Below are 208,094 nucleotides of genomic sequence, written 5' to 3' on the forward strand. Positions count from 1 at the left end.
AAGGCATTTTTTTTTTTTTTTCTATTTGCGAGGCCGGTCTGATTTTGTGCTTCTGTGCTTAGAGGAGGGATGGCCAGGGTGCTAGACATCATGGAGATTGAGGGAAATGTATCCTCAGCCTGAATTTCTTGGCTTGAAGGTAAAAGAAAATGTAGAATTGTCAGCCTGGTTTAGAGTGCAGCTCCCAAGACTTACAAGTTATGCCCGTGTGCTCGCCTTGTGTATTTATACTGTATATGTAGAGTCTAGATTTATATACTGCAATGTAATATATATATATATATATATATATTCCTTTTATAAAAGACAATGGAAGTTACAAGTAGATAAAACCTAGCTTCATTTATTTAATGCCACTTTAAATGTCTTAACTTTGTTTCCTGGTGGACTGCCGGGTAATGCTTTTAGCTGCTGACATGCTTGTCTTTCTGCCTCTCTATCATCTGTTTACCTTTTGGTTAATAAACTGATTTGGGACTTGGTTGGCACATGCTGCCGGACTCAAAGGGATTGTATCTGGAGTGTTAACCTGGTGGATCTGGGTTTCAGATGTGTCAGTAAGCATTTTGGGAGCCCACGCTGGTCCGGCTCGAGGGAGCAGAGGGAGAGCCAGAGGGCCAGTTAGGAAGGGTCCTCGCCATCGTCAAGCATCATTTGCGTTCCGAGGCAAGAATGACATCTTAGGAAATCGCTGTCAGATGCGACGACTTGCTGGAGGGCATCCTTAGGGGTAGCTTGGCTGGGGACATTGTATAAAATCAAACTTAGGATCCAAGGTAGGACTTGGCCTTCTTTCCAGCAGCCTTTCCTGAGTCTCCAGTTGCTACCATCGGCACAGTTCTTGAAACCATCCTTGGTGCTCCAGAAGCCGGGAGGGCCTCTCTGGAGGGAAGCAGGAAGGTCTTCCCAAAATTCAATCAGATCTGGGCGAGCTTCATTCAACAAATGACCATTGGCATTCCATCATATCATTCCCTAAGAAACGGATTCCTAAAGAGATCCAGATTAGCAAGTTTTCTGGGTCCCTGTGGGATATAGGAGAGAGTCAAGTAGGAGTTATAATAATTGATAATATGGGCAAGAAAAGGGGGCTTTCTGTTTCTGGCACTAGGTGACTATATTGTCAAGATTATCTGAGAAAATGGGTTCCCTTGTTTTGTCTCCCTCCAGAAGCAGCTTGGCGACATTTTGCCTGAAGGAATAATGTTTTAAATTTTTCTTCTTTGGAGTCTTTTCAAATTTGCTGTGCAGCACAGGATCATTAGGAAGTATACAGTCTTGCTCCAAGACCTGATTTCAGTGGTCTGGAGAAGTTTCGCCAATGCCAACCCTTTTTTTCTATAGAGCTGTTGCAATGGCGCCAGTTAACACCTGTATCCACAGTTCCACTCTGAGAAGTTATTTCCATTGTGTTGTGCATGGCTGTTTCCCCTAGGATCTCTATTAAAATGAAATAACTTCTGGAAGGGATGGCTAGGCTAGGCTAGTCTAAAGTAACAAAGTATGAAATCTCAGTAACTTAGGGTAGTTTAGTTTTCAGCATGTCATAGGTATTGCAAATCGGGCAACTCTCCTTAATGGCTCAAGGATCCAGGCAGCTTCCATCTTGCAACTTAGTGCCATGGTCTCAGATTTTTTTCCTTCAAAATCACAGCAATGGTAGAGAGAACTCACAACCATTCCTGACTGCCTTAGTTCAAAGGGACCATGTCACTTCCATTCACAGTCCATTGGCCAGTCAGTGGCCCCAGTCTAAGTGCAGGGGAGGCAGAAAGATGGAGGAGGATACTTGGAGTAGATGAGCATTTCCGTCTCTGCCCAAAGGAGTGCGGTCTTTTCACGAGGGTACACGGCTTTGTTCATTATCCACAGTCACCAAAAAGTGTTTGGAGGAGATGGCAACGAGGACTTGAGATGGGGGCTGCACAGAGCCAAGAAGTGTTGAAGAAAGAGAGGTGCTCAGAGGAAGAAAAAATATTAAGAGTAATTTACTTCTGTTTAGAATTAGCCTTACAGAATTTATTTTTAACATGTGGTCACCACCAATTTTCATGCTTCTAATGTGGTCCCTACTCTGACTAAACTAGGAGCTCCTTTACAGATGTAGTTGTATGTCAAATCTTTTTTTTTTTAATCTAGGAAATTTAAAATGTTGACATATAAACTGTGAAATCAAATAGAAGCCAGGCAAATTTAATTAGACTCTGAATTAGAAAACCACCATTTGGTGTGGTTTCTCAGTATCTCTGCCTAGAAAACTGTGTGGAAGTAATTCACTTATTTAACAGTCTGAGGTATTCAACATTTTCTTAAGACTTGGAAGGCATGGTACAAATCATACAGTCAACGCCCTCATATTACAGCTCCCCGGGGCTGAGGCTCAGAGCAGTTAGGTCACATGCCAGAGGTTAGGGGCAGGGCTCTGAATGACCAGACTCCACTGTGTGTGTCACATGGGGCAGGGCTATCCTGACATATTCCCCAGAGCCTCCTGGAGCTGGAGAGAATGCCTGGGGTCTGCTGGCTCCATACCCAGCCTTCCAACCATGTGAAGTTCCACAAGCTGCCTTGGTTAGATGGGCATCTGGTTGGTTCTTTCAGGTCTCCAAGGAGAGACCTGCAGCTGGTCAGCTTTTATCCTGAGCATCATTCCATCTCACAGAAGGGGAAACAGGGCTGTAAGATTACATTGCAAGTTAGCTCCCACCTGGGATCCATGATGCACCCACAGAGGGGATGAAAAGCACCAACTGAATGAGGCGTTAAAGGAGTGGACACCAGTGATCGGGACCGAGTACTCTATATCACAGGCTTCTCAGGAGAAATCACGTTTAATCCTACCATTGTTTCCTCCCAACAACAAAATTTGTTCAGACTAACATTTTGCACTGTAGTCACAGTCTCTCACAATGGTATCCGTCAAGTTGAAGAAAGAAAAAAGAATAATTGAAATTGTTTCTAGATTGCTCCAGCTATTAAAAATAATACCAAGGCATCAGTTCAAAAGAGGAGAAGCATTCTAAATGAGACTGCTGCCTTGCCCTCAGATGTCTATTTCTGATCCTCATTTATACAACATCTGACATCCAAGCCTCAGAGAATTGGCCTGATCAGCTGAAAAAAATTCAGTATTGAGATTTACTAGGTGGGAGGTAAACACTGGCGTTGCAAGCTTCTATGTGTGTGAGAAAGAGTTGGGGAGAGAGAAAGAGTTGGGGAGAGAGAGAGCAAGAAAGCAAGCAAGAGAAAGAAACATTAGATATTAATGAGAAAACAAGAAATGAGGCAGACTCTCCAGAAGCTTTGCAGGCATGCAGTTTGGTGTGGGTGGGCTCTCACTGCCTGGCTCTGACTCTCAGGCCACTTAATATTTTATCTTCAGCAAGTCTGTTAGCTATTGCCTCATCTACAAAGTGGGGATGGAAGATAGTTTCTCCCTCTTGAGGTTCACATACTATTAAATTACACAGTGCACATAAAGCACTTCTCTCTCACGCTGACCACCAGAGTTCACTGCTGGTATTCCTGGGAACCTGCCTTGCCCAGTGAGCAGCCACGTGGGGCACACGTGACATTCAGAGGTGGGCCCGCAGATGCCTGAGCGGCACCCTGGGAAAATTGAGCCTGCGGCTGCTTTGGGGGAAAGACTGACTCGTGGAGTTGGAGGGCAGCCAGGGGGCTCCTGCAGCCTGTTCCACAGCCCTGCTCCAAAGAGGCGGGAGAAGGGAGTGTGGGCCCAGCCTTGCCCACAGCGCCTCCTGGTGGGGCTGCAGAGGCACAGGGACCCTTGCTGGACAGGCTGGAAAGGGAGCCGCTGGCCCCGGGGAAGCAGCCTGGAGCTGGAGCATTCCCCTCCCGAGCCTACAGTGACCACCCCACCCCTCACCATTCTTGGCTTCCCTCTGCGGTCAGGGAGGGACCATTCTCTCACCGGAAGCTGAGCCCTGCCCCCAATTCCTTTCTCCTCCCTCCTGTCTCCACCTGGACCTGGATCTTTCCCTGCAGGATGGGGCTGTCTGCTGTGACCCTCCCTCTGTCCAGGGATGACTCACATGCAGGACAGTGAGTTGTTGCTGTTCCATAGGCATCAGGGGTCCTGGGCATCCCACCTGTTCCTCTGCAGCTCACCGCCACCTCGCCTCTGCACTGTGGCTGGATCTCAAGGATTAAAGAGTCATTTCAAGGGCCAGGGTTGCCACTTCCATTCCAAGCTGCTTTTCTACTATTTTGCCCCTCTGGTTCCCTGCCCTTACCACGCACCCCCTCTCCGCACCCCCCCCCCCCCACCTTCCTGGCCTGTGCGCTAGCCTTACTTCTCCACCAACAATGGGCGTGAGTCTGTTTTCTTATCCCCCCGGGCCTTGCCTTTCTCCTGGACTCGAACCCCTGTGCTGTGCCCTGCCTCTTTCCTCTTCTCATACCCTAAGGCCTGCATTCCTCTTCTGTCCCCTGCCTGCTCATGCTGTGGGCATGGTTTCCTCCTAATGTCCGTTCTGAACAGTAATATCCCCTTCAAGTCTTCACAATTCATGCTGGCATTTTACAAAGTAGTTAAAACCCTTCAGACCACACCATCAACACACACATCTCAACTCCTATGTGAAGGGCTTCCCCAAACTGTCGGTTCCCTTTGGGAGAGGACGGTTTATTATGAGTTATTTTCTAAGCTCTCTGAAGAATGAGGAGAGAGGGCTGTCCAAGGCACTGAAAATCACGTTCCCCCGTGAGCAAGAACCCAGACTCATCCCACTAGAAGAGGAAGAACCCAGAGGAGCCTCGTCTGGACCAGCAGGGCCACGAAGCTGGTGTTCAGACATGGAGATTTGGTCAAAGTGCCCATTGCAGAGAAACCAAGCTGAAGAAACACCAGGGAGGGGCAGAAAAATAAACACAGTGAATTAAAAATAGAGAGAAAACCAGTTCTCAGAGATGATTCTTCATTCTTTCCATCCTCTTTGAGGACATGCAAGAAGGTGGCTTTGGGCTGTGAGCTGCCTGCCTAGTGTAGCAGAATGATCTTAAACTAAGATCATCTCCATGTCTATACACCTGTGGGTAGAAGACAGGCCATTCTAGGCAAATTCCCAGACGGGAAAGGAAAGCCAGTTTCTGGCCCAACAACAAATTTTAATGGAGCCATTCCACCACTTGCCTTGGAATCTCATTCAGTATTTAGTAATACTGTCAAATATTCCTGAAAGCACACCTATTCTTGCTGCAATTCGAGCCATTTCCTCGTTCCAGGCACATGATGAGACAAGGTACCATTTTCTCCCCCTGCCAGGAAGCCTGCACAAGCCTCTAGCCCAGCCTTACCCATAAGGGGGCAGACACCAGAAGCGAGAAAGATACAGTCCTACAGCATGTGAAAGTGAGTCTAAAAAACACAAGTCAGAACCTATCCTGAGACCTGCAGGCCCCTGGCTCTTGAGTGACAAGAAGGGAGTGTACTGCTGGGACACATAGGATATCCCATACAGAGGGCCCCTTCCCCAAGGTTGAGAAGCGTGACTAGCCTCCCACATACATAAAAATACAAATAGAAGTTTAGCCAAAATGAGACAAAAGAGGAATGTGTTCCAGACAGAGGAACAAGATTAAACCCCAGAAGAACTGAGGGATGTCCGTTCAGCCCAGTCACTCAGTTGTGTCTGACACTTTGCGACCCCATGGACTGCAGCCTCCCTGAGAAGGAGTTCAGAGCAATGATTGTAAAGATGATCCAAGAAGTCAGGAAAAGAATGGACGCACGGAGCAACAAGTTTTACGTTTTTAACAAAGAATTAGAAAAAATAAAGAATAACCAGAGTTGAAGATACAATAACTGAAGCGAAAAATACACGAGAAGCAATCGATAGCAGAATAAATGAAGTAGAAGCACAAAGACAGAGTGGTGGAAATCACCGCCATGGAACAAAGGAAAAAGAACGAAAAGAAAGAAGGACAGTCTGAGAGACCTCTGGGACAACAACAAGCACACCGACATTCACATTATACGGGTTCCAGAAGAGGAAGAGAGAGAAAGGGCCTGGGAAGATATTTGAAGAGATAATAGCTAAAAACCTCCCTGACATGGAAAAGATACCATGCTATGTGGGAACCAGAGGTCATAGGGAAGAACAGAAGTGTCTTCAGGGGACAGTGATTCCTTAAGCAAAATATCATAAAAGACGCTCTGCTCCGTCAACTCCAGACATACACTAGCAGGACTGAGCAATCAAGTGTTCTCTTTACTACAACTTGAAACCTTTATCCCAGAACATCATGGAACTTCCCTTTCATCTACAGATCTTCACATCACCTATTCTGGTAAAGTTCATTTTGTAAAACTGTGGGGCATTCTTGAAAGCTAGAGGAAAATATACTGTGTGTATGTCAAGGGACGCTTTTAACTTGCTATTTAAACAAGCCCTATGCATGGGGAACAATTAATAGCTATGTTGCCCTGCCTACCTCTCAGAAAGAAGTGGCTAAAAATGAGGCCATTCATTTAGAAAATGCCAAATCTTGGTAGGTGGGAGGGATAAATTTTGGGATTAATATATACACACTATATAAAATAGATAACCAGAAAAGGGACCTACTGTGTAGAACAGGGAACTATATCCAATATTTTATAATGAAAAGAATGAAAGAGAAAGAAAAACCACACATATTTATGACTGAATCACTTTGCTGTACACTTGAAACTATCACAGCATTGTAAATCAACTACATTTCAATAAAAAAAACTCTTAAAAATTAAAAAAAGAGAAGGTACAATTTCTAGATAATCTGTTGTTAACACATTGTACTAAAACCCACCATCATTATTTCTTTTCCAAGCAAGCAAAAACAAAGCCAAAAGCAATATATTGGTCACCACTGACCAGACTCTTCAGCCTTGTTTCAGCAGCGCCACCTTGACCCAGGGCCACCATCAGCCTGCTCACAGGGGAGTGCCTCCCCTGTCCACTGCTCACTCCTGGCGTCTCCCCGCCCTCTGACACATTTAATCAGAACGTCTCCAGGGGAGGGAGGTTCTCTCTGAAATAACAAACACCACCACCAAACATAAAACTCGAGGGGAATCGGTTATTTCCAAGGCTGCCTGTGCTGTGCTTTCTGACTGTATCACCCATAACATGCTATCTTATCAAATGACCAGCCTCACCGTCACTCTCACTTTGTCATTAGTTAAATCGTTGGTGAATTAACTTGTCAGTCATAGAGATCACTTACTTGGAAAGAATGTCTCAAAAGCACAATGTAGAAGGCTCTTGGGAAGACTCATCTTTATTTTACAGCTACTAATTAGATGGATTTTTTCCAACTAGAAGTGAAAAGATTCCCAAGCGTGTAGCTGAATGGAAATTTTGTTTCAGACACCAACCTTTGACTGGAAGTCTCTGCATTGTCTGTCAGGAGAAAAACCAAATGTAGAATTCCTCCGGAAACAATGGCCTCTGCGTTCATGAGGACAGCCCAGTGTGGAGGGGTAGCTGCCATGCCTTGCCATCATCAATGGGTCTCAAGACTGTTACCTGTCCACAACTCCGACACATAGCTGACTCTTTCATCCTGCCCCGCTCCCCATCACTCCCTAGGAGGCCCTTTCACAGCCCCACACCATCACGGTGCCTGAGAGCATCCCCACCCTCTGCGCCCAACTCTCCTCCCTCTCCTAAACTCTCATTCATGCTCCCAAAGCCAACACAATGGTCACATTCCCAGCAAAGCTGGTCCCTCGACGGGCCCCCTTGACTGTCCCCCTCCTCAGCGCAACCAGGTTCCATGGGTTCTTCAGTCACTTTTGTTTCAGCTTCTGAAAGACAACCATCCAGCTATACACGGCAGCTCTCCTGGACCATGGACCCTGCAGCAGTGGGCACCTTTCCTAGATCTCTGAGCATCTCAGCGCCCAGCCCAGGGCCTGAAACAAGGTCGTGCTCACACCTGGATTCTGAGGTCTGGGGGCCGGGGGAGGGGGGAGCTTGACCTGAAATTCAAAGGGGTCACTGAGGCCAACATGGGTTCTCCCGTTTTTGCCCCAAGATAAAGCTATTTGGCCTGGGACATACATCTCAATATCTTTTGATGAATAGGCTGATCAACAGCACAGAAATGTGAGATGAATTCTCTCTCATCATCCTCCCACTGGGGACTCCTGTTTCTCTGTACCTTTGAATGCTCTCTGGCTTACCCACCTCTTCAGCAGTCTAAAACAACCCCCAACTGGCCAGGAAGGCTGGTGACTACTCTCTCTTCTTTGCCACAACAAAGTGATGATTATCTCTGGCCTCTGACATCCTTGGGCCAGTGCAAACCTGGAAATTCCAGCAGTGGGGGCTGTTGACCAGCACTGGAGGAACCAATGAACAGTCACAGGGTTGCACATTATTTTTTAATTTGTTTCACAGCAAGCTCTAGAAGGCAGGTCATTTATCACTTCCCCACCCTGAAACAACAGAGCGTGACAGACAGTAGAGGAGGCTGGGATGCCAGCTTTTGCTTCCCAGACTTCCTGCAGCTGGCCCCGGTGAAAAAAGCAAGGCCCAGGCAGTGTGTCCTCTGCGGATGGTGGACACTCAGTCCATGCTCAGCAGCACCAGCACCGCTGAAGTCAAGGTTGTCCATCCAGAAGATTCCACCTTGCATCGCAAAATCCAGAGAGGTTTAACTTTCAGAGGCAGACAGCAGGTGCCATGGCTGGAGGCAAAGTCCTCTGACACTGCCAAGGTCAAATGTCTTGACTTAAGGCTAGATGGGAGGGAGGAAGAGTAATGAGGTCAAGGAATCCCTGGACTGCTGAACTGGCGATTTTTTTTTTTTTTAAAGAAATGCTGGATCTGCAGTTCACAATGTTCACAACAAAGGAACGTTGCTTGGGATTCTAGACCTGAGTGAAGAGAAACGAAGGCTGGGCTGACAAAGCCAGAACTTTATTCACAGTAGAACAGTCTTAAGCTAAAATTCTAGAATTTATCAACAATGTCTTTTAAGAATGAGAATTCATAACCCCACCAGACCAGCTGACAGGGAAAAAGAAAATACACCAATGTTCTCTATTAAACAAAACCACACAAAAATTAATTCAATCTGCCTTCATTTCTACTCCTAATACCTCAGCCACCTCCCACCCTCTTTATAAAAAAAAACAAAACACATAAAATTCATGCACACTTGCACGCACTCAAATATTCAAGCGAAATACAAAATACCCAAGGAAACCTTAGGAATCACCTAAGGGTTTTTCATTAGCTCCCCAGATGCTCTGTTTTTCTAGACAAAGAATCAAGTTCTGACTGTCATGTCCAAGCAGTAAAAATCAGAGTCGGCTGAGATCCCCCTCCTCTGTCTCCTGGCTCACTGGTCAATGCAGAAGAACCAACCATATGTCAAGAGGGAAGGCCAAGGCTGGCGTTCTGTGGGGGGAAGCTGCCTGGTTGTCCTGCAGCCGGGGGCCTTTATGCGGAGCAGTCAGCAGTACCCTCATGGGTACACTCAGCAAGGCCGCCCTGAGGCTCTGTTCCCAAGCATGAAGCTCAGAGTCCAACACCCAGGACACGGGGAGAGGCGCCGGTGTGGACAGGATGCTTGGGGCAGGGATTTCTGGAGACCCAGTTTTACTGCTTGTGGGCATGAGAACAGATACCTAAAGCAAACCATCATGAGCTATCACAGATGGCAGCACCGGAAGAGATGATGTAGTCCAACTCTGCATTTTACATACAATCCATTTATGGAGAAAGCAGAGAGGTGGTCTCCCAGGACTGTGACCCTAAGAGCTTCCCTGGGTGTCGGCCTATGTCAGTTGATCAGTCCACTGTTTCTGGCCAAGGTCTCTCACCTGAAGTAGAGAATCATTTGTTTCCAGAAGGTTAGACTCTCCCATTCAACAGGCCTGGGAAATGCAGAAAAATCAGGTTCTGGAACCAACAAGTCTACACTGACCACTTCCCAGGAGTGATGAAAGCCGGATGCATCTGTTTCTCTGCCTTATCCTGCAGACTCTCCCCCAACCCCCAACATTTTGTAAAAATAAATAATTCAAAATATAATGAAAATCCCAGGCAAGGACAGTTGCTGGCCTGAACATGTGCTCTGTCTCTTAACAGACTCATGAAACTCATGCCTGCAATTCACTCCCAGGCTCAGGGTGGATGGGAGAGTCTGACCTGCTGGGGCAGCACATGAACCCCAGGGACAGCAATTACAGACCAGCCCCGACCCCTTATATATTAAATTTATCTTCATAAATAGAGCATCCCAACTCAAGTGACCACGATAAAGAAAGCCAAAGCTTGAGTGTTTTCTTCAAATAGCTACACACCCCCTCAAATATCTATGAAACTATATTCAATATATCCACATGGCAAACTGGACAGCTCTTTATGAGAGCTTCAGTTGTCATGATAGTCAAAGGCCAAGTCTCAGACAGACCCAAATACCCATCCCTGTTGGATAACGGAGACTAAGATGCAAAGCTCACTTTGCAATAAGGCTCATGACAAATACCTTTAAGGAAAAAGCCTGATTAATTTGATTTTTAAATTATTTGATTCCTGCCCTCCCACCCCCCCCCCACCAAACTTGGAACATACTCAAATTTTCAAGGTCACATCTATGACATAAAACCGGCCCACCAGACCACTAGATATGGTCCAGTTGGGTAGGCTGCTGGACCTACCCATTTATTGATGTGACAGGGACATGGTGATCACCTTTCCCTTGAGTGAGCATCTCTGAGCTATGCCATTCAACCTTAATGTGGGAACCAGTATCACAATGGTAATGAACTGAAGGACAAGGTGTCTGGGTTGAAGTTTATCCTAATGGTGGCCAGAAAGCCTGTCTTCTAGCCATCCTAGGAGATTTGGGTTTAGTTTCCCTATTCTCTTCCCCTGTCAAAAAATATATCAATTTTGATCAATCACATTAGATCACTTTGGTTAGGTCACCATAACCATTAAAAGAAACTGGAGCAAACAGATGATTGGCCCATTAGGAAAACCAAAGTGTAGTAACCCCTCCATGGAGCCTTCATAGCTCATCTCTTGAAGGTGCAGTGTCCAGGGAGGCTGGTGGTGGCAGGGCCTCTGTGTTCTTTGCGTTGCGATGGATGCGACTTTGCTTCCGGGACTTCCAGGCATGTGTCCTGTCCCAGTCAGTGGCCACCGTCTCATTGTCCCAGATGGTCGATGTCTCCGTGTCACTCAGATACCCCGGCTGGCCTGTGTAGTGCGTTGGGTAGATGAGCAAGGGTTCTGCAGAGAAGGCTTTCAGGTCCCTGGATTCGTAATGCTCCATGTACTCAGCCCTGAAAACAAGAGGTGGACAAGTGAGTGAGGGGGCAGAACAGGGGAAAAGGGTCTTGTTTGTTACCTCCTAAATTCTCATGGATTTGATTATTTTTTAAATTGCGTCTTTGTGGAAAACTTTAGCCTACAAACACAACAGGTTTTTTATTTTTAAGGCTTTCAGATGATTTAAACAAATACACAAAGAAAAAGGTCAGGGTATTTCTGTTAAATTTAAATGGCAGTTTAGTCACTAAGTCATGTCCAACACTTGCGACCCCATGGACTAAAGCCTGCCAGGCTCCTCTGTCCGTGGGATTTCCCAGACAAGAATACTGGAATGGGTTGCCATTTCCTCCTCCAGAGGATGTTCTTGACTCAGGAATTGAACCTGGGTCTCCTGCATTGCAGGCAGATTCTTTACCGACTAAGCTACATGGGAAGATCCAGATTTACACAGAGTAGCTTAAAAATGAATTTCAGGTCTTATTCTAAAAATTAAGGTTTAAGCTCTGTTGGACCACAATAATAAAGTGATCACTTTGTAGAAAACGCTTGATCCTGGATCAGTGAATGAGATGCTGGGAGCTAGAGTGAAGGTGTGAGTACTGTGGTGTAGGCTTGGAGGCACACCAGCTTGGCTTTGCAGTCCAGCAACCTGTGAGTGTAAATGAAGGGACAAGGAGCCCTCCCTCCCAGGGCTCCTCTGCCGAGTACACGAGGTGACACCTGTTCAGCAGCTAGGTTTCAATTTCCTTTCTGTTAAGAGGATGATGGTTGACCTCCATGTTTCTGTCAGGTAGCAGAAATAAAAATTAGTCTCTGACATGTTGTCCGTTTTTACTGAGGACAGGAGACAAAATGGGCAAGATGCAGGACAAGAACACTGAACTGCTACAAAGAAGACCATCTAGGGAGGAGATCACCCAGCAACGAGAGCAGGAGCCAAGGTTAGAACCTGGTCTCCTGCTCCATTAATGAATTCAGGAAGCATCGATCAAGCAGCTAGCATGGGTAGAATGTGGACTAGACTCTAAGGACACAGAGATAAAAGATGGTCCCTGCCTCAGAGGCTCACAGGTTACTGGGGAGACTGACACATAGACCCATCATTTACCATGTTCTTGATACAAACACTAGGTCAGACTGAACTCCCGGGCTATGGGAACTCTGAGCATCACACTTTCTTCTGTGGACGCCCAGCTCAGAGGCCATCTCCACTCTCCCCGAGCCTCTAACACATCTCTGTGATCGTAGGTTTCACAATATATCACAATGACTGTTCATGAGTCTGGGTTCCTGACTAGCTTGTGAGTCACTGCCTGGCCAACAGTATACACAATGGACTAAGAAACGAACTGAAAAATTTGAGGTGCTTAGGAAGATGACCTTCACCTTGAGGTGTATGGGTTTATGGAAGTAAGAAAATCAAAGATGAGAGGCTCGAGCATATTATGTGCAGTTAAGCTACTCACTGGGTATTAAGGAGGATTCCTATGCAAGACTCACCGTTTCTGCCTTATATCTCCTGCTTGTAAAAGGGGGTAATCACTCGAGTTGGCCTCTCTTGTCATGATTATGGAAAGATCATTTAGGAAAGGAGTACCCCTTTAAAAAATATAAACTATTACCCCATGAATGAATTATGCTCAAGGGACAGGCAGGCAGTTCAGGGCAACTCACACAGGATGCTTGTTGTACATGATGGGCAGAAACTCATCCACTGGTAGCATCTTCCCAAAAGGATCTGCTCCAACCAGCTTCTGTGCTCCTTCCAGAGAGATGACATAGCCGAGCGTCCAGTAGGAATAGTCAGCTTCAACCAGATTTACCACATTGGGCACAGCTTTCTCTGGTTCTTTTACTTGCATCCTCTTCCTACCAATATAACTAAAAGGAAATGGGTGGAGGAGAAAATTCCAACTTGAGTATTAGACATCCATAAGAATGGAGCACAGCTTTGCAGACACTTTTGAAAGCTTGGACCAACTGTGTCTTATTCAAATGTATCACACAACAGGGCATAGCACATCAATCATGGTTGTCATCCTCTTCCATTAATTTCAGGCCATTTCTGTGGTTCCACTTATCAATAGCCCAACTATCCTTGCCTAGCGCTTCTCTGGTGGCTCAGAGGTTAAAGCATCTGCCTGCAATGCAGGAGACCTGGGTTCGATCCCCGGGTGGGGAAGATCCCCTGGAGAAGGAAATGGAAACCCACTCCAGTATTCTTGCCTGGGGAATCCCATGGACAGAGGAGCCTGGTGGGCTACAGTCCATGGGATTGCACAGAGTCAGACACGACTGAGCAACTTCACTTTCACTTTCATCCTTGCCTGTGTGTTAGTCGCTCAGTCGTGCCCGACTCTTTGAGACCCCATGGACTGCAATCCACCAGGTTCCTCTGTCCATGACATTTTCCAGGCAAGGATACCGGAGTGGGTTGCCATTTCCTTCTCCATGGGATCTTCCCCACCCAGGGATCAAACCCAGGTCTCCTGCACTGCAGGCAGATTCTTTACTGACTGAGCTGCAAATCCTTGCCTAGCAGGCTGTTAAGCCCTGAAAGTTGAAATGTGGGGATTGAAAGATCTTTCAGAAGTTGGAGACAAGATGGTGGACTAGAAGGACTTGAACTCACCTCGTCTCACAGAAACACCAATATCACAACTAACTGCTGAATGACTATCGACAAAAAAAGACCAGAACCCGCCAACAAAGACATTCTAACCCAAATACAAGGAAGTCACAGTGAGATGGAAGGAGGGGCACATTTGCGATAGCATCAAATCCTGTACCCACCAGGTGCATGATTCACAAAGGGGACAAATAATTATTTCTCATAAGTTCTCCCACAGGGGTGAGAGTTCTGAACCTCATGTCAGGCTCCCCAGTATGGGGGTCTGCCATCAAGAGAAGGAGTCCCTCAGAGCACTCAGCTTTCAAGGCCAGGGGGCTTGATTGCAGGAGCTCCGCAGGAATGGGGGAAACAGAAACTCCACTCCTGGAGGGTACACACAACGTCTCGTGCACAGCAGGACCTGGGCAAAAGCAGCGACTTCAGAGGAGTGCGGGACAGAGCTACCTGATGGTCTCGGAGTGTCTCCTAGGTGGGTGGGGGAGTGGCTATGACTCACTGTGGGGGCCAGGACACTGGGGGCAGGCATACCAGGGAATACTCACTAGTGTGAGCAAGTGAGTATAAATATTACTAAAGAATAATATTTAAAGGAATAAAAACATGATCATCTCAATATATTCAGAAACAAACTTTTGACAGAATTCAACACCCTTTTTTTAAAAAAAAAAAAAAAAACAAAACTCTCCAGAAAGCAGGCACAGAGGAAACCTACCTCAACATACTAAAGGCCAAATATGACAAACCTACAGCTAGCAGCCTGGTGGGCTGCGGTCCATGGGGTCACTAAGAGTTGGACACGACTGAGCGACTTCACTTTCACTTCTCACTTTCATGCATTGGAGAAGGAAATGGCAACCCACTCCAGTGTTCTTGCCTGGAGAATCCCAGGGACGGGGGAGCCTGGTGGGCTGCAGTCTATGGGGTTGCACAGAGTCAGACACGACTAAAGTGACTTAGCAGCAGCAGCATCATTCTCAAAGGTGAAAACCTGAGAGCACTTCCTCTAAGATCGGGAACAAGACAAAAAGGTTCACTCTCACCACTTCCATTCAACATAGTTTCAGAAGTCCTCCATAGCGATTAGAGAAGAAAGAGAAATAAAGGGAATTCAAATTAGAAAATAAGTTAACCTGTCCACTGTTGCAAATGGTATGATACTATACGTAAGAAATCCTAAAGACACTACCAAAAACTACTGCTGCTGCTGCTGCTAAGTCGCTTCAGTCGTGTCCGACTCTGTGCGACCCCAGAGACGGCAGCCCACCAGGCTCCCCGTCCCTGGGATTCTCCAGGCAAGAACGCTGGAGTGGGTTGCCATTTCCTTCTCCAATGCATGAAAGTGAAAAGTCAAAGTGAAGTTGCTCAGTTGTGTCTGACTCTTTAGCAACCCCATGGATGGCAGCCCACCAGGCTCCTCGGTCCATGGGCTTTTCTAGGCAAGAGTACTGGAGTGGGGTGCCATTGCCTTCTCCGACCAAAAACTACTACAACTCATCAATGAATTTAGTAAAGTTGTAGGATACAAAATTTTTCAAGTCTTTTTACTTAAAAAACTAAAACTAGAACTGCCATATGATCTTGCAACCCCACTCCTGAGCACATACCCCGAGAAAACCATAATTTGAAAAGATACACACATCCAGGGTTCATAGCAGCACTATGTATAATAGCCAGGACATGGAAGTAACCGAAATTTCCATCAACAGAGAGATGGATAAAGAAGATGTGATACATATACACAACGGAACACTACTCAGCCATAAAAAAGAATGAAATAATACTATTCGTAGAATCATGGATGAACTTAAAGATTACCATACTAAGCGAATTAAGCCAAAGTGAAGTGAAGTCGCTCAGTCGTGTCCGACTCTTTGCGACCCCATAGGCTGTAGCCTATCAGGCTCCTCTGTCCATGGGATTTTCCAGGCAAGAGTGCTGGAGTGGATTGCCATTTCCTTCTCCAAACAGAGAGACAAATATCATATGATATCACTAACATATGGAATCTGAAAAAATGGTGCACACAAACTTATTTAGAAAATATGTCACAGACTTAGATAACAAACTTATAGTTACCAAATGGATAAGGTGTGTGTAGGGGGGATAAATTAGGAGGTTGGGATTAGCACATACACACTATTATGTATATAACAGATAATCAACATAGACCTACTAAATAGCACAGGGAACTATACTCAAGATGTTTTGTAATAACCCCTACGGGAAAAGAATCTCAAATATAAATGAATCAATTTGCTATATACCTGAAACTAACAAAACATTGTAAATCAACTATACTCCAATATTTTTAAAAAACATCTTTAAAAAATTTCATGACAAAAAGCAAATTTTTTTTCAGATCATTTCCCAAAGGTAGTGTAGGATTTTCAGCTGTGTTTATAGAGGTTGGAAGGGGACAACAAAGACCAGATGTGAGAATCCCAACTTTGCTTTCAAGTCCCCAGAGTTTCAGTCTGGGGACTTGATATTTTCTGCGCAGCTCTCCAAATGCTGGTGGTAAACACAAGAAAGAAAATGCTTTGGAAAAGATACAGTGCAAAGTGAAATACCTAGGAACCCAAGAGTAGCTCCAGAGTGTTTCCTCTGGGAAAGAATGGATGTAACCACTTGCGTGCTTTGCTTTCCCTCACCCATCTCTGCCCATGCTTCCTCTGGGGTTCTGCCCTCCATGAACTACTTCTGCAACACAGGATGTACCCTCAACTATTCTCACCATCCCTAGTCTACCCATGGATCTGTGATCCATTACTTTTGTCTGGCACCTAGTTGCTTCTGCTTGCCTGGGCCAAGTTGAGGAGATCTGGTTTTCTGCCAGTCAGAGAAAGCTGAATTCCTCTATTTTGCTCTAAAAACCATCTCTTTCAATATTTAAGCTATCCTCTTTGTTGAAACATCCTAGGATATATAGAATAAGTCTATGTTCACCTTCAGTTCTTCTGGAGATAAATATAGCCACCTCTCAACCACAGCCTCTTAAAAGCAAAGAGCCTGAATTTCTCTCATGTATCAAGTGAAAGAGAAAATCCTATTGAACGCCTGAATTGTGACCAGAGTGACTGAGGAACTAAGCTTATACTCAATTTGTTATACTAAATTTAAACTGTAATTTTAAAATTGAAGATGTGTAAAATATTTTTTCTCTCATTCGAAATGTATTATTTTGGTAGGGCTACAGTTTACTTCAACAGTTGAAAATTTAGCATATGGACTGAGGTGTGTTGTATGCATTAAATACATATTGGATTTTGAAGACTGAATGAAAAAAGAATATAGACTAATTCGTTAATAGTTTAAAAATACTGATTATATGTTACATGTTATATTTGGATATGTTAGATTAAATAAAATGTATTATTAAAGTTAATCTCACCTATTTTTATCTTTTTAATATGATTACTAGAAAATTTTAAATGATGTGCTTTCCCACATGGTGCAGTGGTAAAAAAGTCACCTGCCAATTCAGGAGGCACGAGAGATACAGACTTGATCCCTGGGTCGGGAAGATCCTCTGGAGGAGGAAATGGCAACCCACTCCAGTATTCTTACATGGAAAATCCCATGGACAGAGGAGCCTGGTGGGCTACAGTCCATGAGGTAGCAAAAAATCAGATATGACTGAGCACACACAGAAAATTTTAAATGATATGTCTCACATATTTCTATTGGACACGCTGCCCTAGATGATTTCAATGGCTTGTTCTATTTTTCCCTGCTTACTATTTCCTTTTTCTGGAGAAATTTAATATTGCTGTCACACACAGCCTATATGCTTTCATATTTTGAGTTTAAGTACAGTTGCTTTATTCATTTTATAAAGTGAGATGTGAAAAATTGGAAACAGCTATAATTCTCTGTGATTAGATAATAGATTTCAATGGAACACTTGCACTTGATCAGTCATGGAAATTTAGAAAACATCTCCCCCGCTCCATCCCCATATCCTTAGAACAATAGCTCTTCTTTCTTGGATTCATTGGTATGCTTTCCTGAGAAATGCATCAACCAAACTACAAGTGAACAAGGACATATGTCAATTCTAAGCCTTAGACTCCCCAAGTCCAGTCTTCTGACTCCAAGGCTTAAGTGAAAGTTGCCTTTGTACATGTCACGTATAGCTTTCAAGCTCTATGCCTGTGGGGCCTTAACCGCAGGCTGCAGGGCCACAGACTCAGCAAGCCTGAGGTGCGAGAACTCCTAGAGGATTCTGGGGACAACGATCAGAAGAGACAGTGCAGAATCTCATCACATGACTGATACCCGACAGGGAGCCAATCCCTTTATTACATAGTCCTGGGGCTAATTCCCATGGTTACTTGGGCCATTACGAGGTTTCCTCTGAGCTCAGAACAGTACATTTTCTAAGAGAACAAGTATTCCACGCGAGTGCATAGTTAAGTTTCCCTCCTAGGATGGGAGGAATGGGGACAGCTTGTGGGCTGCAGCTGCTAAAGGAACAGCCTCCGATCTGATGAAATTGCCTTTGACACACAGCTGGGAAGTGAATATGATGCTTGGGAACTTTCTGCCTCATTGGAGAGAAGTAAAAAGTGTCATCTCATTGTAAAAACAAAATGAGAGAGAGAGCGAGAGAGCGCTCAGTTTCCAGAGAGAGAGAGAGAGAGAGCACACGCGAGCGTTCAGTTCCCAGAGGTAGCAGGCAACGAGCATTAACTAAATGTCAGTTCAGAGCCAGGACTCCCTTGATGAATCTGGTTTTCCTAAGACAGCCTCTGACTCTCCAAACCCAGCTGTCAGTGTTCTCCTTATTTGTACAGCTCCCCTCCCCAACAGGTGCTCTCCCACTGACCTTCCAACCCCCTCTCCCCTCCGCCCCCCACACACAATCAGAGACTGCAGAGGAAACCCATCCTCCAGGGAGCTGATGCTCAAGTGTGACACAGGACCCTTGCCCTGGCACGGGTCCTCCCTGGACACGCTCAATGCACCATGCTGCTTCATGGGTGGGTTTCTGCTGCATTCTCAGGTAAATGCTCATTCGGAAAACCCCAGATCTGCAGGCAGATTCCAAGTGTCAAAGAACTTCCCATACTTTCTCACCTTGAAGAACGTATAGATGCAAAAGTGAAAGTGTTAGTCACTCATTCACGTCTGACTCTTTGTGACCCTGCCAGCCTCCCCTGTCCATGGGATTCTCCAGGCAAGAATACTGGAGTGGGTAGCCATTCCCTTCCCCAAGGTATCTTCCCAATCCAGGGGTCAAACCCAGATCTCCTGCATTACAGGTGGGATCTTTACCATCTGAGACACCAGGGAAGCCCCCAAACCAGTGGGTATCCCCTACCTATTTCTGGTTGCTGGGAACATATATGGAGAGAAAGCCAGGTAAGTGGAAGCTTGAGCCCACCTCATATGAGTTGGGGCTCTCAGTGCTGAAAGAACTGAAAGAGTTCTCAGTACTCTTAGAAAAGCTTGCCATCTTGTCACTCACATCAGCTCCCAATCCAGCTGAACTCGATCAATGTCATCCATCAGTTTCATCAGCTTCTTTTTAAACTGATGTTCAAAACGTACGTCGTCCTCAATAACAAGAGTCTTCTCCAGCTCCCGGTCAATTACCTGTAAAGGTCAGGGGGAAGATACCCTATGAAAAGTTGATACTTATTTATCTAATCAAAACAGGTATTAGAAAGTCAAAAGTATAGTAGCACAGCACATAATAGCTCATAACTGGAATCTTGGTGAAGGTCCATCAACAGTAAAATGGTCCCACTCTCCTCCCTTCTCATTACAGAACTGCACACCTGGATGAAGCATTATTCACCTCTTTCCAGACAGAGTAGTGGCTAAGGAAGCAGCCGATTTCACCCCTGGTTAGGGGCCTGGAGGAGTAGGGATCTCGATATCCAGGCAGCATTTCAATATTCAGGGCCTTCAGCTGGCTTGTGTTCAGTGCCCTGTAAGATAGAACATGCCCCTAAATTAACACATTGAGAGGTCCCCACCGCAGAAGCCAGGAGGGAGAGGTCTGTGTATTCCCCAGGGCCTTTATGCCCACTGAGCAGGGCTCCTTAGAAGCTCCTCAGGGTTAGTGTGTTGTAGCATTATGAGCTGTGTGAAGACAAGACGAGGTCTTATATTTTATGTATCCCTCACAACACCCAATGCAGTTCTAAGTATCATCAGTTTTTTGGCACCGTTGAAAAAGTATTTTCCTAATGAAGGAGAGTGGCTAATAGAACCATTAAACATTATTAAACACTGGAAGGAATGAGGATGGGAAAGAATCATAAGAGGAATTGTACACATGTGTACATCTTTCCTTTGGAGCTAAAAATTAAAATGCAGAGAGAGTCAGGTAAGCAAGAGAAGTGACTCACTACCAACAAAGTATTCTCAGTAAGATTAATAGCTGATTCTCATCTGAAACCATGGAGGCCAGAAGGTTGACTAATTCAAAGTGCCGACTCAGAGAGACTCAACCAAGAATGCTGTATCCAGTCCAGCTAGACCTCAAAAATGGAAAAACCAGGATGTCCCAGATAAACAAAAACAGCGTCACTAGTAGATCTGCTCTACGAGAAATGCTAAAGGGAATCCCTCAGGCTAACATGAAAGGAACCTAGAGAATAACTCAGATCCACATAAAGAAATGAAGGCATCGGTAAATGGAAGTGCAGGTGTTTGCATTCATGCTAAGTCACATCAGTTGTGTTTGGCTCTTCGTGACCCAGTGGACTGCAGGCCGCCAGGCTCTTCTGTCCACGAGATTCTCCAGGCAAGAATACTGGAGTGGGATGCCATGCCCTTCTCCAGGGGATCTTCCCAACCCAGGGACTGAACCCATGTCTCTTATGCCTCTTGCATTTTCAGACATGTTCTTTACCACTAGCGCCACCTGGGAGAGGTAAACATAAACAGTATAAGTATCCTTTTGTTCATAATTTTTTCCCTTATCTGATTTAAATTGTAGCTGCATAAAGCAGTAAGAGCAAATAATGTATAAAGACCATATAAAGAAATAATTAGTGTGACAATAGAACAAAGGAAGGGGAAGGAATACAGCTATACAGCTGTGAAGTTTTTCCTTAGTATTGAAGTTGGTATTTTTTTACTGAGATATAATTGACATAACATTAGTTTCATTGAAACTATTGAATATAATATAATGTTCATTAAAACACTGAATATAATTATATTCAATATTATATATTGAATATAAGGATTCAATATTTTGTACTTTCACATCTTAATTCCTTTGTTTATATTTCTGCATATTTTTAGTTATTAGTGATTGCCCTAGGGATTATAATTAACATCTTCATTTATAGCCATCAAGTTCATATTAATAGTAGGGTCCTAGAAGAAAACAAGGGGATAAGACTCCTTGGCACTGCTTTGGTGATGATTTTTTGGATTTGACACTGAAATTAAAGGCAACAACATCAAAATATACATTCTTCAACTGTCTGTGCAGCATTCTCTAAGAAAGACCATATGTTAGACTATATAGACCATACATAAAGCCTCAGCACATTTTAAATGGTTGAATTCATACCAAGTATGTTCTATAACCACAATGAAATTAAAAATTGATAGGAAACTTGGAAAATTTACAAATATGTGAAATTAAACAATATACTCCTTGATAGCCAATGAGTCAAAGAAACCACAGAGGAAATGAGAAAATATTTTGAGACAAATGAAAATGAAAACAGCATACCAAGCCTTACAAGATGCACCTAATGCAGTACTTAGAGGGCTAGTTACAGGTACAAATGTCTATGTTTCAAAAAAAGAATCTTAAATAATCTGCTTTTCCATTTTGAGAAACTGGAAAAAGCAAACTGCATGCAAAGCAAGCAGGAAGAAGGAAATAAACGAAACAGAGAATAGAAAAACAGACAAAAACAAGACCAAAGCTGGTTCTTTGGAAAAGAACAAAACTGATAACACTTTTAGCCACATAAAAAGAGTAGACTCAAATTATTAAAAATTAAGAATGAAAGAGGGAGCAATCCTTACTGGTCTTGTGGAAATAAAGAGGACTACAAGAAAATACTGTGAACAATTATACATCAACAAAGTAGATAACCTAGGTAAAAAGGGCACATTGCTAAAAAAAAAAAAAAAATACCAACTCAAGAAATAGAAATTCTGAATACCTGTAACAGTTAAAAAGGCTGAATTTGTAAAGTTAAAAAAAGGTTCCAAAACATGGTCCAGGACCAGATAGCTTCAGTAAAGAATTCAGAATTCTGCCAAACATTTAAAGAATTAACACAAATCTTTCAAACCCTTACCAAAAATTGAAGAGGGTGCACCCAACTTATTCTATAAAGTATCATCCTGATACACAACTAGAAAAACATCACAAGAAGATGAGAGACCAATATCCCTTAAGATAAATAGAAAAATCCCCAAGAAAACACTAGGAAACAGAATCCAGCATCACAGAAGAGGGGTGATACATCATGACCAGATGGGATTTATCCCAGGATTGTAAGGTTCATTTAACAGGTGGGGAAAAAAAGTGAGACATCATCTAAATAGACATAAAACTTGACAAAAATCCAACTGTATATGGATTAACTATTTATATTCCCCCAAGTTCACATGTTGATAAGGAGGTGGAGCTGTCAATCCTAAGGTAGAACTTTCATAAATGAGATTAGTGCCCTTATAAGAAAGCAAAAGCTTGCTTTCTCCCCTCTCTTTGCTCTCTGCCATAGGAGAGTACAGCAAGAGGACAGAGATCATGCTGAGTTGCTAAGTTGGGTCTGACTCTGTGACCCCGTGGACTGTAGCCCACCAGGCTCCTCAGTCCATGGGATTTCCCAGGCAAGAAGACTAAAGTGGGTTGCCATGTCCTTCTCCACGGGATCCTCCTGACCCAGGGAACGAACTTGCAGCTCCTGCATTGGCAGGCGGATTCTTTTACCACTGGGCCACCAGGGAAGCCCACAGGAAGAGGATCGCCATCTACAAAGCAGGACGAGGTCTCTCACCATAACCTAGCCATGCTGGCACCCTTCTCTGGAACTCCCCAGCCTCTGGAACTTTGACAGATGTTTGTTGTTTGAGCCACTTGGTCTGTGGTAATTTGTTATATCAGCAAACAAACTAAGACACCACCACCCTTCTAAGACAGAAACACTCAACCCAATCAAGGCCATCTGTGAAAACTCCAGAGCCAATTATCCTATTTAATGGTGAAGGACTAAATGTTTCTCCTTAATAACAGGAACAAGCCAAGCCTGCCCACTCTTATCATTTCTATCCACCATTGCACTTGAGGATTTAGCCAAGGATTGCCCCCATGACTTTTTGTTCCTCACCCTTATTCAACAACATCTTGGTGCTCGTGGGAGTTTCCTCAGCCTCTGGCTGGCTCAAAAACTGTTGGATTGCACCTCCCAGGACTGCAAACCTTGTAATTTAGCTAACCTTGAGACCAAAGTAAGAACCCAGAGATAGCGACAGATACATTAATGATTTATTGGATAGTGGGATCTTACCAGTCTAAAGCCAAAGATCCTGGAGCAGGTCACTCTCTTGTGTACAACAGACAAGAGGCCAGACACCGCAGCAGTCTTCACTGCTTGGGTGAGAAGGAGGCTACCATTTATAGGGGGCATTAACATCACATTGGCTCATCAGTTACCAAGGAAACCAATGACTGGGGCAGGGGCAAGCATGTAGGCAGTTACTGATCAAGCCCTATAATTAAGAGGATTGGATAGTCATGTGAGTGAAGCAAGGCCTGGTCAAGTAGAAGATGTACAGGGAACAAGAGAGGAGTCATCTTGAATGGGCTGATCATACTTACACACAATACATTATTAGAACTAATACATGAGTTCAGCAAGGTTGTAGGAACAAGATCAGTATACAAAAATCAGCTGTTTCTATGTACTTAGCAATCTGCAATATAAAAATGAAATGAAGGAAACAATTCCACTTAACATCAAAAAGAGTAAAATACTTGAGAATAAATTTAACAAAATTAATGCAAGATGTGCAAGTAAAAATTACAAAACATCAATCCAAGAATTAAAGATCTAAATAAATGGAAGGATATTCATGATTATGAATCAGAAGACTTCATATTATAAGGAGAGAAGTACTTCTCTCAATTGACCTACAGAGTCAATGCAATTTCTGCTGCTGCTGCTGTTGCTAAGTCACTTCATTCGTGTCCGACTTTGTGCGACCCCATAGACGGCAGCCCATGAGGCTCCCCCGTCCCTGGGATTCTCCAGGCAAGAACACTGGAGTGGGTTGCCATTTCCTTCTCCAATGCATCAAAGTGAAAAGTGAAAGTGAAGTCACTCAGTCGTGTCCGACTCTTAGCGACCCCATGGACTGCGGCCCACCAGGCTCCTCCGTCCATGGGATTTTCCAGGCAAGAGTGCTGGAGTGGGGTGCCATTGCCTTCTCCGCAATGCAATTTCTATCAAAATCCAAACTTTTTTGTGGAAAATGGTATGTTAATGCTATAATTTATACAGAAATCCAAGAGACCTAGAATAGCCTAAACAATCCTGAAAAAGAATAACTAAGTTGAAGGACTTCCTTACACATAAGAAGCTACTGTAAGGAATAAGGATTGGCATACACATCAATGGAACAGAATTGAGAATCCAGCAATAAACCCTTCTATTTCATTAATTTTTGACAAGGTTGCTAAGACCATTCAGTAAAGGAAAGAATAATCTTTTAGCAAATGGTGCAGAGACAACTAGATAACTTTGTACAAAAGAATGAATTGGAAACTAAGAATGAATTGGATCCTTACCTCACATCATATAAAAACTAGCTCAAGATAAATCAAAGATCTAATGTGTAAGAGATACATATAAAACACAAAACTATGAAACTCTTAGAAGAAAAGACAGAACCAAGTCTTTGTGGCTTTGGATTTGGTAATGGATTCTTAGATATGACACCAAAAGCCCAATCAACAACAAAAACATAAACTGGACATCATCAAATTAACTTCTGTGTTTCAATGGACATCATCATGAAAGTGAAAAGAGAGCTCATAAAATGGAAAAAATATTTGCAGATTATACATCTGATAAAAGACTTGTATGAAGAGTATATAAAGAACTCTCACAGCTCAACTTGTTTTCCTTGGTCCATGTGGTCTATGAAGGAGATTGGGGTTATTAGAGGTATTTGAGACTGTGGTTCCCAAACTCTAGTGCATCCAAGAACAGGGTTGCCAGACTTAGCAAGTAAAACACAAAAATATCCAGTCAAATTTAGATTTTAGATAAACAGTAATTTTTTAGTATAAGACCCATGTAATGTTCAGGACAAATTTAACTAGGTGTCCTCTATTCTAAGTGGCAACCTTACCCAAGAATCACTCTGAGGCTTCTTAAGTGCCAATTCCCAGCCCAGCGCTACAGATCATCATTTAGCAGCTCTGGGACTTAGGAAGCTGCCCTCCTAACCAGCCCCCGGGGACTGTGACATGGGTGTCCAGGCCATACTTTGAGAAACACTGATGAGATTCTCTAAAAGAGTCATAAAAACTTCCACAAGAGCTTCTAGCCATGCTCCTTAGAGTCATTCATTTTCCAAATTCATATATAACATGGAATAGGAGGTTTTGCAAATATCCCTAGTGGCTCAGACAGTAAAGAATTTGCCTGCAGTGTGGGAGAGCAGGGTTCACTCTCTGGGTACCAAAGATCCCTTGGAAAAGGGAATGGCTACCTACTCCAGTATTCTTGCCTGGAGAATTCCGTGGACAGAGGAGCCTGGCAGGCTACAGCTCATGGGTCTCAAAGAGTCGGACATGACTGAGTGACTAACATACTCCTTGAAATAATAGAGTGTTAAAGGGCAAAGCAAAGCAAAGCAAAAGAAAACAAAATAACAACATCAATAACAAAAACTCTTGAAGGAATCCAACCAGGTACTGTATGTAAGTTTCCTGCCTTGTTCCTGGAAAAAGTGATCAGCCCCAGCAGACTGTGGCAAGCACCTCGTGCAACAGGACACACAGACTGTTGTGCATTTTTTTCCACTTATTTTCTTCAGGTCAAGTCACACAAGGTAAGATGCTTTGCTCTAAATCAGGCTCTGAATGCACCTCTGAATGCATTCCTTCCAAGGCACTACAGGGCTGGAAACCACCACGACCATTGCAAGAACCCCAGAGACAGTGGAAAATCACACCAAGGACAAGCCTTCAGCATAGTGAAGACCAGAGAGCATAGGATGATGAGTGGATTTCTGCTCTACTCAGTGAAATTAACATATATAAGCTGCTATGAGTCATAAAGTTTTCCCAAAATAGGCTGCACTGTGAAAGCATGTCTATCCCGCAATGACTGCAGATTCCGCCCACTGGGACTAAACCTCAGCCGGAGAGGGTGCATCTCCACTCCAGCCACAGCGGCAAGGGTTTGAGGAGAAAACTCAACTCACTTTCCATCCACAGCCTCCACAATCTTGACCTCAATCTCCTGTTCATACAGGGTGCGTAACATCCGGTCTCGCCTGTCCTTTCTGCGCTTGAGGTTTATCATGAAAATCTAATATAAGAAGAAAAAAGGAAAAGAAATACAGATTACTCAGTTTTTATTTTAGGCTGTTGAAAAGCAAAGGAAGTATAAGGAACAAAGCTTTAGTTAGAATAAGGAGCAGAAAGGTTAGGGGAAATGGTGAAGATGTATTTATATTTCATATCGGGTCAAAAAGCTGTTCTTCAGGAGGCCAAAGGTGAATTAAACCCAAAACATATGAGACCAAGGGGAAGGAAGAAGTTTCTCAAGTGGCTAGATTTATCAAGACCTAAGTCTGCTAAGTGTTTGCGTTGGGCCAGTTCCTACACCTCAGTTTCCTCATCTGTAAAATGGAAGTAATACTGGTCCTATCACCTGGCTACAAAATATTAGCTATTCTTGTAATTTACATCCTCTGTAGAAAAATTTGAAGTCATTCCAAGAGTAAGAAAAATCTAGTCTTAACAAATTCCTTTTATTACCAAGAGTTCCAAACTGAATTATTAAGGTTTTAATTTTCGTAGCTTCTTTACCAGACCTCTTCAACTCTCTTAGGCTTTTTCTGAAACAAGTAAAGAAAAAGAACTCTGCCCTTGGGAACAGCCCTTTAGGGAGAGTCATAAATTCCATATTACATGGATCTGAGGGAAGTCTTAGAGAGAAGACATGTACTGGTCCATGAAGTCCCCAAAATGTGCGTTCAGATTGTCCCCCATGAGGGCTGGGTCTTCCTGCAGCTCCTCGCAGTGGCCCTGAAACACCCGATGACCGCAGTAACACACACCTATCATGAGGCTGCTACTGGGAGCTACACAGATAAGGAGGCCGGTCTGATTATTCCCAGATTTAAGGAGACACAGAAGAACCCAAAGCCTCATGAAAGTTGTTACAGGTAATGAAGTGCTTTAATAAGGTCCTTTTCTACCAGTAGTAATAAACTCACTTTGCACATTAAACTAGTCCTGAAAGAGAGGGAGACTTCAGTTGCCAGCGAGAAATTCTGAATAGCATAGGAAAGCAGAAGCCTGCAGGAATAAGCTGGACAACACTGGCTTCATCCTAAAGACCCATCAAAATGACTCTGAGGAAGACATCTAAAGCTACGGGATCCAGTTCCCTTGTTTGTAAAAAGAGGGAGTTGAGCAATCTTATCTTTCAAGGCCAATACAGATTGAATTTTCTATAATATGTGGTTTATTATAAAGCTTGCATTATGTCTAGAATAAAGAAGAAGTCATGTCGTATAAGCAGGCTGGAGTTTTGACTTTACTGAGGGTTAAGCCATGGTTCACACAATCATTCTGAATGGAGTATCAAGATGTTATATGTTTTACCAGATCAAAAGCTGAATTAAGTAAAATTTCAACTCTTCCTTATAAAATATTCTCACTTCCATCCACTTACACAGCTCATGGAAAAGAACGGATGGGGGAGCAAGATGTCATCTTTGAAAAAATCATCCATCTGAATCAGAACAAAGTGGATTAGGTATATATCATGATTTTATTTATATCATGAGTTTATCTAACTGTGCAATTCTTAAAAAAAAAACCAACAATTTCTGTGGTAACTCTATTTGCCCTGTTACTTAGGATTTTATAACAACGAGTCGTGTTCATTTATATGTCATTCTCTTCCTGTTTAGAATCCTACTGTGATGGGAACACGCTCCATCTCCTGATTTTAAGGCTATGGGAAGGAAAGGGCATTTCCTCATGTGTACACATGGAGCTACCTGAGGTCACGCCAGGAGAGCAAAATGAAACAAAAAACGAACAGAAATACAACAAAAAGTCCCCTCAGACCCAAGACCTCTAGTCTGGGAAGACTTTGGCAAATAATAATCCTGTCCAGGGTCCTGCCAGGACAAGTGCAATAAAAACTGCAGCTATGAAGGGAAAACACAGATGGCTTGCTCATACTTAGTGAACAGTAAACAGACAAAAAGCCACCCAGCCAAGTGCACCCAGACACCCCAACAAGGCCACAGAGTACAGGGAAGGTTGAAAAAGCCCTGAAATCCCTTTTCCTACTATCCTATCTCTGTTCCAAACAGAGAGATGACTACCAGGGCTCAGGAGAGCAGAGTCCCCATGTCTGTATCTCCGCAGAGTCGGCCTTTTTCAGAAGGCTTCTAAAAGTGACCCAGTCCTTGCAAATGGAAGACCAGAGCTAGAAGATCCTGCTTTTGTCCCATGGTATTTGCTCTGATTTGATCCTCATTGGGATGTGTTTATACAGGGAAAAATGAATATACATAAAGACCCTTGGGTTCTTTTACCTGGAGACATGAGAGTTAGTGAGAGCTGTAAGTAATATGTGGAAGCCAGTTCAGTATCTGAGGTGGGCCAACCTTTCAGAAGCCCTGACTGTTTATAAAACTATCTACACTTTAATTCTTCTCTATTTAGTCTAATTCATCTCTATTATACTTAAAACCATCTAATCTCATCTTGCCCTCTGCAGAAATAGCATGATAGTTTCTAACTCCTTTCCAATTAATATTCATGAAATACTCCTTTCCATTTCTGAAATCTGACAACATATAAACTTTATAGAATAAACCCCAACTTCCAGTTCCAGCAGGAATTTAAGATGGCTGTACTTTGGAGACCCAAATGACATAGTCCAGGGAGATAAACAAGGCATTTTCATTCAGTGAATCAGTGGCAATGAGCATAGAGCACAAAGTTTGGCTTATAACATATCAGATTCATGGAAAAGTTCCATCATAGTTTGTGGATTCCCAAGGCACTGTCCCAGCCTCCAGATCATCCAGTTCCTGAACATGGATCAGCAGTTATGTGACATGAGGGACCCATGAAGGATTCAGTAATTTTGGAGTCACAATTCTGGTTCTGCTGAGCACATCACTAAGACAGGCATCTCGTTACATTTCTGCTCAATCGTTATACAACTAAAGTGTAATAATAAATATAGCCCTTGGAGCCTGCTACAAAAACAAATTTTAGAATGGGCTTCTTTTTTCTCTTTTCCTTTGTCCTCTAAACCCTGCCCTGCGATTTTTCCCATGGAAGAACAGCAAAGAGAAAATAAACCAAAAAACGTTTCAGAATGGGTTCCACTTACTCAGAATAAAGTTAAAGTCCTCTAATACCTAAAACATATATCTTCTTTACCCTACCCTTGAGTCTTGATAAAACATGGCAATATCTGCTCTTAGAAAATAATACTTTCATGCCTAATTAGTAACATCTTTCTGACTCAATGATTAATTCACTTTTACCATGATGCTCCTTTTTAAAGATAAGTGAATAATAATGCACAACAAAAACCGAGAACTTTTCCCAAGTTTCTTTTCAGCAGCCCACCTGATCTGGCTGACTCTTAGACATGTGCCCAGGCTTGTTGTTCTGATATAAACATATAAACATGATGTACACATGCTCACACATACAGGTGCTCACCAACACAGACACCTTGCCTACCTCATCAAATCCCATCTTGTCTGGATATTTAGGGACAACTGAGACAAACTGGGAAGGTTCCATTGGAGGACCGTCAACTGGAAGACACAAGAAACATACAGAGTGCTTTGTTAGTGAGAGTTTCAGAGAATAGCATCCTATTCACAGCCTGACCTCTGGAAACACAACCTGCATGGTCAGGGGAAGGAATAACTGCTCAGTAGTTTTCTAGAGTTAAGTGGCTACACAAGAACCCCAACGGTCACTGTGCTGGTTTTGAGAGCACTTGTTTTTATGCAGATTGCAACATTTGCTCCATTTCCCTTAAGACCTATTTTTAAGACTATATGGAGGATAGTTTTAAAGATTTTTATTGGGGTATAGCCGATTAACAATGTTGTAATAGTTTCAGGTGGACAGCAAAGAGACTCAGCCATACATATACATATATCCATTCTTCCCCCAAATCCCCTCCCATATAGCCTGCCATATAACATTAAGCAGAGTACCATGTGCCATACGGTAGGTCCTTGTTGGTTATCCATTTTAAATATAGCATACATGTGCATTCCAAACTTGGAAGGACAGTCAGTGTAATGATTAAGGGTGAAGTCTCTTGGAGTCAGATGATCTGGGTCTAAACTTTGGTCTGTGAAGGTCTGGAGCAGATAGATGACCTCTCTACGTTTGTTTTTTTCTTTGTGTGTAAAATCAGGATAATAAAAGTACGTATCTTGGAGTGTTATAAAATTTAAATGATACCTACATGCAAAGCACTAACCACAGTAAATCAACACAGTAAATGCTCAGTAACTCCCAGTTACTACTCACAGTGGCCCGTAATGAAAGAACTCAGAAATAGGCTAGACTTTTTCTAAAGAATGCTTTTTTTCCTATACATTTAAAGTTTTAAAACTCTGGGACTACTTTTTTTTTTTTTCTTCCATCCAGGCAGGTTTAGCTATAGGTACTCAAAAGACCTTTCATTTTAACATGAACAGGCTCCTCTGTTTATGGAATTCTAGTGGGTTGCCATTTCCTTCTCCAGGGGATCTTCCTCCAGACCCAGGGATCGAACTCACGTCTGCTGCACTGCAGATGGATTCTTTGCCATCTGAGCCACCAGGGAAGCCCCTGACTAACACACATCTCCAAGGGTCAGGCCACATCCCAGAACTTGGTACAGGGCTTACAAGGAAGTTTCCAGATGGGAGGGGTGTCACATCTCAAGTGATAAAAGTTTTCTTTATTTCATATTTCAAAAAAGCTTTATTTAGAGAAGCTTATGTATATGTTTTAAAGATTAGAAATAATATTGATTAAAGAGCCCAAGAAGATCTTGAAGATTTTTGTATACACAAAGTCAAAGTCCTCACTTGGTTTTCCTTGAAGACGCAATACAAGGAAAATGCTACATGAGAGCAGGTAAATGGGTTGTTTGAGCAACTATTGTTGATGGCCATTGCTGCTGTCTAGCAATATCCATGCCCCTCTATTTCAGGTATACGAAAGGGGCTTCTTCATCTTGAAGTTAGTCACGGCCATATGAGTTGCTGCTATTCAGATCTACAAACTCTCCTCCCATGTTCCCTACTCAGCCCCACCACAATGATCTTAGTAGCCAATGTTGATATGGAGAAGGCAAAAATTTGAAGCAGCCTAGAATGGGGTCGCACAGAGTCAGATATGACTGAAGCGACTTAGCAGCAGCAGCAGCAGAATGAGGTGCCAGAGAAGGCAATGGCAACCCACTCCAGTGTTCTTGCCTGGAGAATCCCAGGGACAGGGGAGCCTGGTGGGCTGCCGTCTATGGGGTCACACAGAGTCGGACACGACTGAAGCGATTTAGCAGCAGCAGCAGAATGAGGCGCCAACACGTGGAAATGAGATTTCAGCATTCTCTATGAGATATCCCAGCATAACTTCAGCTGTCCTGATTGAGATACTGTCCAAAGAATATTTTTTGTTTCACTCACCCTTTATTGGGATATTAAAGAGAAACCACGACATCCAGTTTCTCTTATGATCAAGTCATGTGAAACTGTAGAAACTAGTGAAACAGATTTCCTAAGCCAAACACAAGAGATGATCTTATTATTTCAAACCTGACCCTTACCATCACATTTCTATGAGTACACAGTGAGTGTGTATCTGTTTCCATTAGCAGCCCCCAGAACATTTTGGTTCTTCCTGCTCCACCCAACTCCATTAGTTTCTTTCAAAATCAACAAATGTTGATTGCAGGGTCACCATGTACAGGGTTAGGTTTTACAAGCAAAAAACCTTAACATAGCAACTCCTTCCCATTCATGTTGTTTGAGGAGCTGTCTAGCCCTCCCTCCCTGGGCCTTAGACTTCAGAGGAGGGTAAATTTTGGTCTCCCTGTTGGTCTCTGTTGGTCTCCATTTGGGTTGCCTGGCTTTAACGTTTCAGCTGAAGAGTCTGCTTTTAGCCACTTTGCTTCCATCAAACATGGGTAGTCATTGTGTGCACAGGACAAGTATCCCCCCAAAAGCCACAAGTGGCTGGTCCTGAAAGCCACCACTGAGCAGAAATATGAGACACAGGCCTGGGTTTTGTAGCTGAAGGTCGAGTTAAGCCAGAGGGAAAACCAGATGATATTAACTGGACCTAAAAGGTGACTAAGTGGGGAGAAGGGATGCCTCTTTGCTGTCATCAGACATCCCAGCTTCTGTTCTGGGTCATTTCTGACTCCATCAACCATAGTTAACTCCGTCCCTCATTGAATCCCTCCCTATACGCGTCCTCAGCGTACTACCACCAGGTGGGATGTGCCTCATTGGTGCCGGAATTGTTTCAAGATTTAGGAATAACAATAATAGCTATTGGTATAGTGATCTACTACCCACTGCACTCTGGGCTACACTCTTGATATATATATTCACATTTATTTAATCTTCACAACATGTTCCACAGGCCAGGCCCCTGTTTTTACAGATAGGCAAACAAAGGGTTAAATAACATGCTTAAGGTCACAGAGCTGATAGAGCTGGTATTTGACCCTAGTGAACCCTTAACTCCCACTCTACCCTGCCCCCAAAGCTAGACCTTGGTAGCCACTGGCCTCAAGTTGGCCTTGGGCAATGGGGCTGAGCTCACAGAAGCTCAGTTGGTAAGTCCTTGCTCCTGGGTGACGACCACTTGTTGCTCTTTCTGTCATCTACCCTGGAACAAACTCCACCCAAAGAACAGAGCGCCAGCCCAGTCATGCCCAGAAAAGCATTTGCAAGATCGTGCCAGGACCAAATCCTGACACTTCTTCATAGTTTCTCCTGGACTTCTTCCATGGCTGCAGCCACCACCCTAGCTCAGGTCCTCACGCACATGTCTGGGCTGTCTTAACACCTTTCAAATGGCACCCCACTCCAGCACGCTTGCCTGGAAAGTCCCATGGACGGAGGAGCCTGGTAGGCTGCAGTCCATGGGGTCGTGAAGAGTCGGACACGACTGAGTGACTTCACTTTCACTTTTCACTTTCATGCACTGGAGAAGGAAATGGCAACCCACTCCAGTGTTCTTTCCTGGAGAATCCCAGGGACGGGGGAGCCTGGTGGGCTGCCATCTACGGGGTCGCACAGAGTCGGACATGACTGAACCAACTTAACAGCAGCAGCAAACACCTGTATGCTCTTTGTCTTGCTCATTATAACTCATTATGCACACTGTGGCCAAAACAATCTTCTTCCTTAGGCACTTCTCCACTCTTGACCATACAGTCATGCTCGGCATTTAGGTGCTTTACAATTTGTTAAGTGATTTGTTAAGGATTTCCCTGTAGCTCAAACAGTATAGAATCTGCCTGCAATGCAGGAGACCAGGATTTGATCCCTGGGTCGGGAAGATCTTCTGGGGAAGAGAATGGCAATCCACTTCAGTATTCTTGCCTGGAGAATTCCATGGACAGGGAAGCCTGGTGGGCTCCAGTCCATGGGGTCGCAAAGAGTTGGACGTGACTGAAGCAACTAACACACACAAGTGATGTCCTAGTCACCAGGTCATTTTATCTTCACTTTTATTGGAGGGCAGGGTGTGCTGTTTGGGGCTTCCCAATGGCTGGTGGTAAAGAACCCGCCTGTCAATGCAGGAGATGTAAGAGACTCAGGTTTGATCCCTGGGTTGGGAAGATCCTCTGGAGGAGGGCATGGCAACCTACTCCAGTATTCTTGCCTGGAGAATTCCATGGACAGAGGAGCCTGGTGGGCTTCAGTCCATAGGGTCGCAAAGGGTCAGACACAACTGAGCAGCTGAGCATCCATGCTTGTACTCTTTGTCTTGATAGACGTAAAAACTGAGATCAGGACTCCCAGACAGAATCTTGCCCGAGTTCAAATAGTGAGTGACTGGCAGAGCTGGAACTCAGTTTTTGTATCTTTTGACTTCAGATGCAATATTTTAAACAATCTTTACATGACATTCTGTTGCCTCAAAATGTCATTACCGAGAAGAGGCACCTAAGCTAGCCCATTGCCTCATGCTGATTTGTCCAACCAACCTTCTCATGCCTCACAACCCATTTTCTACTATCCCCTTGACAAGATCAAGCCTCTGGGTATACGTCCCTCAATTTTCTATCCAACTCCTACTGTACTAAATGAGCAAATCCGTGACGGTGATGGTCAGTGCTTTTAGAAGTGTTAGCTGTTGTTTTTATATACTATCTCCACCCAATCCAAACTCTTCTACTCTGATCTCTAGAAACTCCGGTCTGAAATTCATAAACTCCCTGATATCTTCAGTCCCTTCACTTTTTCTGAATGTCTCTTTGCCTTTTTGTTTAGACCAAGACTTGGCTTTCCTTTGAGGTCACTGCCTCCCTTTCAGCTGCTGGTGTGAAAGCTGATCTTCCTCACGTCCTCCAACTCACTCCAACCGGTTTCTCTTCCATTCTTCAAAGCCCCAGCTTCTTTGAAGCCTGTTGCAGGGCTCGGTACCTCCCATTCATGCTCCCTCAGCCACTGACTCCCAGTCTCACTACCCCGCCACCACTCTTAGAAACAGCATCCACGCGGTGCTCCAACGCCAACAATCCAGCACCAGCGGTCATTCTTCCAGTGACCCACCACACTGTTCTCATCCATCACACCCTTCTTGTTCTCACTCCCGTCAGTACCCAACCTAGATTTCATGGTCTATAGCTCTAACCATCCCTTGGAAGGACCCTTCATTCTCTTCCACTGATCTTGCTTGGTAAAACTCCAATCCTGGTTCAACCCAACTGTTCTCTTCCCACCAAGAACGCTGAAGAGAGAAATTCACACTGTTGTGCGGACTGAGGGACTTCAAAATTACAACCACAGATGTCATATTGCACTCGATACTGCCAAATGATTCAATTATGCTTCCACAGTAAACTTACTTTCCCACTCTCTGAGAGGTCTATTTTATGCCTTGTCCTCTCTCCTGAAATCTTCAACATCTCTCTTGAGCTGATGACTGGATCACATATGTAACGGAGAAAACGTTTAAAGCCCAGTTAGACCCATCTTTCCCTTCCACATCAAACCCAGCTGCCTCTCTGCCTACATACCCTGCCTTCCCGTCTGCTACAGCATCCCTGTTCTATCTAGAACTTGTTTTCTCAAGGGCCTTAAATTATCTTCTTTTCTACATCATTAAATTCTCCCTGTGTTTTGGACTTTTCTCATTAGCATACAAACAAGTTAAAACCTGATCTTAAAAAAAAACTTAAAAGACAACACATGATGAAACAAAACAGCCTCTTCCCTTGATTTTTCACTCTCTTACAGACACTACCCTATTTCTCTATCTCCCATGCCAACAAGAGTCCACTTTCTCATCTCCCCACGGCTCTCTCTTCAGCCCACTCCAATGACTTTGTCCTCATCATTGCACTGAAGTAGTTCTTATCAAGGTCATCACAGATCTCTGTCTGAGAGAACCAGTGATCAGTTCCTTATCCTCATTTTACTTGACTTCTCAAAAGCAGCTGGTTCCTTCTTGAAATGCTGGCTGTTTGTCTCCCCACCCCCCAACTCCCCGGATCTGTCCTCTTCCTTCTCTATGCTCTCCAGCCAAGCAAGTTCACACTGTTCCATGGCTTCCAATATCTTTTTAATGCTGATGACTCTCAAGTGTCTGTTTCCAACGGGAGTCTCTTCCCTGAAGTCTAGACTCACATATTCAAATGTCTCCTAATCTCTCCATTCAGATGTCTAATATATATCTTAAGCTTACACGGCCACAACTTCCCTTCCAAGTCTTTCCCCATAAAGCCTCTCCAATTTCATTAAACGATACACTAGGCCAAACTCCTGGAGTCATCTTTGATTCCTTTCTTTCCTTCATGGGCTGCATCCAGGTCTCTGTAATTCCTGTTGGCTCTACCCTCAAAATATATCCCAAATCCACCTGCTTGTCATCACCTCCTGGCTACAGTTTGCATTCCAACCACCATTATTTCTCACCAGGAGAGATGTACTGGTCGCTTTACATGCCAGTATCCACACCACAGCATGAATGATTTATCTAAATATATAAACCACATCATGTCACTCTCCCTCCCCCAACCACATGGAATCCTATTACTCTCAGAATAAAAGTCTGAATTCCTTGCTGTGGCCACAGGCTGTGCATGGTCTAGAGAGGGTCGAGGACAGATTCCAGGGACTAGAGCAAAGGGATGGTTTAGGGATGATTCAAGAGCATTACACTGATTGTGCACTTTATTTCTATTACTATTACGTCAGCTCCACTGCAGATCATCGGGCATTAGATCCTGGAGGCTGGGGGCTCCCGCTGTGGAGGAAAAGAAGAGAGGGCTCTGGCCAGCCTCTCTGAGCTGACATCTACTTGGAGTCAAGACTGATAGTCATGCAATGGGGCTGATAAGGGAAGGCACATTACCAAGCATCGAATGGAGTCCTAATAACAGGAACACTTCAGTCTTTTGGAGTTGATGTCTGTTCTTTTATGTGCTCCTCTCAACCCTGCAAAGTCAGTGTTCTTATCCTTACTCCACAGATAAAGGAACTAAAGCTTTGAGAGGTTCGGTAAAGCGTCTGTCTACAATGCGGGAGACCTGGGTTTGATCCCTGGGTCGGGAAGATCCCCTGGAGAAGGAAATGGCAATCCACTCCAGTACTATTGCCTGGAAAAATCCCATGGACAGAGGAGCCAGGTAGGCTACAGTCCATGGGGTCGCAAAGAGTCGGACATGACTGAGCAACTTCACTTTCACTTTCTCTCTGCCTACATGACACAGCCTGAGTTCAAGTCTGTGAGTCTAACTTCATGATCAGAGCTCTTTGCGACACAGGTTTTATTCATTTGCTCATTGTTTCATTGTCTGGTCATGCATTCAGCAACTATTTGTCCGTTACCAAATATATATCAAGGACTGTGCTAGGTGTTTGAGATAGAAGGCAGTAAGATACTGCCCTTGGCCTCTGGGTGACTGATGTTTTGCAAACACGGTCCTGTGTAAATACAGTAGGAGACCTTGCTATTTAAAGGGATCTTCTGATGAATCTTTATTATTATTATTGCCCTTCTTACCTTCTGGTCCTAACTATGTTTCTTAAAAGAAACATTTCTGTTCTTCTCTGTGTCCCTGATTTTTAATTACTTCTCAAACACTTTAAATTCTGAGCCAGCCTTTTCTGAAACCATCCTTTTTATGGAAATTAGCTGAAAAAACTCACTGGACTCCTTTTCAGTCCCTGTCTCACTTGAACTTCCTTCTATATCTCATGTTCCTATTTTCTTAAAATTCTGTGATATCACATTATCTTGTTGATGAATCCCCACTTAACATCTTTAGACTTGATAGAACTTAAGTGTCAGATTCATCTCTCCATCTATCCACTGGGCGGTTTGTTTATTAATTCAACAAAGATTTGCTGAGTGCCTCCTAGGCAGCAGGGGATGGGTTATGTCTTGAGATTAACATTAAACAATGAATTTATTGCCTGGGGTTGAGGAGCGGGAAACAGATATGCACAGGCCACTCAAGGTTTTAAAATGAACTCATGATTTTTCTTTGTAAATGTCTTCTTAAATCTACATGTGTTTAACATTCCTACAGTCATTCCAGACACGCAAGGCAGAACTTAGAAGTTTCCCTCAGTCCCTCTTCTGCTCATCCACAAACCTTTGGCTAAGTCTTTTCAAGTCTATGTCATAAGGTTCATCTCTACTCTCACTGCTCCTGTCCTAGCTCAGATCCTCACCACCTTCTGCCTAGTTTACCATGTAATATCCAAAATCTTCACCTCTGACCTGAGACCAGCATCCAGTGCCCTAGGCTGCAGCTATACTTTTCTTACCAAGAGAGTGACCTTTCTAAAGCCAGATTTTAACCTGACGTTTCACTGCTAAAATCTCTTTAGAAGCTCCCTTCCCTTCAGGAAAAGTTCAGAGGTCTTTCTAACTGAGCTTCTGCCCACCTTCCAGCCCTGCTTTCCACCGTGCCTCCCCAGTCACACCCACTGCCCACGTACCCGCCTCCTACACGCTAGTGATGAATAACAGAGTTTCCCAGCAATGGAGTGAAGATTCAATTATGCAAATGTTCCCTCCTCTGCATAGCCATTTGGAAGATTCTCCCCCAGGCAGAGTATATTTGTTACTTTCTCTTTTAAATACCGCTGCACATTATACATAATAATTAGTGTAGCCCCTGATTATCAAGCATTTACCAGTTCTGACATCATGTCAGACCCAGAGGCAATATGATGCAGTGTTTAAGAACCTGAGTTTTGGAGATAGCAATATGGGCTCAAATCCCAATCTGTCATTTATTTAGCAGAATGATCTAGAGTAAGATACTTACATGCTTTACACCCCAATTTCTTCATCTTTAATAGGAGGATAATAAAACCCCTTTCCTTGAGTTATTATAAGGATTAATGAGACAAAGTACAAAAAATGTTTAGCATGATATCTGTTATATCATAAGCTATTATTAAGTTGAAGTTATAATTACTGTTTTTGTTAATATACTTTTTATATATATCATGGGGAATTGGCCCCCAAATCCTCGATGTTTTACCTTCATTTCACAACTAAGGAGGTCAGATTACTTGCCTAAAGTCATATACTTAGAAAGCAGCAAAATAAGAGTTTAAATCCATACCACAAAACACCACTATAGCCATTATAACATGGTATGAAATGGATTTACTGTGTACCCAGCTCTCCACCTGGATGGGAAGCTCCCAGGGGGAAAAGCTCCCTGGGGGCAAAGACACATTTCCATATTTGTATTTCACAGAAGGAGAAGTTTGAAATGAATGGACAAATGAACAGCTATGTTTCAGCCAAGGCAGACTATGAAAGTCCAGTCCTGGGAGAGCAGAGAGGCGGCTGATACGGACACGGACGCAACAGAACACGAGCCGCTACCACCAGCCTGGGTCACTCACTCATCGCTTCTGTCTGCACGTGGATGAGGTTCTCGACTTCCTCCTCCAGGGTCTGCTGGGGCTTCAGGGGGATGGGCAGGTAGCCGTAGTGTTCCCGGTTGCAGAGGTACATCTGAATGCCTGCGGACACGAGAGAGGGACAAAAGCAGCCAATCAGAAAACACACGTCTGGGGCTTCCCTGGCGGCTCAGGGGAAAAGAATCCACCTGCCAGTGCAGGAGACACGGGTTCGATCCCTGGGTGGGGAAGATCCTACATGCCACGGAACAGCTAAGTCTGTGTGCAACACGAATACTGAGCCCCTGCTCTACAGCCTGGGTGCTGCAACTACTGAAGCCCGCAGGCCCCAGAGCCTGTGCTCTGCAGCAAGAGAAGCCCCCACAGTGAGAAGCCTGCACACAGCAAATAAGAGCAGACGCCACTCGCCACCACTAGAGAAAAGCCCGAGCAGCAGTGAAGATCCAGCACAGCCGAAAATAAACAAGTAAATAAAATTCAAAAAAAGAAAATACACTTCTTCATTCTACGATGACCACTAAGGAAAAAGAGACCAGACTGTTTGGCACTGAAATTGAACAAGGAGTTGTTTCGGGCAGGGTGTGTAGACCTCAAAAATGCTCCTTTATTAAGAAAGTAAAACACAGTATTGGAGGCAAAATAAAAAACCTGGGCCACTCTTCAGCTCAGAGGAAATTGATATTTTCTCTCTGAAGAGAAAGCATCCTCCTGGCCTGGAAGGAACACTAAAGGCACAAAGGGATCAAAAAGGAGGCAAGGAATTCCTGTTCCAGAGAACAGAATGGAACACTGTAATCCATCTACAGGAAATAAAGAGAAGACGAGGAATAAAAGCCACATTTGATATGAAAGCAAACAGGAAAATCCCGTAAGGCTGACAGATTATTAAAGCTAACTCTAGGCATATGCAGAACAAAAAATAAAAAACAAAGGAAACTTAAAATTTTCCATGAGTCTCCATGGCTTGATTTCTCCTCTTAGCCCACATGGACTTGGAGTTGACCAACAGACATGAAACTTCTATAAAAGAGTCAGAAAGGGACAAAAGGAAGCCTGCATTTCAAGACCTGGTAAGAAGCTGTAGTATGACAATACCAGAATCATGGCACAGCCCTCTCGTTTTCAACACCCATCTTCCCTGCCCCAGCTGGCTAACTCCAAGAGTTACACAGAATCTTGGTTCAACCAGGGAGCTGGGGATACTGGAATCAAAAGGGCCTCAGAGAGATCCAGGAACTGACAGTCCTGACAAACGAAAAGATTGCTTAAGTAAATAGAGGAACCTGCCAAGCTCTGGTCCATGTGTCCAAGCTTCTGATTTGTTAATTTCTATAATCACCTGTGCTATCCAGACAGAGAATTACCTGCATAGAGACTTCTCTGTTTTGTGCAGATGACATTTCCTCCAGGCAGCTATGTCATCTGTCAAATCAGGTGAGGCCATCTTGTAGCATTAGCAGGGAAGAACAAAAAAAGAAAAGAGCCTCTCTCCTCCCCGTGACTGAACCCGGTTCCCATCAAGGCTGGACCAGAAAGTACTGTCACGTCTCTCGCCTTCACCAGGAGAACTCACTAGTGCTACTGTTTGTTGACATAAATGCTTCTGAGAAACTTCCAACTCAAATGGACCCACTTGCAAAGTTGTGATGAATTTAGGAAACAAGAGGGAAATGATTTAATGTTTAGGTTGCCTCTCGACCCTAATTAGGGAAATAATTTTACCATTCAACTTTCCAAAGCTTTGGTTATAAAGGAGAGATGGGACCTAGCCAAGCTATCCATCAAGTGTGAGGAGACAAGAAAGGCAGTTTCAGACATGCAAGGTCATAGATAAGCACTTGCCATCACACTTCCTCAGACAGTGACTGGATGATGTGGAAGGAGAAGAAAGAGGAGTGGGAGGGGCAGGGGAAGGAGGAGGAGGATTATTAAAAAAAGAAGATGATGACGCAGGACACAGTGAACAGGAGAGTCAATAAGAGAAGTGGAGATGGTCGCAGGCCCACGGCTGTGGCTCCTCTCAGACTGGAGGACATCTGGGAGCTCCAGGAGAATCTTCATACACGTGCACAAAGAACATCTGCTGAAATCTGACTGCTCTGAGAGGATGATTAGGGATTAGTTTTGGGTTGTATTAGCAATAATAATTGGAGAAGGCAATGGCACCCCACTCCAGGACTCTTGCCTGGAAAATCCCATGGACGGAGGAGCCTGGTGGGCTGCAGTCCATGGGGTCGCGAAGAGTCGGACATGACTGAACTATTTCACTTTCACTTTTCACTTTCATGCATTGGAGAAGGAAATGGCAACCCACTCCAGTGTTCTTGCCTAGAGAATCCAAGGGACGGAGGAGCCTGGTAGGGTGCCGTCTATGGGGTCGCACAGAGTTGGACACGACTGAAGTGACTTAGCAGCAGCAACAATAATAAAACTGAGCAAATAAAAGAGGCAATTGTTAAGTCATATATGAAAGGAAAACTACCCACAGTCTATAAATGGAATTTGGTTTGCATGATTATAAGAACAAAAACACTGATCATCGCTCTATCAGTATCACACAACTGTCAAGGGAACGGGGCGGACGTCCCTCATGGTCCAGTGGTTGAGAGTCCACCTGCCAATGCAGGGAACATGAATTCAATCCCTAACCCAGAAATATCCCACGTGCCATGGGGCAACTGATCCCACGTGCCATAACTACTGAGCCCGCACCCTAGAGCCCAAGCTCCACAACAAGAGAAGCCACGGCAATGAGAAGTCTGCAGACAGCAACTGGACAGTAGTCCCCAGCTCGCCGCAACTAGAGCAAGCCCGTGTGCAACAACAAAGACCCAGCACAGCCAAAAATAGTAAATAGTAATAATAAAAAGAGCACGGGGTGATGGGGAGAATGTTTTTGCATGGAGGGGGCAACGGGAGGGGACAGAACTAACTCTTCTTCAGTAGTAGAGACAATTTGCATGCATGCCCAGTCATGTCTGGCTCTTTGCAACCCTATGGACTGGAGACTGGCAGGCACCTCTGTCCGTGGAATTTTCTAGGCAAGAATACTGGAGTGAGTTTCCATTTCCTACTCCAGGGGATCTTCCTGACCCATGGATTGAACCCATGTCTCCTGTGTCTCCTGCATTGGCAGGCAATTTTTTTTTTTTTAAATTGCTGTGTCACCTGGGAAGCCCAATAGAGTCAATAGGTATGACCTAAAGCAAAACCAGAAAGTTGAGAAGTAGCATTACAGGAGCTCCCTGGTTGCCCAGTGGTTAGGACACTGGGGTCTCATCTCACTGCTGAGGGCCTGGGTTCAATCCTTAATCAGGGCAACTAAGATTCCACAAGCCATGCGGCACAGCCCCAAACCCCAGAAACTTCATTATAAGCATGCTATTCAGAAACCTGGATGTGACTCTTACACTTTTACCACCATCTGAAAGAGTGAAAAGTGTTGGGTCTTCTAAAAGGGGGAAATGGCACAGGATGATGACTGCTAATATAATAAACCAAGGGGGACTATTTGAACTTGATGTGACTATGTGACTGGATAGTTGGATAAGAACATTTGAAAAGGAAATGTGCTGATAATTACATAACATCAATAAAAGAATCTGGTATTCTCAATGAAAGCTAATTCTGGGGCAAACAACTTTCTTTCTAAAAAAGAATGGTGAAGGATACTATATACTGAAGGCCTGTACTTCTCTTAGGAAGGTAGAAAACATTTTCTTGTGCTCATATAGTATGTTAACATTGCAAGATTGATCTACCTACCTTTATCCTTGGTGATGGAAACTCAGAGTCTGAGAACCTGTGCTCTCCCTAAGGTCACCACATAAGTCATTAGTGCTAAACCTCTGTCCCTAAAAAGCCAATGCCAAGTATCTCTCCATGTGCCCAGGGTCTGGAAGCCGAGTCTCAGAACGAGTAGTCACTCTGGACTGCCATCCCTGCACACAGGAGGCACTTTTGCTCACTGCCCGTGATGTGCTGGAGCAGCTCTGCCTGCCCATCACCCACATCCTTTGCCTCTCTGACTCACAGCAGACATACGGTGGATGACTGGCTGGCGCCAAAGATGGTTACTGTGGCCACGATACACAGCCCAGCTCACTGGCCACAGAGGGAGGTGAACTCCCGACCCTGGCTTCATAGGAGCCACAGAGACTTGCCCATGACCCCTGTGTTCTCTTCTTGGGCTGGATGGGCAGCCACACCCCAGCACCCTTGGATTGCTCCTCTCATTCATCACCCACGTGTGGCAATGTCTGGAGTCGGAGGTGAAAGATTAAGGTTCAAGGTTTGTGGTTAGATGGTCCTGCCTGGGACATGCGGACCTTCTCTTTCCTTCTGGATATTTACAAAATGATAGTCCAGTGAATGATCCATAGCTGGGGAGCTTCATAAGAGTGAGAACAAAAGAATATAAATCATCTTTCATCTTATTCTTTCAAGAGAGAAGGGAAGTGTTTTGCGTTGAAATTAAGAGGGAAAGAGCTTAGAAACACTCCATGGGCTGTGCAGGACTTGAGGCTCATTGAAGTCTCATCTAAAAATACTCCAAGCTGAGTAAAAGTGCTACCTTAGAACCACATGACTGTCAGGAAAGCTCTGTCACTCTCCCAAATGACAGTCATTCTTTCTTGTCTTGACTCCTGCCCTGTTCACAGTTTATACCACTAATCTGACCCTCAGCCTTCACTGCTTCGTAACTATTACTTATATTTCCGCATGTAAAGATCTTACCTCCCTAGCTGTCACAGAGCCTAACACAATGCTAGGTGCAGCAGGAAAGCCTAGAGGACTGATCCTCTCCCCTTGCTTTTCTGCCTCTCCTCTCCCCACCTGAATTACCCAACAGCTCTGCACCTCTGCACCTGCTTTCAGTGTCCTGGGGAGGCCCACAGGAATCTGACCAATAAAGCATGAAATCTAAGCGGACAGCCAAGCAAGGGACATAGCTGAAAAATTCCTATCCAGCCTGTGTCATTCTTCCAGCTCCAAATCCAATTCTTGGTTTAAAAGATATATCATAATAATTTAGTGCCTGGGTCACAATAATGCCTTGTGCAATGTTTATCAAGGAGGCCTTTGTTAGGCATGGATGGTTATTGTAATTGTTAATAGCTCACTTTCTTGAAACATCCTTATTTCAAGCTCTTAAGCCAAGGCACTGGCACAAGTTGAAGGATTGGGAAGGCCTTTAGTTTGCTTCCATCCTGGAGAAATCAGAGCCAATTGCAGACCATGTGGAAAGAAGCAGTTACCATTAACCTTGACACAAGGATTTTCACAAAAACCTCCAATCTACATGAGGATAAGAACCTTGCTTTTGCCCTGACACAGTCCTATAAAGTGTCTATACCTGGCCAAAGAGTCTAAATGGCTCTAGCAGGCAAGGGGGAAAAAGCCAGCATTCCACATTTCCACCAAATATTCTCATTTCTGCCAAATTTACAACTGATGAGTGGACACCTATGGCTTCTAGGATGGCCTGATGGGAGCTGTAACTTGAACCTATATTAATATTCTCACCTGCCAGCAGCCTGCCTCAGTCACCTACGGTCTGTAGATGATCCCATCCAATTTGACTGTATGGCCACATGAATTTATACACCATTCACCTGGTTTCTAAACTCACGGTTCCAAGTGGTTAAGTGACACATTCCTGGCTCATTGATAATGGGAGCCGCCCTCTGTCAGGAAGGTCTGAATGATCCTCAGAAAGCTTTGCTTTCAAGATATCATGTATCTTCGTGTTGACCGGCTTTAGTGAACTATATCCTCTCTGATTGCTTGTGCAAGTGACACAAGGGTAATAACTTATTTTCCTACTGGCTTGTCTTCCTCCAAATTCTACAAGGGTTCACGAAAGAGTTAAGTCTGGCTTTGTTTTTCCTTCCACGAGGACTGTGGCAGAGACAGCTAGCTGCCTCCCAAAATCTGTCTTCTCCTGGTTATAGAGAGAGAATCGGGGCTCTAGACTGCACAGAATAAAGACAATATTCTGAGCCTCCCTTATAGCTAGGAGTTGTCTTATGACTAAATCTGGCTATTGGGCTATGCAAGGTAAGTGATGTGTTCAATTTTTAGATGGTACCCTTTCGGGACAGGAGAGTGCCCTCCCCTCTCTTGGGTCACTTGATGACTGAAATATTACATCCATAATGATGAGACATCTCAGATCATATGATTAAGGGGTTAACACTTCAGAGAGAGTGGAGAAACAACAGAGAAGGAGCCTGGGTCTCTGACAACTTTGTGGAACACAGTCACTATACTGGCTCACTTATTTGAAAAGAAATAAACAGTCATTTTTTAAGTCTGGGTCTTTCCAGAGTGGTTCTGGACCTCTGTCACAGTTTTCTAATTAATAAAAGGACTTCTTTAATGAGCAGAGAATGCAATTGCACCATCAAGAGCCAATCACTTGCCTATGGCCACGATCACCACATTTTTTTAAAAAGAGAGACTGCATTCTTGGGTAGGGGCCAGCTCTGGCTTCTGGTCATTGGTGCTCACGGAGACAGGAACCCAGAGGGTGCTGGTATGGTTACTGCAGATAACTGAGTGCCTCCAACACTACCTCAATAGGAAGCCCATTTCCTTACTCAGAGTGTTTTATTATAAAACGCACAAAACAAAGGAGCTGGTCATTTGCAGCATCTCCATGGTGGCAATACAACATGCATACAAACAGTACCTGCTTGCCTGCTGGAGAAGGCAAAGACGATGATGTCATCAAAGGTCCAGGTGTAGTCCTGGTGCGGGGGATAGAACATCAGCTTGGCAGAGGCTTCCTTCCTGAGGTCAATTAGGAATGTGGAGTGAACCATGGGGACCGGAAAGCAGCCCAACCGCTTCCATTCTCTAATCTGAAGATAGTCCGGGGTCCGTTTATAGAAGCCCTGGAAGGAGCAGATGGGTGGGTTATTTTCTCTGATCTGAGGGCTTCCCCTTTCCCAACCTTCCATTAGGGGGACTCCTAATGGACTGTAAGGAGATCCAACCAGTCCATTCTGAAGGAGATCAGCCCTGGGTGTTCTTTGGAAGGACTGATGCTAAAGCTGAAACTCCAGTACTCTGGCCACCTCATGCAAAGAGTTGACTCATTGGAAAAGACTCTGATGCTGGGAGGGATTGGGAGCAGGAGGAAAAGGGGATGACAGAGGATGAGATGGCTGGATGGCATCACTGACTCGATGGACATGAGTTTGGGTGAACTCTGGGAGTTGGTGATGGACAGGGAGGCCTGGCATGCTGCGATTCATGGGGTTACAAAGAGTCGGACACGACTGAGCGACTGAACTGAACTGAACTGAATGAACACCAGTACCAATCCTGGAGCAAAGTCACCTTCTCTCTTCTTTATCTTGGCCTATGAATTTCCAACTGAGCTTAAGAAATGCTACTTACATTTAAAAAAAAATCCTAAAAGGGTCTTGTTATCAGAAACAGTTGTGGTTTCAGCACATCTCTTCATTTAACAGCTTCATAAGAATATACTTTATACGATGTCACTGAATATGTATATGACGTCATTGAATATATGTATATGACGTGTGAGCAGTCAGAGGTGGTTGAGCAGAGCAGTGGAAAGCACATGTTCTGGGATCTGGCTGCCTGAGTTCAAGTCCTGCCTCAGCTGCTTACTGCATGAAGGTGTTGGTCAGGCCACTCAGCCTTACTGGGTCTATTTCCTCATTGTGAAATAGGAATGATGGCACCATCGACTCCATGGGGTTCTCTGTCAAGTAAGGAAAAACCTGAAAAATGCTTAGAATAGTGCCCAGCACCAAGAGAGCATCAATAAATATTGGCTGTTATTAAAATTACATTACATTGGCTGATTTTTAAAATTTTTAATCCGAATATAATTGCTTTACAATGTTGTGTTGGTTTCTGTTGTACCACAACATGAATCAGCTAGGTGTTGTGTGTTAGTCACTCAGTTGTGTCCAACTCTTTGTGACCCCATGGACTGTAGCTGGCCAAGCTCCTCAGTCCATGGGGTTTACCAGACAAGAATACTGGAGTGGGTTGCCGTTTCCTTCTCCAGGGTGAATCAGCTATATGTATACATATATCCCCTCCCTCTTGAGCCTCCCTCCCACCCCCCATCCCACCCCTCCAGGTCATCACAGAGCCCAGAGCTGAGCTCCCTGTGTTATACAGCAGCTTCTCACTAGCCATCTATCTTACACATGGTAGTGTATATATGCAGAGAAGGCAATGGCACCCCACTCCAGTACTCTTGCCTGGAAAATCCCATGGCCGGAGGAGCCTGGTGGGCTGCAGTCCATGGGGTTGCAAAGAGTCAGACACAACTGAGCGACTTCACTTTGACTTTTCACTTTCATGCATTGGAGAAGGAAATGGCGACCCACTCCAGCGTTCTTGCCTGGAGAATCCCAGGGACGGGGGAGCCTGTTGGGCTGCCGTCTATGGGGTTGCACAGAGTTGGACACGACTGAAGCAACTTAGCAGCAGCAGCAGCAGCAGTAACAGCAGCGTATATGTGTCAATGATACTCTCCCAATTTGCCCCCCTATTCCTTCCCATCATGTCTCCAAGCCTGTTCTTGACATCTGTGTCTCTGTTACAGCCTTGCAAATAGGTTCGTCAGTAGAATTTTTCCAGATCCCATATATATGCAATACTGAATATTAATATATGGTATTTGTTTTCCTCTTTCTGACTTGTTGTTTAGTTGCAAAGTCGTGTCCAACTCTTTTGCAACCCTATGGACTGCAGCCCACAAGGCTCCTCTGTCCATGAGATCTCCCAGGCAAGAATACTGGAATGAGTCACCATTCCCTTTTCCAGGGGATCTTCCCAACCCAGGAATCAAACCAGTGTCTCCTGCCCTGCAGGTAGATTCTTTACAGCTGAGCCACCAGGGAAGCCCTCCTTTCTGACTTAACTTCACTCTGTATTTTTAACTAAACATGCAGTACCTAAACATATTAATGGGGCCTTCTTCCAATGCAATGATTTATTCACTATTCTGGTGGAGCTGCCACTGCTACATGTTTTTTGGGGGATTCCTCTTTGAAAGTTCCCTCTGGGCAAGTACACAGGACAACCAATGCCCTTACTCTGTGGTTCTGAATACCCTGGTTTGGAGTAACCCAGCTTGCTTTCCCTCCAAGCTCAACTGTTCATTCAACAAACATCTCCTGAATGCCTATTGCAATCCAAGCTCTGTGAGATGCTGGAGACAGAGCAGTAAATCGACAGTCCCAGCTTTAGCCCGTACGGGTGCAGAATCCACTGGAGCTTTATACTCCAGTGGCACCAATTACGTAACTTGACTATTGCCAAAACTCAAATCCATTCCAGAGAGGATGAAGATGAGTCTCAACAAAATATACTTTAAAGCATGTGGAAGCTTGGAAAGGCATTTTTAAATACATTTGAGGCAACAGCAGGCTCATGGAACAAGTGTAAAACTTCACAGGGCCAGGACTCTGAAGGGCACGATACCCAGCAGTTGTACAAGTTCTCGCATATTCCTTAATCAGTCACATTACTTTGGGGTCACACTTGCTGCAGTGGTGTCCCTACCCACACTGTAGGCACTACAGCCTCTTCTCTAGCATTTCTTTTAGTGTCCAGACTAGTGTTCTAGTCTAGCTAATGCTCAAACTGACCACGTGATAAGGTACAAGGGGATCACAAAAGAAGCCTCAGAAGATATGTGCCTCAGCATCATCATAACCATCTAGCTGATCAATCTTACTCTATGCTTCACCTCTTCGAGCCTAAGTTTCTCCTCCAGAAAAGATGCGGTAAAAACTGATCTGTTGATCTCCCAGGGTTGTAGAAGGGATCACATGTGATCCAGTCTATGAACATACCTTGGAAATTGTAATGCATCAGATGAAGGATTATTATTCTCACAATTTTTTTGTATTAGCCTTTAACAAAGATTACTTAACATCTTTCAGCTTACTAGTATTCTTGCAAGGGATAGAAGAATTTTTCCAAGGGATAAAGGGAAAACTGGTTCTTTAGAGGAACTGCCTAGGAACACACGCCAAATGCAAAGTTCTAGGCTACTTCAGAAGGATATTCTCAGACTGAGGAGCTTGGAAAATTCATGAGGATGAATCACAGAATACCCTGGGGACAGGGAGGAAGGAAGCAGAGAAGGAAGGAGAGAAAGAGACCTCATATGCTTCCTGCAGAGAGGTGGAGGCAACAGATGCGTCTCTTTTTCCACATAAACTGAATATTGTCGGTAATCACTCCTACTTAGTGACCAGACATAACCGAGGTCATGTTGTTTTGAACGTGTTTAAAGGCACTGGACACCAAGGCTTGACTTAAGCTTATGAAGTCACTGGCTGTTTCTGTTCCTGCCCTCGCAGAAGCCTGACTGAGGACGACAGAAAGCCAGAAACAGACATAACTAAGAATTGCCCCCCAATTGCTTAGATTTTAATTTCACTGTGCAAAGTAAGTGAGCTTTTAATATTAAAGCAAATAAGACAACAGAAACCGGAAGGCCACAGTTATGAGGATAATCCGCTCTCCATGCTGGTATCAGTGCATGACTCATTAAAAACACCCTAGAGTGCTGCTGCCACGTTAAGTGCTGCAGATGATTAACTGAGAATGTATGAACTTAAATTTAATATAATATCTTCTCCTCAAGGAACTAATTGGCTTTTATAAATATGAACTTAATGCGTCCCTAGAAGAGATGTGGATACCATACATTCAAAATCCCTTGGAACTGCAGGAAATATTTGTTAACAAAAGAGCAATGCCCACTCCAGTCGAGTGCAAGAGCCAAGGACTTAAATTTTCAGGGAGTTTGCAAGCCAGTTGTCATGTTGATAGTTTAAAATCTGTACAAACAAAAGTCATGCTAACACCCACCATTCTAAGTAAACCACTAACAGCAAGCTTTGCATGCGCTTAATAATTATATCAAGTGACCACACTTCAATTGACTTAACCTTCCCCTCAGCTTAAACAACATTTGCATGGTGGGAGTACTGACACCATGAAAGCTGGCAAATGCTGCCAATCAGGGGTTTTCCCTACAGAGAGCCACCACTAAGTATTTGCCAGCACACCACTGGCCTCGTTCTTCATCCAAAACCAAACCAAATATAAAACAGGGACTGAAAATATAGCTCTTTGAGCATGAGAACACACCTAAATTACACTTTTTCCCTTAGAGCATCTTTAGCCTACATTGATATATATTACATTGAACAGTTTATCTCTCTTAATTTATTAACTAAAGAATCAGAAATACAATCAGCCATAAACATTCACTGCAACACCTCTCTAGACTTTGAAGATTTTTACAATGGAAAAGAGAGATGATGGAAATTTAAAATTTTGTTTTTAACTTAAATTTTGTAAAAACATCTACCACAGTAGTTCCAATTATTCAGTTTCTTTGGAAATAAATTTGGCAATATATCAAGGGTCATTAAAATGTTTAATACTCTTTAACTCACTAATTTCACTTCTTAGAAGCTGTCCCAAGGAAATAATACTAAATATGAAAAATTTTATGCTAATCATGATGGTTATTATAACAGTTAAAAGTTGTAAATAACTTAAATGTTTTTAAACTAAAAGAAAGGCTAAGTAAATTACATAATAGCCACTTGATGATATAGTTAAAAACATGTAATCTATTATCTATGATGTTAGAATAGGAGCAATTAACATGATTTTTTTAAAAAACTTTTTTTCTATTTCCAGTTTTTTACAGTGTTCTCACGTGAGTTTTAATGACCAAAAATATTTAATTTTTTAAAAATCTCTGAATCAGGGAGAAGAAAAGTACAAATCCCAGTAAGCTTTATTGGTTAATTTAAAGCTTCTAATCCTAAACTCATTAGAATAATGTCCTCACAATTCATTAACACAGAAGAGCTGTTTGGGTTCTGGCATTGGACATGGGTTTACCTCCTTTCCTGAAAATCCTTGCTCTAGTAACACAATGACATGTGTGTTTCAAGGGAGAAAATCAGAAAAAGATTCATGGGGCTACTGCTGACAGGTGGCTGCCTTGTTAAAACTCATAACCTTAATTTGTTAACCAACAGACTTGCCTGAGGTGTGATTCCGCACCAGAAATTAGAGTACAAACCCCGAGACTCCAGCATCGGGGCCACAATGGTTTTGTTTTCTGCGATCAGTAGATTGAGGGTCTGTGGATTAGTCAGGAAGTTGTCAACATCTATAAACTAGGAAAAGAAAAGGACAACATCAGATGAAAAGGTACTTTTCAGTAATGGGTATAAGAGTAACCTAACACTTGCCAAAGGAACATGGAAACTTGCCCTGACCTACAGAACCAGCTCTCCATGTTTTCCTTATGGAAACCCCTTGGGGCTGGATAGCCTTCATTTAGGCAAAATGTATCCCATCTAACTTCCACGTGTTTAGCTCTGCATAAGGCACCAAGTAATGAATTGGTATTATCACTGGGCAAATACTAGACTGGAACTCAAGCTACACCTTGGTAAATATAAGATATGAATGGCTCTCAAGCCCTTAAAAGATTCATTCGCATTTATTGTGTGCTCGTTCTAAGCACAAATGAACAGACCTATTTAGGTTGTCTATAGTAATGTCAGACTGGCCCCAAATGAATCCATCTACAATTAGAATTTTTTGTTTAAAGTATATTACATACTAGTGAAGCTATTTCCCATTCTCATCAGAAATTCGTGTTAACACATTTGTTTACAGGGACAGCATAGCAGTTTCTATTATATAAAATAATCACACTGCACTTAAAAATTTAAGACGGTAGAGTTTATGTTATGTATATATCCCACACACACAGAAAGTAAAACCTCAGAAGCTTTCATTCTTTTGATAGTCAATCTCTTTACTCAAAATTTTGTGGCTCAGCACTTGTACACTTCAAAGACATTTAAACAGCTATGCAATGTTAAATATCAGCACAACTGAAACTTCTATGAAATTATTTGTATTGAAAATGGGTGTGTGATAAACTATTGTGCTGATTTCTGTTGTGATTGCGAGGCTGAGGGTGGTCAGAGAACAGACGTCCATTAGTTTTATGAAACGTCACTGGCTTTGTTTTGTTGGTGGTATTTCTAGTGTTGTACTGAAAAAGGTTTGCCAAAATAATTAAATGGATTTGTGGGGCGCACACAGAGGAAGAACTTGGTTGCCACAAACTTGTGGAGAAAGAAGACTCTGTCAGTTTTCAAATGAGAACAGGGACTGCGGCTCCTTACTGCTCAGGGACCTGTCCTTTCCAATGGAGACCCAGGTTCCTGGAGGACAAGGATGGGACAGAACATGGATTCCTAATCGTCAAGGCCAGCATGTTTCTGGACCACTCTGCAAGTTCTAAGGAAAGTAAAGGGGCTTCTTCATGGAGAGAAATTCTCCAGGAGGGTCCAGCATAATTAGGGGCAACTAGGAAACCAAGCAAGAGGTACTGGTCCCCAGACACTCAGGGGCCAAAAGGAACAGCATTTCAGGGCTGCTAATTTGACTATTTTTAAGTAATTAATTTCTCATATCCCCGAAACTCTTCTAAAGAGTTTTTCTTTAAAAAAAAAATTTTTTTTTAATGTATTTATTTGGCTGTGCCGGGTCTTAGCTGTGGTGTGTGGATCTTTGATCTTCGTTGGGGCATGCAGCCATGCAGGCTCTTTAGTGAGATCTAGTTGACCCTCATGCTGCAGTGATCAAACCCGGGCCTCCTGCACTGAGAGCTTCGAGTCTTAGCCCCTGGACCACCAGGGAAGTCCCAAGAAGTTAAGATCTTTCATATTGCTTTACCCACAGCATTCCCTCTGAACTAAAAAGATTTAGGGTTTTTCATGTTTACTACAATAAAGAGATAGAATAATTTAGGAGCTTATTTGCTTACTCACTTAAAATGCATGTGAGGAAGGGGTCTGAGATGAAATCCAGGTCTCACGATATTAAGTTCTCCAGATTTTTTCTTGTGCCTTTATTAGAACATTGAGGAGGAGAGGCCTAAAAAGGGTCATTTGATTGCTCCCACAGTCCTAGATTATCGACAATTGCTCTGGACCCATTCTAGATAACGGCTGTCAAGAAATTAAACGTCTGTTTTTACCAGAATGTAGTCTGACCATTTTTCCCTCGCAGTTCGAAGGGCTGCCTGTCGTAGTTTCATCACGTGGGCAAAACGAGAGGCAGGCCAGTGCTTTGGTCCAATTTCATCAGGGTAAGACCTATAACAATAATAATTATGATGATGATGGCTAATAATTATTGAATGCTTATATATTGCAGGCACTACGTACTAATCCATTTTATCTTCCAGTAGTAACCCTAAGAAGTCAATGCTGTTATGGTTATCATTATCCCCTTATTACATATAAGAAATTGGAGCAAGGAGAGATTAAGTAATTTGCTGCTTCCCATACACAGGAATCTTTATACGAAACACTGCTGCTGCTGCTGCTGCTGCTGCTAAGTCGCTTCAGTCATGTCCGATTCTGTGTGACCCTATAGACAGCAGCCCAGCAGGCTCCGCCGTCCCTGGGATTCTCCAGGCAAGAACACTGGAGTGGGTTGCCATTTCCTTCTCCAATGCATGAAAGTGAAAAGTGAAAGTGAAGTCACTGAGTCGTGTCCAACTCTCAGTGACCCCATGGACTGCAGCCTACCAGGCTCCTCCATCCATGAGACTTTCCAGGCAAGAGTACTGGAGTGGGGTGCCATTGCCTTCTTCGATACAAAACACTAGGCTGGCAAAAAAGTTTGTTTGGGTTTTTCTGTACATCTTATGGAAAGACCTGAATGAACTTTTTGGCTGACCCAATATTTCAATTCTCATTAGAATTCACTATTTTTATGATGACGTGCTACCACTCTCCTCTCTTTACAGCCGAGGAAATTGGTCAGAGTGGTTAAGTCATTTGCTTAACATTATGCCATTAATAAGGGGTATAGCCAGAATTTGAATCTAGGAATAACCCCAAAGCTCATGTTCCTAGACACTTTCTCATACATTCAGCCATCAGATACATTTGAAAATGTTACAGTATTAAATTAGGAGCTTCCTGGGAAAAACAAAGGTCTATTTTCTGTGGTCAACTCTCAGTAAAGGACTCTACAGAGTCCAACATGTTGATCTCCCCCAGACGGAGTGAGATCACGGAGCAATACATGATGCTGGAATGTCTCTCAACACCCACAAGGCCGCCGGGACTCCTCCACGGCCACGGAGGCAGCTGGGTTCGCTCACCCTTGAGAACCTTTCTGAAAGCTCCCACCTGGTACGGACATTGATAAAGTCACAGGGGCCCCAAACTGGCCACCACTTCAAGCCCTTGTAGCTGCACACTGGCAGGACATTTGCCTCAGGAAAAGAGAAACCACAGAAATGAGACCATACCCGCACAAATAAGATGAATAAAACTGTTTATTACACAGGAAGTCTCTGAAATGTTTTCCCCAATCGTCTCTACAAAAATCAGTGGGATTCATGTCTTTTTTTTTTTTGTTCTGAATATGTTGCCCCTAAAAATACCTTCTCTGATATTTCTCACACTGACCTTGGCATACAATGTATTTAGTCACAATCTGGCTATGGAGAAAATTACCAGGATGCGGGAGAAGTACATAGAGTTTTTCTGGGCCACTCTAACTGGGCCCAATTCCATTCTAAGTAACTCCAAACCAGTGTTCAGAATCTTTTACAGTGTCCACACTTGATTGTTAAGGTTTGCTCCATCTATAGACCATATGCTAAGATTGAGACATAGATGTAGATACATATATGTGTACATGTAATAAAAAATATTATACAGTGAGAGTCTAGAAGAACAAAAATTTGTTCTGGAACAGCATTTATTATTTTTATAATACATATTCAGCTTCCCATAAATGACTTATCCTGGGAAAAACTTCAGCAGCTCAATTCATCCCACTTCTACAGTTCCTGAATCTAGAACTCTAGTAGCCTGGGGAACATTTAGAGTAGTAAGTTTGAAATATATTTATTCATATTCTCATCCACTCATTTGTTTATTCAACAAGTATAAATTTAGTGCTTACAAGAACATAGCATGAGTGAAACATAAAGTATCTGTACATTTTAGCCCATGTGTAAAAAATAAAATAACTTAGAAAAAATGCATGAGTTGGATAGTCAATGTTCGTTAAGTTTATTGCTGTGCCGAACAAGATGATACAGGAAATGAGCAAGACAAGTGTTGAGAGAAGGTAGACATTTGTAACTGGAATGATTAGCCACAGCTTTTGGGAGCAGGTAGAATCTGGGATAAAGGTTATCACAAAGAAGGGAAGGAAAGCCTGGGCTTGAAAATAAAAGGAACATCTGGATAAGGCAGTTTTCTTTTAGGAAATATTGGTGCACAGATATGGATATTTTTAAACTATTTATGAAATATTTCAAATCAGGCATTTGAACTCCATTCTGTAGGCAGTAGAGAGTCACTGAAGTTTTTCCAACAAAGAAATGAAAGGCCATCATTAATATTTTAGGTAGACTGATTTGACAGTGTGGTATATAGTATGATTTGAAGATAAAAGCAACTAAGAAATTGCTGCAGTAAGGTCTTCCCTGGTGGTCCAGTGATTAAGACTCTGCACTGCCAATGCAGGGGCGCAGGTTCAATCCCTGGTCCAGAAACTAGAATCCCACATGCTGTGCAGTGCAGCCAACAAAAGAAAAAAGAAAAAAAGAAATTGCTTGGGTAAAGACTGGAAATAATGTAAATGTCCATTAGTGGGAGGATGATTAAATAATTACAGTTCACCCATCAGTGGATACTCTGCCGTCACAAAAATGATGAGACACTCTTCAACTGTTGCTGTGACACAATTACCAAGATATGATGGGTGAAAAAGCAAGGTATATATACGAAGTATACAAACTTTTCACAATGATCCTTCAAGTGTAAAAGGTTAATACTCAAAGTATGAATAAGTAATATCAATGTTTTAAAATATACACTACTGTGTTAATTTACTTGAGAACTCTGAACCTGGCCGGTAGCTGCATGAGCAAAAAAGAAAAGAAATACAAAGATCTGTCAAAGGAAGAAATAGCAGGTCTTTGTAACTTACTATCAGATACAGCGGAGAAGGCAATGGCACCCCACTCCAGTACTCTTGCCTGGAAAATCCCACGGACGGATGAGCCTGGTAGGCTGCAGTCCATGGGGTCGCTAAAAATCACATGTGCCTCTAAGATTAGAAACCTAAGTGACTGGAAAACTGATTAAGGGGGGGAAGGGTAAACAACAAGTTCACAGAATGTTCTCTGCTACTCACTCAGGTTCATCCATAGGCCTCCACTCCACGTAGTGATAGCTTTGCTGTACATTTTTCAACCACTCCCTGAGTATTTCTGTTGTATTATCCACATTGTGGTCAGTGGCGGCCCTGCATGACAGAAAGCACCACACAGTTCAGTTACTATGTCATCCAAAGACAGAGGAAGGAAGCCAAAACACTCCAGATAAACTGAAAGGAGAACAGCCAGTTCTAGACACTGTGTACAAGAAAATGACTCCCTCGTGTTCCAATCTAGACAACCAATTTCTGAAGCACGAGATATGGCTTTCAACCATCTCTGTGTCATTAGACCCTTAAGTGGGACTTGGCCAATAGTAGAATCAATCTGAAAAACAGTATATATGTAAAATGAATGGGTTAGTTAACTAATATTCTTGGAAAGTTTTCCATTTGTTTTAATTTTTAGGCATCCGATTTTTAGGTATCTACCTTTGAACTTCATAAGGGCAACTCTCAATTTAAGCAATAATTCGGTTCCATTTTCAAGTCCCACAGAATTTTTAATCAGTGGTGCTTTAATCAAATACACACAGAGGGGGAAATCACAATAGCAGTTTCCAGTATAAAATTCAAAGTCCAAGGTATCTTCACCAATGTATTTTGGATAACTCTACCATCACTTACACAAAATAGAATACCTTCAAAAGTCTACAATGTATGTAAACTTGTTTCTGCTCTATCTTGAAAGTTTAACAAACTGATTCACTTAAAAAGGAGTTTAAGTCATTCATTAAACAAAAATGTTTTCACTGTCACAAAGCAAACACGTGCTATGTATAATAGAGTGCATCTAAGGCAAAGTTATTCAGAACACCTCAAAATGAACAGATATGCCAGCCAATCGGAAAAGAAAGAAGGAGAGCATGGGCTGCAATCTTGACATCAAATAAGGCAGAATTCAGGCCAAAATTATTAAACATAACAAGGCAAAATTGTAATTATAATAATAATGCTAAATAATCTCATTCACATCAACGATTTAATAAATGTGCATATCCACACACCTATATATAGAACAGGGGTTGGCAAACTTTTCTTTAAAAGCCAGACAGTGACTATTTTAGGCTTGTAGGCTATATACTCTCTGTTGTAGCTACTTAACTCTGTAGCAGTGAAGCAGTCATTCATAACACATGAATGAATGAGCATTATTGTGCTCCAGTAAAGATTTGTTTATGCAAGTAGGCAACAGGCCTACAGGCTGTGGTTTGCCAACCCCTATATAGCAAAAAGTATAGAAAGGCAAAGCAAGCACCAATAATAAGAGGTGTTAATATACTACTTTCAGTTAAAGAAAGTGCAAAGGGGAGAAAGTAAATATGTAAAGAATCTATGGAACATAATAATAGAGATTCTACTCTTTTCTCAAGTGCACATGAAACATTCACAAAAATTGACCAACAATTACACTATGAAGAAAGCTTTACAAAATTGGAATAATATTTATAGCATTCTCTGGTCACTTCATAAAATCAAAAATTAGTAATAAAACCTCCAAAATTCAATTAAAAACTCTCTATTAAACAACTATTAAGTGAAAGAAGAAATACAAATCAACTTTAGAGCTTCTAAAGATAAATAATAAAAACACTAAAGATCAGAACTGAGGGATACAATTAAAGCAGTGGTCAGAGAAAATTCAGTTTTTTATCCTTAAATCAATAAAAAGTTAATGAGTTAAACTCCTACTCCAAAGGCTAGAGAAAGAGCAACAAAACAAACAGGCAAAAAGATGAAAGTAGAAAGTCATGAGGTAGAAAACAGAGAAAAAGCAGAATTAATAAACAAAAGAAATGTTACTTTTTTTAAGTAAAAAATCAACAAAAGACAATCACTAGTTAATATAACCCAGACAACACAAAAATTAAAAAAAAAGAAAAGACAAAGATGAAAGGAATATGACTGACATGAAATAATTTAAAAAAAATCATATGCAATTAATTCATATAACTCAATGAAAAATAAATTTGAAAACTAAATATAATAGAAGATGTCCTAGCAAGATGCATGTTAGCAAAACTGATTTCAGTTGAAACATAAAACAAAGAGAACAGTTTTTTTGGAAGAAATAAAGGAAGAAACAAAAGAAAACACTAGACCCAGATGGTTTCATCGGGAAATTCTACCAGATATCTTGAGTATGTGTGCACATGTGCACACTCAGACATGTTCAACTCTGCGACCCATGGACTGCAGCTTGCCAGGCTCCTCTGTCCATGGGATTCCCAGGCAAGAATACTGGAGTGGTTTGCCATTTCCTTCTGGGGGTCTTCCCAACTCAGGGACAGAACCCGCATCTCCTTCGTCTCCTGCATTGGCAGGCGGATTCTTTACCATTGAGCCATCTGGAAAGCCCATCTTAACACAGTAGCTACTTCCATAGTTATGTGGCTTATTCCAAGTCCTTTTAATAATGCAAGTGCAACAGTGATACCTAAACCTGATAAAGACACAACTACAGAACAGTTATCTTTCAATGAATATGCTACAAAACTCCTAAAGCATTAGTGAAAATTCAGCACTAGTTGTGATTTTTTAAAACCACACTGAATAAAATTAAGACAGGATGGAAGGGGAGAAGGAAGGAAGAAATGGAGGACAATCAGAAAGAGTGAGTCATGGGAAAAGAGAGGCATCTGAGACACTTAAGTGAGAGTAAAAATGTACTCTCACTTATACTTTATTGGCAACTTATACTTTATTGGCAATTCAGCAGTTCCTACTGGGGAGGGAAAGCTATTGGCATTATCAGCAGTGGTGGTTCCCTGGGAGCATGGCCTTGACAAGAGGAAATGAAGAGACGTGAACAGTGGTCACTTCCATTTAAAGCAATTCAGTACACAGAATTTTGTTAAACCCAATCTATAATGGTTTTTATTCTTCCTACTTGAGCTTTTGGGGGTCACGGCTGCTCCAAAAGGAACAAGTGAAATCTCTAAGAGAGGATGAAAAACCTTTAAGAGAAATAATATTCAAGAGAGAGAGAAAAAAACTGTTAAAGCAAAGCATAGTGAAAGGCCATGTTACACAGGGAATACGTTTCTGTAAAACACCAAGTAACATGATGATATGTAGCTTATGTCACAAGGTATAGAAAAATGAAGGAAAGAGGGGTATGACTAATATTTGAAAATCTTACTTCTTAAAATGGATATTTGAATGAAAACTATCCTTATTTAAAACATTATTCAAAAAATAGAGGATCAGGAGGTGATGCCAATGGCCGATTCAATCTACTTTCAAATCTTTTCTGGAAATCAGATTAGAACCAGCCCCTTTCTTTGAAACAAGATGTAGGAGGGAGAGACCCACAGACCCACCTGGACATTCTATTTTCTGGAGGGAAGAGAGGTGATGTGTGTTGCTGATAGTGTTGGGGGACACGAGGTGAGCATGTTAGGACAGAGGTGGGGGAGTACAAGCAGGTGGGAAAATGGGCCAGGAAGCAACGTGGGAGGGAGGCATGGACCCCATCCTGCTTGCAGCTGTGCCGAGAAGTATAGCCTATGAGCAAAAACCACATCCACAGCCACACACGGCCGCAGCCACCAAGGCCCAGCACGACGTCCAGCATCATAGCCGGAAAGGGCATCAGGATTGTCAACCCACTCGTCTCATGGTATGAAGCACGTGTAGAGCAAGTCCTGAAACTGAGAACCCGCTAATGCACATTTTTCTTCACTCAAAGCATTATGCGTAAGAGTACATTAAAACAAAACCAACCCCAAAAACCTTGACTGCAGTGCGAGCCAAAAGTTTTAGGAATTCCATATTATTCCCAAATGCCTTACAGTGTAGGAAGCTTCAGACAGCATCTACTTCTTTCCTTGACTGTTGTTTCTGCATTACATGGGACTGACGTTCTCTTCACCCTCCCTACTCGTTGATGCATTTCCTCCTAATTATTTTAACAAAGGTCTCATCATATGAAATTTACTTTCCTGGTGTACAGACTAAACAACTCCAAACTCCGCCTAAGTATCCACTACTGCCAAGCATCCTGAGAAATTAGCTGCGTGAAATCTGCAAAGATAGATGTGCCTAATTAAAAGTAGAGGCAGAGACGGAATACTCTCCTGATTAAGTTTTAAATATTTCCTATACGGTTACTTCCCCCAATTGTTCAGATTCTCTTTGTCTTCAGCCTTCCGAGGAAATGAGCAAGTCCTCCCACTGTGGTTGCAGGTCCATCCACACCCGCCTTTGATGCACACGGCCAGTCTCCTGCCTTGTCCCAGAGGAAGAACAGAGGGGCCGGCTCCAGGCCACTGGGGGCAGTCCGCCCCCTCGAGAACACCGCCCTGCTCCTCCACTCCCCTGGTGAAGGCAAATAAACAGAAATCCAGGCAGACACTTCTAACTGCTGCTTTTTAATCCCTCTGATGAAAATGTGTTTCCGTTTGAATACATAATCGTGAAAGCATGCAGGCCCTGGTGTCTTCAGAGGGTTGGAGAGAGAGAGACAGAGCAAAGGTCCAGATGCAAGCTCCCTGAGGAAACTTGGGGCCTGAGTTAAAGGTTCTGTTTTCAGAGCCCTGTAGAAAATGTAATAGTGCAGTGCCTGACCCGCCCTACAGCTCCACCAGCTGCAGGACACACAAAAATCTGCAGCTGGACAGATTTATCCATCAAGGACACAGAGTGTGCAGGAGAAGCCAAGGCTTTCTCTCAAACCCACAGCTCCTTCCAGTCCCAGGGAAGATGAGTCTGCCATCTGCTGCCAATGAGATCAAGAACGGACATCGCTAGAGGATTCCTTGAAGAAAGCAAGGAATGATGTGAAGATACACCTGGAGAGGTGACCGACAAAGTGATACACAGTGATTAATGATTTCACCAATCAGATTGGAGCACCACTGTTTATGAAGCACAAACAGGTACTGGCTGGAACACCAGGCTCCTGGGAAGCTAAGCCTGTTCAATCTTGGCCTCAATTCTCCCAACCAGAGTATAGAGTCACATTAAATGATCTTAAATCATCTCTCTGGCTCCCAATGACATAGCAAGGAGAGATCAGCTCTTGAGCTGTACCAATCCTCATGTAATTAATTTTCTTTGAAGGCCTCATGGGAGAGTGACCTGGAGTCTCAGGAGTACTGGAACCTGCCAGCCACTAAGAGGTCTCCCTCCTCCACCTTCAGGAGAATTGTGGCCCTGATACTCTTGTGATGCTCATGGTTGGTCCCCTTTCTGTCCATTAGTCTTTGCTGGCTTTCTTTGGAGCTGGTGGCACCTGAAATGCAAGAGCTGGCAGATACAGGGGCAATATCCATATGGCCTCAGGAGGGAGTCTAAGTCATGTCTCACCATCAAGCTGCATGTCCGCTTCCTCTCTGCTTCTGCTTCTAGTTCCTCTTGCCTCTTCCTCTTCCCTACCTGTGCGTGTCAGCAAAGGCCCATGAGTCTTGGATTCAAAGTCAGATTAGGACAGCAGTAACACATACTGCAGGCTTCCCAGGTGGCTCAGTGGTAAAGAATTCACCTGCCAAGGCAGGAAATGTAAGAGACATGGGTTTGATCCCTGGGTCAGGAAGATTCCCTAGAGGAGGGCATGGCAGTGCACTCCAGTATTCTTGCCTGGAGAATCCCATGGACAGAGGAGCCTGGCGGGCTACAGCCCAAAGGGTCACAAAGAGTTGGACATGATTGAGCAATTTGGTACTCACGCCCATACTGAAAATTCAGTCAACAGCACGTACAGGGATTTTCTTGGCTGATGAAGTCCCTAGGCCAGCAGGTGCATGGTCACTCTTCCAGGGGAAAGCAAGAGCCTCTGCAGCAGACCAGCAGACAAACAAGTCTTCAGAGTGACCTAGCCTTCCTATTTGGCTGCAGCCAGAAATAAAACTGAAGTTTCTTTGGCAACGTCTAAACACACTGACTTTCCTCCTTGTTTTAGAAGGTCAGTTTTCATTCCTCAGTCTTGGCTCCTGAACAAGTAGCCAATTTGAAATAATTGCAACTGGCTCATTTCTCTTTATAAGAACTACTGAGGTCGTGAGAGCTAAACTCACATTACTAAGTGAGGGGCCACTGGAGCCAAATTAAAGATGAGGACTGGACCACTCTGCAAGTGGAACACAGACACTGAGGACACAGTTCTCCTGATCACCTCCGTCTGCAGTGACCCTCAGGGAATGTTCTTAGCTTTCCTGCCACCCCAGAAAGTCTAGACTTCCAATGCTACAGAGCAGCAGGCCTGCAGTCAGTGGGGCAGAAGGAAGGCAATGCTGTGCAGCGATTGATCTTCACTGTCTCGGAACCTGCAAGAGGCTCAAGGGAGCTGTGATGGAATGAACAACAAAGTTAGTCACCACCTGGACCATTCATGCCATGACTAGCGAGCTGGCAAAAAATGAATTTTCCAACTTGAGACTTCAAAATCTGAATTTCCCTCTTAATTGCCTCATGTTTTCATCCAGCAAGGAAGACTCATTGGTGTAGAAAATAAAGAGCTCCACCTACAAATAAAATTTCACTTTTAGAAGCAACTAGTGAAATTCATTTTCAAGAAAGGGCATGTCATCAAGTCCCACCACCTCTGTCTCTGCTCTCAGGGACAGGCTCACCAGCTGCTGTCCTGCCAAGGTGGGAAGAGACATGCTTGGCCACTTGGCAAAATACGACAATGGATTCTTGCCTCCTGGCTACTGTGTAGTGCTGTTTAAAAAACTAGACTCTGTCTGCTGGGTGGACTAGCTGGGTGACTATGTTTCATATCAGGATACAGATATGAACTGGAACCTGGGAATTTCTTCCAACAAAAGTCTTCTCCTAGATCCTACCAAATCAGTTAGTAGCAATTCTTCCTAATGAACTAACAAATCAGGAAAACTCACTTCTCATGAAACCCTCCTCACCAACAAATAAATATTTCTATTTTCATGGTGTCCTTCCTTAGTGTGAACCATTCAGTCTCAGAAACAATCGTAGGCGTTACATCTAAAGACTGTGTAAGAGTGATATTAAAAGAAATGCTAATTCTGGAAATGGAATCAACCAAGTAATCAATTGCACTCCTAAAGAGCAAGAAGGAGGCATGGTTAAATTTGCAGATTGACCAGGTAATGGTGAATTCAAAAGCCCATTATCATTTTAATAAAATCAAGATGAACTTAATTAGACATATTACAAATAGACCATTTCTTGATACTTTCAATCGTGAGCTAGATTTTCCTCTCTTGGTGTTAAGAACCCCTCACCCCCGTATGTCTCATTTTGAGCTTCATGATTAGCTAAGATAGACATTCTTTTTATTTCTCCATGTTAGGGCTTCCCTGGTAGCTCAGCTGGTAAAGAATCCACCTGCAATGTAGGAAACCCCAGTTCGATACCTGGGTTGGCAAGCTCCCCTGGAGAAGGGATATGCTACCCACTCCAGTATTCTTGCCTGGAGAATCCCCATGGACAGAAGAGCCTGGTGGGCTTTAGTCCACGGGGTCACAAAGAATTGGACATGACTGAATGACTAAGCGCGCACACACACGGAGATGAGAAGGCTGAGGATGAGAGGCTATGTCTTGCTGAAGCCATAGAAATGGTGGGGGTTAGAGCCTGAACTTTTCCTTCAGGCCTTTTGATACCCCTCCCAACACCAGCTCACACACCCCACCACACACACCCACAGACAGTGATGCCCACCTGTTAAACTGGAAGGAATTCTCTGCCTGATCAAGCACATTAATCAATGGGAACATCTCAACATGAAAGGATGACAGGAAATAAAACAAGAAAAATGGGAAGATTCATTAGTTCCCTATAAGCTTTGCCGAAGTTCCCTTTGGCATAATTTTCCTTGGAGCCAAAAACCTTGGCATTTCATGAAAGCATCAGTGGCGACATCCAAGACAAGATAAATATGTCTCTCATTTATCCAAGTACCCTTTCCCCTGTTTTTCTTCTTTCTCCTTTGTTTATTCTTCTTCCCACTCCTTTCCACCTACTCTTTATTTCCTCTTTTCCTTGCTGGATTTTCCAATTCTATTAAGTTTTCTTAATTTGTGGCTATGCCCTGAAGAAATGGAGTTACTAGTGAAATGTTCTTCAATGGGTCACCAGAGAGAAGATACCATCCTATCCAGGGACACATTCTCCAGGAACCCTGAACCTCCCGCCCCAGACCTGTAGCCACATGCCGATTCCCTGCCCGTGTGCCCGACATCGCAGCTGCTCTTGCCCTGCTCCTGCCTTTCCCCATTACCTGACCCTCTTCCCTGTGGACAGGACTATTCTATCACCTAATAGAGCTTACCATGTAAAGCAGGCACTAATCATCAGTTTAATGAGTGAATAAATGGACAATTTCAGGAAGATGTTCCCCAGTCCAACCCAAATGCCTACAAAGGCTGAGCACAGGTTACATGCAGGAGTGAGACGGGCCTGGTCTGAGGGGACGGTGTGACAGGAGAACTGTAAGGCAGAGACACACGCAGACTCCCTCCGATTGCTGCCATGCTAGAATGCGTGCCCAGAAATGCTAGACTTTCCCAAGAAAAGCCAGATATTCAGGTTTAGAGATAAAAGCCTGTTTTAACCTATTAGGCTGAAATGCCATAAAAATATTCCACCACGGCAGGCGCTCTGTGGAAACCAGGGACCTAACACAAAGACCACATTATCTCAGCCTTTAATAACACTGCCCATCCATCTGCACGTGCTCAGGGCACATATTTCAGTAATTAAATATTTCAGGTATGGTTGGGAGGATAGCAGTAGTATCACTGTCCTGCTTCCTCATACTCAGAAAGCATCTTCAGGGACAAAGAAATACTGACATGCACAGGTTGGGCAAGGTCTAAATAATTCTCTCAGTCAGTCTAATAGCAATAGAGTCACTATTAGAAAAAAGAAAAAAACAGTGAAACACATCGTGAGCACACAGGTATACTTGCACAAACGCCATCTATAACATCTCTTCCCAGAGCAACTAAGGCATATTTAGTCCTGCTCCTATTTGTGAATAATAGCTTTATTGGGCTGTAATTCACACCCCTAGTATCACCCTTTGAGAGTATATAATGCAGTGGTTTTTAGTGTGCCCATAGAGCTATGCAACCATTACTATGATCTAATTTCAGAACATGTTCATCACCCCAAAAGAAGCCTTGTACCCGTCAGCAGCCGCTTCTCATCATCCCCTCTCTCTAGCCCCTGGTCACCACTCATTCTGTCTCTATGGATTTGCAATTTCTGGAGATTGCATAGAAATGGAATCATTCAACTGTGGCCTCCTGGTACCTGACTTCTTTCTTTAGCATGATGTTTTCAAAGTCCATTCATGTTGTAGCATGTATCAGTACTTCATTCCTTTTCACGGCTGAACAGTATTCACTGTATGGATAGACCACACTTTATTTATCAATTGACCAATTAATGGAGGTTTGTTGTTTTACTTTTTAGCTATTAGCAACAAAGCTATGAACTTTCATGTGCAAGTTTTTGTATGAACATGCATTTTCATTTCCTTTGGGATTGTTGCCCAAATTTTGATTATTATGGAAAGTGAAGAAAATAGATTTTATTTTATTCTCTCTTATTTTTGGAGAATCCACTCTGTTCTGGGCACTAAGCTGGACATTTCCTATCTATATCTCTAACTCTTACTGTAATTCTCAAGGTAGGTATTATTATCCTCATTTAGATTAGAGACTCTCTCCCAAAGCTTGCTCTTTTCACTTCCACTTCATCACGGAGAAGTATTTTTCTTAATTTCTGAAACCTTCAGTTTTCTGTTCCAGCGCAACAAATAGAGACCCTTCACGCTGCTATATGAATGTACTGACTGTAAATGACAGAACAGATGCAACCCGAGAAGATGGTGCAGTCACCAGCCTGCAAGGAGGGCCGGCTCTCAGCCAAGGAGCGAGGAGAGGCTGTCGATGTAAACTGTCGGTCCTCAGCCCTGGGCGGGAATGCCCTGGCCAAACACAGAGCCATGAAACATCACGTCATGAGGAACTGGAGCCAGGGTGACCACAGAGAAAGTCACAGCCCAAGGACTGGGTGGGCTCAACGAGAGAAAGTCACAGCCCAAGGACTGGGTGGGCTCAGCGAAGCATGATGGGAGAGCTCAGCATCAGGACCCAGTCTCCGTGAGAAGAGGAACACTGGCTGATCTGGGCAAAACATGTAAAGGAAAGGTGGGCATTCGAGTGGAGGATCACGAGGATGCTGAAAGAAGGGGCCGTGTTCTGTACGGAAAGGTTTACTCTGATTCATTTCTAGAGACAACTGCAGTTAAAAACAACAGTAAATATTTCAGTCATCCAGTGAGCCTGAGTTACTCGCCAGATTATATAACTAACCACATCCTTAACCAAATATAAAAGTATCAAGTCAGAAGACATGGCTCTTCTGCCAATTAGCTCTCTCATCTTTATGAATTTATTTGAGCTCTAATTTTTCCACCTGTAAAGTGGAATAATTACACCTGCTGTTCATACCTATCAGTGGGTTATTGGGAGGAGACAACAGCACCTGGAGTTTTCAATAACTTATTTTGAAATCTGGCCTCTCCCTAACCACCCCCAATACACACACACACACACACACACACACACACACACACAGAGTCAAATAAGAAAGTAAAAGTGGTGGTTGTTCAGTCTTGTCCAACTCTTTGCAACCTCATGGACCATAGTCTGCCAGACTCCTCTGTCCATGAGATTCTCTAGGCAAGAATATTGGAGTGGGTTGCCATTCCCATCTCCAGGGAATCTTCCCAACCCAGAGGACTGAACCTGGGCCTCTGGCATTGTAGGCAGATTCTTAATCATCTGAGGCAACAGGGAAGCTCCAAATAAGAAATAAGACAGCATATTCAACAGGCTCTTAAGATGCATGATAAAATTCAACATTGGCATTTAAGTTAAAGAAACCAGAATTACCACAGTCTACTATTTTTTAACAATCAAAAAAGTCACTGTAAGGTGAGTGCAGAGAAAAAGAGAGTGAGCCGGGCAGTCAGGCAAGAAAAGGGAAAGTTATTAGAGGGGGAAGATAGGGTGACTGCCTCTTAAGAACTAGCAGTCTCCCTTTCTGACAGGGACCTTCTTATATCCCACCAATGAAAAATTCTCTGAAGGGATGGTTCATTTTTAGCCTGTAGTTGAGTCCTGTGGTCACGTAGCTGGAGGTCTGGAATCTGGTGGTCTCACAGCTTTGAGAAGATAGGTGCCGGTGAGAAAACAGAATGCCATTTGGGCAATTTGGTCAGCCTCACGGATCACTGTGATTTTACTCTTTGTTTGCCAGGTCGACATAATGAGCCATTTTATCAATGAGACCCCATGTGGGCCGATCAGTCACATGCCCATTTAAACACAGAAAAAAGGAAAGAACAGTGTGTAATTGTCTCAGTATCAGGTTTGTTTTTTTTTTTTTTCAGTTTTTCCTCTTTTTCCCTAGTAATAGAATTTTTAGCTGAGCCCACGACCATCAATTTGAGACGAAGATTTTAAGTACCGTGACGGCAGGTCATTTGTTTGTTCCAGTCACTGCTCTATGCCTAGCATTTCAGAGAGGCCTGGCACGTAGTAGGTGCACAACAAATATTTGTTGACTGATTGGTTTCCCATTAAACTTCTAATAAGGAATATAAAAACACCTGTATAGTGCTCTCGGTGCAACAGACACCTATGTATCTCTTAAGCACCTCCTCTGTGCCAACAACACAGCACGTGCTGGAAAACAAGACAGTTTAATGAAAACCAGAGGTGCGCAGATGGTTTCTGACTGAACAATGGTGCAACTTTAGGATGGTGCTAAAGCATTTCCCATTCCCTAGAAACCATACTTCAAATTCTCAATTGTTAGTTTTTTTAAAGAACCTCCATACTGTTCTCTATACTGGCTATACCAATTTACATTCCCACCAACAATGCAAGCGGGATGCCTTTTCTCCACACCTTCTCCGGCATTTATTGTTTGTAGATTTTTCTGATGAGGGCCATTCTGACTGGTGCGAGGTGATACCTCATTGTAGTTTTGAACTTCATTTCTCTAAGAATGAGCTGTGTTGAGTATCTTTTCGTGTGTTGATCTCTTCCTGGGTTGGTGATAAGCTGTAAAATGGTCTCTAGTGATTATGGGCGGGGTGGTAGCTGCAGCTCCCAATAAGCCATGGGATCAGGAAGGTAAACAACTTACACACTGACAGCCATTCTGTAGAGATAGCCATTCTGCTTTTCACTTTCAGTAGAGCACTCAATAAGTTACAATGGTGGTGGTGGTTTAGTCACTAAGTCGCGCCCGATACTTTGCGACCCCATGGACTGTAGCCTGCTAGCATTTTCTGTCCATGGGATTCTCCAGGCAAGCATACTGGAGTGGGTTGCCATTTCCTTCTCCAGGGGATCTTCCCGACCCAGGAATTGAACCCGAGTCTCCTGTGTTGCAATGGCACCCCACTCCAGTACTCTTGCCTGAAAAATCCCATGGATGGAGGAGCCTGGTAGGCTGCAGTCCATGGGGTCGCGAAGAGTTGGACACGACTGAGCGACTTCCCTTTCACTTTTCACTTTCATGCATTGGAGAAGGAAATGGCACCCCACTCCAGTGTTCTTGCCTGGAGAATACCAGGGACAGAGGAGCCTGGTGGGCTGCCGTCTCTGGAGTCACACAGAGTCGGACACAACTGAAGCGACTTAGCAGGAGCAGCAGCTCCTGTGTTGCAGGCAGATTCTTTACCGACTGAGCTATGAGGGAAGCTTTCAAAATTTTATTATCAAGTAGGCTTTGTGTTAGAAGATTTTGTCCAACTGTAGGTTTATGTAGGTGTTCTGAGCATGTTGAAGGTAGGCTAGGCTCAGCCACAATGGTAGGTTAAGTGTATTAACTGCATTTTCAACTTCCAATATTCGCAATTTACAGTAAGTTTACTGGGATGTAATCCCAACATAAATCAGGGATGATATGTACAAATAAATAACTGTAATTGGGCGTGACATCTGCAGTGGTGGATGGATGGCAAGGTCTTCAAGTGCCAGAGAGGAGAAAGTGGCTGGTAAGCTGTGGGAGGAGGCAAAGGATGAGAAGCCTGAACAGGGATTTGAAGAATGAGCAGGTATCTAGAGGGAGATGGAAGGTAGACGGAACATTCCAGATGGAGGGACAGCACACGTGGAGGCAGAGAGGTATGAAACAGTATGATATGTTTGTAATTTTGGTCTAGGAGTTATAGATCAAAGGAGTGAGATGGCTGCTGAAGGTTAGGGATGACACAGCTGTCCCTCAGGAAGGGGATAAGCGTAGGAAGCAGTGAAGATGTGTGTCCCACTCTTCTGGGTCCTCAGCATCTTGCCCTGCTGGAAAAGATAAGCTGATGAATAATTATCTGAACTAATATATTTTGCTTGATTGTGACAGGTATTTCCTTTAGCAAGAGTCTATTCTTTGAATTCCCCAAAGGAAATACTGAAAATACAAAGTGCTGGTTCACTTTCTTCCATTTTCATGCACAGGATGGCTGCCACCCATGATGGGTTTTCTGGAAAGGAGTGATTTCTAACATTCCGACCCATTTTCTTCATAAATTCATTTATACTTCTTAGACTACATGTACAAATTTTCTCACTCAAAATCTGCCTTCTGCATAATAAATAGTTAGATGTGCTTGTTGAATGACTAAAAGAATGAATAAGCATTCACATAAATTGGTGACAAAATAAAAGCCCTGTTTCTGTATCTGCATGTCTACCATGTCTATCACGCAAGCAAAAGCAGCAGCAAATAGAATAATAAGAAACTCATATTAACCATTTTGATTTTTTCAAAGGCTTTCAACCTTTTTCCTTATTGAAACAGTTAGGCTAGAAACATGAACAGACAGAAAGTATCTGATTTGCCAGTTGACTTCAAGGCTGTTTGTTTCCCACAGAGTCACCTAGAATGAGAACTTGGCTCCTGCTGATGAAAACTTTCTGCCCAGTCCATCGCTATTACCCAATACCTGTTGTCTTGGTTCCAGTAATAACATACCCGGTCAGCTCAGGAGAGAGAGAGGAAATGTTTGCCTTGAATTTACCTGCTTTGCAAAGTTGTGAGTCTGGCCTCCCCACATTGCTTAGTTGGGGTTTCTTTCCAGGGGGCGGGAGGGGGCAAGAGGCAGGGACTACAGTTTGGCAGGTGTTGGATCCACGTTCATAATCTATATTCACTTATGCAAACTGAAGAGTACCAAGACACGTTTTTGAGGCGTTTCAAGTTATTTTACTCTTATTTCTGGTGTCAGAGGCAAACAGGAGGCTATTCTGATGGTATTTTTTTCCAATCTCTTTTATGGAAAACTACTGTCAGAGGGGAGGAACACTCTGTGCTCCTAACATTTCCAGGATCCATATGGCTTTGTAACACAAACACATGGGGCCTCAGTGAGTCCCTGCTACCTTTATTACTCCTTACACTTCTGCAGGGAAGGGGCCTACCTCAGCTGAGTGCTCACTACCACCCAGGCCCTGAACTAGAACCTATTTTACAGATCAGGAAAATCAGGTTCAGGAAGGGACATTCATGCCCCAAGTCTCAAAAGCTTAAGAGAGCCAAAGTCAGACAATAGGACTCAGATGATTGTCTGTCCCCACCTAAGTCTTATTTTGAAATTGTACGTGGAGTGAAGTTTAAAACAGAAGGAAATATTTTACAAAAGGTAGAGGGTATATTGTAGCTTTGTCTTCAAAGTACTAGATATATCAATAGACATCACGTGATTAGTCAAATGGCTGCAGCCATGGGACATTTACATCATTTTAGAGCCCCCAGGGGTCACTGCACCTCTTATCTTCAGGCCTTAGGAACAAACATATCCAACCAAGTGCTCATAATTTTGAATAAAGCCTTGAAGAGCAAGTGACACTTAACAATGATTGATCTCTTTAATGCTTCTCAAAGCTTTATGCTAACTTGTTTATCTTCTCTCTAATGGAGAGGCTTAAGGATCTTTGCCTTTCTTATGAATGGAGACACTGGATTTAAGGAGAAACAAACTTTTTTAAAAAAAACTTTAATGGGTTATGGTTTATTATTCCTTCAATATAGCATTGGATTTGATTTGTTAGTATTTTATATAGCTACATAATCCCTTACCTAAAACCCTTTGGGTGAAATGTGTTTGCAATTTATATTTTATTAGACTTGAGGAAGGTTATCTGATGCATATACTGTGAATGTTACGTAATAATCTCAGTGGAGTCTGGAGAAGTACCCTGTAATCAAACACATTAATATTTAGCAGCCAAACATAAGAACGCAAAACTAAGTCAGATAAATAAATTCTAGAAATAGTCTCGGGTCAAGAATGGCTGCAAAGAAACTGAGGTCAGATTTTCTGTCTTGGGATGGATTCTCCAGCAGTGGGCCTCCAGACAAGGGGTGAGGATGATGGATTAGGAAGTGTTCCTAGGAAAAACAGATGGACCAGTGGACAGTGTGAGTATAAAGAGAAGGATGCCAGTGATGTTCTATGGAGGGTGACCTTGGCTCCATGTCTCAGGGGGGTTCTGGGAACCAAGACTCTTGAGCTGTCCCCATGGGACAAGGGAACTGCACCCCATAGTCATCAGTGTGCCCCGAATGGATGAGAATCAGACAAAGGGAGTGGAGTTTGGATAGCACTGGCCAGCACCACCAAATGAATTAAAAAAGAAAAACAAACAAACAAACAAAAAAAACAGGTTTCAGAGCTTTTTCATGTTCAGAATTCTAGATTAGAAATCGTGGATTTGTATTCAGTTTTGGTCTGTGTCCCTAAGTGAAGTGAAGTCACTCAGTTGTGTCCAACTCTTTGCGACTACCAGGCTCCTCTGTCCATGGGATTTTCCAAGCAATAGTACTGGAGTGGATTGCCATTTTGTTTTGTTGTTTCCCATCTTGGTAGCTGAGTCTTTCCAGTTCCTTAAAATGCACAGGGAAACCTCCAGTTTTCTGGGCCATGGAGTAGCTTATAAAGCACCAGAACCATTGGTTCTATGAAGGTTATTCAGAATGAGCCTGGAAGCCAACCATCATGCCACAGGTTTGGGAGGTAAATTTTGACAAATAGTGAAGTTTTAAAATAAGGGTTACTGATTTAGTCAGACTAGTTCTTGACTTTATATTTTCCTGAAAAATAATGCCTTTCATTGTGATTTGGTTTTCTGGCGTCATTTCACAAAGCACCCTCTCATATTTTTTGTAACACACCATTAATGCAGTTACTTTTCTCTTCTCCTTTACACTGAGTTAAGTTAAAGCAGAGAGTTTGTCTAATTCATCATGGGACACAAGCTTTTTAAAAACCTGCCCGAAATTTCATCTGGTGACTTTGGAAAGCAGGATAAAAATCCCAGATTCTAGGCGTCCAAGGCCTTCCCTGACTTATCCACATGGGTCAGATCCCTGGGTTGTGAGTTCATTTGGTACCATATACCTCTTCTTTCTAGTGCTTATCAGAGCTGCAATTTTATGTGTATTTCTATGGTATTAATGTATTTCTCATGTCTGGTCTATACAGAGATGTGTCTGTCTTTGCCCATCCTTATATCAGCAAGCCCGGGACAGCACGTGCCATCGGCATTGAGTAAAGTGATGCTCACTGAATAACTGACTGCAATCCTCACCCTGTCCTCACCCTCAGTTTTAATCACTAAACATGTAAACTGTGGACACTTTGCCTGGAAAAATGAATCACACAATCAGACAAGACTGGGGAAATGTCTTTAGGAGCACTTCCGGTCTGCTTTCATTATCCTTATCTGCAAAGTCTCACTCTCAAGCGGGCCCTGGAAACAGGTTGGAGTCACGTGCTATTTGGTACTGGGCTGTGAAAGGCTCTGAAGGAGCCCAATAGCCTGTCCAGGAGGAAGTGGGGGAATGTCATCCATTGTTTTGAAGGCAGTCCCTGGAGACATTTAACCAGGGCAGAGTTCAAGCAAGTGGAATTGTGGTCATGGTAAATATGGCAACAGGTGAGTCATTCTTCCTGGCTTTCATTAGGGTGTGTTCCTTAAACCGAATTACAAAACCAGCAAAAGCACTTGGCACCCACTGTCATAAACAGAGTTCAGATCCAGTCAATCCAGGGAGAAAGCTGCAGCTTCCCTTTCGACCTAACAGAGGGTGTGATGGCTTCCCCAGGGCCAAGGAGCCCAACAGTAGCTCTCACCGGCCTTCCTTCCCCAGCCTCGGGTCAGGGCAGGTCTAAGGCAAGCTTAAGTCTTCAGTTGGTGCCATATTCTCTTGGAGGCATCATGGGAAGGGAGCCAACAAGGTCCAGTGTTCAAGTTCACTTCCCCCAGAATCTTCTGACCAATTTTTCAGTTCAGTGTTTCTGTAAATTACCTCCCTGTCACTGGTGAAACTTTCATTCCTACATAGTTGATAGAGAAAGACTTAGGCATCACTAGAGCCAGATTTGAACTCGCTGACCCTAATTTCTTCAGCAGAGGATCAGAGCATAGCCTGAGAAGAACCACATTTTTTTCTGGACTACTATTTGTACAAAGACATAACAGCAGCCTTTAGGTGCAAGGCAGCATTCAAGATGAGGATGTGGTAAAATGAAGCACATGTATTTTTTCATTTAATTCTCACAGCATTCTAGGAAACCTATTCTCCCCACTTTATGGATGAGAAAAGTCACAAGCTAATAAATGATGAACCCAGGATTCAAGTCTAATTAACCTGGAAGTTAAAAAGTGAATTTTCAAAAGCAATGGATGAAGAGATTTTCATCTCAGGGGTAGGAATAACAAAATACCTGGCATAAAATAAAGAATTTTATATTTGTTCAGGTTTTAAAAAATAGGAAATAAAGTCAAGTATATCTGACTATACTATCCACAGACAGATTCCATCCCATACAGTAGGCTGTGTATTGATTGAAGTGGCTTCTGGAATCCTTTAGCTATTTAATTCTGAAGTACATAATTCTAAATTATGTACTATCTATATGCCATTGTTTCATCTGTATTGTTATAAAAACTATGAAACACCATGCAGAAAGAGTAAACCGAACAGAAAGAAGCCTAATAGAAAGAAATAATAGTACTGATACATACCTTCAACAGTCATATTTTCGAATATGTAAAATTTCCAAACTTACACAGCAAGACATTGTAATTATAAGTAGCTCATCAATAAAAGAAATATAAACTGTAATCCAGTAAAAGGCATTTGGTTCTGATTCAATGGCGGGGTGGGGGGGGGAACCTTCCAAATATCCAAAGAATCTTAAAGAAATCTAATTTATTTGTGAAAACAATTTTTGGACCTCAACTCTATAATGAACAATTTCAAATATATATAGTTATGTCTGAAGAGAGATGAAAAAAAAAATCCTAAAACCTTAACAAAACAGAACACAATGAACTCAGAAAAAGAAGTATTGACTTGTCCTAGTGAGGAAGTGGAAGGAGTGGAGAGAAGGGCAGGAGAAATCCCCGAGCATCCTCTTCAGAATGTGAGCACCCTGAGCCTAGGGGGAGCACGTTCAGCAAGTGCTCAAAGCTTCGTGTATCACTGCCATGCTGCCAGCTGGTGTGTAGGTTTTTTTTTCCTTTTATTCTTTTGTTTATTTATTTATTTTGGTTTCTCTATTTATGGGCTTCCTTGGTGGTTCAGATGGTAAAGAATCTGCCTGCAACTCAGGAGACCCGAGTTCGATTCCTGAATTGGGAAGATCCCTTGGAGAAGGGAATGGCAACACACTGTAGTATTCTTGCCTGGAGAATCCCATGGACAGAGGAGCCTGGAGGGCTACAGTCCATGGGGTCACACAGAGTTGGACATGACTGAGCAACTAACGCTTTCACTTATTTATTTATTTGGTTTGACTTTTGGGGTTTGTTTCTCTAAAGAAACCCTTTGGATTTTCCTCACAGTTGTGTTGCTGTTAATACCTCGGTTTACTTATTTGTCGTTGTTGTTTAGTCACTAAGTCATGCCCGACCCTTTGTGACCCCATGGACTGTAGTTCAGCTGGCTCCTCTATCCATGGGGATTCTCCAGGCAAGAATACTGGAGTAAACTGCCATTCCCTTCTCCCGGGGATCTTCCCAACCCAAGGATCTAACCCAGGTCTCCTGTGTTCCAGGAAGATTCTTTACCATCTGAGCCACCAGGGAAGCCCATAAATAGTCAAACCAAAATAAATAAATAAACAAAAGAAAAGAATTAAAAAAACACACACATACACACACCAGCTTCCTGAGAAATCTGTATGCAGGTCAAGAAGCAATAGTTAGAACTGGACATGGAACAATGGACTGGTTCCAAATCGGGAAAGGAGTACATCAAGGATGTATATTGTCACTCTACTTATTTAACTTATATGCAGAGTACATCATGAGAAATGCCAGTCCGGATGAAGCACAAGCTGGAATCAAGATTGCCGGGAGAAATATCAACAACCTCAGATATGCAGATGACGCCACCCTTATGGCAGAAAGCGAAGAAGAACTAAAGAGCCTCTTGATGAAGGTAAAAAAGGAGACTGAAAAAGCCGGCTTAAAACTCAACATTCAAAAAACTAAGATCATTGTATCTGGTCCCATCACTTCATGGCAAATAGATAGGGAAACAATGGAAATAGTGACATAGTTTATTTTCTTGGGCTCCAAAATCACTGCAAATGGTGACTACAGCCATGAAATTAAAGGATGCTTGCTCCTTGGAAGAAAAGCTATGACAAACGTAGACAGCATATTTAAAAAGCAGAGACATTAACTTTGCTGATAAAGGTCAGTATAGTCAAAGCTGTGGTTTTTCCAGTAGTCATGTGTGGATGTGAGTTGGAACATAAAGATGGCTGGACAGCAAAGAATTGATGCTTTTGAACTGTGATGTTAGAGAAGACTCTTGAGAGTCCCTTTGGACTGTGAAGAGATCAAACCAGTCAATTCTAAAGGAAGTAAATTCTGAATACTCATTGGAAGGACTGATGCTGAAGCTGAAGCTCCAATACTTTGGCCACCTGATTCGAAGAGCTGACTCATTAGAAAAGACCCTGATGCTGGGAAAGGTTGAGGGCAGGACAAGAAGGGGATGACAGGATGAGATGGTTGGATGGCATCACCATCTCAAAGGAGTTTAAACAAGCTCCAGGAGCTGTGAAGGACAGGGAAGTCTGGCGTGCTGCAGGCCATGGGGTGGCAAAGAGTTGGACACGACTGAGCGACTGAAAACAACAACAACAAGTTACCTGAATGCATTTAAGTGCACTGTTTCCATTTATACTCTTAACTGTACTTTTATGGGGCTTTCTAATTTGCCATCTTTCCTTAATATCTTTACGATTCTTGCATTTTTTTCTTTAAAAAGTATAGCCCTTTTATTAACTTTTATTCTTATTTCTTGTCCTTAATCTTCAATCCCAAATACAATACATGTATACGTGTTTTGCTTATTTAGCTATCTGCCATCTAATGAAACTATTGTTAGGTTTATTTTATTAATATTTTAAATCTCAGAGTATTCTTTGCAGCCCTGTCCTAACTAGCTGGACATTTCAATTCCTAATACAGTGCTGGCCTATGAAAGACATATGTGAGCCCTTCAGGGAAAGGAAAGAAAACCTACCTGAGGAACAGAATGCAGAAAATTTATGATGGTAATATTTAGAAGCCACTAGAAGCTAAGTCCATCTAATGATAAAGTGATTTAAAGGTATAGAGAGTGACTGGGTTTCAATGTTCAGTAAAGAAATCCCCAAAATCAAGACCAATGAGGCAAGTGGAAAGAAAACTATGAAGATACAATAAGGAGACTGAGCTCAAACCACAGACTCTGGAGCTCTGAGAAAGGAAGGATATTTTCTGCCAAGTTCTCTCTCCTTAGACAAAAATAAATGTTTTGACTTTCCTGCTGGCTCACTGAATCCTTCACCTTGTGATCAAAGACTAGCCTGCCTGGAGGCCAGGACCTCTCAGCTGATGTGCTGCTTATCTGCCCTGAAACCTCAGGGCACCAGTGTTTTTTAAACAGAGAAAAGGATGTTAATTGGAGAAGACTCTAGCTCTCTCAAAAGTGAGAATACCTGTGGAGAGAAACTGGAGGATGGGTTAGGACACACAGCATCTATCTGAGATCCTGAAGAAAGCAAATACATGCAGGTTGAAAGACATGATCTAGCCAAAATACACCAGCGAAGCCATCTGAACCTGGGCTTCTGTTTGTTGGGAGATTTTTGATTATTGCTTCAATCTCCTTACAGCTGCTGCTGCTGCTGCTGCTGCTAAGTTGCTTCAGTCGTGTCCGACTCTGTGTGACCCCATAGACGGCAGCCTACCAGGCTCCCCCATCCCTGGGATTCTCCAGGCAAGAACACTGGAGTGGGGCGCCATTTCCTTCTCCAATGCATGAAAGTGAAAAGTGAAAATGAAGTCGTTCAGTCGTGTCCAACTCCCAGTGACCCCATGGACTGCAGCCCACCAGGCTCCTCCACCCATGGGATTATCCAGGCAAGAGTACTGGAGTGGGGTGCCATTGCCTTCTCTGAATCTCCTTACTAATAATCATCAATTCAGATTTTCTGTATCTTCATGATTCAGTCTTGGAAGAGTGTATGTTCCCAGGAATTTATCCATTTCTTCTAGGTTGTCTAATTTGTTGGCATGTAATTGTTCATAGTAGTTTGTTATAATCCTTTTGTGGTATCTCTTGAAACATATCTTTCATATTGATTTTGAGTTCTTCTTTTCATGGTGAGTCTGGCTGTAGGTTTGTTGATTTTGCTTATCTCTGCAAAGAGCCAGCTTAGTTTCTTTGATCTTTTCTATTGCTTTTAAATTCTCTATTTTGATAATTTCCACTTGGATCTTTATTATTTCCTTCCCTCTACTACTTTTGTACTTCATTTGTTCTCCTTTTTCTAATTTCTTTGGGTATACAGTTAGACTGTTTATTTGAAATTGTTTTTGCTTCTTGAGGTAAGCATGTATTGCTCTGATAGTTCCTCTTAGAATTTCTTTTGCTACATCCCATAAATTTTGCTGTGTTACAGACCACACACACACACAAAAAAACCCCACATCAGTCTTAGCGATGATTTTGTGGATTTGACTCCAAAGGCAAGGGAAGCAAAAGCAAAAATAAATGAAACCACATCAAATGTAAAAACTTCTGCATTGCAAAGGTAACCATCATCAAAATGAAAAGGGACCTACTAGGAGAAGATATTTGCAAATCATTTATCTGACAGGTGGCTAACATTCAAAATATGTAAAGAACTCATACAACTAGACAACAACAACAAAAAAACAAACAGTCCAATAAAAAATGGGCAGAGGATCTGGACAGACATTTTTTTCAAAAAAAAAATATATATATACAGATGTCCAACAGGCACATAAAAAGATATTCATTATCACAAATTGTTAAGGAAATGCAAATGAAAACCACAAGACATTACCTCACACTTGTCAGAACAGCTGTTATCGAAAAAACAAGAAACAAAGTTGGAGCAGATGTGAAGAAAAGGGAACTCTCATACACTGTTGATGGGAATGTAAATTGGTGCAGCTACTATGGGTAACTCAAAAAATTAATAATATAATTACCATATGATCCAGCTATTCTGCTTCTGGTTACTTATCCAAAGAGCACAAAAACATTAATTTGAAAAGATATATGCACCCCTATGTTCACTGCAGCATTATTTACAATAGTCAAGGTACAGATGCGACCTGAGGGTCCATCGATGGGAGAACAGATGAAGATATGTTATATATATATATACGATGGCATACTACTCAACTACATAAAGAATGGAATCCTGCCATCTGTCCAACATGGTTGGACCTTGAAGATATACGACTAGGTGAAACAAGTTCAGTGGAGAAGGAAAAATACCATGTGATTTCACTCATATATGGAATCTTAAAAACGAAATAAACAAAGAAACTCACAGATACAGAGTTCAGATCAGCAGTTATCATAGGTGAAGGGCATTGGGGGGTGAGCTAAATGGGCAAATGGTGGTGGTAGCAATCACTTTGTAGTATACACACATCTTGAGCTATACTGCTATATACCTGAAACATATATATATTAAGGTGAATATGCACTCAGAGGCCACTAGCACTCAGGTAATCAAGATAGTAAGTACTTAAGCTTTTTACATTCTTGAGCTTTATCTTCTTGAAAGAATTTTAATAATACAGTGCCTGAGTCACGAAGGGAGACAACACATATTCAGTTAATGAATGGATGAACAAGCAAGTACATGAAAAAATGAATTCATGGCATGGAAACGGTGAACTGCAGGAATATTTCTAAAGAACAAGAGACTTGGATCTGGCTTCAGCCAACTTCATGTGGAATTTCAAGTAAATACATTTATATCTCTGTTTTCTGTAGAATTAATAGATGTGTTATGAAGATAAATTTAAAATAAAGTTTCATTGGACAGCATTATATGAAGCTAAGAAATGACTGTCACATTTCTTATTGCAAATTACATCACACAGAAGTGAATATAATATATGCTTAAAAGAGTAGCAAATGTGACCATGTGCCCCCTTCCTTGCTTAAGGGGTATTAAGAAGCGTTGTCAATACCTTTGAAGTACCCTATATGCCTTTCCTAGTCACTCCTCCTACATCTCAACCAGTAATCTTTAGTCTGAATTTTTGGTTATTAATTCCCTTGCTTTTCTTTATTATCTTTATATTAATAGCTTTACCACAAATGTATGTAACCCTAAACAAAGAATACTTTAGTTTGGACGATTTTTTAACTTTATAGAAACACACACTCTGTGTGTTTTGTATGGCTTTATCATTGACTTTAAAATTCATGCATGTTGATGTTTATACCCCTAATTAATTCATTGTTAGTGCTGTAACTCAGTGATCTACTGACAATGCACAAGGATGTTTCTAGATTTTTGCTGTTAGAACCATGTGCTATATGACCTTTGTAACATGTATCCTCTGATACGCATGAACAATAGTGTGTTTAGGAGTGGAATTGCTGGGTCAGAGGTCTGAGAATGTTCACTTTTATTCACATTTATGTTCACATTTCCTCCCAATAAGGAAATGCCATATTGTTTTCTAAGTAGTTGCACGAATCCACACTCCCCCCCTCAGCAGTATATGTAAGCTCCTGTTACACACCCAGCAATATTTGGTATTGTCAGGCTTTAAAATTTTGACTAACCTGGCAGGTAAGGAATGATATATAATTGTGGCATGTATCTACATTTTCTTTATACTGATCAGGTAGTATTATGTTTCATATACTTAAGATCATTCATACTTCTATTTTGTGAATACCTGTTCATACTTTTCGCCCTTATTTGTAGTGGGTTCTTCGATTATTCTTATTTATAGGAAGTATTTGTTTATTCTCAATACTATAACTCTGTCCATTGTAAAAATAATTTCCCATTATTTTTAATTGTTTTTTGATTTATAAAAGGCCACCCTCAGCTCAACTAGTTCTTCAGCTTTAGGAATGACATATGTCTTCTTGGTATCCTTTGCGATTTCAGAGAAATTTTATAATCAGCTTCTCAAGTTCAGCTGGTAAAGAATCTGCCTGCAACACGGGAGACCTGGGTTCCATCCTGGGGCTGGAAATATCCCCTGGCAACCCACTCTGGTATTCTTGCCTGGAAGATCCCCATGGACAGAGGAACCTGGCAGGCTACAGTTCATGGGGTTGCAAAGAGTTGGGCATGACTGAGAGACTAAGCAGACAAGGCTCATGAGAAAATCCTCTTGGGATTTTCACTAGAAGGAATTGCATTAAATCTATATAGATCAGCTTGTAGAGAATATCCTTACTGAAGTTTTCCTATGTACAAACATCTCTTGCTCCACTTTTATTTAGGTCTTTTTTGGCGTTCTTTAATAAAGTTTTAGAATTTCGTTATAAAAGTGTTTTTTGTTACCTATTTTTGTTAGATTTGTTCCTCTGTATCTTACATTTTTGGTTGCTGTTATAAATAATATCTTTTCTTAAATAGATTTTCCATTAGTTGGTGGTACATATAATTCAGTTGACTTTTGTATGTGGACTTTGCTAAATTTTTCTATAAGTTCTCTTAACTTACCTGAAAATTCTATTGGGTTTTCTATGCAGTCATATCATCTTGGAATGATGTTTATTTCTTCCTTTTTAATCCTTAGCCTTTTATTTCTTCTTCTACTCATATTACTGAGGTCAGAATCTCCAGAATAATGCTAAATTAAAGTGCTGATACTGGTACCTTTGTCTCATTTCTAATTTGAAAGGAAATGCTTTAGCATTTCAACATTAAATATCATGGTTGTGACAGTCGACTTTGGTGTTTGGTTTTTCTTGTTGCTTTATTTTGGTTTATGGGTAGTATTCACTGGGTTGAGAAATTTTTCTTGCCTTCCTAGATGGTGAAATATCATAAAGTGTTTTCTGCATCTATTGAAATGAACATATAGCTTTTCTCCATTAGTATATTATGATAAAATACATTTACAGATTTTTCTTGTGTTGAAATAATTCTCCATTCTTGGTGTAAACCCAACTTAGACATGACAAAAATATCTCTTTGACATTGCTGGATTCAGTTTGCTAGTGCTTTGCCTAGAATTTTTACATCTGTGAACATGGTAAGATCTGCCAGTATCTTCCCTGCCTGTATTGCCCTTCTAAGGTTTTGGTATTCAGTTATGACTTCATAAAACAAGCTGGAAAGTACTTGCTGTTTATCTAGTAACTCAAAGAGTATACAGAATGTTGGAATTATCTGTTCATCAAATTGCTGGTAGAACTAATCTTGAAGATTCTTCCAGGCTTAATGGTTTCTTTGCAGAAACATTTTAAAGTTACTGACTAAATTTCTTTAATGGTATACAAACATAGAGGATTTTTCTTTCTTTGTGAATCAGATTGCTGCATTGTTCCTAAGAACTTTTAATATTTTACCTAATTTCTCATACTTGTTAGTATAAACTTACAGTATTTTGTACCTTTGTTCTTACCATTAGTTTTAGTATTATTTATATATCCTCTTTTTCACTTCTTATACTGTTTTCATGATCAGTCTTATCAGATTTTATTGATTTTAAAAATTCTTTTTGTTGTTTCTTAGTGGCTCAGTCAGGTACAACTCTTTGCAGCCCCATAGAATGCAGCACACCAGGCTTTCCTGTCCTTCACTGTCTCCCAGAGGATAATTGTATATTGGATTTATTGGTTCTTTTTTTCACTGTATCTTCAGTTTTTATCTTATTAATTTCTATCTAATTTGTATTGCTGTGTTCCTTCATTTCTTGTAGGGTTTATTCTATTTATTCCCCTAGTGACTGAATTTCACTACTTGGCTTATTTAGTAATATTCAACCTTAAATGTCTTTCAGATTTTCATTATTATTTCTTCCTTGACCTTTGAGTTATTTATAATTGTGATTTTTACTTTCAAAATACATGGCAATTTTTGACTTATCTTTTTGTTGATATCTGTCTAGTTGTGCTATAATCTGAGAATGCCCAATACAAGGGTGTCTGTGTAATACCATTCTGTTAAATGTTTTGAGGCTTGCTTTTAGTCTATATTGGGTTTAATTTTTGTAACCATCCTATGTGTGCCTGAGGAAGAATATTGATTCTGCAGCTACAGTAGGTTGTTTTTTTCTATTTTTCCTCTCCTGACTTATTTTAGGATGAGATATTTTCCTCTTATTTCATTAATTTCTCCTCCATTGGTTATTAGTCATCATTGGAATACATGTATCCAACTTAACAAACTCTTAATTGAGCAACACTTTCACTCTCTGCAAACCAACACAAGGACCTTAGAATGATCTATCTACAGTCACATCACATCCCAAACTAAATGTTATTGCTCTGCTATGCTAAGCGGCTTCAATCACATACAACTCTGTTCAACCCTATGGACCACAGCCTGCCAGGCTCCTCTGTCCATGGGATTCTCTAGGCAAAAATACTGGAGGGGGTTGCCATTTTCTCCTCCAGAAGATCTTCCTGACCCAGGGATCAACCCCTCATCTCTTATGTCTCCTGCATTCGCAGATGGTTTCTTTACCACTAGCGCCACCTGGAAAGCCATATACTATGCTTTAGTTCAGGCAGAGGAAAGTGAAAGTGAAGTCGCTCAGTCGTGTCTGACTCTTAGCGACTCCATGGACTGCAGCCCACCAGGCTCCCCCGTCCCTGGGATTCTCCAGGCAAGAACACTGGAGTGGGTTGCCATTTCCTTCTCCAATGCATGAAAGTGAAAAGTGAAAGTGAAGTCGCTCAGTCCTGTCTGACTCCTAGCGACCCCATGGACTGCAGCCTACCAGGCTACTCCATCCATGGGATTCTCCAGGCAAGAGTCCTGGAGTGGGGTGCCATTGCCTTCTCTGAGGAACCAGAGATCAAATTGCCAACATCTGTTGAATCATCGAGAAATCAAGACGGTTCTAGAAAAACATCTACTTCTGCTTTATTGACTATACCAAAGCCTTTGACTGTGTGGATCACAACAAACTGTGGAAAATTCTGAAAGAGGTGGGAATACCAGACCACCTGACCTGTCTCTTGAGAAATCTGTATGTAGGTCAGGAAGCAACAGTTAGAACTGGACATGGAACAACAGACTGGTTCCAAATTGGGAAAGGAGTATGTCAAGGCTGTATATTGTCACCCTCCTTATTTAACTTAAATGCAGAGTACATCATGAGAAATGTTGGGTTGGATGAAGCATAAGCTGGAATCAAGACTGCCAGGAGAAATATCAATAACCTCAGATATAAAGATGACACCACCCTTATGGCAGAAAGCAAAGAGGAACTAAAGAGTCTCTTAATGAAAGTGAAAGGAGAGTGAAAAAGGTGGCTTAAAACTCAACATTCAGAAAATGAAGATCATGGCATCTGGTCCTATCACTTCATGGCAAATAGATAAGGAAACAGTGGAAACAGTGACAGACTTTATTTTGGGGGGGCTCCAAAATCACTGCAGATGGTGATTGCAGCCATGAAATTAAAAGATGCTTGCTCCTTGGAAGAAAAGTTATGACCAACCTAGACAGCATATTAAAAAGCAGAGACATTACTTTGCCAACAAAGGTCCATCTAGTCAAAGCTGTGGTTAACCCAGTGGTCACGTGTGGATGTGAGAGTTGGACTGTAAAGAAAGCTGAACGCCGAAGAATTGGTGCTTTTGAACTGTGGTGTTGGAGAAACTCTTGAGAGTTCCTTGGACTGCAAGGAGATCCAACCAGTCCATTCTGAAGGAGATCAGTCCTGAATATTCACTGGAAGGACTGATGCTGAAGCTGAAACTCCAACACTTTGGCCACTTGATGTGAAGAGCTGACTCATTGAAAAAGACCCTGATGCTGGGAAACATTGAAGGCAGGAGAAGGGGACAACAGAGGACAAGAAGGTTGGATGGCAACACCAACTCAATGGACAAGAGTTTGAGCAAGCTTCAGGAGATGGTGAAGGATAGAGAAGCCTGGCACGGAGAAGTCAGACACGACTGAGTGACTGGACAACAACCACCACTGTATGAGGTCAATAATTTGTCAAAATTCACCCACATGTTTGACATTTTCCTTGCTCTCTATTGCTTTCTGCATCTTAAATCTTCTGTCTGGTATCATTTTCCTTCTTCCCTAAATACAGGCATTTAGATACTTCTTTAGTAGGTATCTGCTTATAGAAAATTCTCTCAGTTTTCATCTGCAAATGCCTTCACCGACTCTCCTTATTGAAAGGAAGTTTTGCTAGCTAAAGAATTTTAGGAAGTCAGCTTTGCTTCAGCATTTTAAAGATATTCCGGCTTTGATTGCACTCTTGAAAACTCAGCTGTAGTATGTTGCTCCGTTTTAGTGATTTATCTGCTCTCTGTTGTTTCTAAGGTCTCAGCTTTCTAAAGAAAAAAAGATACATTTTGCAGTTTATGATGTATCACGTTGTGAATTTCTTTTTACTTATCCTTCTTGGGATTCATTGGAGTCCACATCTGAAAACTGGTGTCTTTTACAGATTCTGAAAAATTCTCAGCCATGTTCTATCCAAAGATTGCCTCTCCTCTATTCTCTTTAAAATCTACTCCTGAATTCCAACAAGCATATATTAATTTCCTCATCATTTCCTCCACATGTCTAAACCTCTGTGTCATAGTTTTCATCTCTTTGACTTTCTATGTTGAATTCAGGATAAATCTTCAACTCTATTTTCCAGTTTATGAATTTCCTATTACACTATACTTGGTCTTCATTTCTAAACTAAAGCATCGTAATTTTTTCATTTCTAGAAATGACTCATATAGCCCTATTTCACATTTCAATATATACAGAGAAGCACATTTTTTCCAAAGCACTTTCATTACAGGCCAATTCAATTTACATTATTTTTAAAACTATTACTGAACTTAGCATATGAATCTCTTTGTTATTAGGAAAATGAGTTGGAATCACATAGAAATATTCTGTCTCTTTATAAAACCCCATGAAACACTCTGCTCTAGAGCTTTCTTGCCCCTGAATCTCAAAGTCATTACCTAAATCTTTTTAGGTCAAGTCATAAGTCTAAACCCTTAGTGATAGTCGGGAACATCCCACAAGCCTACAAGTTTGAGCTTTATGCTTCCCTGGTACAAAACCTCATTTCTTTATAAGGTTCCTTCAGCTGGAGCTTTTGAATGACAAAGTTTCAACTCTCTAGGTATGCTACCCCATGCTCCTTTTTTCCTCCTCCTTCTCGCTCCCTTTTGAAGACCACGATTTTCCCATTTAGCTGCTGCAGAAAGCACGCACTCCTCCACCGGGGTTTTGGGCTGGAAGCCCAGTGCTTACTGCCTGCTGGTCCCAGGCTCCACAGGTGACGCTCCTCCCACCAGCCAGTGTTTGAGAAGGTGAACCCAACAGCAGACAGTGTCCACCGGGCCTGGAGTGGACGGCTGTCAGGCGACTGCCCTGCAGGCTGCGAGGAGGAACCTGGGTTGGACTCCAGGCCTGCAAATAAACTCGTGGCCATCTGCATTCCCTTTCATGACTCAGCCGTTCCTCATGAAAGGACTCACTGTATGTGAGGAGAAGGAGGCTAGACGATCTGGAAGAAGGCACAGCAGAGGAAACTGCGGAGATGATGAAGTCACTGAAATCAAGGTGCAAGGGCAGCTGTTAGAGGCTGCTGCTGCTTTGCAGCGACAGGAAGAGAATGTTCCATTTAAAGAATAATCATTCATGAGAAAGTTCATCATTGTGTATGCAATGAAACACCACATAACGAAACAGGACCAAAGCACCTTCCTGGGATCTCAGAGAAGGCAGTAACATAGAACAGCCAGAGTAAATGTTGACTTTGTAACTGGAAGTCCTATTCTAGTTTGGAATAGCAGAAAAAAGACTTAGGTCTGAATTCTCCTTCCACACTTTCTATTTTGGGGACCACAGGCAAGAGTCTTACCATTTCTAAACTTCAGTTCCCTTATTTCAATAATGGGCATAATAATAATTGTCTCCATGAAAATCAGAGATGATACATATAAGGAAATGATAGAGAAATTGCTAGTTACCTCCTGATATCAATTCTCCCCTTCTTTCCTGGTAATAAGAACTATGATTTCATCTGGGCACACCCCTACATAGAGAAAAGGATACACTCCCACAAATCACACACCTAGGGATGTATAAGATTGGGTTATATATATATATATATATGACAATGATAATATACACTGATATATAAGAAGTATTGAATATGATTCCCATGAAGTGCTCTTAAAGGAAGATAACTCGGTGGCCTCTGTTCCTTCTTACTGCCTGGAACTTGGATGAGATGGCCAGCAACCATTTAGGACTAGGAACAAAAAAGATAAATTTGTCTTTAATTCAAATCAAAAGAGAGATTCAGAGTGAAGAGTTGGAAGAACACTGGGTTTCTAAAGATACTATTGAATTACCATATTGGCCTTGAGTTCTTTATCTCCAAATTCCCTTATGGGTGAAAAGGATTTTCCCATGTGTTTAAGTCAATATTATTTTGAGTTTCTGTATTAAATTACACTCAACCAAAACATAATTCTGATGCAAAAAATTATGTATTTTGTTGACCAACATTAAAATTTCGCATTTTTAACCCACCAGTCCCATGTTTAAAAATATATCCTATAAATGTACTGAGATATGTACACAAAAGATACACTCAAACCTATGTATTACAAAGAAAATCTATTGCAACACTGCAGTATCAAAAGACTGGAAACAAACTACATATTCAACTGTAGGTGACTGGTTAAGCAAATGATTTGTATTCAAGCAATATATATTACTATGCAGCTGTTAGCTTGAGAGATCTATATGGAATAATCTTCAAATGGAGTAAATTCCCATTTAGGGCAGAAAGAAGAATATATACTATGTTTTCCAAAGATAGCTGCAGCAATATCTCCCATCTCATGACATGACTGTGAGAGTCCTCCCATCAAGATACAGGGCCTAATATTCCTCCTCTTAAATCTGGACAGCAGAAGTGACCCTTTGTGACTTCCAGGGCCAAGTCAGAAAGGTGAGGCCTTTCTCCTTGTCAACCAGAAGACTCACACCCAGAGCCCAAAGTCCCCGTGTAGAGGCCACCATGCTGCACAGGAGCCAGGCCACATGGAGGGTCCATAAGCAGATGCTGTGCTCAGCGCTCTCAGTCTTCAGTGCCACCCTGTCCAGGGACCAGACACTTGAGTGACTAAGCCTTCAGATGATTCCAGTCACCTCCCCTTCAAGTCTTTTGAGCTGAGGATTCAGGTATCATGGAGCAGAGGAAAGTCATCCCTGCTGTGCCCTTTCTGAATTTCCAAATCACAGAGTTGGAAAGCACAGCAAAATTGTTTTCTTTTCATCATGAAGCTTGGGATGGCTTGATGCACAGTAATAGCATGTTTTTTCATGTATAAAAATTTTCAGGAAGACGATACACAAAAGCCATTAATCTTGATTGTTTCTGAAGAGTGAGATGGGGATCTAGCGTGTGAAAAGACTTAGGTTTCACTCTATGCTTTTTCTTATCATTGCAAATTTTCTTTTATCATGTGCATGTATTATTGCACCTTTCAAGTATGTATAAAAAAGAACATTTGTTAGGAAGATGTGTGATACCAGAAGTAAGCAGTTCTGCCAGCTCCTACCAGCAACAGTACTTGAAAAACCCCAATCTCCATTTAGAACATGCACTAAAAAGTCCAAAGAAGATGAAGATAATATTACAGGCATTCCAGTTTCTAAAATTAGGTGACATGTTACCAACTTTAATAGAATCTCACAATGATACAGTCCTATCACTCTTTTTCCACAACAAGTTATTAATAAAAATATTCCCCCCATCTAGCCTAGTGCCTAGGATCTAAAATGGCACTATTTTAATCACAGATTAAGGTACATGTTGAACATAACTTTCATTGCACATCTTCCAAACAGCAACCCTTTTTCCCATCTAACCACAGCAGGCACTGGGCAGTCAGATAAGAACTTAAGATGTAAAAGGTAGTCAGTCCTTCTTCTCCAGTCATTGCAGGGAAGTGTGCATTCTGAGAACTCATACAAGTGCCCTGAAATCTGGTAATGACAGAAGAAAACCAACCTTACCCATCCACTTTGCTGAGCTGTAAAGTTAAGGGAGAAAATGGGATGTAACTAGTAATTCAGAGGGCCTATTCCAGATGATACCAGGAAATAGAAATCATAAACCAAAACAACCGAAGGACTTCTCTGTGATCTGCAACAACTTCCTTAGGCATTTTAAGGTGTCCTCCTGCATCTTCAAATTTACAAAACCCTTTTAGATGGAGCTGTAGCAAGAAATAAGCAGTTCTCTATAAAAATTACTCAGCAATTAAAGAGCATACATGATACAGAATTTTCTAATTCCATAATTTCTAAATAGGAAAAATGGATGATTTGCAAATGTCCTGAGGGACAGACTGGGCCTCTGTTGACATTTAGAGATTAGTGTTCTGAGAGTTTTTGTAGAAAAATCATTTTACTTTGCTCTATTACAAAACAATTTTAGTACAGAGCAACAGGAAGCCAAGCCCCCAGGAGGAGGTGGGGTGGGCAGGAGTTGTCCACTGTGACTGGGATCAGTGGTTAGTCCGGGGACTGACCCTGAAAGTTGCTTCAGTCGTGTCTGGCTCTGTGCGACCCAGGTCTGTAGCCTGCCAGGCTCCTCCGTCCATGGGATTCTCCAGCAAGAATACTGCAGTGGGTTGCCATGCCCCTCTCCAGGGGATCTTCCCGACCCAGGAATCGAATCCGCGTCTCTTATGTCTCCTGCATAGGTAGGTGGGTTCTTTATGAAAATCACTGGGAATAATCACTATTTTACACCCGAAGGAAGCTGTTTTTTCTACTAACGAGAAGGTAATCTCCATGTTGAGAGCAGGAGCCACCTGAAAAGAGAGGGCCTGATGGAATGGTGCTGGAAAGTGCGAGCAGGTGATCAGCGCCCCCTTTGCCTGTAGCCAGGGAGGACCTACAGCAAAGCATAGAGTAGCACGAAGTAGGGGCTCCAGAAACACTTTCTGAATGAATGAAAGAATATCAAGGAAGCCACAAACTTCTTCAAGCTTCCCTGAAGTCACAAACCCATCAACAATAACTGTCAAGTCTTATTGACACTTGATCCTTCACCTTCCCACCAGGACCTCTAGTTCCTGCAGAGCTCCCCCTGACCCCATCACCCCATGGGAGCTGGTCGTCTTTATCTCTCCTAGCTGGTCATTTGTCACTTCCCAGGTATAAGACTTCTTTGCTGGTGGCCAAACGACCAGGATTGACATACTCAGAATTTCTACTCAGCTGCCCATCCTGCCTGGAACTAGTTTGATGGGTTAACTATATTTTATCGGAGTATAATTGCTTTACGATGTTGTGTTAGTTTCTGCTGTACAACAAGGCAAAACAGCCATAATTATACATATGTCCCCTCGCTCTTGGACCTCCCTCGCTCACCTCCATCCCCATCCCACCCCTCTAGGTCATCACAGCACACCTGGCTAAGCTCCCTGTGCCGTATAGCAGCTTCCCACTAGCTAGCTATTTCACCCATGGTAGCCTGTGTATGTCAATGTTACTCTCTCAATTCGTCCCATCCTCCCTGAGTGGGATAACTTTTCTCTGGGAAGCTTTCTTGGCATCCAGTACAGCCTCTCCACACTCTGCCTGGCCATCTCTGCCCCACACAGCCTGTGCGTGCCATGCAGATATGATCCCCGTGTGCTGATACAACTTGAATTATTTCCCAGGCAACTCTGGGTGTGAATCATCGGCTCTCTCTTGCCCCAGGCCTACTGTCATGGACAGAATGTTTGTGTTCCCCCAAAATTCATATATTGACACCCTGACCTCCAGTGTCAGAGTGTAAAAATTCTAAGTGATAAGGAAAATGCATGTTTTAGTGTATCTGGCAGCTTTTCTTTCTTTCTCTGTAATACACAAAAGTCATGGTGTAGCCTAGATCTGATAAAATATCACATCTTAAAATAACAGAAACTGAAGCAATTATTAATATAGTTCATACTTCCTAATACGCTGTCACTCTTTGAAGAAGAGTAAGAACAGAAGCTCATCCACTTGGGATGGTGGCTACTCTGAGAACCAAGACCACAGCTCCATTTGGTGTGGAGTCAGGGCCACACGACCACAGACTCCCAGGTTCTTCCTACAAATATCTCGGAAACAGCACCACTCTGCTAATCTTTTCTGCTTTAATCTCTCCTTTACCAAAGTTAGCTCATCCTTCCCCCAAAATCTCTGAGAACTACTGAAGCAGAATATATAACCAGATCTATTTTATCTAACAAATACTCAGCACTTGCTATTGCCAAGTCCCAGGCTCCACCCTGAAGGCACCTTGGCACACAGAGAATGCTTCCTGCTAACGAGGAACTTAAGAATCTACTGAGGCAAACTACCAACTTCCAAAGGAAAAAAATCACCATACAATGGAGACACATTAACCCAGTGATTAACTTTATCACCAGAAAGGAGCAGACAGACATTAGCCTCCAGATGGATCCTGAAGAAATCTGCCTAATGCAGTATTTCAGCCCAAATGCCTGAACAGAAGCGAATCGTGAGGAAGCATCAGAGAAACCAGACTGAAGGATATCTTATAAATGGCTGGCCTGTATAATATTTTAAAGGTCAGGGACATGAAAGATACGGAAAGGCTAGCATTAAATATTTATTCAGAGTAAAGGAGATGAAAGGGATGGAATGCAATGCAACAAATGATCCTGGGCTGGAGTCTGCTCTTAAAAAGAAAAGAAGGAGGAAAGAAAATTCTGTAAAAGTCATTATTAGAGCAATTAAAGAAATGGAAATATAGACTGTAGATTCAGGTAGCATTGTATCAATGTCAAACTTCTGAATTTGATATCTGAACTGCTGCCAACATGTAAGAAAATATTCTTGTTCCTAGGAAAAATACACTGAGTCATGAGGCATGCAAACTATCTCAAATACACAGAGAAAGAGAATGACAATGCAAATATAACAAAGGATCCATATACAAGAATTTTCTGTTATATTCTTGCAACTTTTCTGTAATGCTTTAAATTACTTCCAAATAAAAAGTAAAAAACTGATAGTCCACACGAAAGTCTTTTTTATATGCTTGTAAAATTGTCACACAATTAAAAAGAACTCTATTCTTAGTTGTCACATGATGCAGCAATCCCACTCCTGGGCATATATACAGAAAAGACTATAATTCAAAAAGACACATGCATATCGATGTTCATAACAGCACTAATCACAATAGCCAAGACATGGAAAGAACCTAAAACCTGGTGGTCGAGCTGTTAAGAATCCGCATGCCAATACAGGGACCTCGGGTTCGATCCCTGGTACAGGAAGATTCCACGTGCCACGCTGCAGAGCAGCTAAGTCCACACACTGCAACCCCTGAGCCTGCACATCTAAAGCCCGTGCCCCACAACAAGAGAAGCCACCACAATGAGAAGCCCACGCACCCCAACAAAGAGTAGCACCCACTCGCTGCAACTGGAGAAGGCCTGCCTGCAGCAACAAAGGCCCAGCACAGCCAAATAAATAAATATATACATAAACACATTTTTTAAAAAGTCCATCGACAAATGAATGGGTCAGGAAGATGTAGTACAAATATATCATGGAATACTTCTCAACTATAAAAAAAGAATGAAATAGTGCCATTTGCAGCAACATGACTGGGCCTAGAGATTATCATACTAGGTGGAGTAAATTAGAAAGAGAAAGACAAATGCCATACGCTCTCACTTACACATGGAATCTAAAATGTGTAGATAAACATGAGTTTATCTACGAAACAGACATGGCTGCCAAAAAGGAGAGGGGGTGGGAGAGGAATGGGCTGGGAGTTTGGGATTAGCAGACGCAAGCTATTAAATATAGGATGGATAAACAACAAGGTCCTACTGGATAGCACAGGGAACTATAGTCAATATTCTGTGATAAACCCTAATGGAAAAGAATATGGAAAAGAATGTATGATATGTATATACAAACTGAATCACTTTGCTGTGCAGCAGAAATTAACACATTGTAAATCCACTATACTTGCATAATTTTTTTTTTTAAAGAACTCTATTCCTAAGCTAAAAAAAAAAAAATCCAATGAGAAGTATAGACAAGTAAGCTTGCAAACCTTGGGGTCTAGAGTTCTAACACATTAATCTTGAGAAATGACCCCCATGAAGTCAAGATCAGAGAGGGAATTGTCAGCATTAAACATGATTAACTAAATGTGAATTAAGAGCAAAAGAAATTCCCTCCTGTTTCAACATTCCTGAAATTACATTTTATTAAGAGATTGGCATTTTCATAATCAACATAATTCCCTCAAATCCGTTTTGGAAATAGGTGAAGTATAAGTAAATTAACAGATGTATGATTCTTATCTTGGTCTTTTTCTCAGCCACATGCATCGCATTAGCCAATTATTTCAGAAACATCCAACCAGACCAAAAATGGCAACACTTCAATCTACTTGTCATACGCTCTCCCCTCCATTATGAAACCCCCTTCCTGTCTCTAAAGATCAAAACATCCATTTTTTAGTTTCTTGCAGATTTTAAATGGAAACTGAGCAGTAGGTCCTCTTGGGGATTATATTTGAACTGTCAGTGGAAGATGACACGACATTTTTTCCAATCTCCCAACATCCAGAACACTGGTGATGACAATCCAAGAAGTCAATATAGTTAAAAAACAAAAAAGATTTTGCCTTAAATTTAAAATTTGTGTTTATTACAGTATTTTAAAATATGACTTCTCTCCCTGCTTTTTGGACATAATTTATGTTCATTCCACTCTTGCTCATGTCCTCTAGTTCACCAGAACAGTAGTTATTATAGACAGAAAGGAAAATGACAGGGCAACTAAAAATTTAAGCTTAGAGTTGCCAAACGCTCTGCCTTTGACCAACTGCTGGAGGAAAGAACTTCAAGATTCCTTTGGAGCTGGGTCTTCGCTCTAAAAGGGCTGGCCACCTGTCACAGAGGCACCCACAGAAGTTGTGGCCTGATTTTGCGCAACTGAAACAAAGGATAATCAGCTTCCAAGAGATGAATTGCGACTGCCAAGCAGGGAGCCAGTGGTACCCTACAGCCAGGGGAAGCAAAGACAACAGACCAGTGGGGAGGAAGGGCTGGTTTTAATTTTCCGTGGCACCACGCAGCAGCTCAGTGAAGGGCCACAAATTGGGAGAAAGCCATGGCTTGACATAAAATCACCAGTGGCAGCAGACCTACCGAGGAAGCCGGTGGCGAGCCAAGGGCTACTGCAGCCTTTTCAAGCAACAACTCAGAACTGGTCAGAACAATACCATCTATATTTCACTTCCCTTCTTACTGCACGTCCCCACCTAGAGCTGAACACAGAGACACTGTGAACCCTTCCAAGCGAATGTTTGCTACGCAAGTGTTGACCACATGGTTTGTTTTGAGAGCCTATTTAACTGAAAGCTGGAATCCGGGCCAGAAAAGCTTTCATTTTGGCACCCCTTCTCTAACATAGCTTCCCTGACGGCTTAACTGGGAAAGAGAAATTATCCAGAAAGAAACAGCAGACTGGAGACCATTCTGCTATTCACCATCTCCCGTCTCCTTCCAACCTCCAGTGACCTTCAAAGCTGTTTGATGCTGTCTGACCCAGGCAGCCCCTGTCTCTACAAGCAGCTCTGATTTAAGATGCCAGCCAGGACGTGCAAAGCCAGCTTCCTCATACCAATGGGCTGTCATGATTTTTGATCCACGGTGAGAGACCACTCTAATTAGTAATCCAAGGAGTCACAATCTTACACTTCCCTTTAGTTTCCAGGGTAATTATGTAGTTAGTATCCTTATGAGGTTCTCTTGCCTCACTTTTAGAACGTGTAAATCCTATGTGTAAAATCCATGTGTCAGGCACAAGCAGGCAGCATTCTGATCTATTAGTTGATATGCTCCCAGACTTTTAAATAAACCAATAATAAAGATGAGCTGACCACTACGGTTTGGCAGGAAATGCAAAAATGAACAAATTCCCCCACTTACACTGGCTGGTGGCACAGAATCTGCCTGCCTGCCAGTGCAGGAGCCACAGATTCAACCCCTGGATCGGGAAGATCCCCTGCAGGAGGAAATGGCAACCCACTGCAGTACTCTTGACTGGGAAATCCCATGGTCGGAGGAGCCTGGAGGGCTGGGGTCAGTGAGATTGTAAAGAGTTGGACACGACTGAGCAACTGAGCACACACACACACACACACACACACACACACATGGGCTCTTATTATAAAACACTTTATTATAATTCAGAATACTGTCATCTCCAAGCAGGCTATAAGAGAAGGAGAAAGGCAGAAAAAGAATGGTATTTCTTTGTCCTTTCTCATGCCTGCTGAGGATACATTTCTCAGATTCTGCTTCCCCAAAAAGAATGAAAAATAGAATAAAAAAGAAAAGAAGGAGGGCAGAGATTCCCTCAAACTTCTCCTGAATCTAGTCCGTCACACCCACAGTGTACAGCATTTCTGTCGCCTCCTTCTTTAGGATGGTGAGTACAAGTGTTTCTTGTTTTTGTTTGTTTCTGTTGCACTGGATCTTCCTTGTGGCACGAGGGGTTCTTGTGATGCACAGGCTTCTCTAGCTGTGGCGCGTCGGCTTAGTGGCCCTGTGACATGTGAGGTCTTAGCTCCCCAACCAGGGATCGAACCTGTGTCCCCTGCATCGGAAGGCAGATTCTTAACCACTGGACCACCAGGGAAGTCCCACAAGTGATTTTTTAAATCCACTATTCTTACAAGCATTTTTGTGCAAGACATCTTTATAAGTGTTTGAAAATATCATAAAACGTTATCCACTAATACAAACATAGAAAAAGAATCTGCTTCATCAGAGATTTTAGTAGTCATTAGATCAAAAGGGAACTGTGTGTGTGGCATCCTACAATATCTAGGGTTATTAGAGGAGAAAAATGAAAACACCATCATGGATACATTTCAAAATTCTTTTTCTTAAAAGAGAGAAAAGATTGAATCTAATTTACGGAATGAAGGGGATTACTCTTTAAAACAATGAATCACTGTTTTAACAGAATTTAGTATCATGACCGAAAAACTGTATGTTTTCAGTGTGGATGTGGGATTCAAAGAAATGTGAAATTCATCCTCACTGTGTACTTCAAAATGCACTCCATTTCCATCATCAAATAAGCAAAATAAGAGACAGGATCCTACAAAAGAGAGGTCTAATTCCCCTGCTTCTGGGAAAAGAACCTCAGTTCGGGTTCCAACTTTGTAACCAGACAAGGCCCAAAGGAACTGGGAAGAAACGCCTAGTTATCTTTGGGGGCCTCAGTATTATAATAAAACATAAATAGATAAAGTCAATATTGATGAAAGGATCTATTAAAATAACTTATTTACTCTTTGCTGAATATTTATTGAGCCCCTTCCCACTAGGCACCTCCAAGCCAGAAACCTAGGGTACAATCAGAAGACAGGCCCTGTTAGCAAAGAGGTCATTAAAAACCTTTACAATGGGCTTCCCTGGTGGCCTAGTGGTTAAGAATCCACCTTCCATTCCAGGGGATTTGGGTTCAATCCCTGGGTGGGGAACTAAGATCCCACACGCTGCAGGGCACTAAGCCTGCATGCTGCAACTAAGACCTGGTACAGCCAAAAATAACAAAAGTAAGTATTAAAAAAAAGAAACCTTCATAAGAAAGCTCTGGAAGACACATGAAACCGTACCACAGAGGTCTTGCCCAGATCACACCCGTGGAAGACCCTACTGGAAGGTGGTAAGGGCTAGTATAAGCCTTGAAAAATAGGCAAGGAAGGGTGGAGAGGAGGCAAGCTGGATCCAGCAAAGTGCATTAACCAAGACCCAGAAATCAGAGAGAGTTGCGGTTCTCTGGAAGGCAGCTCAACAAGATTACAGAGTGAGACACAAAGGTGGGGTGAGGACAAATGCGGCTGGAGAAACGAGCAGAAGCCCTGTATCTTGAAGGGCTTGGTGGGCCGTTTTGAGATATATAGACTTGACCCTCAAAGGCCATTGGAAGTTCAGAAGTAGCACAGCCTGCTTTTATTTAAAGAAAGATTATACAGCTTACAGTGTGGGTCATGGATTGTTGGGGGTTGAGACTGAGGGCAGAGCAATCCGTTAGGAGATGTGAGAGGGCAGTGACTTGAACTAAGGACATGACAGAGAGGCTAGGAAAAAGCAAAAAAAAAAAATCTACGGAGGATTAAGAAGCAGAGTCTGACAGAATTTAACTGACAACTTGATGTGAATGGTAGCAGAGAGGTCCACGTTTCTGTGGTGAGCAAACAGTGCATGGTGGGAGGCACATGGGAGATGGAGCTGTATGAGAAGGTAGTGAGTTCAGTGTGAGATTTACAAACTAGGGGAATCTATGGACCATCCCCATGAAGAAGACCAGGGGGATATTAGGTGTAGAGCTCTGGAAAAACAATCAGGCACAGAATTAAGTGTTGGGGGGTCATCAACAATGGCACCCCACTCTAGCACTCTTGCCTGGAAAATCCTATGGACGGAGGAGCCTGGAAGGCTGCAGTCCATGGGGTTGCTGAGGGTCGGACAGGACTGAGCGACTTCACTTTCACTTTTCACTTTCATGCATTGGAGAAGGAAATGGCAACCCACTCCAGTGTTCTTGCCTGGAGAATCCCAGGGACAGGGGGAGCCTGGTGAGCTGCCGTCTATGGGGTCGCACAGAGTTGAACGCAACTGAAGTGACTTAAAAACTTAGCAACACACATATGGTAACCAAAGCTACAGGAATGGACAAGACCACTTAGAATGAGGTTGTCCAGCGAGAAAAAGGCCCAATCCAGATTCCCTGGGTAACACCACTTTTGGGGAATATGAGGTGAGAAAGAAGTAAGCCAAAGAGAAGACAACAAGTAAGAAGAAAATTAAGAGAGAGCAATTATGGATCCAAGAGAAGACCCTGCTATAAAAAAGGAAAGTGTGGTCCCCACGATGGGATGCAGCAAAAAGATCACTGTAGAGAAGTTGTCAAAGCGCCATTGGATTTAGTAATAACTGTATTGTTGGTGATCTTGGCAAGGAAACTTTCAACAGAGAGGAGGTAGTGAAACCAGATTACAGAAACCAGAGGGACGAATGCAGGTGAGAACGCAGGAGTGGCAAATTAGACCATTCTCTCAAAAAACTTGAGGGTTCTAAGTCCTTGAGGACTTGACACTATGGTATCCCCAGGTCTAACACAATAGGCGAGAAATAAATATTCACTGAATTAATGTTAAGGGGAAGGAGATGAGATAAAAGGCTACTGGGAGGATAAAGTCAAGGAGGAGGCTGGAATCCAGAGCAGAAATTGAGACATTCACTTTAGGAAGATGAAATATCTGTTCTATCAAGATAGGATTAAAGGAGACAGGGAAATTGAAACTGCTGTCATTTCCAGGCAGTGCTAGTGGTAATGAACCTGCCTGCCTGCAGGAGACGTAAGAGATGCAGGTTCGATCCCTGGGTTGGGAAGATCCCCTGGAGAAGGAAATAGTAACCCACTCCAGTGTTCTGCCTGGAGAATCCCATGGACAGAGGAGCCTAGCAGGCTACAAGTCCATAGGGTCACAAAGAGTTGGACACTACTGAAGCGATGTAACACATACGCACATCATCAAATGGCTTCCACTTTCTTGATGAATTCAGAAGCAAGGTGATGTGCTAAAATGTCAGTGGAGATGATGAGTAAGTAGATTTAGGAAAGTGGAGAGGAGAACAAAAACCAACTGGGAAACAGAAGGATCCACTGGGCCCACTTGAGTGTGGAGAGCTCAACTCATGTGGCAAAATTAGCATGAGCGGGTGTTGGAGGGATAAGTAGAGACTGACCATAACCCCAAAGTAGAGAGTGCAGAAAGACTGATCTGGGATTGGGCTTTTTCTAAGAGAGTAAAACAAAAAGACGAGGGCATCTGAAGTATTTGCAACTGGGCCAAACTAGAAGGAAGTGACGATGGAAGGGGCAACTGGGACCAATGAGGCCTTACAGAGGACAAAGGTCAGATTGTAGAGGGCGTGGCAGAGGGAGAGTTGAAGCCTCCTTACAGGGGGAAAGTATGAGTCGCTCAGTCGTGCCCGAATCTTTGTGACCCCATGGGCTGTAGCCCGCCAGGCTCCTCTGTCCATGGACTTCTCCAGGCAAGAATACTGGAGTGGGTTGCCATGCCCTTCTCTAGGGGATCTTCCTGACCCAGGGATCAAAGCGAGGTCTCCTGTTTTGCAGGAAGATTCTTTACTGTCTTAGCTACCAAGGAAGCCCTGTGTAAGGTAAACACATATCTAATCCTGGTGCTTTTCTAAATGGCCATTAACATGGGGCCATAACCAACCTCTGCCACTTTGTCGCTTTGCCCCTCCAGGCTCTCAGAACACTGCCTTGTTCCTGAACCTCCTAGGCCTCTTTTGTGATTGCTGGGTTTCCAGAGGGTAGACAGAGGCAGTATTTTACTCACTTTCAGAGCAAAACTCTTACCATTAGAAAGATTGGTAAATTATCCACAACATTGGTAAATGAAGAGATAAAAGTATACCTCCATATCTTCTCATTTGGTGAAATGCAGAGTTTTTGTTCATTTTCCCTGCATAGGTACATGTGGAACACTCTTAGTTCCGAAATCCACACAGCAAATCCCCAGGCCTGGGCCATGAACTAATACTGAAAATTAGAAAAGAAGCCGCAGAAGGAGCCATGTGGCTGATGTGAAGAAGTGAGGCTTCAGCGGCAGATACAAGCCACAGTGTTCACAGGGCACCTCCTGAGCAAGTGGAGGATTCAGTAAATTAAATAAACAGCTATTTACGTAAAGCTGTGAAATAGCCTGAGTCCCAGCAACAAATGTCATAGGTGTGCATGAAAGTCAAACAGAAATTCTAACTCATTATAAATTCTAACTCATTATAATTCTAACTCATTATAATTTTATAATTCACTGAAGTGAATATGCTGAAGATTTTAAAATGTCAGAGATGATGCTATGAAAATGAATGCTTACTCGAAACCTCCAACTGTCATAGGTGGCTTTATTTACAGGCACATGGTGATTTCTGAGGCCATATGCAGTTAATAAAATGTGACAAAATGGGTTTTTTATGGACTAAGTGACCCTTAGTTACTACTACTCAGAGTCAAAATGATTTAAAAATTTCCACCATGACTATTAATTATCAATTACTAAAATTTTTATCATTCCCTGAATTACACCAAAGATCCAGGAGTGAGTTGTGCTGTAAATTGTGCCGCAGTGTGGCAAAGCAGACAGACAGAATGTTTTCAAAGCATTTGACTAGGGACATGAATGTGGGTGTGGAAATACTATTTATAACTCTGAATTTGGGGATTTTTTTTTTCAGTAGTGAGATTCCAGTGTTAAATAAGGATAAATTTAATTAATTCAGAAAGCCCTAATATGAAATTTAATTGAAAGAACAGCTAGTTTGTGAGACAATCAAAGGAAAAACAAGGTTCGCAGGGACTATTTGTACGATTTCAGTGGCAGAGTGGTACAAAAGGGCAGGAGCTAGGTTTGAAGTCTCAGGGCTTGGGCAGGACTGAATCAAGGTTCTGTGGGGCTTGAAGCTTATATAACTTCGGGGAATCCACTTTAAGAAAAGGAATACAAGATTCCAAGTGTAAAATTAAGTACGGAAGTGAATATTTATTTAGAATGAGAAAATTACTATATAAATAATTATAACAAATAATAACACATTTGTTTTATAATTGTCATTATAACAATTTTTTTATAACAAATTTTTAAAGGCTGAGAAATGCCACAGACATCCAAAATCCAGGAAAATACTTCTGACATACCCGACATACTTCTATAGACTAACTTTCTTGAGTTAGTGTTAGAATGGCTGCCACCAAAAAGCCTACAAACAATAAACGATAGAGAAGGTGTGGAGAAAAGGAGAAAAGGGAATCTTCTTACACTTTGGAGGAAAGGGAACCTTCTTACACTGCAGGTGAGAATCTAAACTGGTGCAGTCACTATGGAGTACGGAGGTTCCATAAAAAACTAAAAATAGAGTCACACTATGGTCCTGCAATCCCACTCCCGGGCATATATCCAGAGGAAACTCTAATATGAAAAGATACATGCATCCCAGTGTTCATAGCAGCACTATTTACAAAGAATCTAAATGTCCACTGACAGATGAATGGATGAAGAAGATGTGATGTGTATATATATATATATATATATACACATATATGAAAAGTGAAAGTGAAGTCACTCAGTCATGTCTGACTCTTTGCGACCCAAGGGACTGTAGCCTACCAGCCTCCTCTGTCCATGGGATTTTCCAGGCAATAGTATTGGAGTGGATTGCCATTTCCTTCTCCAGGGGATTTTCCTGGACCAGGGATTGAACCCGGGTCTCCTGCATTGTAGACAGACACTTTACCATTTGAGCCACCAGGGAAGCCATACACACACACACACACACACACACACACACACACACACACACACACACTGGAATAATACTCAAACATAAAAAATAATGAAATAATGCCTTTTGCAGCAACATGGAGGGACCTAGAGATTGTCATACTAAGTGAAGTAAGTCAGAAAAAGACAAATATCATATGATATTGCTTTTATGTGCAACTTGAAAAATGCAAATGAACTTATTACAAAATAGAAATAGAGCCACAGATATAGAAAACAAACTTATGGTTACCAAAGGAGAAAGGATGGGATGGGTGAATTAGGAATTTGGGATTAATATATACACACCACTAAAATAGATAACCAACAAGGACCTGCTGTATAGCACAGAGAACTATACTCAATATTTTGTCATATCCTATAAGGAAAAAGGATCTGAAAAAGAACATATATACTAAATTTATAGATAAGAAAATACATATATATATGTGTGTGTGTGTATATATACACACACCGAATCACTATGCTGTACACCTGAAACTAACGCAACATTGTAAGTCAACTGTGTGTGTATGTGCTAAGTTGCTTCAGTCATGTCTGACCCTTTAAGACCCTGTGGACTGTTGCCCGCCAGGCTCCTCTGTCCATGGGATTCTCCAGACAAGAATACTGGAGTGGGTTTCCATGCCCTCCTCCAGGGGATCTTCCTGACCCAGGGATCGAACCCACATCTCCTGTGGCTCCTGCACTGCAGGCGGATTCTTTACCACTCACCCACTGGGGAGGCTCAGTCAGGATGCAGGGGGTGCTAAAGAGCAGTTCTGATATATTCTGTTCCATGTAATTCCCATCGAAAAAAAGAAAAGCGTCCAATAGTTTTACAATTATATTCAATTGAAGTCACTGTATTGTCAAGTATGTTTCTGATAGAAGAGAAGTTCAGTTTTGACCAGGAATTAATGAGAGAAATAAATCATCAGTTTAAAATTTGTCATGCCTGATGACTGAAAGTATTTTCCAGAGATAAGTATCAATCATTGTTTCTCCTCTGCACCTCACTTACTTCTGAGATCAGCTACACAGCAGAGTCTTTGGTCCATTATCTGGGTATTACGTGGACTACAGAGTAATAAACTACATACAGAAGTGACCACGAACTACCCCGCTATCCCCAAACTAAGTGCATTCCCCTTAACTAGATTCCAGATAACCCCCCGCCATTCTATCACTGCCTGAAACAAGGGGAAGAAGGATGGAGAGCCAGTTGCCTAAGTGGTCCTTGGACCACTGCTGATGAAGTATTTTCCCTTTGTGCATTTCACCCAAACAGATGAGAACACATTGCAATGGTGCCCTGCAGGGGGAACTGAAGCTTAAGCTCAACTTCCAAGTCAATCTGCCTCTGACCAGAGTCAGGGCACTGCCCTGCCACTAAGCCCATGGCTCTGGAAAAATCTTAATTTGTCTCAACTTCAGTTTCCCCTCTGTGTCCCCTCAGATGAGGCCGCAGCTACCAGTAGGTATTTCATGGGGTTGTTGTGAGCTCTGAATGAGTTAACTCATGGAAAGTGTTACCATAATGCTCAGCGCACTGTAAGTATTTAGTAAACATTAGCTTTCAGCATTAAGTAAAGGGTAAAATACTGAAGGGTACCATATAAGATAATGGGCTTTCCAGGTGGCACTAGTGGTAAAGAACCCACCTGCCAATGCTGGAGATGCTAGAGACATGATTCCATCCCTGGAAGATCCCCTGGAGGAGGGCATGGCAACCCAATCCAGTATTCTTGCCTGGAGAATCCTATGGACAGAGGAGCCTGGAGGGCTGTGGTTCATAGGGTTTCAGAGTCGGACACGACTGAAGCGACTTAGCATGCAAGCATATAAGATAATAAATGTGTGCTTAAAACACTTATTCGTATATCAACAATAAAGATAGTAAGCAGACACAAGCACCATATATTAATTTTAAATGATTTCTCTAAGGATAGCAATAGCATCACCCTAAATCACCATGTGTATTTGAAAACGATGAAACTATTAAAAAAAATATATTTGGGAGATTTAATTTGTACAAAACAAATGCCTCTTCTTCCTATCTCATTATCATTGAACTGGAGGATGGGTGATTTGTTCCACTACAATATTACAGGGGCAAGAAGGATGTTGCTTTTCTGGTATGAATTATTCTAAGTGGTGTGTTATATTTCCTTTCCTAGGAAGCATATAAAGAATTCCATTCCCAGAAATCAAGGTTTCAAAACATCTTTAGAAGCAAAGTAAACAAAATGGAAAACAAACTTTAACAATGATTTCATTCATAGGAAACTTCTCATTGCTAATAACATCAAGGAAGAGTATAAACCTTTCAGACTATACACATTCTTCATTTTACCTTCAAAATCTAGATATTCAATAAACTATACATAGAATTACTGTACAGATTTTCTAAGTGAAAAAGCATAAGCTATTTTAAAGTCCAATTTGACATAGAGGCCCCTATGTCACATATTTGGTTTTACAGGGGCCTCTGTGTCAAACTGGACTTTAAATACTGGACTTTAATATGCTGGAAGATGCTCCAGACAGCAAGGATCAGAACAAATTGAGAAGAAAGAAATATTTTCTGCCAGTAGCAAGCATCAAGAGTGCCAAATGTAGGGGAGATAGGGAGGCTTTTGAAAAACAGAAAAGATCTTTGTGGAATCATACATCTACTTAAAGCAAACCAGATGATAATCATTACTTATTAGAGATTAAATTTTGAACCATCTTAAATTTGAACATGTGAATTTGAATGGCTCAAGTCCCTTCTCACAGCCCCCATAAATGTGCCTCTCTCTTCTGAAATAAATAAATCATTGCTCTCTGCTCTGCTGTTTGGCTTCATAATATCAACTCACTTCATGGTTGCACTGTATGGGAGGCAGAAGAAACGTCATTGACTTAAGAAGCTAAATCGTAAGGGGTGACAGGCAGCACTTGTGAGGACTCAGGTATGAGACAGAAAAATCCTGGCAGTTATCTTATTTTTCATGAAGAAACCAGAGCTGAGCTTTGCCAAGCAGACAGCTATGAGCTCACCGGTCTGAAATAATTACTCATTGAGACTTTTCCCCAGGACAGAACTAATGGGTTTATGCAGAAAACATAACTCGAATATTGATTTACAGAGTTTTTCTTTTTAAATCAGTAATCAGTAGCCTTTGCCTGTAGTTAAGCCTAACAAAGTTCTTGGGTACATGGATTGACAAAGTAGGAAATTAAAAAGGAAATCAATGTTCAACTAAAACAAATTGCTTTAAATTCACATTCTTTATGTCTAGTGGTCTCGTTCCTGTTTTAGGAGATGAAGAAACCTAAGCCTCAAACAACTGAAATGGATGAAAGCATTTTTAAGGAGTTGAATATTCCACAACTGCAACTCGGAAATTAAGCACAAACTGAAGAACACCCAAAACAAACTGCTCTGTTTAGCCTGGAGCCGGCCTGAGCAATGTTCTTTGTAATCAAGGCGAGATGTGCTGTGACTTAACAGAGGGACCAAGGACATCAAAAGTGGATTGTATTCAAACGATTTCCGTGGGAAGATAGGAGCAGAATATAAACACCGATCTGCAGTTTTGCAAAATTGTGTTTCATGCCTCAAGAAAGTAAGTTCAAGTACTGCGAAGAGTGTGTGCATGCGCTCAGCCACTCAGCCACATCCAACTCTGCGGCCCAGGGACTAAAGCCTGCCAGGTTTCTCTGTCCCTGGGATTTTCCAGGCAAGAATACTGGAGTGGGTTGCCATTCAGTGTATGTATCTAAAGCTCAGTAAGGCATGCTCTGAGGCATTCTTTCTTCTTTTTAAAGATGTATTTATTTATTTGGCTGTGGCGGGTCTTTATTGCTACACACAGGCTTTCTCTAGTTGCAGGGGTTGGGGCTACTCTCCACTTGTGGTGCGCAGGCTCTAGAGCGCAGCTTCAGTAGTTCTGGCGCACGGGCTTAGCTGCCCCACAGCATGTGGGATCTTCCCAAACCAGGGATTGAACCTGTGTCCCCTGCCTTGACAGGTGGATTCTTAACCACTGGACCACCAGGGAAGCCCAGCACTTTCTTTCAACACTCCTACTCTGTGGTTTAAATAAGAGATCTATGCAGAACTGACAACATCCAGCATGCTCTTGTTTTCTAGATTCTTTGCTGGATGTGTAGAATGTCTTCACGTCTTATTTGGGTTTCATGTTGTGTTTAGTTTTACTATGTCATTTTAAAACAAAGCACTTTTTAAGAATACTGCCCCTTGAATCCTATCAGTAATGGCATTGCCATTGATGACAATACAGAAAGATGCAAAAAAGTCTTCTGAGAGCATTTCACTGTGTAATCAAGTTGTGTACATGTGGTGCGTGCTAAGTCACTTCAGTCGTGTCTGACTCTGTGCAGCCCTATGGACTGTAGCCCACCAGGCTCCTTTGTCGGTGGAATTCTCCAGGCAAGAATGCAGGAATGGGTTTCCATGCCCTCCTCCAGGGGATCTTCCCGACCCAGGGATCGAACCCGCATCTCCTGTGGCTCCTGCACTGCAGGCGGATTCTTTACCTCTCATCCACTGGGGAGGCTCAATCAGGATGCAGGGGGTGCCAAAGTAGCAGATTTGCTGACACAATACTCAAATTGGGTTAATGACACATACTTATTTCCCAACTGGCGAGGGTTTAACAGTATGTCACACAGGTTGATACGCACATGGTTGGATAGTATGAACATGAACTTGGGCAAACTTTGGGAGATAGTGAGGGACAGTGAGGCCTGGCATGTCACAGTCCATATGGTTGCAAAGAGTCGGACATGATTTAGAGAGTGAACAACATATAGGTGTTGTTATACCATTGTTGGGGATTTCCCTGGTGGCTCGGTCAGTAAAAGCGTCTGCCTACAATGTGGGAGACCTGGGTTCGAGTCCTGGGTCAGGAAGATCCCCTGGAGAAGGAAATGGCAACCCACTCCAGTGTTCTTGCCTGGAAAATCCCATGGACAGAGAAGCCTGGTGGGTCCGTGGGGTCGCAAAGTACTATTGTTATACTATTGTTGATGATACTGAAAACTAACCATATTTTCCCCAAAAGAAGAATGGAATGCTGATTAGACAGCAAATCTGACAAAAGTCCAAAACAGATCAACCGATCCACCTTCTTTTCCTCCAACAAGCATAACCTTTCTCTGATTTAGGAACCTGACTGGCTCCCCCTTTTCTTCTCCAGCCCTATCCTCCCTTGATAAGATGGTTCATTCTCATATTCAGGGCTTGGCTCAAATAGCACCCCCTCAAAAAGCCCTTCTCTGACCACCTTATATATGAAGCACTCTCCTACCCAACGACTTCATCCATACCCTATTATTCTGTTTTGCTTTCTCCTTAACACATCTTTTCAAAGCATCTGGTTTGTTTTTGTTGTTGTTTATCGTTGCTCTCCCCTAGTATAGGCTCCATGGACCCGGGGTCTGTTTCTGTACATACAGCATCTCAAAAATTGACAAAGCTAATGTTCTTAGACTTGTAGGTCAGGTATTTAGGACATTTGCACTTGGAATTTCTCATGGCCTTATAAACAGATGTCACCCAAAAGCTGGACTGGGCTGAAAAATTGACTACCTGGAGGATCCTTCACATGGCAGCAAGCTGATGCTAGCTGTTGGTTGCAGGCCTTAATTCCTCTCTACATGGACCTCTCCTTGGGACCACTTCAATGTCCTCCTGGCACAGGGGGCAGCCCCCAGGGTAAGCAGTCCACGTGACAATAGCAGAAATTACAACGCCTTTTATGATCTGACCTCTAAAGTCACATACTCTCACTTCCACCCATGGGAGCCAGCATGGGAGGAGGCTGGTGTCAACCACAAACTGGCACTTCGCAAGAGCATCTGCCAATGACTGAACAACAAATACAGGGGCATTTGCCATCTGCCTCTGCAGAGACTGAACCCTGTTCTGCTGCAGCTGACAACTTTCAACACACCTGAGGGGAATTCAGGGTAGAGAATGAGGCACTCTCTGCTCCAGGGAAACTGGTGGGACAGGTCTTTAGACAGTTAGATATTTTCTGGATTCATGACCCTAATGCTTGCATCTCTTCGTAATTAGAAAAGCTCCTTGTGACTAGCAGAAAACCTTCAGTAAAGTAAATGCTTGATTGCACTGAACTCCCCCTTCACCAAAATCTTACATACTAACCTTGCCCCGCTACCTCTTTGGAGCAGTGTCTCAGAGCTATCTGAGATGCTGTCTCCTGGGCTGCAGTCCTCATTTTGCCTCCAAATAAAACGTCACTCGCAACTCACACATTGTGTATCTTTTTAGTAGACACTGGAAAGTAGGGAGCACCAGGAATGAGGCGTGGATCATGGGGAACCACCATGGAGGTCGGTTACCACACTGCTGGTTATAGTCAGTTCACCTCTGAAATAGCAGGCCTTTAAGGTAAGGCAAGCAAATATCCATCCATCTCATATTTGTACATATTGCTTCAATATTTGTGTGTGTGCGTGTGTGCATGCTCAGTCGTGACCCCATGGAGTGTGGCCCACCAAGTTCCTCCATCCGTGGGATTTTCCAGGCAAGAACAATGGAATGGGTTGCCATTTCCTTTTCCAGGGGATCTTCCCAACCCAGGGAGAAAACCTGCGTTTCCTGTCTTCCTGCACTAGCAGGCGGATTCCTTACTTAAAACACTTTAAAAGAAATAAAATTTTCTACTTTTCTATGGAGCGTGGAAAAAATACTTGAATTTCTTCCAAGTGAAAGAATTAGATGTAAAGAATCATAAAATGACTACTGTTGTCTCTTTCATTTTCCGTTTAACAATAGGTTGCTGGTTTTGTTTTAGTATCTACTTGGTTGAGGATGTGCAGCACTCAAGCTCTTTGAAGTGTAGAAGTGAGATTAAAGGCCAAGTTCAAACTGAACCGGGAGTTCACACAGTATTTGAAGCAGGTCAGCAGACAGGATCTGCAGCCCATGTGTCTTTTGAGACAATGATATATGCAATTCTTACACCAAAAATGACCTCACTTGTTACCAGTTGATTTTTCAGGGGTCTGGAAACCACAGTGTATTATTTTACCACCCAGGGTGAAATTAACAATAGACTATAACTATGTTTAACCTTGATCTTCTCAGGGATCAAGGCCAAGGAAGGTAAATATAGTTGTGTATGTGTGTGTGTGTGTGTTTTATGTTGCTGAAAACAAGAATTACCTGTCTGGATTTTTTTAATTCATAATCATTTTTCACAAGGTGATGTGAAGAATAGCTTCTCCTAACTATTTCAGATAAGACTCTTACATTTTTAATATTGCTAATTCTATATGAATAAACTGATCAATCTATCAATAAATTAATCAAAACTACCTTGAAAAATGCTACTTAAAAAAAAAAAAGTAAAGCAAAGGATTGGGAAAGAGAAAATGGAGCCAAATCCATGATGTTAATAAGAATAATAAGTAAAAGTAGCAAGATTTAACTAGAATGAGAACCCCAAAAATCTGCTATGGAGAAATGATTTCAGAAGGTAAAACACAGATGATGTTATTTTCATCTGCTGCCCCTTTTGCCATCCAAAAGATAGAGCATTCTTTTTAGAGAAACTATTTGCTTTCAGCTCAAAGTTATAGAATGTCACTGCAACTTGTTATCTAAAACTTGACAGCTGATACACAGATTAGGTATGGGGTGGGAGTAGCCACTCAGTTGCAACTCTTTGTAACCCCATGGACTGTAGCCCACCAGGCTCCCCTGTCCAGGGAATTCTCCAGGCAAGAATACTAGAGTGAGTTGCCATTCTCTTCTCCAGGGGATCTTCCCGACCCAGGGATCAACCCCGGGTCTCCCAAATTGTGGGCAGATTTTTTACCACCTGAGCCACAAAACCAAACAAATTAGGGGAAGCCACACCAAATGTCAGATACCCAGTTACAGAGAAGAGAGGAAAAACTTCAAACTCCACTTCACTTCATGGCAGAAACTGACCCTCTGTGCCTTAAGTCACATTTACTGTCCTATTAGAAGAAAAACTCACTAGCACATTTTATGCTACCATGCATGAACCCCAGTGTAACAAAGGCATCCTAGAAAATTTTCTCCAAAAACTCAAAACAGCTGGTGCTAGATGGTTGCGAATGCAGGCAGCTAGCTAACAGCTTGAGAGTATCAGCAGAGTAGCCAAGATGAGAGAGAGCTAAGAGAGACAGCCAGAGAGCAGGGCTTTCTCAAGATCATTCTGGTTCATCAGCAGATGGGCTCCTTTTTTACTCAGTTCAAAAAAGGAAGAGTTTCATTTTAGACTGAACCCCAGGAATGTAAGTCCAAGACTCACCAATGAGAACTCTCTTTGGAAAAGAAAACTATTGCCTTTCTGATTTGATCTTTCTGCAGCCCAGACATGAAAAACCAACCTCTGCTTCTGTATTAAAGCATCGGCAAGGGTAGTCACAGCTCCGACCAGCTCCATGTTACAAGGATCTTTCACAGGCACTCATGCCTCTGGTCTCTGGAGGTGTCATCGGAGACCGATCTTCAGCATCTCCACAATAAATGACAGAGCTATGAAGTGAAGCCTCTCTCTGGGGAGGCGCTATCACTTCAGTGCAATAGCCCATTAGCCTGGTGACACTTGCCTTCCAGTGCCAGGTTCTGCTAACCCCAAAGTGCACACGCAAGCTAATTCCCTTACACGGTAGACCAAGCAAAAGACACAGGCCTACACACTGACCGGCAGCTTCTGCAAAGAACAAACATGTATATTGTTTCCCATCACAATGGCAAATGCCAAACTCCTACTTCTGCCTTTTCCAAAAATAAAAAAAGGTGGGGGGGGGGGAGGGGGGACACCTTCTAAGGAAAACCTGCACTTACTTATTTTGCACGCATGAGAAAAGTCAGTGTATACACTCATACCACAACTATTCCACCCCAGATGTCCACAGCAATGGTTTTCCCAGCTTTCAGATCTTCTGACATAATTCTCTGGGTTTCTTTTTCTTCTCAGCACAGCCCTTCTTTCAGTGGTTGTTGTTCATGAAAGAGATGGCATTTTCTTTCAGGATAAAGGTTATATTAGTCAAGGTTCTCCAGGGAAATGGAACCAACAGATAGCTGGAGAGTCAGAGAGAGAAAGAAGTGGGGGGGTGGGGGAGACAGAATACATATAATATGTACCTCTATATAATATATTTACTTCCTCTCTATCTGTTGTGGGGGGTGGATATTTTAAGGAACTGGCTCATGCAGTCATGGATATGGGCAAGTTCAAAATTTGTAGGGTAGGCCAGCAGGCTAGAGACTCAGGGAAGAGCCAGTGTTGCAGCTCAGGTCCAGAGGCAGGCTGATGGCACATTTCCTTCTTGCTGCAGGAGGTTAGTCTTTTGTGTTGTTCATGCCTTCAACTGATGGAATGGGGCCCACCAACATTATGGAAGGCTTTACTCGAAGGCCACTGATTTAAATATAAATCTCAGCTAAAAACACCCTCAAGAAACATCCAGAATAATGCCTTGACCACATATCCAGGCACCACTGACACATAAAATTAACCATCCCAAAGGGCAAAAAAAAATTTAGAATTTGTTACAGATATGAACCATCAGTCTATTCAGCAATGATATGAGACAAGGCTAAGTCAAAAGTACTGAAAAGTTATACCTAAGTACAAATTTTAAAAAAGGCCCCAAAAGCATCTTAAGTAATGTGGCGACAGACTAAGTTGTTTCATTTTTCATGGTATCAGTTGGGGAACTACAAACTCATAACATGCTGTGGCTAGAACGGTCTTTAAAAATCAGCCTACCTGGCCCTGGGCATGGATGAAGAGATCAAGGCAAGGTGGAGAATTCAATAAAATCTGAGGATGGGGTGGTGCATGGCATAGTTGATGCAAAAGCACAAACAGCTAAGAAACCAGATAAAACTCATACTGGAATGCCTTATGTGGAATGTTTCTGAGATGAAAATCACTCTCTACTGTCTAAACATACAACTGGGCAACACCAAGATAGAGAGAGAGAGACAGCTGAGTAGGGTGCTGGATGATTGGACCAAGCTGACCTGTTATCAAAAGTTGGCCTCTGTGTATCCAAAAGACAGGCTATCCAGGGACGGATAACTAAGAGGTCAGTTACTGCCTTTATTTTGATAAGCTCCATGGGAAAATGAGGCTTTGGCCACCACCATGCCAATATCAGCAAAGACTGGCTAGTGGATCTGAGGTTTCTATGCTTCCCAGAGGGACCCTTAATAATCTGTCTCTCATGGGGTGGGGTGGGGTGAGATTCAGCAAATATTAGTGAGTTACTCTCTTTTCCTCCTCAGATAGATGCCAGCAGTGGGTCCCTTTAGTTTACGAGCATTTGCACAGGCCTTGAAAACAAGTTATTAAGATTCAGCACCATTATCAAAGGGGCCTTGGCAGAATCTAATCTCTGGGAGACAGCAAACTGGCCCAGAAGTGGGGCTGTGACCTTCAGTCACCTGCTGGCCTTGCTGCAATCTGATGCCTAAGAAATGGGGATTCAGTGCATCTTTGATGCCCAGTCAAGGCTTTGAAGCTGTGTCAAGACCGCAGGACAAAGGCAGCACTGTTTATGCAAATCTAGAAACAAAAGAAGCTGGACTCCAAAGCCACTAAAAGTAACATCAGAAATGCAATACCCAGGGGTGATTAGAGGCCCTGCACCAGTGTGAAACAGAATGCCCGAAAGTGAGGCTGGGCAGCACACCAAAACATACACCGGGAAGGAATCCTGAGTGGCCACAGCCTGCCTGAATGTGCTTTGAGGCCTTGATGTCCACAGTTCCTTAGCCAAGGGGCAGCCTCTGTGCCGCAGGAAGGAAGCCCGGGCCACCACTGCTCTCCACCTGGGGCACACAGGCCCGTCCTGAGAAGTTCCAATGCGTGCTCTCAAAGCCAGCCCGCTTGCTGCCACGTCCCCTTGGCAGTTCAGTCATCATGTGGCCCAGGCCTTCTGCAGGAGACAACACTTTTAGGGAACACCTTTGGGCACTATACACAACAGGCTGAACGCTGGTGGTAAAGAACCCTCCTGCCAATGCAGGAGACAGAAGAGGCAATGGCTCAGTTCCTGGGTCGGGAAGATCCCCTGGAAGACGACATGGCAACTCACTCCAGTATCCTTGCCTGGATCATCTCAGGCACAGAGGAGCTTGGCGGGCTACAGTCCATAGGATGGCAAAGAGCTGGACACAACTAAAGCAACTTTCATGCACACAACAGTGTGAAATAAAAATGAGCTTCCGAGAAAACTTGAGACTTTTTTTTTAGGCCACTCCCCAAAAGATCTAAAATTCAGCTGAGGGTCCAGGAAACATCAATCACGCAGTGTTATGTTTCGTGAAAATTCTTTAGATTTCGTTACTTCCATGAAGGGGCTTCCCAGGTGGCTCAGTAATAAAGAGTACACCTGGCAATGCAAGAGACAAAAGAGACACAGGTTCAATCCCTGGGTCGGGAAGATCCCCGGGAAGAGGGCATGGCAACCCACTCCAGTATTCTTGCCTGGAGAAACCCATGGACAGAGGAGCCTGTTGGGCTAGAGTCCAAGGGGTCGCAAAGAGTCAGACACAACTGAGTGACTGAGTACTTCCATGCAGGGGCTACTGATGTCAGATCAGCAAGGGATTCCAGAGAACATCTGTCTCATCCAGGGGTTCTTACGTTTGGCCACACAGTCCCATTCTCTGGGAAGTTTTCAAAATATGTCGCTTGCCCTGATCCTATTGCAGAGATTCAGACCTAAGTGATGTCTAGGTGGGGCCTAGGTATCAGTATTGTTTTTTCTATATTTTAATCAAATGATTCTAACAAGCAGCCACATTTTAAAGCCACAGTTCTGGCACCTCTCTCTTTTGTTATGGAAGAGAAACTGAGGTCCAGAGAGAATAAGGGCTTGTTCAGAGTTACACAAGTAAACAGCACCTCCCTGTCCACTCACAGAAGTGAAGTGAAAGGTGCTCAGTCGTGTCTGACTCTTTGCAACCCCATGGACTATACCATCCATGGAATTCTCCAGGCCAGAATACTGGAGTGGGTAGCCATTCCCTTCTTCAGGGGATCTTCCCAGCTCAGGGATGGAGCCCAGGTCTTCCACATTGCAGGCGGATTCTTTACCAGCTGAGCCACCAAGGAAACCCACAAGGCAACATAAATTAGAAAACAAGGAGTTTTGCACAGTACAGGGGGCGGGGGAAATGGATGAGGCTGCTTTGGGCTGGAGGCCACAGTCCTGGAGACCCCAGTGCACTTGGCTTCACCTTCCGTCCCAGGTGATCATGATCTTCTTGGCAGGAGGCACTGAGCTGTGGAATGCAGCTCACATTTCAGAGAAGGGGAAGGACTTGAAAAGAAAATGGGACACATACCCTTGAGAACATTTACAGTGTTACCTAAAGGACACAATAAAACAAGGGTATAAACAGTAAGAGATTTAGCAACTGAGTTGTGATCGTCCCCAGAGAAGGCTGCCTGTGGGTGAGGCTGTAATAATGTTACTTTACCAACCCTGAACATACCATTGTGCAACAGTGACAAACTCAGAAAAACCTTTGGTATAGTGGACTCGAATAGCGTGAATTTCCGAAAAGTTGTATTTTGGTTTCATAACCAGTGCAGACACCAGGTTAGGGACTTGGTAATATCATAATGTTAAGGCTGAACTTCAACTCACCTGGGCTTCCCTGGTGGCTCAGATGGTAAAGAAGTTGCCTGCAATGCAGGTGACCCAGGTTCAGTCTCTGGGTCGGGAAGATTCCCTGGAGAAGGGCATGGCAACCCACTTCAGCATTCTTGCCTGGGAAATCCCATGGACAGAGGAAACTTTCGGGCTATAGTCCACGGGGTTGCAAAGAGTCAGACACGACTAAACGACTTTTCACTTTTCAACTAAACTTATTTAATAGACTCTTTATTCTTTTCACACATGATAGGAGGAGTTTTAATGGCATGCCAAAGAGAAAATCAAAGGTAAGAAAATTAAATACCAGCACAAAAGAAACAAGATAAGGGGATATGGGTCCTGAAGTGGGTCACATGACTACCACTCAGTAGAAAGAAACACACTGGTTTGATTTCCCTCTAGACTATTAGAGATGTTCATCAGTAGACAGCTTTTCTTCTATAAACCTAAATACTTCATGAGCTCATGATGTGAGATAACTGAGCAAATAAGAGGGTTGGAGGGAGTGTCATTTTACATAAAGCCCCAGTGCAAGGCTCTTCATATAATGGGCAATCTGAGGCACTCCCTTAAATTAAAAAAAAAATTTTTTTTTAATAGCCACTATTGGAAGGAGGAAGGACACATGTGCTTGACTCCGTAAAAAAAAAAAAAAAAAAAAGATGCTGCCTGGCAGAGCCTCTTCTTCATAATCCTGTACATTACAATTTCTCTTAATAAGAAAACCCCTTGGCCTTCTTGATTGCTTAAGCATCTGGAAACTGGGGTGTAGAAGATTCCAGCATGTGCCAACTTTCCAAGCTTTGAAAATCCCATGGCCTGTACTTTGGATGCATATACAGTCAGTCCTCAGTCCCTCCATGAGGGCCCCTTATTCTTCACGGGACCTTCTAGGCACTCAGCTCCTACAGTTCCCAGACCAGAGGTGCATATAAATTACTTGTGCACATGTTTAAGATACAGATTCCAGGCCTGAGGCTGGGAAAGATTGAGGGCAAGAGGAGAAGTGGGTAACAGAGGATGAGATGGTTGGATGGCATCACTGGCTCAATGGACATGAGTTTGAGCAAGCTCCAGGAGCTTGTGAAGGACAGGTGTGCTGCAGTTTATGAAATCACAAAGAGTTGGATGCAACTTGGTGACTGAACACAGTCTAACAAGATTGAGGAAAGGCAGAGGGGAGACTTGTGATTTTCTAAAATATTTTAGTATCCTGGCTGTTCTGAGCCTTACAGGCCAACTCTACAAAATCTATCTGAAATGCAAGACACGGTCTGACTGTCTGAATGCCCTTCCACCCCATCTGCTTCCAGCAGAGGGAATGCAGCTCTGGAAGAGCTGCATATAAGCTTACTGTTCTGTGGTGCAGCGATGACATGAAAAATCCTGATTCCACTTGGCAGCAACTTTCCACTATCTTGGCGGGTCTCAGCCATAATCACTGTGGTGTGTGGAGCTTGGACAAATTATGGGGCTGGCTGGAAACCAAGAGACGAAAAAGCAGTCCAGCAGTCCAGCAAGGGACTCTGTTGGAAATGCCATGGCTCCAACTGTCCATGACCATATTTCTCATGGATAACCCAGAAATTTAAGTTCCACTGTTGGAACTTGTTGGAAATCCTGCCTTTCCCAAGACCCTGAAAAGTGGCAATTTCTCACCCAATATGACTTTTAGGGAGAATGTCAATCAACACACAAGCACGCATTCCTCTTTCTCACAGAGTCATTTCTTGCCCTGTAAGAACAGAAAAGCTGGAAGTGGTCCACTGCCCTCCCCACCTCCAAAATGTATACAATAGCTCTCAGAAAGCAAAGCAACTGGAGAGTAAGAGTTTTATTCTTTACCTTCTAAAATGTAGGCACTTTGGGCTACCTCCACGGTTTTCCTGGGCTTGACAGCTACCTTAGTCTATCTGGGCTGCTCTAACTAAATACTACAGACTGGGTAGCTCATATACAACAGAAATTTATTTCTCATAGTTCTGGAAGCTGGAAGTCCAAGACGAGGACGGCAGCATGGTCGGGTTCTGCCGAAGGCCATCTTCAGGGCTGTAGACTTCCTGCGGTGTGCTGATGTGGTGGAAGAGAGGAGGGAGCTCTCTGGAGACCCCGTATGACAGCACTAATCCCATTCTTGCTTCACCCCCCATAACTGAAGCACCCCCCAAAATCCCCACCACCTAACACAGTCATCTCTAGGGGTTAGGGTTTCAACATATGAACTTTGTGGTCCATACAGATGTTCAGATCATGGCAATGGCCAAAATGGGGAAAACTCCATTTAAGGAACTTCCTCTCTCTAGCCTGATATGTCCCTCCATAGACTTTGAAGTGATCCAACCTAGGAGGTGAGAAGCATGCTTCCAACATAGCCCATTTATCCCTTAAACTAAGTACTCAGAAGACTGCCTCATCAGGGCGGCCTGCTCCCCACCCCTGGCCACAGCCTTCTGCCATCTTCTTAGGGGTGTGCAGTCTAAGGATCATTACTTATGCTATCATTTATATTTTTTGAAATGTACATCTTCTAAGTGGTTTTGAAACATTAATCAAACATGTTGGGGCAAAAAAGGTATAAAATCTCATCAGCTAAACCAGATAAGTCGGGGGTTGGCGGGGAAGGTATCAGCTTGCTGAACCTGACAAACAACTAAAATAACTACAATTGCTGCCTCAATTAAATGAGATGTGTTACAAAATCATAAATTTAGTCTTGGCAGGATGTCATGAAGCCATTATGGGAAGTCTGAGTTCGACAGGATTTCTGTATGGTGCTCCTAGAGAGGAAAAGAAATGCCCTCCAGCCAAATCTAAGGTTTAATTCATGCAAGAGACTTGGCTAAAGTCACCGACCACAAATGCTCTGTTTTCATGGCTCTGAATGGCAGCAAGTTCCAGGGAATTAATTACAGCCACTCCTATTTATATTCTGCATGGCTTCTCAATTACCTCCTATAACGAGATGCTTTTTCATTTTATGAACATTCACACACAGCATTCCAACCATGGGAATGGAGAGCTGAGGGAAAAGTAATGCAATTCTGATCATTTTACCACTAGGTCACTCGCTGGCAGCTTCCCAAGCCTTCTGGTTCTAGAAAGCACTCACCACTTGAGCCCTAGGGATCCTGAGAAGCCTGAGCAGAGCGCAGCGGTCACCACCCAATTGCCTACAGGGGTCAGCCAAGCCACATACGAGAGTCCGACAGCAGGAACCAATCACAAGTTCATACAGGGTGGGCCTGATGGGGACATGACTGCCTGGACAAAATCCAGGGGACAGGGGCTAGCCAGCCCCACAGTTGTTGCTGTGTACAATTTTCAGGGGGATCCCCAGTGGTCCAGTGGTTAGGACTCTGCGATTCCACTGCAGGGGGCACAGGTTCGAACCCTGGTCGGGGAACTAGGATCCTGCCTGCCATGTGGTGCAGCCAGAAAAATAAAAATATAAAAAGCAAATTTAAAAATTAAATAAAAGAGAAACAATCAGGAAAGAAAATGCTTGAAAAAATTAACTGTTAGTCGCTCAAATGTGTCCAATTCTTGCAACCCAGTGGACTGTAGCCCACCAGGCTCCTCTGTCCATGGGATTCTCCAGGCAAGAATACAGGAGTGGGTTGCCATTTCCTCCTCCAGGGGATCTTCTCAATCTAGGGATTGAACCTGGGTCTCCCACATTTCAGGCAGATTCTTTACCATCTGAGCCACCTATGAGGACTTTATCAGATTTAACTTAAAAAAAAAACCCCAGCAATTTGATATGCTGAGAATATGAATTCAATTAAATGAACAAGTCACTCCTTTGAGAATAAAAATGTCAAGACATATACAGTATACACATTTTGTAATTCCTGATGAATCATAGCCATGATTTAAACACTTACACTGCAACCTCTTCATGGTAACTGGTAACCTCAGATGGCAACTGGTGAATAGAACTAACAACCAGGCTATGCGCTGGTCATTTTCTCTCAAATTTTAACTCGACTGTATATTGTTACATGATTTGAAGAAATGTGGAGAACTGAGCCTTATAATAGTTCTACTATACTCCCTAGATAAGCCTTATAATGGACCTACTATAGTGTGTCTTAGACTTGAAGACAGTGCCTCACAATCATAGGACCCATGAGGACATGTAAGTCCTGCAAAAAGGACTGAGGCACAACCAATAGCCTTTCTGATTACAAAGCTTTCATTGTTCATTCCTCTGACCACCGAGACAGTCAAGGGAGAGGGCCACAGGGAGCGTGCTTATGTACCTGGAGTCGCAAAGAAACTCAGCAATGGAATCATAGGGAGAACAGAGTTGAAGACAGAGTGAGACCAAACTCTGCTTAGAAAAACTGCATGCTCCTTTAAGCCAGGAGCAATGCTGATTATAAACCACTCAGCATTATAAAATACTCAACCACTGAGCAACAAAGGGCTTAAAAATCTAGAAATCTGTTATTGCACCCCAACACTTATTCATTATATAACTGGGGGAGCATCCCTTAACTATCCTGTGCTTTGGTTTCTGCACTTGTGGAAGTCAATTAATAAAACAGATCCAGGACAATTTAGGCATCCGTTTTAACTCTGCAAGCAATTTGTCTGAACTTGAGCAAAATGATAGGTGACTTCACTTTTTACCCAAAGGAAACATGTAATTCTGAGGTCCCATCCTGTTTTGAAATTGTAGGATGGGAGGAGGATTCATAGTTTTCTTCAACTATTTGGAAGAAAGTTGAGTTTATGTGTCAATCAAATCCAAGACCACTAATTAAAAAGGCTGAAAAGCTGACCCTCTCTCTTACCAAAAATGCTTCCATCACCATGAATATGAATAATGCTGTTGTATTCATTTGTCACTAAAAATCCTTGATAAATTTTTCTGTTGCTAAATAGCTGAGATCCTGGGAAGTGACCTGTATATTTATGTACAACCCATATATTTAGTCTCATTCTATTCCTATAAAATCTACCAACACAGAACAGAGTTTAGTAACTATCAAGTGCCTAAGCTAACTGATGAAATTAACAAGACAGCGGAAGGGAACCACTGAGTCCTCGTGTCATTCAAGCAGAAGGGGCTATTCTTCTTTGAAAGAAACACTGGCACTCTTATCTTTCTAAGTTGGGTCAACTGACAGAAGCAAAAACTAGAACTAATTGGTCCTTTCTTGATCTTAAACAGACCATCTGTACTCAGTCTGAGACATTAACTGCCTGAATCGCATCCTGGCTCCACCATGCACTAGCCTTGTGAGCCTAGACAAGTTTTTTAAATTCTCTGTGCCTCAGTCTCCTCCTGCGTAAAGTGAAGACAGCGATGACAGTTCTCACCTGGGCTTGCTGTCAGGAGTAAATCAGTTATTATACCAAAGTGTTTAGAACAGCCCTTCCATAAATGTTAATTTCCATTAGGCTGATAATTTTTGTTGTAAGCAAGGAAATAAACAGAGCTTGAACATATTTCTTCTTTAAATTTTTCATTTTAAAATTTTAAAGAGAAGAGAAAGGAAGAGAAATGTAATGGCAATGAGACCCAAAGGAAAAGACATATAGGAAATGGCAACTATTTTCTATTTAGTAGCACATGTGTAAAAAACATTGTATTACATTATCTCATTTGCTTGTTATAATAACTCTTTGCAAACATGCTAAGTTGCTTCAATCAAGTCCGACTCTTTGGGACCCTATGGACAGTAGCCAGCCAGGTTCCTCTGTCCATGGGATTCTCCAGGCAAGAATACTGGAGTGGGTAGGCATTCCCTTCTCCAGGGGACCTTCCCAACCTAGGGATCGAACACTTGTTGCCTGCATCTCTGGCATTAGCAGGTGGGTTCTTTACCACTAGTGCCACCAGGGAAACCCAATAACTCTTTGAGGTATGTATAATTATTAGTCATTTCCAGATGAGGCAGCTAGGCTTAGAGCTTCACTGATGTGCCCATGAGCATACAGGAGATTTGAGCCCTAGTCTATCTGACTCTAATTTTCATACTCTCCCCTCCAAACTAAACTACCAGGTTTGGAGGACAAAGAGGGGAGGAGGCAAGGGTAAGGTGAGGAAAATAAAATAATGGGTAGAAGTGGACTCAAGTACCATATATGTTTTCAGCCATGAGCTGAAACTTCCATCTAGAAGTAAAACAAAAATGCTTAATGTCAAGATGGTAATGAGAAAATATGACATCATTCTCACTGCTGATGAAAACTAGCATTAGTATTAGTTTGGAACATTTTATAAACCACACTTATATTTGTATATCAAGTTAAACATTCAACAAAATGCTACTGGTTGGACATTAAAATGTAGATATAAATCCAAGCTAATCCCCAAACACTGCACAGATAAAACTGTGTGCAAACATCAGGCTCAGTACTCTGAACAAGCAGAAGTTTGTCACTGCCAGTGTTTATGTCAACAGAAACATCTCTTTATTTAAAAGCCATATGATGGTTTCCAAGTTAGCATACATATTACTTTTCAAAACTCTAGCAAATGAAATGCCCAAATTGTTCTGTAATTACAGGATGGTTACTGCCTTGTGACTGCACAGACTGTGAATCCCAACTGTCTTCCCACAGGGAACAGCAGGCTCTCCAAAACACAAACTAATGTGTCTTTCGGGTCCAATGTCTTTCCTTGGGACCAGCTCCATTTTTCATCAGCATATTACTGGGCACTGTTCCCCTTAATCATAGGTTTGGGAAGTGGGGGAGGGGTGAGGTCAGCCTTCCTTCTACTGCTAAGGCCACTATTCACGGCTCCACCGAATTGAAGAGAACCCACTCAAGTGCGCTGCTGCAGGTCACAATGCCGACCAGTTCCCTTCATCTCAGCAGTGCAGGTTTTAATTAGAACACAAGGATTATCTTAGTTCCTTATCACAACTGTGATAGCTGAAGGAAAACAGTTTGGTGGGGTTTTGAGATCAGACAGGTAAATGATGTGAGTTCTCCCTTTCGCTGGTACAAAGTTATCTCTAAAATATAAACTTTCTTTAACTCAGTTGAATACAAATAAACTTGATGCTGAAATAACTGCACTCATCCTCTGAAGAGGTTTTCAGGTCAATTTGTTGGTACTCAGTACAGATCTGGTCCAGAACTTTAGCTGAGGGAAAAACATCACACTACTGGGAAATCTGAATGTGATCACTGAACCAGGCTCTTAATTACTCATACAGGAAAGAAATCTCATCAGATACTCCTCCCGCCATTGTTAACGGTAAGCAGAAGAAGAAGAGTGAGTTTGCATAGAGTTACTAAAATAAGGTGAAATCGAAGCTGGCAACCCAGTCCCTACACTCAACATGGTTCTGTTTTATAAAGTTCTGGCCATTTTTGACACTGCCTATTTTTGACATCAGCATATGCTGGCTCTGCAGAATGGATACTAGTCAATTTGCCATCTCAGAATGTAGAGTAGAGTGTGGGGCTGAGACTGGAGTAAGTAACCGGTAGAAGCACCTCAAAGCCGCAGCATCCTAAACCGAGTTACTGCCTCTCCTGGAGGGTTATAACCCATTACCTTCCCAGTCAAATAATCTTCTAGTGCTAGTCATGAAGTCAGCAGTTCCAGAGTACAATGCAATGAGTTTGGAGATTTGCAAAACTTAGACCTGCCACTCACTTTATCTTCCCTGACAGGAAGCTCTGGTTAATGTCCCAGTGCCTTTTTCTTTTACTTGCCGCTCTTTCTTTCTGGAACCCTTCTTCCTTCCCAGGTTTGTTGTGGATTCCTATTTGTCCTTCAAAACTGAATTCAAACTAAGTGTCAACTATCCTAAAAAAACAAACAAACAATCTTCCATGACCATACAACTGCCCTAATCTGATTTAGAACTCTTTAGTCACTCTCCCAATAGCTACAAATGCCACTCAGATCACCTTACACTGCCTAGTTAAAAAAAACAAACAAACACATATTTATCTATGAGGAGCCACATCTTATTCAACCTTTTCCTGCCTGAACAGGGCATAATGCCTGGTTCTCACAAAAGCAGGTGATTAGGAGCCCATACTTACATGCTTGCACAACCTCTTTGTACCTCGGTTTTCTCATCTGTAAAAAGGTATAATAATAAGACACGCCTGATGGAAATGAAACCAGAAAATGAATTGTAAAGTGCTCAGAAGAACTGTGAGCTCTTATTAAATATCTGTGAAATTAACAAGCTAATATAATCTTTACTAAGTCAGTTACTTACTATGAAATGGAGATAATCTTATTTCTCCATAGGATGGTAGCAAACATCAAAGGAGATAACACAGCTGGTACTTTGAAAGCTGTAAAGGACTATTTAAAAACTGGCATTTTATTATTTTTACTTAATAAATTATATAACATTCTAAGCCAGAACTCAAAGAAGAGTCTTCAGCGGCTGGCTAATGCAGGGGTTGCCCAAGGCCTTACCCAAGCTGTGGGTTTCTTCCTTAACTTTCCAACATTGACCATAAAGGTAGAGTCCCATAAACCACAAACAAGGGTAAGGGAAAAGAGATCCCTAAGGTCTATGCAGAACTGGACTGCTCTTTATCTAAAGAGAACACCAACATCCATAGAATCTGGAACATCCAGGGAACTGAGGATGTGCAGTCACTGCTCAGTGATTATGATCATATCATACAATCTATGGAATTCAAGAGCCAGAAAAAAATTCTGAAATCACTTATTCTGATTCCCTCATTTCACTGAGAGGAAACTGATATTTGTGACTCCCAAGCAACTGGCCCCAAACCAAGGTCAAGCTAGTGACAAACAAATCAAGTCTCTTAATACGTAGCTTATAGGTTTATATACATTTTGCTTACATTGTGTTCCCTTTATCCTTTTGGAGGTGGTCTTTAGAAACAAACTAGGGTTAAAATTCCCATTTTAATCATTTATTAATTCTGTGAGTGAGTTACTAAACTGATCCAAGCCTCAATGTCTTTGTTTGTAAAATAAGGATCATAGTATCTCTTAAAAGTTTGCATGCCTGTGTGCGCAGTCACTCGGTCGTGTCTGACACCCTGCGACCCCACAGACTGTAGCCCGCCAGGCTCCTCTATTTGTGGAATTTTCCAGGCAAGAATACTAGAGTGGGTTGCCAATTCCTACTCCAGGGGATCTTCCTAACCCAGGGATCAAACCTGCATCTCTTGCATCTCCTGCACTGCGAGGCGGATTCTTTACCACCGTGCCAAGTTTACTATCTGATAAAAGGGGTACTGTCTGTACATTGGACAGCAAAACCTGTGCCTCATACTCACTTCTGCACTCACTCATGTCCTAGTAACTACTGGGATGCTCTTCAAGATTAAACAATGCATAAAGACAGGCCATACTGTAAAGCACCTCTTTTGAAGAAAGCATCTGAGAACTGACACTTGCAAAATTTCCTTTCGGGACTGAAATGGTTAAAAAAAATCCTCTGGCTTAAAACCTGGCTGCACCAATGTTCCCACTTTCCACATAGCATGGCCTCCTGCGTGGCAGCCGGCACGTATAACGGGTATATAGTAAGGCAGTGTATAGCACAGTGCGGTACTATATCTCATGTTTGCTTTCTCACCTCTGCACTTTGCCCACCAGGTACCCTTAGGCTGCCAGTTCCAGCTACTGCTTTATCCTTTCTTCTCCCTTTCTGCCCCACCAAGGCTTTAAGGATATTTTGTCTGTGGACAGCTCCCTTTATCAACACAAGACAGAACTCCCCCGTGACAAGGGCTCTAGCTTCCTCCGGAGACCAAAGGCCTCTTGTCCATGTATCTGGTGGCTTATCTCCTCTGGTCAAGGTCCACCTTCTCCTCCACAGGCTCTTGAGCGGCTCACCTGGCCATCAAATTCTCACCCTCCGATATCTGCTTTTATACAAAGATGTGGGGACAGGACCAAGTTCTCAAGTTGAGATGGGCAGCCACCCCCACTGATGCCCTGACCCTCCCCGCAGCAAGCACCGGGACCAGGCCCGGGTCTCTATTCTAAGAGCATCAAATCTTTGCTGTTTGCCTTCCTGAGGCTGCTCAGTCCCCAGGACTTAGTACCCCAAGGGACCCGGCGATGTTTGCATCTGCGGCGGGATTGGGCCCAGGAAGGAAGGCAGGATGCGGGGACGGGACAGCTTGGAGCGCTCAGACAAGACAGCATCCACGGTGGTGGCGTGGTTAGAACGCAGCGGGCTCCACCTAGCCTTAATCTCTGGATCCTGACCCCCCCCTCCCCTTTCTCCTCACACCCGGGGAGAACCCGGAGCCACTTTTCAGCCTCTGAGATGGAAGCCTGGCACCTGGAAGCCAGGGCGGCGCACCCCAGCCACTCCGGAGTCCCCCGTTGCCAGCCGCAGTGACGGACCACGTCGCGTCCCAAGGAGCCGGCGGCGACGACGGGCACCTTTATTCCCTCACTCCCGGACGAGAAATGAGAGATGGGGGAAAAAGGAATCTTCGCGAGTGCAAAGGCGGAGAAGCTAGCACTTTTGCGGCGTCTCCCCAGCCCTATCTGGGAGAGGCACGAGGTCACCCCATTCGTACTGTCCCCGGGGGAGCTCCGGGCGGGCTGCTTATCCCCAGTAGCACCCGGGGCGCACACAGACGCGCGCGTCCTTCCCGACCGCAACAGCTGATCCGGCCAGGACCCGGGCAGGCAGCGAGGGGTGTGCGCACCACGTCTCCCGCGCGTCCTGAGCGGTCCCCCGGCCCCCCAGCCCGGCGCAGCCGGCTCACCAGATGGCCATCCTGCTCTTGGGGTAGTCCAGGCGCTCCAGGCACCCGAGGAAGTGAGGCAGCGTGTGCGCAGCGTTGCGCGCGAGGACGACCACCAGCACCGTGGGTCTCTGCAGGGGCGACTCGGGGAAAACCACCGCCTCCTCTTCGTCGTCCTCGGAGTCCGCCTCGGCGGCGAAGCGCGCCCGGCAGCCGCCGCGCAGCAGAGCCCAGGAGAGGAGCAGCAGCGCCCAGGCCAGGGGGGCGGCGGGGCGCGCGGCCATGTTCCGGGCCGTGGCGGGCGGCGGGACGACCCGGCGCGGATGCCCGAGGCCGGCGGCGAGGGGCGGAGGGGAGGCGGCTGGCGCGCGCGCACTGGCACGGCCTCGGCCGCCGGGACCCTCCCGCTGCAGCCGCCGCCGCACCGCCCAGGCCCCGCCGCGGGCGCTCCGGAGTACCTGCGGCCGCCGGCGCTCGCCTGGGCTCCGGCTCGCAGACAGTCGTGTCGGTGCGGCTGTTTGTCCCGAGTCCGGCGGAAAGTTCCTCTAGTTCAGGTTCAGCTTGTACTGAGGTCTGTGGCTTTCCTCAGGGCTGTGAGGTGTGGCTGTGTCTGCCAATGGGCGTGTGAATGCGTGTGTGTATGTGTGTGTGCGCGCGCGCGCGCGAGCGAGCGTGTGTACATAACGGTACGACTCCAAGAAAATTTATTCTGCTTTTGCAAACCGCAGTCTAAAGTCCTTCACAGTGATGCAATGTATCCAGTTTTTCATAATGCACCTATTGACTAAATGGGTAGAGTTCTAAAATGAAAAGTCACCCAGTAATTCATTACTATGATAAACAGGTTTTGGGTTTGTTTTTTTTTTTTTTAACTTCCACGAAGGCAGAATATTTGTATTTCCTCACCCTCAAGCGCTCTTTAAATATATTTTTGACTGAGTAGTCTCCCCAGTAAGATCTAGTTGGAAGACCTGAAGAATTTTAGAGCCAGAGCGAACTCTTCAAATTAAAGGAAAGCTCTTCATGGGGCATGTCCTCTACCTGACAACTCAGGGTCCTGAACTTCCTGAAAGGGTGGCAGGTTAAGGACCAGATTCACTTCAGATGGTTTTCTTTTTCCTTAATGACCCAAACTGATAAATTGTAACAGACGGAAAATCTGTACATGCTGGAAGAGAAGGGAGAATAAGGGAGAAAGAAGGAAGGGTGGAAGAACGCAATCAGCAGGCAAAGTGAAAATGCTAGGAAATATACCATCAAAGGATATTTAATTTCGACCACAATGGAGGAAAGCTAGTAAAGAAGCTCTTTCAGTTCAGTTCAGTTCAGTTGCTCCGACGTGTCTCTTTGCGACCCCATGAATCGCAGCCCACCAGGACTCCCTGTCCATCACCACAAGAAGTTCTTTACTAGATTTCTTTTTTGTGTGGACTTCTTTTCTGGAAGTTCTTTGTGTGCGGAAGTTGGGGCTAAATTTTTGTCTCATGTGTGTCGCTTATTCTTGGTGTGAACTTGGAGACTTGACCTCTCTGGACATCAATTTCTTCCTATGTAAAAGCCTTTTAAGTTCCTGCCTTATTTTCTCATTCAACAACCATTTATGAAATTACTAAATGTCAATCATTCGGGTGTTGAGCGTTTGAATCCTCCTTCTCCAGAGAAAGGGGCAGAAGGTGTCCTGCCCTTTTTTATCTGGCTGGGTCAGAGTTGGAGGAGGGAGTCTTGGCTGAATCAACAGGGCTAGTTTTTCCTGCACCAAAATACCTTTTGGGGGGCTTCCCAGGTGGCTCAGTAGTTAAGAATCTACCTGCCAGTGTTTGCCAATTGCAGGAGGCATGGGTTCAATCCTGGGTTGAGAAGATCTCCTGGAGAAGGAGATGGCAACCCACTCCAGTATTGTTACCTGGGAAATCCCAAGGACAGAAGAGCTTGGTGGGCTACAAGCCATGGGGTTGCAAAGAGTAGGACATGACTGAGCACATACATTTTTTTTTCACTACTTGGATTTTTTTATTCCCTTGTCTTAGCCAGCCTAAAATCCTACAATATAAGCATTCATTCAAATTGACAAGTGTGCCAATTTTAACACTAAAACACTTGAGAGAAGAATAGTAGGCAATAGCTTTGGTATTCCTACATTTGTGTGAATTAAATCTGAGTTTCTAATCTCAATATCTAAACTGAGGTGCACTGTAAGAAGCTTTGAAGGGAATCCATATATGGAGCAAGGCACTGTTTTTGACAAAGCAAGTTCTGTGGATTTCTGATATCTGGGCTTGTGGACTCCAAGTCCAAGTAGGGAAAGGATATAGAGGGTAGCGTGAGAAAAAGAGCAGTGGCTGAAATGGGAAGGGATAAAATTAAACTGTGCCACTTTCAAAGTTTTGTCTAAGCTCTGGCCTGTATCCAAGCACTATATAATAGTTACCATAGAAAAATGTTTTTCAATTCCAAACACATTTACACAAATTTAAAATATTCTTTTTATCTTGTTTAAAAAGACTAGATATGTTTCTCAAATTGTCTTCACTTAATTGTTTCAACATTTTCTCAGTGTCTACTGTGCCAAGGCATGGGTGCTAGAAATGCATGGATAATTAAGATATATTGAATGAATGAATAAATACCATAAACTGGTAAGAAAAGAGGATAAGGAAGGGAAGTGGGGATGGTTAGGAAATGCCTCATTAAAGAAATGCCTTTGAACCGAGTATTGAAAAATGAGGGGCATATTTTAGGAAAATGATAGAGGGTTGGGAGAGGTTGGGATTTCAGGCTGATGGAACTATAAAAGCAAAAGAATGAGAGAACACAGAGCATGAGGAATGGCAATGAGAAGAGCATGACTGGAGGGCAGGGTCGGAAGGGGGAAGAGAGAAAGCTGGATTATTTTATGACTTTCATATAGTTATATATATATAACCTTTTACAGAAAAGCTAAAAACTTTGTTAAAATGGAAAAAATGAGCTAAATATCTCATGTATAGTTGGCTTACACAGTGCTTTCAAATGTCATATTGAATATATGAATATATGATTTTGAATGGTCACAACCATATGGCAGAGTTGCAGGCTCCAGGTGATTAAAGTATCAAAAGCAAAATTTTAGTTTAAATATACAGATTGTCAAGCTCAGTAATTTTGAATTTATATGGTTAAATATCTTATTTTAAACTGATAAAAACCATTCTACTTTATAAACATATAAAAACATATTAAGGGCATATAAAAGCATATAGTTCTTCCCAGGTGGCGCTAGTGGTAAAGAACCCACTTGCCTATGCAGGAGACATAAGAGACGTGGGTTTGATCCCTGCGTCGGGAAGATCCCCTGGAGGAGGAAATGGCAGCCCACTCCAGTATCTGCTTGGAGAGCTCCATGGACAGAGGGGCCTGGTGGGCTACAGTCTGTGGGCTTGCAAAGAGTTGGACATGACTGAGTGACTAACACACACACACACGTACAACTTAGTATCAAAGAAAAAAAAACCAACCTGGTTAAAAAATGGGCAGAAGACCTGAATAGACATTTTTCATAAAAAGACATACAAATGGCCAACAAGCATATGAAAAGGTACCCAACATTGCTAATTATCAGAGAAGTTCAAATCAAAATCGCAAAGAGATATCATCTCATACCTGTCAGCATGGCTATCAAAAAGTCTGCAAATTATAAATACTGGTGAGGATGTGGAGAAAAGGGAACTCCAGTACATTGTTTGTGGGAATGTAAATTGGTGTAGCCATTGTGGAAAACAGTATGGAGGTTTCTCAAAACACTAAGAACCACCAGATGATGAAGCAACCTGACTCCAGGGTATATATTTGAAGAAAATGAAAACACGAATTCAAAAACATACATTTACTCCAATGTTCACAGCAGCATTATTTACAATAGCCAAGATATGAAAGCAATATAAGCATGCATCCACAGATGAATGGATAAAGGAGATATGGTATGTATATATACAATGGAATATTACTCAGCCATGGAAGATATATAGAAGATAATAGTTTGCCATTTGCAACAACATGGATGGACCTGGAGAGTATTATGCTTAGTGAAATAAACCAGACAGAGAAAGACAAATATTGTATGTTATCACTTATATGTGGAATATAAATGAACATAACAAAATGGAAACAGACTCACAGATAAAGAAAACTAACTATAGATTACCAGTGGGGAGAGGGAAGTGGGGAGTGCAAGATAGGGATATGAGATTAAGAGTTTCAAACGACTATGTATAAAATAAATAAGATACAAGTATATATTGTACAGAACAAGTAATTATATCCATTATTTTATAATAATTTTAAATAGAGCATAATGTATAAAAATATTGAATCACTATATTGTACATCTGAAACTAATATAAAATTGTAAATCAGCTATAATATAAAAAAGGACAAAGAGAAGAAATTAGACTTTATGGTGCAATTAGCGATCCAATTTCTCTTTATACCTATGTGTGTATATGTGTACATCCATATACATATACACATACTCATTGCCTTAACTCTGCATTACATCTGTAATGTCATCTCTGTCCATATGTGCGTGACTTGCTACTTGATTCCATTGGTTTATTTATCTACCCTTGTAGAAATATCACATACTCTTAATTATAGACATTTATAGTAAGTTCTCTCAGTTTATTCATCAGAAGGGTCTTGGTTACTTTTGGCCCTTTGGGCTGCCATCTTTGGGGTCCCACAGAGTCAGACACGACTGAAGTGACTTAGCAGCAGCAGCAGCAGCATGCTAACATTTCGGAATCAGTTTATCAAGTATTAGGCAAACCCCTATTGAGACTGTGATTGAAATTGCTAGAACTTACAGATCAGTATTGTAAAGTTGGCAAGTTCCTCCAAACTGATCTATAAATGTTATCAAAGCTCATTAGAGAAGACCTAAATTAATGGATAGACATACTTCTCTAATGAGCTTCAGTAACATTTATTGTTCTCCATAAAGGGTTTGGTCATCTTTATTCTAGGTACCTTATTTTGGTTGTTGTTTTGTTCCAAATGTAAGCAGTATTTTTAAAAATTAAATATACTATAGCCTGATTCTTAAAATGGGGAATTTAGATTGCATTCTTAAATTTATGAGAAATGGAGAGAAGATATTTTGATTATTCTAAATTCTTTTCTATATGTATGAGGTTCTTCAAACATATTCATGTATATGAGTAGTAAAATATCATAGCATCCTAAATATTTTACTAAAAGTATAAACATCTTACCTATTCTCTGTGAAACACAGAGAATGGGAAATTACATGCTTTGTGTACAAAAAAGGAACAAGATACATATGAACATTCTTACAAGCAATGAATTAAAGCTGATCCAGAATGCTAGCCTACATTTTTCAGCTTGAGATCACTGTTGTATATAACACTGTGTAAAAACGTTTTCTTTTAACACATTAAACATTCACATCACAATCCAAAGTTCATTTTTTCCTCTGGAGACTCTAACTGAATTAATGTCTCGGCCTGGACTTTATAGACTTTTTTTTGTGGGAATACAATGGTCTGTCTCAGCTATCAAGATGGGAAATCAGTAGAGCAAGTGCCAGATTACATGGAATTTGATATCACCCAGTATACTCGGGAAGAATTTTATTTGTTGTTACTTATCTAGCTTTTTTCCTAACCACTTTGGTTCTCTGATATATTAAACCATGGGAGCATTTATAAAAGGAGAAATTCTTCAGTCTATGAGAAGTTGAAACTCTAACCTGTTCTTGGGTGTATTTTACTCTGGATTACCACACGAGACATTGTTCGCTTCAGTTCAGTCACTCAGTCGTGTCTGACTCTTTGCGACCCCATCGACTACAGCACGCCAGGCTTCTCTGTCCATCACCAACTCCCGGAGCCTACTCAAACTCATGTCCATCGCGTCGATGATGCCATCCAACCATCTCATTCTCTATCATCCCCTTCTCCTACCAGGCTGTTTAAGTAGTCCCAAATCTTTTGTTTTCTTTCTTAGCTACTCCAAGTCACCAAGATTTACTTATAAATGAGTTTCCATTGCTTAGTATGGAAGCCAAGGGACAATCTATTTTCATTCTTCAACTTTCTGTAATAGACAATGACATTAAAAGTCAGAAACATTTAATATTCATGCTAAATAGATCACATTTTTTCTAGGCAAGAGAACTTCATTTATTTGCCAAAGGCTAGCATTAACCTGTTGCTTTTTTTTTTCTTCTTTCAGTTGAAATATCTTTCTGTATACTTTTGGGATTCTCTAACCTCTCTGCCCCATACATCTTTTTTTTCTTCCCCTTAAGTTGAAAATCTTCCCCTGAAGATGTCTGGACCTGTTCACCTAGTACCTATTCCATTGGATCTCCTTATTTATAAAATTTCCCCTTTCCTCATATGAACAACAGAATGCTCCTAAATGCTTCTAAATTCCATCACCTGAACTAATTGGGATCTTTAGACCTCTAATTACTTGAATTACTGTCAATGAACCTACTGCTGCTGCTGCTAAGTCACGTCAGTCGTGTCCGACTCTGCGCGACCGCATAGACGACAGCTCACCAGGCTCCCCCATCCCTGGGATTTTCCAGGCAAGAACACTGGAGTAGATTGCCATTTCCTTCTCCAATGCAGGAAAGTGAAAAGTGAAAGTGAAGTCGCTCAGTCATGTCCGACTCTTAGTGACCCCATGGATTACAGCCTACCAGGCTCCTCTGTCCATGGGATTTTCCAGGCAAGAGTACTGGAGTGGGGTGCCATTGCCTTCTCCCAAGGAACCTACTAATTTCAGAGTTATTTGCTTCTTTAGGGCTTAGCAGCTGTTTGAAGCAGAGAAGGCAATGGCACCCCACTCCAGTACTCTTGCCTGGAAAATCCCATGGACAGAGGAGCCTGGTAGGCTAGAGTCGATGGGGTTTCAAGAGTCTGACATGCCTGAGCGACTTCACTTTCACTTTTCACTTTCATGCATTGGAGAAGGAAATGGCAACCCACTCCAGTGTTCTTGCCTGGAGAATCCCAGGGACGGGGGAGCCTGGTGGGCTGCCGTCTATGGGGTCGCACAGAGTCGGACACGACTGAAGCGACTTAGCAGCAGCAGCAGCAGCAGCAGCAGCTGTTTGAAGAGGTAAAAGTTAATAAGTTCATTCAAATTTAATACATTCTAGGGCAATTTATGAATCTTCATGTGTGTTTTTTACATCACAGGATACATTTCTCTCTATACATAATGCATTTTTTAATGCATTCAAGCTTTTTATCTGGCTTTCAACAGTTTGACTTCAGCATGGACTTCACTGTGTCTGTTTTACCTGGTATTCATTTAGTATTTTATACCTGTAAATTTCTTTCATCAAACTTGGGGAATTATTAACTTCTTCATTTTTTTCTGTTCCATTCTCTTTCTTTCCTCCTTCTAGTATTTCATTTACATATATGTTGGATTGTCTGATATTATGTAGCAGTTCTCTGAGCTCTGTTTATTTTTTTTTAAATCTTTTCTTTGTTGTTCACTTTAGATGATGTCTTGGATGACTGCTGTACCTTCAATTCATTTATTTTTTCCTCTGTAATTTCCATCTGGCTGTTAAGTCCACCCAGTGAATTTTGTATCTCTGAAATTTTAATTTTTAGCTTCAGAATTTCTATTTGATCCTTTTTTTCATTTTCTCTGATGAGGTTTGTTTGTTTGTCTCCTGAGAGTTTTATTCACTGAAAACATACTTGTGTTTTACTTCATTGAGGATAGTTATAATAGTTGCTTTAAAGTTTTCCTCTGTCAGTCTCAACATCTGATTCATCTCAGGGTCAGATTCCAGAAAATGTGATCCACTTTCTTGATTTTCATATGTCACTAGCTTTGAATTGTATCTTGGACTTTTATGAATGATGAACTGTGGATGTTCTGGATTGCATTATTTTGCTAAGATGAGTATTATTTTCTTTGCATTAGCAGGTGATTCTCTTGACTACATTTAAACCATAAACTCTCTTTCTTGGGGGACAACTCTAGTCTCAGTTCAGATCTTTTGTTTTTAACCGAACTGCTGGGATTTTGTTTCAGGTGGTTCAGGATCTGTTCAGAGATGAAAGCAGAGTTTGGGGATCCTCTCTCTCTGGCTCCTACCCTTTGGGGATTTCTTGATCTCTTCAGCTTTCAATGTTTCCTGGCTTCACTTTTTTTGCTTCTACAGATAAGAAAAACTGAGAGTTTTCCCACATGTGCCCCTGCTGCTGAAGAGCCTGCCTCCCAGACTGTACTTTATTTTTGTTGTTCAGTTGCTAAGTCCTGTCGGACCCTTTGCAACCCAGTGGACTGCAGCACACTGGATTTCTCTGTCCTCCACTATCTTCCAGAGTTTGCTCAAACTCATGTCCATTGTGTTGGTGATGCTGTCTAACCAACTCATCCTCTGCAGCCCTCTTCTTCTTTTGCCTTCAATCCTTCCCAGCATCTGGGTCTTTTCCAATAACTTGGTTCTTCTGCATTTAGCTCAAGCTAACTCCAAGAAAAGTGAAACCTTCCTTGTGGTGCTTCATCGCCCTACAAGCAAGCTTGCCCTCCTGACTAGGCTCGGGTGCTTCTGTTCGCATTCCAGGGTATTCTGGAATACCTATTTTTGTATTATGTTCTTTTAGGTATTTGTCCTAATATCTAGTTTCTATTTTTGTATTATGTCCAATTTTTATAGATGTTTTCTTCTGGGGTATAATCTCAGTCTGTCATATTTGGAAGCAGAAGTTCTATCCCTGTCTGGCACTTTGACTCTTGAGAGAGTCATTTCATGCCTTGGTTAAACGCAATATCTCCTAAGCAGTCCTTGCTTCCACCCTTGACCCCTAAGATCTAGTCTCAGCACTTCAGGCAGAGGGACACAGAAAACATAACGGGAACTTCTAGCGTCCTCCTATTTCACTCACAGTAAATCCATAAATGCTTAAAATGTCTTACACTGCCTGTCTGAAACTGCTCAGCCTTCTTGACTTCCACGTCACATGCTTATGCTGGTTTCCTTATACTTTTCTAACCACTCGTGTTTACATTCAACAACTCGTGTTTACTCTTGTTCCTCTAATCCTAAATGGTCGGTTCACCCTAAAAATAAGGTTCTTGAAACTCCGGTCTCTCTCCTTTCCGCTTTCTTTGGAGATCTCATCCACTTCCACACTTTGAGCTGACACGTCAGGGCAAAGAGGCCTTAAGGAGCCCCCATTTTCTCAATAGAGTTGTAAACGGCGCAGATGTAAGGAGAATTAAGAGCTTCTGATCCTTCTTCACGCTAGCACCCACCCACATCTGAATAAGCTCAGACGGAGACGGGAGGGCGTTCGCTCAGGTTAACGTTCTGTTGGTCTGAAGGTGGGGCGGATCCTCCCAGCACCTGAGCTCTCCCGCGCCGGCGCAACACACGACGCGGAGGCGGAACCCAGACGCGCGAGTCTCTGCTTCTGGCCGGGCGCGGAGAGCACGGCGCGGTGCACCACGGGCGCGCCGCACGGCCGGGCATGGAGGAGCGCGGCGAGTCCCAGCCGACCGCGGGCTGCGGCGATGAGCGCCCGGGCGACGATCGCGGCGGCGGCAGCGCCCACCCGTGGGCCCCCGAGGACGCCTGGATGGGCACGCACCCTAAGGTCAGCAGGCGCGAGAGGAGCAGGGCGCCCTGCCCAGGCCTGTACCCAAGGCGGGACCCCCGGGCCGTGCTCCCCCTTGGGCCCTTGACTCCCCACCCAATGGGATCGCAGTTTCCCCGCGAACCTCACGGAAAGGGGATTCTTTTTGCTCACCGCCTGCTGCAGTCAACATTGTTTTTGTTTGTTTCAATGAGTTAAACTATTGTTCTGACACCGCCCCCTTCCGCCTCGCCTCCCTGGGACCGTTCTTAACTGGAGGGAACATCGCCAGATTAGAGCCACACCATTAATCTCAGTTTTGCTGTTCAGGGTCGTTCTTGGGGATGGTCTCATTTAATCCTCATAGTAACCAAGCGGAACCCACGAACTTTTCCCAGTTCGTGGCCCTCGAGTAAGCTGTAGTAGTCTACTATGGTCAAAGTTTTAGGCACAGTCCTCATTTGCCTCTGTGGGCAAATTCCTGCCTTTTACCAGCTATGGCCCAAGCAATGAATGAACAGTGAATGGATATGAGTTTTGCAGAAATCTCAGAGACTACGTACTTTGGTCTAGTTGTTTGAATAGAATTGCAGTCTTCTGCTGGAGAGCAGTATTTCATAGATAATGATCTACAAACATCCCAGAAAAGGAAAAAATGGAAGATCTTTTCATCTTCTCTTGCTTGATTTTATCCTTCTGCTCTGATCCCCTTACACCGTCTCAGGGTGAGAAAAACGAACGATAACATGGAGATATTATTCAGTGCCATCAAAGAACCAAAGTATGGAGAAGGAGCATGGTGGTCAGGAGCATACATTCAGACTGCCTGAGTTTGAATTCTGGTTCTGTCATCAGCTTTGTGATTTTTCTTTTTTTGGGGGGGGGGGGTCGGAAAAAAATGTTTTATCTTGTTGTTCCTCAGTTTTCTCTTCTGTAAAATGGAGATAAGAATAGTACTAACTTTATCAGGTTGTTAGAGGATTAAGTCAGTTAATATTAGTAAAGCACTTAACCTATGGTAGCCACTACCTAAATATTTAAAATAAAACACCAATAATAAGTTTTAAAAGCTATTTCTAGATATGATGTTACTATTTAATTTTCATACTTGCAGGGGTTTTTTTTCCTTTAAAGTCAAACGCTCTATAGGCTCAAACCATCAAATCTTTTCTTTCATTTTTTTTTCTTGAAGGATCTAATTGAGCTTAAAAAAAAGAAAAGATATTAGTTGTTTGATTTTCAGTTCTGCATTTGCATTATTCAGTTTGAAAATTACTTCAGTTCAGTTGCTCACTCGTGTTGGATTCTTTGCAGCCCCATGAATCGCAGCACGCCAGGCCTCCCTGTCCATCACCAACTCCCATAGTTTACCCAAACTCATGTGCATCGAGTCGGTGATGCCATCCAGCCTCATCCTCTGTCGTCCCCTTCTCCTCCTGCCCCCAATCCCTCCCAGCATCAGGCTCTTTTCCAATGAGTCAGCTCTTCGCATCAGGTGGCCAAAGTATTGGAGTTTCAGCTTTCCTTCCAAAGAAATCCCAGGGCTGATCTCCTTCAGAATGGACTGGTTGGATCTCCTTGCAATCCAAGGGACTCTCAAGAGTCTTTTCCAACACCACAGTTCAAAAGCATCAATTCTTCAGCACTCAGCCTTCTTCGCAGTCCAACTCTCACATCCATACATGACTACTGGTAAAACTATAGCCTTGACTAGACAGACCTTATTCGGCAAAGAAATGTCTCTGCTTTTGAATATGCTATCTAGGTTGGTCATAACTTTTCTTCCAAGGAGTAAGTGTCTTTTAATTTCATGGCTGCAGTCACCATCTGCAGTGATTTTGGAGCCCCCCAAAACGCACTCTTGACATTGTTTCCACTGTTTCCCCATCTATTTGCCATGAAGTGATGGGACCGGATGCCATGATCTTTGTTTTCTGATGTTGAGCTTTAAGCCAGTTTTTTCACTCTCTTCTTTCACTTTCATCAAGAGGCTTTATAGTTCCTCTTCACTTTCTGCCATAAGGGTGGTGTCATCTGCATATTTGAGGTTATTGATATTTCTCCCGGCAATCTTGATTCCAGCTTGTGTTTCTTCCAGTCCAGCGTTTCTCATGATGTACTCTGCATATAAGTTAAATAAGCAGGGTGACAATATACAGCCTTGACGTACTCCTTTTCCTATTTGGAACCAGTCTGTTGTTCCATGTCCAATTCTAACTGTTGCTTCCTGACCTGCATACAGATTTCTCAAAAGGCAGGTCAGGTGGTCTGGTATTCCCATCTCTCTCAGAATTTTCCACAGTTTATTGTGATCCACACAGTCAAAGGCTTAGATTTATCATCCTTAAGCAGCACTTTGGTTATATAATTCTCATATTTAGAGAATTTCCTGAAGGGTAAAATTCATACTTTTACCCTGGCCATCAAGACCTCGCCCCCTGGTCCCCAGATGCTTTTTCGGTGTCATTTCCAAACTCATGTGAGGTTGAGGAGGACAATTAGTAGCACTCCTCTTTTCCTGCATCTGTACACACTTTGGTGGAAGCTGATGGAAAGTGTGACTTTAGTACACCCAGGTGGGTCTGCAGATGCCTCCCCTCTGCATTGACCCTGCTCCGCACCCACCTAGTCATTGACAGAGCTGCAATACCTCAGGACTCTCCTGTAGGGGCAGGCTCTGAGGAATGTTCACTCTGCGCTGACCAACGAGTCTGAAAGCCACAGCAGCTTCCTTGATCCTTTCTTTGAAACTCAACAGTTAACGAATTCCCTACTCTTGAGTGAGCAGGGGTGGGGAGAGGGGCCAGGAATGCTCTTCTAGCACAGCTCCTCCACCGGCAAATGAGACCAGGGAATCAGAGGCTCCCGCTAACCTGCCCCGACAAAAGTCCTATTAAGATGTCTCTACTCCTGGCAGGTAGGTTTCTTTCTAGGCCCTTGAATCCATGTTGCTTATTTCCACTTTCATGTGATAACTCACACTGTCACTCTTTCTCTGTTTACTCAATTCATACATGTCCTTCAGGGCCCAGTTTGCATCCCACTTCTGCCAGGAAACATTTACCAGCCAAGCCACCTGAGTGCAGCTCCTTTGACCTTGTGTCATTTTTTTTTTTTTCCATTCACTTGGCTTTTAGCCACTTACTGTAACATATTATTATTTATCTGCAATTGCAAGTGTGTATGTGTTTACCCTAGCAGTCCATAAATTTTTTTAAGAGATAGTTGTCAGGGCTTAATTGCCAAGTAACTCCCACTATACCTTTAAGAGAGTCTTATACATTATCTTGACTAGTTGTTAATTGAAAGAAAATGCTAAGAGATTCTTCCTTCTCTCTTTGACAATTGCATTTTGATTTGCAGTATTTAGAAATGATGGAATTAGATATAGGAGATGCCACCCAAGTTTATATAGCGTTCTTGGTTTACCTGGACCTCATGGAGAGTAAGTAATTTATTATTTTGTTATTGGGGCTGTCGTGGGGGAATGAGTTGGGTCGGGATATAGCATTTATGCATTTGCTGTTAATTTTGTCAGTGTTGTGATTTCTTTATTCATTAACACTGGGAATTATGAGTAACAGAAAATACTAGAAAGATAAAGGGACATAGCATTATAAGTGATGTTTGCTCAGCTGAGTATTAGGTAGATGTTTAGACCTTTTATTTTTTTGACAAATATTCTTGTCCATTCGATGATACACTTTCAGGTAAAAGCTGGCATGAAGTAAACTGTGTGGGACTACCAGATCTCCAGCTCATCTGCCTTCTTGGTACTGAGATAGAAGGAGAAGGGTTACAGACTGTGGTACCTACACCCATCAGTGCTTCCCTCAGCCATAACAGGTGGGCAGCTGATTTTGATTTTTGTTTAGCAGGTTAGTTCCTTTCCTGCATAAAGCGCTGCTGCTGCTGCTGCCAAGTCACTTCAGTGGTGTCCAACTCTGTGCAACCCCATAGACGGCAGCCCACCAGGCTCCCCCGTTCCTGGGATTCTCCAGGCAAGAACACTGGAGTGGGTTGCCATTTCCTTCTCCAATGCATGAAAGTGAAAAGTGAAAGTGAAGTCGCTCAGTCGTGTCCGACTCTTTGCAACCCCATGGACTACAGCCTACCAGGCTCCTCTGTCCATGGGGTTTTCCAGGCAAGAGTACTGGAGTGGGTTGCCATTGCCTTCTCCAGCATAAAGCACTGCTGCTGCTGCTGCTAAGTCACTTCAGTCGTGTCCGACTCTGTGCGACCCCATCCCTGGGATTCTCCAGGCAAGAACACTGGCGTGGGTTGCCATTTCCTTCTCCAGCATAAAGCGCTAGGAATCCTTAAATTAGAGTTAGTAATATATTTTAAAGGCTTCCCTGGTAGATCAGGGGTAAAGTATCTGCCTGCAATACAGGAGACATGGGTTCCATCCCTGGGTCAGGAAGATCCTCTGGAGAAGGAAATGGCAACCCCCTGCATTATTTTTGCCTAGAAAATCCCATGGACAGAGACAATCCTGGTAGGCTATAGTCCATGGGGTCACAAAGAGTCAGACATGACTTAGTGACTAAACAGCAGCAACAATATATTTTAAAAGGAGTTTGGGGGTATAGGAATCATGGCTTTATTCTTGGCTATTTGAGAACTAAGTTAAATATGCGTGTTGAACAAGTGTTTATTTACCGTAAAATGTTACTGTATTTTTCATGCTTGTTGGGAGTGGTTTCATTTTAGATACTTTTAACTTTATAAAAAGGCATGTAATCTTTTGAGGCTTGCTTTATTATGTTAAGGTTATATTCTGATGTCTTTTGGCCAGGAGGGTGGGCTGCTGTATAGCATTCCATCGTGTGATTATACCATAGTTTTCATGTCTCTCCTGAGGATGGAATGCTGCTCATGTTTGACTTCAGGGGATAGTTTCAAACTATCTTCCAAAGTGGTTGCCTTAGTCTACTTTCCCCTGCACAGTAAATAAGACCTTTGGAAGCTGTATGGTCCCTGACATTTAGTGTTCCCTGGCTTTTCAGTTGTTGTCAGTCGAATGGCTCGTCTAATTGTGGTCTTAATTTGCAGGTCTCTGATACTGAACATTTATGTATATATGTATTATTTCCTCTCTTGAGAAATGCATTTTCACATCCTTTACCTATTGGATTATTTGTAGTTTCCTCATTGACTCCTAGGAGTTCTTTATATATTCTTGACAGTAATCCTTTTGGTTGTGTTTCCCAGCTTTAAAAATCTGTCTTTCAGGTATCTTTTGATAAATAACAGTTTTTAATTTGAATATAATCATATTTATTAATTTTAATAATCAATATCTTTATATCTAATATATAAAGATATCTAATATATAAAGATCTAATATATTCCCTGGTGGCTCAGAGGTTAAAGCATCTGCCTGCAATGCGGGATACCTTGGTTTGATCCCTGGGTCGGGAAGCTTCCCCTGGAGAAGGAAATGGCAACCCACTCCAGTATTCTTGCCTGGAGAATCCCATGGACGGAGGAGCCTGGTGGGCTACGGGGTTGCAAAGAGTCGGACACGACTGAGTGACTTCACTTTCACTTTCACTTTATATCTAATATAAGAGCTATTTCCTAAGTAAAGATTTAAAAGAAGTTCACCTGTATTTTCACTAAGAGTTTTGAAGTTGCTCATTTTAATGTTATGAGAGGAAGGCTAGGGACCCTGTTTTCAGTCGGATGACCATTTTTCTCTGCCTCCAGTTACTGAATAGTCCCTCCTTTCCTTATTATCTGACATGCCATCTTTGTGCAGCTATGCTTTAATTTGTTTCTGGCCTCTCTTTATATTCTGTTAGTCAACATATTTATTCTTATGCCAGTACCAGGTTTTCCCAATTGCTTGCTTTGTAAGAAGACCTGGTTTCTAGTTAAAAAGCCTCCTTTTCTGTTTTTCTTCTTTAGAAGCTGTGGCAGGCAGCTTCTAAGATGGCTTCTTGTAATCCAGCCTTCTGATGGTCACACTTGTGTTATTCCCTTCCCTGGAGTGTGGGCTGGAATTAGTGACTTGCCTTTTTGTTGGGGAGTGGGTGTTGTGCACTGAGCAGCTTGTGGGGTCTTAGTTCCCCAACCAGCGATCAAACCCGGTCCTCGGCAGTGAAAGCATAGCGTCCTAACCCTTGGAGCACCAGGGAGTCTCCATTCCATTGTGTGATTATACCATAGTTTTCACTATTTGACTTACTGTTAATACATAAAACTTGGCAAAAGTGATGAGATGTTACTTCTAAGATCAGATTATAGAAGATGTAAGGCTATTTGGGGTCTTTTGTGTTTCCATACAAATGAAAATTTTTTGTTCTAGTTCTGTGAAAAATTGTTGCTCAGTTCCTGAGTCATTATCCAATTTTTTGTGACCCCCGTGAACTACAGCTTGCCAGGCTCCCCTGTCCTTCACTATCCCCCAGAGTTTATTCAAACTCATTTCTCTTGAATTGGTGATGCTATCTAGCCATCTCATCTTCTGCCGCCCCCTTCTTCTTTTGCTTTCACTCTTGGCCAGCATCAGGGTCTTTTCCAATGTAAAAAATGCTCTTGATAATTTGATGGAGACTGCACTAAATCTATAAATTGCCTTGGATCATATGGTCATTTTAACAGTATTGATTTTTCCTGTCCAAGGACATGGTATATTTTTCTTTCTGTCTGTGTCATTTTCGATTTCTTTCATCAGTGTCCTATAGTTTTCAGAGTACAGGTCTTTTGCCTCCTTAGGTAGGTAGGTTTATCCCTTGGTATTCTATTCTTTTTGATGCAATGGTAATCTTGAGAAAGAAAAATGGAGCGATTCTTGAATAAATCTTGTGAAATGGAGTAAATCTTAAAAAAGAAGAATGGAGCTGGAGGAATCATGTTCCATGACTTCAGAATATACTACAAAGCTATAGAAATCAAAACAGTATGGTAGTGGCACAAAAGCAGACGTATAGATTGATGGAACAGAGTAGGGAGTGTAGAAATAAACCCACACACTTGTGGTCAATTAATCTGCCAAAAGAAGGTAAGAATATACAATGGAGGAAAGATAGTCTCTTTAATAAGTAATGTTGGGAAAACTGGACAGCTATATCTATTAATAAAAGAAAGAAATTAGAACATTCTCTAACACTGTATACAAAAATAAATTTAAAATGAATTAAAGACCTATGTGTGAGACAGGGTATTATAAAACTCCCAGAAGAAACTTAGGCAGGCCATAATAAATCACAGCACTATTTTTTGGATCTGTCTCATAGAGCAATGGAAACAAAGGCAAAAATAAGTAAATGGGACCTAATTAAACTTAACTTTTACATAGCAAAGGAAACCATAAACAAAATGAAAAGACAACCTATGGAATAAGAGAAAATATCTGTAAGCATTCAACTGACAAGAGCATATCTATCTATATGTGTGCGTGTGTGTATGTATATATACACACATATATACATGTGTCAGAGAAGGCAATAGCACCCCACTCCAGTACTCTTGCCTGGAAAATCCCATGGGCAGAGGAGCCTGGTGGGCTGTAGTCCATGGGGTTGCAAAGAGTTGGACATGACTGAGCGTCTTCACTTTTCACTTTTCACTTTCCTGCATTGGAGAAGGAAATGGCAACCCACTCCAGTGTTCTTGCCTGGAGAATCCCAGGGACGGCGGAGCCTGGTGGGCTGCTGTCTATGGGGTCGCACAGAGTCCGACATGACTGAAGTGACTTAGCATACATGTGTGCCCAGTCTCTTCAGTCATGTCTGACTCTTTGCAACCCAAAGGCTGTAGCCCGCCAGGCTCATCTGTCCATGGGATTCTCCAGGCAAGAATACTGGAGTGAGTTGCCATGCCCTCGTCCAGGGGATCTTCCTGACCCAGGGACTCACACAAACACACACATACACACACATACACACGCTGTATACCTGAAACATTGTAAATCAATGATACTTTGGGGAAAAAAAACAGTGGCTTCTGTTGGGCACTCTCTTTCTGACTTGTTTGTTCTGAGGTAAGCCAGCTGTGCTGTGAACTGTCCTAGAGAAAGGCTGAACATTGAGGAGTGAAGGTAACGAGTAATGGAGCCAAGTTTCTTGTGAGATGGGGAGGGGAGGATTCAGGAGACTAGTTAAAGAGATTAATCCTGAGCTGGAAGAGGAGCACCTGAACCTCTGAGGCTATGGGGCAGGTAGAAAGGACAGATAAAGACCTAGGTGTATTTGGGTGGGTGTATAAGTAGGGAAGAGGGCTTGGAGCTGTTGTTCGGTCACTAAGTCATGTCCGACTCTTTGTGACCCTATGAACTGCAGCATGCCAGGCTCCTCTGTCCTCTAGGATCTCCCAGAGTTTGCTCAGATACATGTCCATTGAGACAGTGATGCCGTCTAACCATCTCATCCTCTGCTGCCCTCTTCTCCTTTGCCTTCAGTTTTTCCCAGCGTCAGGGTCTTTTCTAGTAAGTCAGCTCTTTGCATCAAGTGGCCAAAGTACTGGCGCTTCAGTGTTAGCAGCAGTCCTTCCAATGAATATTCAGGGTTGATTTTCTTTAGGATTGATTGGTTTGATCTCCTTGCAGTCCAAGGGACTCTCAAGAGTCCAGAACCATAATTCAAAAGGGAAGTAGGCAGAGCACCTTAAATTCCAACATGAAGCATTTTGATGAATACCTGCTTTTTTCCTAATTCTCTATGAATGCATAGAGAATTAATACATATTGATTTAGGAGAAAGACCGTGGACTAAAGCCAGAAGGCCTGGATTCTGGTCTTGGTGCAGATTTTTGTTTTATGGCTGGAGACACACAATTCTTGAGTTTCACTTTGTCTTTTATTGAAGGTTACAGGTTATCAGTAGATAATATGTGAGATCCCTTCCAAATCAAAGCTACCATAATTGGTTATTTTTTCATTGTGTGTATTCCTTAAAATTACATTAAGCTAATTTTTAGATTTCTATTAAATATTTTTGGTATGTATGATTTGTTACAAGAATTATCTTTCGATATTTCAGGCTATTTATACTATTCTTTGAGAGGCTTCTTACTGTGAGATTTTTCTGTGTGTTTTGAGAATCAATACACAACAATTTAACTAGCTTTATTTCCAATAATGCTTCTATCTAAGAGACATAATAATTCACTCCTTCAGACTCTCCCTTTGTGTCTTTAAATTGCTGTAACAATGTCATCCTAGCTAGTATTATTGTTATTTATTTGGACAAGGAACTACCATTTAGAATTAACATATTTAATCCTAAAAAACAAAATGAATATAGTCTGTTTGAATCAAAATCATTTCATAAATCTAGAACTATAAATTTGCCCGATTAATTTCTAGTTTTTCCGTAATTGTGATTATTGCTTTTCTAGCTTTTTAAGCTTGTTTTCTTTAAGTAGAATTAGTTGGAAGGTTAACTTAGTAATCCATTTTTGCACTCTTGTATTTAATAAAGCAGAGAGCTTAGTCTGTGTGTCTTATTTTTATATAAATATTCATGATTATATTAGGCAGTGGAATGATAATATAGAAAATAGCACAAATGGGACCCAGTACACATTAGATTTATTATGCTTTCTATGGCATAAAATGTTCTCAACTCAAAGAATGCAAATAACCTTTTAACAAATAAAGATTTGTGTGTTTGATTTCATTCCTCAGGTTCTAACAGGAGTGATATTTTTAGGTAATAGGCAAACTTTAATCTATTTTTACTCCCATGTGTACTCTCTATATAAAATGTTACATATATAACAGTAATGGTGCAATTTCAGACATTTGTGGTTAATGTAGGAATTTTCCTTCATTAGTAACACAAAGAAAATTATTGACTTTGAATCTCTGGCCGTCTGTATAGGGAGGAAGTTCATTAAGACAAGTCCTAAAAGTATTTGGGTAGGAATTTATGAAGGTAACTCACCTTAAAAAAATACATTTTTTTAAATTTAAGAGAATAAACAGCTCTTTATTTGGTAATAAACTATCTATAAAAAGAAATCCCTGGGTTCACTTTAAAAATTATTATTGTCAGACAATATTGCTTGGATTTTTTAGTCTTTACCTAGCAAATATTTATCGGCTTATGTCAGGAGGTGGTCTGTGTTAGAGATACTGTGCTGATCAAGACAGCCCATTTCTTTCCTGAGGCATAATTGTTATGCAACATTGTGTTAGGTTCAGGGGTACAACATAATGATTTGATATTTGTATATATTGCAAAATAATTACCACGATAAATCTAGTTACCATTGGTCACTGTATATAATTACAGAGTTTTTTTCCTTGTGATATGAACCCTTAAGATCTACTTTCTTAGCCACTTTCAAATAATGCAATATGGTATTATTAACTATAGTCACCATGCTGTACACTACATACCCATGACTTATTTATTTTATAACTGGAAGTTTATACTTTTTAACTCTTTTCACCTGTTTTACCCACTGCCTCTGGCAACCTCCTATCTGTTTTCTGTGTCTATGAACTTTCGTATGGGTGTGCAGTTCCACGTATGCAGGTGACCATATGGTATTTAAGACTTTCTCTTGAAAGTAATGTTCTAGCTTTAATTGTTGGCTTGGAAAATAAATTTTATTTCATTTTTTGGTAATTGTTAGATGAGATCTAGGAAATAAAATTGTCCTTTGTTCAGAAATTTAATTAACAGTAATTTGGGACCACCTCCACTTAATTTATTGTTAGGTAATTGAATAACAGGGCTTCCCTATTGGCTCAGTGTTAAAGAATCCACCTGCAATGCAAGAGACATGGGTTTGATCCCTGGGTTAGGAAGATCCCCTGGAGAAGGAAATAGCAACCCTCTGCAGTATTCTTGCCTGGGAAATCCCATCGACAGAGGAGCCTGGTGGCCTACAGTCCATGAGGTCACAAAAAAATCAGACACAACTTAGCGACTAAACAGCAACAACAAATTGAATAACAGGAGTAGTGGGGTATACTGACAAGCACTTTACTTAAGGTTGTATCAGGACCCAGAAGGATGGGAAAAGCCTCCTGAAAGTGCTAAGAAACCATGTGTTAGCAAGACAAGTGGAAGTAGTGACTGCCTACCTATTATGGAATCTGGTTCAGAGTAGGTGCTTAATGGCATGGGCTAAGGCCATTAATAAATGAATAGAATGCATGGGAAAAGAGGGATGGGTGGGAAATGAGGGAGGAAGTGTTACATACATCTTCAAGGACATCACTGTTCATACTTTTTTGCTGTTACAAATTATACTGTAATGAATATCCCATGTAAGTATATCCTTGTTCTCATGTATGAGAGTCTCCCTAAGGGAGAAACCTGGAGGTGAAATGGCTGGGACATACAGCAGTTACACCTTCATCTTTACTGCTTATTAGTAATCTGCTCTCCAGAAGGTTATCAGTTCATAGTCCCACTGACAATATAGAAGTTTCCATAGACTAGGAGAAGAGATTTACTGATGTATAGCTGACAAAGATTCAATCAGAATATGTAAATAACTTCTGTGACTTGAGGGAAAAAGCAATCCAGATGAAAAATATGGGCAAAGAAAATGAACAGCAGTTCACAGAAGAGGAATTAACCAGGGAAATACAGACGTAAGATGTGCTTGTTCATGTTTTAGCTTAATGATGCAGAATCTTTTCAGACAGTTTCTGATGTTAAATTTGACAAAAGGTAGATCTGGGAGGATGTTTGAACAGGCCTACTACCAGTCCATTCTGAAGGAGATCAGCCCTGGGAAGGAAGGAAGGATGCTAAAGCTGAAACTCCAGTACTTTGGCCACCTCATGCGAAGAGTTGACTCATTGGAAAAGACTCTGATGCTGAGAGGGATTGGGGGCAGGAGGAGAAGGGGATGACAGAGGATGAGACGGCTGGATGGCATCACTGACTCGATGGATGTGTCTGAGTGAACTCCAGGAGTTGGTGATGGACAGGGAGGCCTGGTGTGCTGCGATTCATGGGGTCGCAAAGAGTTGGACACAACTGAGCAACTGAACTGAAACTGAACTGAACTGAACAGCTAGTTCATGACTTGCTTTGGAGTGAATTAGAAAAAAGGGACTCCCTTGGACATACGGAAAAAGTCTTCACCAGGATTCAGGTTTGGCAAGCTCCATCAAACAGATTTCAGACACCCTTTTACCTAGCACCTTTGTGCAAGGTCCAGTCTATACAATATACATGATTCCCTACCCCTGAAGCATGTCTGTTGAGTCCTAGGTTTCTAGAAAGAGGTCTTAAAAAGTACTGCTGCGTGGATGGTGTTGTGGAAGGACTTTATGTAGGGGAATGATGCAGTAGCTTATTCCATGTGGTTATAAGAATATTTTGCATTGGTAGAGAATGTTACAGAATTTTAGAGTACCTTCACTTGTTTCATTAGATCTAGAACCCTTAGTGGTATACAGAGTTCTTGTTTTATCCAGATTTCATATATAAAAAGCTGAGCTTAAAAAGGTGTTTTTATTTATGCTCTACTATTTCCAAAAGATAATAAAGGATTCAATGAATTGCACCAGAATCTCCTTGTAGATAACAAAGTCTCATAGCTATCATTCTTCTTACTTTGCTGGTGACTTTAAAATCTCTTATTGGAGAATAAAACCAGATACAGAAAGCAGCACAGTATTAATGCATAGGCTGCGTTACAAAGAGAACATTTTGAACACTTATAACCACCACCTAGTCAAGAAATGAAACCTTTCCAGGCATCTCAGAACTCCTTCAGTGTGCCCTGTGCTAAGCATAACCTTTTCCTTTCCCATTATTCTTACTTTTATGATGATAACTTTTATTTTGGTATACTATTGGATGGTATACTCATGGGTGCATTTTAATGTTTCCCTGTCCTCTGTATTTTCTGCAAATTGGAAGCTGGAATCAGGGCTTTGATTATTATCATATTAATAAGACTATAGCTGATGGTCTGTTCTTTTATCAGGAGGCATATAATGCCCTTTTATTTTTTTATGTACATTTAAAAATCAATGTAATTTCTACAAATAAAGCAGTTCCTTATTTGTATCTCATAAATTTTGCCATGAAAAAATGTTTGTGGTTATATCCTGTAAAACTCTGTTAATCTGCCGTAGAGATCAACAAGCTATCCATAAAGCTCTAGATAGTAAATATTTTGAGATTTGCTGGCTGTTTGTTTGGTCTCTGTTGCAACTCCTTAGCTCTGTCACGTTAGGGGGAAAGCAGCCCTAGACAAATATATAAACAGATGGGTGTGGCTATGTCCCTATAACTTCATTTACAAGAACAGAGGGCATCCAGATTGATCCATAGACTGGTGGTTTACCCACTCCTGATGTGTGGGTTCTGCCTCTATCCTTCTCTTTTCCTCACAATTTTTCTGTTAAAGAACCTAGGCTGTTTGACATACATACTCTCCCGTAGTATGGGTTTGTTGATTGCTCACTCATGGTGCGTTTCAGCATGTTTCCCTGTCCTCTGTATTTTCTGCAAATTGGCAGCTGAAACCAGCAGCTTGGTTAGATGCAATTGGATCACATTCTAGCTGGTAGTCCATTCTTTCATCAGGAGACGTGTAATGTCTGGTTTCCTCTCTGTGTGATCTTAGTAGCTACTGATGCTTAATGCCCAGCTCTGACTGGTGGTTTTAACCTTTATTTTAACTTTTATTTCACCTTTATTGTTGTCCTGACCCATGATTCTAGTCCACTCTCCTTGAACTGCAGTATAGATATCCTAGAGCTTTAGTTTGTATATTGTTCCCAGGACCTCTTTGTATTGACTCCCCACTCTGACTCTCACCCAAGAAAGCATAGTAGAATGTGAGTGGGTGAGAATGGTAATATATTATGGGGAATATTAATTTTATGTAAAAATATAGCCTGCCAACTTTGAAGCTTTGTTGTTAGAAATAAATTACCACACACTTGTATGATCAACCTAAGCACACCAGCTATAAACCACTATCCTAGACTGTGTTGCTTAGCTGCTTGATTGTGGTGTTTTTCTTTATTGTAAATGTTTTGTGTTCTTCACAAACTTAAAATGACATTTTTATTACTAGGGAATTTGGGTAGTATACAAAGCCCAAGAGCCAGAGGAGTTGGCAGTTGCAGTGGGTGCAACTGCATGTTATCCACAAAGGGTACAGTGTACCTAAGGCTTGTTAGCTGTTACCGTTACTGAAGGCCCAAGTTTTAGAATCTTTTGTTTGTAATACTGGACCACACTCTGTCATTTTCATAGTTAATTAAACTTAGTTATGAACTATTTCCCCAGTGATAATAATCTCACCATAGTCCTTAAAACTATGGTAGTAACTGTCTTGCAGCTTGACTACTGAGTGAGAGAGTGGCATATATATTTGAAAAGCTTATTCTTTCCATTATTTATTTTATGGTGTATATGTTTTGGTTGGCCTAAAAGTTAATTCAGGTTTTTTTCAATAAAATTTAATGGAAAGCCTCCAGTGAACTTTTTGGCCAACTCAATTATTTGGTGACTCCTTAAAAGGTAGCAGTTCTAGGCAACGTTTAATGTTATATCTATGTCAGTTTCTCAGAATGCCCAGACAGTTTGTGTATCCATTTCCTACTCATTTTCCCAGGGTTGGCCCCTGTTGGTTTTATGTATGTAGTTTCTGGCAAGAATACAAATTCCATCACAGACCAAATGTGTGTTTGAATAGTGAAGTCGCTCACTCGTGTCCGACTCTTTGCGACCCCATGGACTGAAGCCTACCAGGCTCCTCTGTCCATGGGATTTTCCAAGCAATAGTACTGGAGTGGATTTCCTTCTCCAGGAGATCTTCCCAAACCAGGAATGGAGCCCGGGTCTCCCACACTGTAGACAGACACTTTACCGTCTGAGCCACCAGGGAAGTCTTGTGTGTTTGAATAGCAGTGAGTTAATGCAGTACTTTGAGCAAAAGTGCAGTCTGTGGTCATTGTTTTCTCTAAAGCACTTTATACATGAAATTAGTGTGTGTGTGTCCTCTGTTGCCTTCCAGGCTCCTCTGTCCGTGGAATTTTCCAGGCAAGAATACTGGAGTGGGTTGCCATTTCCTACTCTAGGGGATCTTCCCAACCCAGGGATAGAACATGCGTTTCTCTCTTTCTTTTTTTTTTTTTTTACTTTAAGCTTTTTATTTTGTATTGGAGTATAGCCGATTAACAATGCTGTGGTAGTTTCAGATGAACAGGAAAGGGACTCAGCCATACATATACGTGTATCCATTCTCCCCCAGTCATGACTCTCATCCAGGCTGGCACATAACATTAAGTAGAGTTCCTCGTGCTGTACAATATTGCGCTTCCCTGGTGGCTCAGACGGTAAAGAATCTGCCTGCAGTGCGGAAGACCTGGGTTCCCTCCTGGGTCAGGAGATCCCCTGGAGGGGGGCATGGCAACCCTCTCCAGTATTCTTGCCATCCTGACATTGATATTTGTTGAATGTCCCTAAATGGATGAAGTCTATTACAACAAAATTAAGGTAGTTTTATAGGTTTCTGTAATAGTACTAGTATTATGGGTAGTTGTATATGGGAAAATACCTTCCTTAAGAAACTTACACAAGGACCCATAGCAAATTGTGAGGGGAAAAAAAATATTTTTGTGTTTTTTAGCTGTCAGTTTTGTTTTATTTTTCCTGGTAGAACTGTGTCATTTTCCAATTTGCATATCAATTTAATTTCCTCAGTAAAACATGAGAGATGTGCTGAAAATTCAAACCCCATTTGCCATGTTTTAAGCTTATCTGTTTTTATATATAAGTTTTTTTAAAAAGCCGAGCAGATAATTTTTTTTAAACAGCTGAGCAGAGTATTTTTTACAATTATGAGATCCAGGGACAGTTAAGATACTGTTTTTTTTTAATGCTCAGTAAATCTCTTTTGTTACAAAGGGCTATAGTTCCTTGCTGAGTAATACCAATGCATCATTCATCCTTTTAAACCTGACTAAATTATAAATGACTCTCTTCTCTCAGTGCCAGAGCAGGATAGTGGACAGCTTATGTGAGGATGGAACCTCTCCGATGACCGTTTTATCCCTCCACTTCCACAAATTAGTGGCGTTTCTTTTGATGTATGGTGATTGATAACCTCTCTAAAATGGGTACCTTCTACCAGTTTATCTGAAAGGCAGTTTTTCCAAATGTTCCCTTTCTTAGCATCTTCCTGTCTGAACATCACTCTGGAAATTAGGGGAAAAATAGCCTTTACCATTTCATATACCAGAGTGGTTATCTGCTAGTTCGGCAGCCATAAGGGTAAAAGTCTAATAACTTTTGCCATTTGATTTGATCAGAACTCTTTTGGTGAGATCTTTATATAATTTATGCTTTAAGAGAAGTGAAAAAATTCATTATACATAAAAATAGTGTCAGAGCCAAAGTTAGACTAGAAATCCTGTGAGTTTTTAATCTGATGCTTAGCTTATTAAACTGTATCAACCTGTTTCCTGCAATGTTGTTGTCAAGGTTTTTAGTGTTTCAAAAGAATACATTCTTCCTGACTGCAATTCTTTTTACTTTGTCGGAGTTACTGTAGCTTTTAAATATAGTTTTTAAGGCCTGTAAAGAGTAATTTTTCTTTTTTTAAAGGACATAATTATTTTAAAAATATTTTATTAGCTGTTTATGTGTTCTCACAGCAGTAACCCAAATAATAAAAATGGACCAGTTGTTTATTTTTAAATCCATTGTACCCAGTGTTTTTTTTTGAGGAAAGAGGGAAAAAACCCATATTTTAAAACACAGATGTGTAGGAAAAATTAAAATTTTATTTATTCTTCTTATACTAAAATAGTATAACTTTCAGTAAAAAATTTTATGAATATCTATAATTATACTTTCTCTTGGAGCATTAAATATGAATATAAATGAATATTAATAGAATTATAGGCCATCTAGAGCCGAAGAAGCATCTTTTTGTTTGAGGGGAAAGATAAAAAAGTAAGTTGCATATTGCTGCCTCATATTTTAGGTTGCTTATTCATTTATTAGGCATCTGTTGTGTGCCGGGTTGCCTTTTCGGTTTGTTTATGATTTCCTTTGCTGTGCAAAAACTTTAGAGAATTAACCTATGGTTACCAGAGGGGAAGTGATGTGAGGCGGGATGGTCAGGGAGTTTGGGATTGACATGTACATACTGCTATATACTTAGAATATAGCAATTGGATAACCAACAAGGACCTACTGTAAGCATGGGAAACTCTGCTCGATATTATGTAACAACCTAAATGGAAAAAGAATTTGAAAAAGAATAGATGCATGTTAAAAAAAAAACAACTCTTTATTTGCCTTCTTTCATAAATGGCAACACTATGCATTCTGAAGCTCAGGCCAGAAACCTTGCGGATAGTTATCGCTTTGTATCTATCTATACTTTATCTTTTAGAACAATTTTAAATTTACAGAAAACTTGAGTGGATAGTACAGAGGCTTCCCACTTAAGTTTCAGTCCAGCGCAGTGTTTATTAGTTATTATTGTCTTGCTTTAGTATGGTACATTTGTTGTAATTAATGAACCAATATTGATATAGTATTATTAAGTAAGGTCCATAGTTTTACGTTAAGGTTCACTGTTCTTATTGTACAGGTCTACTGGTTTTAACACATGCACAATGTCACATATCCACTGTTATACACAATAGTTTTATTGCCCTAAAAATCCCGTGTGCTGCACATAGTCATCCCTTTGCCCCCGCTCTGAACTGCTGGCTGCCACGGAACTTTTACCTCTCTCAGTAGCTTTGCCTTTTTTAGAATGGTGTATAGTTGAAAGTTTTGATTAGGATTGTGCTTAATTTATAGATCGCAATGGGAAGAATTGGCGTCTTAATAACATTGACTCTTCCTATCCAAGGATATGGACTGTTTCTCCATTTATTTAGATCTCCTGTGATTTCTTTCATCAGAGTTTTGTAGTTTTCTTTAAACAGATCCTGTGTATATTTTTCTTAGTTTATACCTAAAGTATTTAACTTTTTGGATGCTAACGTAAATGGTGTTGTGTTTTTCATTTGAAATTCCAGTTGTTCATTGCTGGTATATAGGAAAGCGACTGACTTTCATATATTAACCTTGCTAGATAATCTCTGATTAGTTTTAATCCACCTGTTCTCAGACCTCCAAATTAATTTGTTAACAAATTCTGTCACTTCTGCCTTAAAAGTTTACCTAAAATCTGACCGTCTCTCACCTCTTTTGCTATACCATATCATGCTGGTATAAGCTACTATCGTCTCACCCTCTGTGCTATTGCAACCTACAAAGTGGCCCTCTTTTATTACCACATTTATTGCTACCCAGTGTATTATATATTATTTACTTTCTTCTTCCTCCCACTTCCTTGATGGAAACAGGAACTCTGTTCTGTTCATTGCTATTAATACTTCCCCTGTGCCTAACCTAGTACCTGATATCTGGTGTCAAATAGGTATTTGTTGGATGAGTGAGGGAGATGACTCAATTTCTGCAAAAGAAAGTTGCTGAATAATATCTTAAAGAACATACGGTTGCTCCAAGCAACCTTACAAGAGTTTCTAAAAAACTAGAGTGTCTACAAAATTCATCTGTTTGCGAGATTTTCCCACACTTTACATGGTAACTCAAACTGTCTACATCTGTGGAGAGAACAGCCACAGATCTGGAGAGTCCCTCTGCTGATGCTATGAATAGACTCCTTACCTTTTAGTTAAATTGTTTTCCAGCCATATCTTCACCGCTCACACGCCCTTCTTTTGCCTAAGTGCTTGGAAGAAGGACTTACAGTAATGGTGGAGTAAAGGGTTAATAGAACTAACAGATCCTCCTTTAGAACATTTTTAAAGATGTTCTTAGTTATAAGATTTAATTCTGAAGTGCTACATATTTTTTGAAGGATACTCCATTATTATTTCCTGGTAAAAAATATTCCTTCTCTCCAAAAGTATATATTCTTTATTACAAATTCATTAAGTGATCATTATTTTATATGAGGCCTGAAGTCTAATAACTCGTGAAGTGACTTCTGGCGTTTGTCTGCCTGCATATCAGGATGCGTGTCCTCATTCAACCTCTGCTGGAAATCTGCCTCTGGTGAAACCACCCATTCTGGCAGCTTCTTTCAACTAGCATAGCATTTTTTTTTTTTTCTTACCCTCAAGAAAAAAACAAAAAACAAACTTGCAGTTTATTTTAGCAGAATGACTTCCCACTGGGGCAAATAGCCACACAGGCACTTAATTGTTGAGTAAACCCCCCTGAGACTGTAGCCGCCTTGATTTTTTATGAGGAAGGCATTGGCATGATCCCTTAGTGGGTGGTCTGTTATTCTTGAAACTTTGAGGGTTGAGCCTGTGGATGAGTAAGGCCCCGTGGGCACCAATTTAATCTTGCATTGTGTTTCAGAGTTGCATTATGGTGTGTCCTTTCAATATATCATAATGAGGCAGATCAGGGAGTTAATGTCTTTTATCAATACTAAAGCATGTATCAATTTGGCCACACTGAAGAGGACAGAAGAACTTATTGCCTTCTGTGGGGTGAAATTAATAATAATTTTAACCCATGATGCATTAAGATTGAAGTTAAAATTAATGTTGTCTTCAACTTTTTTGCCCTTTGTGCAAATTTCCAGAGATTACTTAGTCTCTATTGTAGGGTTCTTACCAAAAAAAACTATATATATATATGCTAAGATTTATCGAAAGAATTTAAATAGCTTGGAGAAATGGCAGTAGCCAAATAATGTTCTCTGTGTGTTTGCCTCAGATACGTTCTCAAGTTAGCTTTGTTAAACTTCAGAATCACTTTTTTCAGTATGCTGAGGTCCTCTCTAAACAGTTATAAGAAAGAAAAACCTGTTATAAACATCAAATTCTGTTACTCTTGATCAACAACTATGATACTGATTTATCTCTTTCTTAGGTGGGATTTTTCCCTTAAAATGTAATGAACTCAAAAATCTGAAGATCTTATTGTTAATACATAGGTTATATTTTACATATGTGAATTTCTATCAGATATGAACTATAAAGAGTTTTATAATCTAAATTATTATTTTAGATCTGTCTGATGTAACATCTCTACAATATCTTTGCAAAGAACTGAGCTTTTAAAAAATATGCATATAAGGAAACTTCGTTCTGTGGTTTCTAAATTAAGATTTCAAACTATGAGCTTGTTAGAGGTTAAATGAGACTATAGTATTTTAGTGATGCTTCATTATCCTCAGCATCTCTACAATCATGTGTGATTTTAAAAATAGAACTTTGAAACCTGTTGTTGTTGTTATATTGAGAAAGCACAGTCTATTGACTCAAATGCAAAGTAAACATCTTTAGGAGTTTATTAGTACCCCACAAGGGAACAAATAAGACAATTCTCAAATAGACAAAGATGATGGCATTACCTTAAACATGTGTTACAAATTGCCATTGACTATACGAGATCCTGAACAAGAATCTTTGTGAGACTTCCCAAGAGTGCTTTGAATAACAGAGGCAGAGAAATGATTTAATTCTGTTATAACTGAGAAAATTCATTGGTAATTTCCCACCCCCCCCCCACACTTCCACGGAGGATAAACAGAACTGTGAGATGGGAACTTCCATTTCATTTTTGACAGTGATTTCCCTCAACTCTGAAGACAATACCCCCTTTACAACTCTGAGCTAATTTTCAAATGTGAGGGTTTCCCACATGGGTGTTTTGAGTAAGTCTGAAAATGTTTTGCTATTTATATCAAAGAACTCTGGAAACAAATATGAATGAGATGGAAATTTCTATCCTAAATTTCAGTATTTGAGCTAGAATTCCCACGCAGTTTACATTAGGGGAAAAAACCGCATTCATGCACACACACATACACATATACATTTCTGATTTAAATCATGTTATATTGGGAGAAAAAGAAAATAGGTAAAAGTTGTCTTAAGTTGTTTTTTTTCCCCTTCCATCTGTGTCCCATCTTCGTCATACCCTGCCAGTTAGGGATATTTAAAGAAATTTACTTGTAAGTTATGTACATTGCAGTAGCTTCAGAATGTCACTTTCCATTAGTGCTGTGTAATAACACTTCTGATTAATATTTATGGTTGCTTCATCCAAATATCTCTTTATAAAGTAAACCTCTGATATGAGCAGTAAGCTAGCTAATTATCATACCATTCAATATAGGTGGATATTGTTTTTTAAGAGCAAGGTAAGGTAAGGTAAGGTAAGGTGAAGTCGCTCAGTCGTGTCCGACTCTTTGCGACCCCGTGGACTGTAACCTACTAGGCTTCTCCGTCCATGGGATTTTCCAGGCAAGAATACTGGAGTGGATTGCCATTTCCTTCTCCAGGGGATCTTCCTGACCCAGGGATTGAACCCTGGTCTCCTGCATTGGAGGCAGACGCTCTAACCTCTGAGCCGTCCCAATTTTCAAAGAAGGAAATCTGGTGTAGATAGTTGATAAAAAATACTGTATTCAGTGACTACCAGTCAGTTTGTAAAGCCTTTTCATGTATGCCACCCCACTGATTATTATAGTAATCCTATTTGTACACATCAAAATATACTATCTTCAGATTATAGCATCATTTGTTAAAAAGACTTTCTTCATTGAATTGCCTTTGTACCTTTGTCAAAAATCAGCAGATCAGACTTATAGCGTATTAAGAAGTAATACAGATGATAATATTAACACAAAGGATGGGGCTGTAAAGAAGTAAGAAATGACAGAGAGTAACTTGAAGAAATATTAATACCAGAAATATTAAATATGTAGGTTAATATATTTTGTATCCTTTTTCCTCTTAACTTTTTTAAAGATATAAGATTATATAAAGTAATAATGTAACACTGTACTGAGTTTATAGTATATACTCATACATGACAATAATAGCACAAAGGAGGGAGAAAAGAATGAAATTATATTGGAGTTTCTCTATTTGTTTTAAAATTGGATTAGAATTATTCTGAGTAAATTGTGATAAATTAAGGTGCATATGGTGTGATCTCTAGAACCACCACTAAGAAACTCAAAAAAGTACAGCTGACCCTTGAACAGTGCAGGGGTTAGGAATGCCAGTCCTCTGCATAGTTGAAAATCTGAGTACGACTTTATAGATGACCCTCTGTGTCTGCACTTCTGTATCCACAGATTCAGTAAACCAGGGATCATAGTACTATAGTATTGAATACATATTTATTGAAAAAAAGTCTATAGATAAGTAGACCTGCACAGTTCAAATCTGTGTTGTTCAGAGATCAACTGTATAGTTAAAAAAAGCACAAAGTAATTAAAATAGTATTCTAGAAAATATCAATACAAAAGAAGGAGGTAAAGGAGGAACAGAGGGACAAAAAAAGACATGTGATATACAGAAAGTGGAAGTGAAAATCACTCAGTCGTGTCCAACTCTTTGCGACCCCACGAACTATACAGTCCGTGGAATTCTCCAGGCCAGAATATTGGAGTGGCTAGCTGTTCCTTTCTCCAGGGGATCTTCCCACCCCAGGGATCAAACCCAGGTCTTCCTCACTGCAGGCGTATTCTTTACCAGCTGAGCCACCCAAAACAAATAGCAAAATGGCATACTAAATCCAACAATATTAATACTATTTTAAATGTGAATGGATTAAACTTTCCAATCAAAGGACAAATTATAAGACTGAATATAAGAACAAGATCCAACTACATGCTCTCTGTAAGAGAGACACTTTACATTCAGAGACAACAATTTTGGGAAAGTCTGAACTATTTCTTCTACACTGCTGTAATCTAAATGTGTCCCCTATGTTTCATATGGTGAAATCTTTAGCTCAGAAGATGATGGTATTAGGAGGTGAGATCTTTGGAGGTGCTTAAGCAATCAATGATGGTAGAACCCTCCTAAATGGAATTAGTGCCTTGAAAGAAGACCTCACAGAGGTCTCTTACCCCTTTCACCATGTGAAGACGCTGTAAGAGGGTTCTGGCTGTGAACCAGGAAGAGGACCTCCACCGGAAAGAGACCATGCTGGTGCCTTGATCTTGGACTTTTCAGCTTTCAGAACCCTGAGAAATAGACTTCTGATGTTTATAAGCTGTGGTATTTTGTTATAGCAGCCTGAACAGACTAAGATACACACTATTCTCTCCTCATTTTCTTTCTGCAATTTACATGTATGTTAGACTGATATTGCACTAAAGGCCTCTGATGTTTTATTTAAAGAAAAAAAAAATGTTCTCCTTGTATTATACTTCAATTAAGTTTTTTGTGACCTGTTTTTAGGTTCACTGAATTCTTTCTTCTGTTGTGTCTAATCTGTCATTGAGCCTAGTCAGTAATTTTGAAAATATATTTTTAGATTCTAAAATGTTCATTTTCTTTAGAATTTTCATTCTTTTGCTTAAATTTTTCATCTTATCACTCATTTTGTCTGTTTTTTATCAATACAATAGTATTTATTGTAGTTGTTTTAGAATCTTAACTCCAGCATCTAAGTTTTTCAACAGCCTTAGTTTTCTGATAGTCTTCTTGTATTGATTTTTTGCTGTTGATTAGTAGATATATTTTCCACCTTCTTCACATAGCTTTGAGTTTTTCATGGGATGCTGGCCATTGTGTATGCAGAAGAGACTGAGGTTCATAGACTGATGTGGGTGCTACCTATCTGCCCCTGACTCCGCCCCCCAAAGAGCTCATCCTTTCCTCTATCTGGCAGGTAGAGGCAGGGTCTTATTTAGTCATTCAGATCAGAAGTCAAGAGGAATCACGGCTGAGTTGCAGCTTTATAGTGATCAGTTCTGTTCTGGTTTCAAATGTCTTGAGAATGGAATCAGGCCTCTCTCGTCAGCAGGGCCTAGTGATTAGGGCTTGCCTGCCATTTTCTAGTCCCTTCCCCAGCTTTTCATGCTGCTGCTTAAACACAGCAGAAGTCCCATGAGTAAGAATTGGTGAACTGGAGGGACTGATGTCCCTCAAGATTCCAGTCCCCCACACCAGTTCAAGTGTGGCTGTTTTCTCCTGGTCCCAGGGAAGTCACTTTCCTATGACTGGCTCACTCCTCCAGCCACAGTGACCAGACTTAGCAGTTGCCCTTGAGGGTTAGAAGTGGCTGTGTCTTGGTCTCTAGTTTACCCAGGAAGGGCTTATTTCTCATTGGAATTTAGCTCCTTTATACCTCTTTGTGTTTACCTCTCTTTTATGGCATTAAAGAAAAATGGTATATTTTTAAGCAAATGAGGTATTTTCTCTTTATTATCATAGGAATGGTGGTCTTTTGAGATCTTCTATATCCTACTTAGAAGTGAAATCTCCAGCTCTGACTTTTGAATATGTAATATTGAAAAAGAGGAACACTGACTTGGTGATCATATCTTACAATTTTTTTTTTTACAATTTTTATTCTTAACTTTTTTCATAGTGTAGAGTAGGGGTCAACAAACTTTTCTTAAAGGACCAGGTAGTATGTTGGGCTTCATGGGCAGGGTGGCAAAATCAAGGCTATTTTGTAGGTACTTATATGACCATTCAAAATGTACCATTTGAAGATATAAAGGTCATTCTTAGCTCATGGGCTATAGAAAAGTAGGTGTGCAGAGTTTGGCAGGTATAGAGACAAATGATAGAGCAATTTGAATGTTGTGATGACATGTTAGAGAAGCAGGTTTGAACCCTGGGTTGGAAAGATCCCCTGGAGGTGGGCATGGCAACCCACTCCAGTATTCTTGCCTGGAGAATCCCATGGACAGAGGTGCTTGACAGGCTACAGTCCATAGGGTCGCAGAGTCAGACACAACTGAAGCAACTTAGCATGCATGCTGGTTAAAGAAAAAGCAAGCAACTGTCAGATATTTTGAAGAAATTGCTACAGATACTTGGAAGCATTCTACTACATATTATTAACAATCTTTTTCTTAGAAAGCTTTGACACTCAAAATTAGTACAAGCCAGTGGAAGCAGACACTTAGGTGTGTAAATACAAGGTAGTGATTATAATAATGTAGGTTTGCACAAGGTGTCTCTGTAGGATTGGGGAAAGAAGATGATGCTTTGCTGACTCTTGAAAAGGAATTAAGATTTATTTTCAGGCAAAAATTTTATTTATCCAGTATTACCATGCTGTTGAATTGACTCTCTCAAGGTCATCTTAGAAATGGTTTGACTATGAGGTTTGACAAACTTAGAAACTCATTCTCTCCTTATGTGATTATATACTTGTGAATATTAAATGACAGGTAGTAGGTAAGCAGCCTTTTGTGACTGTTTTAAGAAACCAGTTATCACTCTGTAACATATTATGCAGTGACTAAATGGTAGTTTAGCAAGAACAATTCAGTTTCAGCTTTCCCAGAGGTTTATTGCTGTTTTAAATCACTTTTTTTTTTTTAGTTTTTTATTTTTTTAATTTTAAAATCTTTAATTCTTACATGTGTTCCCAAACATAAAATCTTGTCTTCTCCACAGGTTTTTTAAAAAAGTATTATAATTACTGTAGGAAGACTGTTTCAAAGCAGAGACTTCTTTTTAGGTGCTTTATAAATTAAAGAGCTAGTAGGATGGGTGAAGAGTCACCACAAGAATTTTTACTTAGAGTTGGGAGTAGAATTTAAGGGGACAAATCAGGCTTTTGCTAAAGAGAGTATAGTGTTATTGATGTATTCAGTTGTAGCATGTTAATATGCTAGTAAATCTTTTTCCAATTCCAGAAAATTGGTTAGCATAATGAAAAAAGCAGCTGATCATTTTTTATTTCCCTTTTAAGAAGGCTCCCCTGGAGTTTACATTTTCCTCAATTACTGAACACAGGTTTTGTTAGGTAGGTAATAAGGATTTTTAGTTCATGGTAAGCAAAAGCTAACAGTGCTTTGAAGATCTTGATATTGGATTTACTAGATTATTTTCCACAGCAAGCAAACCAAAATCCTTCATAACGTTGATACTTGACATTTAATTTTATAAAAAATTTTTTTCTCTCTGTATTTTTCTTTTTGCTTTTATTAAGTATCAGAATACATGAGAGCCACAGAAATATGTGTATTCATATCCAATACTTCTGATACTTGGAAAGATCCAGCAGAATTATTTAAAAAGAAACTACTACCTGCAGAAAGATGATTATCACAGTTTATCTTTCTTAGCACCATCCTCCTCACAAAAAAGAAACCCTGAAAGAACATTACAGCAATAGGGGAATGATTGGATAAATTGTGAATCAATAGAATATTATATAACCTTATAAAGACTGTAATTTTGAGCACCATGTAGAAATAAGGGGAAATATTTATTATAGTCTATTGAAAAAAAAAAAACAAAACCCTGAATACCAATTGTTTTGCTGTAAGATACCAAATTGGAAACTTGGAAGATGAGTAACGGAAATTTTTAGCTAATTTAGATGCACTAAAAACTGTTAGTATTAGTAAATACTATTAGGGAAATAGATGGGGAAACAGTGGAAACAGTGTCAGACTTTATTTTGGGGGGCTCCAAAATCACTGCAGATGGTGACTGCAGCCATGAAATTAAAAGACACTTACTCCTTGGAAGAAAAGTTATGACCAACCTAGATAGCATATTCAAAAGCAGAGACATTACTTTGCTGACTAAGGTCCATCTAGTCAAGGCTATGGTTTTTCCAGTGGTCATGTATGGATGTGAGAGTTGGACTGTGAAGAAAGCTGAGTGCCAAAGAATTGATGCTTTTGAACTGTGGTGTTGGAGAAGACTCTTGAGAGTCCCTTGGACTGCAAGGAGATCCAGCCTGTCCATTCTGAAGGAGATCAACCCTGGGATTTCTTTGGAAGGAATGATGCTAAAGCTGAAACTCCAGTACTTTGGCCACCTCAAACAAAGAGTTGACTCATTGGAAAAGACTTTGATGCTGGAAGGGACTGGGGGCAGGAGGAGAAGGGGACGACCGAGGATGAGATGGCTGGATGGCATCACTGACTCAATGGACGTGAGTCTGGGTGAACTCCGGGAGATGGTGATGGACAGGGAGGCCTGGCGTGCTGCGATTCATGGCATCGCAAAGAGTCGGACACGGCTGAGCGACTGGACTGAACTGAACTGAAATACTGTTAGTGTCCCTTTCTGAAGGTTCCCTAGATACAGTTTGATTCTCTTAGGTATGATGATCGGGAGAGATGAGTGAATACAAAAAAGGAGGACTGAAAGACAGTAGATAATGCTTATTTGTGGGATTTTCTGTATAAAAAGGTAACTTAAATGTTTATATTTGAGCCTTCAGACATTTCCTGAGTCAGCGTTATGGATATAATGTTATTGTGTACCTTGACTCCAAGATTTTACAGTATTTCACCTTGTTATTAACTGAGTGACTGTGAATCCTAAATGTGTTATGACTCTGTTTTCAGGATAAGGGAAATCTTGAAGGCATCGCGAAAATTGCAAGGTGATCCTGACTTGCCCATGTCGTTTACTTTGGCTATAGTGGAGTCTGACTCTACAATAGTCTACTACAAACTCACTGACGGATTTATGCTGCCGGATCCTCAGGTCAGTTTGGAGGTGACTATCAGTAAAACAGTGAAAAAAGAAGAAAATTATGACATGATTTTAAGTGTGAATCAATGCGTTCACAGAACCATCGCTTCTTTTGCAATATGAAAATTCAAGGGAAAAAGGAATTGATGTCTCATACCTCAGAAAACTAGCTATGTTCTGTTCAAAGTAACATGTTCCTGGTTGTTTTCACAAAAAATTATTTGACTTCCTCACTCTACAGAAAATTTTGTAGTTTCCAAGAGTCCTTCACCAAGTCATGACGCATTTAATTATTTGATGAGTAACTGGGGTGGAATATAAAGGCTTATAATAGTTTTAACCAAAAGAACATTTAAGGAAATGTTAAATTGGTTGGCATTTTGACAGGAACAATTTAATACATAAATGTGTTTCATATGATTTCTTCACATTGTTAGCATAATTGAGATAATCACAATAAATATCTTTCGAGTTTTGCTTTAAATTACATTATCTTTTGGGGAAAAGGTCCATCCTGATCTTTTTCTTTTTTTTATGTTGCAGAATATTTCGCTTAGAAGATGACACCTATCCTTCCCGATTAAGAATCCTTATCCTGGATTAAGAACCATCAGCCTGGTTCATCTTTTATCTCAGAGATAGTCAGGGCTGACTTAGCTGGTCCCATTCCAGAAGTTTTCTTTTTTGAAGAATAAAACTTTCCCATATAGAATTTATTTTGTTAAAAAAAAAATAGTAAGATAGTTGCTCTAGAACTTTCTCACCTGGAGACAGTTTGATTATAGTCATATACAAGTTTATGCCTATGGTATGTTCAGAAGGATAGGACATTCTTGAGACCACCATCTCTTTCCCTTACTGAACTCTCTCTGTGCCTTTTGGTCACTACAGCTAGTCTGCAGAAATGGAGAATTTACTTTAGTTTTCATGGTACAATTAATGTTACTTCCTTCTTTGGTTAACTTTAAATCAAAATTAAAAATATGCTCATCCAGAGTATAAAATTGCATATCTAGATTAATAGGGACCAGAGAAGTGTTAACCTACAAGAGCACTGGGCCTTTTTTTTCCCTATTCTTACTACTACCACCATACTGTATCATAGCTAGACTATTGTAGGAGAGATATTAATGGTAGCGGACAGTGTGAACCTTAAAAACATCTTTCTTCAGTAAACCTAGTTTTTCTACTTTTTCTTAATTAATTGTTGCGAAGAAACGTATTTTAAAAGTTAAAGCAAGAGTCAGAAAAGTTTTTCTGGAAAGTGCCAGAAAGGAACTATTTTAGGTTTTTCAGGCCATATAGATTTTCTCACTTCTCAGCTATGCTGTTTGTAGAATAAAAATAATTGTAGACAGTATGTAAATGAATGGATATGCCTGTATTCCAATAAAACTTTATTTACAAACACATGGCCATAGTTTGCCAACACCTGGTCTGGGGAAATAGTCAATAAACATACAAAGGTAATGAATTGTGTGTTATGTACCCATTAAAAATTAGAAATGAGTATACTGTAAAACATGAGAAAATGCTTAGTAAAAAGAAAAAAGCAAGATACAAAAGTGTATGAATGGGTATGATTATGGCTGTAAATAACACACCAAGTGTATAATAAAAAAGAGGACAAAATAAATTCCTAACTGTGGTTATAATAGGAGCGCAGGGCAGTAAATGGACGGCTTTGTCTTTCTTTAAGATTTTAGTTTTTCTTTGTTGGTATTACTTTTATAATAAAAATGTTTTAAAGTAAAAAAATGTATCCTGAGATCTGTATTTGTGATTAATTTTTGTATATTAATATTACCACAAACTTTGCAGCTTAAAAATACAACACGTTTAATATCTCAGCATTAGGTCCTTTGTAAGGCTGTCACGGCTGTAGTCTCATCTGAGGCTGTATTGGGGAAAGGTCTCCTTCCTCACTCCTGTGGTTGGGAGCAGCTTTCTGTTCTCTACGGGCCCTTGTACTGAAGACCTCGGTTTAGTGGGCTGTCAGCAAGAGGCCGCCCTCTTGGTCGCATGAGCCTTGCCAGCGTAACTGGTTGTTTGCTCAAAGCCAGTGACAGAGAGTCCGCAAGGTAGACCTTGTAATCTTACATAATGTAGTCATGGATCCTGTCACCTTTGCCATTTTCTGTTGGTTAGAAGCAAACCAGGGCTTATTACACTTGAAAACAGCAGTAACAAGAATGGGAACTTGGCCAAAAGAAGGAAAATTGTTTAAAGCATCATTCTTGAGCCACAGTAGTTCCTGACTCCTTTCCTTTGGTGTTATTTGAATTTGACTTTTCTTTTTGATGGAAGGTCTTGGTCTTTCCTTCCCCAGAAGGCCTGAATATCCGCCAATTCAGAACAAAGTGTGTTTCTGTGACCCCAGGTAGAAATGTGCAGACTTATCGGTTCGTAGGGTCTTTGCCATTTGACTCCTTTTGAGGCTTTTCATTGCAGTGTTAGAAAACAGTCTGTATTTTCAGAAAGATATGTAAGACTAAATGAACATTAAATTTATGTGTCAGGCCTGGTGACCGGTGGGCCCCTAGGTAACTACAAGATCAGAAGTGCCTTGGGGTTGACTGTGAAAGGAGCTTTCTGTGAGAAAGCTCCAAAACTAGGTTTCAATCTCCCTGTATGTTCTGGAACGTTTACTCTTTTTTTGGAATGGTCCCTATGTACTTGACAGAAGTCGCCCTGTCCCAGGACAGCCAGGTACCTGCTCGTGTGAAGAATGGTCCAGAACAGGTTGAAAATGGAGACAACTTAGCTCTGTTGGTCTCATTTTAGTGAAAAATTGGTAAACTGATTTCTATAGTATGATCAAGTAATTAACCTTTTATTAGATAATTGCATTTACATCTACTTCTCTTGTTAGACAATGGGCTCTTTAAGAACAGAACAAAGAACTGTGTCCTTAAAATTTTTTTAATTAAATTGTAGTTGATTTGCAATATTAGTTTCAGATATATAGCATAATGATTCAATACTTTTCTAGATTCTACCCCGTTTAAAGTTACTGCAGCATAACGGTATATTTCCCTTTCTGTGCAGTGTATCCTTGTTGGTTTTTATTTTGCACATAGTAGTTTGTGTCTCTTAACCCCCTACCCCCGTTTTGCCCCTCCATCCTCCCTCCTCCCTACTGGTAACCTCTAATTTGTTCTCTGTATCTCTGAGTCTGTTTCTGTTTTGTTAATATTCACTAGTTTTATTTTTAGATTCCACATATAAGTGATAACAAACCATGTCTTTTTAAAAATACTTCTGTGTAGCTCATCACCTTTCACAAACTGGCATATACTGAGCACTCAATAAATATTTCGTGAAAAAATGAATGCTAATTGTAGACTTGTTTATTTGTATAATGGTTTACTTTTTGCCCGAAGGCAAACTAAAATGATCAATTTGGACACCAGAGGGCACTGCTAAATAAGCACAAAATTTTCAGACTTTAGAAATGAATTAACTTGAGAAGTGGTACTCCTGAAAATTTATTTTCAATCGATGAAAATAAATGAAAATATAAATAAGTTTTATGTGCTTACCTTCCCCCTCCTTTTTCTTTCTGGTATGACTCCAAAATTACACTCTCTGCTGACATTAAATATGTGACTTGATTCATGCATTACTGGAAATATAAATCTATATTTAAAAATAAAAGCTTATTTGGGGCAAGAGTGGGTGGGTGACTGGTTTTTTTTTCCTCGAATATGGTTTTGTTCATATTCGTCTGCCATGATGCATTTCATTTTTTCCATGCAGAAGCCTAATACATTAAATAAAATTTTCAAGAGCAGATCAGGTAGCAAGAGACACCAGCTCTAAAACACTCACTGAACTGGCTAATTCCTGGTGGTGAGAGATGTAAATTGCTACTGTAACACCTATAAACTTGTCCACTAAAGGGACGCCCTCTCTAGATGGGAGCAGGTTGGAGGAAAGGGTGTGCGGTGGTTTCCCTCTAGTACTGTCTTTGTCTTTGTATTTTGGGGTTCCTCCTCAGTGCTCCTTCTGTGCTGGGACGGCTCAGAACACTGAGTGATCTAGGTCCTGTGACTCCAGACTGAACTTACTTTGCTTCCTTACCTGGGCTGTCTAGGAGAATGCGGTCTTAAACACTGCATATCTCTCATGAAGAACAGAGGGTGGAGGCACTTAGGAATTCTAAGCTACAACTAGAATAGAATAGTCATCCACAAAGTTCATGGAATCTGCAGTTTGAAAAAAAGCTGAAACAGCTTTACACTTTTATATGCCTGGAACCAAGTGGCTTAATCAAAACTTCATGGTGTTTCATCTTCTCTCTCCGAGCGTTTCAGTTCTGAATTCCTCACTGAGGTCACTTTTTCCATTGCAGCCCCAGCAGGAGGGCTTTCACTGCGGCAGCACTGTGGTTCCTGCCAGAGTTTATAGTTCTTCTAGACAGAAGCTCTTTATCCATCTGCAGTATGTTACCTTGACTGTTTACATGTGCGGAATAATGTCGTATTCTCTGAACAATTAGTACAATTTTCCCTCCTTCCAGACCAAGAGCTGTCCGTTCCTTACCACCCCCACTCCTGCAGCTAATCCCCTTAATGATCTTTGAATAAGAGCTTACTTAGGTTCACAAAGGAAGAAGATGGGAAAATCACATAACTTATTGGATGGGTCTACTTTTAAAATGTTTAGATGATTCTGGAAGATAAACCATTTTAACTAAAATCAAACAAAGATTGGCTTTTTAGATTTCAGGATACTAATTGGAGGTAGTATTAGGAATTTAATTAAAGTTTATTAATTTATTAACATTTAATTTATCTTCAGACATTAACTGGACTCCTCTGTGCTTAGATGACTATGGTAGGTGCTGAGGTAACAAAGATTATTGAGATATGACCTGTGCTCTTAAGGAGCGCAGATAGCATATTACGACTCTCCTGGCCAAAACTCTAAAGAGTGTTGCTGGTATGAGTGAGGAATACCTGTCACGCAGCATATGAAGTATGAAGTTTATGCTGTTTACTTAATGGTGAAGGGATTCCACAACTGAACAGTTTTCAGAAAATCATTGCATATTTATTATTTGTCCCAAACGACTGAACGTTGGACAAGATACAGAGAAATATTGCCTAGGGCACCTCTCAAAGACTTTTGTCTGACTTACAAGGAGAAAAATCTCTGTGTACAGGTAATTTGAGAATGTTACAAGCCAGTATTACATATAAATGCTAAACAATAATTGTAGTCTTTTATTCGCTACCAAGAGCTTCAGTACTGTTTATTTTGATTCTCACAGCAGAGCTGATGTTATTTACTTGCTGTGCTGTGCTAAGTTGCTTCAGTCGTGTCTAACTCTTTGAGACGTGACAGACTGTAGCGCTCCAGACTCCGCTGTCCATGAGATTCTCCAGGCAAGAATACTGGAGTGGGTTGCCATGCCCTCCTCCAGGGGATCTTCCCGACCCAGGGATCGAACCCATGTCTCTTATGTCTCCTGCTTTGGCAGGTGGGTTCTTTACCACTAGTGCCACCTGGGAAGCTCCGTTTACTTGCTTTTATTACTTTATGTGTAAAAGTATATGCATGTATATGTATAAAGTGATAAAAGTTGGATGACGCTTTCATTGTTGGATGGTATCACTGACTCGATAAACATGAGTTTGAGCAAGCTCCTGGAGTTGGTGATGGACAGGGAGGCCTGGCATGCTGCAGTCCTTGAGGTTGCAAAGAGTTGGACACAGCTGAGCCACTGAACTAAACAGATGCATTGGCAATGTATTGATAAAGTTTTATCCCAAAGAATAAATACATCCATGTCCATGCTTTTATGTAAGCAAACCTAAAACAATATTTAAGGTTAAATGAGAAATCAGAAAGGTTCTTTGCTTATTGGAGCTAAATTTTGTGCTGGGACAAAGTAGACTCGGGGAACTTCTAAATGATGTTTTCACCCTCAGTGAGGAAGGGTCTGGCACCCTAGACATCCCCCAAATATGCTTGCTACTGCTTGAAATCCTACCATAATTCTATTCTTGATCATAAAGCTTTGATCCAATTTGACAAGCATTTTTGCAGGACCCCATGGCAAGGCCCAATGCTAAGATTCTGGGGAACTATAAGCCCAATTATTTTATTATTAGAATCAACAGATAAAGTTAATCAATTGAACTGTTGTATGAATTTCTAAATGTTTAATTTCTATACTTACCTCAATACAGACCAGAGATATTTTGTGGATAGATTCCTGTATTTGGAACACACTTTGAGTAGCATGTGTTAGAGCTCCTGGTGGTTCAGCTGGCAAAGAATCTGCCTGCAATGCAGGAGACCCTGGCTTGATTTCTGGGTTGGGAAGAGACCTTGGTGAAGGGGTAGGCTACCCACTCCAGTATTCTTGTCTGGAGAATCCCCATGGCCAGAGGAGTCTGGCAGGCTACAGTCCATCAGGTCACAATGAGTTGAACACGACTGAGCGACTAATACTCATTGCAGACCAGAGCTGTTTTGTGAATTGATTTCTGTTTATGGACCACACTTGAGTAGCATGTGTTAGAACTCAGATGAGAAGTGATGAGAGCCAGAAAACCAACAGTAGCCCAGGTATGTCCGGATGGACAAGATTCTGATGCTGCTGATTCACAACCTTGGAAATTTCCCAGGTGAAATATGAAGCTAGCTCTTGTAGTGAGGGCAAGGAGAGACTGAGGAAACAAGCAAGCAACTCAGATGGGTAGGTGGCAGTTTCAATAAGCAAGGAAACTGACATACAAGCCTGATCTTGGGCAGCTAGAAGAGAGGCAGATCTCTGCACCCACCCTCCAGAATGTTAAAAGTTTATATTCCAGTCCTTAACTGGATTCAGCCATGTATTCAGTGCAAATGGTCTCAACAACACATTACTATCTCAAGGCTGCATCCTTGAAACTGCCACACTGTGGGAATGGTGGGCAGAACATGCCTTTGAAGGACAGGGAAGGGGTCAGGAGCCTTCAATTGCCCTGGTCCAGCTTGTGGGTCAGCTGGGGGTCACGTGCTCTTGATAACCATTTCCAACAGATTCAGTTACAACCAGTGAGTTAGTTAAACCAATGTTTATTTCTTGCTCACATTACAAGCCTCCTGTATGTAGATGCGGCATCCTCACTCTGGGAATCAGGTCCACAGAGCCTCCCACAGCTGAAATGTTGGTTTCAACGACAGGAAGAAAGAAGCACTATAGTGTCTTGTATTGCAATGAATACTTCCAGGAGACCTTCCCTGATGGTCCAGTGGTTAAGAATCCTCTTTCCAATGCAAGGGACGCAGGTTCAATCCCTGGTCCAGCAAGATTCCACATGCCAAGGAACTATTTAGCCCATGTGCCCTAGAGCCTGTGCTCGCCACTGCAGCTGGAGAAACCCCGAGTGCAACAACAAAGACAGCGCAGCCAAAAATAAATAAATAAAAATTAAAAAGCAAAAAACTTCTAGGAGTAAACATGTGCCATCCCTGCCCACATTTTATTGGCCAAAGCAAGTCACGTGGTTGACCATGATCAAGCTCAAGAAGGAGAAGGAAGTGCATGTCCACCGTGTTCCTGTACTGAGGACAGGGGATAATCAGAGAAGAGCACTCCCAGGTAATGAAAAGGAGAGGTGAGATAGCAAGGAGACAAATTTAACAACGGGTTAGCTGTCAGAGTGGAGAAGGAAAAGAATTTGAGCCTCAAGCTATTTCTGAGTCACTTTCCTTGAATGGGACTATTTCAGATTGCAATGGAGAGACAGTGCGAGGACTTTACAGGAGGGACACAGAGGTGGGAAAAGGGCTAATCTACGGGCTTTGGGGAAGAGGAGAGTTTGGAAGACAAATTTTCCCCTACTTTTGTACTCAGGTTCTGGATTTAACATCTGAGCTCAGAAGGGAGATCTTTTATGTAGCAGGAACCCAGGATCACTGTAGACCTTACTCTTCCGTCATCTGGTGTACTGTGGGCTATTACACAGACTATGTTGTCTGGTCTTTACTTCCTAATGGTGCGGGGGTGAGGGGAAGTGTTTGTGCCTGCAGTTTAGGGGAATGAGTTGAAACCTGCAAGAGTATTTCTGAAGGACGCTGGTTAAATAAGGATGCCTGGGTAAGGCTGGGTTTGTGAGGAAACTGAGGGCTTTCTTTTGGGGGGTGGATCATTATCTAGTGGGATCACAAACCTAGAGTATTCACGTAGGTCTAGGAAGCTTTCCGAGGGTAGTATTAGCTTGGGCTAGGGAGAGAAAGTTGGGGGTAGACACCAGTCCTCAGGGAGTCCCATCAGTCCCCGTTGGATTGGCTGAGCTGAGCATAGCCCTGCAGCGCCCCTGTTCCACCTGTCAGCACTGTGTCCGGCTAACTCCTGGACACGAGATCTCTCAGTACTCTCTCAGAACTCTTGGGCACTTGGAAAAATACGTGGTTCTGACCCTGGACTCCATGGTGTGTGGGGACATGTGCAGGCCATGTTGGGTCCCCTCCATCTAGATACACTTTCCTGCTGGACTTTCTTCTCTGCTGCTCAGTAAAATTCTGGACAATTAGAATACAAAAGTTCTTCAGATTTGTGGTTGCCAAGGGAGAGGTGGGGGGTGGGGAATGGATTGGGAGTTTGGGATTAGCAGATGCAAACTACTATACAGAGCATGGATAAATGACTAGGCCATGCTGTGTAGCACAAGGAGCTATATCCAATATCCTGTGATAAGCCACAATGGAACAGCATGTGTATGTAGAATGGAATCACATTGCTGTACAGTAGAAATGAACACATTGTAAATCAACTGTATTTCAACAAAATCTTTTGAAAAAGATAATAAATAAAATGCTGGGTGCGTGACCATAAGGGTCTGGGGTCTGTGAGGTTTCACCTGAGCCTGGAGGCAGCAGCAGGTGGTTGGCGGAGGGTTGAGGGGATGCAGCGCTGCTGTCCGCAGATTCTCATCGTGGAGAGAGGACTCCCCCTCGGGTGCCTGTTGTCTCTCCTCTGCAGCAGAATTGCAACAAGAGGAGCTTGGGGCAGGGGGGCCCATTCAAGCGTCTACCTCTTCTGCTTTGCTCTCACCTCTCCCCATCACCAGTTGTGTTTCCCCTAGTTTTATCTTACTTAGGGCATACTGCTGCTGCTAAGTCACTTCAGTCGTGTCCGACTCTGTGCAACCCCAGAGACGGCAGCCCACCAGGCTCCCCCGTTCCTGGGATTCTCCAGGCAAGAACACTGGAGTGGGTTGCCATTTCCTTCTCCAATGCATGAAAGTGAAAAGTGAAAGTGAAGTCGCTCAGTCGTGTCCAACTCTTCGCGACCCCATGGACTGCAGCCTACCAGGCTCCTTCGTCCATGGGATTTTCCAGGCAAGAGTACTGGAGTGGGGTACCATTGCCTTCTCCAACTTTAGGCATAGGAAAATACTATCTATTTTTCTTCCAAATATATTGTTTTTGCCAAGATTTCAGGTTTTGAAAAACTCAAAAGGCAAGAAGTTGCCTCCTTTGTTTTGTAGTATAATCCCATCCCCGAGACACTGCGCCAAGAAAGCCTGTTTGGGGAAAGGTTCACAGGTAACAGGAACTACAGAGAAGGGAAAACATTTCACTTAATACATCAAAATATTCTCCTGCTACAAACGTAAACAGAAAGTGTTAATTATCATTAACATGCATATTTATGCGCACAAGAACTATTTGATTTCTTAGTGTATATCATATCTTACCAATCAGACTCTACACTACCTATTGGTAAAACAGTACTTGACACAGAATAAGAGCTCAGTAAATGCTTTATTTGATTACCTTCAAACGTTCATAAATGGACTACTCCTTACTCAGTCCTGTCCCTGCCACTCTAAGGGACAAAGCTGCCTCTCTACCCTGTCAGCCCTGTGTGGAAAGGGGAGCCCTATGATCCTTGGGCCACGTGAGAGATGCCACATGCTCTTCTAAATGTGCTCATGTTTAACATCCATTATATTTTGATCTTTTGCCTCAGTGGTTTTAAGGAATCAAGACAGGTTTCTAAACAAAATTTATCCACTTAATATTTTATTACACATTCTTTTCTATACTAAACCTGTACGTTTTTATTTATCCAACAGTTTTGTGGGGGGATGTAGACATGTAAATATTGCTAAATTTGGAAACTCTGCTTAGAAATGGTAATTCCCTACTCAAAATTATTAAATTATGGTGATTATACTTCTGTTGATCGCAGATGGGACAGTGTGGTTTTATAAATGGGAGAAAAATTGTTTACCTCTTCTTCCATCTCAAGTAAGACCATTAGAAAACTCGGTTGCTGTAAATGTAACCACATAAGAGTGAGCACTTTTCCTGAACTATAGGTTCTCACCCCAGTCCTTTAGGTTTAAATGAATGTAATTCACCCACGTTGGTAATTACTGTTCCACTTCTGTAAAGTGAAGGAGTTGGTGCAGACAATCTGAGCTCCATTATATCTTAAATGTTGGTCCATCTGTAACTGAGAGATCTTGCTGGGACTTCCCTTGGCAGTCCAGTGGTTAGCACTCTGAGCTTCCACTGCAGGGGGCACAGGTTTGATCCCTGGTCAGGGAACTAAGATCCCACAAGCTGTGTGGTGCAGGAAAAAAGATCTTGCTGTATAAATCTTCCTTCTCAACAAAACTTTCATTTCTTTCTTCCCATGTTCATCGTCATATGAAAGAAAACATTCTTCCAATCGTGAGTTTTGATAATCAATCTTTTGAAATGCACTCATGTACTCTTTTGAATTTTTGAAGCTCAGGAGGCCTGAAAGACAGAGTTTTGACTTCTGAAGTGACATGGGAGAGGCAGGTAATCTCTTGGAGCCTCAGTTTCACATCTGTAAAATGATGGACTAAATATGTTCTTCTAGGTTGTATTTTCCTTGCAAGATGAAGTGATTGTGTGGGGAAAAGCAAAGCCTGGCACATGATAAGCTACCAGTGTCTCCTTCTTTTGCAGCCTCTAAGCCCTTCTCATTGATGTGCGAGTTGCCACCTTGAGAGGGAATACATTATAATCAGCTGAGAGCCAGGCCTCCAAGTGGGCCCTAGATGCACACTCAGGTAGGAAGAGGACACAGGAGGACACTAAAGATAAACTTGGCCCCTTGACAATTTTATCAGGCCCAACCCTGAGGCTGCTGTTGCTGCTGCTACTGCTGGTGGTGTTGATGATGATAATGATAAAATGTTTTGGTCCCATTTGGAGGAACCCTTCAAACTCAGATAAATTGCACAGGAATGAGACAACTACCAGCCATGTAGCTGGCAGCTCACATGAAGTAAGGGAAATTTCCACTGCAGAGAAGCTGTACTGGGATAATTCACTGGGATTGAAAACAACCCGGTTAAACTTAGCTCAGCACAGCATAAAAGCACATTGAAAAATTCCCTCTAAATAGAAGCTGGAATGTTCAGGGTGGGTTTAAGTCATGGGACCTGGCATGCAGCCTTCTGTTGATGGTAGGGATTGGGCCTCTTCTTGAAAAAATGAATAAGTAAAGAAACATGATATAATGACTAACAAATTGTATTTGCAGAGCATGCTTGTAGGGGACATAGAGGACTTTATTTTGTTTTTCTTTGTGTCCCCACGGCTTAGAACAGTGCCTGAAACATAGTGGGTGTTGCCTAAATATTTGTGAAAGGAGGTAAACAAATGAATACATATAATGTTGAGTGGTGATAAATGTTCTGAAGAAAGTAAAGCAGGGTGCGAGGACAGAGTGCCATAGGGATACAACTCTAGTAAGAGAGGTCAGGAATGCTTTTCTCTGCAGATAACATTGGAGCGGAGACCAGAAGACAGTGAGGGAATGAGTCTTGCAAGAATTAGTCATACAAGGATTAGCCTTGTGAACAAAGGAAGCTGCAAGTGCAAATGTCTTGAGAACATTATGGGATCTTAGATTCTACATTTTCAACAAGGTTTCAAGCAGTGCTGATGCAACTGGTCCACAGACCACACTTTGAGTAGCAAAGGTTTGGTCTAGAACCTAAACATGGAGTCTGTAGTTGATACGAGGAGGTCAAGGAGCTGAGAGGCAAGATCACTGCATGAGAAAAAGATGAAAAGCTGCCTATGCAAAATAATATTATTATGTAAAGTGGATATTAAAAATATCAGTAGTATTTTCCTCAGTGACATCCCATTTCAGCTAATTTAAATCCCTTTCTTTTTATTTAGATTGTTCCAAAATTTCCATTGTGTGTATCAGAAAAAAAACTTTATTTTAAAAAGTTAATTTTAGAATATGTTTTTACTTAAGACACTGAGTTCAAAATGTATGAAAACATTTCTAATTAAAAATTTTTACAGACATATGGAAATCGACTGGGGTTTGTTAGAAAAAGCTTCATAGAGGGGATGGTTTTGAAGTGAATCTTGATGTCTAAGTAGGTGAAATCAAGTTGGAGCTCTTAGCAACTTATTTTTTATGTTCCTGTCCTCAGGTGGCAATGGGGAGGCACAGCAGGCATGAGTGGAGTGCTAGTTATCTATTGCTATATAACAGATTATCCCAAAACTCAGTTGCTGAAAACAACAAACATTGTCTCACAGTTTCTGTGGTTCAGAAACTTGGGAGCAGCTCAGCTGGGTGACTCTGACTCATCTTTCTGCTGTATTCTATTTATTTAGTCTCTAAGTGCAGTCCATACTCCAGGAGAGGGGAATTAGAGTCTACCTTTTAAAAGGAGGAGTGTCAATGGATTTGTTCATATATTTTAAAGCCATCATAGGAGGAATGGTGTGTGATAGTTCATGGACATTCTAATTTTCACTTAAAGTGGGCTGTTACCATTATAAAATAAACACAGCTTGCTCTGTTAGACACTGAGCATACCTGATGTTTAGCAGAGTATGAGAGGGAAAAGATGAAGGGTAAGAAGATGTGATAAGTAAAACAGGGACTTTGGGTGAAATCTACAATGCAAACAGTAAGTCCCATAAAGGATTGAAACTGAAGAGTAATAGGATCATGCCTCTGTTTAAGAAATCACTCTGACTGCCAGTGGTTAGAACCTAGAGGGATGGAGTGGGTAAGACTGCACTTAGAAAGACATCTGGAATAGTCTGTGTAAGAGATTGAACTAGGTTGGTTACACAAATGACGTAGAAAAAGAAATGTGAGAAAGATAACGTTGGGGTATGCTGCACAGGCCTAGACTGTGCAGGCCTGCAAACCTGACGCTTGCCCAGCCTTATGACCAAAGAGAGAACCCAGAGTCAATGACAGAGACCTCAATGGTGTCATGGATGGGGAGCTTATCTATCTGAAGCCAGGTCCTGGAGCAGCCCCCTCCCCCAGCTCCACAGCAGAGGGTAGGCAGACCATGACACCAGTCTTCACTGATGGTGGGGGAGGGGAGATTACCAGTTACAGGGGAACTGAGTTCGGTTCTTCACTGTCAGAGAAACCAGAAGAGGGGTGTCCTCCTGACTGCTCCTTTGATAAACTATCAGAGTGGAGATAGCTCTGATCTAAAGATTTGAACAGCTGGGGCCAGGGGCAAGTACTCAGGCATTTACTGATTAGGCTCTGTGATGTAGAGGGAAGGTCAGTCAGGTGAGTATGGTGTAGGGGAGGCAGGGACTGGTTGGGCAGGGGATGTACAAAGAGCAGCCATCTTGGAAACAGCCATTGAGCGGCTTCATCTTACACACGGTGAGGAGGTGGTTTGTTCTTGGTTCAGTAATTGCTTGGATGTGGAAAAGCAGTCAGAAGAGATGAGATCGGAAGAGAGGGAAGCTAGAATGAGTCCAGGGTTTCTGGCTTAGGTGATTGAAAGGATATAAAAAGGAAATACTGGACACAGAAAATATTTTATCCCGGGAGGATGGTAAGGGAAGATTACAGGTGTAGATTTGGAGAAGCTTTGACTGAGGTGATTGTGGAGACAGAGGTGCAGAGAGCTGTGGACGGGTGGATGGGTGGATCTGGAGCTTAGCAGAGAAAACCAACAGCAAGCAGAATCGTCACAGAGCTTCTTCCATGTAACACCACTGGGAAACACTGTGGAAAGTTCCAGGCTTCTCGGTTGCTTACTCTGGAAGCATAATAAGCTGAAGAGGAAGGAGCAGAGAGCCTCTTCAGAAACAGGCCTGGGGGTGCCTGCCTTCCTGGCTCAATGACCGGGTCACTTGAGAACAAGAGAGATGCCACAGGAGCCACACCGAGTGGGCATCTTAGAGGGGCAGGAACCCCTCAGCCTGAATATTGTACTGTCTCTTTGAGGGGGAGGAGGAGAAGGAAAGTGTTGGATAAGATATCAAGGTAACAGTCCCTGTCTGGAGTGTGGCGGCTATCTCGGACATCGTCTCCACCTCTGACGGCACGTATCCTGACAGTGCACTGTGTCCAGCCGCTTCTTTCCATCACTAGTTGTGATGCCTTGATGCCAGGGTTGAAACACAAAACACTTACAAGGTAGCCAATGAGCGTGAGCCAAGTGAGCCAGTGCAGAGAGTGATACATTTGGCCAAAGGAAGCGGTTGCCTCTCAGCTCCTGGACTTTTTTGTGAGGTGGCAACGTGGGCCTGGTTGCCAGATATTCTTATTTTGTGTGTGTGTGTGTGAATTTTTTGGTGAGGTTTTCACACTTTTAAATGTTGGGTAAATTATATTTAAAAACCAAACACCAAATAAAACATGTCTGTAGGCTTTAATCAACCCCTAGTCTGCCAGCACTTGTCATTCGTCTGAATGCCTTATTTGTGTCCTATATCATGCTTAATTGTTCTTTCTATTTATCTTTCCTACTGTGACCACTAGCTTTGTGTGAGTAGCTTTTATGTGTTTGCTTTTTTGTTTTTATTTTCTAAGAAAAGGATAACGGGTCAGACCCTATATATTTATGAACCTTATTTCTGGAAACTGAACAGAATGGTGTGAGGTACTGAAACGCTTCAGGCTTTCAGGGACTTAAACAACAGACCACACAGAAAACAGCATATTCCTCTGGCAGATTCGGGCCTCACAGTTGAGGTGGGAGAGAAATAGCCAAGATGCAGTTGGCCACATCTTAGTGATGACTCTTCTAATAACCTCACAGATTATTTAAAGTAGACCCTGTATTAACAGCAGAATAAAACATCAAAGTCATTTCGTGAAGGTAGTAATTCTCATGATGAAAAAACACTCTTTCCAGTGCTCAAGGCTCTAAATATATATAAGTTTAAATTGAATGAGGAATGAGGTAAGAGAAAATAAAGGAAGAAAACTAATGAGGGAAAATAGAGAAATACATGGGATAAAATGAGTGTAATATGCATTACCCATGGATATTATGGAGCCATATGTCTTAGATTTATAGAAGAGAAGCACAGTTTCTCTCATCATATTCCGCATTCCCCTTCTTTCTTTCTTATCCTGTGGGGCAGAGTTGCTACAGATTCTAAGACACTGGACCATGTTTGCCAGTAGGTGCATTAAAAGATCATGGACTGTTCATTAAAGGATTATGGACAAGGTCCACATGAGGAATTGCATATAAATGTTCATAGCAGCTTTATTCATAATAGTCAAAACTGGAAACAGTTTAAAATGTCCATCAGTAGGTGATTGGATGGATACTCAGCATCAAAAAGGCATAAACTGCTGATATACATATATACATGTAGGCTTCCCTGATGGCTCAAATGGTACTGATTTTGTCTGCCAATTCAGAAGACTCAGATTCAATCCTTGCATCAGGAAGGTTGCCTGGAGAAGGGCATGGCAACCCACTCCAGTATTCTTTCCTGGAGAATTCCATGGACAGAAGAGCCTGATGGGTTACGGTTCATGGGATCGCAAAAGAATCAGATATGACTGAGCAACTAACACTTTCATGATTCATAAAACATTCTGTTAAACAAGAGAAGTCAGAGTCCAAAGAGTTCATACTGTATGATTCAATTCCTGTGAAACTCTAGAGGAGGAGAATCTAATGTATAGGGACAGAAACCAACCAGTGCTTGCTTGCGGATTCTGGTAGTGAAAAGTGAAAGTGAAAGTCACTCAGTCATGTCCGACTCTTTGCAACTCCATGAACTGTAGACTGCCAGGCTCCTCTGTCCGTGGAATTCTCCAAGCCATAATACTGGAGTGGGTAGCCGTTCCCTTCTCCAGGGGATCTTCCCAACCCAGGTCTCCCGTATTGCAGGTGGATTCTTTACCTTCTGAGCCACCAGGGAAGCCCGGTGCTTCTGATAGGGGGCATGGAATGCAAAAGAGCATGAAGGAATTTTCAGGAGGGATGGATTATATCTTGATATTTGCAGTGGTTACCTGTATGATTATAAATTCAAAACTCACCACACTTACACTTCAAATAGGTATGTATTATTTTATGTAAATTACACCTCCATACAGTCGACTTGAAGCAAAGGTCTTGAATAATGATTGCATCTCTGGTGCTCTCCTGTACCTCTTCACCTGTGCTGCAGAAGCAGTTGTTAAATCTAGCTCTCCTTTCTGCTTCCGTGTGGCCTGAAGGAGGGGAAACTCAGAGCCTTCCAGCTTAGGACACATCCAGCTAACCTTTTGCTCATATCCTGCATCGTGAAGCTCCATCTGTTTGGGTTTTTGTCTTTATTTATGGCAGGTTCGTGCCTGCATGTTCAGTTGCTTCAATCATGTCTGACTTTACGACCCCATGTACTGTAGCCTGCCAGGCTCCTCTGTCCGAGGAATTTTCCAGGCAAGAATACTGGAGTGAGTTGCCATTTTTCTCCTCCAGAAGATCTTCCTGACTCAGGGGTTGAACCTGCATCCCTTGCATCTCCTGCATTGGCAGGTGGGTTCTTTACCACTAGCACCTCCTGGGAAGCCATTATGACAGGTGAGGTGTGGTGAAATCTTGAAGTTGACTTTGGACTTTTGGCGAGAAAAAGCGTTCCCTTTCTAAGCCTTCAGACTCACGCAGGTGCCCCAGCCCAGCTTACAGAGGCCCTGCATTGGGGTAAGAGCCTAGATTTAGCTGAGACTAGAACCCTTACTTTGCTTTCTTTTACCATTGTTCGGTAGGTACACAGCTCCTTCAGGGATGTTTTGGAGAAAGACAGCTGAGGTTTAGGACTTGATTTTGGTAATCCTAAAACTCTTGGATAAATACTATCTAAACATCATAACTATTTCTAAAATAAGTCTTTCTTAGGCTTCCTGTGCTCATTCAGGCCTCAATGCCTTTGTACATATCATTGCTACAAGCAGGAACGTCATTCTCCAGCCTGAATACATCTCTGACTTGTCAGATACTTATTTTTCAAGAATATAGTTTGAGTCATTGTCCTTAATCTTTCCCACCCACCAGTCTGAAAGCAGGTTATTTCTTGCTCCATGGTACAAAAGAGAAAGCAGCTTGAGTGTCATACAAATCTGAGTTCAAATCTTGACCTGCCACTTAGGTTAAAGTTATTTAACATCTCTGAGTCCCAGTATGTGTGTACATACATATACATATATATGTATTTACATATATGTAGCCACTGAGGTTTACAGATTGGTATACATATTTATGGTTTCAGTGTGTCTGCCCTCTGATGCCCTCTTGCAACACCTACCGTCTTACTTGGGTTTCTTTTACCTTGGACGAGGGGTATCTCCTCACAGCCACCCCTCCTGACCTTGAACTTGGAATAGCTCCTCTCGGCCCTCCTGCACCCTCGCAGCCACCACTCCTTGGACGTGGGTTTGCTCCTCTAGGCCTTTGACTGTGTGGATCACAATAAACTGTGGAAAATTCTGAAAGAGAAGAAATACCAGACCACCTTACCTGCCTCTTGAGAAACCTGTATGCAGGTCAGGAAGCAACAGTTAGAAGTGGACATGGAACAACAGACTGGTTCCAAATAGGAAAAGGAGTGCATCAAGGCTGTATATTGTCACCCTGTTTATTTGACTTATATGCAGAGTACGTCATGAGAAATGCTGGGCTGGAAGAAGCACAAGCTGGGATCAAGATTGCCAGGAGAAATATCAGTAACCTCAAATATGCAGATGACACCACCCTTATGGCAGAAAGTGAAGAGGAACTAAAAAGCCTCTTGATAAAAGTGAAAGAGGAGAGTGAAAAAGTTGGCTTAAAGCTCAACATTCAGAAAATGAAGATCATGGCATCTGGTCCTATCACTTCATGGGAAATAGATGGGGAAACAGGGGAAACAGTGTCAGACTTTATTTTGGGGGGCTCCAAAATCACTGCAGATGGTGACTGCAGCCATGAAATTAAAAGACGCTTACTCCTTGGAAGGAAAGTTATGATCAACCTAGATAGCATATTCAAAAGCAGAGACATTACTTTGCCGACTAAGGTCCGTCTCGTCAAGGCTATGGTTTCTCCTGTGGTCATGTATGGATGTGAGAGTTGGACTGTGAAGAAGGCTGAGTGCTGAAGAATTGATGCTTTTGAACAGTGGTGTTGGAGAAGACTCTTGAGAGTCCCTTGGACTGCAAGGAGATCCAGCCAGTCCATTCTTAAGGAGATCAGTCCTGGGTGTTCTTTGGAAGGAATGATGCTAAAGCTAAAACTCCAGTGCTTTGGCCACCTCATGCAAAGAGTTGGAAAAGACTGATGCTGGGAGGGATTGAGGGCAGGAGGAGCAGGGGATGATAGAGGATAAGGTGGCTGGATGGCATCACCGACTTGAGGGACGTGACTTTGAGTGAACTCCGGGAGTTGGTGATGGACAGGGAGGCCTGATGTGCTACGATTCGTGGGGTCATAAAGAGTCAGACACGATTGAGCGACTGAAATGAACTGAACTGATACATATTTATGTGTTTTTTTCAATTCTAAAATGGCAATAATTCCTACATGTTAGGCTGTTGTTTAGATCAATAAATTGATTGATAGATTAGATAGATGATATGAGATAAAGTACATGATTTGCCAAATGAAGATGCATAAAATATTCTAGCTATTACTATTAGATAACGGTGGCAGAAACACCAGGCTGTTCCTGCATCTGGGTGTGGACATATGGCCTGGAAACAATGAAATGTGAGTGCTGTGTGTCACTCCTGGGACAAGAATTTTAGAAGAGCACATCTCTTCTCCATCTCTTTTTCCCCTTCCGCTGGCTGGAGGCAGAAGATAAAGGGACTCTAGGAGATGGTGGGACCACAAGCTAGATGGAGCCACAAATCCTTAAATCACTACCTGGAGGAAAGCCATCTCTCACTCAGCAACATCTGCATTGGATTATATAAGGAAGAAACAAGCTTAATGTGTACTGGGTCCCTGAGACTCTGAGGATTATATATTATGGCAGCGTGTGTTAGTTACTCTTGTGAATTTAGGAATGGGCACTTTGAAGTGAAGCTGAATGTAAGAAAAAGCTAAAATATGTTGCATCAACTCAGCAGTTGGAGGGTGGGTGGCACAGGCACTGGTGTGGAAGTCTGGGAAGCTGGATACCAGGGAGGTGATGGCAAAGCATTTGGTAAATCTGCTGCTACTAATGATTTAAAAGGCAGGCCAAGTGCCTGATAAGCCTTTGTCTCCAAGGGAGAGGTTGGTTATCACTTACTGCATTTAACAAGGTATAACAAGAGAGATCTCAGATAAGAACTGGTTTGTGTATGGGAGCAGAAATGAAAGGGAGCAGATGGGGGTCCAGAAATCTGTTGCTTAATAGGGCTGGAAGAGAGAAAGCTACTCTTTGGCTCCAATGAGTAGAAGAAACAACTGAAAAAAGACTTTGAGCAAGAGATGCATTTAAAAATCTCAATTTAATAGATGCCATGCTAGATTCTATCAGTTCAGTTCAGTCGCTCAGTAGTGTCCAACTCTTTGCGACCCCATGAACCGCAGCACGCCAGGCCTCCCTGCCCATCACCTGCACCCGGAGTCCACCCAAACCCATATCCATTGAGTTGGTGATGCCATCCAACCATCTCATCCTCTGTCATCCCCTGCTCCTCCTGCCCTCAATCTTTCCAAGCATCAGGGTCTTTTCAAATGAGTCAGCTCTTTGCATCAGGTGGCCAAAGTATTGGAGTTTCAACTTCAACATCAGTCCTTCCAATGAACACCCAGGACTGATCTCCTTTAGGGTGGACTGGTTGGATCTCCATGCAGTCCAAGGGACTCTCAAGAGTCTTCTCCAACACCACAGTTCCAAAGCATCAATTCTTTGGCACTCAGCTTTCTTTATAGTCCAACTCTCACATCTCATACATGACCACTGGAAAAACCATAGCCTTGACTAGACGGACCTTAGTCGGCAAAGTAATGTCTCTGCTTTTGAATATGCTGTCTAGGAGGATCATAACTTTCCTTCTGGAGTAAGTGTCTTTTAATTTCATGGCTGCAGTCACCACCTGCAGTGATTTTGGAGCCCAAAAAAATAAAGTCTGACACTGTTTCCACTGTTTCCCCAACTATTTCCCATGAAGTGATGGGACCAGATGCCATGATCTTCGTTTTCTGAATGTTGAGCTTTAAGCCAACTTTTTCACTCTCCTCTTTCACTTTCATCAAGAGGCTTTTTAGTTCCTCTTCACTTTCTGCCATAAGGGTGGTGTCATCTGCATATCTGAGATTATTGAAATTTCTCCCAGCAATCTTGATTCCAGCTTGTGCTTCCTCCAGCCCAGCGTTTCTCATGATGTATTCTGCATAGAAGTTAAATAAGCAGGGTGACAATATACAGCCTTGACGTACTCCTTTTCCTATTTGGAACCAGTCTGTTGTTCCATGTCCACTTCTAACTGTTGCTTCCTGACCTGCATACAGGTTTCTCAAGAGGCAGGTCAGGAGGTCTGGTATTCCCATCTCTTTCAGAATTTTCCACAGTTTATTGTGATCCACACAGTCAAGGCTTTGGTATAATCAATAAAGCAGAAATAGATGTTTTTCTGGAACTCTCTTGCTTTTTCCATGATCAAGTGGGTGTTGGCAATTTGATCTCTGGTTCCTCTGCTTTTTCTAAAACCAGCTTGAACAACTGTAAGTTCACGGTTCACGTATTGCTGAAGCCTGGCTTGGAGAATTTTGAGCATTACTTTACTCAAGTGTGAGATGAGTGCAATTTTGTGGTAGTTGGAGCACTCTTTTGCATTTCCTTTCTTTGGAATTGGAATGAAAACTGACCTTTTCCAGTCCTGTGGCCACTGCTTAGTTTTCCAAATGTGCTGACATATTGAGTGCAGCACTTTCACAGCATCGTCTTTTAGGATTTGAAATAGCTCCACTGGAATTTCATCACCTCCACTAGCTTTGTTCATAGTGATGCTTTCTAAGGCCCACTTGACTTCACATTCCATGATGTCTGGCTCCAGGTGAGTGAATCACACCATCGTGATTATCTGGGTCATGAAGATCTTTTTTGTACACTTCTTCAGTGTATTCTTGTCACCTCTTCTTAATATCTTCTGCTTCTGTTAGGTCCCTACCATTTCTGTCCTTTATTAAGCCCATCTTTGCATGCAATGTTCCCTTGGTATCTCTAATTTTCTTGAAGAGATCTCTAGTCTTTCCCATTCTATTGTTTTCCTCTATTTCTTTGTATTGATCACTGATGGCTTTCTTATCTCTCCTTGCTTTTCTTTGGAACTCTGCATTCTATTGGGTATATCTTTCCTTTTCTCCTTTGCTTTTTGCTTCTCTTCTTTTCACAGCTATTTGTAAGGCCTCCCCAGACAGCCATTTTGCTTTTTTGCATTTCTTTTTCTTGGGGATGGTCTTGATCATTGTCTCCTGTACAATGTCACATACCTCCATCCATAGTTCATCAAGCACTCTGTCTATCAGATCTAGGCCCTTAAATCTATTTCTCACTACCACTGTATAGTCATAAGGGATTTGATTTAGGTCATACCTGAATGGTCTAGTGGTTTTCCCCACTTTCTTCAATTTCAGTCTTAATTTGATAATACAGGGTTCATGTTCCGAGCCACAGTCAGCTCCTGGTCTTGTTTTTGCTGACTGTTTAGAGCTTCTCCATCTTTGACTGCAAAGAATATAATCAATCTGATTTATAGATTTATAGATGGTATCAACCATCTGGTGATGTCCATGTGTAGAGTCTTCTCTTGTGTTGTTGGAAGAGGGTGTTTGCTATGACCAGTGCGTTCTCTTGGCAGAACTCTATTAGCCTTTGTCCTGCTTCATTCTGTACTCCAAGGCCAAATTTGCCTGTTACTCCAGGTGTTTCTTGACTTCCTACTTTTGCATTCCAGTCCCCTATAATGAAATGGACATCTTTTTTGGGTGTTAGTTCTAGAAGGTCTTGTAGGTCTTCATAGAACTGTTCAACTTCAGCTTTTTCAGCATTACTGGTCAGGGCATAGACTTGGATCACTGTGATACTGAATGGTTTGGCCTTGGAAACGAACAGAGATCATTCTGTTGTTTTTGAGATGGCATCCAAGTACTGCATTTCAGACTGTTTTGTTGACCATGATGGCTACTCCATTTCTTCTAAGGGATTCCTGCCCACAGCAGTAGATATATTGGTCATATGAGTTAGATTCACCCATTCCAGTCCATTTTAGTTCACTGATTCCTAGAATGTCGACGCTCACTCTTGCCATCTCCTTTTTGATCGCTTCCAATTTGCCTTGATTCATGGATCTAAGATTCCAGGTTCCTATGCAATATTGCTCTTTACAGCATCGAACCTTGTTTCTATCACCAGTCCAATTCACAGCTGGGTGTTGTTTTTACTTTGGCTCCATCCCTTCATTCTTTCTGGAGTTATTTCTCTACTGATCTCCAGTAGCATATTGGGCACCTACTGACCTGGTGAGTTCCTCTTTCAGTATCCTATCATTTTGCCTTTTCATACTGTTCTTGGGGTTCTCAAGGCAAGAATACTGAAGTGGTTTGCCATTCCCTTCTCCAGTGGACCACATTCTGTCAGACCTCTCCACCATGCTCGCTTCTATAGAGGCTACAAAATAACTGCTGCTAAGTCACTTCCATCGTGTCCAACTCTGTGTGACCCCATAGACGGCAGCCCACGAGGCTCCCCCATCCCTGGGATTCTCCAGGCAAGAACACTGGAGTGGGTTGCCATTTCCTTCTGCAAGAAAATAACTAGGAACTGTTATTTACCCTCAAAGAGTGTGCAGTTTACTGAAAAGGATAAAGCATACATAAATAACTGTAGTAGACACAGTTAATCATGGGAATATCTGTGGCTATGAATAATGGGGCTTCCCACATGATGCTAGTGATAAAGAACCCGCCTGCCAATGCAGGAGACAGGAGAGATGTGGGTTCGATCCATGGATTGGGAAGATTCCTTGGAGAAGAGTATGGCAGACCACTCCAGTGTTCTGGCCTGGAGATTGCCATGGACAGAGAAGCCTGGTGGGCTACACCATCCGTAGCATTGTATAGAGACATGACTGAAGCAATTTAGCATGCATTCATAAATAATGGAGGAATTACAACCTTCTGGGGGAAGGGGTTCTCTGAGAGAAAGGGCTCTCAAGAGGGCTGGGAAGCTTGGACCTTGTTTACCCTTCAAGCCCTCAGACCCATTAATGAATGAACTTCAGTCGTCTTATTTCCCTTTTTGAAATAGCGGAGTTCAGGTTTGGTCTGTGGAGTTGCAGCTGATAGCCCTGAGGGACCCGCCGCCCCCCACCACCCCCATCCAGCCCATGACTTCCCTATTGAATTTTTCCCTGACTTCACAAGTAGTTCAGGCTGAGACCTGCTGAGGTTCTCTCCTTAGGGACTCAGTTCTGTAAAGAGAGATGAAGACCCTGCTTACCCTCCTGAGTCCTCAACTGCCCTGGGTCCATGAGGCATTCCAGACTGTAAAGCACTCTGTGTTTGCAGAGGTTGCTTGTTTTTATTGTCTCTTGTTTTTTTTTTTTTAATAATCATCTTTGGGCAAAGAATAAGACCTTGCAAGTTCTCAGCGTTTCCTGGCATGAGCCTAGCACCCTTTTAACTTGTTTTTCTTGCCTCTTTGGCTGCCTGCACAGAGCACTTATCTAAATATAGAATGGTACAGTGCTATGGACAGGACTGGAATAAGATAACATTTTCTTTCCAATCAATTCCCTTACATCTTCTAGTGAATGCTGGGTACTGTTCTCTGCTCAGAGTGGCAAGAGTGGGCAGCAGAAAAGAAATGATATTGAGTCGTGGAGCTTTCCAAAGTAGAAGTTACTCGCTGCAAGGCCTTCTGCAGTAGCAAGGTCATGGTAATTGGTGCTCCGGGCTATCTCTCCGTGACCTTGGGCGAACCATACAACGCTGGTGGGCGGCACCCCCCTGTCCTTTGGCAGCAGGGTGGTGTAGTGGAAGGGCCGCAGGCCGCAGCAGACCCAGACTGGATCTGCTGCTAGCTCCTTATTTTAAGGGTGACCTTGGGTAAGTTACTTAATCTCATCTACAGAATAGGTGGTACTAATAAAATCTGTCTCTCAGGGCTCTTATAGGGGTTAAATAAGATGAATATATGTAAACTACCCCATACATTTTCAAGAAATGGCAGCTATTATTTTTTGTAGGCTGCTATTTTATAGCATCATTGTTTCAAATGTGACCATATTTTCAATTTTGTTTCTGGAGAAATTATGTAAATTTATTTTTTATGATAACAAAAAGCAGCTCTCACCCACCATATCTGTATATGAATCAGATACAAGCCTCTTACTCCCTTCATTCATTCTGGTGAGAGGGTTTCATTGCTGGGGCAGAACTGTGTAGTGGTTAGAGCAGAGGCTTTGGCATGAGTGTTGGGGCTCACATCCTGGGCTGTGATCTTGAGCAAGTTGCTTGATTTCTCTGGGATGCAATCCTTTATCTGCAGTTCCAAAATGAGGCTTTTTATGAACTTTATCCCACTTAGTATAAATCTTCCTAATTTTGATGTAGAAATATTGTGACTGAGTCCAGGAGACTCCCCCAGGTCCTGAGAGGGGTTCTAAGATATATGTTCGTATGCTGAATTCTGAATTTCAAAGCTTATCTGGCTCCAAGAGTTTTGGTAAGGGAGCCTTGACACCCTCCATAAGGCTGTTTTGAGCCACATTAAAGCTGAAACTCTGGCCACCAACTTTGGCAGTACTTTGGCCACCTCATGTGAAGAGTTGACTCATTGGAAAAGACGCTGATGCTGGGAGTGATTGGGGGCAGGAGGAAAAGGGGATGACAGAGGATGAGATGGCTAGATGGCATCACCAACTCGATGGACGTGAGTTTGAGTGAACTCCGGGAGTTGGTGATGGACAGGGAGGTCTGGCATGCTGTGATTCATGGAGTCGCAAAGAGTCAGACACAACTGAATGACTGAACTGAACTGAACTAACTTCATGTAAGCCTCTTAGCCAGATCAAACCAGTCAATCCTAAAGGAAATCAACCCTGAATATTCACTGGAAGGATTGATGCTGAAGCTCTAATACTTTGACCACCTGATGCGAAGAGCTGACTCATTGGAAAAGACCCTGGTGCTGGGAAAGATTGAGGCCAGGAGGAGAAGGGGATGACAGAGTGTGAGGTGTTTGGATGGCATCACTGACTTGATAGATAAAGTTTGAGCAAGCTCTGGGAGATGGTGAAGGACAAGGAAGCCTGGTGTGCTGCCATCCATGGGGTCTCAAAGAGTGAGACACAACTTAGCTACTGAACAATAAGCCTCTTGGAATGCTATTGGCTATTATTGTCATCTTTGGAAACAATACTTTGAGGCAGTTATTATCTCATTTATAGATGAGGAAAATAGGGCACAAAAACATTAAGTAGCTAGCTAGCTCACATGTGGTAGACTTAGAATCAATCCAGATAAGACATTTCCAACATCATGCAAGATCCCATGCATCCTTCTGAAACAGATTTATTCCCAGTGTCTTGGGCTTCCCTGATAGCTCAGTTGGTAAAGAATCTGCCTGTAATGCAAGAGACCTGGCTTTGATTCCTGGGTTGGGAAGATCCTCTGGAGAAGGGAAAGGCTACCCACTCCAGGATTCTGGCCTGGAGAATTCCATGAACTGTATAAGTTCATGGGGTTGCAAAGAGTTGGACATGACTGATTGACTTTCACTTTCACTTCACTTTCTTGTACTGGCCTTGGCAGAATTATTTCCAAATAAGATTCTACTCAGAGAAGTTAGAAAACACCATCAGCTGGGGCTACCCTTTACAAACATCTCCCCAGGGAGACTGGCTCTGATGTGGGCTCCCCAACCTCTTCCCATGGCTGTGCAGAGGAGGGAAGAGTGGGGTGCTGGCAAGGCTCCCTACACTTCAGTTCAGTCGCTCAGTCGTGTCCGACTCCTTGCGACCCCATGAATTGCAGCACGCCAGCCCTCCCTGTCCATCACCAACTCCCAGAGTTCACTTAGACTCACGTCCATCGAGTCAGTGATGCCATCCAGCCATATCATCCTCTGTCGTCCCCTCCCCCTCCTGCCCCCAATCCCTCCCAGCATCAGAGTCTTTTCCAATGAGTCAACTCTTCGCATGAGGTGGCCAAAGTACTGGAGTTTCAGCTTTAGCATCATTTCTTCCAAAGAAATCCCAGGACTGATCTCCTTCAGAATGGACTGGTTGGATCTCCTTGCAGTCCAAGGGACTCTCAAGAGTCTTCTGCAACACCACAGTTCAAAAGCATCAATTCTTCGGCGCTCAGTCTTCTTCACAGTCCAACTCTCACATCCATACATGACCACAGGAAAAACCATAGCCTTGACTAGATGGACCTTATTCAGCAAAGAAATGTCTCTGCTATCTAGGTTGGTCATAACTTTCCTTCCAAGGAGTAAGCATCTTTTAATTTCATGGCTGAAGTCACCATCTGCAGTGATTTTGGAGCCCAAAAAATAAAGTCTGACACTGTTTCCATTGTTTCCCCATCTATTTCCCATGAAGTGATGGGACCAGATGCCATGATCTTCGTTTTCTGAATGTTGAGCTTTAAGCCAACTTTTTCACTCTCCTCTTTCACTTTCATCAAGAGGCTTTGTAGTTCCTCTTCACTTTCTGCCATAAGGGTGGTGTCATCTGCATATCTGAGGTTATTGATATTTCTCCCGGCCATCTTGATTCCAGCTTGTGTTTCTTCCAGCCCAGCGTTTCTCATGATGTACTCTGCATATAAGTTAAATAAGCAGGGTGACAGTATACAGCCTTGACATACTCCTTTTCCTATTTGGAACCAGTCTGTTGTTCCATGTCCAGTTCTAACTGTTGCTTCCTGACCTGCATACAGGTTTCCAAAGAGGCAGGTCAGGTGGTCTGGTATTCCCATCTCTTTCAGAATTTTCCACAGTTTATTGTGATCCACACAGTCAAAGACTTTGGCATAGTCAATAAAGCAGAAATAGATGTTTTTCTGGAACTCTCTTGCTTTTTTGATGATCTAGCAGATGTTGGCAATTTGATCTCTGGTTCCTCTGCCTTTTCTAAAACCAGCTTGAACATCTGGAAGTTCACGGTTCACGTATTGTTGAAGCCTGGCTTGGAGAATTTTGAGCATTATTTTACTAGAGTGTGAGATGAGTGCAATTGTGCAATAGTTTGAGCATTCTTTGGCATTGCCTTTCTTTGGAATTGGAATGAAAACTGATCTTTTCCAGTCCTGTGGCCACTGCTGAGTTTTCCAAATGTGCTGGCATATTGAGTGCAGCACTTTCACAGCATCATCTTTCAGGATTTGAAATAGCTCCACTGGAATTCCATCACCTCCACTAGCTTTGTTCGTAGTGATGCTTTCTAAGGCCCACTTGACTTCACATTCCATGATGTCTGGCTCTAGGTGAGTGAATCACACCATCGTGATTATCTGGGTCGTGAAGCTCTTTTTTGTACAGTTCTTCTGTGTATTCTTGCCATTTCTTCTTAATATCTTCTGCTTCTGTTAGGTCCGTAACATTTCTGTCCTTTATCGAGACCATCTTTGCATGAAATGTTCCCTTGGTATCTCTAATTTTCTTGAAGAGATCTCTAGTCTTTCCCATTCTGTTCTTCTCCTCTATTTCTTTGCATTGATCGCTGAAGAAGACTTTCTTATCTCTTCTTGCTATTCTTTGGAACTCTGCATTCATATGCTTATATCTTTCCTTTTCTCCTTTGCTTTTTGCTTCTCTTCTTTTCACAGCTATTTGTAAGGCCTCCCCAGACAGCCATTTTGCTTTTTTGCTTTTCTTTTCCATGGAGATGGTCTTGATCCGTGTCTCCTGTACAGTGTCATGAACCTCATTCCATAGTTCATCAGGCATTCTATCTATCAGATCTAGGCCCTTAAATCTATTTCTCACTTCCACTGTATAATCATAAGGGATTTGATTTAGGTCATACCTGAATGGTCTAGCAGTTTTCCCTACTTTCTTCAATTTAAGTCTGAACTTGGCAATAAGGAGTTCGTAATCTGAGCCACAGTCAGCTCCTGGTCTTGTTTTTGCTGACTGTATAGAGCTTCTTCATCTTTGGCTGCAAAGAATATAATCCATCTGATTTCGGTGTTGACCATCTGGTGATGTCCATGTGTAGAGTCTTCTCTTGTGTTATTGGAAGAGGGTGTTTGCTATGACCAGTGCATTTAAAGACGGGCATGATCAGAGAGTGCAGCCCACATGCTGTCCGGCCATTTGATGATGGGACACCCTGTCTCCTTTTGGGTCCTCCAGAAGCTGACTCTGAGAAAAGGATTTCAGTGCAAGTGGTTGATTTGTGAAGCACAGGAAACATCATTTGCCATTTGGTAGTGAAGAAGGGAAGTGGAAGCAGCCAATAAGAGGTACATTATTATCCATTTTCCACTGTGAGTCACTGGAAATCCACAGGGAAATGTGAGGTCACAGGATAAAACCCATGCGTCAGACTGATCCTGCCCAAGGGCTGAGGGAGCTGAGGTATTTATACTCCATCCCTGGAGAGTCATTGGTGGAGGGTGACTCCTAGGGATGTCCTTGGCCCACAGCCAGAAGCAGCGTGGCCTTCTGCATTCTGGAACATGAGGTCCAGGAGATAGGAGTGGAGCACTGACAGGGGCTGGCACACACCCTTTCGCCCAGTTCTGCGTAGGAGCAGGAATAGCCTCATTTGTGAAAAGCCCAGGATGGATGATGTCTTACTCACTGTGAGTCTGATATCCATTGACAGACTCACCCAACCTCATGAACATTCCCACCATACTGCCTGCTGCAGTGCCTGAAATCTGTGCCGTAGTCACCAGTCTCCAGAGACCACCAATAATATGTCAGGACATTACTCAGGAGAAGGAAAAAATGCACTATGACCTTTCCTTTCCTAGCCAGAACCCAAGGGAAAGGGATTCGGAACAGAGATGTTTTAATGAAGAAATATCAAGAAATTTCTGGATTAGGTGAGGATCAGGGAAGAATAATGATGGGTGAGTCACTGCCACTGAAGACCCTGGAAATTCTGGGGTGCCAGCTGCTGGAATGGAGGTGGACATGGAGGAGGCGGACATGGAGGAGGCAGCCTCTGGGGAGAGAGGCACCAATGGGGACTCACAAGGGTGTCTTAGAGAAGAAAAGGGTCCAGTGTTTAAGACTTCACCTTCCAATGCAGGGGGTATAGGTTTGATCCCTGGTCAGGGAACCAAGACCCCACAGGCCTCATGGCCAAAAAAAAAAACAAAAACAAAAACCACCCCATAAAATAACAGAAGCAATATTGTAACTAATTCAATAAAGACTTTAAAAATGGTCCTCACACACACAAAAAATCTTTTTTTATTTAAAAATAAAAAAAGAGAAAGGATTCGACCCAACGAGACATTTCCTGTTTCTTAGTTTTATCCAGATCAGGGTTGGGAAAAGAAGACTTTCTTCCTTCCTTCCTTCCTTCCACTGCTGCTGGACTCTGAGCTCTTGGATGATAGTGACCATGTCTTCTGGTCTTTATATTCAGAGCTCAGCACAACAACGAGTGGCTCATCTAAATGAACTCATCTTTCTTTTTTTAAGAAATGTTTTATTTTGAAATATATTTTCTTCTTATCCTCTTTGTACCTGGACCTATGACACCCCCATGAGTGGAGGGGAAAGCAGTGCTTTGGAGTATACCCCAGTGTGGACTCTCCGGGTCTTTTGTGTTCATGTAGTTGAACCACCAGACTTTTCATGTACTTTATATTCTCCTTTCTGGCAGCAATCTGCTGGACACAAAACTCTAACCTCTTCTTCAGGCTCTGCAGCACAGGAGGGCATGTCTGGTCTTTCCTTTGGCCTAGCTTCTTGCTCTCCCTATATTCAGTGAATTCAATGCTCTTGTTGCCAGCTGCCAGTTCCTCTCTGACTTTTCTACTAGCTACCCTACGTTCATACCCACGAGCTCCCTGTGTTTCCACTTCTCCTTCTATTAAAATAGCAATACCAACAACTTGCTGGCAGTGAAATTTTGGGCAAATTATTTTACCCTCAGTTTATTCAGCAGCAAAATATAGAGACTGCCCTGAACTTGTGGTGGCAACTCAGGGAGGTTGCTATGAACTGAATTGTGTTCTAGCAAAGTTCACGTGTTGAAGTTCTAGTCCCCAGTGTGTCTGTATTTGGAGTTGGAGGCCCCATAAAGAAGTAATCAGGTTAAAGTGAGGTCATGGGGGAGGCCTTAATTCAATAGGGCTAATGTCCTTATCAGAGGAGGAGGGGACACCAGAGATCTTTCACTCTCTCTCTCTCATCTTGCATGCCTGGAAGAAAAGGTATGCAAGAACACAGTGACAAAGTACCCTCTGCGAACCAGGAGGAGAGGCCTCAGCAAAAGCCAAATTTTCTGGCACCTTGATCTTGGGCTTCTAGCTTTCAGAACTGTGAGAAGATTAATTTCTGTTGTGTAAGCTCCCCAGGCTTTAGATTTTGTTATGAATGCTCTAGAAAACAAATACAGAGGTGATTCGTATCAAGGGCTTTGCTACAGTAGCTGATACAAGGTGGAGATTCATTAAGTGTAGCAATTGCTATTATTATTGCTTGTAATAAAACACCCACCTTTCTAGGAGAGAAAGATAATTCTAGAAACCCTGTACCAAACAGTCGCAAATTCACTTTAAGCTTCTGATGAGAGATTGAGGACATCAGAAAGAAGGCAAACCATGCTCACTGAAATTTTCCAATCCTATTTTTGTGTCTCAGTCATAATGATTTGTGTCAAATAACATGACTGCGTCTTTCCTCTGAGGAACTTAATGTGCTGATGCCAACTACTTATCCATCAGGCCAATGTTTGCATCGAGGATGAGCGAGTAGGATGTCTTAGATGGCTGGGCGCCTGAGGCCAGGACTGTGCGCAGGGGAGCCCTAATGAAATATGATAATCACATTTGTTCCCCTTTATCTGTAGTTTAGATTGTGCAGTCTGGGAGCGGGCCAGAGTGGCCCATTTTAGGAATTGCAAGGTTGAGCTTACAGTACAAGACAGATTTTCCCTTCCGTTGGCCTTGACTAATGGCTGTTCCAGCTCTTTTAGAAGAAGTGCAGTTAACTCTGACTCATGGACACATCAGGGAGAGGGACCTTCCAAAACTCCATTCTCTCCCCAGATTCCAAGGTTCTGGTTTCATTAAGCTGCTTACATTCCTCAGGACACCTCTGTCAGACCCTTGCAGGTAGACTTCTGGGCTTCGGACCTCCACTGGACAGAATGCTGAGGGGGCAGAAGAGGCCTCTTGCATGTATATGTGCTAACTCGCTTCAGTCATGTCCAACTCTGTGCGACCCTGTGGCCTGCAGCCCATCAGGATCCCCTCTCCATGGGATTCTCCAGGCAAGAATACTGGCTTGTGTTGCCATGCCCTCCTCTGCAGCCATGTGTTAGTGACTATTTCTCTGCTCTCCCACTAAACTGGAGCCCTTTGAAGGCAGAGTCTATATCTCTTTTCCCTTAGCATCCCCATTGACTTCAAGAGGGCCTATGGACTGTAGCCTGCCAGGCTCCTCTGTCCACCAGATTCTCCAGCCAAGAATACCAGAGTGGGTTGCCATGACTTCCTCCAGGGGATCTTCCATACCCAGGGATCAAACCTGCATCTCCTGCATTGTCAGGTGGGTTCTTTACCACTAGCACCCCATGGGAATCCCCTAAGAAGCTTCTTAAGAAACTGCAGTTCTTTTTATCTTCATTTTTAACCCAAATGAATGCATTAGAGATGGTACTAAAATCTATGTGGGAACCATCTGAGAACAGAGTCATTGGTCAGAGTTCTAAGCGGTGTGGAAAGAGAAGAAAATGTGCTGAGTCCTGATAAATGGGAAGGGGATTACACTGGCTTAATTGAAACCAGTTAAAGAAGTTCTTTTTTTCTGTTCCTTTCTAAAATTTGTTTTTACATCAGAATTGCCCAGTGTTCCCCAAGCCTACATAAGGCACAGCTCAAATTTCTATTCTTTCCTGTTGCTGCCTCTCCACTGATCCTGGCTTCACAGGGAAGGACGTTGTAGCCTCTAGGATCCCTTTATTCCTCTGTCACAGATGGATGAAATGTTCCAACATGAATCACTAAGCTTATCTCTTTTTGTATCTCCCATATGCTAAGGATTTGTTCTCTGATTCAATATCATTAAATACAAACATTTACTCAATACTCACTCGTGCACCAGGCCCTCTTGAAGTCAACAGGGATGCTAAGGCAAATGAGATATAGACCCTGCCTTCAAAGGGCTCAAGTTTTGTGGGAGAGCAGAGAAATAGTCACTAACACATGGCTGCGGAGGAGGACAGAGCATGGAGAAAGGCTTTGAAGGGAGAACCAAGGGATACAGAGGTGACCTTCCAGGAGGGAAAAAAGAAGAGAAGCCAGCTGGGGAAAAATGGGGAAAAAGAAGCAGCCAGCTGATTGTTTTTGAAAGAATCAGTCTTTTGATGTATGGCCAAAGGCAGCTAAAGATGTTGGTGTAGGTTGCAGACAGCTTAAGCTTGGGTACCAGGAAGTAGCCTCACTTGGTGAAAGCCTGAGTGGAGGAAACTTTCTCACACGGAGCAGCACTGTGTAATCCTCTGGCACTGAATGGAAGGAAGGAAAGAAGGGAGGGAGGACAGGAATCACCTTATATACTTGGGAAAATATTATATATAAATGGATCTATCTGTCTCCATTCGATAATCCCAACTCCTCTTCCCAGGAGAAGCTGAGATTGGTCCATCAGAATCTTTGTTTAGATTTCATAAGATACAGTGAATAACCACCCAATTCATTGATTCCCTTATTTCTCAGAATATGAAGGAATGAATTTGCCTTGTACAAAACCTGTGAAATTTTATTGATTTTTAAGAAAAGCAATGATAATATGATGTCTTTTACTACATAGGGTGGTATTAAGATGGATAAAATTAAGTATGAATTATTATACAGTTTGAACACGATAGTTAATTAAACATGTTGGTGGCCAAAATCTGTTATGTGCTGTGCTTAGTTGCCCAGTTGTATCAGACTGTTTGTGACCCTGTGGACCGTAGCCCATCAGGCTCCTCTGTCTATGGGAATTCTCCAGGCAAGAACACTGGAGTGAGTTGCCATGCCCTCCTCCAGGGGATCGTCCCAACCCAGGGAGTGAACCCATGTCTCCCACATTGCAGGCAGATTCTTTACCATTTGAGCCACCAGGGAAGCCCCCAAATCTGTTATGAATGAATTGGAATTCTATTCAGGTTGTATCGTTCTAAAAAAAGGTCTCCAGAAAGGTGCCCTAGCATATACCTGTACGCAAGTCTAAAGCACAGTTTAAGGACTGCTGTAAGCTTTTCACATGAACTGAGGCCAGTGGTGAAACCTGCACAGTGGCCATTTGGAGCAGGAGAGGCAGGGAAAGCAGGAGGTCTTCCTGAGAACACCCACAACCCCTCTGGAGTTTTCTAGCTACATTCTCTTATTTTCTAGCTACATCCCCTAATTTTCTCCCATTAACTCATTGGGCTTAACTAATAACGTTTGATTTTGACTTTATCTGCTTACCTTTTTTAAAAACACATCTACAGACCTAGATTGTGGTGGTAAGGAAATTGACTCAAACTCGCTCAGACCAGACATCAGATGACTGAAGTCATGTCTTACTCATCTCTGAACCCTGAGTACCCAGAGTAGATACTCAATATGTTCATTGTATACATTATCAGGCTTCCTTGATCCACCTATCTTTACCACTAGGAAGCCTAGGTCTTCAACAAATATGTATTAATTACCTACTCCTTGCCAGGTGATGCGTCAGGCACTAGATTTACAAGAGTGAGCAAGAGGGATATGACCCTGAATTCGTGGAGCTTGTGGCCCTTAAAGAGAGACAGCAGTTAAATCAAGAATTACAAGAAATTAAGATAACATCACAGTATGGGAAGTTGGGTGCTAAACGGGTCAATACCAGTGGGACCACATCTGTTGGGGAGGTGGATCAAACGATGTTTCCTGGTAAAAGTGACTCAGAGCAAGTTAGTCAGAGTTCTCAATTCTCCTAGGATTTATAATCTATTTAGAGAAAGAAAACTGTCGTGCATACAAAAGTAAGAAACAGAATGATGTAAGATACTCTAGACTCAGTATTAGATCATGGATTATACATGATAGAAAGGATGAGATCAGGGGGCAAAAGTAGGCATGAATATATTCAGGAGAAAGGTGCTCTTGCCTGTCCTTGAAAGAGGGGTAGCACAGTAGACAGGAATTAGGGGCGAAAAGGCTGAGATGAGAATTGCCCACAATTGGGCAGGTAAGGCCTAGATGAAAAAGAGAGGCTGAATTAGGCAAGGCCTGGAAAGTCAGGAAGAAATAGAAATACAGTAAGCACAGCTGTATTGTAGTTAGGATTTTTCATAACATGATAAGAGCTTCTGTCAAGTGCTAGTCTGGGTTAGGTGCTAGGACGGAAATGTTTAACAGTAGGCCTACAAACCATCCTCTTTCTTTACCAGGGAGAAGCACATGGGAAAGGTAACTTAATCAAATCTTCATGTGAACATGTTAATGATAGACATCTGAGTAAACAAAGTTAATCATATTAGCTAGCTGCAGGGTCCTTGTCTACGACATGCTCTTATATGGAGAAACCTGATCTGTCTGGGTTGCTCATTTGTTACAAATATAGAATCTAAGGATGCTTTGAGCATGGCTTCTGGGAAAAAGTAAGTTAGGTAACTATCTGAGTATAAATATGAAGGTACTTCCCAATGACTCTTTTCTGTATAGGTAATGTGGCCACACATATAGCTCAAAGGTCTTCTGTGTTCATCTGGGTAAGAGAATATCTTGATGTGTCAAAAAAGGGCCCGGAGCACTACTTTAGCCTTCAGATCACTCACTGCTTTACCTGAATCTTGCAATGACTCATTTCACCGATGTTATTAGGAAAGCTTGAGATGGGGTAAGATCTATTTTTTACGAGTCTGTTTTAACAACCTGATCCTTTGTGTTTCCTTAGGTACTTAACATATATTGGCTCACATCAACCCTCTAAAGTAGATGCTCAGAGAAATTAATGTGTCCAGTATCACACAGTGAGGGAGCAGCAGGCTTAAAATTTAATCACAGATCTGACTCCTTGAACCATACTCTTCCCACTGCTCTGTATTTTTCTACCTTTTAAACTTGAATAAAACAGACCAGGTTGTAGGGGCAGAAGTGGGGCAGTCAGGCCCTAGAGGACCACTGGGAAGTCCCACAAGCCCTTTGAGAGCCACTTCCACAAATGAGTATCGTCTTAATGAGAAAAGTCTTTCTGGTATAAAACCTGATTCATCTGAGACCCTAAAGGTAGCATTGGTGTCACATTTTCCATGGACATTCATTTTCACCAGAGGCAAAACACTTACATCTCAGATGGGACTCGTGGAGAGCTTGTGTGCTATCAGGGGAATAATACCACATTCTTTGAATGCTGAGAGAATAGCCCAAAGGCTCTGCCCGTGATCACAATCAGATGACATGGGTTGGAGTTTCTAATTCCATTTTCAGCCCTAAAGCAAGCTGGGCCTTGTGGGAAAGCTTGCTAATCCCTGATGTGTTAGATCAGCCATACTTCACATGGGCTGCAGTTTTATGAGGACATTTGTGGCATTCGTTCACAGCTCTGAGTTGTGTGTGTGTGTGTGTGTGTGTGTGTGTAACAAAGTCCTTTGTAAACATTATGTTCAGCTTCCTTTCAGGGAACTCAAGTTCCTCTTTTTAAAAAAACTAGTGTGTGAACAATGGGAAAGGAAGTAGCCCATATGAAAGAATTCACTTCTGGAGAAGTAAGCGATTTAATTCTAGTTGCCTCAGGTCGAGGAGTCTTATTCTTAGGGGAAAACTGTCCAGTGCAGCAGCTTGCTCTTGTTGCTGCTCAGCGGCTAAGTTGTGTCCAGTTCTTTGCAACCCTATGGACTGCACCACACTATTTCTCTGTCCTTCACTATCTCCTGGAGTTTGCTCAAATTCATGTCTATCAAGTCGGAGATGCCATCCAGCCAACTCACCCTCTGTCAATCCCTTCTCCTCCTGCCCTCAATCTGTCCCGGCATTGGAGTCTTTTCTAATGAATTGGTTCTTCACATCAGGTGGCCAAAGTATTGGAGCTTCATCTTCAGCATCAGTCCTGCCAGTGAATAGTCAGGGTTGATTTCCTTTAGGATTGACTTGGTTAGATCTCCTTGCAGTCCAAGGGACTCTCAAGAGTTTTCTCCAGCACTACAATTATGAAAGCATCAACTCTTCAGTGTTTACCCTTCTTTATGGTCCAACTCTCACAAGCTATGGAAAAACCACAGCTTGACTATATGGACCTTTGTTAGGAAAGTGATGTCTCTGCTTTTTAATATGCTGTCTAGGTTGGTCATAACTTTCCTTCTAAGGAGCAAGCATTTTTCCCTGTGGAAAGCACCACAGGATGTTCATTACTGGGATGTGATAGATTGCCCCATTTCTGGACCTCTCGCTCTGGACTGCCAGCATCTTTAATGAACAGATGAAGCCATTTTCCCTTCCTTGGCTGTGTCTGTTTAATCAGCTTTGGAAGGAACTATCATACCACCAGTTAATAAAAGTCTTAATAAATATCTAAACTGCAATACCACCAGACAGGTGTTCATGCTATTAGAAAAATCTGACACAAGAACGCCAGGATTTTTATTTCAAATCAAAGCAGACACACAGAGACTTTGTATCTATCTGTAGCAATGTGTTGTTGCTGCTGCTGCTTCTAAGTCGCTTCAGTCCAGTCGGACTCTGTGCGACCCCAAAGACCGCAGCCCACCAGGCTCCCCTGTCCCTGGGATTCTCCAGGCAAGAACACTGGAGTGGGTTGCCATTTCCTTCTCCAATGCATGAAAGTGAAAAGTGAAAGTGAAGTCGCTCAGTTGTGTCCAACTCTTCGTGACCCCATGGACTGCAGCCTACCAGGCTCCTCTGTTCATGGGATTTTCCGGGCAAGAGTACTATGTTGAGGGGTGCTTTAACTTGAGTCTTACTAAGAAAAGCAAAAAGTTTAGTCAAGAATTTCTGAAACATAGATCTGAGCTGAGAGAAAACTGGTGTGATGTAGACCTTGGGTTTGTCTTCTGGACTCTGCGGACCCACTTCTTAGGCTACACTGTTAATACTCTGCTCTGCTCTCCGCTGGGTATTGCTTTCTTGTTTCTAGACTCTTACCATTTTCAGAGTCCTTCAGTTCAGTTCAGTTCAGTCACTCAGTCGTGTCAGACTCTTTGCGACCCCATGAATCGCAGCACGCCAGGCCTCCCTGTTCATCACCAACTCCCAGAGTTCACTTAGACTCACGTCCATCGAGTCCGTGATGCCATCCAGCCAACTCATCCTCTGTCATCCCCTTCTCCTCCTGCCCCCAATCCCTCCCAGCAACAGAGTCTTTTCCAATGAGTCAACTCTTCGCGTGAGGTGGCCAAAGTACTGGAGTTTCAGCTCTAGCATCAGTCCTTCCAAAGAAATCCCAGGGCTGATCTTCTTCAGAATGGACTGGTTGGATCTCCTTGCAGTCCAAGGGACTCTCAAGAGTCTTCTCCAACACCACAGTTCAAAAGCATCAGTTCTTCGGCGCTCAGCTTTCTTCACAGCTCAACTCTCACATTCATACATGACTACTGGAAAAACCATAGCCTTGACTAGACAGACCTTAGTCGGCAAAGTAATGTCTCTGCTTTTGAATATGCTATCTAGGTTGGTCATAACTTTTCTTCCAAGGTTAGTCTTTGTTTATACTTTTATCCAATGTTCCCTTTAAATACAACCTTTCTCAGTTACAAAGGAAAATGGGATTCTTTCCAGTGCATGGCAAAACACCGGCTATTTACTTTGTTTACTGCCAGCTTATTTGCTGATTGTCCTGTGCCCTTCCAAACCCAGCACTAGCTAATCTTTTTGTCCTGCTCTTTTTGTTCTTTATTTTGCCTGTCATGTAATGGAGGAAACTGATAAAAAACACATTATTTAAGGAAAGAAGAGAACACATTTCAGCTGAATACAAATTTCCTGCAAAGAGTTGTGAGGCTGTCTTTGTAACACTGTAGTTCATTGGAACCATCTTGGCTGCAAATAAATAAGTGCTAAACTACCAGTAACTTAAACAAGGAGTAAAGCTAGTTTACGAGGATACTTAATATGGTAACAAGGTATTAAGGATTCCAGATTAACTATCAGTTATTCTTTATTCTCTCCCTTGTGGATGTAGGTTAACTGTCTAGCACTAAGCATTATGTCTTCAGACAATATCCAAAGGAAGCCAGGGAGAAAGGGTATACTATTTGAGTTTTCTCTCTTTCTTAAATAGGGGAGAAAACTTTTCCAAAACTTTACCCCACAGAAGATTTACCCTTAGTATTAAGGGCCTATACCTATGCTTTGGGTCACATATTTATACTTTACCTGTGATGAAGCTGTGAAAGTAACTGCCCTCTTTAGCAGATAGGGTCACATGCCTATGCTTTAGCTATGATAAAGCTGGGAAAGTAAATGGCCTTTATTGTGGAAGTGGACGTCTGCGAGTAAGGAAGAAGGAGGGGGAAAGCTGCTAGGTAGTCAACTACTGTCATGGACTGACTGACTGTGTCTCCCTCAAATTCATATGTTGAAAACCTTTGGAAGGTAATTCAGGTTAGATGAGATCATAAGGTTGGAGCCCTCATGAATGGGATTAGTGCCCTTTATGAGAGTTAAAAGAGAGCTTGCTTCCTCTCTGCTCTTTCTACCACATGAGGATATAAGAAAAAGTCTGAAACCAGAAGAGGACCCAACTGTGCTGGCATCCTGACCTCAGTCTTCCAGCCTCCAGAGCTGTTGGGAATGCATTTCTGTAAGCCATCCAGTCTACGGCATTCTGTTATGGCAACCTCAGGGCTTCCAAGGTGGCACTGTTCCTCACTGTGCTGTCAGTCAATTGCGTCTGACTCTTTATGACCCCATGGACTGTAGCCCACCAGACTCCTTTGTCCATGGGATTCTCCAGGCAAGAACACTGGAGAGGGTTGCCATGCCCTCCTCCAGGGAATCTTCCTGACCCAGGGAATCAAACCTGTGTCTCTAATGTCTCCTGCATTGGCTAGCAGATTCTTCATCACTAGTACCACCTGCGCTAGTGGTAAAGAATCTGTCTGCCAGTGTAGGAGGTGTAGGTTTGATCCCTGGGTCAGAAAGATCCCCTGGGGTAGGAAATGGTAACCCACTCCAGTATTCTTGCCTGGAAAATTCCATGGGCAGAGGAGCCTGGCAGGCTACAGTGCGTGGGGCTGCAAAGAGTCAGACACGACTGACTGACTGAATAGACACACGTAGCAACCTCAACAGACTAAGACAACCACAACCATCAAATAGTCTTGAAATGCAACAGCTTGGGGATGGATTATATTAATTAAGTTAACACTTACTATCACATGGACTACATATACAGTTATTATGGAGTTATAAAAAAGACCCCAGAAGTTCAGCATAAACCCATTCTCTCTCCTTTAAGAATAGATAATTGTCTATCTCAATTTTTTAAAATTGTGGTAAAATGCATATAACATAAAATTAATCATTTTAAGTGTGCAGTTTAGTGTCACTAAGTACACTCACATTGTTGTGCAACCACCGCCATCATCTATCTCTAGAAAGAGTTAATCTTTCCATGATGAAACTCCATACCCATTAAAGAGTAAAGTCCCCACTTCCCCTCTCCCTGGCAACTGTCATTCTACTTTTAGTCTTTTTTAAATTTGGCTATTCTAGTCTCCATAAATAAGTCAAATTATGTATTTGTTCTTCAAGCTTATTTTCAAGATATTTGGTAACCTCTCTTGAAATGTCCTGGGCTTCCCAGGGGGCTTAGTGGTAAAGAATTTGCCTTCAATGCAGGAGATGCAGGTTTGGTCCCTGGGTCAGGGAGATCCTCTGCAGGAGGAAATAGCAACCCACTCCAGTATTTTTACATGGAAAATACCATCAACAAGGGAGCCTGGAAAATCCCAATGGGACTGGGCTACCTCCCTGGGGTTGCAAAGAGTCAGACATGACTTAGCAATTGAGCACACACATGCACTTGAAATGCCCTTCCTGCTTCTCCTCCTTCTTTCCTCCTTTCAAAACCCATTCCATCCTCCAAGGCTCAATACCAAGATTTTCCAGTTGCTTCAGTCTCTGGGCATCTCTCCCTATGCTGACTCAGAGTACACAACTCCCCTACTCATTTGGCCCTTGTCTGTACTGTCTCAGGGCATATCTTGAGTTATTATTCTATACTAACCATCATTTTCTAAGTGGTTGTCTTCTCTTGCCAACTAGACTGTGACTTTCTGAAGGGCAGAGATGGAATGTCTCTTCTTTTCTTTGCATCTTCCACTACTTAACCCTTCAATGCAACAGACACTCAGTAAATACTTGTCAAATCCCCTGCTGTTCTTTAGGAAGGCTTCTTTGAGAAAGGCTAGTGAATCTCTCTTAGCTTTTGCTTTTCCAGGCTAAGCCAGGATAATGAAGCAGAGCCATTGTATTGACACAAGACTTTGTTCTAAGAAACTTATAACATTTCCCTCATATTAAGATCAGTTATTTTAGTAGTTAAAAAAGTCAACAAAGGTCTTACAATTGGGGAAAGAATTCCTCTTCTGAAAGGCATAGCTGGGAAGGCCAGAGTCTCTGGTAAGCCTGTATTTTTTTAAATCATTTTACAAAAACTCCTTTACTGATTTGGTTTAACGTCTACTAATTCCCTGAGAAGAGAATGCAAGCACTCATACACACATACCTGACTCCCTTTATGCAGCCTTGATCACAGCAATTCACATTATTGAATCATTTCTAAAAGCAGAACTAGAGTTTACCAGAAGATAATCTAAAACACTCAAGGATTATAATTTTGTATAACAAAATTGTAGATGTAACAAGGGCTTGGGTGTGGCTTTGCATCTGAGTATTCCTGATTAGGGTGACTAGGAAAAATACTATGACTCCAAGATGGCAGGGTAGAAGGACATGCACTCATCTTCTCCTGTGAGAACTCCGAAATTACAGCTCACTGCTGAACAACCGTCAACAGGAGAACGTTGGACTCCACCAAAAAAAAATACCCCAAGTCCAAGGGCAAAGGAGATGCCCTAGCAAGATGGTAGGAGGGGTGAAATTGTGTTTAGAATCAAACCCTATATTTGCCAGAGACACTCGGAGGGCTCAAACAAACCTTGTATGCACCAGGACCCAGAGACCCCACAGAGACTGAGCCAGAACTGAGTTTGAGTGTCTCCTGCGGAAGTACAGGTTAGCAGTGGATTGCTGCAGGGGCAGGGGCTCTGGGTGCCATAGACCTGGGTATTGCATAAGCCCTCTTGGAGGAGGTCGCCATTAACCCCACCATAGAGCTGTCAGAACTTACACAGGGCTGGGGAAACAGACTCTTAGAGGGCACAAACAGAACCTTGTGCACACCAGGACCCAGGAGAAAGGCGCAGTGACCCCACAAGAGACTGACCCAGACTCGCCATGAGTGTCTAGGAGTCTCTGGGGAGGCGGGGGTTGGCAACGGCCTGCTGCAGGGTTGCGGGCACTGAATGCAGCAGTGCATGCATGGGGCCTTTTGAAGGAGGTCACCATTATCCTCATTACCTCCACCATAGTTGGCCTCAGGTCAAACAACAGGGAGGGAACACAGCTCTGTCCATCAACAGAACGCTGGACTAAAGATTTACTGAGCATGGCCCTGCACATCAGAAGAAGACCCAGTTTCCCCCTCAGTCAGTTCAGTTCAGTTGCTCACTCGTGTCCAGCTCTTTGTGACCCCTTGGACTGCAGCATGCCAGGCCTCCTTGTCCATCACCAACTCCCGGAGCTTACTTAAACTCATGTCTTTACCGAAAATACGCTTGGTAAATACACCCAGATTCTCAACTCAGATGAGGTGTCAGAAGAGTCATGTTGGGGCGCAGATGCAGGGAGATTAATCTGCTTGCTTAAAATATCCTGAAATATCAAGAAAATAAATTTGAATCTCAGAAAGTTTGTGAGCTGGTTGAAGGTTAATTAATATTTGCTTTGTTGAAGTGGCTTGTTGAGGGGTTTCATAGAAACCACAGAAATAACAATAACAGTTGGGTGAATGGAGGGTCACCCCAGGGCACCTGAAGGGAACCTTCGTGGGACTATTTCATGAAGTTTCTCTTTGCTTCAAGATTTGTGTTTTTAAAAGTCTGAGGAAAATTAAGACATGTTAGGCCTGCTTCATATTGGTTCATAAAACACTCACAAAATTGTATAATAATGCTTAATGAAGAAATTTTCTGTGTAAGCACAACAGTTTTGACAGCAGTCATAAACATGAAAGTTGGGAGGAGTGGTATGTAAGCCCTCTGGCAGTACTGAGGTTCTTCCCCAATTAGAAGAAAGAGCTGCCTGGGACACATGGCATTTAGGAATGAAGTATTTGATCCTTGAGTTTTGGGTAGTCACAATGGAAAGCTTGTGAGATCAAAAAAAAAAAAAAATCTTCTCTAGGTAAAAAAGAGCAGAAGGGATATTTAGAACAGGTTAAAAATAGGAATGTCAAGAAAAATAGCATTTTCTCTTTGATAAGAGTAAGTAGATAGTTGTGGTCTTTTTATTTCACTTTAAAGCTCCAGAACCAGTGCAATCTCCCTGGGGAACTCAGACAGCCAGGCACTTTCCTAATATTCATACATTTATCCACTCATGTATTTTTCCAGTCATCATTTATTAATCATCTGTATGATATTATTTATTAGAGACCTATTATATTTTGGGTATTGAACCTATGATGATGAATAAGAAGTTTTTCATCTGGAAAAATTTCAGTTTGCTGGAGGGAGGTATATACAATAAATGGTTAAGAGTAAATATAATGAGTGTTATGCTAGACTTAACTGCAGGTAGCTGTGTGTGCACAAGAAAAAGATCCGCTTGTTTATCTGGGGTTGCCAGAGAGGAGTTCGCAGAAAGTGATATTTGAAGTGGGTTTTGAAGGAAGAATAAGAGTTCAGGATAAGACGATCAAAGTAAGATGAAGAAAATACCACTGAGAGAAGGGGGTGTAGAGGCCAGGGAATAGCGTTAGAGCATTGAGGTAGAGAACGAGAAACAGAACACGCAGGCGTGGTGCTGAGGGAGAGCTGGAACTGAGGCCACAGTGTATGAGGAGGCCATTTGTCCTCCAACTCAGGGGCCAGAAGGCACTGGTGCAGCCCATGGGCCCTCCTGCCATTACACACACACAGCGCCACCCCTCATACAGAGGAACACCTCCATCGGTTAACCCTCTCCTGAGAACAGAGCTGACTCTGTCCGCTGTATCCCTCAGAGTCCAGCATTCTAGGAACAACCCTGTAGAGCACTTTGGTAGATGACGCAACATTGGTTTTGCAACATGAGAATGATATACACACATTATCTCCAGCCTGGAGGTTCACTGAGGCAGGACAAGTTCTGATATATGCCCTGCTTGTCTCCTGGAAGACCTGGCATGTAGGCCTTAAGTATTCGCTGCATGAATAAATGAACTAAACAAATGGAGGCAGGGTGGAGAATGGAATGGCCCAGGAGGAGGCTATTGTCAGACGTTTTACAAGTCTGTTATAGAAATTCAGGTGATCAATCATGGCGGGGTTAGAGAGGAAGAGGTGGGGCTTCCCTGGTGGCTCAGACGGTAAAGAGTCTGCCTGCAATGCAGGAGACCCGGGTTCCCTTCCTGGCTCAGGAAGATCCCCTGGAGAAGGAAATGGCAATCCACTCCAGCACTCTTGCCTGGAAAATCCCTTGGACGGAGGAGCCTGATAGGCTACAGTCCATGGGGTCGCAAAGAGTTGGATACGACTGAGCAACTTCACTTTCACTTTAGAGAGGAAGGGCCAGGATTTAGATCAGCACTCCCCAATAGTACCTTCTGCAATGATGGATATGTGTTATTCTGCACTGCCCATTACACTGGCCACTAGCCACATATGATATTGAGTACTGACATGTGGCCTGTGAGATTAAGGAAATGAACTTTTCATTTAAATTTAAATAGCTACATGTGGCTATTGGCTACCACACTCAACAGCACAATTCTAGGGTTTTTTATGACAGACCCAAAGAAACTTTTAACAAATTGGATTTTTTAATAAATTTAATCAACAAATATTCATTGATTGTTTACTAGATTCTGAAGGAGAAAATGGGAGCCAATCTGCAGCAACTGTGTGTGCCATGCCAAGTGTTTAGACTTTGTAATAAACAGTGGAAGAGGCTGGACAAGCTATTTTAGCAGGACTGGTCACTGAAATCTCTCTGAGAGGTGACATACTGAGAGTTGGATGATGAGAAAATTATGGGGTTGCCATTTCCTCCTCCAGGGGGTCTTCCTGACCCAGGGATCGAACCCAGGTTTCCTACATTGCAGGCAGATTCTTTACCATCTGAGCCACCAGGGAAGCTGAAAATTCGACATAAAGGCCCTTAGAACAAGAAGGTCCCTGTGCCATCTACAAGTCTAACTCACTGACTTCTGCTTCCAGAAAGGAAATTAAAGTCCAGAGAGGTAAACACACTTACTCATGGCCACAGAGCTAATTAATAACTTAGGAACAGACTTAATCTCCTAACTTCCGACTCCACACCCTACTGGGTAAATCTGAATCTCCTTTTCCTTGTTGGTTAAAAAGATTATAGCGAGAGACGAAAAATATAACATAGGCAAGGTGTTTAAAATGGTAGCTCTGTTTATTGTTGGATTTGTTTTAATCTTACAGTGTTCCTTTCAAGTAATTATATTATTAATAATAACTGTATTTTTTTTAGTAATACAAACACATAACAAAATTTTAGTAATTTAATAATGCAAAAAGCGTAAGACAGGCAATGAGCATTCAACTCCTGATTTGTTTTAGGAAATAGCTGTTTGGAGTGAATCTCGGATTTGGGGCTGTGCGACCGACATCAGACACCACAGGCCACTGGTCGAGAGGCAGCTGCTGGCATTACAGATGCTATGGGGGAAGAAATGTCCGACCTCTCCACTACTGGCCTTGCAGCCGCACCTTGTTAAGTGGTGGCAAGCATCACTGTTCTAAGATTTTTTTCTCTCTTCTTCTGAGGAGAGAAAAAAAATGAAGTTATGGTTTTCCCAACAGATAGAGCTGTCATCAAGCTCCTTACAGAAAACTGCTGTAGACAGGAGTTGAAAAGAAGATGAAGGCTTTCACACAGTGTGAAAGTGGAAATGATGAAAAGGGTGCACTTACATCATGTGACCCAAGAGAAGGATTTTTCTGCCTTCAGAATTAGGCCTTCATTGGGTTACTCATCTTTTTATATCATATTCCTTCCCCTCCGCACCTCTGTCCTTTGAGCATATATTTTTGTAAATATTCAGGAAGGAAAAACAATATGATGAATAGTCATAGATTTGCCGGAGTGACAGTGTTGAAATATACATGTTGGCTCTCCTTGCCTTCTCTGTATCGCCTTTCTGACCATACCTTTGGCGCTCAACCCAGAAGTCTGGACCCTGAGCCCACACTCTGTCCATTCAGTTGTGTTTGATGACTGCAGAGCCACCTGTGTAATTATTATTAATCAATAGTTTTGTGTAACCACCAGAGTAACATCGACAGTGAAGTGCTGAATAATTGCAGGTTGCATGTGAAAGGGTGACCTGAGAACCACAGCTGAGGCTCACAGCCCCGTGCCTCATCACTCCAACCCCTGCCCCCCACCCGGGGCCAGGGTTCTCTCCCCAGACTCTAGCCCTACCACCTCTCACCGTTTCCATCAGGATATTGCCTCTGCACCTTCCAGACTCTAGTGTTCCCAATGCACCTCGCAGTGGACACAGTGACATACTTGAGGCCAC

The 208,094-nt window shown here is 42.1% G+C and overlaps 2 protein-coding genes across 4 annotated transcripts; one reads left to right on the forward strand and one right to left on the reverse strand.

The window, feature by feature from the left end:
* Nucleotides 1-8,369: 8,369 nt before the first annotated feature.
* Nucleotides 8,370-125,537, reverse strand: COLGALT2 (collagen beta(1-O)galactosyltransferase 2). Of its 2 annotated transcripts, none has more exons than XM_069546274.1 (12): nucleotides 124,908-125,537; nucleotides 56,554-56,664; nucleotides 53,363-53,480; nucleotides 51,345-51,479; nucleotides 45,965-46,169; nucleotides 39,253-39,372; nucleotides 29,870-29,946; nucleotides 26,344-26,450; nucleotides 19,724-19,856; nucleotides 19,391-19,518; nucleotides 12,963-13,169; nucleotides 8,370-11,299 (listed from the first exon to the last, which is right to left on the reverse strand). In XM_069546274.1, exons 1-12 carry the CDS (start codon nucleotides 125,168-125,170, stop codon nucleotides 11,023-11,025), a joined length of 1,881 nt encoding a protein of 626 aa, XP_069402375.1. In that variant the 5' UTR covers nucleotides 125,171-125,537; the 3' UTR covers nucleotides 8,370-11,022. The 2 variants fall into 2 exon arrangements, with proteins under 2 accessions (XP_069402375.1, XP_069402376.1); XM_069546275.1 differs by lacking the exon at nucleotides 124,908-125,537 and adding an exon at nucleotides 103,181-103,244.
* Nucleotides 125,275-163,664, forward strand: TSEN15 (tRNA splicing endonuclease subunit 15). Of its 2 annotated transcripts, none has more exons than XM_069546277.1 (6): nucleotides 125,275-125,440; nucleotides 134,247-134,518; nucleotides 137,861-137,942; nucleotides 138,208-138,343; nucleotides 161,777-161,918; nucleotides 162,450-163,664. In XM_069546277.1, the coding sequence occupies exons 2-6, from the start codon at nucleotides 134,393-134,395 to the stop codon at nucleotides 162,468-162,470; spliced, it is 507 nt and encodes a 168-aa protein (XP_069402378.1). In that variant the 5' UTR covers nucleotides 125,275-125,440; nucleotides 134,247-134,392; the 3' UTR covers nucleotides 162,471-163,664. The 2 variants fall into 2 exon arrangements, with proteins under 2 accessions (XP_069402378.1, XP_069402377.1); XM_069546276.1 differs by lacking the exon at nucleotides 125,275-125,440 and adding an exon at nucleotides 131,847-132,014.
* The last annotated feature ends 44,430 nt before the right edge of the window (nucleotides 163,665-208,094 follow it).

This window comes from Ovis canadensis, chromosome 12 (genome assembly GCF_042477335.2).
Source record: "Ovis canadensis isolate MfBH-ARS-UI-01 breed Bighorn chromosome 12, ARS-UI_OviCan_v2, whole genome shotgun sequence".
Classification (NCBI taxonomy): Eukaryota; Metazoa; Chordata; class Mammalia; order Artiodactyla; family Bovidae; genus Ovis; species Ovis canadensis.

What these genes read in the sequence shown, in the direction of transcription:
- TSEN15 (XM_069546277.1), top strand. Translation starts at nt 134,393, where the DNA reads ATGGAGGAGCGCGGCGAGTCCCAGCCGACCGCGGGCTGCGGCGATGAG. An exon ending in GGATGGGCACGCACCCTAAG is followed by an intron (nt 134,519 to 137,860) that starts GTCAGCAGGCGC and finishes TTTGATTTGCAG; the next exon opens with TATTTAGAAATGATGGAATT. An exon ending in TTACCTGGACCTCATGGAGA is followed by an intron (nt 137,943 to 138,207) that starts GTAAGTAATTTA and finishes ATACACTTTCAG; the next exon opens with GTAAAAGCTGGCATGAAGTA.
- COLGALT2 (XM_069546274.1), bottom strand. Translation starts at nt 125,170, where the DNA reads ATGGCCGCGCGCCCCGCCGCCCCCCTGGCCTGGGCGCTGCTGCTCCTC. An exon ending in GGTGCGGAATCACACCTCAG is followed by an intron (nt 46,170 to 51,344) that starts GCAAGTCTGTTG and finishes TGCTCCTTCCAG; the next exon opens with GGCTTCTATAAACGGACCCC. An exon ending in CAGCTGGATTGGGAGCTGAT is followed by an intron (nt 13,170 to 19,390) that starts GTGAGTGACAAG and finishes ATTTCCTTTTAG; the next exon opens with TTATATTGGTAGGAAGAGGA.